The 288,358-nt window shown below is 41.2% G+C and overlaps 3 protein-coding genes and 1 long non-coding RNA gene across 5 annotated transcripts in view; 1 reads left to right on the top strand and 3 right to left on the bottom strand.

Annotated features, from left to right (window-relative positions):
* Positions 1–45,675, bottom strand: part of LOC139749837 (neuronal acetylcholine receptor subunit alpha-10-like) — a 306,308-nt gene extending 260,633 nt beyond the window's left edge. The window contains exon 1 of the mRNA XM_071664145.1: positions 45,413–45,675. The gene's annotated coding sequence lies outside the window, so the exon portion shown is untranslated. The remainder of the gene's footprint in view (positions 1–45,412) is intronic.
* A 25,814-nt stretch (positions 45,676–71,489) lies between these two features.
* On the bottom strand, positions 71,490–218,631 carry LOC139749677 (uncharacterized). Its single transcript, XM_071663843.1, has 4 exons — positions 218,532–218,631; positions 185,445–185,573; positions 72,436–72,744; positions 71,490–71,979 (listed from the first exon to the last, which is right to left on the bottom strand). Exons 2-3 carry the CDS (start codon positions 185,478–185,480, stop codon positions 72,442–72,444), a joined length of 339 nt encoding a protein of 112 aa, XP_071519944.1. The 5' UTR covers positions 185,481–185,573; positions 218,532–218,631; the 3' UTR covers positions 71,490–71,979; positions 72,436–72,441.
* LOC139749836 (uncharacterized) lies at positions 75,447–87,532 on the top strand. 2 transcript variants are annotated; one of them, XR_011713044.1, is made up of 3 exons: positions 75,447–75,567; positions 76,032–76,277; positions 84,260–87,532. XR_011713044.1 is itself a non-coding variant. In XM_071664144.1 (3 exons), exons 2-3 carry the CDS (start codon positions 75,972–75,974, stop codon positions 84,431–84,433), a joined length of 480 nt encoding a protein of 159 aa, XP_071520245.1. In that variant the 5' UTR covers positions 75,468–75,567; the 3' UTR covers positions 84,434–87,532. The 2 variants fall into 2 exon arrangements, 1 of the variants encoding a protein (XP_071520245.1); XM_071664144.1 differs by having other exon boundaries at positions 75,468–75,567; positions 75,972–76,277.
* A 2,935-nt stretch (positions 218,632–221,566) lies between the features above and the next one.
* Positions 221,567–261,834, bottom strand: LOC139749676 (uncharacterized). The gene is made up of 3 exons (XR_011713010.1): positions 261,758–261,834; positions 241,896–242,138; positions 221,567–222,076 (listed from the first exon to the last, which is right to left on the bottom strand). It is a non-coding gene; the product is annotated as an uncharacterized lncRNA (long non-coding RNA).
* Positions 261,835–288,358: the final 26,524 nt, after the last annotated feature.

The raw sequence follows: 288,358 nt of genomic DNA, 5'->3' as shown, positions 1-288,358 counted from the left end.
CATTATCAGTGTTTCAGGAACTCGACGACTCTGTGTTTGTTGTTGCGTGGGCTGAAGCTTCCAGCACAGAGGATCTTAGACAGGCCGAATTGCTAGCGTGAGGTAAAATAAGGAAGACATCAGGTGACACAAAGGGAAACTGATGAAGTTAAATGAAAAATGCCAGTTTAGATGGAGGCGTTCAGAAACGCGTTAATGTTACACTTTAATATGAAATATCGATGCAGGTTTTATTCAGATATATGACAATATTCGGTTAAAACGAACAGACTCATGGATTACCGAAAACAATAAGAATATCAAAGGATATAGAAGATGCATTTCCTTTAAGAGCGCGATTGTAGAAGCGAAAACAGAAAGAAGATAGAGGCAAGTTTCACACAACACAGACCTGGTCAGAGCCAACATAATGCTTTCCAAGTCCAACTTCTCATTGGCAACACAGGCGGCACGAGACCTAAGAAAAATGAACACCACACAAACTTTGGTCTTAGGAGCCATACCCAGTGAGCATTTCATGACTTTGCAATCAACAAAAGATTGAGCAAAGAGAAAGAATGCCGAGAGTATGTTGCAAATGGACAGGGATTACGGATCAGGCAGAGTCCACGGTGCATACAGAGTTAATGAGAAGTACATACAACTGTGGTCATACCAGCGCACTATACAAGTCGCAGACAAAATTGCGATGCCACTTTACCCACTTATCGCAACCTTATGTAGTGTTATACAGTAATACTGTAGCTCATTCTCTTCTGGCTATGAATCCTCCAGAGAGTATTTTCTAAATGAGCAAAACATTCTTCCCAGTTCTTATTCCCTTCCCTCTCCACCTGGTAAGAAACCTGCATCTGCTTCGTTTGTCTGAAACTGGAATAAGCTCTATGAAAATGAGAGGAAATAGCAACTTTAAGAACAGTTTACTGAAGAAAACACATGACAACGAAACTAAAGAAATTGATGCATACGTAAGGAATCACTCTGTTCACTTGAAACTCATTGTAACCCACTCAAAATTTTCTAGAGTTGTTCAGCACTTATCTAGCCATGACCATACCAAACAATTTTCACTCTTTATGGGATCATCATTGTCGCTGCCAAGAAAAACTAACCCAACAGGAACAAAGGGGAACATATATCAGTTGGCTGAACACCCTATTAGGGACGCCGGAGTAAGTGTTTCAACAAGCAACATATAATGGTTCATTTCATGACTAGGCCAGATAAAACGTGTACACATGATAACTGTGGCAACTGACTATGTAACAAAAAACAAAAACAAGCATAATGCTTACCATATGATTACCATTCTGAGCGTAAATGCAGTATACTGTGTGTGGAGACTAATATCTTTGAGTATCTCATCAGCCTTCATGATTCTTAATGCTTATTTGCAGCAAGACGAGGAAATGCTCTTAGTGTTATTGTAACTGTGGAAGATAACCGGGGATACTGCCAGTTTCATTTGCTTTCATCGATCGACGGTAAGTGGATCATTCGATAACAAGACGCCGTGCATGGCAGTGGAGGACCACGGGGTAGGAGGACACGGGTGGAAGACGCTGCGAGTGATCGACCACTCCCGACTACTCCCGCAGTGCAGCTGACACACCTTGACCTGCAGCTGTCTCGTCACCCACTCATAACAGCCGATTGGTTCACGACAGGAGCATCTGTTGCTTTCTATATTTCAACAGTAAAGGAAAGGATTGCTTGGGGGTTCGCACTACAGCAGCAAGCATTCAACTTTCACTCTTAAAAGACTTACGTATTCCCTGATGGGAGGGTTTATTTCTTCCATGGCAGCAAGGGCATACCTTGCAACACGAGACCCGCTATCCATACCCAGGCCCCACAGACCTTTCCATGGTTTACCCCGAACGCTTCACGTACCCTGATTCAGTTAATGACATCACGTTCTAATTCGCTCTAACGCATGCACGCCTTTCACCCTACTGCATGCTCAGATCCCGATCACTCAAAATCACCTTCATTCCATCCTTCCATCCCCCAATTTAGTTTTTCTTTTCTTGTTCCCTTCACTTATGACACATATATACTCTTCGTCAACCTTTCCTCACTCATTTTCTCCATACGTCCAAACCATTTCAACACTCCTTTTTACCTCACAACCACACTTATTACCACACATTTCTCTTACCCTTTTATTACTTACTCACAAACAATATATACATATATATATATATATATATATATATATATATATATATATATATATATATATATATATATATAGGGCCACCTGTTGATAGTCCCGTACAATTACAATACTTACAGCCAAGAGCGCACCACAGCAACTCACCTTAGAGTCTCGGCAAATATTTCACCTCGAGTATGCAAAAGAAACAGTGGTATGAGCATGAGCGCCTCTCACCAACAGCTGCTCCATTCATACAATATTAATCCCTCGCCATCCCCAGCCACCACACGTACCTCCACTGTGCTCATTGCCATAAGAAGCCGCTTTATATGTTTTGTCCTCCTTTATCCGATATTGAGTCTCGATTGTTAAGGGTAAGCGACCCAAGAACGAGGTTCCGCAAGACTGACGTCATGGCCATGCGTGTTAGGTACGTGCTATCATCTCTTTCCAGTCATCACACTCTCCCTCGTCTGTCCTTTCGCTATCAATTCGAGTCGCAGAAACTATCTCAAAGATCCATGTGATGCTCCTGGGTCCTATGATATTGCTTTGTGCATTTAGTCATCTCAATGTTGGAGCAGTGAGAGAGAGAGAGAGAGAGAGAGAGAGAGAGAGAGAGAGAGAGAGAGAGAGAGAGAGAGAGAGAGGGCGGGGAGGTTCTGTGCCTGTAGTCACTTCGCTGTTATAACAGTGAGGAGGGTTTTAAGGGAACGGGTCCTAGCGCTTGGCATGCCGTAGGCTTATTTCTTAAATCACCAGACTAATGGGAGAAGGCTGTAGAAGCGATGCTCGAGGTCCTGAGCCACTTAATCTATCAACGGGGATAAATGAACGCTAATTTGCACTCGGGGGGGGGGGGGGGGTATCAACACCCACCAAAGGTGATAATTAGAGTAGAAGGTAAAGTCGATACTACAAATATACATTTTTTTTTATTTATCACTTCAACTGATATGAAAGATAACACAATAATGATTATAACTGTCGCTGCCGGACATAAATCTTCAAGAAAACGACAGAAACGTTGTAGAAAATGGTTATACAGACATCATACCAACACGACTACTGAATCTGAAGGAATAATGATCGTTACGAATTCTCTTCTCTCCTGACCACGTCACGGCTGTTATGGATGCAGAGGAGAAAACATTAAAGAATATCTCAGTGACGAGGAATATCGATGTTCTTCGTACATACTTTCCATGTGTGAAGGGATGTCGCAACTAAGTGGGAAGAGGTCGGTATCGTTCTCTGCAGTAAACAGAGGAAATTCCTGTTCCCTGCTGTGGAAAACGAGTTTACCTCTGTTGATCAGGCCAGGGCCAGTGCCCAAGAAACATGGTTAGGCAACAAAATTGGCTGATGGGTAATGATGACCCGGCGTAAAAGGAGTTCATGCCTGAAGACAGTATACATAGTGATGTCTAGTTGAAATTAGGGAATAGAGAAAAAGATTATAATGCCGAGTCGCACGAAAGAAAACTTGAATCCTAAAGGTTCTAGGATGGTACAAGACGAAGGCATACTGAACTCGGTTGGTTTATATAGCATTAACATGTAACTCAAGCTTATCCCTTCATTCGATATCATAAAATCGACGCATTTCCTTCAAGAAATTAATCATATGGACATTAATCAGTGCAAATTCTTTGACGCAATATCGCATTGCTTCTATATCCTGCTCTTATGAAGGGGAAGCTTGTAATCTGATGAAGATATATCTAATATACTAATGGAACGTAACGAATATGCAGGAACCAAACTTCTCTCTTAACAGCTGCAATCCAGAAGGCAGTAATACCCATTTCCTCAACGTCGATGCTCATTTTAATTTTTCCCGTGTCCTGGGAGGGGATAAATTGTCTAGAAAAGCCATGTTGTATTACCTTTGAGGTAAAAACGGTAACGCTATAATGGCTGGGGAATGGAACCTCTTGTTCAGCCCAGGGGTTGGATGTTTGCGCGCAAACCCAATTTCTTGCTTCTCGGTAATTGTTGTGTTTTGAGAAAATTTAAAGTTTGAGGATGTATGATTCATGCAACGTACAATTCCATACTATATTTGTACGTAGAAAAAATACGTAGCACTGGGAGAGTATAGAATGTCGGAACTTTAATTCATTTACAGTAGAAACTAGGAGAAAAAAATCTAAAAAGACTTTTGGTAATATATCAAATCACTGATGAAAGGTCTTAAACTCAATGGCAAATATGGAACTGATGTCTAGTAGTGTGACCGCTGATCGCTTTATTGATTTATAATTTTATCTCTCTCTCTCTCTCTCTATATATATATCATTCTGTCTGTCTATGTTTATCATTCTATACATTTTTCTATACCTGACCTCCCCCCCACCCCCCCTGGAGCTCTATTCTAAGAAGAGTCCACAGCAGAGAAAGTCTCTTGTTCATTTTGTCGTAACACACCTCCCTAGCATGCTCCATCTCCCTCACACCTTCACTATTACCCCTTCTCGTTACCTTCCATTTACTCGGGGTAAACTTCATCAACCATGTATCAGATCAGCTTTAGAATTTTTCTAAGTCTTCTTGTAATCCTCTTCGCCTTTTACCTCCCTCATGACTTAGGCATCATCCGTAAACATACTCAGGTAAGAATCCAAATCTTCTAGCAAAAATATAACATCGATCAAGAAAAGCATTATTCTCAGAACACACCCTTGCAGCACGACACTGGTGACCTCAGCATGTGGTGTCCTTTGTTCCCTTCAATTAAGATAGCCATCTGTCCACCGAAGCAGTAATGATAGTAGTGACGCAAGTAACAGTAGCAACAGCAGTAGTAGTAGTAGTAGTATTAGTAGTAAAGCAAGTAGTAGTAGTAGTAGTAGTAGTATCAGTAGTAAAGTAAGTAGTAGTAGTAGCAGAAAAAGTAATACTACCGTATTAGTGATGATGGCAGTACTGTTAGTGATGCTGCCCAAAGGCCTTCTACTTTACGATACACGTTACTGGAACACACACACTATCCTCTCCTCTGTACTCTGACACTGTCTACCTTGGCTGCAGAGTCTTTTTTGAAACTGTGAAATTCTGTTGTCGGCCGGAAATAGTTTTCAGAAGTACAGACGCAAGCAATGAACCTTTGCTCCTTCTTTGGTGCTCTCCTTGTTAGCAGGTTCAATTTCCTGTGTTCTATATTTAAGAAAATACCATATTCATATCGTAGTCTTGATATGATGTTAAACGGCTACAACGTAAAGCTCTTCTTCTTGGCCTGAATCTCGCTGTATGTACGACTCGATGAATGTTCATCCACTTTTAGGATCTGGCTGATGAAATGGGTACCTGGCTCAGGCTGGGGTATGCGTCCATAAACATAGCGTTAATGATGGTGTTGATTAGGGCCTCAGTTGCCCGGACCGTCTCAGCTAACAAAAAAAAAAGAAAATGTCAGTCTAATATTACTCTCGATTCTCGTCCTCTTCATAGTAATCTTTACCTCTCTTAAAATCCTAATATTTCTCATTTGTTGTTTGGAGAAAACTCTCATCGACAATGCGGGGAATTTCGCTAATTTCTTGAGCGCTAACTTTTTCATGATGAATACAGCTTTACAGAGTCCTTCACTTGGGATGTGCGCTTCCATTAATGTTGTCACCGTCACTTTCCAATTGTATGATAGACTCTAAAGACACATTCTCTTTCAGTAATTCATATTGGCAGAATTGCTCATCTTTTCCGAGTTTCTATCAAGCTGCTGATGTTTTTTTTTCCTTTAGTCATAGGACGAGTCTTCCCATGGCATGAAGCTTCGTCTGACCCGTTGATAGCCGGTTCTCACTGTCGTGTGTGACACAAACTCTTCTGATAATACTTAATAGATTAATTCTATGTAATCATCTTAATTTAAGAAGTTTGAAAAGACTGACTTAATGTGTTGTGGCTGCTTTATAAACAACCACTGGTAATGATTAGGTGATCAGTTATAATAAATGAATCCTCCCATGAAGCCCTTTAGACACACCTGAAAGACTTGACCAGAGATTTGCTCAAACAATATGGGAAGTTACAAGTTTGTTTTCCCTCACCGAGCATTTTTGCCATTTCAAAGTTCGGCAGCTCTGAAGTTACACTATCGTCAGATTTAAGTTATGTCTTGATTTGTAGCTTTTCTAAGACGTTTAGTAACGTTTTCTTTCATTTCATGAGGTAGGCATATGAACCGACCGCATCCAAGGAAAACAGTTATTAGCCCAGAGATGTGCGTGAGAGACGTCTGGAATATTGTTGTTGCGTGTTCTGCACCGAAGCTCACCAATGTAGGAGTTATGATAACACGAAGGAGTGTGGCAAAGGTAATGTAACACAGCAATTAATCATTTTATGAAGACGAGGAGGAAAAGGATTTTCTCTCAACCGGTAAAGTAGGATCCTTTTTGAAATCGATATAACCCCCTCCACAGTCAGGCGTCCCTGACCTGCAGAAATCGATGGACTTGTCAGACCTTTGATAAATGGCCATTTCCGAACGCCATTTGGGCAAATGAGACGAGAGGGTTACAGACGGAAATTGTAGCATTTACTTTACTCGTAATATCCACCATTCTTAAAGGTCTCGCGCACGCGAGGTATTTAATATGGCGTTTACAGTCGAGTCATAATGTACACTAATTCAGATTACACAGTCCAGTTTACAAGTTGTCTGGGTATAGTAAACTAACGTGTCATTGTCGTAGAATTATTTTTCTATACGGGGCGGGATTCATCAATGCTCTACTGCTAATGTTATACTTAAATCTACATGCATATGCATTTCTATAAGGCTATCAAATTATCGGTAACGATCTAAACATTTCTTCCATGCCATCTGAACCATGAAGTTTAATTGTAAAGACAAATAAAGATGCTTTATGGCTGTAATGAGAATATCCTGTCTGCTTGTGTTTGCGAATATCCTGTCTGCTTGCGTTCGAGAATATCCTCTCTGCTTGTGTTCGAGAATATCCTCTCTGCTTGTGTTCGAGAATATCCTGTTTGTGTTTAACTAGATAAATATTCTGTGTTTCAGCCGTAAGAGCCTCGTAAAAAATCAATAGGTCTTCCGTGTCCTGTTTGCTCTATGGTACTATAATAGGAAGAAATTCTTTCATATGGGCAACTTGGAACGCACTCTTAAGTTACCTGAAGAAGCTCTCGGATATGCATTCTGATTCTTCCTCTAGCACCTCCAACGAACTGCAGCCTCATTTCTCTTTCCAAGAACTTCGCATTTATACCACCCTTACCATCCCATCCATAAACATGGACATTTCAAAGGCGCAAGATGTTTGGATAATTTTCCATCAGGAGTCAATGCCTCGAAGTTTTTTCTTCAGAAGCAACAATACTGTGGAGCAACACGAGCCGCCTAAGGTACGCCATATGTCTGAGGAACATACGGTAATAAACAATGGAGTTCCCAGGTTGTTGTCAGTTGGTCTCTTTAGTCAAGCTGGGTTCTCAGAGCTGGGGAAGTCACGGACACCCCCCTCCTCCCGTGTATTGTGAGGTCTTCTGGTCTTGCATAGTGGAAATGATCTCACTTCTAACGTGAAACATTTCGACTGTCATGACCTCTTTTCGGGCTTTGTGGACTGTGTGTGCTAACGAGGAGACCTCCTTCGGATGTATGTTTTGTACCACCCCCGTTACCTACACCTTAATCCGTCTGATCTCATGGATGTTTGATGTTCTGTCACTTCCTGGTAAAGCTGACCAGTCTGATTGCTAAAGAGATCCCACACTTTTGAGAGGTGAAAGGTGAAAGCACAACCAATTCACAGAGGTCATCCCACCAACCTTCGCCTACGGGTTTGAATGAATATAGATGAGGACATGGCAAGTCAGCCTTTACCACTGGCACCTAAAAAAAACGGAAAAATATTTCCCGTCGGAAATTCAACCACACACTGGTGGGGAAAAAATAGCCATGAGAAAGATACTTTTCAAACAAGCATTCCCAACATTAATCACTTCTCTACCTTCGTATAAGAGACAGCCAGAACCAGTGATAATGTTTACTGCTCGGTGTCTCGGAGGAAATAAGATTCCCAAGATAATCTTGTCCATAAATGCACCTGGATGATGACATACTGTCTCAGGCAGCTTGCGTGACGAGATACAGTTTAATCGTTGATGGGATCATGGAACACAGGAAGTTTTAGATATAAGAATGAATTTTGGAAGATGTTGCATGGATAGAACTACTGATGTATTACTTATAAACAAGAATTGATGAACGAAGAATAGAAAAAGGGTGATTGGATATAGAAATGAAGGATAGACATATGGGATAATGTATGTCGATGAGAGTTATGGATGAGTATGTTACAGTGCGGAATACAAATCTATTGGACAGACAATAATGTGGAATATATAGGATGAGAGACCAAATGGATCGAGGTGTACAGCTAGATATGTATAGTCCATCAATACATGGAGGAAAGGTTTTACAACACTGAATTCTATAACTTAAGAAAGATTGGTGAGAGAATTTTTCTGATAAGTAACAAGAATATGAAAAGTTGGAGTATGAAGAGGGAGACATGCGTAAAGGTCAGAAAGATTGCCATGGGCTGGATTGGATACGAAAGAGCGTCCTCTAGGTACAGTATATGCTGAACATATTCTGCCTGCCATTAACGGCCTTTTCCAGCCGTAATCAGCTCAAACATATATTCATGAAGTGGTGCTGGAAACTCGCTCACATACCACTCTCAAGGACCATGAAAATGAATACATTAGGATGAAAATTCAAGACGGACTCTATATAAGGACAAGAACATTTATCGAGATGTGTCAGACGACCGTGCGATGCCCAGCACTAAGATTTCACCCACTGTGTTCTTCAGAGTTGAGAGAACAGCGAGAGATGCGAGGAAAAAAAAACAGGATAATTACCTAGGAATCAAATGTGAGAGTTGAAGGCTGAGTAATTCCTCGGAGGCAAATCTCGACAAACGAACCCACTGGTCACATAATGATAGATGGAAACTAACGTTGACGATTAAGTCAAGTCAAATAAAGAAATGGAGCTTAGCGAAGTTTTCAGTAAAAATCAGAAGTGCGTTACACAATCTCCAGCAGAAAGTTTTAAGGCAAACTGAACATTAGGATTCATAACCAGGGACCTGGACCACAAAACATTATAGATTATCCAAAACCTTTTTTGTGTGTGGTAAAAACGGCACATCTTTAACACACTTTTTAGCTCTGGTCTCCGATCTAAATAACAGGCGAAGAAAAACTTGAGTAAGTACAAAGAAGTGGTACATAGCTAACTTCAGCTACGAGAAACCTACTGTATGAAGAGAGGCCAAAAAGGTTATTTTTTCTCCCCTATTTCAAGAAACATATACGGCATGGGGACTAAGTGAGAGTAAACCAGCCTGAATGTCGAAGAAAACAGATAATCTATTTTGTTCCAAGAATAAAACAGTACATCAAAAGCGTAGGAAGAGTCAATAAATTCAAGAGAATACATAAAAATGATAATGATAGAATACGACAGAGTAATCATTAATATGAAAAGAAAAAAAATCCAACATGTTAAAAATAACCAATATGTAGAGAAAGGAAAATACATAGAATATGTAACAAGACCATGGCCATAAAGAAATAGCCTCCATATCAAAAGAAGTTCTTCAATATCTGTGCTAACACACACACAAGAATCACATAAAACAAAAGCTGGTAGACAGTGAATACATGTTAGTCCTGAAGCACTTACATCAAATTAACCCAGACAAACAGGCTGATCATTTAGCATGAAGTAGTTCGAAAGACGCCCGAGAGCAATCCTAATTTTTCCACAACCACAGTATCTAACGGTTCACTAACAGGAGGTAAAGTAACAGAACACTGGTAATGCCTCTATGCACTTTGGGGACCAGACTTTCATGCATGGTTGGAAAGCCTCTATCCAAGTTAAGTAGAGAAAAGATCTTGGAGTCTGTATTAGTAAGACAGAGACAATTGAAAGGTCCTTTAGAGGCAACGAATTAAGCAAATTGACCACAAATACTGAAATTCAATTAAACAAATTGACTGCTATAATTTAATATCACAACCCTGGACCACAAACCGCTAGGGAGCACTGTTACACTCTTCAATGTGTACACAGATCAAGATCTTGAATACAAGTCTCTCTTCTGCTGGCCTCTAAGCTACATGAATGGTAAAGAAAAAATTCGAGTATAAAACTCAAAATAATTCCAGTTCTGTAGAGGCCTATCGTATGAGGTTATTTTTTTTTTCTCAAAAAGCTTCGGGTATGGCACAAGTTTCCCCAATTCTGAATATATCTTACGATGTTAAACAAGTACAGGTATTTGATATACTATGAAATACAGCTACAAGAAGAAACAAAAATAAAGGTTAAAAAAGAAATATGTGGTATTAACGCAGGAAAAGATTTCTTTCCAAAAAGAATCGTCGAACATTGAAACAATTCACAGATAAACGCTGTTGGCACAAAAAATTTACCGTTTTTGAAAATCCGGTTGAAAAAAAAAAAAAAAAAATCAGGGGAAGGTTTTACTTAAAGATGACAGTGATGAAAAAGATACAAATATGTCCCATCTTCTTTCCGGGTTAGCAACATGGCCTTCGGAAGATACAGTGATGAAAATAAGCAGACTAACATGTCTTATTTCATTTCCGGATCAGCAACATGGCCTTCCTTCGAAGACTCATTGCCAGAAAATGAACGAGCATTTCTATCTCCTGTAGAAGTCACATTTCCACGAGACAATCCTACCATCAAGTTTGATGGAGGGAGTGAAAGGTGGGGGAAGAGCTTTGTTCCTACTAACTAACTAACAACAGAAATCTATTCAGAAGCAAAATATTACTTGGCTGATAACGTCATGAACCAATAGGCCCTCCGATATCTGTCTTTCCCTGTGTACTCCGGTACAACGTTCAAAACCACATGAATTTGTGAGTGAAAGTCGACACAGCGAATTACGTACCACCTAAATACCTAGTTAGGAGAAGTATTTAGGGGGGGCATCTTATATGCTACATTGAAGCTTCTGTTAAGTACGTGGGTAAAGTGGTACTCAGTAAACTTACAGTAAACACAGAATATGCGTTTCAAGTTTGCTCACTGCAACTTAAGAAACAGATTTGATGTCGATTGACCAGAGTGGGACAACACAGAAGGTAACAGATATGAAAGTACTGCTTTACAGGGACGAGTTAAAGGCTATACACAGAAGATAAGTGGATTAGATAGCAAATAGTCGGATAATTTGTAAAGGAAAATCTACCTAAATAAGATTAATAACTGTTAAAGGGGTAAGCCATACCTCATTTCAACCAAGAGAGATAAATGAGTTGGATGTATAGTGTTGGACTGCCTGAGTTTAAAAGGCTGGTGGACCAAGAAATGGATTATACATGGGGCCCCACGAGTGTAAAAATCCCTCCACGTACAATATCAGGGAATGACACACAAATACAGATGAATATACCCGTACACAAAATGCCTAGATAAATACCCCCATACACGCAAAATCTCGAATACATATGGACATACAAACGACCTTTTAAATCCTCATCTTTCCCGTTTATTTCATTTCCTTCAGGTCAGCCTCTTATTCCTAGCCCGATCCTAAACCTATAACACACGGGTGACGAAACCTCGAGACCTGTCTGCTATCTGTGTCAGGTCCAGCAGCCAGAGGCGCCGTGACAGAATGATTACCGCCGCTGTCAACTCCTGGTGCGACTTGAAAGTCATCCTGAGATATATATATATCCTGATCATTCTATCTGGTCGGCTACTGGAGATGTCACGATGATATTGAGAGAGAGAAGAGGAAGATTATGTTTCTAGCTGTTGATACTCAGAAGAACACGTTACTCTGTGGTTATCTTTCGAGATACATTTGATGAGTAGCCCAATTTGTCTCGCCTCCCAGTTTCTATTTTCATATCTACGTTCATAAAAGTATGTCTCACCAACAAGCTCTGTTTCACATCTATGTTTATAAAAATACGTCTTACCAACAAGCACTATTTAACATTCTCAGGCGCTGCTGCCTCTCCATCTTCCCTACACTGTTAAGAAAATTTTCCTTTTCACATCTATCCTTTCCAAATCCCTACCATTTCCCTTCGTTTCATCCTATATCAACAAGACTTTTTCAAAAATCGTCAATAACACAAACCTTTTTTTTCACTCGGTCACTTTAAAGGCAAATTACAGCTTACTCATGCGAGTTTATGCGAGTTTCAGTCTGTATGCACTTATTTCAGCTGTCATTTGCTTTTCTTAAAAATTTTTTTTCTTCGTTTTGCTTAGTTTTAACATCCTGTCTTATGTCGGATACATTCGTCCATCTTCACTGAAACTGTTCGGACTTCACTCATAAGAATTCCTCCACAGACTCGTGTAGTTTTTTGGCCGACTGGTGCATCTAGACAGCATCATCCTCATGCAACATATCAACCACTTCCCCTCTGTTTTTCTTCACTATTAGTCACGATGGTGAGAGGCGTACACGTGATAGAGTGAATTGAAACGATGTGGTATACTAAGGTCGACGTGCCGTCAGTGGACTGAACCAGGGTATGTGAAGCGTTTCGAGTAAACCACAGAAAGGTCTGTGGGGCCTGGTTGTGGATAGGGAGCAGTGCTTTCGACGCATCACACATAACAGGTAGAGAATAGATGTGAGCGGATGCAGCCTTTTTTCGTCCGTTCCTGGCGCTGCCTCACTGACGCGGAAAGCGATGATCAATTATGAAAAAGAGGATAATTCAAAATGACGTACGGGTATTACTCCCCTACCTAAAAAGGCAATCACTGACATTAAGGAAACGATGAGAAAGACTTGTCTCAGGTTTGCTTCAGCCCAGAAAGAAGTACTTTAGTCATCCATTTGACCTGAAGCGTAGCTTACATTCACTGCAGATACCATCAGTAGGTTTAAGCCCTTCCACCCTGCTAACACCCTACGTTCTTACACTCCAAATACCATACGTACAAATTTTGTCCATCGCTTCCCTAAGTCCACAAGTATTATTCACTTTCCTGCTTTTACAGTCTCTTGGTAACCATTCTCATTACAAAGCTCAAGTTCACGTAATTACGCTCCTTTATGAAAGCATTTTTCTTTTTTCGTTGCAGGTTGTAATGTTTAGCTCATCGTTAACACACTGCTTGTATCCATAGGTTACGAGAGATTTCACTTTTATTCTTACTATTGATATCGAAAGCGTAGCCACTGCATCCATCTTATCCTACTGTGTACTATCTTCGTTACTTACTCACATCTACTGAATCAAGTAGCTTATCTTGTGTATCATCCATCTCAGTCCTTACTCAAGTGTAGCTGGTAACAATCAAGTGCAGTTTGTGAAGCCATTCTAAAGCATTCAACCCTAACGAAACATTACATAAACAGACACTTATGTTGGCATAGTTCTCGAGTCTATATTACAATTCATCTATGATCCATTTTCTATATCCGTCACGGTACTGACTTGAATATGAAATTCTATAAACCTATATACTCAACATTAGGTCACCTACATATACCTTCGAGTCTGGTCGCCCGGCAAGCAACACATAGGTCACCTACATATAACTTCTGGTCGCCCGGCAGGATCTTGGTGGGTACAAACCTGTCTCAACTTTACAACTAACTCCCAAGACCAAGTCTCCCTGTTGGTCCACGGAAACTAAGCTGTTCTAAGTTTATTTGTGTAACTTTACGGACTAGACGTCAGGGTGTTTATACTACGGCACATAAGTGTCCAAACTTGCATCAGGAACTCAAACAGAGGCTTGGGGTCCCACCGTGTGTGTGTGGGCGCACGCTAAATCTCAGAATTATCGTGAATTTATAGCTATCGCTTCTGAGAATGTTTCCTTATTTCTGTGTTAGGTATAATGGTAATCTATCATTTTGTCGTAAAGGTTATTACGAAAATATACTTGCTTCCTAATTCTTCACACAAAAGCGCAAATAAGCATCGAAACACGAGGCACATGCAAAACAAACGCACACACAAGCACACGTAGAAAAATGCATAAACAGAAACATGTATACGTACACAAGCACATACATGAACACGAGCATACATGCAAATAGCCTACGTAATGAATGCATGAGGACAAAGCAAAAAGTGAGGCAGCACCAATAAAATGGGTGGGATGTTTCTTCTGGACTTAGTGAGCAACTTAATTAAACCTTGCCTTGTGAGGGACGGATCAAGAATAATATATGGACTGGACGAGGATTTCATTTCCTACCGTAACCGACATGGCACGGGTAAAACATGCCTCACTCACGAGGTCATCCCCGGGGAAAAGAAATAGAGAGGAAAATTTCATCAGGGCTCAGCAGGTGTATGCAGGCCGACCTGACTCAAAAAAAAAAAAAAGTTATACGAAGAAGAGAAGACATAAGAAAGGAAGAGAATCCCAAGTTTAGCTATCTGAAGAAAGGAAGGGAGAGGAGGTATACCGCCAATTCTCGACTGTCTGGACCTCCTCACACAAAAAGCGGGAAGCAGCAGCTGGACAAGTGCCTCTTTGCAAGCGTCCGCAGGGGACGCATGTACGTAGACAGCAAGAACAAGAGCCAAAATGATACATGAAGAGAAAGAGAGAGAAGAGGCAGCAGCAGTAACATCACGACGTACACAGAAGGATGGTTAAGAGACGAGGTGACAGGAGAATTGATCAACCAGAAGGCTTTCGATTCCACTCTTGTTTAATAAAGAGGTAGAGGAAGGCGTCACCCCAGATGTATTAGCAATACTACATATTAAGCCGTACAAGATCTTTTTCACTCCATCCTTCCCTCTCCAATTTGGTCTCCCGTTCCTCCTTGTTCCCTCCACCTGTGACACATGTATCCTCTTTGTCAATCTTTCCTCTTGCAGTCTCTCCATTTCATCGCACCCTCTTCAGCTCTCTAAACTAATACTTTTTTTTCTTACCACACACCTCTATTACCCTGTCATTACTTACTCGATCAAACCACCTCAACCATATATTGTCCTCAAACATTCATTTCCGACACCTCCATTCTCCTCCGCACAACCAATTCTCTAGGCCATGCCTTGAATCCATATAATATTGCTTTGAATGCTATATTTTCAAACATACCTATTTTTGTCTCTGATAACGTTCTCTGTCCAACACGTTCTTAAACGCCCCCAGAACCTTCGCCCCCTCCCCCACCCTATGACTCACCTCCGCTTCCATGGTTCCATTTACTGCCATTTCTACTCCCAGATATCTAAAACACTTCCACATCCTCTAATTTTTCTCCAGTCAAACTTACACCGCAACTAACTTATCTCTCAGCCCGACTAAACCTAATAACCTTGCTTTTATTCACATCTATTCACAACTTCCTCCTTTCACACACACTTCCAAATCGGTCACTAATCCAAGCAGATTCTCACTCGAATCCATCACCAGTGCTGTGTCATCAGTGAACAATAACTGACTCGCTTCCTTGGCCCTCTCATTCCTCGCACATTATATACTCGCTCCTCTCTCCAAGACACTCGAACTTACCTTTCTCACCAATCCATCCATAAACTCTAACAACCATGGTGACATCACATACCCCTGCCGCAGACTAACCAAGACCATTCACTATATATATATATATATATATATATATATATATATATATATATATACATACATACATATAGCGCTACCCCGCACACATGAGGGGGGAGGGGGATGGTATTCCATGTGTGGCGAGGTGGCAATGGGAATGAATAAAGGCAGACAGTGTGAATTGTGTGCATGGGTATATATGTATGTGTCTGTGTGTGTAAATATATATGTGTACATTGAGATGCATAGGCATGTATATTTGCGTGTGTGGACGTGTGTGTATATACATGTGTATGGGGGTGCGTTGGGCCATTTCTTTCGTCTGTTTCCTTGCGCTACCTCGCAAACGCGGGAGACAGCGACAAAGCAAAATAAATAAATAAATATACATATATATTATATATATACACACATATGTATATATATATATATATATATATATATATTCCATTTTGTTTCCACAACGTACACATTGATTATACCTCCCATGAATAGCAATATCAAGGGCATACGTCGCCCTACACATGTTAAGAGCTGTCTTCTTAACTCCTACATTGTTTTGAAACTTTGTGCAAGTTGTTTCTCGCTTAATGGAGATTCGTGGCTTGCTGCAACAGGGATAAACATTTTCACAAAATATTCCTTTAGCTTCTTCGTTGGTGTAGTTTTCTATAACTCCTCTATTTCCTTATTTTTGCTATTTAGTAATGCCAACATTGGTTATAGTCTGCAATATCTGCCTCTGAATTTTCGTGGCATCGTATAGACAAATTGGAACGTTGGTTCACGCGCGATTGCATTTGTTTCAGCGATGGTGATAGATAGATGGATATATCTATCTCTCTGGCAGCACTTCGTTCTAAATACTGTTCTTTCTTCATGCATTTAATTAATTCAATCATTTCCGCTGCTTCATTCGCAAACTAACGCAGGTACTGGATGGAGATGCATGTATATTCCTCTTGATAATGGTATATTGTGAACACAGGCAAAGCTTTTAGCTTTTTCTTTTGTACTGTAAAATTTTGTTGAGTTCGTAATGGTTCTCCGTAATGCAGTTCTCCGACAGAGTATGTATTGTTGTTATGTACATAATGCAAATGAGCTTTTGCGATTATTAGCATTATTATGATCATGATAATTATAATTTCAATTATTTTCATTATCATTACTACCATTATTACTGTATTCATTACTATTATTACTATTATTATCATGCTAAGTCTTGTAATCCCCTCTCATTCTTCTCTCAAAATATTTATATGTTTAGAAACATATGGATTTACCTCGGAATTTTTAGTTACAAACCAACTTCACGTTACATTAGAACATTCTTGTTTTCACAACGAAGCTTAAAGATGTACAATTGTATAATACAATCTACTTCTACAGAAATATTGCAGAGAATTATCCAGCCTATCGGAACACACTGGACTGTCTAAGATGAATAAAAAATTTAGTATCGGTTTGTTATTCCCCAAGACGTTTCCCAGAGAGCAAAAGAAAAAAAAAATCAAGGAATTAGACCCCCTTTTTTTGCAGTTTTAAAATCGGTAATAAAAGAAAATATATTAGACAAGTTATCCGCAAAAGGAACATAAAATTTGCACTTTAACGAGTTTCACCAAGTTCTTGGCTGTAAGAGAATTCCAATTGCGCTGCATGTTTACAGGCGACAGTGATATATAATTACGTGTATGTTATACTCTCCACTTGAAAACACAGGGCGCTTTTCTCGAGGAAACTTCCAAGAACAGCGAGAAGGGTAGGTCGTTTAGTAGGCGATTATCACGTCCTTACGTAATGGAAGATGAGAGGCGCTACCATAGACCCCAGGATAGGAGGCAATGGGGATAAAACTTAAGGGTCAGTTAAGGAGGTGGCGAGGCATAGCCAAATAGCGCGGGTCAAAGGAAGGACAGTGGATATAATAAACGCCAGTCTAGGACATGAACCGTAACCAAGGTGGTGACCAGGATATAGCCAAGGGTCATTCGAGAGGATAGTAAGGACATAACCAAATGGCAGTCGAGGGGAGAGGGGTGGTAGTAGAGGATTAACGAGGGGTTAGACAAGGGTGTGATAATATATCAAGTGCCAGTCGGATGGAAAGAAGGGGTTATAACCAAGTGTTTTAGACAAGGAAGAAACGAGGACTCAGCAGGGTGTCTGGTCAAGGGAGATAATGAGATGTTAAACTCATTTAAACTAGAGACAGCGAGACGCAACCATATACAGTTCAGGGTAAACAGTTCAGACAGATTTTAATTACCACAGCGAGATAGTGGCGATATATAATCGTTCCATTTAGGGAAGGAATGACAACATGATTGTGGGCTAGGAAGGGAGAAGCAGCAACCAGAATAAGTGTTAGCCCAAGTGCGCGGGATTTATTGAAATGCCAAGCACGAACATGTTGATGACTTAACCACGTGCCAGAGAGAAAGACATCAGCAGTTCAGAAACAGATGTCAGTTAGGGAGAGACAGAGTGGTAATTCAACCTCTCGCAAAAAAGGAGATAGAGGAGCCACTGCCAAACAACAGGGAAGAAGAAGACGTAAATGAGCGTCGACTGCTGCCAGGTAGAACAAAGCACAGCATAGCTACATAACCGAGTGACATAGTCAAGTACCAGATACACCAGAGGGACATGCACACGTCTAACCCTATGTTGATAGCTTAGATCTAACCATGTCAGCCAAGCAGACCGTGACGTATATAGATAAACGATGGCCAGATAAAGGTCTGGACATGAACTGTTGCTACTCATACAGACATCTATAAGTGTAAACTAAGCAGAAAGTATCAAAATAAATGCAAACCAGCAGATAAGGAAACCTGAATTATTGGAGTGTAGAGACCTTTGCTGGCGATTAAAAAGCGTTTCCAAGAATCTTAAAAAAATGTGGGACTGCTTAACATGGTATACATGACTTCTGGCGATGACAATGATTGTAATGAAATCACTCAGTGATAGGTGTGGTATAGAGAGCTATAACCTTTGCGGCACGGGGGCTTAAGGCAGAACTAAGGGGAGAAAAAGAAAGAGGAAGCCACCACATGTTAGAGAGGCTATATCAAACTGGCGAAGAGGAAATAGTGGAGCTCCTCATTATTCAGTGGTTGGTGGGACCACTTAAGAAGAATGTACGAGATTCATGTCTAACTATGGTAGTCTTCAGTATCCTTCCGTAGTCTAATCAGCTTTTATTCGCATCATTATCAACTTCAGAACGTACTATCAAATAAAGGTCTATGACGAGAACGACCTCCTAACATTGTTCAGACTCCCACTGCCATTTAACGAAGCCATTTGGCCTTAACTTATGCCATGGACTAAAGTTAGTGTGAATTACCCCCCCTAACTCTCTCCCGACATCGGTAAAGTTTAATGCTTAATGATACCTAAGCTGGGAAGTTATGTGGCTAGCTACCACGTCAGGCCATGCGAGAGGTGGAGGTCGCCTTTCACTCCCCAGTCAAGTACTCCAGCAAGGAAAGGTAGGCTCAAGAATGGAGGTCTTACTTCCAAATTCGAGGGAAACTTGGTTCGATCGCAGGGCTGGGTAGAGGCGGTATTATGCCATGCGGATTATTGTCCCCCCGGCTTTTCAAGTGACCCAGATTACATCACGCCACATGCGTGCGAGGTTCGAATCCCACCAGATGAGGAGCGTCAGAGACGTCAGCAGCGATGCAGGTCACTCGAGGGCATAACGTACATTGGTCTATGTATGTTAGTGATGTAGGAACAAGAATATCGTTGCCTTCTTTGATGATCCTAAACATAAAGGTTGTGATAGAAATATAGAACTAGAGTTTACTGCAGAGAAAATAGCCTTCACTCACGGACTGTACTTTTTCTTTTTCTGTTTATGAAAGGACGAAGGAAGTCTTATCTTTGCATTTGATAACTGATAACATTCCTAAGTGTGTAGTGAATAACAGGCATTCTACATTTGCAAGCCTTGGACTGATTTCTTTACATAGTACACCTAAGGCACTTTTAAAGATTTACTGAGGAAGTAACGAGAGTTTTGGGAAATCTGAAGAATTTTGCAAGAACCAAGCTTCTCAGGTATCATATAAGAAGATATAAAAATCTCGGTTACATCACATGATGTAGTGAGAAGCGAAGTGCATATATCTAATTGCAAAGATAAAATTTCTTATGAAGTACATTATTAAAGATGGTGTAGTTATAACGAGAAAAATTATCCGCCTCACCGTAATTGTAACTGCAAACACACACACACACACTCACGCAATATACATGAGATTCTGTAAACAGTCAGAGTTCAAAGTTTACTCGTTTAATCTACTCCAACCAGCCACCACCTTTCGTCTAAAACTGTACTTCTTTACATCATTAATGACAATCTTTTTGCTCAGCTTCTTGGCGTGTCCTCTGGTGACTCTAGTAATGCTTTATGTACAGAACTATTCACTGTCACCGACCTTATGTACGTCTTAGAGCGTTTTTATACTAACGAAAGTAACGTAGAAAGTATATTATGTTTTACAACCAGTCATACATTATTTTAGCAAGATACTGTCATACTAGAATTTCCAGAAACCTGAGTGATTTTTATTACCAGTGTCGTGTGATGACAGATTCTAATCACGCTTTCAAATTACCTTCAGGACTGCATTTCGCCTAGTGTCCTTAATGACATACGCGCGTGGAGAAGCGGCCTCTCTATCATTTTCATTTATTGTGAATATGCTCTTGCCTCTTCACGTTTTGAAAATATGGTAACCATGACATGTGAAAGTTAAGTCATGCAGCATCATGATCCTGATTTATTGCTTTTGGTTAAGAATTAAGTGAAGATATGGTAAAAAAAAAAGAAAGTAAATCCATTATCGCTAGACAATGACAGACCAACTTAATCACCTCAAACTGGTACTACTGATAAGGCAGGAACCTCAAACCTGTAAAGGTGAGGAGGTTGGGAGAGAGATTATTTTTCCTCCATTACCTTTACCTCAGCCACATAGCCACTGATAGAGGCAGACCATCAACATATAGTCACTGGCCAAAAGGTCTTCTGTTCCTGCTTTTAACTCTTATATTCTCGTAAGGCGTTAACTGTAGCTACGGTGGTAGTCCCAGAGATGGATGGGCACTGCGAGAATATCACTGGTAGGGTCTATTTGAATAAGTGCGAAGTGTAGGTCGGGAATACAGTCACTTACCTGTATCATAATCTGTACTATGATCCCTGGTCTCGTGTTATGATCATGACACTTCAATTCCACATTAGTAAGGATTAATTTTCCCTTATTCCGAGTTTCACACAATTCGGATCACACTGTGCAAACACGACTGATTCAACGCTATGCAACCATCGTAAATTTTGGTCTGCAGCCACCACAGCCGTCAGCAAGGAAGTAAGAAAATACAAATCTCATGATTTCGACCATCGCGTCCAGTACAGTGAAAGCTCTTCAACCATCACAGTACATAATCCGTGTTCATGGCACTAATACCTAACGTACATTTCACAAGACTATCACCACCACCACATCCTCCTCTTGTATAGACGCCACACAATTCACCTCCACCTCAGTGCTGCACAGATATCACCTCCACATCTCCGATACTGCATAGCTAACAGAATATCACACAAGCAACGCCTATCTACGCACGGCCAACGGATTCATCCGCAAGAGGATGTTTCACATAAAAAGGAGATTGATCAAATTATCCGCTGGTCATTTTCTGTTCTCCGTGTAGGTATAGAGGCGTGTTTGTGACGCATAAAGTCGTGGTTTAGATCGTTTCCCATCCCTCAAACTAGAGTTAATCTCCATAGTAATGACGTAAAATAGCATCCTTAGCGGGTAATGCGTGGTCGGCAATTTACACCAGCCCTACCGAGTTAATTTGGAGCAAGTGGCAAGAGAGACAATATAAACGTTGCCATTCACTTTTATCCTGCCATCTAGTGTATTTATATACGACAGTCATCTACGGTCTTACGTCTCGAAGGCGCTAAAGCCACTGTCTCATAAAGACAGTGGAAGTCTCCGCTCAATACGTCGAGACTAACTTCAGAAACACAGTGACAGGAAATTAATTTTACGGCGTCGTTAACAACGTCAGTGAGACGCAGAACAAAGTAATGGATGAAACGTACTGCCCAGAGCTATATTGCCTGGCCAGACGTTTATGTTGGTCATTCTGTGGGAGAGTTAAGCTGCCTTGGGAGGGGGACTGAGGCTAGGCTTCATGCACTGCAAGCCTTGTGTTTCCCTTTATAGACGAGCATATTCTTCTTACCCATAGACTTAGTGGTACAATAAGCTTCCTTTATGCGTGCTGGAAGCTTCAGCATTAAGAGTTATCGTATATCATGAGATGTATGTTACATCGTGTCTTTTACTGGCTCGAGTGTTCGTCAAAAAGGTTCATCAATAACCTTAGCTCTCGTAAATGACGGGGCATATAAGAAGTGTCAAACTCTGTACACGACTCAGACCAATAGCAGATTTCATATCCAACTTAAAATTAGAATATAAAAAGAAAGTGAGATGACTGCATGTATTTTCTGCTTTACTAATGCTGGGTTCTCCGTCTCGCACACACACACACACACACGTGTGTGTGTGTGTGTATATATGTATGTGTGTGTGTGGTGTGAACTTCTTGTACAGTTTCCCACGTTAGCGAGGTAGCGCCAGCAACACAGAAGAAACAGCTTCATTCGCTCACGTCTATTCTCTACACGTCATGTGGAATGGATCGAAACTACAGCCTCCTATCCACAACCAGCCCGGACAGACCCTCTCGTGGAGGTCTTTTGCTCAGTCCATTGACACTACATTGCCTCCTGTATAGAATTTACCTCCAATTCACTATTCTCCACCCACACCTTATTTCCTTTTACATCTATACTTCCAATTCACTATTCCCCACTCACGCCTTATTTCCTTTTACATCTTCGAGCACCTGAGCATCAAAATTATTTCCATCCCATCCTTCCATCTCGAGTTCGGGCTCCACTCTTCTTGTTACCTCTATTTCTGACACACATATCCTCTTTGTCCAACTCTCTTGAATCACCAAGTCCAAACCATTTCAGCAGAACCTCCCCATCTCTAATACTTTTCTTCCTACCACATTTCTCTCGTATCCTATCATTTCTTACTCGATCAACCCTCATCACACCACATATTGTCCCCAACAATTTCATTTCCAACTCATTCACCCTCCTCCGTACCTTCTTATCTATAGCAAATATCTCGCGTGCACCTAATATCATCGGAACTACTACACCTTCAAACATACCCATCTTCACCCTCCACACATTCCACAATATCGTTAGGGGACCTTCCCCCCCACTCTACCGAAGACTTCACTTGCTCCAAGTGATGCTGCTTGCTTATCAAAAAGCATATGTTTATATACAATATAACAAAATATCGCTATACACTGTTATCATTCCCTGAATACGAAGACACTATAACTAGAATGAAAAATCATTAACGATCGTTTAAAGCGTAATTCCCAGAGACAGATACACACTTATAACGATATATGCAAAAACTCAAACACATGAACGTAAAGAAAGAGAGAGAGAGAGAGAGAGAGAGAGAGAGAGAGAGAGAGAGAGAGAGAGAGAGAGAGAGGATACACGAACAACGCGAACATCCACACAGGTACACACGAAGACAAGAGCTAAAACAAACAAGCGCCAACCCCGTCTTGGTAACAGTCCTTCGGTGTCCATAACTGGAGGCACACGACCACTTAAGGACTACATCCCAGTTGCTCGAAGACCCAAAATTGCCGCAACTAAGCCTGTCGAATGCCAGAGATGGCATTCCTTTCTCCACCACCTTCGAACTACACCACCAACCAAAGAGAAAGGAACACCCACTTCCACAGAAACTCTTCGGTATATATGAATCGTGTTTCAGTCCCTCGACTGCATATGAGTTTTGCGAGGCTGAAAATCTTTACATTTCCTTTAGCATTAATATGCAATACTGACAGGACACAAAGGGGTGTAATACGTTAAGAACTGTCAAGATTTAGAGCTTACAAAACTACAGTTTATTTCATTCATGCAGATGAAAAAAGCCAGTCTTCCATCGCCAAGTACTGTATAAACACCCTAACAGGTAGTTAAACATGCCTTATTCTTAAATTGAGCTCTCTAGCTTCTGGAAAATCTTACCACATTTTCCCTTTTAATTTCTCCTCGTCTATCACTTCAGAAACCAATTTTCCCATGAGCTTACTTTTACACGAATGAAAGCCTTTCATGTGCGTCTCACACACCTGCGTGTAATGGTTTCTAAGACTGAGGGACGTTTACACCATATTTTTCTTTAACTTCTGCGCGTCAAGAGCTTTCACCAAGTACCAGTTTCAAATCGCTTCTCTAGAACTGTAAGCCGAACTTGGGGAGCAGACCATGACTGAACACTGAACGATGTTGTACCGGGCCTTTTATACACCTGTTCTGGCACAAGCATAGGCTATGCGCCGGTCAATAACAACCCAAATCTAGGTAGATATTTTTCATTCAAGGACAAAAAAGCATTTCCCCACTCGAAGCTACATCGGTTGGAAAGGTAATAAAACGATACAGAAATACAGGGACATCAAAACGTTCAAAGCAAAGGGGACCGACTTGAGGGCCTTGGGTAATTGTATATCGAACTCTTTGAATGTTGAATGGTTAAAGGAAGTGGGGAATGACGTCAAAAACAGAATTTCACAGATTTCCCCCTGCGAGAAAAGGAAGGCTGGTCTCTCTCTCTCTGCACAGAAACTCTACAAAGAAGCATCCAATCGTGAACTGTGGAATCAAGTCTTAGAAAGTCAGATACAAGCAGCAGACAGCTATCGTGAGCACTGGCAGATATAACATCTGTGGAGCGGAGGAGGAGAAGTAATATCGTGGCGGACGAAAAAGGGTGGCTGAAAAAGAAGTGGTAGCTGAGGACTCTCCGATTTCACTCTAGCCAGAAGAGAGGTTTAAGTCGACACATCCCAGATGTACAAGCAGTGACCCATACTGGGACACACGAGGATCTGTGCCAGCGGAATAATTGCTCAGAATAAGACGACTGTGGCAGTAGTACAATACCACTCCGAGCTTTAGCCAAGCAGATTTCGTTATGTTCATTATACGTCAACAGTACAGTGGAGGTAAGCATTTTAGCCCGTTTATGTCATTACAGGTTGAATTGTGGCGTTTAGAAATTTGATGGAAACGACTGAAAACCGACAAATATAAATGAGTAGAATGTGTTCCTATATACCGTTACGCCACCTACTAAAAGACGTTACTCCATCATGCGTCACTACATCCTTGTGTTACTCTGTCTTTAGGACGCTACGGAAGGCTTTTACTCTACCATGTTACCATGTACTTGTGTTTACTCTGTCTTTATGGTGCCACGTAGTCGCGTTACACCAAAATGATTAATCTACAGTGTGACGTAAGTGTATCCCTTTGGAACCTAGAGGTTATGATATTGTTTTAGCATTATGTTACTCTCGCATGACCTGAAGCCACGTCACTCTTTTGATGCTGGCTTGTGTTTTGACCTTTATAACTCCATTATTACGACAGTACTGAGCTGCGTTACCCTGTTCCAGTCACAGTGCTGGGTAGACGTTAGGGGACATTGTTACTGCATGTAACGTCACGTGGTTTTGTTATACATGGCGTTATAGGGAGGTGTTATAATACCGTCGTGATATGTGGGGGTTTGTTTTTACATAATCTTGGCGTATATGAACGGTAACCACAGTACAACTATGAAGACATATTTCGAGAAATACCCAAATCTTTTTTCGTCAATTCATTAGGAAAGTATGAAAGATCTTGATATTACCAAAGATGAAAAGTAACCCAAAAGTTAGGTTAACAAAAAAGGTATATTTTTAGCCTCATATCATTCGAATACTATAATTCAACCGCTTGAAGAAAAGTTTATCACAGCCTGAGAAAAATGACGAATATCATTCAACAGAAAATGGTGTGTAAAGTGCAACACTGTTTAGAAACTATTTTTTAATATCCAGCTTTTTAACTCTGAAAGTTTTGTAAATGACAGTGGCAATTCTGTGATTCGTTTTACATTCATCGTAGCAAAAGTGGGTGGTAAAATGTTGAAAAAGTTAGGGAAATCATATAATTATATATATATATATATATATATATATATATATATATATATATATATATATATATATATATATATATATATATATATCCCTGGGGATAGGGGAGAAAGAATACTTCCCACGTATTCCCTGCGTGTCGTAGAAGGCGACTAAAAGGGGAGGGAGCGGGTGGTTGGAAATCCTCCCCTCTCGTTTTTTTTTAATTTTCCAAAAGAAGGAACAGAGAAGGGGGCCAGGTGAGGATTTTCCCTCTAAGGCCCAGTCCTCTGTTCTTAACGCTACCTCGCAAATGCGGGAAATGGCGAATCGTATATATATATATATATATATATATATATAATTATATGATTTCCCTAACTTTTTCAACATTTTACCACCCACTTTTGCTACGATGAATGAAAATATAGATAAATAGATAGATAAACAGAGACATAGATAATACATAAAATATCACAAACATGCGATTCTAGAATATGCTGGTACCCACATAGAAAATGAAACGGGGCTCCTAGCTCTCACGTGATTATTCACTTCATCATGGATGCAGAGATAACGAACATAGGTGGGTTTTACAGACATGCATGACAGGTAAGGCGCATGACCTCGTCAAGTGAAGGTCAGGCAAAGGTTGAGCAGGAAATGTGGTGAAAGTTCTGCCATGATATGTACAATGGAGGAGGCGCATGGATACCTCTAGCCTCGCATACGTAAAGAATATTAAGAAAGGACGGGCAATGGCTTGATAGAATATGTCCAAGATGTTAAAAAATGCTGCGAAATGTACATTGACGAAGTGATAGGCGACACTTCAGGCTCAGCCAGATTTTGATATAGTCATAAGAGTGTAAACAATGGATACGACAGGATGATAAATAAGGAATCTTTGAAAAGAATATCGAAGACTAGACAAGAGAATATACAAAACTTTTATTAACTTACATGTGGAATAAACTGCCTCTTAAAGAGCAGCTAAACTGGCAAAGGGATTCAGAGTGAAGAAATGTAAAGGATGATTGATGTAAGGATACGTACGAAGAACCGAATACAAAGTTCAGGAGTGTTCATATAAGGGATTTGGAGGGAAGAAATGTAAGGGATGATGTAAGGATATGTGCGAGGAACTGAATGCCAACTTCAGGAGCGTTCATATCTTGAACAGCATCTAGTACTACACAGTTTCCTAAACCTATGCATGATGTTTGCATCAACCATGTCCTCAGTCGTTCTAAAACGTTCCATTCATCCGCCACTCAAACTATAAGAGCATTTTATTTTAAACAAGTTTCTTGCTTAACATACGTCATTTGGTTGGCCTGTCCCTTAATCTCTCGAATAGGTGTTCACTGTCCACGTCATCGATCTATTCTCAATGCTTAAAGGTTCTGATCAGGTCACTTCTCGCTCTTCTCTCTTCAGAGGTGGTCAAACTCAAAAGTTTTTAGCCGTTCCCTGTAACATCTCTTAATACTGGCACCACCTTTGTTGCTCTCCTCTATCAGCTCATTGTGCTATTCAAGGTGTGGTGATTAGACTCAAGAAACTTAGTCTAGTTTTGGTCTTATGTAGGTTGTGAACAGCTTGCTGAATATTCACCTAATTATATGCTTGAAAGCTATTCTGACATTTGCTGACAGACAGATTGTCTCAAAACTGTGTGTGTGTGTGTGTGTCCTTGTGCATTGTTCTGTCTGTATCTCTCTCTCTGTCCGGTTTATTGCTCACCATTTGCCAACGGTATGGTTCACGAATTACCAGCCTCCCGCTTTATCAGCTCATATCCTTCAGGCTTATTACCTACCAGAATCACCTCTCCTACGCTGCCTAAAACTCAAGACCGTAAGTCTACCATCCCCAGACTCGGGAACTACTACACAATGTCTCCTAAGCACCATACATGCCAGACTCAATTCAACTCGGTGGCCAACTAGACCTAAATGAGGCTCCTGGACTTGAATTCATTCAGCCTTATGGCTCGCAGCTCACCAGACTTACGTTTCCCAGGTTGCTCGAGTTACGGCTTCCGAGATGCCTAAGTCATGGTTCCTCTCCCTCCTCCTCCTCTCCTCGCCATTCTCTCGCACCCAAGTCTCATGGCAGAGCGACCGACAAAATTACGGCTTCCCCGGTTGACACACGGGGGTTCATATATTCCACGGCGCTGACCATCCCTCACCTCACTCCCCCGGCGTGTGTAACATTCCTCAGGCGCGATGGTGACTTTTCAACGTTTACTTCATCTTGTTTGAGATTAAACCTCCATACGATTCAGGAGGTGCGGTCCCTATGCTATAGGGCGGCGGCCCTGCTAGTGGTGAGGGACCTAAAGGGGTTGGGCTCGATATCCCACCGGCCCCCACGAGAGCCAGGCTCCCTCTGCTCTTCGGCGGTCTAATGCGAAGTGACAGACGGGAAAATCATGATGTGATTTTGATACTGACGTAACCACGGGCATTACGATGGTGACGTAAGCGTCGATTTGAAAACGGGCACGAGTACCGACTTTGTCATGGATATGTGATCGCTAAAACAAACGTTCGAAACTTTTTCGAGCTTAAGTTTGTCTTAAAGAGGAAAATCTTTTCCTGTTACGCGGTCAGCATTCAGTAGCATAATGGTGTGGCGGTGTAACTCTCTCTCCTCTCTCTCTCTGTTGTAACTCACTCTCTCTCTCTCTCTCGTATTTTCTTTCTCCTGAACACGCAATGGTAAACAAACGTACTGAAATATTCACGCTAATCACAGTTTTTGTACTGTGTGTGTTTGACGTCTGGTATAGATCTTACCCTTCTGAAAGGCTGTCTCCATATCTCTCAGCCACTTTTGCTGTCACAAGGCAAGATGGCAAAACAGTCACCTGTCTCTTGGCTGGCCTGACAACAGCAAATACTTCGAGGCGTTCACGCCGAGATCCAGTGGTCATATGTCTGTTGACACACCCGGACACCCCTCTCAAGGGCTGTCGGGAAATGACCTGGTCTGTAATAGCCAGGGTTCGAGAGATGACGGCTGCTGCAGGGAGGAGGAGGGTGATGACATGATAGAATGAGAGAGGAGGCGAAAGAAGAGGGTAGGAAGTTGGGGATGGTGGTTGAAGGTGTTGGGGAAAGAGGTGGGGACTTCGGGATGGTGGGAGGGGAGTAGGAGGTTAAGGATGGGTGGATGGAGTTCGGATGGTGGGACGAAAGTAGGGATTTAGGGATGATGGGTGGGGGGGGAGTTTGAGGATCAAGGAGCAGATATGTCAACGATAAAGAGGGATTGCCGCTGGGGTGTGTGTGTGTGATAACCTTTTAGTGCTGTATGAGAAAGGTCTGACCCTCAGAAGGCCCCATCTCGAACTTTCTCTATAAGTACACGACCTTTTAACTTCCTTCATGCTGTCAACACAGTTTATGATTGTTTAATCTTTTTCATTAGCTATTCATATACAACGAAATCGATTTTTTTTTTCTTTTAAGTAGCATCAAGTTCAAAAAACAAATTTCTGATTACGTCACCTCTTCTTTCTTCGTCGCTGGACAAATCAAAGGCTTTTAACCCTTCCTTGTAACTCGGCTCTCTTAATTCTGGTACCATCATTGCTGTCTTCCTCTGGACTTTCTAGATATATTCTTTGGATTTCTTAAAAGGCAGCAGCCAGGCTCGAGAAACCTAGTTTGGCCCAATGCAGGATGTGAACAGTTTTCCGAACATTTCCTTATCCATAGAATTGAATCTTTATTGCAATATCTGCCAGCAGACAATCTGCCTTACCGCTCTTCTAATGTAGGAGTGGCGACTGAGGATGTTTACTCCCAAGTATCATAAAATATTCCTGCAACTTCGTGCCTGCTTTTTCCCCCCCCATCATCTGCACTTGATATTCACTTGCGTGTAATATTATCGACCTTATGATGCATCAGACTAAGTATGGAGTTTGTCTTGCTCCCCTTGTAATTTGATGCATATCCTTCTCGCTTTTCACACTTCTTTACCACTGGATCATCTGCATATATAATCAGGTAGGAGACCATACCTTCTGTCAAGTCAGTTACATAAAGCAGAATACCGGTCCCAGAGCAGAACCCTGTGGCACTCCACCGGTAACCTCGAGGAAGCTCCTTTGAGCATAAAGTTCGTCTCCTTTACTGTTCTTGTAACGGATTAGGGACGATGTCTACAGCAGAGTTCCTCTCACAACCACTTTCCTGTAACTTACTTCCTGCTAGACACCATTGTTTTTTTGATGTCGAAGGCTCCAGTCAAGGACAGAAGTCCACATCAAGGCTGGGAATTAAAGTTTAGAGAGATTATGAAAAGAAGAGATATTCTTTGGATGTTTCCCATCCTCATTACTTTATATTTACTCACTTTGAAAATCATCGACCATGTTTAAGACGAACTTTGGAATTTGTTTTGATTCCTTCAATAGGTTAATCCACTCCTCTTCGCTTATAACTTCCCTCATGACCATGGCATCATCTGCGGATTGATTCAGGTACGATTCGATTCCTTCTCAAATAATTTTCAGTCGATCATAAATAGCAATGGTACCATGGCAGATCCCTTCTGCACTCCGCTTGTGACCCAAACCTATTACGAAAAGGCTCCAAGACATGCGCCGTGCGTTCCCTTCCATTAAGATAGTCACCTGACCATCATAACTGTTCGTCCCTTATTCCCACTGAAAGGTCCAGATTCTTTCCCAGCCTCATATGAGGTAAAGTGTCAAATGCTTTCCGGCACTCTAGGTGTAGAAATTCCATCCACTCTTCTTTTCTCTAAATAAGGGAGCTCTTCTCTCTGTGCGTACATGTGCATCTAAGTACCTAAAACATACATATTCATACCGTAGGTAACCAGATTTAAAAGAACGAATAATATTGTTTGATAGTATGAACATGACACGAACGGTAAAATACTGATTAATTAATCAGTCAACAGTCACAACTAATCCATCAACCTGTCTGTCATTATTACCCCACTAATTAGGTTTTCAACATATTCTCCTAAAAACAAAATTCATTCGTTATCATTAATTCTAAACTATTACCTAAATTTCAGGAAAGTATCTTGTTCATGATATTTAGCTTCGGAAACCGCTTATAAATAGTATTAGTAGTGTAGCTTCTTGCAACTGGTTAAATAACTGTTGTACCTTCAAATGTTCGCTGGACCATATATACATGTTGAGCTCACTAGTTCGTGATGATAGTAATGAAGGTGAAATCGCAATTCAGCAGCAGGAGTTCAGCTCATTTTAACATGCGATTTTTCTGTACATGTATCACTATATGTATCATGGAGACAATCCGCTTCATCAGGCGCAAACAATTCATAAAGTTTTATTTAAATCCCAACAATACCATAAAAATACTTCCGTCTTACCTCTGCCATTTTCTCGGCTACACAGACGTTATGGGCAACTGAATACCATGGTCCTGACATCTCAGAACGCTATATATCTTAGCCTATCCTATGTACCTATTCTTTCGAGAGGTCCCAAGGGAAGGATAACCATCTGGGTGGACTGCGGACAGACCGACTCATGAACAGGATCCGAACCCATGCATAGCTTTACATCTTTCTACGTCGAATTCCGTGCGGCATTTTTTTCTGGCTACAATCCTAGTCTGTCAAGATCCTTGGATATCTTTTTTTTTTCTTTATTCGCAAGCTTACCAATTCATAACCCTGTTTACCATCTCGGCATCACCCGCAAACATTGACAGACATAAATCTGAAAGCCGCTACAAAGTCTTGTGTAGATTGTAAAAGGAATAGGGCTGAGAGAGAGAGAGAGAGAGAGAGAGAGAGAGAGAGAGAGAGAGAGAGAGAGAGATGAGGAATTCTACCTCAGATTTCCGCTAGTCATTCGAATTTACATCAAAAAAGCATAAAAAAATATTGCGTACTTCCAGCGATTCATATCCGCAGATATATTGCCAGTCAGGAAGATTAAAAGAAAATCCGATTGAAATCAACTAGGATACGTAGGAACGAGTGGGACGACCCAGCGTGGGATAACAGGGTTGTGTCACCTGTCATTTCCACTGGCCGTCCCATATGTGTTGCCAGTTGTTATCCCTCGTATGTCATGCAGTGATGCTAGGTAAGATCACCAGTCTATCGTGTAATGTGTAAATGTAATTGTATGTAATAGACTACCTTTTTAGTCCCATCAGAGATGCCAGTCAAATATTTCTACTGTCGCTACTAACGTGTCTGCAATACTGCTATCACAGTTCTGTCTGTAGTGCTGTTGTCAGTGACTAACAGTGCCAACAGTCAGAAGCAACCTGCCACGTCTGTTGGCAGTGATCTCGGCCGCCTTTGGAAACCTGTCTGCAGTACTGCTTTATGCTACAATCTGTCGGTTAATAATACTGGCAGTTGTCATCACAAACTGTTTGTTGATGTTTCAAAATGACATCACTATGGGTGTCAGGAATGTTGGCAGATGGCAACAGAAGCCTCTCGGGTGTTTCGAGAGCCATTAGATCCAGTCCCTTAGAAGAGATGCATTCAGGAACGTTTTCAACGTTTGTCTTCACCCGTTTGTTTACAACGGCACCAGCTGATATCACGAGTGTGTCAACAGTAGCGCTTCCCAATGATCCTCACTGCTCGTCACCAGCCGTCATTGCGAATAGGTTTAGCTGTCGTAAGCTCTATGTCTGGATTCTCACCAGCTATCAGCGTTACTCCGTCAGCTGTGCTGTCACTTGTTATCAGTCTTACAATAACGTTGTCAGCTCTCGTTGACAAGTTATTCATAACTTCTATCACCTTCATCTCAACCTTTCAATAGTGTTGCCACCCGGTACCAGCCTCTCAGGAGCGTTGTCAGCTCCCGTTGCCATCCAGTTAGTAGCTTCTTGGGGTCTATCTTCTAACACCGACCTGCTAGTATTGTTGTGTTGCCAGCTCTTTTCATCAATATGTTAAGTGTTGCCAGCTTTAACCACCAGGTTCTCAGTTGGCGCCGCCAGTTCACAAGAACTACAAACCGTAGCTATTATCCACTAGCGAGAACCTACTGGATTTCACACTTAGAACTACATACACTTTTTTCTGACACTTGTTAGCATGGAACTAGCAGAAATATTACTTTGGTGCTATGGTTAACATCTCTGCTACGAGTCCTAAAGCCAGCCTGTCATAACCAAGTCAATAGTGTCCAAAGTCCATCATTGTACCTACGAAACCGTAGCCGTGTTACTTGAGCAACGAGTTTGCAGTGATGTCATGTTGTAACAACACTGTGTTGTCTATCTGTCAGTTGTGTTCTGAACATAAAGATCTCGGAAGTTGTAAGCCACAAGAGAACCTCCTCCACATCTCAGACGGGTTGCGAGAGCCAACAGTTGCATGACAGCTGTTGCCAGCAGCCAATACCAAGCTAACTGGCGCGAACTCATATGACGCACCAGTGACGGGCTTCAACAAGGGAGATCAAAAGATGAATCAGTGTTCCAGCTGTGTCATCACGGTATTGTTAATGGAGAGAATCAAAGCATACGAACTGAATTCTGGTTATACGTTTCAAGGTCTGGTCTTTCTGAATAATAATAGGGCTTTACAGTCATACAGGTAGGTATAACAAAAGTTTTTGCAATTACTGTGTGCATATATACATATATTAGTCAAGCAGTACAGGCAAGTGAACGCCCTAATCAAGGCCACCTCATTAACGCTAAATATATACGAATATCCTAGCCTAATCCAGGTACCCAATAAATGAAGCAGCACGGACGGGAGGTTGGATCAGCTGCTAGAACTGTATGCTAGCTGCCCCATCTAGGAAATGTACCCGTATGGATATAACTTTGATGCCCCAGCATTTCTCTGGTCACTACACCAACATACAACATGGCCGAAGAACTTCAAATTTTCATGACGTATCTCCCAGCATGTTATGAACTCGACCAATGAATTCCTCCAGATGGGCTAATAGCATCACTATGTCGAAAGTCTATTCACCAACGTTCCCACAGACGACTAATCTTACTTGTAAAATAAAAGTAACAGAAAACGTTCCAACAGTGTTTCCGCAGGTTCGTGAGGGGCAGTAACGCCTGGACAGAGCATCATCTTTAATACCCTAAGGAACATCTGGACAAATTCAGAGTTTCGAATTTTTTCCCCCTCCTCCCTAACATGTCCTCCAGTATTCTTCCTAACCCTGCACGCAAAATTTCTTGATGCCAGACTTTACAGTGCATTCATATATATATATATATATATATATATATATATATATATACACACATGAGGATGGGTCATTCTTCGTCTGTTTCCTGATGCTACCTCGCTGACACACGGAACGGTGATCAAGGATAAAAAAGGTAATATATATTTAAGTCTGCCGACAGTTAACGAATGCATTAAGTATCCGAATGCAAAAAAGTGAATATCTTGGAATATCCTCCAACCCACCAGAATACGCTTCAGTATCTGGTGGGAAAATTTTCGTCCGCGAGAAAGTTAAGATAGTTTGCAGTTCCAGCGTCGTCTATCAAGGCACCACCACCACGGCTCTCGGTATTAATGGCTTCCATATTCATTCATGCGGAATCTAGATTCTCTGGGGATTAATGATAAACTGGATTATCAGCCTCTTGGAATCCGATGGTTTTCTCTTGTTCATCCTAGACACCCATGTAGGGGGAACTATACGTTGTGTCCTGTTCATCTGTAACAAAGACGATGAAGGTATCCCTATCTACCCTTCCTCACGTGGGATATTAACGTTATGGGAATCAGTGGTCTATTTCGTTCATTTGGGACGTGGGATAATCAGGCGATAATGAGTCGTTCGCTTTCTCCCCTGCACTGCCCAGGCAGCGGATAAAAGCGATTCACTTTTGTTTATATAGAACGTCAGTTCTCTTAGTATTACGAGTCCCTTCTTAACTCCGAGGAACCAAAAATGTAGCTAACAACCCATGTCGACCTTCCACGACCTGTCTACCATCGATTCACAACCTTTGATTACAACTCGACCCTGATTCACAATCTTTCATCACCACCAATGATACTTTACGATACTTTAAGGAAGTTTCCTTTAAGTATAGTGGTTAGTTTCCACCTCTGTCTACATGTTCTTGACTACTCTCCTTGACCGTTGCTGTACCTCCCTCTCAAAATGTAGACTAGACCTACAAGGCAAAGGCTACGCCGAAGGAAATAAGCCAAGTCTTGCATAGTATTTAAACCTTTTTCTCTCATTAGGTTCACCACGTAAAGCAGGATCATTATGACACTTCATTGCATCTCAAACTTGCATTATCCTCCTCCGGGGTATATCATACCAGGGTTGGAAGTTATCAGCCCAAGGGGGATGGCTAAGTCGTTAGGGTCTGTCATGCAAATACAGGCAAAGGGTTCAATATTAGCACAGCAAACTTCGCTAATCTTATCATCACCACCTGAGAGAATGCGAGGAAGCCAGTTCATGGTTTGGTGTCCACAGTTCCCAGAACACGAGTGATAATCGCTCATCATTAGAGCGTTACAAGGAGCTCCGCTGTCAATCTCTGTTCGAGATACGTAATGAATAGAACCGAGTGCCACGTTCAGCAACCATGTGAATTACGGCGAGGCTATTAGTTGGATTAATATGATTAATACGGTGCCATAATTCGGTTAACATTACGGCAAAACCGTGGCTATGCGCAGGAATATGACAGAAGCCGAAATGATCATTTCTGTTCTACATTTGATAATCTATAGCAATTCACTGGGTAGATAAAGTATAGGCAGAACATAATAAGACATGACTCGCTAATGGTAGTTTTCCTGTTCTGACTTAAATACGTTGAAGTTATGTACTGTATCATCGTGGATTCTTCGTGTCAGGACTACTGTCTGTCTGTCTCTTTAATTAATGATTGAAATCGTGCTACCAGGGGAGTGTCAACATGGTTGCCCTACATATACCACACATTAATCCCAGTCTACTCATTTCCGATGTACACAAGATAGTGGCCTCTAGTTCCAGGCATTCTGTGGTGTGAAGAATCTCTGTCTCTGCCAATGAGACGGACGACTCTGGCAGTAACAGTATCTGACTTTCCCCAAGACTGCTCCCTCTTCATAGGTGTGGCACTTATTTATTTCACCAACGTGAGATCTTTCTTCTGTTGAACATCATCTGACAAGTGCTTCTCTTAATATCATACTGCTCTCGAAGACTCAACTATCATATATTGTTTTCATTACTTCTTGTCACATTTCCAGCTATAACGTTCACTCAAGAACCCACTGCAGAGTAGGAAGGAATCTATGCTTTGGCTGGCCATCAGCACACCTGTTGCACACTACGAGGGTCTTAAACCTTTAAACTCTACAGCACATCACAGGAAATGGTAGACTTCCTCCCACATCTATGGTGGGAGAGAGAGTAAAGGGAAGGTGGTGGGGAGAATCCTTAATGATCTGGAGCACATCAACAAAAGGAGAGCCAAAATAACAAGCAGGTGGGGTACGTTACAGATGCTAACGGAAGGGGCATATATCTGTCGAGTATAGCACTCCTCCTTGTCGATCTATTCACAATCGGGCGGGACTGGCGAGTAGAGGGACGTGAATAGGGATATGTCAATACACGTAGCTCTCAATCGAGAGGAAAACTCATGGCAAGTTTCAGTCCCTTAACGAGTGAAATGATGGGAAACACCCTTCGAGGGAGAGTCGAAATATGGAAGATGGGGAGGAGTCGGTTAAGTGGACGAGAGAGAGCCATGGCTTGACTCAGCCTGAAGAGAATGGGTTATAAATGATGGGACAAGTGCTCTGGTTTAGGTTTATGGGCCTTGAATTCTCTCTCGCTATCTGTGGTGGTGAGCAGACGCTTTCTCCCTCTCTCCTACCTCCACCAGGCCTAATCTCCTCCCCTCATACTTTACTTTGTCCTAGGGCACTTTCCCTCTTTTTTTCACCATTATCCTCTATCGTGAAGTGCACGGCTCGTGTAGATTTGTAGAACCATGTTCACAATAATGCGAGGCACACAAGCTGCGACCTTCTGCCTTACCGGCTACGTAGGGGCATCTCAATGCCAACTGTTTGAGACTAATGGTAAAATTCAGACTCGAATCAGACAACAACAGACAAACACTATAGAAAAAGTAACCCAGTTTACTGAAGCTCCTTATTTAAAAGAACATACTATCTTCAGACATTACAGGCAGCGATGGAGGAGAAAATCTTTAAGTGACAATAACTCATATGAATCCACCTTCAAGAAAAAAAAAAAAAAGTCACTCGAGCATCGAAATATCGAGAGATTTATTACATTCCAATGTCAAATAGATATCTCCTGCTATAGATCCACTGTATATAAAAAAAGAAATCAGATCCCAATGGGACTGACCTGAAGTACATCAAAAATAGCATAGAAAGTAACCATATCAGGGTAGAAAAAAAGAAAAAAAAAGTCGTAGGCGTATTCGGATTCCCCGAGATCAAACGAACACAAAATCCAATTCGACTCGGGAGACAAGCCCACCTACCGCTAAGGACTCAAACAGGACTTGAGAAATATATCCTTTTACTTATTTACTACCAGCGTTGCGCGCGTGACGTCCTCACCAAAAAGAAACGAGACAAACCTTTCGGATATACAAGTCTGCTCATTAGGCACAGAAGAGAACTACGCACACGGAGAAACTGCTTGCCAAGTGGTTACAAATGCATGAACTACTCTACAGACCACAAAGCCACGGAGATGTTACCTGAACTTAGGGGGTAAAAAAAGGCTTTGAGAAAGTAGAACAGACAAACAAACGTCGTTTAACGTCCCTTTCTCACTGGTAACTTCCCAGAGTCCTCGAGGTAGGCCACTGCCCATACCTTACAATCATTGATAATCCAGACGGAACTAAGCAGATTTACAAGAACCAGATCCTGAGACGTTCGAACCGACATCTCACACCAACCCGGGTCGCTCAGAATGCGACACCCTCAATCACCATCTGTCAGCCCAGCCATTCGGCATCTCCGACGCTGGCCTCTCCCTGGTTGTCCAAAACATATCAGTGACCTAATGTCTCTATACCATGCGAAAAGGACCAGCCGACCCGTAGGACCACTCACACCGAAAAAAAAGAACCCTTGGGTACAGCACAGCCACACGAGACCAGACGCAAGTGATCATCCCTCCATTAATAGACCAGGTAAATATCACTCGGCCTTACCCCAGCGGCTGAAGTTGAAGCTAAAATATAAACAGAAGGAGAGCAAGAAGACGCAAGGGCGAACAGAAGAAATCTTCACCCAATATAGTACTTCAGTCAAAGGTAATTCAGCATAACGTGCAAGACGGGTCAAACAGAAACTTCGATCTCATAAAAGGAGACACGTAAGAAAAAACTAAAACAGCCACGGCCTCCGAGACCACCAGCCTATCAAAATCCCGGGCTAAATAACTCACCCAATCAACCACAATAGCCAATTACATGCAGGAGTGGCCACAGCCGTCGGAAAAGGCTTAAAGCACGAAACTTTCGAGGACTATCAATTCTCCGATACGTTATCAGTAAAATTAAAGATTCCAACAAGCCCAACTCAATATTGCAACATCCTGTATCCAGCAAAATGCGAATCCTTATCTTACCAGATGACTGATACTAGAACCTTCTCGTAACATCGGTGATTAACGCCACAAGTACAAACAATGCACTCCACGAACAACACAGGCAAATATGTACTGAAGCTAATGATATGTTTCGGCGCTCAACATTTGGGGGTCAAACTTCCTGACCTTTATAAGTCACTTAGCCCTTATTACGTCGGATGAAATATTTCAAAATGGTAAAAGTGATCTACACAAGGGAAGGAGACCTAACCAGTAGTGACCATATTCTCACGATAATGTCTATGTTAAGTGCTTCAATTCTCACACCTCGTTCACAGTGGCTGCCTACCCAGAACGTTATATAGAACCTATTCAGTAATACATTTAACAAATGAAACGGATAAAGCACTGAGATAAGTGGTATGAAACCGTCGCTAAAACACAACCAGTTGTACTTCCCATGAACAGAAAATATACATCATTTCACCAATGAACTAGTCTACGCCAACTACCACGGATGATGGACCCCCCGTGGTGTAGCGGTTAGCATAGGTCCGAATCCTGGTTGCAGCATTCGATGGTCCACAGTCCACCCATCTGTTCGTCCACCTCGGGGAGTTGGTCGATAAAATGAATACCTGGCTCAGGCAAGGGTATATATATATCGTTAATGGGATGGCCTTGATCAAGGCCTCAGCTGCCCGTGCCGTCTCAGCGTTATATATATATAAAAAAAAGCCTTTATACAAACATTGTAAAGACCTTCAACAAATCTTAATGAAAAACGCAGAACAACACAACCTGCACTGGGAAAAGAAGACCAACTCCCCAGTGTAAAAATGCCGTGACCCGAAAACATTTTGGCAAGGAGCTAACCGCTTACTAGGAACCCCACAAGATACGTCAGATACACGACTTTCAACGGCAGCAAGAATGATAAGGACCAAGGTACGGGGTTATAGAATATATCAGCCTATGGAAATCAATGCTCAAAATCACGCAGAAAAGAAAAATAAAAGTTGTAACCAAGATCATGAAAAAAAAAGAGAAAATAACCCGACTAGCTGACTCAGGACAAGGCGAGAACCAACCTACCTCAGGGCAGAGTCTCTCTCCCCTAACAACTGCCTCTCATTGAGAATTAATTGGCTCGAACTACCTACAGCCATCCAGAGAACCAAGAACTCGGCCCTAGTGATGAAAAAGTCGAATACACAAGGAACAAATCAGCGCTACCTCCAAGAACGATAAACATGGATCCAAAGAACTCCCTTCCCATTTACTCTCCTAGCTGTAGGAGGGGAAACTTGTGATACTTTATGAAAGAAAAATCAACCTCAGGTTAAAAAGAGGACACCTGGATACAACAGTCTTTATTAACCTAATTAATACTGCCTCCGGAAGGGAAACAGCAGCATCTCCGCAACTTCGGCATAAAAAAATAAAATCCAGAGGACATGAATCGTAGTTGTGTAAAAAAAAAAGAAAAAAAATATATATACGAGAAAAGCCTTTGACAAAGCTTGAACTGACGGTCCACAGTTCCAGCTACAAGGGTCAGGTATGCCAGCTATCACAGAACGGCTATTGTGCACCGCAGAATTCTGCACCATCAGCTCTGCAACTTTATGAAAATTTTCTCAGCTAAGCAAGTTCCTGCAGGGAACTTTCCTATTATCAACTATTCAACTTACACAGTCAACAGTCTCTCCCACCAGCTGGTGTCATGAAATATGGCGATATTCTGCATAAAATAGTAAGTCTCCAAGTACTCACTTCCAGAACACACACTTCTAGTGCCCTCAGAGGCTACCCGACTGAAAAATTCGGGCAAGACTCGAACATGAAAAAAAGGAAAATCAAATCTGCTATACTAACGCCTGGAAAAATGATACCCAACGACGTAATCATACAGGAATAATGTATATACTACACAAGACGACCTACAGATTCATGATTACAATCCGGCATCATAAGGTCTTACGATGGATCATACCCGCTACAGAACATCACAAGGAAAAACGGACCCTGACTAGTCTATACCGATTTTGGCACCTCGCGGAGAGATGAAAATTACAGATCGTGAAATCTACTTGCTATACTCATTCTCACTTACCGCATCATACCCATGTATGCCGAAGATATTGAGGAATACCTTACGTTGAAAACAATGTAGCTAAAGATTAAATTGTTCGGCACATACTTAAGAAGCACAAAAGTATGGCAGATGCATAAAGAAAACGATGACAAACTTCAGACATATCAAAGACCTCGATGGCAGTATTAACTTGGAATGCCCTTGGTTCCCACGGGGTCTCAAAACGTTAAGAGGCCTTCCATTGAACACCACAGCCTAGCTAATTGTTCAAAAAAAAAAAAAAAAAAAAAGACATCAATATACACACATCTATAGTTAGTCGAAAGTATACTGTGAATAATAAGGAACGAAAAACAAGCATAAAAAGCAAAAAAATATACACAAGCCTCTGTTCCTTCCCATTCTTACCTCCAATTCAAACAACTTCGTCCCATGTTCCGCCTCTTCCTGTACCAAAAGAACAATGCGTTTGGGTAGGGGGATGTGCAGTGCCTTTATGGCTTTTCCTTTTTCTCACTATAGGGTGAGTGGATGTGCTTTTTCTGTCCACGGACAGAGGGTATTCAGGTGTTGGTGTTCGTTATAAAGTGCGCAAGTTTGAGGAGGAAAGCATAAGGGGAGGAGGATGGTTTTGACGCATAACGGTTGTCATCCATTACGCTGACCCAGATTTTGAAAGGTGTGGCGGTGGTGAAATGATCAGAGGTAGAATTTGTAGGATTAGTCCATCGAGTTTAGATAGTTTAGTGGATACTTTTTTTTTTAAACATCTCGACCAGGAGTGATGGAGCTGAAAACGTTCCGCGCGAGTAAAAATTTGCAAGACATCGCAAATAAGTGCTTAATGTTGGAGCATAACAATATGTGTTCATTGTGTGTAACGTAACAGCGAGAGAGTGTTGGGAGCGCCAACGAATTATTTGCTCTCTTTAAATGCTTACGAGGATAGCAACTCCCTCCTGCTGCGTGTCGGACGATCGACGCGATGTTTGACCAAAGAAAGAATCAGATCTTATGACAACATCGGCTTGTTCTTCCACTAAGCAAGGTTGCAATCACGTAGCTCTTCCTCTAAATAGCGAAACATGGCAGACTGGATGATTGTAATCATTTATTCTTTTTGATATTAGTTTTTTCTTTTTCAACTTTTTATCGATACAAGCCATTTTCATACAGTACAGTGGAATAGAATACTATAGATGAGAAAGAAATTAAAATAGCCCGAAAGATACTTAACATATCTAAGTAGACTCGTAGTCAAATGAACACTTCGAAATCCATCTGTACAAAGTGGAGGTAAGGCGACACCTGAAGTATCCACCACTTCCACTCAACACTGAACCAAATTCACCAACATTCTAACTATTGCAATATGAAGAGCAACTCAACACCATCCACCCTATAACACCACAATGGAGTAACTCCACGAGCAGTACAAGAACCTTTGAATACGCCAATCTATTAAAGATTCAGGAATATCTGGGAGGAAAGTGAAAGCCTCATTCTAAACATGACAAAGGAGTGAAAAAAATGATGTTCAGAGCCGTTGGCCTAAAAGTCTTGAAAAAGGACGGAAAAATCTCAACCTATCATTGTAGCAGCAAGATGTGAACACAAAAAAAAGACCGAAAAAAGTTAGAAATCACCAACACACGACAAACACACACACGGCACGTAAAGTGAGAACAGTAGCGCAAACACCAGTCAAACAAAAAGACAAAAAAGGGGAATAAACGAAAAAAAATCTTGTCAGGCGGACATTTCACTTGTTTTTGCACTTTTGTATTTGATTTTGAGATTTTCAAAACCCTCAGTTTCCACCTATTTGTCCATACTTTCCAGTTTGTCCCAAGGGAAAAAATTCTCTTACTTCTGACCAATCAAATCCAATTCAGTCCTTAATTACTGTCCTTTTACAAGGTCTGCCTGGTCCTGTCTGGGGTCCAGGACGGTCAGGGGAAGTAGGGGCGAGGGCGTGTGTGTGGAAGGGAGGCAAGCTCAGAGTCTGCCTACTGGATCTTTATGTTGAGGGGTACGTCGTCAGTGTCCGATTCCAGGAAGGCTGGGTCAAGTGTGTGTGTGTGTGTGGGGGGGGGGGGGGATAGCTAGGGGGGGGGAGGAAGATATTACAAGCAGTACCAGGAAGGAGTTGGGGGGGAGGGGGGGGGAACGATAGGCAAGAGGGATGGGATTGGCTTAAGTTGGGGAGGTTGGGTTGGTTATAGGGGATAGAGTGGTATTAATACAAAAGTACTTAGTTACTTTAAGTACTTACGGCGAGTTTATGTTATCAAGAGGCAGGAGTTGTGCGTTGCGCCCTTCGCAGGAAGAGTTACGAAGAAAGTAGTGTTAGTTCCCTGTCGCCAAGCGTTATGTCCGAGGAAAGATTGTATAATTGTCGATTGAAAGCGACCAGCCCACGAGTGGGCGAGGCAGAAAGACAAGAGAACACCCTGGGCCAAAGAAGTGACATCTGAAGGCCACGGAAGAGCTGGCTCACTAAGCAGCTGTCATTAACCTTACCGATAATCAAACGAGTCCCTAACAGTCTGTATATCGCTACGTTATAACACTGCTTTATGTCATTCTATGGAGCTTTCCTGAATGAGAAAGACGACTTTTAGGGAGCATGTGTACATTCTTGCTTGAAGAGATCGGAATGTATAGGTTTGGGAATGTGGCAGGAATAAGTGAAGGCTAAGAAGGTAAAATTACCACTTCGGACATTCACCTGTTTGCGACAAAAAATGGTCAGAATTGTTCAGTGGATATCAAGGATTCCCGGAAAAACATATCTAACCAAACTTGATCTAACTTAACCTAACTTGATCTTAACCTAGCCTAACAAAATGAGCTGGATGTCCGAAACCGTAATGATACCCAACAAAATTCCACGATATATCAATTAATATTCCGGGGTTTAACACAACCAAGGCCAACCCTTATAATGTCCCTGCGAGAAATCACTTTGATGCTTTATATAATTAAAGTCTTAATCCACCTCGTCGTTTCTTGGGTAATCTAGAGTAAGCTAATCACATCTGAAGCCCAGACCATGAGAAATGGACAAACGGAATACTGCCTGTACAAAGAACGAAGGAAGCAGGTTCCATACTCTGCGCGCATTAACGTGCTAGAATTGCCTTCCTCAGCGTACCGACGAGGTAAGGAGAGGTACGATCTATATTTACAAGTTCCTCACACGAAAATATGATGTATAAGACTTCATACAACCCAGATTGGATACGTACATAAAACAGGACAACACCCAAAGATATACAAGACCAACGCTTGATCATCAGTCGATGTGTGACATGATTCACCGTCCTCAGTAGCCTCACTCGAATGAAGATAGTAGTAGTATGACTGCAACGGTTGGCGAGGCAAAGGAAGGTAGATGAAACTGCGAATATTATCATCAGATGGTATCGATAGGCAGGGTATATGAAAACAACGAAGCGAGCAATAGTTATAATAAAGATATATTCAAAAGCAGAAACTATCGTACAGACTATAGTTTAAGACGGAAGCACTTCCCCATCATCAGACACCATGAACTTTAAAAGTAAAAATCTACAGAGGGAGTGAGTGGCCGTCCCATGTTGAACAAGCGGAGTTTTTGTTTGATGGCCGCGAATGTTGGCGAGGTGAATAGAGCACGAAGCGGATCTCCCGAACACTGAGGGACATGGGTGAAGCTGTCTGCATTCTGATGCTCGTTGTCAACGGAGTCAGCACAAGGATCGCCGATGGTCATTCGCTTTTTGCCTGAATGTTCTCGTGCTTCAAATAATATTTCATTAGTTTACGTTTACAGGGATTTCGTTGCCTTGTATATAAGGTTAAAAAAAATGGTACTACTGTTTAAGAGTAACAATACGACACCAAGAATGACTATATTAATTTCATACTTCGATGGAAATAATGATAAACTTGGGATACCACAAATCCTGAAATTCGACTTAAATTCACCCACACCAACTATTGAGACAACACGAGTCGTAATAATGACTTCCGAAATTCTTCGAACCCATCTGGGAAGATACTTTTTTTTTTTACCATGTATACCTACATCCATTCAAGTATTTATCCTGAGGGTTACCGTTAGAAAGTCTATATACCGTTCCAGTGAGCAGAGCAATCACACGACAACCGGATCGATTAGGTGGCAAGACAAAACGCGCAACCTAGCCCTAACCTCAGTCTCTCGTCCTTCCGTAACTTCTTCCAATTTTTACATCAGCCGAATGAAGTGGAATCCTCAAGGACGACGTACTGTATAATTCAAGCTATTCTACACAACGGGCAAACATACTGTGCCAAGACGTGATGGCTGGTGACTTGTCACCGATAGAAGCAGCGGGAACGAGCTGTAGTATGTGTGTGTGTGCGTGCATATTCAATGTATAATTTGCACGCCTTGATTACTTAACGTACGAGGAACGCCCTAATTACTATTTGCAATATACTATGCATTAGACTGCTGCTAATTTAGTGTAAGATTGGGGGTTCCGCACGAAGATAACCCAAAGCCAAACTTTTTTATCATAAACGAACAAGTCAGACTGGACTGAGCTAACAAGATTGCATCTGTGATTTATTGCTGTCAAACAAATTGGCTAACTTAATTTTCATATATACTCATTCTAGAGTTGGATTAAAGAACAAACAAAAATATTGCTAAGAGGAGCGACATCAAGTCTCCCTTTTTGATGGCAAGAAAATGATCAAACCGACTGATCAGAAGAAGGTACGAGAGAGAGATGACTGCGAGCCAAGCCTTCAGAAATACGACAAGAACTGCACAACACTAGAACTATCAAAGCAGATAATGTTACGTACCTTGCGTCGCTGGACTGATGCATCCATCCCCTCGCAGACCACAAAATTGACAATCGCTACATCTTAGCCTGGCGATAGCTAACAATAATCTTTACACCGACTACCGTTTACCAACGCATTTTACAAAACGTCATGTAACAGATGGTACCACTACACCCTCGAACGTTCGACCGTAAGCAATGTTTGTTCGACAAAATACACGTCATTATCACACACCTACCAATCAAGACTCCGCGTAATACAGCCGTACCGTACCCACGGAGTGTTGTGGGTAACTGCAGGAGGTGACGCCTGGCAAGTGACGAGGAGAGCGACGGTGGTGGCGAGGTGGAGTGGTAAGCTTGTTTAAACTATCGTTGCCTTGTTGATGCAGCTCTACCTTGTGGTGTAGCATACAATAAACGGTCACCGCTACACTGGAGAGTGTTTTTATCAAGCTGATCATGCATTCTGATGGTATAAGGAAGCACACAAACAAGTACGGTCCCCTAGCTCTGTATACTTGTAACGTGCGTAGTCAAAACATCCATGACAGCTGCAACCTTTTTAGCCGCCATGTCTCTCCCTCACCACCACCACTGAGGGGGTGTGTTAGTTGCCGTGCAATCTGGCAGCTTCTTCGCTATCTACAAACTGTGGGCGGACGGTCACATAGAGCGCTTTTGATATGAAATAAGTAGTAAATGTGAATAAAAGCAAGGTTATCAGGACACATGGAGAGAATATGTCAAAGATGGAGGGAACAAAGGAGAAGGGGAAGACCAAATTGGAGATGGAACGATGGAGTGAAAAGATTTTGAGCGATCAATTCAGGAGGGTGAAAGTAACAGCTTCTTATAGGAAGATTTACTTAAGTAATAGTGGTTCATACAGGTTAAAGAATCATAGTAACAACAGCTCATGTGTCATTATAACAGGAATAATAGATATCTGGTGTAGTGTCTTTCATAGCAATGGCTCCTATGTAACGTGGTATCGATCCACCCGGATAGTAATTCACAGTCCATGCATAATTTGTCGTAATTCATACGTGATGTTTCATATATAGCGATGATCATTCACATGCAGTGTATTACCTGCATTAACGATGATTCATAAGTGATTTGTCGTGTGTTAGCAACAGTGAATCACACTTGATATCATTTGTATTTATCCATGCTTGATTGGTTGTCTATAGCGAGAACGGTTCATAGCGTGTTGTCTATGATAGGTATATATATATATATATATATATATATATATATATATATATATATATATATATATATATATATATGATTGGTGTTTTGATATATGATAGGAGGAAACGAATGAGGTTAGAAAGACATAAGGGAAAATTGCGTCTTTGCGTCGTTGAAATTGACCAGGTCTCTGCTTCCCCGTTTCGAACTGTTGCACTGGCTGGAATTAAGAGAGGTAATACGTTCAATCCGTGACATAGAACGAGTATCGGAGTGAGGAGAAAGAGAGTCAAAGTATATAAAGTGGAATCGACGACATAAGAATGAATAGGGTTATAAGTTTACGAAAGATCAATATTAGACAAATGAAACTGAGTGGGTAATAAGACAGAACCTTGAGAGACACCAGTGCTGGGAAGGTAAGAGAGTGAGAGGTTGCATTATCGGTGACTAAGGCGGGGGAAGAATTGGATGGAAACTTTCCATGGGAGAACAAAGGGAAGTGCTAAAGCCTGGTGGAGAAAGTTTACTAACAGAGACTTGTGTTGCACCGTGTCAGATGGGTCAATTATGTTAAAGGCTGCAACAAAAGAGTCACCAAAATTCCTGAAAGAGAAAGACCACAGGTCACCAACAGAACTTGCGCTGCAAAGAGCCGGACTTATCATCTATAAGAAGGAGATGAAACGATAAGTATTTGAGAAAACGAGAGTTGAGGAGATTTTTGAAAACTTTGGACACAACAGATGTGAAATCGATGGAGCAGTGTACGTATATAGGATGTGTGTGTGTCTGTGTTATTATGTTAATTTACTAAAAACTATTACTCGAGGCCGAACCCCCTTAGAAATATGGTATACCAACTGGTTTACAGAGTACACTCTCTCTGAAAAGGATAAGCTGGCGTTTAATTACGATACGGATGTTTGGAGACGAGATTCGACCTCCACGCTCTTGGAGACGCACATGAGAACCAGCTGGAATAGTGCACGACTCATCTTTCATACCCAGCAGGAGGTATATAACATTACACACGACGTGTCTGTTTCCATATCATCGTCGTCTGTACATATCCCGTTTTACCGTTATATGAATGGCGTTTAAACTGTCCTTTTGTTACTTAATATAAAGCCGAGGATGATTAGGAAGATATGGGATCCTGTGGAACCAACAGGTGTGGATGGTATGTTGTCAACACTGCACAAGGGCTTATGCAATACTGGACGTGACCTACACTGATAGAACGATAGATGAGAGTGAAGTGACACGAGTTTGATCAGATTCTGATGTGTGTCATGATGGTGTGAAAAGAGGACCAGACGTTGTCTCAACGCCCCCATGGATAGTCTTACTTGCTATTGAAATACTTTAGGCAGGTAAAGTCTTTTTTAAGAGGAGGGAGAATAAGAAACCCCTTTCTACTGCCATATACCATTTAACACGTGCTACAAGTTATGTACACGATTTCAAACTGAATTACTAAGTCAGTGTTGTTTACCCACTACTTGGACAAGTCACTCTGCTGGCTTTACCATAGCTACTGTAAGGGGCTGGGATACCTCCATCCCTACCATGTTACTCCCTTATGAATGAGTGAGATCGGATGGCCTCATATGAGACTGGACGACGCAGCGGATACAGCATACAACCGAGTCGTTTACAATTTTACGTTGAAACTCTGGGCTAACATCTTTCAAGCCAGCGGTCGGTGGTGTGTACTGGTAAGATGAAATTTTACTGGGTTTCTGCGAGCTACCCATGTCGCCTCACAACACTTCTGCAAGTCGCTATTTGTGGTAAAAAAAAAAAAAGAATCCTTTGAGAGCAACAATTTTATTCCCAGAATTCATATAAAACACATTACAAGCTCGTTATTGATCTTAGAGATGTATTCGTTAAGTTGGCATCATCCGATTTCTAAGCAGTGTCAAATAATCTCATGTTTACGTGAACTGTTAATCCTGCTTTCCCAATATGACTTTGTTTTAGGGAAATCCAACACCCTATAGATTCATGGGATAAGTCACAGATGCCTTTCATTCATTCAAATATCATTTAGCTTTCATGTTATAGATGATGTGTCAATGAGGAAATCCGTGGAAATCCTTTACCGACTGCGATGGGTGTAACTGAGGAAATGGCTAAAAAGAATTGAGTGTCTGAAGAAAATAAAGCTGATACGTGAATATGAGCGAGACTGAATCGAAAGGTAAAGTTCAGAACGAGAAAGATAACATTACTTTTTTTAATTACTTGAATGTGACTAAAATGAAAGTTAATCCAATAAATACGTTGCTCGTAGTGTGTTAGCGATAGCGGACGAAATCAACATGTAAATGAATACGATGATGATGAAGATGATGATGATGATGATGTGGCTGACGTAATAATGGAAATAACACTTTCTTGGCGTTAACTGGAGGTCTAGGGTTGGGGAATGGAAGAGTTTGGGAGGATTTGTGGGAAGGGTTTGAGTTGTGGTAGGGAGTTTGAGGATAAATAAAGTAGGAAATGGGAAGTACAGAAGAAATACTGGTGACATCTAGGTTACTCTATGCTGGGGACGAGGAGTCAAAGGGATCCCTATTGTAAACTTTGTATGGGTTGTAATGACAAGAAGCAGGGGGTCGGAACACGAGCTTTGAGAACATAATCTGGCTGAAGCTTATGACTCAGTGTTTGAGGGCAAAAATGTGTGTGATGTCGGGTGACGTGAATATCAAAGGAAGGGTAGATAACAGTCAAAGCCGTATTGTGAGCAGTAATGAGAACGGGAGCAGGGAGAGAGATATAGAGGAATGATAAGAAAAAAAAAAATAAACTTGTGCACGGAATACAATCTCTGCACTATGAATACTTTTTTTTAAATCATATATTCATACATATGTATATATTCAAGATTAAGAGACGACGCATCACAAACGTAAATTTCTATCCCGTAACACAAATAGTAATACACACACACACACACACACACACACACACAACGAAATCACAAAAGCCAAGAGCAGTAAACACACCTTCAGGCACACACAAACCTCATCCAGTGTAGCAGCCTCATCCCGGACCCAGGCACCTGAAGCAGTTGCCTCACGTCCATCCCAAGCACAACCGCCTCGTTCTGGAAAATTGGACGAAGAGTTTTCTGGTATTTATCTGCAAATGGTTCGGGCGGTAGAAGGAGGAGCTGCCATGAGTTACTATTTATTGAGGAACTGATTTCTTTTCTCTTTTTCTTCTTTCGTCTATTTATTACATTATGTATTCACATCATGAGAAAAAGAACGTGAGAATATAGAAAAGAATCTTTTAGGTCACGTCTTACGTCGTTTTCTTTTAGAAGCAAACAGCTACTATGTTCGAATTATTGGAAGAAAATTCTGATAGTGTCGTTGTTGACACCTCAATGGATATCTAATGGATTTCCAATACTACTTCTCGACATTTATGGCCTTAAAAACACAATACAGTTGTTCTACAAGGTATATAGCAAAAAAATTTCCAGTAAAATAAACGTCCAAATACCTTTACCAAATACCTAAAAAAATAATTCCAGTAAAATAAACGTCTAAATACCTTTACCAAAAATCTTTCTTACATAATTTCAGAAAATCTTGATAGACAACTGATGTATGTGTTTGCGTACATGGGTATGTGTTTGTATGTTTGTTTGTGTACTTATGTTTTTGCGTGCATGAATACATATTTGTAATTTCCTATTTGTGCTTACGGGGAGGGAATTTTACACTCATGGGACAACATCTACTGAAAAATTTTCTTGTCATATAACTTTTTAGATCTATGTACCCCGTTTGCATTAACAATACCCTCAGTCACTTTATTCCATTCATCCACCACTTTTATACTATAAAAGTAATTCCTTATATCCTCTTTAATTAGTTTCTTGTTTATTTCCACGTTATGTCCTCTGCTTTCCCTAACCCTGTACATTACATAAACCGAGACTGAGACAAATTCTATCGGATATATATATATATATATATATATATATATATATATATATATATATATATATATATATATATATATATATACATATATATATATGCACACACAAAGGAATTCAAACAAAAACAAACCATTAGGTCCTTTGGAGGCTATTTGTGGTTATGGAAGATATCAGAAACACAGATTAGTGTGGTAAAAGTTAGAAGGCATACAGGTAATTCAAAGAGAATAACCTGTGGTTTGTCACTGTTACTATGGAGGCGCAAATAACGAAACTGTGGACTTGAAGCGGAGTATTTATCAAATCTATTCTGAAACGTATCCATAGAACTGCTTTCAAGCAATCTACGTACTTGGCATATCGTTCCATTATGTTAACAATCCTGTTGAAGAAAAAGTAGCGTGCCTCAATTCGAGGTAAATCATTTGGCCAAAGGTCTGAAACTTGGCATCCACCGAAGTACTAGTTGGAGGAACGTATGATTTTCACCTCGGAAAATGTTGTCTGCGACTCGATCCAGAGGAGAGCAATGGGCAGAAAGAGATCACAACGACCTGAGAAGAACTCTTGAGAAACTGACTAAGGCAGGTTAAATGTACTGAAAACTCTGGGTGTAAAGATGGGAGTTATCGCATGACTGGGGGAGTGATTTGTGGAGCAACCCGGTCATAAGTGAGGACTGGTGAGGTGTGAGGACCGTCTTCAAGAAGGATATCTGACTCGGTTATTCCCCAACACCGCCGTCTACACCGATCCTACTCTTGGTTGTAATGACTGGATGTGACACTGTGGAGACTGTTGGCCGTTGAGAAATGTATGAGTCCAGTACGTATAAGTATGATAAAGAGAACCGGGGATTCTTTACTGTGTGACTGATTTAGTTCTGCCAAAGCGGCAGACATTTGTTTGGTTTTGAGTGAGTAGTGGACGCTAGAGATGTATTTCGTATGGAGAGGAAATTAACACCAGGGAAGGTTTTATCCATGTGGGTCGTCTTCTCACATTGAAAAGAAATGACAGGATATCTGAAAATATTGTACACTCCCATATCTCTCGCGTCAGTAATCACCATGTGAGACATGTATGTGTCACTGATAAATGCTACTGTAAAACTGAAGCATATTTCTTGATTTCAGAGATGCAGTTTGATTTCCATACTGTTCATTTCTTTCTGATTGATTTCTGCTCTCACTATTTTCTGCAGAACTTCCATGAAGTACTAGAAACACTAGAAATACTTGTATGTACTCATATGTCCTTATATGTACTGTCGTAAGTCTTCGTCTGCTCTCTGAAGTTTCCGCAAGATGGTTGGTTTCCACAGAAACCTCATCGTTCCAGAGCGGCACCACAGGGTTGCCTCAAGTCACGAACCACCGCTATGTAGCATCAACCCAAGTCAACTGTCTATTCTCTCTAGTTACAACCGATGCGACGCTGATCATCCACTAGTTGTGACCCCCGTCTATAAAGTTGGAGACATGAAGTTGAAATACCGTACCACTCCGAACCCCCAGAAAGTTTGAAAAGCAACTTGTCCGCCGCCAAGAGTATGGTCAAAGGTCGTGGGATGTCAAAGAGATTCTACTGTCCCAGCGGGTAACAGTGCTGGCATTCACAACTTAACTGTAAAGGTCAGTATCTCAGATGGTAACAGTGATGTCCCAAGTACAATATGCCGCGTGAAACAACGATCACAGATGACCCTTTAAGCTAGCCTGATTCAAGCAATGTATGGTACCATCAAGGGAAAACGGAGGGAAATGCTGATCGAAGATGTGTTCCTGCTTCACAGCAGTGCGTCCGTCCGCAAGACCAGTGCTGTACAAGCTGCTGTTTGTACCTGTGTTTTCGAGGAACTCAACCACCCTCCTTGAATTCCAACACTCGGTCTTAGAGAGAGAGAGAGAGAGAGAGAGAGAGAGAGAGAGAGAGAGAGAGAGAGAGAGAGAGAGAGAGAGAGAGAGGCAGGAAGCTAGAAATATCAAGGCTGATCGCTTCGATACGACGTTGATTCTTCCATCCTCAGTAACCACTGAACGCCAACAGTCAAGCCAAGAGTCTGAGCACAAAGGGGAAAGATGTCTTATCATATCTTTATCTCTGGAACTATCATGATAGTGATAAAAACCGTCTTAGGTAGAAATCGCCTTCGTATAAACAGATGAGAAGCGTTTTGGAAGAGGTTTGAGGCGAGGAGAACGGGCAAATGCTAGAGAGGCATACCATTAGCACAAGTAGATCAACCAAGGCGGGAGAGAAGAGGTCCAGAGACTGAGGCAGGTGGAAAATGAGGAGAGGTGACCAAAGCCTGGCTTAGTCGAGCCATAATCAGCCAGGGATTAATGACCAGGTCCAGGGAGACGGGATCTCCCAGCCCAGTGTAGTCCGGTCAAACGAGATTAGAGCAAAGAGGAGAGTGTATCCGACTGACGTAAAACCAATACGAACAGGGATTTAAGCATGTAAATTAGGGCCGAGGTTAATGATTCTCAAAGCTCCTAACAAAAAAATCACGGCAGGAAATTAGATAAATGTATACAGACACCAGGAGCATAATGTTCAAACGGAACTAACTAGTATTGTGTGATCCCAATTGGGAAAAAAAGAAAGATATAAAATGAATATTGCTCACTGAACAACATGAATAAAGGTAAAGCTTAGATGTTTACTCAGTGAATTAACAATACCTGGATACATATTGTTAACTAATAACCATTTGTATATGACATGAGGAGGTATCTTGATTTACTTTGATAACTGCTTTGGTGTAATTAAGGCAGGTTTAGATGTACATCCTTAAATGTCGAGCACTTTGGATGTACAAGTTAACGTCAGAAGTTGTGAGCACCACAAAATACATTTACTGATGTCTTTGAATACTAGCTGGACAAATATTTCACCACTTGAGGGTTTTATTAAATGAAAATTGTGACAAAAATGTATACGTACTTCACACGTCTCCATAAAGAACTAGGTAGACGGGGCGCCTAGCTTGAGGAGGAACAAACGAAGTGTCATGTTATGAAGAATGACATTCTCCTGAAAAAACAGGGGAATATAAAGAAATGAAATATGCATATACGTTATAGGACGAGTTGTTATATACTAGAAATTACGAGGAAAAAGATAGAAATGACATGATTCTTGACAGTGACCTTAGAGTTTCTAAGTAGTGTGTAGCGGCAAGAAAGAAAAGATATGAAACGTTAGCCATGATGAAGAGGAATATGACTAACAAGACTGGGTGGGTGTTTTGTGAGCTGTATAATTCACGTGTTTAGAGCTAATCCAGAATATTGCCTTCAAGCTTCACTACCTCAACTCAAGAGTCGATTCAGATGCAGTGTGTAGTAGGCAAGTACAGCTTACTTTCAGGACTGAAGAGAATACGTAATGAAGACATTGTGCATGGGGGCTCAAAAGAGCGAGATGTGTTTGTCTTCGAATGAAGGAGGTTTAAAAGTTAGACATAATTCAGACTTTTCTGCTTTTTTCTTGTGTATATAAGGTCTATGTCATCACCTTGATTCTGAAGGAGTCATTTGGGGGTCAGGATAATTCAAAATGAATGTAGAATAGATTTAAGGAAGGACTTTTTATTTCTAGGAATTGTATAAAACAACAGGTTATTGTAGTGATCTTTGGAAACTTAGATGAAGAGACCTGATTACCATACGAATAAAAAGGAGCAGCAGTTTAAGAATACTTATCTTTGAATACTTCCAGGTAATCTTAATAGCCCCTGGAGGCTTTGTGTCATTCGTGCTATTACGCATATGTATACATGTATATGTACGTTTATGTTTAAATCCGTAGGTGGAGTGAGGATGAGTGAGAGTGAACTGAAAGGCTGCATGCATCCTGACCCAACTCCTGTAGCTGAAAACGGATTTAAGGACAAAGACCACAGATTACAGTGGTTATATTCACACCACAGATTGCAGTAATCATAACCAACTGTAGGAGTTATATTAATCATTAATCACAGATTACAATGATTATAACCAACAGCAGGAGTTATATTACTCATTAATCACAGATTATAGTGATCATAACCAACTGCAGGAGTAATATTACTCATTAATCACGGATTATAATTATTATAATCAACTGCAGGAGTTATATTACTCATTAATCACAGATTATAGTGATCATAACCAACTGCAGGAATTAGATTTCTCATTAATTACAGATTATAGTGAGCATAACCAACTGCAAGAGCTATATTAATCATTAATCACAGATTATAGTGATCATAACCAACTGCAGGAGTTATATTACTCATTAATCACAGATTATAGTGATCATTACCAACTGCAGGAGTTATATCACTCATTATTCACAGATTACAGTGATTATAACCAACTGCAGGAGTTATATTACTCATTAATCACAGACTACAGTGATTGTAACCAACTGCAGGAGTTTTATTACTCATTAATCACAGATTACAGTGATTAAAACCAACTGCAGGAGTTATATTACTCATTAATCACAGATTATAATGATTATAATCAACTGCAGGAGTTATATTACTCATTAATCACAGATTGTAGTGATCATAACCAACTGCAGGAGTTATATCAGTCATTAATCACAGATTACAGTGATTATAACCAACTGTAGGAGTAATATGACTCATTAATCACAGACTACAGTGATTATAACCAACTGCAGGAGTTATATCAGTCATTAATCACAGATTACAGTGATTATAACCAACTGCAGGAGTTATATCACTCATTAATCACAGATTATAGTGATCATAACCAACTGCAGGAGTAATATTACTCATTAATCTGTCGTCGGTGACGTACGGATGTTAAATGCAACCGCTGTGGTTGCGCTCGTATTGAATGAGGCTGCTGTCTCCCTGAACCTTGTTTGATCCGTTCTGTTTTCACTGCAGCGAGTGTTGCAGTTTGCTGCTAATGACAGTGCCGGGTGTTCGCTGCTATCGGCTTCGTCGTTGCATCTCGTTAACGACAGTCATTATCGTTGAAAGGCATCAACTGCTCCTTATCACAAAATTTCATTAAATGCGTTTATTGCCGTTGTGTTACACTAATTGCATTCATTGTCGCTGCCGTCATTAAGTTAGCCAGTTTTAAGCCAGTTGTTTTAATTTTTATTATGTTGTATCAAGCTCTATACTGGAAGTTCATTTTTCAAGCAAAATGCTTATATATATATATATATATATATATATATATATATATATATATATATATATATATATATATATACACACACACACACACATACACACACTCTCTCACTCACTTGATCGCCGTTTCCCGAGTTAGCGAGGTAACGCCAGGAACATACGAAGAAAGGCCGTATCCGCTCACATTAGTTTCTCTATCTGGCGCCCATGTGTGAGGGAGGGAGAAAGAAAAAGGAAAGAAACAACCTGGGGGGAAAAGGATTGAAATTCGACAGCCTGTACTCTGAAGTGTTGGCTCGCCGCGTATCAGTCACGAACCAGCTTCGATTCTATTTTGCTTTTAACTCTTCTCTGGATGAAGGATTCTCGGCAGTAATGACCCCCTCACGTGACAGCTTCCTTGATCATTATACCATTAGTGCAATACAACCATATATGCTCAGTCCTCACCGATCATTCGAGTCTCTCAATCAAATAACGTAAAGATATAATGATAACATAAAGATGAAATGATAACGTAAAGATGGAATGATAACGTAAAGATGAAATGATAGCGTAAAGATACAATGATAACGTAAAGATACAATGATAACGTAAAGATGGAATGATAGCATAAAGATACAGTGATAACGTAAAGATGGAATGATAACGTAAAGATACAATGATAACGTAAAGGTACAATGATAACGTAAAGATGGAATGATAACGTAAAGATGAAATGATAGCGTAAAGACACAATGATAACGTAAAGATGGAATGATAGCGTAAAGATACAATGATAACGCAAAGATGGAATGATAACGTAAAGATGGAATGATAACATAAAGATACAATGATAACGTAAAGATACAATGATAACGTAAAGATACAATGATAACGTAAAGATGAAATGATAGCGTAAAGATACAATGATAACGTGAAGATGGAATGATGACGTAAAGATACAATGATAACGTAAAGATGGAACGATAACGTAAAGATACAATGATAACGTAAAGATTGAAAGATAACGTAGAGATACAATGATAACGTAAAGATTGAATGATAACGTAAAGATACAATGATAACGTAAAGATGAAATGATAACGTAAAGATACAATGATAACGTAAAGATGAAATGATAACGTAAAGATACAATGATAACGTAAAGATGAAATGATAGCGTAAAGATACAATGATAACGTAAAGATGGAATGATAACGTATAGATACAATGATAACGTAAAGATGGAATGATAACGTAAATATGGAATGATAACGTAAAGATACAATGATAAAATAAAGATACAATGATAACGTAAATATGGAATGATAACGTAAAGATACAATGATAACGTAAAGATGGAATGATAACGTAAAGAAAAATATAATTTAGAAAATATAATTTTCAATGGTGGAATCGTGTCCCCATGATGAGGTAACACACAGCTACAATCCACGCTTTGAATGTGTGACTAAGCACACACACACACACACACACACACGTGTTACTCGTAAGTGACTCCCTAAGCCTTTGAGCGTTTAATAGATATTCAGCGAAATTCACATGCGAGTGAAAACATTCCATATGACGCCAAGGAGGAAGTAGCAGCAATCTGTCAGTCAGCGTTTATCTCGTAATGTCATCACAGCAATGAGTTTCCTACATGGATTCCAATAGGCTATAATATCTATGTTAAACGCGATTAAGAATTCCTAGAACTGATACCAAGTCAAGGAAGCGTAGCTTTACAATAAGAAGCAGGGACTCTAAGGTCAGGGATGTGTTAAACTGCGTGTGTACAAAAATTTCAAAGAAGTCAAACTCGACTTCCTTTCACAGTTGGTGCGCCACGTCTTGCCTCTTGCTACAAAAGCGGGGTAGGGGAGGAGTTAAGGAGCCGGGTGGGTGAGATAAGCGGAGGAGGGGTAGGGGGAAAGGAAATGGAGAGGTAGATAGATAGATATATATATATAGAGAGAGAGAGGGGGAGGGAAATGGAGAGAGGCGAAACAAGAGGGAGTGACGCGGAGGAAGGAGAGAGGTGAGGTAAAAAGAAACAAAGAGTTGAACCACAGGGCTAACAAAGAAAGGGAGAGAGGAGAATGTGTTGATATATGAGAGCTGGGAGAGAGAGAGAGAGAGAGAGAGAGAGAGAGAGAGAGAGAGAGAGAGAGAGAGAGAGAGAGAGAGAGAGAGTATTTCTGATAAGATTTTCCCATTAGACACGATTAGCGCGTACCACTCATCACAACGTCTGGCGTTCCAAGACGATGATCACCCATCCAGTTTCTAACCAGACCCAACGTTACTTAGGCTTTCTCATCGTGTGAGAGCGAGACGGGAAGGACAGAAAAGGCAGAAGAGAGTAAGAGTGAATGGAGACGGGGAAGCGAAGCAAGCGGATTGCGTTGGTGGGGAAAAATGGAGGAAGAAATATGTCAGGCTTATGAGGTAAGCAAGAAAAATGAACGAGTGAGGGACTGTGGAAATGAGAGAGAGAGAGAGAGAGAGAGAGAGAGAGAGAGAGAGAGAGAGAGAGAGAGAGAGAGAGAGAGAGAGAGAGAGAGGAAGGCAAACGCGTACTGCTCACCGTACGAAGATATAGCAGGGTTACGAAGGAGGAGTTAGAGAGAGTCACGTGTTGTCAAGCGCATTGTATGAGAGCTGTGTCGGTAAACTGTATGTTCATGAACTGAGAGCCAGCTGCCTACGAGCGAGTGAGAGAGAGAGGGGGATAAAAGACAGCCACTTGGGTGTAAGAATTGACGCCTCACCGAAGTGCTGGCTCGCTGCACAGCTGTCACAGAGACAGAAAGAGAAATCAAGTTACACAGCGTTACATAGATACACACATACACAGTTTGACACTATCGTCTGTTGTAATGATAGTAACATTCTTATTTCTCTCATGATCATCCACTAATCTTTATCTTATTTCGTAAGGAATTAGGATAACGAAATATTACATCTACTCAATTAATACTTACAATTAACTCGATAACCACTACAGTAAGACCTGAGCCTAACCCAGGACGAGAACGTGTAACGCTCCTCTGAGAAAGAGCGAAAGAAAACGTTGATGAAGGTAGAAAAAAAAAAAAAGAAAGAAAATGGAACCTTCGAATCAGTTTCCAATAAGCAGGATTTGCTGCTGGTCTCTCGCCGGTAAGACCAATAACCAATACAGCTGAGATGCGGGGCGAGTCGGCTGGCCAGGGCAACACAGTGACACGCCACGCCGCCACCGACCAGGCGACCTCGTCATCATGCTCAAACCTGGCGTTCTCACTGCAACCTGACCCTATTAATGATCACTGCTGGTACTCGACGCTACACTGTTATTACTGTTATCATTATTATCACTATTGTCATCATTATTATTATTATTATCATTATTATTATTATCATTATCATCATTATACTGATATTCTTTGATAGATACTTGTGTCTACCTACCAGTTGCCGATATTGCAAAGTATGAAAAAATATATATATATATATATATATATATATATATATATATATATATATATATATATATATATATATATATTGGGGATGTTTGAGGATAAACATTATACACAACAATTCAGTATGGTTATGGGTAATCCCCTCTCCCCTGTGTTAGCAAATATCTACATGAGAGTAACTGAGAGGAAACACATGAGAGAAACATATAATGAACAAGGAAAGTTCTCATGGGTACCAGATTTTGCAGCTACTTCTAGTAGCAGGGAAATGTCGACTCCTGTTGGAGTAAGAAATTCTTTGACGGTACTGCACTACTGGCAGTGACTCAGTCTCGTCAAAAGTGACTTTTCACACGCGGTCTAACCTCGAGTAAGCGAAACCCGTTAAAGCTATATATATATATATATATATATATATATATATATATATATATATATATATATATATATATATATATATATATATATATATATATATATATATACCTTGAACCATCTTTTCGTGAAGAGTGATGATCCATCATGCTTCGTCCATTACGGTGTCTCGTGGTAATCCATCAAGGATTCCCGTTCTTTATTGAGGTAGCAGCTGGTGATGGAAGGAGTAAGATAAAAGAAAAAAGATAAGAATGAATCCTTTTTTTTTTTTCTTCTTTCAAGAGACGTGAGAGGGATTCGAGACTATTGGTCACAGGTGTGTCATCGCCGAAGGCATTCGACTTTGTGCCTCCACTCTCTTACCCCCCTGGCTCAGCCTAGGTCTCCTGTCACAGCAGGACTCGGTTGTCATGAGAGCTGGTCATGCAGTAATGTGGGTTTAGTAATCTTCAGCTGACACTAACTGCTGCGAGACGCAGGGTTCTGCCAGCACCGTTGGGTTCGGAGAACTTAAGAGCGTCAGAAGGTGTAACTTAGCTGACCTAGAGAGGGGTTAAGATGACACTAGAATGAGAAGTCGAGGTCAAGAACTAGCAAGAGAGACACCGACTATTGTAAACCTTGTTCCCAGTGCTATTAAATCCCCGTAATTTACTTTGAAGAAATGGTCCGCGCGTCGTCTGCCTGGCCATTATGTAACGCCAGCAGGTCCCTTACCACTCACTCTTCTAACACGGAGAAACGTGACAGTTCATTAATTTCTTTGTTTTGTCTCTTCAACTCCGCACAAAAAGACGAAAAAGCACTAGAATTCGAAACCATCTTAGCAATATCTGAAAAAAGAGCGAGACATGGTAGTGGAAATAAAACGTCCCTTTTTACCATTTCTTCAATAAAGAAATCGTTTATGAAATGATTCATAGCGATATTAAATGAATCCCAAAAGTTGAATGAGCTTACAGCCACTTCTAACTACCGATTTGTCTCCAAGCCTGTTTGTTTTGCCACCTGTGTGAGAACACTATCATGAGTTCCTCACCTTCATGTAACTATATATCTCCTGCTCTGCCATCAGCTCTTCTGTACTCTCTGTAACCACTGCACGGCTAATACAACCAAGATTCATTCCAAAGCACAATGGAACCGGTTTCAAGAATTTTCTCAGGCGACACACCTTAATCTGGGCTTATCGTCTTTTATCGGCGTTGATTTACATAATTCAACCATTGGTCTGACAAGGAAAGAATGGACGACTATCACTCCAATTGCACAATAACATACAACAATCAATTTTGAAATCGTCTTCCAGTATCTGATCTCACAACGGTGGCGCCCTACGGTTTGCAGCTGGGCTAAGCACGCTACAGATAAAAGGACAGAGATAAGAAATCATAAATAGCATTGATCATACATCATTCCTCTTTGCATGTAAATGATACGCGAGATGAACATTAGCGGTTGATTAATACATCAGTGCGATGAACATCACTGGTCAATTGATCCATGTGTTACGAACGCTATTGGTTAGTTGATCAAGATGTCAGAATAAAAGGCGAGAGTTTGGCACAGTGCTTCCTAGGAGCCAGCCGTGCCTGTGTGTGTGCTTCACAGAACGATTAATTGACTCGGATCTAATATCCTTTTTATGTTAAGATTTGTCAGTGTTCTGTCTTCGCACCCTTTCAAGCAGAACGTATTTTGTGTGAGTTTTGGAGCGTTTTGCTCGTTGTATATCACACTGTAGTGCTGAAGACTGCTGTAACTTGTGAGCTTAAAGAAAGTAAGAAAAGAAAAAAAAAATACTCTATATGTGCACTTGGGAAACATTGCGCGGATTTTGGGGAACGTGGAACTCTCATAACGACTTGTCAAGGTCGTGTCTTTTCTATGATTTTTTTTGTTTTGTTTTATTATCTCACCTCTTGAGACAGAAATTTTGTCCTTTCTCTGAAATTGTCCTTTTTTTTTTTGTTTGTATGTCAACTGTATTTTTTTTTCTTCATACATTCGTTCGCCTGATTGCCACTTTCAGTAAGTTACTTGCTATAGAAGTTTGCCAATGCTACAACGTTATTTAAAACAAAGGTAATAAGTTACCCTCCGGAAATTATCGTTCTATTAGCTTAAGATCTGTATTTTGGAAAACTTATGGAATCCAGCATTCGAGATAGATTTGTAAACGATTAAAGGGACGATTCTGGGCATGACTTTCGACGAAATCTCTCACGTCTGTCAAAGCTGCTGGATTTCTTTACGATTTAATCAACATCTGTGATGAAAGTAAAGCAGTCTACTAGAAAAAAAGGTCACATGGCACTGATGGGGGTTGTGCTTCACTGGACAGAATATTGGTTAACTGGCCGTAAACAAAGAGTTGTGGCCACCATCAGTCAAGCCTAGGCGTAGTTAGACGTAACAAGTAGAGCTTGCAGACACCAGCTGTTAATACCAAGCCCAGCTATCACATTGCCAGCACAAGTACCCTTCCCCTAAATCCACACTGTCGAGGCTTAATGTTGTGAGCTGGTTGGTATCACACTACCAACTGCCACGCCAACACTAATGCTGTGTCAGTCACCAAACTGTCAATGCTACTCTTCCACCCGGCCACTGCGCCTCACATCACCAGATCCCACGAGAGTATCAGAATGCCAAACCAAAGTTCAGTTCACGTTTCTTTTTCTTTTTCAATCCTTTTCCTGTGATGGAGACGCTGTGCTTACTGGTGCCTTGTGAGCCGTCACCTGGAGCTACACTTGGTTGTTGATTCTAATCATGTGTCAGAAAGTCCAGAATTGTCACTTGGCACATTTCGTAAAAATTCTCCCTTGTCTCTTCTCTTCTCCTTTCATAATCCTCTCATTATTTCCGTTAAGACCCGGCATTGATGTATACTTTTGTTCGTGAATGGAGCCTTCATGAAAATAAAAAGGCTGGACTCATCAAATATAAACGTTCTATGTGTTTGCGTACCATCAGACGTGTCATCTCTGAGAAGACCAAATGGTAATGATTATTCCACATCCTCTTCCTCCGTCGTGCTTAAGAATCTACTAGACCAGTCTCGTTCTCGCACATCGTCACTAGTAATGTGCTCTACTGGAACCTTCCTCCGTCATGCATAATTCTCGTTCATCAATATGGCTAACCAGCGCAGATTACATGGGATGACAGACGACTCTCGTCCCCCTCAACCCGTTAGGATATTCAGACGTTTCACTAAAAGTGAACTCAGCCCTTGAACCAACTGTGCCTTTGTCCCCACACTACACCGAGTTCACAATCCCGGTACCAATGTCAGCTCACGGTACAGCGGCCATTGTCAGCTCACAGCACCACTACCAGCGTCAGCTCACAGTCCCGCTACCAACAGCGGCAGCTCACAGCACCACTACCAGCGTCAACTCGCAGCTTCGCTACCAGCGTTAGCTCACAGCACCATTACCAGCGTCAGCTCACAGCACCACCACGAGCGTCAGCTCACAGCTTCGCTACCAGTGTCAGCTCACGACCCAACTCCCAGCGTTAGTTCATGGCATCGCTACCAGAGTCAGCCCGTGTCAAAAGCTCATACTTTGATGTCTGGATTACGAAGGCGTCGTTTCTCAATCAAAAAACATTGTCCAAGGCGATTCGAAATGGATATCTAATGCTGGAATTATTAAGGCGATCTAGCACCTCATAGACGCTCTGTTGAAACAGAAAAAAAAAAAAATGTAATCAAAATGTCAGAGAGAGAGACCAATGCGGTTGTCGAAATATGTCAAGTTACATATAATTACTTGGTTACAATCACCTGTTGGTAGTAATTCCTCTTTTCATGAAGATATTATGGCATAATCGCAGTTCGACAGTGATTTATTTTAGATTTGATGGAAATAATACCATCTCAGAATCGAAAAATATTTTCTATGTATTACTAGGAAATACTTTCAGGACTTAAGAGGGTTGAGCGTCCATACAGCGGCTCTCTGTCACTCATTACGTCAGCGCGTTATTACAAGTCAGCTGCAGCTGAGACATTATTAGTCACGATGACGATCAGCTGTCACCACGTAGCAGAAGCTTGTCCCTCACCACAGACAGGTGGTAGATACGTAATGTGATATCGATAATGCTTGGTTATCTCCCAGTTTATTTGGAGGCCCACCATCATCACTCGTCAGTGGCTGGTCCAACAGACCTTCACCAGACTGGCTTTACATCACCCATTTACATCAACCCATTAATCTTCACCACACCACCCCTAGCATCACCATTCAGTTGTAGCTACCACTACACTCTTCACCACACCAACCTAGCCTCACCAGTCACTTGTGGCTACCACTGCACCCCCTCACCACACCACGCTACGAGCCTCACCAGTCTAAAGGAGCCTCCCCTTCACCACGTACTTCCAGAGGTCCATCACAAATCATCAGTGGCTGATTTCCTCATCACGCAACACTTAAGCTCACCATTAACTAGTCACTCATGGTTGAACCGTCCATACGCACTGATTGACCTACAGTCCACAGACACAGTTGCCATCGGAAACGCCTCCCAGATACCGTCAATTAGTCTTTCAAAATATACATCCCTCGATCTCATACCAAAACAATCCAAACCTGGACTGATTCGCTGCTGTTATAGAAGCGTTTGAGCACGAGTGTCCTCCTTGAGGAGATTCAGGTCCCCGGCTTCATGGACCACTTCAGTGGAGGCACTGTAAACCCAAGATCCTACGAGAACTATCACTGACACATAAACTTGCATCCAGACGACACAATTTAGACGCTAATGGGCTTTAAAATCCTGTGCTTAGGATAAGCTCTGTCCTACGGCGGAAGCACGCTTTTAATTGCATCTCCTCGCTGTGTCCTGATGTAGCATGCTTAGCGTCAACGACCGTGTGGGTATCAGAATCTAGTATGGTAATCACTACAAACTTAGCAAAGATTACATCGAGGAAACGTCTCGTCTAAAGACGGTTTAAAGACGCTGTAGCAGACAGGTCGATGTCGCTCCCTGTGAAAAAAAAAAAGAAATTATAAGGCAGTGAAAACTCTCCCTCGGAACATAATTAGAGACTTGGAGATGAGAGTAAAAGCCGCCCTCTCTTAAACTAGACTATTTACACACAAATTAAGTGTCGTCGCCATGATGGAAGTGGAGGAAGAGGCTATCATCCAGGTCATGGCTCATCAAGGTGATTTTCGCAGGATTACGGAACAGTCTATTGTTCCGGTCTGTAACCTTACTGAGATTGACAAGAGGATCTTTTTCTTTATCATATCTATCTATCTATCTATCTATCTATATATATATATATCCCTGGGGATAGGGGAGAAAGAATACTTCCCACGTATTCTCTGCATGTCGTAGAAGGCGACTAAAAGGGGAGGGAGCGGGGGGCTGGAAATCCTCCCCTCTCGTTCATTTTTCAATTTTCCAAAAAGAAGGAACAGTGAAGGGGGCCAGGTGAGGATATTCCCTCAGAGGCACAGTCCTCTGTTCTTAACGCTACCTCGTTAACGCGGAAAATGGTTAATAGTATAATATATATATATATATATATATATATATATATATATATATATATATATATATATATATATATATATATATTGCGAGTGGTCACATTGGTGCGCGTGATCGAGTATATGCATTAACACCATCCAGTTACGCTTATTTACCAATGGTGTCTTAGCTACCTCTTTTCCGTGTATATCAGCTGACTGTTCTACATCTCTTACCTCATTCTTGTATCTTTCCTGACGATTTGATCATTACACGAAAGTCCACTTTCGTGTGGAAATGAGAGCTTTATGCTAGTCAAAAGAGGGAAAGTTTTTCTGGGTCTGATAGGCTCAGTTCTTCTCCTGAATTACTTTAAAACAAGTGTGGCTGAATCGTGGTTGGAAGAGACAGACGTAGAGATAACGTACGCTTTCGTGTGTGTGTGTGTGTGTGTGTCTGGGTGGGTGTGTGTGTCTGTGTGTGTGTGTAAGGGTTCAGAATGATCTATTCAAGTGTTACAATACACGACATGTTTTATGGAGACAATCTGCTTCATCAGGTGTAAGGAAACAATTCATAAAGTTTCAAGTCCCAACATCAGCACAAAGGCTTGTACATCCTGTCATCGCCATGCCAGAGTATACACTGACCTAACCCTTAAAGGGAACTAATAGGGAGCCTTGTGGTTAAGAGGGTTGGAATGCGGTTCTGATTGGCCTGGGCAGCGAGATGCGTGTTTAACTACTCTTCTTATGTCATCTTGTCTTGATAATTCTTCCATAATGATTTGGTTGATGATAGGATGTGGGTTTCCTTAAGCAACACTAACATGCCAGGTCATAACAGGTCGACTGGGCAGGATCCCTTTTTATATGTGATTGACACGTCAGGTCAAAAGTTCAGCTGGGCAGAAACCTTTTACGTCTCATATGTGATACTGTTGCATGATAGTGACAGTGACGAAATGAAATAATCATGTTTTGATCTTAAGTTTTAGAAATTAAATCAGATTCCATTAACTTTACCGTTGGGGAAGAAAACAATAATTTTCTACCTTTCCTGGATGTTGAAATCGTTCGATGTCAAAATGTGATCAAAACCAGAGTTTATAAGATATCAACAAATATATAAGTGTTTATGTCCATTATTATTCAAGCCATCGAATAGATAATAAGACATCACTATTTATATCCATGTACTGAGAGTTTATAGGATTGTAGACCCAGAATTCACAGACAATAAGCCAAGACATATAGAGAAATACAGATAGGAAACCTCAATATCTAATGCACATTTTGAATGAGTGCCATGGCATAGCAACGAAGAGCTATTACACTGTTCCATAAAACAGACAGGAAGATAAGGCCAAGGGCTTAGTTATCCCTATGGTTGCCAGTGCCCTCTGGCTTTGCTTGCATTTTAACATCTAGCAATTTTAACATACGAAGATAGACAACAATTCTTATCTTTTTCAACAGAAAATTTAACAGAATGCATAATTTCTAAAACTTAGGATCGAAACATGATATGTTCACTGGTCATTTTCTCTGTGATCCAGTTATGTCAGATATAGTATGCAAATGTTTCAGCCCTGCTGAACTTCTATGACCTGCCATGTCAAACAGGTATGTAACGGGATCCTACCCAGTTAACCTATTAAGACCTGGTTTTTCAATTTTGCTTAATTAAGTCCACACTGACCTGAGTTTCTCCTAATGTGCTAACGAAAGACCTTGCAGCAGCCCTTTCATTTATTCTGGGGTCATATATACATCTATTATACACAAGAAACTTCAAGAAGACCACTGAAAAATTGTACGATAAATGGAAAATGTACATGAGAATGAGTTAGAGAATATGCCATAGCTTTCAACCTCGTATGTCTTCAAGAAAATACCCAGCCTGATTTTCAGAGCTTAAGTAACATTAATTGTTGTTTCTGGTGTCTTGCCACCTTTTTGAGTTGGATCTGAATGGTTTTGATTTGTCAAAAGTCGTTATTTGAAATGTCATATATCTTTCATGATATATATATCTGACGGCATAGCCAATGTTTAGCTCAAGTTAAGAGACAGATGCAATATGTAAAGTAAAAAGATCTAATTGCATCCTGAAGTTTCTTTTAAGACAGCAGTGAACCAATAACCTACGCTTTTGATATAATGTGACAAGATCGTTGGTGTAACCCCTGTTTTTTCGTAATCTGAGCTTAGGTGTCTCACTGGTATAAGTTTTAAGTACAAAATAGCCGATTCATTAAGTAAGGAAGGACTTTCCTACTGACATAAGAAATCACGAGAATCTATTGCGAAAAACAACGTACAATTGGTTCAAATGGCTGTCTAACCTACAAAGTGTCTTTGAAGATACTTACATTCAACTTGCTCCTGTTACTTCAGTCTGACGAGTGAGTTATATTCTGCATGTTTCAGAGATAACATTATTACACAAACACGCGAAAAAAGTAATTACTTGAAAGTATAATTCTCTTAAAGTAGTTGCTTTGCGAGAACAAAGTTTGCTTTGGTGTCGACTACAGGCAGTGTCTGTCTGATGTAATCAGTGAGTTCAGCAGAACGTACCTGACAAACGTTTGACATTCAGGAACGTTTGTTACATATTGTCCCTTATTACATTCCTTGTACCTGTAACTTGTAACAGCGGAATCATACCATGATAACTAGCCACATAAACATCTAACACTCATGATAAACGCATTATAATTAGAATATCTTACTCAATTTTGAATCCTGCTTGCCTTGGCAGTTCTCGTATAAATCCATCTACATATATCATGAAATATCTTTATGTACAGAAAACATGAATACTGGGAGTCATACGATGACTTTATAGATATACGATAATGGTATTTGTCGGTAAGAATAGAAATTCCATCAGTACTCTTGTTACCATCTTTGCTTGACTGCCAGACGTAGCTTATTGCTTGGCTGCCAGACGTATCCAAAGCCACGAGGTTTCGACTTGCTCACTGTACTTTCGAATCATCAGTTAATGAAGAACTCTGGTACACGAAGCAACATGACTCACTGTACTTTAAAAAATGCTCCTTGGCTGTCCTAATTCGTATACTAACTGAAAACAGGGAGTAAATCTAGGGTAAAATCACTTGTGCCGCCAAGAGTCCTTCGCGAGCTTAAAAACTATTGTTTCAAAATTGCTTTATTTCGTATCAGCTGTGAGACGCTAGTGTTTTTTCCTTAATCGAGTTAGTGATTATCATGGATTTTCCTAAGCATAATGTTTTTGTTGACTGCAGAACTTGAGGACTTGAATGATAATATGAACGTTGAATTCTGGGCAAAATTCTTGTCCATTTGGCGTTTCTTAAGCTCGCTGTCCAGAGGAAAGTACCCACTTCTGGCACCAGCCTCCTCACCCCTCCGCATGCCACATGGTTTATGGCTAATTACATAACCATCTCGTTAAGCTGCTAAAGAATATAAAGGAGGCTTTACTCAATGTGGGGTAAGGGAGTGGCAAACAATGTTGTAGCCCATCATTTTTTTTTTTCATTCTTTTATGTTATAACCTTTCTGCCAATCCTGGAATCTACCTGTGGATCATTGGTACCTTTCCGCCAACCCTGGAATCTACCTGTGGATCATTGGTACCTTTCCGCCAGCCCCTGAATCTACCTGTGGATCATTGGTAGTCTTTGGGTATCTCTTGTAAGTCTCAGCAAATTAAATCCGAAGCGTCTTTTCTAAGAGTAGGCCATCGGTTTACAGGAGATATGCATGAATCCAATGGTTTATTGTCTGGTCCAGAAATATATTTATATCCCAACTTGGTACACAGGAAACACGTTTAGGCTGCTGACTTTTCGTTAGTAGGAGACTGGAAACCATTTATGCTTAAGTTCACAGTCAAAAGCGTCCTCACGAAACAACTCTAATAATGTATTACCCAATGAACTGCATAAAGATGATTCAGTAGCCTACGTCTACAAAAGCATCACAGGCTGTAGAATCACCTTCTTTCGTATAAACGAAATCAAGGAAATCCACCATTCATATTACGACGTGTTGCTCAAGGATCCGAAGGTGATTCCACCGTAATTTATGGTGTGTTCGACAGGTTTCATATTTACGTATTTGACAAACTACATCTGTGTTATCTATGAACCTAACTGCATAAGTTACAAGAAATAGATTACGCCAACTATATAAGTTTTTGCTATATCTCTATATCCCTTTCCTTTTGTCCAGTCTCTTAATGACCCACCATCATTCGTGGTGTTAAGTAGTTGGGGCTTAGACCTATCAACTACCAACGGCATCAAGGCTGTCAACATTAACCTATATCCACCAGCTAAAGATGGTATAAAACCCTCTTCACGGGTCAGATGTTATTTTATGATCATTTACCCTCATAATGTGTGTGGACCATCCAAGTCATTCATCAAGATCGTCAACACCTTGTTTTTAACTGTTCCAGTATGTTAATACACTGGGATATTTTTTAATTCCGTGAAATAAGTTTATTTCTATGTGGTATGACAAACATGTCTTAGAAATAAGGAAAATTGCTGAGAAACTATAAAATGGAAAAATAGTATAGTTAGCCCTATATTAAGAAGAAGAAAACTATATTTTCAAAGAAAATGATATTTTGTTTGGGGGGATAACTATGTAAGATTCACTTAATGCATGGTAACTGTCCTGACATCTCAACAATCAGAATGTTACACATACTTCTTACTGAATTACCAGCCATTCGTATCTACCAATGGTTAATCTCGTATTCAATCTTCACCGTCCTTTTCTTGAGGGGCTCTAGATATTTAATCCTTTTTAAAAAGTGGTCTTACGGAACCACTTTTTTTCATCACGAACTAGTATTCTACCGTTTCGGATATACAGCAAATTTAGGTTAAGTTCAGTTTGTTAAATTAGGCTTGTTTCGGTTGAAATTATTTTTCGATGGCTTTTGATGTCTTTTTGTGATGTTCTTCACCCAAAACCTCGGTGCATCTAGGGTCTCTTACCGTTGGATGAAGGGAGGGACTGTCTCAAAAGGCAGTGATTTGCCGTAGAAATGAGAATTATAATAATGTATAACAAATAAAAACCACCAGAAAAACATAAATTCAACTTCCAAACAGGTTAATGTCCGAAACGGTGATTTTTTTTTACACAAACTACCTCAATAATTCGATTGTGGTTAAGCTGTCACCCACTGTGAAATTCATGGTCATGTTATCACATCCTCAGATATCACATAACTGCATAGGAAAGAAAAATAATAAGCATTCAGTGTTTCCACTAAGAATCTGATACTAAATGACATAAAGATTTTTCTCATCCCGGCTGTACAACTCACACAAGAAACAACAAAACTTCGTTTCACCAAACTGCATTCTCAGTGAAAGTGCCACAACCTTTAGGTCACCATATATATTCCACAAAAGTCCCCATACTAAATTGTTTACATGAAAAGCTTCATGTTATCATACAATTCCTTCATGTTAGCTGCGTGAGCCAGAGGAACGGAGAGGGAACTTATTTTCGTTGTGGAGTACAACCATTTTCAAGCTTACTTTTGATGAGTCAATAAACAAGTGCTAATCATCCGGGTTGTATTCGGGGCCAAGTGCCTCCATAACAGGACGAATATCATTGCAGAACACACACACACACACACACACACACACACACAAGACCATCTGAACGTTAAGACCATAACGAATATAAAACAAGATAGCTTGCGCGACCGAACGTTACAGATGACGTTGTGAGGTCCAGTGTGGTCATGGGTGAGGATTTAGTTAGTATGAAGTACACACAGCAAAAAAAAAAAAAACTGTCGCGCGTTTTTTGTACGAAACAAAATGACGCACCAGACGTGGAATAATGGAAGTCAACATTTTCCTGTGAGATGGTGGTAGCCCCGATGTCCTTGCCTGTGGGTGTCCTCACCTATCTAATGGCAACGATATGTCCTTCCGTATGTAGTACAGTAGATGGGAGACGTAAATTGAGCATGTCAATGTAATATTCTGCACAGTAAGGCATATTGCAGTAATCATCATCTCTTGCAAAGTGTCAAATTCGTGGCGTAAAATGATATACTACATGGTAACTACGACACCCTGCTTCATACCGGAGGTGATTTATCTGTCTGCTGGTTTAGATTAATCAGCAACCTCACGTAATATGTAGTATCACCTGTGTGACTGATAACAGTATGTCACAAACCTGGCACTACATCATAGTATTTAGTAAACCAACATGAAAAGTAATGACTCTTTTCATGGATCTGCATTAGTTAACTTCCCTTTAACAGTGAAAATCAGATTTCTATATAACATGACCATAGACATGTTGTTGGAGGTTAAGAAAGTAATCTTTAACTGTAAATTTTATTATTTCAATACTTGGTATAACCTCCTCCCGTTGCCATTGAGCCTTCGAGGCATGGATGCCACTAACGTCTGCGTTAAGTTCCTCCCAGAAGGGCTTCGTAGATGTTCCCATGCTTGTAAAGCATCATTTACGACTGTAGCACGACATCGATGTTGTCGGTCAGGCAGGCCTTTCTGCATGGCCGCCCATACGTGCTCTATCGGGTTGAGATCAGGCGATTTTGCAGGATGTGGCCACACTGTTATACGTGGATGGCGAGCATACCACGCCTTTATAACCCTGCATGTGTGAACTGGGCTGTTATCTTGGACGAGGTAAAATGGCTCCGGCTCTGGAAGCAGCATAGCCCCCACTTGAAGGTAGCAGGACCTCCTCCAGTATCTCAACGTATCTAGGTCCGGTCAACTGGCCAGGCCCGACGACATCCACCAACTCACCGACACCAGCACCATGGATGGATCCAACCAAATAGTCCTGCACTGACGCGCGCGCCCACTCCTCCTGCTACCCACCACATGTTGTGTCTCGTATCTGGTTATATAAAATGTATCAAATTACATAAGACAGTGCGTCTTAATCATATTAGTGCAACTGTTGCTGCAATATAGATTAAGATAATAACTAAGTAAATAAAAAAATATTAACTAACTTAATATATGATAATTATTTATTATATCACATCGTAAATGGAGATAATTGCTACAGTATTTACATATGCCGTATAAAGTGATCATGATCACTGTTATTCATTGAAAAAATAATGAGTGTGCATAACTCAAATGTAATACTGCAGCACAACAGGACGTTTCAAGCAGCAAACCACTGTGGTGGTCGTGGCACACTGGTTTCAAAGCACTTCCGGAACGGTTGTTCATGTTGGCCTCACCATAAATTGTCATTATAAAATGGAAAATATGTTGTATAGCATAACCTCTGTGTGTGTGTGTGTGTGTGTGTGTGAGACAGACAGACAGAGAAAGAGCTAACCTGGTGTTAGGATGCCGCCAAACATGTTTGTTGTTGCAGGGAGACCATCGCTGCAGAAGTTTTTTCATCACAAAAGATGACGTTCTCCCAAAACTGATGTGGCTTGTCCGCATACTCCAACGCATACTCCACCCTGCTCTCCATGTTTGCCTCACTTAACACAGGTTTTGTTGCTGGTATGCGACCACGTAGCCCCTCAGAGTGATGTCTGTTTCGGACAGTTTGAGGCGTGCACTGCAGACCAAGAGAATCCCGAATGTTGCTAGCGGGCGTGAAGGGGGCGTGAGCAGCAATGACAGCTGCTATGGCCTAGGGAAAGGATGACATATTGCAAATATAACATGTGATGTGGTTGTTGACATACCATCAAGTGGTCCAGTATACCTATATATGCAACATCATTACCTGATCATCTTCCGGGGTTGTGCAACGTGGGCGCCCACGCCCATGCCTGTTGTCTGTGTTGCCCAACTCTGCCTGTCGGCGAATCCATCGTGCTACGGTTGACCGGTGAATACCAAGACGTCTCCCAATTTCAGAGTCGCTGTAGCCCTCATTATGAAGCTGTAGAATAGCTTCACGTGTCGCTTGTGAGGTCTCCATGGTAAAATTAGATATACCACAAAAACAACCCTTCGACATTGGCTCGCAGTGAACTATACCCGCGCTGTTTCATTGTTTCAAAACTATATCGCATGTCTCATTACATTTCCTGCATGGACACGAAATGGCGGTGTAAGATAACCTTTATGGACTGCCACGAACCCAGATGTGCTATAGAATAATACAATATCAATAGTAAAACATATTCTTCCCAAATTACACCTATACAATATGAAGCTATTGTGTTTACCTGGCATCACATTGAGGTATGCTGCAGCTACCACATGCGGGGGTTGCCGCATATAGCTGTGTGTGTCTCACAGCTATATTACACACACCAGTTCAAAAGTAGGGGTTCGTACTGCCTTGTATGATGTAATTTTATTGTTAATATAATGCCGCTCTTGTGGCACGTAACTTACATGGGTCTAGCATAGGACTCTGGAAACCTGTGGCTTCCAGGCACGTATACCAACCCTACCGGCATGGTACAACAGGTTGGTCAGTGATCATTACACACGTCTTCAGACCCCCTCTGCGCGATAGTTTTTTTTTGTTGTGTGTACTACATAACTTTGGTCACATTGTCACACGTTTCAGAAGACGGTCAAAAATATCACCTTCCCCAAACAATTTAAATTACTAACGTAATTCTAGAGTCATGACGTACAAATGACAAAAAAGAAAAAAAATATCTCACATGGTATGAATTAATATCTCCCTACTGTCCTTGACAGAGGACAATTAATTTCTACAATGGACACCCGTGGCTGACATTACCGTATATTGCAATGAAATTTCCTGTAAAATTATCCAATTACGATGGGCTAAGGTGTGTCCTCTTCCAGTGAAATACTATTTGGCTAAATTGTTGAATCAGCCCTACTCCATATTCCATACATAGGCATTCTATTACAGTGGAAGAAAAAAAAGAAATGAAAATGCGTTCAATTCCCACAGCACATTTCCATGGCTGTACTTAACGTGAACAACAAGACGTAATTCTGTCAAATTTCTCTAATCATGATGTCCCAAAATGGGGGTCGAAATGTAAGAGTCACTTTAATGGTACGATATTCCAGAATATTTTAAAATTGGGATCATTTTTCTGATGTGATTATAACGGGAGTGGCATTGCTTCAGACCTTTTATCGGGGTTTAAAGTCAAGAGTCTCAGGGTTGAAATAGCAGAGTCTTTTTTATACATTAGTGTCGTAATTGAGGATTCACCATAACGGAGTCGAGACTCCCAAATACTTGTGAGTCGGGATTGAGTCGTCCCAGGCGTTGCTGTAACGGGAGTCGAGACTCAAGAGTCACTTTATCGGGGTCATATTCTAGGGGTGACCGCATTAATCAACAAATACGAGATGATTTTTTCGCAAAAAAAAAAAAAAAATATCAAATGAATATCATTAAAGTATCCTTCTAAAAGTGATTTAAGTTGCGTATTGCTGAGTGTAGGAGAAGCTATAGTGGGATGATCTAGTACAGGAAGGGCTAATAGCTTTGACAAGATGTGATTTTTATATCTACTGGTGTGTTTCTGAATCTATATAAAGTTTGGTGAGAGATAGCATACCTTTCACATTATATACACGTAGCCACCAGAGCTCATGTTGAGGCCAAGCATTTTTCCTGATTGTTGAAAGTCTATCACTTCATCTTTGACTATAAGTCTATCACTTCATCTTTGACTATAAGTAAGTCTATTACTTCATCTTTGACTATAAGTCTATCACTTCGTCTTTGACTATAAGTCTATCACTTCAGCTTTGACTATAAGTCTATCACTTCATCTTTGACTATAAGTCTATCACTTCATCTTTGACTCTAAATGGGCGTGTGACTTTTGCTCCAAGGTTGTATTGCAGTAAACTTTTAAGTGTTTGCCTTAATTTTCCATTTTTACTCAAATTTGTGAATTATAGTGATTTCCTTTGCTGTTATCTTATTCATCATTATTTTTTACTTCGATCTCCCATGATATCCAGTTATTTGTGTTATGTCATCAGTATAGGAAAATATTGATGCTTTTGATGGTTTGAGTATGTCTCTGGTACATATGGTGAAGAGTGTAGGGAGAGGACGCTCCGCTAAGGCGCTCCGGATTGTAAGTCAAGAGGTATGCCAATCCAAGGACGTGCTTTGTAAAGGTAAATATAAATCATAAAAAAATATGACAAGTGGCAATACTCCTCCGCCTGTTGCCGAATGTCTTCACATCATGAAGTGGCTGTCTCCACCACATACATGTGCAACCTCTGAAAAATATATATATATATATATGTATTTACCATGTTTCTCATGCGATAGCAGAGAAGGCTTAGGGCTGAAGAATTTCAAACATTCAGCGGCGGGAAAAAAAAAAAAAGAGATGAGCCCGCAACTGCGTTACCGGCATCATGCAACGACCGGCTATAAACACCCACAGGACAGACAGTTGTTCGGTTGGAGATAAGTTCGGCGTATGGGATCTCGTCAAGATAATTATCGTACCGTATTTCAGTGTTCTCACCCCAATACCAGGTATGTACACGTAAGCACCATTATCGTAAGAGTGTGTACATCTTTTTTTCTTTGATGTAGAATAGAATACAACAAAATAGGAAAATATTTGCAACTTGAATCATAGGATGTAACCTACTCTTGTCCCTCAAAATAAAGTGTCATGTCTGTGTGCCAGCAACAGCATGATTACACAAAGTTCCATTAGCAGTATGATAGAGAAATGCCTCCATCAGTATGATACTGAGGTACCTTTCATAGCACGATACTGTGGTACCTCTCAGTATGATATTGAGGTACCTCTCATAGTACGATACCTTGATCCCCTCCAACAACGATGCAACTATACATCCTTTTATCATCGTTGTCTGTAACCAGACTTCATGGAGGCGTGTTTAACAAAGAGTCTTTCTCTGCTCCGTCAGATGCCTAAGTACGTTGGGCAAGGCCATTCTTATGAATCATCAGACTCCCTTCTTCCCCAGTCGACTCCATCCGACCAAAGCACACCACAGGAGCCTGAGGGTCATCTCTCTGTCAACAAGAAGGACTTCAGCCGAGGTCATTCTGATCAGTCATCAGACGTCATTCACCACCCTGTTCCCCAGACGACTGTACCTGACCAAGGCACAACACAGGAACCTGTGGCTCACCTCTCTGTTGACATGGGCGATGAAAACCACCTTCCTGACCAGCTAACCTCTGGGTGCTACGCTACCCAAAGGGCAAAGGTTGGTTCACTTATACGCCTTTCAAAAGCAAATATTCGATCATAACAAGTCAGGTACGAGTGAGTTCTTCATTGATCATATTGGTAACTAGAACCCTACTCCGAGTAATGGGTACATGTCTAATAGGAAATAGTAAATGAGAAGATTTGATGGGGGGGAAAAGCTTGCTTCCTCACACACTTATCCTATTACGTTTTCAGTTATATGCAATTCTGAGGCAAAATTGTTATATTTCAAGAACAAACTGGGTGACTGAACGTGATAGAAAGTTTTAGTGACGGTGAAAGGTCGCATATCTTACTTGCTTACGGTGAATCTGGTGGTGACACAGCAGACTGAAGATGACGCGGATGTTAGATATACATTGTACATTAGCCACCAGAAGAAGTCCTCTTCTGTGTAAAGGGACACAGGCTGAGACATGGGTTAATGGAGAGTAAGTGTGCAAACGTGGGTGTTTGTTGAACTATTGACAAGGATGAGGCAAGTGATGGATCCACCTCGGTCTGTTTAGAATCATAGTGACACCGTTTGTGTGATGACTGTGATCAAACATATACGAGTGAGTGATTTAGATTTCCCATTGTGTGATTCGATCGATGTTTATATATATATATATATATCAGTGTAGAACGGGGCTATCTAGAGGATGGATACGTTACTGACGTCGTGGTTCGGAGAGTCTACAGTTGTCATGTAGGATATATGTAAGATTTATCCACATCCAGGTCCCACAGACCTTCTTTCCATGGTTTACCCCAGGCATTGCACATGCTTTGCTCAGTCATTTAAAGCAAGTCGACCCCTGTATACCAAATCGTTCCAATTTACTCTGTCTTGCATGCTTTTGAACCTCCTGCATGATCAGGCCCCGATCGCTCAAAATCTTTTTCACACTACCTTCCCATCTTGTTCCCTCCTCACATATTCTCTCTGTCAGCCTTTCCTCACTCATTCTCTTCGTATGTCCAAACCATTTCAGTACACCCTCTTGGGACTACTATACCTTCACACATTCCCATTTTTGTCCTCCCAGATACCGTTCTATCTTTCTACACGCGCACACACACACACACACACACACAATTACATATATCATATATACATATATATATATATATATATATATATATATATATATATATATATATATATATATATATATATATATATATATATATATAATTTCTTTTTTTCATACATATTCGCCTTATCCCGCGTTAGCGAGGGAGCGTTAACAAATAAGGAGTGAGCCTTAGAGGGTATATCCTCACCGTTCCTTCTTTCGGAAAATAATAAACGGGAGGGGAGGATTTCCAGCCCCCCCGCTCCCTCCCCTTTTAGTCGCCCTCTACGACACGCAGGGAGTACGTGGGAAATATTCTTTCTCCCCTATCCCCAGCCAGGGAAATATATGTATATATGTGTGAGTGTTTAAACTACAGAGGTATATGCTGAGTATATCTGGTGAGTTGTATGAGAGTGGTGATTGAGAGGGTGAAGACATGTACTGAGTGTTAGACTTGGGGAAAACAGTTAGTTTCAGAAGTGGTAGAGAACGTGTGGATCAGGTGTTTGCTTTAAAGAATGTTCGTGAGTAATACTCTGAGGAAGAGGAGGGTTTGTACGTCACATCTATGGATCTGGAGAAACCATATGATACGGTTGATGGATTCGTGCTGACAGCATGGTCAGCAACGCCAACCACTACACCACGGATCTATGTGTGTGTGTGTGTGTGTGTATGTGTGTGTGTTCCAAAGTGTAATGAACAAAAATTTTATACAATTAATTTTGTGAGCTCTCTACTCAAAAAACGTCATCGCTGCCCCTCATGAGAAGAAATTTACCGGAATGCATTCACCTTTTAGTATTAATTTTGTCCGAGTGAATTTTGACGACGAATGTAATATTTGTAGCAAACTTAAATAGGGTATATAAGGGTAAACTGAGGTCGGTGCCTAGCCAGCACGCAGCGGGGCATCTTTGTATCCTCACATCAACACGTTTCAGTGACAAACGCCCTGGGTAAAGGTCACAGGCCAGAGAGAGAGAGAGAAAGAGAGAGAGAGAGAGAGAGAGAGAGAGAGAGAGAGAGAGAGAGAGAGAGAGAGAGAGAGAGAGAGAGAGAGAGTTGACAGAGGCAAGCATAGAGCTTTTACATTGGTGTGGCGCCATCCGTAGCTTCCCACAGGTCCGCTCACCACAGCGCCAGCCCCTGCGATGGTCTTATCTTTATGGGTTTGTCTGACATCCTGCGTGATCATCCCTCTAGCGAAATATCACCTCCTTCTAACTAGTGACTCGTAAGTTATTCGTGACAAATCCTAGCTTCTGAAATATCTTTATAAGCTTATGTTCCACACTTGTTCATAGCGATTTAAGAGAACGCCGAATGAGCAACTTTAACCCGACCCACTCTAAGTCATCAACACCCCGCAAAACACAGCCACACTCTCCATCCTGCAGACTCTACACCCACCCCTCTTCATACCACTACACCCGACACTCACATTATGCTGCCTCCCTGTTCACCATTCATTCCACACTCCACAAACGTTAACACTCTCCACCCTTCAGATTCCACATATCTCTAGTCTCTCTACCCCACCGCTCTCCACTAGCCTCCCCATTCTCCAAACTGCACAACCCTCTACTCTCCATCGTTTACCCTCCACAACCCTCTACGTTCCACATCTTCCACAATCCTCTGCACTCCACATTCCACAGCCCTCAACACTCCCCACCTTCTGCATTCTTCTATCCTCCCTACCTTCCACACTCCACATCCTCTTCATTCCCCAACATCCACACTCCACATCCTCTTCATTCCCCAACTTCCACACTCCACATCCTCTTCACTCCCCAACTTCCACACTCCACATCCTCTTCATTCCCCAACTTCCACACTCCACATCCTCTTCATTCCCCAACTTCCACACTCCACATCCTCTTCATTCCCCAACTTCCACACTCCACATCCTCTTCATTCCCCAACTTCCACACTCCACATCCTCTTCATTCCCCAACTTCCACACTCCACATCCTCTTCATTCCCCAACTTCCACACTCCACATCCTCTTCATTCCCCAACTTCCACACTCCACATCCTCTTCATTCCCCAACTTCCACACTCCACATCCTCTTCATTCCCCAACTTCCACACTCCACATCCTCTTCATTCCCCAACTTCCACACTCCACATCCTCTTCATTCCCCAACTTCCACACTCCACATCCTCTTCATTCCCCAACTTCCACACTCCACATCCTCTTCATTCCCCAACTTCCACACTCCACATCCTCTTCATTCCCCAACTTCCACACTCCACATCCTCTTCATTCCCCAACTTCCACACTCCACATCCTCTTCATTCCCCAACTTCCACACTCCACATCCTCTTCATTCCCCAACTTCCACACTCCACATCCTCTTCATTCCCCAACTTCCACACTCCACATCCTCTTCATTCCCCAACTTCCACACTCCACATCCTCTTCATTCCCCAACTTCCACACTCCACATCCTCTTCATTCCCCAACTTCCACACTCCACATCCTCTTCATTCCCCAACTTCCACACTCCACATCCTCTTCATTCCCCAACTTCCACACTCCACATCCTCTTCATTCCCCAACTTCCACACTCCACATCCTCTTCATTCCCCAACTTCCACACTCCACATCCTCTTCATTCCCCAACTTCCACACTCCACATCCTCTTCATTCCCCAACTTCCACACTCCACATCCTCTTCATTCCCCAACTTCCACACTCCACATCCTCTTCATTCCCCAACTTCCACACTCCACATCCTCTTCATTCCCCAACTTCCACACTCCACATCCTCTTCATTCCCCAACTTCCACACTCCACATCCTCTTCATTCCCCAACTTCCACACTCCACAAACGTTAACACTCTCCACCCTTCAGATTCCACATATCTCTAGTCTCTCTACCCCACCGCTCTCCACTAGCCTCCCCATTCTCCAAACTGCACAACCCTCTACTCTCCATCGTTTACCCTCCACAACCCTCTACGTTCCACATCTTCCACAATCCTCTGCACTCCACATTCCACAGCCCTCAACACTCCCCACCTTCTGCATTCTTCTATCCTCCCTACCTTCCACACTCCACATCCTCTTCATTCCCCAACTTCCACACTCCACATCCTCTTCATTCCCCAACTTCCACACTCCACAAACGTTAACACTCTCCACCCTTCAGATTCCACATATCTCTAGTCTCTCTACCCCACCGCTCTCCACTAGCCTCCCCATTCTCCAAACTGCACAACCCTCTACTCTCCATCGTTTACCCTCCACAACCCTCTACGTTCCACATCTTCCACAATCCTCTGCACTCCACATTCCACAGCCCTCAACACTCCCCACCTTCTGCATTCTTCTATCCTCCCTACCTTCCACACTCCACATCCTCTTCATTCCCCAACTTCCACACTCCACATCCTCTTCATTCCCCAACTTCCACACTCCACATCCTCTTCATTCCCCAACTTCCACACTCCACATCCTCTTCATTCCCCAACTTCCACACTCCACATCCTCTTCATTCCCCAACTTCCACACTCCACATCCTCTTCATTCCCCAACTTCCACACTCCACAAACGTTAACACTCTCCACCCTTCAGATTCCACATATCTCTAGTCTCTCTACCCCACCGCTCTCCACTAGCCTCCCCATTCTCCAAACTGCACAACCCTCTACTCTCCATCGTTTACCCTCCACAACCCTCTACGTTCCACATCTTCCACAATCCTCTGCACTCCACATTCCACAGCCCTCAACACTCCCCACCTTCTGCATTCTTCTATCCTCCCTACCTTCCACACTCCACATCCTCTTCATTCCCCAACTTCCACACTCCACATCCTCTTCATTCCCCAACTTCCACACTCCACATCCTCTTCATTCCCCAACTTCCACACTCCACATCCTCTTCATTCCCCAACTTCCACACTCCACATCCTCTTCATTCCCCAACTTCCACACTCCACATCCTCTTCATTCCCCAACTTCCACACTCCACATCCTCTTCATTCCCCAACTTCCACACTCCACATCCTCTTCATTCCCCAACTTCCACACTCCACATCCTCTTCATTCCCCAACTTCCACACTCCACATCCTCTTCATTCCCCAACTTCCACACTCCACATCCTCTTCATTCCCCAACATCCACACTCCACATCCTCTTCATTCCCCAACTTCCACACTCCACATCCTCTTCATTCCCCAACTTCCACACTCCACATCCTCTTCATTCCCCAACTTCCACACTCCACATCCTCTTCATTCCCCAACTTCCACACTCCACATCCTCTTCATTCCCCAACTTCCACACTCCACAAACGTTAACACTCTCCACCCTTCAGATTCCACATATCTCTAGTCTCTCTACCCCACCGCTCTCCACTAGCCTCCCCATTCTCCAAACTGCACAACCCTCTACTCTCCATCGTTTACCCTCCACAACCCTCTACGTTCCACATCTTCCACAATCCTCTGCACTCCACATTCCACAGCCCTCAACACTCCCCACCTTCTGCATTCTTCTATCCTCCCTACCTTCCACACTCCACATCCTCTTCATTCCCCAACTTCCACACTCCACATCCTCTTCATTCCCCAACTTCCACACTCCACATCCTCTTCATTCCCCAACTTCCACACTCCACATCCTCTTCATTCCCCAACTTCCACACTCCACATCCTCTTCATTCCCCAACTTCCACACTCCACATCCTCTTCATTCCCCAACTTCCACACTCCACATCCTCTTCATTCCCCAACATCCACACTCCACATCCTCTTCATTCCCCAACTTCCACACTCCACATCCTCTTCATTCCCCAACTTCCACACTCCACATCCTCTTCATTCCCCAACTTCCACACTCCACATCCTCTTCATTCCCCAACTTCCACACTCCACATCCTCTTCATTCCCCAACTTCCACACTCCACATCCTCTTCATTCCCCAACTTCCACACTCCACATCCTCTTCATTCCCCAACTTCCACACTCCACATCCTCTTCATTCCCCAACTTCCACACTCCACATCCTCTTCATTCCCCAACTTCCACACTCCACATCCTCTTCATTCCCCAACTTCCACACTCCACATCCTCTTCATTCCCCAACTTCCACACTCCACATCCTCTTCATTCCCCAACTTCCACACTCCACATCCTCTTCATTCCCCAACTTCCACACTCCACATCCTCTTCATTCCCCAACTTCCACACTCCACATCCTCTTCATTCCCCAACTTCCACACTCCACATCCTCTTCATTCCCCAACTTCCACACTCCACATCCTCTTCATTCCCCAACTTCCACACTCCACATCCTCTTCATTCCCCAACTTCCACACTCCACATCCTCTTCATTCCCCAACTTCCACACTCCACATCCTCTTCATTCCCCAACTTCCACACTCCACATCCTCTTCATTCCCCAACTTCCACACTCCACATCCTCTTCATTCCCCAACTCTCATGTGTAATATACTGCAACCAGAAATAATGATAGTAATGATAATGATAATAAGAATCATGATATTGGTTGTAATACTATAACAATTATATCATTAATACAAAATGATAATGATTATCATCATCATCATCATCATCATGATAATAGTAATAATAATGATAATAATGATAATAATAATAATAATGATAATAATAATAATAATAATAATAATGATAATGATAATAATAATGATAATAATAATAATGATAATAATAATAATAATGATAATACTTCTAATAATAACGATAATAATAATAACAATTATGATAATCATAATAACTATCATCATTCTTTTAACGATAACAACGATGCACGCTGACTCCAATTATGTCTTCAGAATTTCTCTATCACCCATAGTTATTGTTTCATCATACTCGCATATCATTACATACAGTATGTAGAAGAAATGTGGCCAAAACGATCATCACCCACTCCATGGAAGAATAATGTCGTCAACTCTCCTCTTGCTGATCCTGAGAAAATATATCTGCCTCCTTTGCACATTAAGCTCGGCTTGATGAAGAACTTCGTCAAAGTTATGGATAAAACTGGTCATGGATTAACATATTTAAGGGAATAGATTCCCCAGAATTAGTGATGCTAAAATCTAAGAGGGGTATTTTCATAGACCAGGCAACTGCTTCGAGATGAGAAGTTCGATGAAGAGCTAAATGAAGTTGAAATAACTGTATGGCTGTCATTAAAGGGAGTTTGCAAAGATTACTGTGATGTAAAAGATCTATTGACTTCATATAAAGCTCTGGGGAGCGATATGAGTCCAAAAAATTCACTTCTTGGACTCGCACTTATACTTTTTCCTGGAAAATCTTGGAGCAGTCAATGATAAGCACGGCGAAAGATTTCACCAGGACATTTTGGACATGGAAAGCGGTGTTGAGGAAAGTGGAGCCCCTCTGTGTTAGCAGATTACTGCTGGACACTAAGGAAGGATGTTCCTGTGGCCAAACATAGCTGAAAATCGTACACTTCTACATTTCATAGGTAAAATGTTCAGTGTAATATACACTTATTTTGAAAAATAATTGCTCTATCACTTCAAAACCATGCATGGTAGAAAAATTCTAAAAACGGACTCGAATTCAACGTAAAAGGTACTATAAGGTCCACCTATCTGAATTCGTGGGACAAAAAGAGTTAGAATGCTATTGACTTGTGTTCGTTTAATATCAGTATTACAGATATTGTCATGACCGTTGTTGCTTTGTCTTATTACATGTTTCAACTAAAATATTATCATTGTTACTTCATCATCATGATCAATGATATCATTAACGTTGTTCTTATTGTGTTGTAAAAGTCATTTGTTGAACACTAGTTCATTGGTTCAACATCTATTCAGTATAGTATCGTTATCTCTTATCTTTACAGATGACTTCTTAATCTATTCTTTTTTTCCAGCCAAGTTCGAGTGTGGGCGGTGCGCCTGTACGATCTCGAAAAGTGTTTGAGGTCGACAAGACTCGTCAAGCCTGCAACATCGTCTCTATGACCATCGCCCTCGTCTTAGCCGTCATGTGGGTGCTCCTGAGGATTGTGTTGCCAAGGCTAAACGAATGGAATAGACATTCATAAAACTGTGAAATCTATGGTCGCTAGTCCCTGGGATCATGGAGTGCTAAGAATCTCCGGGTTTCTGTCTGACTCTTCTGCCAATGAGAGGGAGGGCTTTGGCAGTAGTAGTACCGGCAACTCACACGACCTTTCCCTTTCTATGAGACCTTCCTCTTTTTCTATTCACTATATCAACATTCGTGGTCTCTCCAGTAACCTCTCTTCAGTTGAACACCATCTGTCTAGTGCCTCTCCTAACATCTAACTTCTGTTTGAGACACAGTTGTCTAATAATGTTCTCATTAGTCCCTTTTTCGTATCGAAATATAGCCTCCACTCACGATTCCGGTTTAGAGGTGGTGTTTGTGCTTATTCCAATATCAACAGACGTGTTGCACGCCTCAAGGACCTTGAGTCTCCAAACTTTGATGGTATGTAGCTCAAGGTCTGTCTCCCTTCTGCGCGTACATACTAGCATCTCAACAAAGCTGACTGGAATACTTTACATTAACTCCGCTTTGACGGACCTATAGCTGTCTCTACCGTAGACAGAGCAACTCTTTTTGGCTCCCGTTTCTCCTCTGAGTCTAATCCACCTTAGATGATTCTAACATTCCTTCACCCCCTGATACTCCTCTTACAAATCCAATGACTCTTCCCATAATGTCTTTTTCGGATTGTCCGAAAAGCGCTTCTTTCTCTGGACACAAGAAAGGCATCCATCCCCGTGTACTTAAAGAGTGTGCCTCTGAACGCGCACCTTTGTTTGCTCGTCTCTTCAGTTTCTGTTTAAAAACCAGATATTTTCCTTCTTGGAATCATGCATTGGTACATCCCATCCCCAAGATGGGTGACCTTTCTGACCCCTCTAACTATCGTCTCATTGCTTTGACATCTTCCTCAACTCCCATATCCTTAAACACATCGAAAATCAATCTACTCTCTGATCACCAGTATGGTTTCTGTGAGGCGAAAAATTCAGTGAAAAATTCTGAGAAGTCATGTATAGTTGCCCTTGACATATCTTAGGCTTTTGACAAGGTGTGGCATCGGGGCCTCATCTTTAGGCTTCCCTATTCTGGCTTCCTTCCCTCACTTTGCTTCTTTATATCTAGCTTCCCCTCTGGCCGATCTATCTCTGTGTATTTATGGATCAGCCTCCCCTATTTCTCCATTTACAGCGGTGTTCCTTAAGGTTTTGTCCTGTCCTCTACACTTTTTCTCTTTTTTTTCAATGATTTCCTCTCCGCCACAAATACCACAATGCACTCATTAAGCTGACGATTCAACACTGCATTCATCAACATCCTTCAATTATGCTCCCTCTTTCACTCGATCTGCATCTCGTCTTGCCACAGCTTCCTCTATAAATTCGAAATTCGACAGGATATCTCAGTGGGGTACACAAAATCTTGTCAAGTTTAATGCCTCCAAAACCCAGTTTCGACCCATCTCTCTATCGAAAACTCCTCACAGCTCTCGTCTCTCCTTTGACGGTTCTATAATTCCACCTCTTGACTCAATGAACATACTTGGTATTACAGTAACATCCGCTCTTTCTTGGAAACCCCACTTGACACGAATAGCTAAGTCTGCCGCTAAGAAACTAGGTGTCCAGTATAGATGTCAAAACCTCTTCTCTTCTGAACAGTTGCTCCGTTTATACAATGGATTGATTTGTCCTTGTATTGAGTACTGCATCATCGGTGATACCCATCGTGAGCGTCATGGAAGGATGGTGGCAAGCCAGAAGAGTAGTGTAGTTGTACGTTGCATGATAAGACTTCATAGAGCTGTTCCAGGTGAGGGGAATCTGTTACTTCAGATGTCCCTTTCAAAACGAAACTGTGACTTACTGTAATGTGAGAAAGTGTGAGGGAATCTATGTTGAAGGTGAGTGTGACGGCCTTGCAAAGCATTTCACTCTGACCTGTTCATAATCAAACTCAAATCTTCCTCGTCGGTCCTTGGCGACGATTACTCTAGTCCAGGTTGAGCTGGTACGCTCTCAAGTCTCACATCCTGCAACCCTGTGGCCGGATTACGGGATTTTCTGGTTTAATGATAACGACAATACCAAGATGACCTGATAACCAGATTGAATGAATGATATCTAGCGTGTGGCGTTATCATTTTATGTGCAAATTTACGTCATGTTTAGACAACAAGAACTGTAGTTACTTATTGTACTAATGAAGTATTATTCTTTATTTCTTATCTCCAAGATGTACTACATTATAGACTAAGGAAGCGATAGTGATTATCTAAACCTTGAATTGCTGGGGGCAGCATTTGGCCCAGGGGAGGCAGGGGGTAGGTCGTCTTGCTTTTGATTCATCGTAGGAGTTGGTCTGGATGTGCTGGGAAGATCATCAAAACTCATACTAATCCTACGGGAGCGTCAGATAAGAGGTTCGGGTAAGAGGTTGGCGTACTTGATCATGTTGGTAACTGCATCGGCAAACACTGTCGAGGAAGGAGTATAACAGAGATTTGGACTTTAAGAGAGAATTTTGCTCTATCTTCTTTAAATCCAATTTGATTTCTTAGTATTAGCAATTGAGACAGATTCAATGACGTTGCAGGTAGCATAATCAGAAGAGGGATACAATGTGCCTGGGTTGTTAAGGTTTTACAGGGGTAATCGTTTTCTTGCTAGTATTTAGCGATCGCATTTCTGTCCTCACCCCTGTCGTCTGAATGACTGTGCCAATAGCATCTCTCAGCCACTGTCTTGCCTGTCTGGCCAGTATATACACACATCTGTGTATGCCTTACATTTGCCGGCGTAAACACTCCCTATTTTCTGATAATTTGGCCTACTTTTGATAAGGTCTTACTTGTACTTACTGTTTTGGAAGGTCACGTGAATTTCACTTTTTTTTTGGTACTTGTCTTACATTAGCTTACTTAGGAGAATAGGTCAACACCAAATATTTAGACCTATCATCTTTTTCCACATTATTGTTACTAGATGTATACAATGTCAGGTCGGTGTATTCTTCGGCACGACACTACGAAGACGGAATCTGTGCAGTAGTGATGAGGCGGAGTGCCTCTGTGAAACATGTGCAGCATGTATGGAAATATTACTTGTTAAATAAAATTATCTGAACTCTTGCTGAATTGTGATTTCACCTTCATATATATATATATATATATATATATATATATATATATATATATATATATATATATATATTATCCCTGGGGACAGGGGAGAAAGAATACTTCCCACGTATTCCCTGTGTGTCGTACAAGGCACTTAAAAGGTGAGGGAGGGGGGCTGGATATCCTCCCCCTCTCGTGTCATTTGTAACCATGTGAATTAAGACACCAGCAAAGGAATGAGATGCTGCCAGCTCTCTGTCATCGGATCTGTCATTGTGGTAGCGTTGTCTGGAAATGCTCAAATGAATATACATCTGTTTGTAAAGGGAGATAGATGCCTGTGATGGCTCGTAAGGCGGCTTTGTTATCATGGGCTTCATCTGTCAGCGTGGAATGGAACATACAGCATGAAAGGATAACAAGCAGACCCAAATACTAATCTTGGTGTGCAAGCTCCCACGAGGTGGTTGTACTATACAGGCTGGAGCCCCAGACTTGACGTTCTGCTGATGGAGGTTTTGATATGATTTAAAAAGCCTTTGAATGCTTGCAGACAAACCATGTCACCCTGAATAACCAGTGAAGACAACTCACCCGTTTCTCTTATTGTTTCTGGTCCTTACATCAGAGTGTGATAGACAGACTCCCATTTTCTCGCCGTTAAACGTGCACATTCAAGCTGGAGACGAGAAGAACGTGCACATTCGGTCTTTATATGACGTTAAAACGGTCGACAAACTCACGTGACCTGTATAACGGAGGACCATGGTATTCTGAGACCTGGGAAGCATCTTAGCTGGTATGAACATTACGAATGATGTATACGATGGAGTCCGTCAGACTGGAATGGTACTAATGGGTTCACAAGCCAAGGAAGTGGCAGTATGCTTAGGGACGCGGCTAGGATGCTTCGGGCACCACACTAATAACCAAGTGCCAAAGTACCATTAACGGAAACACAACGGCCCCTGGAGAGGCCAAGAACAAAATATAAAAATCTCGGCGATACCAGCAGACGGCACGGTACCAACGGGTATAAAAGAAAGTGATACGAAAACGAGGAAACAACAACAACAAGTAGATACTGGTAAATTTTGAACTCTAATCTTATTCGTACGTAAAGTGTTCCTTGTTTGTGTAGCTTGGGCTGGAGTCTTATTATAGTGCTACCGGCCAGTGTGACACAAGGGATAAGCTGGGACCTACAAAAGTCAATATCCCATGTAAGCGCACAGATAACCTTGGTCACCTACTACGGCCTCATATATTCGAGCCAAATCAAAGCCTTTGTTTACGTAGCCCAGTGGAAGTGCCATGTGCTGAAACTTGAAAGGACTCTGGTGGAGCTGCTGCTGAGCTGAAAAGGACGCTGGTGGAACTACTGTTGGGCTGAAAGGACGTTGGTGGAACTGCTGATGGGCTGAAAAGGACGCTGGTGGAGCTGCTGCTGGGTTGAAAAGGACGCTGGTGGAGCCGCTGCTGGGTTGAAAAGGACTCTGGTGGAACTGCTGCTGAGCTGAAAAGGACGCTGGTGGAACTGCTGTTGGGCTGAAAAGGACGTTGGTGGAACTGCTGTTGGGCTGAAAGGACGTTGGTGGAGCTGCTGATGGGCTGAAAAGGACGCTGGTGGAGCCGCTGCTGGGTTGAAAAGGACGCTGGTGGAGCCGCTGCTGGGTTGATAAGGACGCTGGTGGAGCTGCTGCTGGGCTGAATTTTGGCGTGTTGAAGACTCACCCAGACCCACACTCGCGCGTGGGAGGAGGATTCCAACCACTGAAGAACGATGCATCGTATGTGTGACGCCATCCGCCACAATGTGAGGCTACTGTGTACCTCTGTGGGCTCAACGACTAACTCCTGGCAGACAGGAGGAGTCAGGGATACTCCAACGTACCCCGAAAGAATCTAGCTTTTGATTTTCCTAAGCCGTACGAACTTGTACTGTACTCTGACTGCTTCTAATGCTTTCCTACACGTTGTTGGAGATGCTGTGAAGAAGTGAGGGAATTCTCCAGCGCTCGCATCTGATTTTCGCTTAGGAAAATCCATTCGACTAAATGAAATCCTAAAAGCACTACACACAGCGTGTGGGTAATCCTGGTTTCCCCCATTAGCCATGGTATGTGTTGCCTGACACCAAAGCCATGTTCATAATGCTGCCCTTTCAAAATGGTGATCGTTAGTGGTTTTGGTATATATGGATTCGGACTAAGCCTTGCTTTCACTATGGATGAAAAAGAATACAATTGCTTACTTGTCATAACAAGGGAAATTAAAACTTCCCTCACTCATATATTTACGTCATTTTTTTCTCTATTTTCCCTACACCACTTCCTTCCATTTGGTCAAACCATCTTAGCGCTACATAATCTTCACACGTATACATTCCTTTTTCTACTCCTCACCCTATTTAGCAACTTCCTTCCTAATGCCAGCCACTCTGCCAGCCACTAATCCCTGTCCTTGGCAGTCCATAACCCGCACGAGGCAAATCCCCGGGGTAAAAAGGAGAGAGAGAGAGAGAGAGAGAGAGAGAGAGAGAGAGAGAGAGAGAGAGAGAGAGAGAGAGATACCCAGATTGAAAGGGAAAGAACAGATAGAGAAGGAGTGTATGGCAGAGAGGGATGTAGGCGTAGCGTGAGCGGGGATAGAGCAAGTGTGTAGGATGAATATACGAGATTTTTCAAGGGCCATCCTGCTGGACTGTTGGAGACGGTGCGTCGGGGGAAGTGGTAGAGAGGACAGAGTTTAGCCCCCGTTAGCTTTTACAGACGTATTACTGATTCACTGTCGTTTTCCCATTATCATATAATCATTTCCCAACACGTACGTATATATTTTCTTTTCGTTGGAATTATTCAGTCGGTCACTCTGCCCAAACATTTGTCTGAACGATGATGTGGATGATCTCTTACCAATTTCTCTCTTTTTTTTTTCCCCTGTCGTCTTTCCCCTTCCAAGCCTCTCCCATTCTCCATAGGCAACATTCCCTTTCCCACTGAACCTTGCTCTCATAATTGGGAACATGCGCCTTCATCCTACCCCTTCCCTGGTGACCCACCATCCCTAAGCCCTAGCGAAACTAAAAAATCTATCCAAAGATAGACACCTCATCAACGACACGACCCTGACCTTTCCATCCTCCCCTCCCATTGTGTTTGTCGCTCATCACCTCCTATTACCTCGTGACCTCTCGGTTCATCGTCCCACACCCGTGTGAAGCCAAAAACTCCTCCCACTACACTGCTCCCTGGCACCAGTTTATCATTCACATTCCGGACGAAAGGAAGATTCTCTTCTCTTCTCTCGCACTGGCCTACAATATATAGCTCACTGTGTCTATTTTTTTTTCTCTCTTTCCGTAATATGCTCATATGGTTTCCCTCTAGGCCTAATGGGAACAGAATTCTTAAAATGCTGTCAAGTTGATGACCTAAAGGACAACAGAAACAAATCCACGATAGGTAATAGTGAGGCGTCGACAGGTTTACTGAAGTCTTAAATGAGGTTTTACTGGATTTAGAGTAAAGTTATCTGATCAATTTGAGCGTATGTTGGAGCGCCAGGTACCAATGGCTGGTTGGTAGTTTAGACTTACTTTAGGCCTATCAACTGCCAGGGTTCATTAAGGCCGTCAACGTAAGTTACATCCACCAACTGAAAAGTCTTTATCATCTTCTTCAGGTGTTCAAGATAATTCTTAGACCACATACACTCCCACTATGCATGTGGCCTATAGTGAGCGCCAGGGTATTTAACTGTGAATTGTAGGATTTTAGTTGCTGACGAGGAAATATATTGCGTCTGTTAATGTTAATCAAGTTTAATGTATTTCTGGTAAAGCTAAACTGCCAGACATTTTGAATTTTGCTTAACTTTTTTTTCTTTTTATACATATATCTATCTATTATTCATTTCTCGATATGTTTAACATTTTGAAACTTCAGTAGACTTAACGCTTTATACAGACACTTACGATATAGATATGACATTCATCTTATTCTTCCTTTATATATAATGATCTGATGATGACAGTAAAAATGCAGTAGCGTAAGGCAATAAAACCACTTCTACCAACCTGTATATCGCGTCTGAGTCTCTTTCCATCTGTTGATCAGCTTCTGATCCAATCATTTTGCTTGCTCTGCCTTTACCATGCTTGCAAAGACTCCAGTGTTGAACGCTGCTCCTTGTGGTACTCTATACAGATCATCTTCCTCGGATATGGTTCCGTTTGCAACTACTTTCATCTTTCTGTCAGTTACAAACTTTTTAATCTATCTTCATATCTTCCTATGAGGACCAGAGAAATCCTCCTTTGACTCCTTCCTCTGTTCCTTCTTTTAAAACGTGATGATACAGGAGGGGAGGCTTTCCAGCCCTATCCCTGCTTCCACCCCTCTTCGTAGCCAGCCAGTATCTTTCTCTCCCATCACCCTTTCTCTCCCGTCACCGGGGATAAAAGGTTAAGATCTGTTCAGTAAATCATTCATCAAACGTGACGTAGTAAAACAGAAACAAATGTTTGTTATGCAATCGCACCTGATACGTTATATGAAGATGATAAACCATTCCAAACATCTCACATCCATCAGACCAACGTAATCATTTATTATAATTAATGAGTCGCTTATTTGTAACATACACCTTGTGTCATCCACCTATTAACACACTCTAAATTAATCACCTGCTTTTAACTTATCAACCCCTGGCCATCTCCACACAGTTTATCAGCAAACATCCCCTCACTTATAACTTGCCACCAAGGCATCGCAGCACCATCTATCAACTACTTATCCCATCAATCTAGATAGACTTACACTTACCCATCACCAGACGAGGAGCCACAACCAGAGTGAGAGTGTATATACGGGCTTAGAATTATCTTCAACACCTGAAGAAGGTGTTGAACATCATTCAGCTGGTGGATGTAGCTTGACACTGATGGTCTCAAGGTCCCTGGCCAGTTGATACAGACCTCAAGCCCAAATAACCAACCAACAGACCGGACCATCACGTAACCACCTTCCCGTCGACTCATCGCTTCCCACCTCCCCATTGCAAGTGACGCTCCTCCCACACATTATGATTACTGAAACGGTATCTATCATCATGTCCTTCTGTGATTTCCCGTACGTACGTAACACAGCTTCTTATTCCCCTATAGTACATCCCACACACACACACACAACCTCCCGAGCCAAATCTCCCAGGCTTTAGCACAAAATTTCCCTCTCTAAACTTTCTCTTTTATGCGTCCTTAATGAAGATGAATTCTTAACCTTTCTCGTCTACTAATTGTTATGGCTAATGATCCCAGGGGAGTTCGTGTAAATTTCTGGCGGAGACAAAAAAGAATTAAGTTTTCGGTAACGTGTTTCTCACGTGAATATATATATATATATATATATATATATATATATATATATATATATATATATATATATATATATATATATATATATATATCTAAGGAGGCAGTGGATGTGTTAAACTTGGTAATGTGAGGCGTCCGGCTTTACTAGCGAACAGGAGCACCTCTGGCTCGGTCCTTTGTTGTAGGTAATGGTGCTGTTGTTGTATGTGATGTTGCTAGTGTGTCACAACCATTTCAGACGTCGTCGTTGTTGTTGTTGTTGGAGGAGGAGGAGGAGGAGGAGGAGGAGGAGGAGGAGATGATGACAGTGACGCTGCTGATATGCAAGTGCTGATGTCATTAGTAAAAGTTGGCAGCGGTATTGAGTGGTTTCATTGTCATTTCTGTTGTTGTAGTAGTAGTTGTAATTGTAGTATTAGAAGTAGTAGTAGTAGTAGTAGAAGTAGTAGTAGTAGAAGTAGTAGTAGTAGTAATTGTAGTCGTGGTAGTGGCATTTGTTGCTGTAAGTGTTCTTACTGTGGTAGAGGTAGCTGGGGTACTATTGCTGTTGGTATTTTATGCACTGATCTGCCCATGGATGTGATGGTGATCACAGTGTTCGTGGAAATATTGCCTTGGTTGACTGTGTCATTGGAATTGCTGGCTGTTGTTCATATATCTATATATTGGTGATGGTGGACGTATTGCGGGAGCTGATGGCCATGGAGCAACGATGTTTGGGGATTTTGTTGGTGTTATCTTCATGGCATTTGATGCAACGATAGCGTTATTCAGAGCAGCTGAAAACACCGTTAGTGTTAATGGGGATATAAATCATTAGTGAAGTTAGTGAAGATGCACCACAACAGAAGATGCCATACCAACATGAAATTATAAGCAGTGAGAAAAGGTACAATACATTAACCTAACAGTGAAAACAGTACTGATCAGACATGACAGAATGTGTTCCTAGACTGCTGAAAACCACTTCAATTCTGCTCTACATAAAAGTATGGTGAATAAACTGGATCTTCAGGCAGGAAGGAGAACGTTATAGATAGAAAGGTAACGGAGTAGAATAAGAAAACGAACAGGAGGCTTTTCGAAATGGGCTGTGCTGCAAGAGTCTTAGAAGTACTGCTTTCCTAGATTTATGGAAAAGACTTGCCCGAAGGATTGAATTCAAACCTGAGCATTTTTGCAGATGATGATGCTAAAGTCGTAAAGTAAGTGGAGAATGACGAGAATTGCATGAACTTACAAGGCTGGGTGACCCCAGGTAGACTTCAACGTTGATTCCATTGCAAGGTAATGAGGATTCGGCAGAGTGAAAGAGAAATGTATTTATGAAACTCTTCGCAGATTACCTTGGGCCAAATCTCGAATATGCTTCTCAGGTTTGATCACCACTCATGAAGATGCATCAGAAATGGGGGCAATAAGTCTATCCTTCATGGAAGAGAGAAGAGTTAGGTGTGACTTGATAGCAACCTTCTGTCTTCTCATAACCAGTATGACGAAGTCGACAACGAACAGTTTCTCGGAAAATGCAAAGGTAAAGCAACGGGAGACCATAACAAAACACGAAGCCAAATCTTTGATAATGAAAATGGAAAGAAGTACTTCCATAACACCAGAGAAGTGGATGAACGAAACAAGTTAACTAAAGAAACTAAAAATGATAAGACAAATAATAAAGTTAGAAAATGAAATTGTACGACTGTAGATAAGTTTCGAGAGATGGAGATCCACGAGTGTTATGCACCCTTTCCCTACCGCACAAATAGGTTAGCAATAGTCAGTACAATGGCAGTGGGAATTACCAGCGAACTGTACCCGACAATAGTTAAAAATAAATGCTAAAATGGAAGCGATAGTGACTGCGGTGACGACGAGAGTTGACAAAATTGTGAGCAAGAAAGAGAAGAGTGACACTTCACGGTGGCAGAAAGACACAACGTCGTTACAGTAATATATGAAAAAAAAAAGTAAAATAACTCGACCCTGGACGCTGCACTGAACAGCAGGAGTCTCAAATCCTTTGTGTGTAGCTGAGGGGAAAAATCCTCCCAAGAAGAAAGTCGGTCCCATCTTCACTCCTGCGTCTTTTGTAGTCTCGACGAAGATTTCATGCAACAAGATTCTTCATGATCTGAGAGCTTGCACTTCTCCGCCGGGGAAATTCCTCCCTCACAAACGTTCCCTGCAGCTCGACCTGATTTCCCTGTCGCAAGCCAACCTTGGCACGTGTTTCTGCCCATCCTCCAGAAGGTTGGTGGAGAACACAGTCGCTGAAGGGAGATAAAAAGGACCGTAGGTCATCCCTGTCTGAGGAGACAGGAATAACCACAGGGCTTCCCCGTCAGAGGAGACGGGTACGACCATAGATCTTCTCTGTCTGAGAGTGTTACAACGAACAACATAACGACAACGCGGGGGTTACTTGTGAACGACAGAGGGTGACAATAGCCATATGAGAGATGATGAGGATGAAGGCAGTGAAAACAACGGGCAAAATCAACAACTTCGGTGAAATGCACTAGTAACAGTGGAAGATACAGTGACAACAAGACATGCTGGATATAAAGAGAGAAAAAGGGAAATAGAATGAGAAAAAGGGAGAACAGAGTAAAAAGAAATTGCACCTTTATGACAGCGACGTAGAGGTACGATGAAGTAATAACTTGGTAACATACAGTGACATATCACTGATAATAAGCGACAGCAGAGTGACAGCTTTTCTGTAACATATCACTAATAATAAGAATACGGAACTGTAGAATGACAACTACAGTGACGTATCACAAGAAGGGACAGCTTACTGATGATTTGATTCAATTGATCATAACAGTGAAATAATCAACAACAAACGCTAGGAATATAATGACAGTGAGGACAAGCATGTTGATCAGTGATGACCAAGTGACAACAGAGGTATAAGTTACAGTGCCAAACAGTAATAATAACAGGTACAGGTAATTACAGTACCAGACAGTACCAATGATAAAGGTACATGGACGTTACAGTATCAGACAGTAATAATAACAGAGGTACAAGTAAGTTACAGTACCAGACAGTAATACTAACAAAGGTACAAGTAAGTTACAGTACCAGACAGTAATAATGATAGAGGTACAAGTAAGTTACAGTACCAGACAGTAATACTAACAGAGGTACAAGTAAGTTACAGTACCAGACAGTAATAATGATAGAGGTACAAGTAAGTTACAGTACCAGACAGTAATACTAACAGAGGAACAAGTTACAGTACCAAACAGTAATACTAACAGAGGTACAAGTAAGTTACAGTACCAGACAGTAATACTAACAGAGGTACAAGTAAGTTACAGTACCAGACAGTAATAATGATAGAGGTACAAGTAAGTTACAGTACCAGACAGTAATACTAACAGAGGTACAAGTAAGTTACAGTACCAGACAGTAATAATGATAGAGGTACAAGTAAGTTACAGTACCAGACAGTAATACTAACAGAGGAACAAGTTACAGTACCAAACAGTAATACTAACAGAGGTACAAGTAAGTTACAGTAACAGACAGTAATACTAACAGAGGTACAAGTAAGTTACAGTACCAGACAGTAATAATAACAGAGGGACAAGTAAGTTACAGTACCAGACAGTAATAATAACAGAGGGACAAGTAAGTTACAGTACCAGACAGTAATAAAAAGAACAACAACACAGAAAGAGCAATCGACAACTCAGTAATACTAAAGAATATCAACATAATGATATAAGGTTATAGTAAAAGCACGGGACAACACAATTATGAGTTGTAGTAGGACCACAGGACAACACAATCATAAGGCTATGGGTTGTAGTGGGACCAAAGAACAAGACAATCATTACAATACTATAATACTATAATACTATGAGGTTGCCAGATGCTCAGTGGCTAATACAGTTGTAAGAATATGTGGTGGCTAATACAGTTGTAAGAATATGTGGTGGCTAATACAGTTGTAAGAATATGTGTTCGTAGTAAGATCAGTGGATAACAAAGTTATGATAATCTAAGGTTGTAGTTAGATCAAGGAACAACAGAGTTATAATGATACGTGGTTGTATCAAGATCAAGGATAAACGAAGTCAGTATAGGGTTGTTGCAAGCAGGGATAACAGTGTTGTGATATTATGGGGTTATAACAACAGGCAACATATTGACAGTGAGGTAAAGCATAACGAGGACAAAGGTCGACGCCAGCAGCATGGTAAGAACAAAAAAAAAAAATCACATTTGAGGTGAGGATAAAAGTTATGACAACAAGGCTTATATAAACCACAGCTACACGGTGACAACAGTAACAATACCTCTGGCTAATACCTCTCAAAAACCTTACATTAAAAGGAAAGAAAACGGTGTCTAGCCGTTGTTGTTGTAGGAGATTAAACCTCCCTACGACTCAGGAGGTGAGGGCCCTATGCTCTAGGGCGGCTGCCCCGCCGGTGGTGAGGGACCTAAGCACTGTGCCTAGGGGGTTGGGCTGGTTATCCCACCCGGTCCCCGCGAGAGCCAGGCTCCCGCTCGGTGTCTAGCCATATTGACAGAAGGTAGTACGCACATGTACATACAGAACGTGCCTTCTATAGGCATTACTTTGGTGCTCATATACGAGAGCTGGCTGCATGCGTGCCCACTACCATTAACTAGATCATGCAATACTCGGCAAGCTGGTGCGTCACATGATTACTGTGTGGCCGTCGGCAACTCAAGGGTGGGCCGTTTTGATAACTGTTTCTTTCTTACACCTCGAAGCTTTGGAACTCTCTACCGTCTCATGTTTTTCCCAATAAGTATGACCTGGCACATTTTAAAAGACAAGTTTTTCAACCTCCATTATTCGTTTATATATATATATATATATATATATATATATATATATATATATATATATATATATATATATATATATATATATAATCCCTGGGGATAGGGGAGAAAGAATACTTCCCACGTATTCCCTGCGTGTCGTAGAAGGCGACTAAAAGGGGAGGGAGCGGATGGCTGGAAATCCCCCCCTCTCGTTTTTTTTTTTTTAATTTTCCAAAAGAAGGAACAGAGAAGGGGGCCAGGTGAGGATATTCCCTCAAAGGCCCAGTCCTCTGTTCTTAACGCTACCTCGCTAACGCGGGAAATGGCGAATAGTATGAAAAAAAAATATATATATATATATATATATATATATATATATATATATATATATATATATATATATATATATATATACATATATATATATATTAAGAATATATATATATATATATATATATATATATATATATATATATATATATATATATATATATATATTTATATATATATATATATATTAAGAATATATGGTGTGGGAGGAAAGTTGTTAGAAGCAGTGAAAAGTTTTTATCGAGGATGTAAGGCATGTGTACGTGTAGGAAGAGAGGAAAGTGATTGGTTCTCAGTGAATGTAGGTTTGCGGCAGGGGTGTGTGATGTCTCCATGGTTGTTTAATTTGTTTATGGATGGGGTTGTTAGGGAGGTAAATGCAAGAGTTTTGGAAAGAGGGGCAAGTATGAAGTCTGTTGGGGATGAGAGAGCTTGGGAAGTGAGTCAGTTGTTGTTCGCTGATGACACAGCGCTGGTGGCTGATTCATGTGAGAAACTGCAGAAGCTGGTGACTGAGTTTGGTAAAGTGTGTGGAAGAAGAAAGTTAAGAGTAAATGTGAATAAGAGCAAGGTTATTAGGTACAGTAGGGTTGAGGGTCAAGTCAATTGGGAGGTGAGTTTGAATGGAGAAAAACTGGAGGAAGTGAAGTGTTTTAGATATCTGGGAGTGGATCTGGCAGCGGATGGGACCATGGAAGCGGAAGTGGATCATAGGGTGGGGGAGGAGGCGAAAATTCTGGGGGCCTTGAAGAATGTGTGGAAGTCGAGAACATTATCTCGGAAAGCAAAAATGGGTATGTTTGAAGGAATAGTGGTTCCAACAATGTTGTATGGTTGCGAGGCGTGGGCTATGGATAGAGTTGTGCGCAGGAGGATGGATGTGCTGGAAATGAGATGTTTGAGGACAATGTGTGGTGTGAGATGGTTTGATCGAGTGAGTAACGTAAGGGTAAGAGAGATGTGTGGAAATAAAAAGAGCGTGGTTGAGAGAGCAGAAGAGGGTGTTTTGAAGTGGTTTGGGCACATGGAGAGGATGAGTGAGGAAAGATTGACCAAGAGGATATATGTGTCGGAGGTGGAGGGAACGAGGAGAAGAGGGAGACCAAATTGGAGGTGGAAAGATGGAGTGAAAAAGATTTTGTGTGATCGGGGCCTGAACATGCAGGAGGGTGAAAGGAGGGCAAGGAATAGAGTGAATTGGAGCGATGTGGTATACCGGGGCTGACGTGCTGTCAGTGGATTGAATCAAGGCATGTGAAGCGTCTGGGGTAAACCATGGAAAGCTGTGTAGGTATGTATATTTGCGTGTGTGGACGTATGTATATACATGTGTATGGGGGGGGTTGGGCCATTTCTTTCGTCTGTTTCCTTGCGCTACCTCGCAAACGCGGGAGACAGCGACAAAGTATAAAAAAAAAAAAAAATATATATATATATATATATATATATATATATACACACATACATACATCGTTAATGACGTTTCAGTTAACATGTAAAAAAAATGAACTCTTACCGCTAAATATTTCTGTTGAACTAAGTGGGTTACTGCATGATGAAAAAGAATGAATAAAATGACATTTTGGGCCGTGAGAGGCAACATCAGAATGATTTGTTTTCAAACAACAGATAGATTCTCCGCGCGTTTATACATTTCCTTCGAATGAGACTCCATACAGTAGTAATCCACAAGAGCATTATAGATGTAGTTATGTAGCCATACTTACATGAACGCACCACGAATCAAACGTCTGTTAAACATAATGGTTCCCCTAAGGTGACTCCACGAGTGCCTGTGGAAAATCTTGAACACCGCTAGACCATCATCACTGCTCAGTTATTGTAGGAAGTTGACACAGAGGAGAGAGCAGCTTTAGTGAAACAGTTTCATTATAGTTATGATGTCAGCAAGTGTGACTTGGGCCCGTGAAGTTGAACCTCTTGCAGAACTCTCCAAATATTATATATATATATATATATATATATATATATATATATATATATATATACATATATCATTCTCATTCTTAACAATAGCAACTTCGTTTTCGGGGTGAGCTGTCATATGTGTTTGAATCTACTTGGCTTCATAGATTTGTATCATCTTCCCAAACGACTTTCGACGAATATATATTTGAATGACTTTGTAAACTATGAAGTATTTGAAATAGCTCCTCGTATATACTCCCATTTTCACATCAAATAAGCTGTTACGAAGAATGTTTGTTCAAAATATCTCCCTCACATCTGACGCCTGATCATTCAGCTATGCTGAGCCTGTGCCAAAGAGTGAGTAGAGAGAGAGAGAATGATTTACTCTCGCGCTAAAAGAATTCCGAGTCCTCTCCAATATACTTAAAATCTCGGCAGATGTTTAGAAATCTTTCCCTCCCCCTTCTGGTTCAAGGATCAAATAGGTGTGTCGCATGCGTTGCTCTGAATGAAGTTGGGGAACGCAGAAAAGTATGTGTGAGCGAGGCCTGAGAAGCTCTGTGTGTGAGGTGAGGCGTGTGATGCCTCCCGGCCACTTCACGAGTCTTGCCAAGCGGCCACCATCCAGGGAGAGGTTGTCGATGCAAATCCTGCTACTTCTTTGTCCCGAGACCTCACCTGGCCAGTCTCCCAAGATGGCCTTTTATTTTTATTTTTCCTTTGTTAGTTGAGGCCTTCATCAAGGCCATACCATTACCGCTATATGTACCCTAGCCTGAGCCAGGTAACCCATTTCATCGACCAAACCGTTAAGGGTCGACGAACGACTGGGTCGACTGTGGATCGACAGCCGCAATGAGGAGTGTCGAACCTATGCACTCGACCCTAGGCAGCCTGCGGTTGCGTCACGGCCAAGATCGGCCGACTCGCTCCACCCTCGGGAGTCCATCAAGTTTATTCCGGTGGTCAGATGCACGTCCATGCCAGTTATCGTCTTCGTCAGTTCGTCATGGGATTTTGTCCTTCACCACTCCGATGACCTGCCAGGTACCTTGGCCTGCAGATGTATTCCCTCATATAACCAGCTACTCACGTGGCTACACAGTGTTTGCTCCAGTAGCAAGATGAATTAACTAGGACTGGCATTGATGTATATAACCCTTCTAGTTTTCCTTTATTACATAACTTGTTGTTCGTTCGTTCATCTCGATAATCTACAGAATATGGTACCTTCGTTTTTCTCCTTTTTCCTTCGTAGTGGTGAGAATGACTCCATTGGACTAAGGTATTTATTTCTTGCCTCCTCTTCTCCTCTTCCTCCCTAACGGGTAGGAACGCGCTCTGACCCGACACAGATGGATCAGGTCACGGCTCTAAAGTGCCGCCTCATACTTTTTGCATCGGCGACCAACACACACAGGCTTTACAGCTCGTGTATCCTGGATTTTCTCAGCAGCTGCACATGCGCACTCAGGTCTCCCCAGAAGCAAGTATTGACCAACACGTCCTGAAGATGACTAGACCATGATGACATTTGACCTCTCCCTTTGCAACCACATCTGTTTTTAATCACTCTTATACACCTTCAGTTAAGCCATCAGCTAGGGGTAAAAACACAGCTATAACACGGGGAGGCAATGAACTGACTCATTTAAACGGGTCGTCCGGTGCATAGCGCTACGGATGCTCCGTGACACAGCCGAGAGGATTGACCGACTGACTGTCAGGGGGGCGCCCGGGAGAGAGAGAGAGAGAGAGAGAGAGAGAGAGAGAGAGAGAGAGAGAGAGAGAGAGAGAGAGAGAGAGAGAGAGAGATTATCTTCAGGAGGTAATATCAAAAATCATATTCATCTACGGAGAAAAAAAACTAAAGCGACATAACACATCGTAGTCCCGACGGAGAAGCCGTGCCAAGATATCGCAGGGAGGATACATCATGAATGTCTGTGGATGAACACACCTGGATCTTACGAGAGATATAACAATACAGCCAAGTCCTGGAAACACGACATACGTATCATAACTCTGAAAACTGCAGTCAGTGCTGTGCAGTGGTGTCATGACTTGTGGGGGAGGACAGAGCTGTCAGTTGAACCTCAACCTCAGGTCCGAGCCGCCTGTAAATCTCCCAGGCAGAAGTAGTGATTACGAAATTTTTCTCAGTATGATCCTAATGGGTCACCGAGGGCTGTATAAAGCCTCGACTGATGCCAGATGTCGGGGGGATCGGGGTCTGTCTGTTGATGAAGCTGGTGGGTCAGTAAGGGCAACCGAGGCTTGGCCTGGTCTTCTCAACTGTGGTTCACACACGACAGAACACTGAGGGTAACAGATGACCCTCTGTTTCCCCTGAAAGGTATACCGTTATCTAAGCCTCTTCCTTCCGGCAGCCTGTGATCCAGATGCCACTGAGACGAGTCCGAAAATCCTCGGATATAATGGAGGCTGGAGGGATCTCGCTGCTACCTGACGTAGGGGATGACGGATGGTGGGTTTTGAAGGGCTACAATGGGTTGGCCTGGATGGTTCTGTTGAGAATGGGACGCTGAGGACAACGGGGGGGATCATGCTGGTTTTCCAGCGGGACTGCTGATGACACCGGGTTGGTTATGGTAGGGAAATACTCCGCCTCTAACACAAGAAAGACTTGATGTTGTTGCGACGCTCGTGGTTACATAACACTGCTTCTCTCTCTTGATGGGTTCCTGATACTCTTTAATGACATCTGATGAGTCAGTATTAGTAATATCCTCTACGGTGTTTAATTACCGAGATACACGATTCTAAGAGTTAGAATCATAGTCTTGAATTTTGAGTTAAAACCTTCTCAGTTTTGGTTTATTCCTTGTGGGAAAAATTCTAAGTTAAACTGGTAACATGAATATAAGTCTAAAAAACAAATAGACTTAACCAAGCTGCAAAGAACTTTTAGTTTTTCAATCCCTTCTTTATATATGCATAGGAAGTATTGTTAGTTATATTTTCTTGTAAAGCTAAACTTTTTTCCCTTTTATACCAGACGTCCCAGTCGTGGGCCAATCAGGCCTCCTGTTGTCTGTCTTTTTCATGTAAACTCATGTAAACTTTTGCTTATTCCCAGGTGAAGGGTTGTATTAGCTTTCAAGTGTGCTACCTAACAAGATCATTGAATCTGACAAATTGTACAAACTTACGAAGCCTCTCGAGAGCCATCGCTGCCACCTTAAGAATCCATTTACAAAACTTGAGAAATACCTTAAGCCCACAACTGTATAAAGTAGGTTGCTTTACGTACGATAAGATACGTAAGAAAATCCTGTGCTCAATAACTTTTCACACATCGATCTTATACATGAGGGCGACATATTGTTACTTTCATCTACATTATCATTTAGCAACATATAATCATCAGCCAGTGCAACTCACTTCAGTCACTCCTCTTTTTGGTGTCACCGCTTTCTATACATCACTTTAAAGCGATAAACCCTCATCACAAAACAGTGTACACGTAAGCCTTAGTGTATCATTTAGACCAATCAATACTTTTCGGTTAGGTAATCTTCCCATGGCGCTGCGAGCTCCATTAAACCTCACTTTAAGCTGTGCTTTGCTCCTGCACCAAACCAACGGACATTATCATTGATGTCATACCACCAAGGGAGGCATAGGTCTACTGTCCCGTCCTACGAACACTTTACTACGTTGGAGATTAGGAAGATTTATATCTATGATTAATACCGTAATGTTAATGTTGAACAGCGTTGCTCCTACGGTGCACAGCTGAGCTATCAGACTGGACACCTTCAGTTCCGGCTGTAGCTCCTGTGATGGTGAGGCTTGAAGAGATCTTTTGTAAAAAGGTGACCATGTCTTTCTATCCGGTGGGATATCCAAACCAAACTAATGATCACTCGAAAGGTGATGTTTGAATAAAAATGTGGGTATGTTTATGAAAAGACGGAATTCTCTACAAGTAAGAGAAGTTCAGACATATGTCTGATGTCTTGCAAATGTCCCATCACCAGGTAGGCAGACACGATGTCTTGGAAGTTTTCGTAAGGTCTTGGTAACGCCACATCTCTCACCACAATAAACCGCTGACAGTTTACACCTTCTCACAAACTAAACTACGTGAATTATAAATCTTTACTCCTGTCCGATCAGAGAGGATTTAATTCATGAATGTTTTGCTGAACCTTTGTCTCTCTCACATTAAAAGCATGTCTGCATTGCGAGCTTTAGAGAAAGGAGAATAGATACACTTCCTACCGCGACTGTTTGATGCGAAGACTACATTTAGTACACAATCTGGCGTACTACGTCCTATGTAAATAAACAGTAGCATAGAGTGTCTCTCTAACACAATTGGTTAGCCGGACAGTGAGGTTCCTACACAGGTACCTGTAGAAGCTGCTGCTGGAAGTACCTGGATTTTGAGTTACATAGGTACGCAGACCGCGCAAAGCCAAGGTCCAAGTGAGGTGGTCTAGCCTTAACACTGCTTAAGGAAATAAGGCTCACCACAACCCTGCCAAACCACATGTTGCCACCCAAGCCAAGCCCACCAGACCTAACACAGCCGTGAGTGCAACAAGGCATGGTTGTGCAACTGACTATCTCAAGCTAGACGTTAGAGGATAGTTAGGGTTCGTGAATCTTAAGTTCCGCTTACTATCTACGGTTCAGTAGCTCACTCACGTACATTCACACCATTACAGTTACCATACTTAATCACTCATTGTCAATAGTTCAGCTGTTTTCCCGAATCTTGTGTCCATCAGCCTCAACGCTCGCATATTAATAACCAAGCGATGATTAATTTACCTCCATTAATCACCATTATTAATGACTACCATAGTCATCAACTATGAGGAAATCAAACATTCTCTTTGCATATTACTATCACTAATTGTCAGCTCTGGTCATTAACTATGATTAGATAAGCCATTCATTCCCACTTGCCACTATCATTGTTATCAACGATGCTCATTTACCATCATCAGATCAGGTGTTCAGTCATGATCATCACCCTTTGCTTGAGTCCCCATCACACCTTTCATATACATTGTATGCCACCCATGGTCACCCAACACTACATAATAAACCATTTGATAACTAACACCACTATCAGTGTTATCATCTGTGGACACTCATTATCATGAAATCATCTGCTTCAGTTACATCATCAACAAGATCTGATCTCCGATAAGCTTTTACTAAAGCTCACAGCTGGAGCAACTGCTAAGCAATTAATCATCTTAGGTCTTATGGGGTTGTAAGGGAGAGGTAGCGAGGAGGCAGAGGCAAGAAAGGATGAGGAATAGCTTTATCTACTGGCTGACATCCACTCTGAAGCTGTCATGTATAGCACACAAAAACGACGGCTCCGTCTCCACAGTCAAGTCTCCCGGAACTTTCCGTGGTTTTTGCTGACTTCTTCACATGCCATGGTTCAGCCCAGTGACAGCGCGTCGCCCTTTCTATACCATATCGCTTCAATTCACTCTGTCCTAAGCGTGCCTCATACCATCCTGTATGATCTGGTTCGAGTCCTCATGGCACCTTTTACTTCATCTCTCCACCTCCTTCTTGGTTTACCCATTCTCCTTGTTCCTCCAACTTCCAACACGTATGCCCTCTTCTTTCACTTCTCCTCACTCATCCGCTCCATATGGCCAGACCATGATGATAATAATTACGCTTACATGAACGTTCAAAATCATCCTAGCAAAGGTATAATTTTCTCTCGTCGTTTACAGTGTCGCAACAGTTTACATATATGCAGCATATTCCTGATCATTTCTAGCCAAATGGATATCGACGCTGATTAGTTAGGGCAACAGGATACAGGTAAGTTATTGCTACGACATGATGCTGAGAATATTTCATGTAGTTGCTTACTGAGGACCTGGAGTGAAGCAGGTTGGATTATCAAAGTGCAGAGATATTTGTAGAAATTACGATGACATGTTATCAGCACGGTATTTTTGTATGCTCCAAACGTGAGGTGGGAGGTTGATGTCATCAGTCCTGGACGGAGCTACATAATTCTTCCCTCCGTCCGTTGTGCTTACACAGCAGATGTATTCACGACCGTAGTGGAACTGCTGGTTCAGGACAGTGTACAATAGGCAGGCGTTCCCTCTCTGAAGCGAGTGCTGACAAACGATAGCTGGAGGGATGCGATCGGCCGCAGTATTTGCCCGTGGTCGACTTTCCTCACATCCACGGCGTCTCCGCTGTTGATATTACTCATACTCTTTGCTCACTATGTTATTCCACTGACGAATAATAATCCTCAGTTCTGTTCTCCCTGGAAATACAGTCTTCGCGCGAGACATGGCAGCTATCAGCTCCCCATCTCTGCCACGTCAGTCTCCAACAGCCATACGGTCCTTTCTGCCGTGAAAGAAACTCATTATCCCTTTTTTATTACTGGATTAAACCTTTCATGCTATCTGCTGCTGCAGTTTCATTCGTATACCACTGAGTCACAACTCATCAATGTAATTGTTTATTCCATTCAATTTCGTCCGGCTGCAGGAAACAGCATCTCACTCGATCAAGGGGATAGATTAGTCGGGTCAGAGACGCTTCCTCCCTGGACCACCACGCCTGGAGCAAGACCTGGGATGAGGTGGTCTCGCAGGTAGTTACTGATTTAGTGGTCAATGTTGCCAGTCTTCCCTGGCCTATTCCCGCAACCCAGCAACCTCGTCGTTCTTCATCAGTCGTTGCGGACGACGGTGGGTGGCAGACTGTACTGGGAGACTGTCCGTAGATGAGAGTGGGTGTTGAGCAGTGGGAAGGGGTTGGGCTGTGTGTGTGATGCTGGGTGGTGGTTGGCGGGCTGTGTGAATCATGATGGTGGATAAAGGTGTGTTGTGGGGTGTGGAAGGTGGTGGATATCGGCTGGGAATGAGTCGTGGATGGTTGTGCAACTTAGATGTGTTGAATGTGATGGTGAGTTGTGGATTGTAGGTTAAGATGGGTCATGGGTGATGGTGAGTGGCAAATTGCGGTTGGAATTGGGTTCTTGTGGATGGTTGATGGGGGCGACTGAAAGGTATTCTGGATGAGGCTGGATGGAGGATAGACGCGATGGTGGGAAGTGGATCGTAGATGATGTTGGGTGAACGCCGACCATATGTGATCATGGGTGGATGTACACCATACATGAAGGCAGAAATAAGTAGATACCAGGTTGTGGATGATGGTGCATGGCTGGTAGGTAGGCGAGTGGTCTGTTGGTGATGGTGAGTGATGGAGAGTGGGTGAAGATGGGTCGTGGATGGCAGTAGGAGGGAAGTGAGCCTTGGATGACTGTTGGTGGTGAATGATGGGAGGAGGCAAACCATGGGGGGAACGGTGGATGATGGATGGATAGTGGATGTCGGTAATACAGGTGGTCGGAGGTGCATGGAAGTGAGAGCTGGCACACCAGGCGAGGGTGGGTAATGGACGAGAGGACACAGAAGTGTGTGGATAATGAAGGTAGGCGGTGGGTGACAAGGACGGTGGGCATGAGGCGGACAAGTGATTACGTGTAAGTTGATGGCGAGAGATATGGATATGAATGGAAGAGGGTAGAGTCGGAACAGGTGGACAGTGGTGTTCAGCAAGGGTGTGCGGTGTTTAGAGGGAAAGAATGTCGACAGTGTAATTCGGAGATGATGGGCGGAGACGAAGGGAGGGCGGTGGGAGGATATGTGGTAGTGAGATGTGGATGGTAACGAAATTGATGTCTAGCAGGTTTGGAGCAGGAACCACGAGAAAGCTGGTAGCGAGAGGAAGGCAACGAGAAGAGCAGGTGGAGAGAGATATTGGGAACAGTGAAGCGACGATGGTAGCTGGCGGTGGGCGGGAACGGGCAGTGTTGGGGGTCGGTCAACTGGAGGAGTTGAGCGGTGGGGACAGTGGTGTTGGTGTGGGGAGGAGAGCGACGTGAAATATTGAAACGCGTGAAGTGTTGCTGGGAAAGGTAGGTGGCAACACGAGAGAGCTGGCAACAGTATGTGAAGGTGTGTAGCAGGTGAAGGTGTGTGACACGCAATGATGGATGGCAACAAGATGTAAGTACCTTAAGGCTGTGAGAGGCTGGCAGAGTTGTGGTAACAGATGATGGTAGGTGGCGGATGGCAGTAGGAGGAGATGGATAGTAGGGAACTGTGAATATATGGAATCACTGGATTCCGGGAGAAGATGGTCAAGAAAGATTAGGGAGTTAGGAAGCAAGGGAGTGGGTGGTGGGTTGAGGTGGGTGACACACACAAGACTACTCAAGAGAAGCCAAGACGAGAACAAGGGAAACAATATAGGCAGCAGGAGGAGAGGCCCTTCGCTGGATGTGGACGGCAACTTGGAGTGGGCAAAGCCGGAAGGATGATAAAGTAACAATGGAAGTGGGAGGAGGTGAGAGTAGGCTTGGAACGTTGGTGGATTAGGGGAGACTGTAGAAGGCTGGAAGATCTGAAAGGATATATATATATATATATATATATATATATATATATATATATATATATATATATATATATATATATATATATATATATATATGAGTAGAAATGAAAATCTTTCATTCGTCAAATCACTTTTGAGCAATGCGTGTCATCATTCATCTTACATCACAACAAATTCAATTTCTGGCATGGCTGTCCAAGGTGTCAATCCTATAACTTTGATGAAAGTTCAAAAATTTTCACAACTGAAAATCTACAAAAAACGAATACATAAAAAGATGAACTCTTTACTTTCAGAAGCACCAAATAACATACACGATTCCTGAAAACGTAATTCACAATTGGTCCAAGAATAGCCAATAAATTAGGCTTGCGATGGATGGAAGAAGAAAAAGAATGACTGAGAGAGGAAATGAATTTCTGACTACTGTTGTGTGTGCCTTTGGTCATGTCTGTTCTTCTGTCAGTCCACAAATGAATGAAAGAGGAGTGGTGATTGCCTGCAATTGTGGTGGGGAGGCGGTAAAGATGAGTTGCCTTTTGATGAACTTGATGATTTCCACAGTGAATCCTGGAGATACAGAGGCCACACGTATAACTTACCTATTCTGTCGTTTTGACGCAATAACTTTCCCTGAAAATTATTGTAGCGCGTGATCTAGTATATGCATAAAACCGCAAGAAAATGAAACACGATGAGTTCCAAAGTGCACTTGCGTGTATTAATCACATCGTCATGGGAGATACAAGAATGAGATAGAAGACGTAGAACGGTATATAAACTAACTGTTCTGAACTTTGAACTTACCCCTGAGCTTTGAACTTTGTTTCACTTTAACCTTTTGTTTTGTCACTGATATATTGAAAAAAATGATTATTCACAAAGACATTGACATTACCGAATCTAATTTTTATAGAATAGCGTCCACCCGCTTTCCTGCTTCAGGAAACACAACATTATGATCCATTTCCTGCCACGAAGGTACAGTACAAAAGACTATACCCCAGAGATGAAAAGAAATAATTGATCAACTGAATGATTTATGATCTGCACCCACATCTCGAGGATACGATTTTACCTTAGAATTTAATTCATTCTTTTGGTACTTTTCAAACACAAATCAAAATCTTCCTCTACTGGTTGAAAAAAAAATGCCAATAGAAAACGTTTCCCGCAACGGACTTTAAATCTTTTTATTAACTTGATTCCTTTTATACGATTGAAACTGACGTATCACCCCACCACATACGTGATATTGTTCACATGTAGAAAAAAAATCTATATAATCAAAAGCATGATATAATGAATCTATTGATTGCCTTTACTCAAGAGTTTCCTTCACGAAAACGTTTTTGCCTTCCACGCACGCACAACGTTTCTCTAAGTAACCGAAAAGCATATGCAGTAGTAGTAGTAGTAGTGGCAGAGGTACACATAGTCATAGCATTGCACTATCTCGAGCAGCATAGACTGCAGGAGACCACAGCCACTCGTCGATTTCCCGTCCTCAGACAAGCTGATGTTATGTCGTGGACCAGCATGACTTCGAAGGTTGGATACACACACACACACTGACGCGGGTGCAAAGCCGGGCACATACACTGAAGGGTACGTCTGTCACCAGTCCTCTACTAATTAATTTCAGGTGCTTTTGATCTTGTTAACACGAGCACGAACAGCCAATTAACGTCGGGGCAGGAGGTAAATTTGCGTCCTGAAGGCAACATTTAATTACATGCATTTTCAGTGACGAGTTCAAAGTTGTTAAGGTGCAGGAAATATGCCAGAGAGTACAAGTGGAAAATATGAATTCGTTTTTTCCAGACGAGCGTTCCCCCCTCAGTAGCTGATGTTAGAGCTGCCTAAGCCAACTCTGCTCGTCTCTAACTCACTCTTAATATTCCACTCGTGATTTTCGTCCATCAGTTAAGAGTGATGTGAATATTCTTGGGTCAGTGAGCAGCATAGCTATAGGGGAAGTTTCTTTTTTTGAGATCCTCATTCTGAGAATGCTCTTTCAGAATATATCATTAGCAGTTCTACTAAAAGGCTTTACAGTTGCTTCAACAAGACCTTTGATAAAATGTCTACAGTGACCATTATTTTCCCCCTCCCCCGGTTTCTATTAAAAGAAATTCTCCCCCTCAGTACTCATTTCCTGACCCCCCCCCCCCCAAAAAAAAAGAAAAGAAAGCAAGAAAAGACATACAAGTCATAATTCAACATCTACCTGAATGGAAATTTTCCTGTATGATTTGCAGAAACTCCTCACATATCATGCACGTTGGATCTGTATGACCCACGGTTCTGTATATTCCGCGAATTTGGGAATAATAGATGTATATGAGAGAGAGAGAGAGAGAGAGAGAGAGAGAGAGAGAGAGAGAGAGAGAGAGAGACAGAGTTATTTACGGGTTACTTACGAAAAGACATATACCTGGGCCAAAGGAGTCGAAATTAATAGGCACTGAAGTGTTTGTCCCACTGCTGCCAGCCTTCCCCCACCCTCCTCTCAGTATCCAGGAGGGTCCTCCAGTTTAACATATTACCATGGTCTGTGGCTGCCTGTCACCTAGTACTTACCTCTCCAGACAAAGAGGTAACACATTCCCTTTAAATACACGTAAGGGAGTTAGCACTCTTACTTTGATGTTGGGTCTTCCTAGCACTATGGACTCCAATTGACTGTCAATATATCGTCATTAAAACTTAGTTTCTTTCCTTGAGATTCGCTGCCGAGTTAGGAATCGTTGTGGCGTTACGGTCCTCGATCAACAGCAAAGAAAACATCCATAATTAAGGCGTCTGTCATGCTGGAATAATGATGGTCTCTCTAATTGCCAAGTCAAGGACTGCAACACACTTGTTTTTTTCCTTCAAGCAACTTTCTGTTCACTGCCAACCTTCAGGGTTGCCAGAATGCGACTTCCTTGTCATAACCAAATTATTTACGACTATGTCCAGTTCTCGTATTATAAAGACTTTCAAGCTATCAACTCAGAGTTCCATTATGAAGCTATCTATATTAAGGGAATTGCCTAGCGGGCAATAACCCTTTTGTTATCAGATTTTCATTGTTTTCTCAATTTCTTGAACACTAACATCATCCTGGCCACCTAAATAATATTTCCACAGTTGATGCAAGGTAATCCGGAGTCAATTGCATTCGCATCTTGGATAATCGGTGAAAGTCTCCCGTAAAGGCAGAGAGGAAACTAGGCAGATGTACACACCATGACAGACGCAGTGTGGTCATTACTACAGTGTAAGAACACATCTCATCTTTTCCATTTAATCCTTCCCAGGTCAGCCCTCATCCTTGTCTCCTTATAATTACCTATCTTAGTGTATGAAGAGGAAGTTAAGCACTCGAGGATCTCCATCTCTTGACCTTTCTTTATTGTAAAAACCAACTTTTTAAACTTCTCTCTGCTGTCCACGTTCATAGACTCATGATTTGGTTCATTCCATTCGTCCACTGCTCTTATACAGTAAAAGCACTTGACATCTTTTGTAAAACGTGTCTTCCTTCATTTTATGTCGTGGCTTCTATTCATTATATCTGGCATCTTTCACAGAACTGTTTACTGTCTGGGGTTTAGAAACGTAAAAATGATTATCAAGTCACTTCTCACTCTAATCTTCCATGGTGAAAAACTTCAAGGACTTGAACTCTTCCTCTGTAACTCAGATCTCTTCTTTCTAGTACCATCTCTGTTGTCTTCCTATGGATCTTCTATATTAGTTCTTCGTGATTCTTTAAGTACAGTGAAAAGCGTGTCCTAACTTTGGCCTACTGTACAGTGTGAATAGCTTGTCGATTGTTTCCTTATTCATGTGCTTGACAATAGTCTTATTATTCACCGACAAACTTCGTTTTCTTTACCATTTCCAGGAGATGGGAATATTGCGACAGTTTGAAGACGATGTCAACTTTCACGTCTCTCCCGCACACAGACTCTCTCAGGTTATTTCCCTCTCAATTATCGATACTCGCATCTCTCTGTGCCTATAGTGATTCGGTTGGTGACGATGTTACATAGAGTTTTGATTCATTTATTCCCTTGTCTATCTTGATAGTGAAGGGTTTAGTCTGAACGTCTTTCTTTGCTTCATTAGGCCACGCGACTTCGAAGGAGTGAGTTGGTCTGTTTTGCTCTCTGTGTCTTGTTTTATGAACCTGACCTTCCCATCGGTGAACCTCAGACCATTATTCAGACGCCATTTTTCTTGTTTACCCGCCACCTTGTGAACGGCAGGCCAAACAAAAGTAACCATGGTTTCCGGCTGTTTCTCAGAAAGAGAGAGAGAGAGAGAGAGAGAGAGAGAGAGAGAGAGAGAGAGAGAGAGAGAGAGAGAGAGAGAGAGAGAGAGATGAGTGCCATACCCTTAAGTAAACCACAAGGAAATATCCCTGGGCGCTTCCTTTGTTGGTTCAGTGGGTCATCCCATTAAGGGTTCCATTGGAGACAGGAGAGAGAGAGAGAGAGAGAGAGAGAGAGAGAGAGAGAGAGAGAGAGAGAGAGAGAGAGAGAGTTATACAGTATAAACTATTACCTGTCAGTACCTTTTCTACTGAATTCAAAAACCATACTCTTCCTGTAGGTTCGGGTGCCATTTCTGTGAGGCATTAAATCCCGGCTGGGGATGTGAGCCTTGTCGGAACGTCTTGCATACGTTTAAAGCTTCCTTGCGAACCCAAGCGTCATTTCCCCTATAATCCTCAGGGCTCTGTAACATCCCATGTCCTTCTATATTGCTGTTTAATGTCTGTGTCAACACACGTCCCAGCTTCCCCGAGTGTGCCTCCTATACGCGTATAGTCATTATCTAATCTGTTTATCTTATACGAGACGCGTGTTACGCTAGTCCCATTTGAGCCTTTGACTGTGTTTCCTGAGATCTACCTGATGCTCCAGCATTACTGTGTTGTAAACATTCGGCCCCCTAGCGGATGGTTATAGCACTGGCAATACTCCCGGCCATTGGATCGGAATCCCTTTGATAAATGATTCCATCCTGCAAGACTTGTTCTTGGAAGGGAGGAGATGTTGCGAAGGTTAGGCAACACCAGAGTTAACAATGTTTGGATAAGTCGCTGACATAGTAATGAGAGGGGCTCTAGTGGTTGCTGGGCAACGTTCCTCCTACCAGCGAATATCTGGGTCGTTTTAACACACCTGACTCTCATGTACACTTGAGGTTGGCTGAAACGTACGTGTGTATGTTTCTCGGATAACATTGCTGTTACCCGAGTGAAGCAAGTCAAGAAAATGTAGAAATGTGTTCCGGTTGAGACGATCACCCTTTCTGAAGTGGTTACATTCATGTATAAACCAGGTATCAATTATGAATGCATAAAGGCAGGACTCTTCTCTTTAAATAAAACGGAGAGAGAGAAAAAAATAGATTTCACCAACTGTTCTCTCACCCGCTCCCTCTCCTGTCGCCCTCCTCATATCACGCTTGTAATCATTGTCCCGATTCTTTTTTTTTCTAGCACACACGTGAGTCACTTGGCCATTTGTATATGCTGACACTCTTCTGATGTTCCCCTTCTACCATTAGCCTGCCTCAGTGGTCCCGTTCATTTCACCCTGTTGCTGTACCCATGTTATTTTCTCATATGTCTCACCCTTTTACCCCTGATTGCCTTACATCCCTGCCATTATCATTCTCATTTCATCTCCCCTTTCTTCCCACGTAGTCCTTCACCTTTTCTCGTGTCACATCTTATCACCCGTACTCATATCTCAGACTTCTTAACCTATGTCCTCACCCTAACTGGAGGTCCCCACAAACTAGTGCTTAGAAACATCTTTGATGATATTTTTTGTTGATATTTGGCAGCCATGTTATGGGGGTATGACAGATTTTGTTGACATTTGGCAGCCATGTTATGGGGGCATGACAGATTTTGCTGGGGTGGAGGAGGTCTGGTGTCAGAACACGGCCACAGAGATGATTGTTGTACATAATCAGAGAATCAAAGTGAGATCACAAATCAGTATACTTAAAGGATCATTTTATCGACAATCAACAGCAAATTCACGAAGACAAAAACGAAAATGACAGACTTGAATTGACAGTTCGCTTTAGGTTTTATTAAGTAACAATCAGTTGACCATACACCATCAAAAGCACATGCAAAACAATGTTCATAAACGTTGCTTTATCATTCAAAATGTTCATATGTAACGGAGTATTATTTCACACACACACACACACACACACACACACACACACACATATTGCACATAATATATTTCAAGTGCCACAGAAACTTAGTTCTGCATACTACTAAATACAGAAGAAAGATAAAAATCAGCAAGGATTCACTGCAACTGACCATAAGTTATCTAATTATACCTTAACACATGCACTTCTCATTTGTAAACAAAGTTAAACTCAGTACTGATGATGATATCTTCACAACTGAAATTTCGATGTAAAACACAGCAATAACTTATTCAACCATGTCCCTCCTGTGTAAGCAACAGAGAGGATATATATACGAGGTATGTGGCATCTTAAGATTTTCATTGGACTCACAGGAAAATGGTACGGAAAACTGCTTCTGTAATAACTATAGTCACAATGCAAACTGAAGTTCTGTTTGTATTGCTCGAGGGAGAAGAAGATGGGACGACCTTTAGTGGGTATGATGCGGTGCCTTCACGTGTGTAGTCAGATGAAAACAAAGAACAGGGAGATGATAAGGCTGTTCACTTTTATAGTTGGGTCTGTTAACTCCGATGGTTTGTGCCGAGACCAACATAGAAAGCTCGTGTAATAGCATTTACGGGTCATATGTTGATTCAATGTCTTGGAAAACCACTGCACTGTCAGGCATTTAGGGACAGTATTATTCATATTATCTAGGTGTGCTTTCAAACATCTTGGAAGAAACTCTCATCGTAGATCAGTCAGTGTCAAACTTTTCTGGGGAGAAGGTTACTTTCTGGGGAATGTTTGACATCCGTATTCACGATGTTTTACATTTCTTTAATAGAAAAGTAAAAAAAGAAAAAAAAAATATTGAGGGGCCTGGAGCAGAGCAAATTGGCTTTTCTACTGTTACCCTCTCGAAGTCTTGCGACGTGAGGCTATCGTAATACATATATTCTAAAAGGGCTCTTTAAACTCTCCTGAACTGCTTTGGTTGCTGCCAACAGGCCATTCACTTCGAGCAAATGATACGTACCATGTGAGGTTGACATCCACTTCAAAGTTGACTTATATGCAGGAAAAAGACTGAATTCTTACTGTAATATGAGGTGGTTTTTCCATGGTCTGTTTGGACCACAGTTGTCCAGACTGTAAAACAGAGATGGTATAGCTCCACTTGAGGCGGTAATGTAAGTCTAATGAATGTCCTCTGATTTAGTCAAGGTTTAAAAAGACAAAAGACAAAAAAAAAAATTGCAGCCTGCTATCCTTTTTTACCCCAGTTCATAGAGAGGATGGTCGCTACACCATGTAATATAATTATGATATGCTGCAGTATTCCAATGATAGGTACCTGGTGCTAAAATCATGTCATCGGGAATTATTTCGAACTCTTTCTTCCTTCTCAGAAGACCATCCCCGTCAGACATGACGAGGGGAAACTTGAGAGAGAGACTCTTGAAAATGAAAAAGACCCTGTCCAGCTCATGGCATAAGACCTCGAGGAACATTCCTCATCACTCGTCTGTCAAGAACAGCAGCTTCTTTTCTTCTTCAACTCTGCTTCAGGCTTTCATGGCCGTACCTTTATTCAAGTGTAAAAAAGGATATAATACCATCGTGATCGGATTGCTTCGGGGGGCGTTTGGGAGGATCCTCTTATAAATTCGTGTAATAAAGAACTCTTCCGCCTGCAAGCTTCCTTGCTACGATCACTCCTTGAGCTTCTTTTTGCCAATTTGATCACTAATGGCCTTCTACGTCCTTGACATAGTGATTTCCAGCGTTCTCAGTACAATTCTCTTGCTCACCAAAAATCGCAAGACCAGGTTTAGTTGTATGGTACACAATTTCTGAAAGGATACTGTTGGTTATGGATGATTTACTTACCTTATTTTATGAGAGAAAAAAATAAATGATGAGTTGGTTAGTTTTCAGCTTTCCTCCAAGAATCTCACTTCGTTCCCCGGGAGACAAGACGTTCAAGAGGAAGACCAGAATGTACATGTGATACTTATACACCCCATTAGGTCTTTTTTTAATGAATCTATGAAAACGAGACGCCGAACACAAGAATACTTTGAACAGCTCGTTGCAATCAGCCACTCCTAATAACAGTCAAGCAACAAGTAGATACAGTACAACTCAGGCAAACTCATTCTCCTACCATGGAAAATATACTTCATGAGAACGAGGAATAAAAAAAGAGAAAGAAATACGATAGGTTGATGTAATTGACAAAGAAACCTGATGGTAGATCCACTGTTGGTCAGATCACTTGAGATCATCACGGTCAGTTCAACCCTGGAATAGATAATATGAATCTAAATGAACGATTTCTTGCAGAGGAGGAACTACCTAAGTGAGAGACATTATAGTTTAAAGGGAGAGAAGATCATACGTAAAGAACCTCGTAGATTTCTATGATAGAATGAGCTCCGCTTTTGGTAAATTAGAAGGCTGTTTGGACTGTCTGTATCCATAATTCTAGAAAGCATTTGACACTGTGTCACATATGAGGTTGGTAAAGAAGCACGATCTTCAGGCAGGAAGAAGAGGTAGTTCATGTCTAGCATGCTACATCTTCCACCACATTGAGTTGGTCCATCAGGTTCAGCAGAATGAGTACACATTTTCCACATTGCCTTGAACAACCACGCTCAACTATATGCCACATGTCCCTCAAACCTCCTCAGTACAGTGTACGCTCCGTCTTGCACATGACCACGACACACTGGCTCTGCATCACACTACACACTGAATCTTCTACATGACGATAATCCACCAGTACTTCATCTGCATTGCAACACTCAGTCAAGCCCTAAGACTTGTTACATCTCCCAGATTACAAGCTCTTCTATCTCCCATATTCTATGATCTACTAAGCCCAATAGGACACTATGCTGTTTTTCATCCTCATTATATTGTCTTACGAGACCACATATCACGCTCCATCAACCTCTCTACCACCTTTCATCGGTCTCAACGACATCTATCTTCTGCCATCTGAATCACCATGGTGCCCCATAGTCCACAATATACTACACGTTCCAACTCACAAATCCCGACGTCGAATGAAGGCCGCAACACACTGTGTGTTATATCTTCCACATCGACCATGTTCCACCAGGCTTTATCTTCCATCTTTCATACATATATTACTGTGGTCCACTGGATGCGACAACGCACAGCTGACTCCATCTCCTGCATTACACTAATCAACCAGGTCCCATTCACTTCAGAATTCCCGTCTCTGCTCTTTCCCCCATGTTGAATGGCACAGGATCTTGGAAATGATTGTTTTCAAGATTCACGCAAGAAGGAAATGGCTTTGTAACCATGGACAAAGAGGAGGATGACTTTGACTTTTATGTCATGATTTTGGCAAGCTAGGTTTACACGAAGGAAATATGAGTGACTTCGAGAAATGATTCTATATTCGTACGAACCTTTTTACTATGTAGGACTGAGACTTGGGTGAAGTTAAGGAGGAAATTGTTGCTGTTTGGAAGCAGGAAGCATCGTCTGAGCCTTGGCAGAAGTCACTTTTTAGATATAGGATCAAATTCTTTGCACTCTCATGGGATAACGGGTTTTGTATGCGCACACACACACACACACACACACACACACACACACACACACACACACACACACACACATGCACAAGTGGTCCAAAACGTAATGGAAAACATAATCAGAAAGCAAATGGAAGCCTTCCTGCTGAGGAAAAATGATATAAAGTGACAACACAAATTCAGGGAAAGGAAGTCATGTTTAACCAACCAGTAAAGACTAGGTGAAGAGGAGATGACGTGGGTGTTTTGAGGGACATCTGAATGCGTCTGATGATAAGGTGGGAGAAGAAGGGCGTTTTGAACGTGGTAGTATGCAGCGTGAGTCATAGAAAATGGTTTGGTGAAAAGAAAAGAGGTGGTGAAAGCCTAGCCATGATAAAGTGAGGCAAAGGGACTGGAATGGATGGAATTGCAGTCGCGTTTCTTAAGAAAGAATACCTCACATCCCTCCAGTTATACCTTCAACTACATTAGAATCACAATAACCCGATCTTTTATGTCACAACTCTTGACATGCGCACTCAGCCCCTTCCAAGACACTCTTCTCTCTTCGTTAGTCTCATCGTAGCCAGCATAAGCACTGACAATCACCCATCTCTCGCAAAGCCACTCTTATTCCTACCCACAACATCAGCCTGGAGCATGATCACTTCCATACATTCCTTCACATATTCCTCCTTTAGTAGTCGTGCTGCTCCTCTTAGCTCCCGTCCTTACATTAACCCCTGAATTTACTCTTAAGATATTCTCAAATCATTTCTCCCCTTTTCCCTTGAGCTTTACTTCACTCAACGCTAGATCATCCAGGTTCCTTTACTCAACCATACTGTATATCCGTCCTTTCTTCTTGGTAACATTTACACACACTTAAACAGCCCTAAGCCTGAACATTCGAGGAGGATAGGTGCTTTTCGATTGGCTCCTTCTGTTCTGACTTGTAGACATCAAAATACAAAAAGAGGAGGATTTCAGGACCCTTCTTCCGTCTCCTTAGTTGCCCAGACATCATATATATATATATATATATATATATATATATATATATATATATATATATATATATATATATATATTTTTTTTTTTTTTTTCTTTTTTTTTCTTTTAAACTATTCGCCATTTCCCGCGTTAGCGAGGTAGCGTTAAGAACAGAGGACTGGGCCTTTTTTGGAATATCCTCACCTGGCCCCCTCTGTTCCTTCTTTTGGAAAATTAAAAAAAAAACGAGAGGGGAGGATTTCCAGCCCCCCGCTCCCTCCCCTTTTAGTCGCCTTCTACGACACGCAGGGAATACGTGGGAAGTATTCTTAATCCCCTATCCCCAGGGATATATATATATATATATATATATATATATATATATATATATATATATATATATATATATATATATATATACTAAGGTAAATTGTAAGGAAGATAAATGATAAAAGGAGACTAAGAAAGAAGAACTGCAGAGAAAAGACGAGGTAAGATGATATGTGCTGATAATCAGTAACAGATGTGTTTCTCCCAGTAAAGACTATCATGAGATCTCTGTAGCAACTTTCTTTCCTTCATACATAACTGAAATAACTGCACCTATTTTCACTCGGAGCGCTGAGTGCACCCGTCCGTTAGACAACAATTGTCTACAGGTACTTATCCTCAACTTCAGACAAAAGAGGTCTCTTTTGATCCTGAAGTTCTGTACGATCTAGCGCCTGGGAATAATGATAAAAAAGACAGGAAAAAGAAAAGAAGAGAACGAGACACCATGGCTGAGTCAGCGTGAAAACATGTCCAAGGAAGAGAGTATCGGATGAGAGTTTCAGGAAGGAGACGTCAGTTTTCCACGGGAGGAGGAATTGCTATTGAAGAAACGCTGAAGATCGAGACAATGCAAGGGACCTGAGCAAAGGTGCGGCGCAAAAACGGGGAGTGTTGAAAGCGAAGAGTTGTACCGCGCGAACAACAACATCCAGTTTAGTGGGAAAATATATATATATACCGCTTGAGACTATGGCACGTAAGGGGGAAGAAAATCTTGAGAGGTAGATATGATATTACCCGTAGATAGACGATCGATTCAAAGCAGTCTGAAGTGTTACTGGCGAATAGACGACCATATCGATACAAAATAACATCATTACATGGAAATCGCTGGAGACACACCTCCTCCAGCGCCTGTCTGATCAGGTTCCCCAGCACCGTAACAATTTCGTCCCAGCAGTTATCTATGCCCTGAAGTCAGAGTCACAGGAAATCAAACTGATTTCTCAAACATGTGCGATTTTGTCGAAAATCGTTCTAGAATCGTTTAAGTAATGATCCTATAAATGCTTTATAACTGCCCCCTAACTGTCCCCGAGTGATGGTTTGCTTAAGTTACTCCAGCGACATCTTCAGCACCATCTCAAGTGAAGACGGCAGAAAGATGAGATAGTTAAGCACCAGAACTGCTTTCTTTTTCAGTAAGTCGTTTGCCACGGAAAACTGGACTGGAAGGATTGGAAATGAACCAACGTAACGTTACACCAATATTCATAAGAGGTAATCAGTTCCTGCCCGGAATTATCGTCCAGCCATCTGAACGTTTATAACTAGTAAACTGGGAAAAAAGGCTCTTCCTACCCTTAAATACTGAGGAAGAAGGAAGGGCCTACTGAGTGAATTGCCCTGCTTCTAAAGTCTTAAAAGATGCTTTGAGCATCAGTCATATTGATAATATACTACACTTTAAAGATAACAACAAATTTGCAGATGATGATACGGTGGGAAATAGAACACAACAGAAATTGAACGTCTAAACCTTCAACCTGAGAGAAGCAATCAGACGGACTCAGTTCGAAGGTGGTGTATGTATTTTGATATCGAAAATTCCTAAGTTATACATATCGGCAGTAAAGACGAGAAGGCAAGTTACAATGTGAATTGTGTTAAGCTATGGTGTGGTGATGGAGACAAGACCTTGAGAACAGATTAGTAACTATACGGGCATAGTGAAGATGTGGGTGTTGTGAAGAATAGAGTCATGGCCGTCGTAATGTTCGAGGTCCCTTAACCGAGCTTAGTAAATTAATAGTCTGCAGTGCGATTTATGAAGCCACCCTGGGGCACACACCGGTGAGAAGGTAACTCATCATGACTGAGCAATTAGTCTCTAAACCTTGGAAACGTGACTGTCTTTTCACAAGACTAGGTTAGATGTACTCTCACTTATGATAAGAATTTTCAAAGCTACGTTAGTGAATCTAACCACAGTAATTCTTGCCCTCCTTGTAGTATATCATGTCAAGATTCGTAAGATGTAAAACAATCCATTTACTTTGTCAAACACTTCCAAATCCCATAAAACAATCCATTTATTTTGTCAAACACTTCCAAATCCCATAAAACAATCCATTTACTTTGTCAGACACTTCCAAATCCCATAAAACACCAAACCAAAAACGAATGTAACCGCTCTTGATCTAGTTCTTTTTCTTCATGTCGTCTGCATAAGCACTCTGCATCAGCTATAACACTCAAGTTATTAAACACCACACTTCATGAAAACAAAAAAGATACGGTACTTGCAAAAATTAGTTTGGGACATTTTCCTGAAAGCTGTAAGGGAGCATGGGCAATGAATGCCCAAACCAAAACCATATCGTTAATGTTATATTATCATTACTACTACTACTACTACTACTAATGAGACGAAGGGTATTCGAGTACATAGTATTCGAATGGTCATTTTCCTATTAGGGGCGATCATAGCCTAGCGGTAGCGCTCCCGCTTGTTGCACAGGGGTCCCGGGTTCGATCCTGGCTGTTGGAGGTTTGTATGATATATATATATATATATATATATATATATAGCGTAAGCCAGGTACTTACATTATCGTCCTACCCATGGAGGAGGATGAACAGCTAAGTTGACTGCTGACCTGATGCCGCGACCTGAAACCGAACCTATAAGGCCGGCTTCGACCCAGGGCGGCCCGTGAATGAGTCATGGTCAGCAACGGTATGTAATTGCTACCCACCACAGAGCTTTCTGTTCTCTCTTATCTAAACCAAAACATTTCAGCTTATTGACCAGATAATGATTCTAAGACCTATCGTTTTTTTCTTCTTCTTGGAATATAGAGTCAAATATTTCCATTTGAAGATATCTTTCATCGTCTGATGATAAAACATTTCATCGTGGACGGATGGTTCAACCAATATTCCATTCTGTAAATAAACTCTGATCGATGACATGTCAAAATCTGTCTCGCTCTTTTTTACTTGGAAGTAAACTTAGTGTTATCGCCCCGTTTCCCCCGGCGTATGTTTACATAGCTTTTTTTTTTTGTTTTACACGTGCCTCTGGATATTTCATTTACAAATGTCGCCGAGCAAGAAGGATCACCCTACAAAGAGAGAGAGAGAGAGAGAGAGAGAGAGAGAGAGAGAGAGAGAGAGAGAGAGAGAGAGAGAGAGAGAGAGAGAATGCGCATTTCGTTCCACATGTTGAATGTTCGCAATGTTGTATTCTTGTTTCTAACACTTTTGGGTATTTTTCACAGAGTTGATATGCAGGAACATACATTGTCTAATAAGCGTGAACTCTTGAATTAAAGTGGATTACGTCATTGAATATACAGACATAACAACACTATCTCAACTGATATGACATAAACTTGGCTAAAGAAAAATAAAAATAAAGTGAAAGATGAAGTAAACTTCGAAAAATCTGAACCGTTCATAGTAAATAAGAGGAAAGTCAAACAAGATAGTGTGGCAATATATACATGTCCATAATAGAAGGAAAACAGGAAAAAGAGATGAGTCAATAATCATTTTCTTATCTTTTCTATTATACTTTGTCGGTGTTTCCCGCGTCAGCGAGGTAGCGAAAGGAAACAGACGAAAGAATGGCCAAACCCACCCACATATACATGTATATACACGCACATACACATACCTTTACATTTCAACGTATACGTACATATACATACACAGACACGAACTAATTACAGTGAGCACCACAGCATCGAACACGATAAACTTGGTGTTATACAGAACATCAAAAACCAACACTAAATGACTTTATGATAATTTAAATGAAAATTGAAGATATTTTGAAGGAAAGATGGAAACCTGACCTGATAATGACATAGGCTGGTGACTTTAATCTCCATATTAATGAACGGCAGGTCAGTGGAGTACATGAATGCAAACACACTTACAAAGGAAAGAATAATGGATCACCAGATGAAAGGGAATTGTTCCAAGAACTGAGCAATTCATGTGAATCATTGAACCTTTTTCAGGTACGCCACAGCCCGACAAGAGGAAGTGATACGAAGGTTCTGATACCTTACAGACGATATGCAATCTCCAGAAATAAATGTAGATGATAAGAGTCTATAAATCATAATGTCATAGAAATTACGACTGATTATAGAATGGAAACGAATGAATGTGAACATGATAAAGCAACAGAGGGTGACAGTGAGTTGAATGATATACATGTTCACTTTGATCAAACAAACTGGAAAAAGGGTAATTGAAAGGATGAGAAACGAGGTCAAACACTTACTAAAGTAGATACTAAGCAAAACGAAAACAGGTACGAAATGGAAAATACCCAAGGAAAGAAAGCTGTGGAGGAATGGAAGGATGATATGATAAAAGAAGAAAATGATTGCCACGAAGCAAGTACGTAGGAAAGAATTTTATGGGAGAATAAAGAATGTACGTTTATGAATAATGAAACCCCACAGATGGGGAGGAAAAAGTGAAGAAAAGGATATATAGAACATGGAATGAAATTCAACGTTATTACTCACAGACGTGAACGAAGCCGAGAGAGAGAGAGAGAGAGAGAGAGAGAGAGAGAGAGAGAGAGAGAGAGAGAGAGAGAGAGAGAGAGATTGAAGCTTTTTAGGAGAGGTGCAAACTGCCGGCTGAACATTATAGATTAGTCCTCAGCTGAAAATCTAAGTTGAAATTGAAAAGCTGTACTATTTAGCCATCATCATGAAAATGTACTCATATATAATGAAATCCCCGAAGATGATGATATAAACAGAGCGACTAATCACCTGTGGCAAAATTCAACTCCAGGACCAGATGGAATCCAAGCAATATTCTTACAAACAAACAAACAAACAAAAACGGCAATTGCGAAGCAAATGATGTCGTCATTAAGGAAAAGTCTAGACGAAACCAATTTCACAAGGTCGTTGTCATTAGGAAACACATGAGAAAATTGAAATAAAAAATTTCACACGCTTCATTGTCCACGAAAAGAAATAGACGTCACAATATCTCTCTTTTTTAGGAGGTTCTAAGACCACGCAGCAATAATTGTATGTATATATAATGCAATTCATTAGCCCGGTGATCCCTGCCTGCTCTGAATTCAAGTGGTGGAGGCACAGAAGCAACTAGTTTCTGGGAGCAGAAATCGATGTATTGTCTACGGAGGAGAGAAAGGGAACGAGTATTGAGGCATGGGGACAGTGTCCACAACCCTGGTGACTCCTACGCATCCGGGGTTTCGGGGTCTCGTTGTGCTTCACGCTGGCTTCAAACGTAATGTTCATTTTCTTTCGATAAAATCAATTCCATATAAGAAAGAAAGATCTTTCTTTAATCAAAATATTACCGAAATGATAATCTAAAGTTTCTTTTGAATAAATATTTCATAGAAAAGCGCATATTTCTATATGAATTAACAATGTGATAAATATTCTTTTAGATTCCATTCGTAAGAATGTGGAACTTCGGCATGATCTATAGAAAACGTAACTGTTCAACTATTATGGCGTATAAGTTTCATCGGACTTAAAATATAAACAAAGAGATGGGAAATCAAGAACACCGAGGTCTCGAAGTCTCGTTCAGTGATTCACCACACGCAACAAAGTCACCTATAACTTCGACGAGAAATTACTTACCTCAACAAGGTCGTCTGCTATCCTCGGTATGACATATAGATCCAACGGGATAACACTATTACTTTTGGCCTCCTTTTGCTGCCTGTGTTGCTGAACGCTCGTGATCTTCATGGCGTTAACAATTATCTACACTTTCTGTCTAACGTCTGACATCATAAGGATTGAAATCATTTGTTCTTATGTTCACTGGTGTATTAACAGTTCTCACAACGTAACACGGAGTTTACACTGTCTGAAAACGGTCTAAAAACAATAATACAAACACGGACACACTAGCTACATCCATACGACGCTAGCGTTCCGAATAAACTGAACCAAAGCTGGGCACTGTGGGCCAAAGAGGATGTTTTATTTAAGAAGTACAACCATCCCAGATTATCATTATTCTTCGAGTTGTCACCACAAGCTGCCACTAACGCCATCTTAACGGGTAAGCTAGTCACTTACAAGAGAAAACGTGTAGAGAACAGTTAGGGTAAACTGAAATAACTCAAGAGTGAGCTAGGACATGATTGATGAGTATTTATGCTCATGGTGAGCATTATAGACTTTTCTCTCTCTAATCACTATATGTAGAAATAGGCATGAATTTCCTAATGTTTATTAAAACCCTGAACAAAATATACATTGCATAGGAAAGGACCTAAAAAAAATATCAAACATGGAACAGATAATATGAAACTAGATGGATGATCTACGTGAAATCACGAGAAAATAACAAATTAGTTTCCAGCAGGAGAGGTGTACCAAGCAGTTTCCAGGAGGCAAGTGCTAAGGGGCACCACTTACCTCTGATTACTTTTGCATGCCCGCACAGACCAGATTCCCAGAGGAGAGAGGAGGAGGAAGAGCATTCCCAGACAGCTTCATGGCAGGGTACGCATACGACTTTCTCGGGCTATCCTGGATAGGACTAGATAGAAAGGTAGACGGAAGGGAGAAGAGAAGGAATAAGAAAAAGGGAAAAGAGAAACAGGGTTAGGAAGGGGTAAAACGAACTCCTCCTCGTCAGCCAAAAGGGAAGCACAACATTATTTGAAATTCACAAACAGGGATGATCGAATCTAACTCTTGGCATGTCATTCTCCTTCTCTACCACTCATTGGTGTGTCCCCATCTTGTGTTCAGTTTTGGCCACCCTACTCGACAAGAGATAGACTTAGATTAGAGACGGTACAGCGCTGAGGTACTAAGATGGTTCCCGGACTGGGAAATATGTCATGTGAAATCTAAGTAAACGACTTGAATCTATTTAGCTTAACGAGAGAAGAGAAGATCCAAAAGAAAAGAGATAATCACAAATAGATATTCAAAATTATCAAAGGTTTTGATAATCTTGATCTAACAAGATACTTAAGGCTTGAATCGTCTGATTTCATGCGTTGTAGTGGATACAAAATCGTGAGCCAGCGTTTTACTTCGTATGAGGTGACGCAATTTTTCTATTAACAGAATTGCTAACATATAGAACGATTTACCAAACAAAGAACTGCAGCTATATAACCTATAAAGAAGAAAAGAAAGACGTATGATAATCTAAGCATAGAAAGAAACTGAAGATAAAAAAAAAGTGTCAAACCTGAAAACCTTCGAACAAACAAGATAAATTGTCATTAAGTCCTCAAAAAATGCCATGGAACTTACAGAAAATAAATCAGACAAAAAATGCAGCCAAACCACGAAGCTAGAAACACTATTCACTGTACTGCCAGGAGAAGAAACATGAGACATGCATGGAACAAGTACAGAAGCATTTAAAAGAATACTTGACATATAGTTGTAATCAGGCGCAGATGAACCAAGAACAGATATTAATGCAATGCATGGAGTGAACACTCATATTCATTCAGCAAGTCGCTCGGTGTAATCGCGGTACTCCTGCAAATATGGACAGAATATTGTCTAGATATGGCTAAGATCTTGCTGTATACGTGTTCGAAGGTACTCTGTCTATCTGTCTGTCTGTCTCTCTCTCTCTCTCTCTCTCTCTCTCTCTCTCTCTCTCTCTCTCTCTGTCACTCATCTTTGTGATAATTCAAGACAGGGAAGAGAGAGCATATGACAGTAACGACGTGCTCAGAGATACAGTGGCACTCCAGCTCACACTCAAGCTCAGATTACCTCGAAATTGATGTGACATAAGACGATAGCAGGTATCTGTATGGTCTACGTTTGAAAAAAAAAATATAGGTTTTGTATAGAGTAAGTGAAGAACAAGGACCGAGTCACAGAGAGAGGGAAATGTTCCGAGGAACACACACACACACACACACACACACACACACACACATATATATATATATATATATATATATATATATATATATATATATATATATATATATATATATATATATATATATATATCCTCAAAAGCGCTAAAGACCTGAAGAAAGCAGAAAAAATCAAAATTATAATATAGATCTTTTTTTAAAGTTGAAAACATGTCTTTTAGAAAGAGGAAGGTTATTTTTTGTTAGGGAAATCGTGAAAAAGGTAAAGAGTTCCAAAGGTAAGCGATCTAAGAAAATAAATAGACGTCACAACAGCCCACCTTTGTCCTACCAATGGGCACACAGGATACATGTAACACAAAAGACTTCGAAACAGAAGCGAAGAAAAATCTAAACAGACAAACGAAGAACGGACGGATGTTCTAAGGCACACTTTTTAAAAAGAGAAACAAGGTTGAGTTAACAGGAAAAAAAAGAGACCCAAAAGTAGTTAACTCAGCATATTTAACAGCTGTATTGTCGGTAGGGAAAAGTAAGGAAATGGTAGAACGACAGCTCTAACAGATATATATGCGATCTTTTAGAGTAATTTCTTACCAGAAGAAATTATATATTTGAATCATGAGATACTTTGATTTCTATCACTCTACAGTAATTTCGACCTGTTCACTTTACTCCCATTGAAAATAATCTTTTAGGATTCAGCGAGATTACCTATTCTGCAGCAGACTTTATATTAGTGTTTAACTCTGTATGCACTAAAGAATATGCCTAAATCCTCTCAAAATACCCAGCTTCCATTGTCAACATATCTGGCTTATGAATTCACCTGTATTATTTGAATTGTTGTTGTGTTGGACAAATATCGAAATCTCTCCATTCTTACAGGTGAACACAAGGGATTATCCTTTTAAATACCAAATTCCTCATGCAGAAACCTTTTAAAAGAGTGAGATCGTACCGCCCACAACATTGAAATAAACAGATTAGATAATAAAATCATGAGTAGTGACATGCACGTATAGTGTCATTGTATAAAGGCAAGGGGGATAAAGGTGAGTGTTTAAACTACCAAGGTATGAGTTTGTTGAGTATACCTGGTACGTGGTGCGGGAAGGTAGTGGCTGAGAGGGTGAGGGCATGCATAGATCATCAGACTGGGGAGGAGCAGAGTAGTTTCAGAAGTGGCAGAGGATCAGGTATTTGGTTGAAAGAATGCTTTAGAGAAACAGATGTGTTTGTATACGGCATTTATGGACCTGGGGAAAGCATATCATAGGATTGATAGAGATTCCTTGTGGAAGGTCCTAAGGATATACAGTGTGGGAGGAAAGCTGCTAGAAGCAGTGATAAGTTTTCATCAAGGGTGTTAAGACTTATGTACGAGATGAGAGGAAATTGAATAGTTTCAAGTAAAGTTAGTCTGCGGCAGGGGTAAGTGATGTCACCATGGTTGCTTAATTAGTTAGTGAACAGGATGGTGAGTGAGGAAAATGTGGTAAGTGTGAGAGTGTTTGAGAGAGGGGCGAGTACGCGGTCTTTAGAGGGTGAGAGAACCTGGGAAGTGAGTCATTTGTTGTTTGCAGATTCGAGCGAGAAACTGAAGAAGTCAATGACTGAGTTTGGAGGAGTGAATGAATAGAGAAAGTTGACAGTACATATGAATAAAAGCAAGGTTATTAGGTTCAGTAGGGTTGAGGGACAGGTTAGTTGGCTGTGTGGAGAAGGGTGGATGTGTTGGCAATGTAATGTTTGAGGACAATACGTGGTGTGAGGTGGTTTGATCGAATAAGTAATGAAAGGGTAAGAGAGATGTGTGGTAATAAAAAGTGTGTGGTTGAGAGAGCAGAAGAGGGTGTGTTGAAATGGTTTTGACGTATGGGGAGAATGAGTGAGGAAAGGTTGACAAAGAGGATACATGTGTCAGAGGTAGAGGGAACAAGGAAAACAGGGGGACTGAATTGGAGGTGGAAGGATGGAGTGGAAAAGAATTTGAGCGATCGGGAGCCTGAACATGCAGGAGGGTGAAAGGCGTGTATTGGATAGGGTGAATTGGAACGATGTGGTATACTGGGGTCGACGTTCTTTCAGTGGACTGAAACAAGGCACCTAAAGCGCCCGGGGTAGATCATTGAAAGGTCTGTAGAACCCGGTTCTGGATTGAGAGCTGTGGTTTCGAGCGTTGCACACGACAGCTAGAGAATGGATGTGAGGGGATCTATACGATTTCTAAACATGCTAATACACAGGGAGAACAGAGGGGTTAGATTCTCAGTCTACAGAGAGTCAATAAAACCCGATTTCATACACCTCTTATCGACGCTCAGTAAGAGGAGCAAAACATAGCAGTAATTGGAGTCTTTCTACGAGCGATCAGGATCTGCAGCAGGGAATGTTTAGAACACGAATTCGAATACACTACTGAGGTTTCCAGTAAACCAATATATCCAGAGGGACTCATACACATCATAAGAGAAAAGCAGCTGAGATAACAGGAAGGAGAAGGGATAAGAAAGCAGGTACTGAGAATACGAAACACTTGGCAGCCCCTCATTCTAGACTGTCAGAAGGATCGGACAGTGCCTAGCTTAAAATGAGCATAGGAGTAGCCACTGCATTAACAAGAACCAGAAAAATCGTCAAACAGGTACGAAAACGAGAGATAAAAGTATGGGGTAAAAGCAATCATCTACTCAGTCTACGAGAAAGGTGATAGTTCAGAATATATATATCAACAGCTCCAGATGATTACCATTACTACAATATATTAGAAAAATTTATGAACCGTTTTTGATCAAAGTCGTGGGAGTTCTTCTTGGTGGTTGGCAGAATGGCTTTCATGCAGACAATAGCATTAGACATTGTAATTTCTGTCTGAATGTGATACTCGAAAAGTCATAGAAATTGATATTGCTAGATATATCTATTATTTTTTCAGTGTCCATAAAAGCATTGACATGGTAATAAGACTCAAGCTTTGGCCACTTCTTAGAAAAGCTGAATGCAGTAAACTTAGAAAACAAATGAACATATTCTAGGAATCTATGAAACAAATTATGGGACCATGATGATAGTATGCAAGCAAAGACTTATGGTTTAATCAAACACGCTGTGTTGGGGATAGGAATGTCCTATCACTATTTCTATTAAACTGCTGATGGATCAGGTTCTGAAAACAGTGACAGATCATGATGATGAATTCAACTGGCAGACCTTGTGCCACAGATGCCTTTGAACATACAGACGATCTAGATATTGATGCAAATTCCGGGGAGAACCTTCAGAGAACGATATGTGCACAGGGCAACATTTAACCAAGAGTTCAGTTCAAAGGATATATTCATATCCTGCACTGCAATAGCCACTTAGTAACAGGCTGTCCAGCCACTGAAAATCTATGTTACCATGAATAAAGAACATCCCAGATTCCAAGTGAAGCCTATGATGTACGAGGTCACACAAGAGTCTCCCTATTCAATTATATAAAGGGTAATGGAGCTTTGTCCGTACAGATCCATCTTTCACCATTCTCTTTCAACGGAGTCAACTATGATATATATATCCAATGCAGGAAACTCAATGTAAAATTTTATTTCCCTCACATCCTACACGTTATACCACCAGTCATCGCTGGAAGCGTTAGTGCCAGATATCCTTGACTGGAATAGATGATTAAATGAAGACTTTCTATGACTGTTGGACTAAATGTTGAGTCTCTCGAAGTCCCCAAGCAATCTCACCTAAGTCTGGTAAGGGAGGCTTGATTAATCCTGTCTTTTACTGACCCGTATAGAGAAGCCACAGCCCGGGCTGAGAGAGCCTTGATAACCGACCTCTGGGCCCTGGAAACGGAAAACAGACTGATGATCGAACCTCAGCTGAAGGCAGGAAGCGAATGAGACCAGACGACTAGGATGGGTTCGTTAAGAAAATAGCGCAGTGGTTCTCTGATCACTTGCTCTCTGATGAATCTCATGTCCTTTTTGAAGACTGACGAAGTCATTTGCTTCATACTCTTTCCAGTGCGAGTTTTTCGTGTTTCCGTTTGGCATCATTTGGAAAACTCGAAAAACGGCGACCTATTCTGATTCCAGAGTCCAACGATCCCAAAATTAAGTCAGCAATATCATTAGACGTTATCTTAAGTCGTTACCATCACAAAGGTTCTCATGCGAAATGAAAGGGATGGTTTATCCAACGAGGAAGGAATCTATTAAGGAAGGAAGCGCGGCTCATGGTCTGGTTGAATGATAAGGCAAAGATCTAAATCTGCTTTGATCACACGGGAGCTTAAAATAAGACCGAGGGGATAATAGCCTGGTTTACATTTGCCAAAATGGGGATTACGGGCAAACATATTTGTTACAGCGATGACCATCTCGAAAATAGGAGAACTTAAGTCTTCCCTCATGAGTCAGCTTCTGGTGTATGGACGTGGAGCTAAACACGTCTCAAGGGGGTGTGGTGAAGGCTCACTTCAACATCCACATATGAATATAATTGCCAAAGTCCCTTTACTCGAAGGCTATTGAGTACGCTGATGTGCCAGTGTACCTAGTATAACATCTCAATGATGTTTCTTTAAATATTTTTTAACCGACTGTAGGTGAGTAGAACTTTCTGTTTACGTCCTGTATACCTTGTGTACTGGTGTATTTCTTCACCATTGTTAATGTATTGCCAGAGGAAAGAGCTGGGTTACCAGTGTAAAGGCTTCCCCATAGCCATTACTTTTAAAGCTAATTAGTTGCACGAGTTGCATGTGCGCGGGAGGTGACACACAGCGCGCCAAGCCCAAATCGACTGTCATCTTCATAGTCGGAGTAGTTGGGTGTGTATACGCGCGCGCATGTGTCCCTAGTACCATCAGTCAACATGGTAGAGCGTGTGTCAGTCATCATGTCAGATTGTTGCTCCTCCAACGCAGCTCTCTCTCTCTCTCTCTCTCTCTCTCTCTCTCTCTCTCTCTCTCTCTCTCTCTCTCAAGACATATAGCATGACTTACAAAATAAATGTGTTGCGGGTATGTTTACAAAACTTTTATGAAGTAAACCACAAACATCATGAAATGGTGTTATGAAACCTTGACAATTTGTTAACAAAAATGAAATTATAAACTTTTCAGGTAAAAACGTCATTTTCCTCGAAAGAAAAAGGGATCTATGTTCACCTGTATGAATAAGACATGAAATATACAAAAACTGAGTACAGTAATTGTTTGGGAAAGAAAATGAATGATAGGTAGACTTGATTTGTTAAAGCGCCAAACATGACTTACATGATTACTAATCATGTTTAACAAAAAAAAAAAAACATTTTTTCTTTCGGTTTCTCTGTAAGAGCGAGAGGCTCAAACACGGGATGAAATGATTACCGAGGAAAAGTGTTTTCTCTGTATTTCTGTAAATGTACAACATGGCTTAATCTTCAGTGCTCTTTGTAGTCAGCAATTTTCTGCTGCATTACAAAGGGACTATCTTACACTTTTCCCCACTAGATTTCTCCACACACACACACACACACACACACACACACACACACACACACACACACACACACACACACACGCTCTGTCCTAGATTCTTTGCCGTGTCTAGATCTACCTCCGTTTTCTCTCCGTGTGTCCTCAGTTTAGGGAATTCCATCATGTTGACAATTTCTGTTCCTTCACACAACATACAATTTGCCTGAGATTAGTGTTAGCCACATAGCTGTTGAACAAGGAGGGGTCTACACTATCGTAAATCACACCGGGACTTTAAATCTATTCCATAAAGTCTTCCCTTCGTAATATTTTACATTATCTCCTTTCCTTTCATTATTTCCTGAAGCTCTTTTCGTTTGTATCTCATTCAAAGTCTGGAAACAGACATTCTATCAAAGAATTCTGAACTGGTTTTAAGTTTAGGGCTCCCTCTCACTTTGTTTACATACTCATAGTGTCCAAAATGGTTTTGCCAGTGATATGGCAATCTTGCTTCACAAACACATGCATACTTCTGTATGATCATTGTCATCGGTATTATCATACTTCGCTCACGTAGATGATAGACTTCATATACATAACTGACGAAGTAAGGCTTTGCCTGCTGAGAGTAGATTCTTGCTTGGCAGTCTTTCTTTGGACTTCTTATACCTTACGTTTTTTTCATCGTTCGTCGTTGTTAAAGAAGGTAATGTTCCTGTCAGGCATGAGACTATAATCCTTTGAAATAATCGAGTAAGAAGTGGTTACATTCCAAAATATCAAAAAGCTAGTATTTTCATCACCATCACCTCCCATGAAATAGTTATCAACAAAGTGGATAATGTATGCAAGTTGATACTGAAACTTAAAACATTGCTGACCTGAACATGAGATCTTGCCAGTTAAGAAGCATTGATCTGGTACCTGAATGAGACCGCGAGATGGTAAGCCATAGATATTTGAACTTTACAGACTGGCACGTCTTTCACAGCAGCCTGGATGCCCAATATTGTTATGTTAAGTAACCAGTATGACAAATCGACATTCTGTGTGTTCTCCTTGATCAAGGACTCCGCCCGTAACTTCACATCCACCTTGAAAGACCCATTGTGTAAATGCTCTTTGAAACGACCTTTGATTTTCTTTCTGTCAATTACCATTGACACTCGGTGGAATTTCAAGGTTTTCAGTATGAACTAAGAAAGTGTTCCGTTAATCTCCAGTTATATATCCTAAAGAGCCCTTTGATTGGGTTTCTTTAGCTTCCAGGCTGCGTTACAATCAGTAGCAGGAATGGGATGATCTCTTTAGGAGGGGGACGTTGAGACTGGACTAACTTTCGTCAACTGGCGATGACGTAGCCTTACACCCTCGGTGTAACCACACAAACAGGTGGAGTCCAATAACATCATAATGTACTATTACCAATGCAAACATTCAAACATCTTAGATACCTAGAATTTCATCTATAGTCATTATATATACTAAGATCTTAATCGGTACCTAAGTTAATTGCTGACCAGCCGATTTGAAGTTAACAGCTTTTCAGATAATGGTAGTGGATACACTGTGCTAACTCAATGTCATCTTGTCCACAGGGATCATGTCTAACAAGTGTGTGATGGCTGCTTATACTGCCATCTAGCAGGTCTTATAGAGTTCTCTCTCTCGTGGAATGGTACCAAAATCCACACCCTCTTTCCACGTCGAAGAACCTAAGTAGAGAATATCGTATGAGACTTCGATATTCAAGTCAGTATTAGATCCAGCAAGCCGGTGATGGATACGGGATTGCTCATGGAAGTCTAAAGGAAAGTAAAAAAACAGGCACAAACCCTCCTGGGGAATGAGTTGGTGTAAGCCATGCGCAAGGCACTGCTGGGTCATGAGAATTATTTTGAAAAGTTGACTGTGTATCAAAGGCTGATAAGCTAACTTTCAGGGACGTCATGCATACCAGGGATTCATTGATGAATACATCTCATAACACATTCTGATAGACGAATCTCTCTCTCTCTCTCTCTCTCTCTCTCTCTCTCTCTCTCTCTCTCTCTCTCTCTCTCTCTCTCTCTCTCTCTATTTTCACTGAGCTAGAACGAGAACACCCTCGAGACCCGACGTGCTGTGCAGGTGGTGTACTAAAACAGAATGTAAAAGTGGATCTCTTTCTTGCAGACCTTCAACACAATCGTACATTCTTTTCGTGCAAATGCGAGGGCATTGTTTGCGAGGCGGAGAGACAAAGGGTATATTTGTGTTGCTCGCAATAATCTTCAGGGAAACTTCTCCAAACACTTCGAGATCATCCGAGGTTAAAGTATTTTTTTTTTTTCCAGATGTTATTGTTTGCTTTAATTCTCGGAGGTTCTGGTTAGTGTATGGCTCCCTGGTTCTTCTTCTGGCACTGCCCTATGATGATTTGTATTTGGACATATACCTAGCATCGCTTGTTTGGCTGTTACTCATCGTCTCTCTCTCTCTCTCCCTCCCTCTCTCTCTCTCCCTCTCTCCCTCTCTCTTTCTCTGTTCATCATTCCATCTAGCATTCTGCATACTCACTTATATCTCTTTTTCTATTTCAATTCTTTCCCTCTTTGCTCAGAACCAATGTTTACGAAAGAGTCCTGGTGTTACCCACGACCTCTTTCTAAACGCTCTTGCTGCCTAGGGCTACACTACTTCCAGCAGCAGGGAAATGTGGACTCCTTTGGAGCGAGAAGTTCTCTGACAAGGAGAGATGGTAGGCGACATCAGGTAGAGACTGTCAGATGAAACCGGGATGATTGGTGTTATCGGAAATCCTACTGCTTAACTCTTACGGTCATGATGATGGCTTGCCTTACGAACGAACGGCCGCGGGTGGCGGGGTCGATGAAAATGTCTCAGTAACATTTGTTTCCCTCGGACGTCACCAAGAAGGCAGACAACTGACTATGTAAGTACCTGGCATACTATCACAGGTGATCACTGCTCGCCAGCGGAGGGAAAAGTTGATGATTCTACCCATTTTTTTTTGGAACGTGAGCTGTATTACGTAGCAAATCTATTGTACCTTACACGTATTCCTTTTTTTCCCTATATAGGAGAAAATAAGATATTTTCCTATATACGTGTACCGAAGATGATCGTCCCGTAAGAGCATCCCTTCAGGTTTTACTGAGAATGTGAGAATGTGTTATGAATATTACCCATTGGAGTTTGGATGATTACATCTGGAAAGGTGAGGTGTTATTGTACACCTGTAGTCTTCTCTAAATCGGCACTCAACAACAGCTTAGATACTTAACTATTTTCCATAATAAGGGGAAAAAATCTTTTTTTTTTTCTTCACGTTTAAGATACTTTACGAGGAACTGATATGGTGATATATGTACTCACCAGATCGGAGAATCGTTCTTCACAAGAGGCCATTACATTATATATCCTCTTTTTATATGTGAGAAATAAGTCTGCAAGCTCTCTCAGGTAGTATGACAGAGAGCAACACAAACGAAGCTCAAAATTCATGAAACTCTTATACACTCTACAAATCCTACTCCTCTTACCCTTGTCTATCCCGATCCCACTTAAGCCCCACATCATCTGCTTCCCTCCTGCTGCCAACTAACTACAACTTACCACACCCCCCTCACCTCCACATACCAAATGACAGTAACATTGCCATGCACTCCTTCCAGTATCATAATACCTTTTTCTGAATAAGTTACGCCAGCACAAGACCCCCAAGAACGAGAATTGGATTGCACTATCGAGACGCCAGGAAAGATATTCTGCCCCGGAGGCAACAGGTAGTGTTAACACCTGCTTCCAGGATAAAGTCTACCCTTTGGCGAAGCATGAACGATTCTATGAAATCCGCCAAGATGGTGGCGTTCTTGTAATGTAATGTAATATGTCCTAAAGATACACCACGGTAAAGATATGAAGCTTCGAATCCATCCTTGGCTTCAGGTGAACTAGCGCCAGCAACATCACAAAGTGTTGCTGGATTCTTCTGACGTTTTCATCCGTTTTCTGTGGGAGTCTCCAATCAAAGGCATGACATATATTCGCTTCTATCTTCTGCCATTATCCTCGCATCCTACATGAAAGAACTGCATTCACAAGTTCGTCAGTTCAGTCGTTTCGACTGATCAGTTTAGTCTCGCTAACGCCCAGGAAACAACGCAAGGAGGGTAGGATTCTCGGCGGGAAAATTCCTTTGTTTAGATTTAGACGTTTTATCGGCCTGTTTGGAATAAGTTGCCCATAAAGACCGTGGCTGTCGTGTATAAATTTGGTGGATTTGGGTCACCTCCATCAAGTGTTATTACCGAGCGGCGAAATATTCCTTGTGGAGGAGCTGCTGTGTTGGAAGTTCCGGTAAATTTGAGCTTTACATTGGTCGCGTTTTTTTTTTCTACTTCTTCCCGTTTTTAATTTTCTAATTAAGTGATTTTAGATTAATACTGAGTCTATTTCAAGTCAGATTTTTCCCATGATTAAACTGCATATATATATTTACAGCAAATGGCGTCCTAGCTACGTCTCTTAGTTGTGTATCAACTGACTGTTATATTTGTTTCTTGTATCTCCTCTGATGATGTGATTATTACACGAAAGTGCACTTGTAAACTTATCGTGTTTCATTTTCCCCGTGAACTCATAGGAATATTCTTGATCACGCGCCCAATTGTGATACTTTCAAATATATATATATATATATATATATATATATATATATATATATATATATATATATATATATATATATATATATGTTGTATGGTTGCGAGGCGTGGGCTATGGATAGAGTTGTGCGCAGGAGGATGGATGTGCTGGAAATGAGATGTTTAAGGACAATGTGTGGTGTGAGGTGGTTTGATCGAGTAAGTAATGTAAAGGTAAGAGAGATGTGTGGAAATAAAAGGAGCGTGGTTGAGAGAGCAGAAGAGGTTGTTTTGAAATGGTTTGGGCACATGGAGAGAGTGAGTGAGGAAAGATTGACCAAGAGGATATATGTGTAGGAGGAGGGAATGAGGAGAAGTGGGGGACCAAATTGGAGGTGGAAAGATGGAGTGAAAAAGATTTTGAGTGATCGGGGCCTGAACATGCAGGAGGGTGAAAGGCGGGCAAGGAATAGAGTGAATTGGATCGATGTGGTATACTGGGGTTGACGTGCTGTCAGTGGATTGAATCAGGGCATGTGAAGCGTCTGGGGTAAACCATGAAAAGTTGTGTGGGGCCTGGATGTGGAAAGGGAGCTGTGGTTTCGGGCATTATTGCATGACAGCTAGAGACTGAGTGTGAACGGATGGGGCCTTTGTTGTCTTTTCCTAGCGCTACCTTGCACACATGCGGGGGGAGGGGGATGGTATTCCATGTGTGGCGAGGTGGCGATGGGAATGAATAAAGGCAGACAGTGTGAATTGTGTGCACGGGTATATATGTATGTGTCTGTGTGTGTATATATATGTGTATATTGAGATGTATAGGTATGTATATTTGCGTGTGTGGACGTGTATGTATATACATGTGTATGGGGGTGGGTTGGGCCATTTCTTTCGTCTGTTTCCTTGCGCTACCTCGCAAACGCGGGAGACAGCGACAAAGCAAAATAAATAAAAAAAAAAAAATATATATATATATATATATATATATATATATATATATATATATATATATATATATATATATATATATATTATCCCTAGGGATAGGGGAGAAAGAATACTTCCCACGTATTCCCTGCGTGTCGTAGAAGGCGACTAAAAGGGAAGGGAGCGGGGGGCTGGAAATCCTCCCCTCTCAATTTTTTTTTTTTTTTTTTTTTTTTTTTAATTTTCCAAAAGAAGGAACAGAGAAGGGGGCCAGGTGAGGATATTCCCTCAATGGCCCAGTTCTCTGTTCTTAACGCTACCTCGCTAACGCGGGAAATGGCGAATAGTTTGAAAAAAAAAAAAAAAAATATATATATATATATATATATATATATATATATATATATATATATATATATATATATATATCCAGGTATGAAAGATCTTTCTTCTTATGCTGAAAAGGACATCTTTCTCTTTCCTGGTATCACCACCAGTGGACGAACTTCTGAGAAACTCAATAAAACAAGTCAGCTTAGTATTGTGCCCCATAATCATGCACAGAGATTATTTTCTTCACCTGCTACAAAAGATTTATTCTAAAAATATCTCTTTTTTTTCTTTTCTTTTCTCTCGTCCTTCTATCCTCTTACCAAGGGTTGTGTCGGCGGGAAATAAGTTGTTGCTGGCGCCCATCTTTCATAACCCCGGCGGAAAGTGGATGGCTGGAGAGAAAACCAGGTTAATGCTCCATGATATCCTTTTATACCCTCCTTTCTCTCTCTCTCTCTCTCTCTCTCTCTCTCTCTCTCTCTCTCTCTCTCTCTCTCTCTCTCTCCACTTGGCTTCCTTACCCACTGTTTTTGGTTTGCTTCCTCTGACGTTCTTCACCACCAAAGTGGTAAGATTTGAGAGGCGGACTAACTATCTAAGTTGCTCTTCAAACAGAATCTAGCTCGACCTCTTCACAATAGTCACATCCACCACAAGTAATCCTCTTTTGCCGAGCCCACTGCAAGTGATGGTGTTTTTTTTTCTCATAGCTAAACTAGCACAAGAAAGGACTTTATTGCATATCTTTATTGGGCTATGTTGTCATTTGATCAGAATTTCGTCTGGCTCAACAGTATGGAACATTCAATCCATATCACATCATGCAACTCATGCTGTACATGCGAGGCACAAGTGGCCTTTTATTATCTCTCTCTCTCTCTACACACACACACACATTCGTCGTGAGGCTCGGTTATCGCATTAGCGTGGATAGGTGATAGTGAGAGGTGATACACTCTTCATATCGTACGTGTTGACGCCTTTACCTTTCAAGCCTCCGATCTCCCTCGTCCCTACCACTTTTTCCCCGACCTGCTCACTCTCAGCGTCTTCCTCCATACCTCCTTCACTCCCTTCACCTTCTCCTCCTCCTACCTCGCCCGCCGACACCTCCTGACTCCTGAAAATACCAGCGCAGGTATCCAATATCCGAATTCTTTAGTCTGCCCCATTGATATGTAGTGTATCAATTTCCGACACATTCTCGTTTTCTTCCAGTAAAGTGTGTGTGTGTGTGTGTGTGTGTGTGTGTGTGTGTGTGTGTGTCTCTCCAAGGCCAACGTTCTCAAGGGCAAAGACTCGAGGTGTTTTCATGCGCTGGGACTCGACAACATCTGGAGACATAATAACCAATTTCACATGTCATTTGCTCTTGATGGTCACATATAGATCCTTACCTTAGGGCAAGATGAGATGGTAGAAAATGTTCCTATCTCATAAAATGAAATGATAAATATTCATCTCCTGACATGAGGGAGTTCAGACGAGGAATGCAAAACAGAACTGTCTTCGGCACATACAGAGTAAATATGTCTTTCCTCAGAAAGTACAGCAGATAGCGGATCTCAGTACAATAACGTTCTCAAGGGGGGAAAAAAAAACTTGAAGACATAAAGATGCCCATGCATACATGAATCACCCTAACTGGTGTGGAGGAATTGACAGTACTAACGTAGGCACAAATGCAATTAAATCACAAATCATCCATGATCATTTCATTATAATTAATAGTTATTATCATTATTATTATTATCATTGTCATTATCATTATTATTATGACTACTACTATTAGTATCGGCTCTTCAAAATTGTGTGGATGCTTATACTAATATTGACGTAGATTTACGAACCTGGTAGTTATTGTGATATAAAGCGAAAGAGCAAAACGACTTCATTACACTGGCCACAAAATGTATATAAAATGGGTGAACGGCAAACCTTATATATTTTTTTTTTTTTTAACCAGAGGGAAACGTGCCTTCCTCAATACCCGGCACAGACAGTCTGAGAGGACATCACGACTGTGAGTGTAAGAAACGAGACTATTGAGGTGATATGGAGTGGAAAATCGACCTAGATGAACCCCTTGACCACCAGAAGCTCTGTAGTTGCCAAATGACAGCTGAAAAAGTTATGAGAACACGAACAGTCCCGTTTCAGGGAAGTTCTAAAAGCAATGACGATCTCCTCCACACCTCTTCATCGTTTTTCCGCCTTGGCGACCTAGTATTAGGTACAGATGAGTGTGTCCTCGAAATAGGTATTCGTAGAACTGATATTAGTCAGCAATTGTCTGTAGATTCTGATTCAGTTGGCAGGTGCAACAAACAAGTCGGGTTAATACTAACAAGTCAGCTGATGAACAAGATGAATGACAGATGAAAAGTAAAAAGTTTAGAGTAGCTTCTTCCTTCAAAATACGACGTCATATGATCTGCTGTGAATCTAAAAAAACGTAAATATTCGAACCAAATCAAATCATGAATCGAACTGACATTGCAGATATAGAGTATGGGACACATGAATTAAATGAAATATTCTAAATCAAAAGAAAGACTACTTATTTATGTAGAGCGCTTCCACACACACACACACACACACACACAGTATATTCGACTGAATAAAGCAACGAGTTTTGATCATCAGGAAGGATAATGGTACAAAAGTGTAGGAGATTGGTATGTAACCTGAATCTTAAGCTAAATGAAAAAAGGTAGCATCTGTACTAACAAAAATGGACTTCACAACAGGATCAGAAATAATCACATAAGTCGATGTTTCTGAGAACAAAACATAAAGTAAATCTTTCTGAAGGTAAAGGAAAGAGTAACTATATCTCATATCTAAAGACATACTCTTCTTCTACTTGAACATCGGAAAAAAGAATGATGCGAAAAAGCAACAAACGTGTTTTTGAAAAGCATTAGGTTTCAGTACACAGACTGAATCAAAGGTTGAATACTTCACCTTCAGTTATGTAGTTTAACACGACTATGTAGTTTTTAGAAAAAAAAACACATATCTTTCTCAGGCATAATGTATTGTAAGGTAATGCTCATATGAGGAAAGACATAATGTTTTACAACCCTGACAAAAAATTTCTTTGAGAGATCGTGACAAAAAGAGGAAAAAAAAAAGAAATAAAGAGGAACTACGACAAAATTTGATCTCCCGTGATATTTACCAAGACCCAAAGGGAGATGAGCCTCATTCCCGTACGCTCAACTCAAACAGTTTTTATGTGACACGATCCCAAAGCATTTCAGATATCCAAAGGCTTCGAGGAAATGAGATTAAAAGTGCTACTTGAGATGGAAGCGTCTCAGGCATGTGGCAGCAAAGGTCGGGTTTAAAAATTCTCTGGAACTGCTGGAGGGAAGGAAGGAAGGAAGGAAAGAGGGTCCAATCTATGATAATCAGGTCTCCTGCGCAAGACAGGATATCCAGCACACTCTGAGTACACTGCAGTAAAGGTATCATTTTCTCCTCTTCAGCATCCGAATAAAATGACCCCCACCTGGATCGCTGGAAAGTCCTGTTAGATACATCTGTTGTTTTCCTGTTTTTCAACGTGTACTAGTGAAACATAAGTCCTACTCCTGAACTTTAGAGTAATATAACACCTCAGAATGATATCGATATATACAGCGTCACTCACCTGCTTCACAACAGTTTCGATTCAAATGCAACTCACTTTGAAAGAGAGAGAAGAATATTTATGCATGTGCAATTGACTCTTGAGATCCTAATTGCAAATTGCTCCTTTCAAACATGTTTAGAAAATGGATAAATTTTTCATTAACTTGGAAACACTATACAGCAAATGCTCGCTCGTGTGTGTGTGTGTGTGTGTGTGTGCATAGATACTGTTTTCAAATGACACCTTAGCTAAGTGCACGCAAAATAGACCTCAGCTTCGAGGTCATTCCTTCAGACGCGTGTGAATAGAAATAGCTGGATGTTTACAGAGGTTTCAACAGGTCGTAAGTCCATGGTGCTGTTAGCCTCCTGACGTGACTGGCAGTCATCAACATGGGATATTTCCGCATGCAATATCGAGTGTAGCTCTTAATGGCGGAGTGAGTCCTATTTATGAGTATTTTAGATCCTGTTTTTATGAAAGTTTTCACAGCATAGTGCGAGTACAGCGTCGAGCTACGAAGATGATTCCGGACTGAGGAACAAATCCTACGAAATTAAACGACTTGAATCTATTTAGCTTAGAAAAGAGGAGGTTAAGAGGTGATCTGATACAAGTATTCAAAAATGATCAAAGACTGATGATCTATCAAGTTACCTAAGGCTTGATCGTCTGATCTTACGTGTCGAATGAGGCGAAGTACTTTTTCTTCAACAGGATTGGTAATATAGGGAACGATTTGCCGGTAAGGGAGGTTGAAAGCAGTGCTATAAATACGTTCAAGAATAGACTGGAATACTTTGCTTCAAGTCCACGACTTTCATTATTTACGCCTCCATAGTCAAAATGACAATTTTTTTCAGAATGTTCTCGTTCAATCATTAGTATGCCTTCTAACTTTTCCCCACGTTAATCTGTGAGTTTCTGATATCATCCACCGTCACAAACAGCCTCAAAAGAACCCAATGGTCTATTGCTCCTTGAATACCAATGACATCATTTGTATATCATACTTGTAATCTATTGTGTCTGGGTGTAACAGTGGTCACACGTGTGACATCGTATGATCGCCTAGGTAGCCGACTTGTCTGGAGATAAACGTGTTCTTGTAAGTCACTGTCAATGTCTGGTATGCTGGTGGCAAGTTACGTTTTGGTCATCTGTCTTCCCTCATACCTCTCAGAAGCCTGAGTCAGACGCTGCAATATCTTATCCTTTTCCTCCTAAGGAGAAAGATAAGTCTTGTGAAAGTAAGATCAGTGAACATGATCTGTGCTGTTCGTTCACAAGAAAATGGCGAACGGATTCTGCAACTCCTTAGAAAACAGGGAATAACGGAAAGCTATATATTAGATAGCATCACCCTATTAATCTTCATGTTGATCAAGAAGTAAGGAAAAATGATATTAATGATAATCAGTTATTGTCATCATATCATTATTGTCATTATTATCAATATCATTTTTTTTTCCGTACTATTCGCCATTTCCCGCGCTAGCAAGGTAGCGTTAAGAGCAGAGGACTGAGCCTTTGTGGAAATATCCTCACTTGGCCCCCTTCTCTGTTCCTTCTTTTGGAAATTCAAAAAACAAGAGGGGAGGATTTCCAGCCCCCCCGTTCCCATTATTATTATTATTATCATTATTATCATTATCATTACTATTAAAATCATCATTATCATCATAATGATAATTCTTATTATTATCATTATTATTATTATTATCATTATTATTATTATCATCATCATTATTAGTATTATCATCATCATTATCATCATTCATCCTTATTCACCCACCCACCCACACACACACACACACACACACACACACAACCAAACCCGACAGGTCTTCCCATTATCATGTAACCTCAGGACCTGTATCATGCAGGTCTTGGTGCCTTACCAAGTGACTCCTTCAAATTCAAGGCAGCGCTGCCTCTCATTGCCTTAAACAGGATGGAATTCTTTTGAGGCGGGACGTGTCCTGAACTGACGATGATGCACAACCACATCAAAGGTGACTCTTCACTTATGACGTAATGGAAAAGGAAGAGAAGAGCACTAAGTCTCCGTGGAGGATATCCTCCTCCTCTTTCTCCTCCTCCTCTTCCTCCTTCTCCTCATCACTGACAACACCAGGCGTCAGTAATGATTTAGATAATTTACATAAGGAGTTGAAGGGCATCATCCCTCGAATATCAACCGGTTGTAGATTTATATATATATATATATATATATATATATATATATATATATATATATATATATATATATATGTATATATATATATATATATATATATATATATATATATATATATATATATATATATATATATATATATATATATATACATATATATATATATCATCCTCCCCTACCAATGTCTTATCCACACTCTCTCATTAGTCACCTCAGTCTGGCGTCTGTCTGCGGTCTGAGGCTTCTTAGACCAACATTTCAACAGACATCTTGGCACTGCTTTTCTTTCCAGTCTTACATAACCATCTGGCATCCTAACTGCGAAACCACCTTACCCTCCCTGAACAACCAAGACATTCCTCACTTCTGTGTTCATACGTCTAACTACCACCATTCTAGTTATCATTAGCTTTCTATAGCACCTGCAACTCTTTCCTTAGATTCTGATATCTCTCAGGATACTGCCAGACACCCATTAGTCAAGAGGAACTTTCAGGACCTTGCAGCTCTCTTCAAATGTTAACATATCATTTGGTATATCCAGAAGTCTGAGACTTAAGGTGAAAAGTCCATCTGTACTTTGGGAAGAATTGTCATCACGTGAGAAATCATAGATGAAGAATTTATCATAGTTACACTACAGACCATATCAATCATCTCTATTTCAGTGAATAAAGCAACATGGTATATCAGTGACAAATAACAGCGACAAATCATTCATTCAACTGAAGAAGATGTATGGTTCTTGTTTCATCATTCACCATCAGCAAAATCTCGCCCAAAATTAATCATGAGCAAAGAGACTCAAAACTCGTGTGTAATCTTATTCATTTTAATTCTCAGATCATCTTCACCTAAAACAGGTGGCCTGAATTCAGAAAGATTTAAAAGCTATTACCTCGTAGGCAGGTTTATTACGGCGCAAAGTCATTTACAACAAAAAGCCTGTAGTTCGAGTTTGTCTTTCCTTCCATTATAACTTTGAAAATCCCATGGAATCTCTATAAACTTTATTAATTATAACTTTAATAGTTAGCCATAATACGTACACGAAGTTTGATGAGAAATGGAACATCCTTCAAATTCCTAATGGAACCGTGTTACTGTTAATATGAGGGATTGAAAAATATGCTTCTGACCCGTGGAATCTGGTAAGGTATCTGCATCCTCCTAGGTGTCTGTAAATTCCTTCTATACTGATGCTCAGTGAGATCCCCACCTCGTTCTTGAAACCTATGGATGTCCAGCCACCTCATGAGCCTTCTTACATCCAGAGCCTTGGTGCCAATTTTTCGCAAGGTGTCTTTCCCTCACTGTCTAGTGTTATCGGAATCTTCAGTAAGTCTTGACAGGGAGAGTACTGTACGTTCTTAATTCTTGAGTTCAGTTCTTCATCGGTGTCAGTAATTTCTTCATCTGAATTAATCAGTCTAAATGTATCCTTCTTTGCAGATAATCTGCCTAGTAGAAATGGATTAGGTAATTTGGTGATATTTTGATTTTTGAATAATGTTCCTATATTCCTATTTTCCTCTGCAACTCTTCTCGGCTCAACGTAATCATTTCTGATCCTTTTGTGAGCGTACCTTACGATTGTTGTCTGACTTCTATGTCTCCAACTTCTTTCATCCTGTTTTTCTGCATGTTTTATGTACAGTCAGGCGGGAAAGTATCATTACAGCTGGGAACGATGGATGACAGAGTGAGTGCTTCGAGTCATATCTGAAGGGTTGGTAAACCTGTTTCCGATGTGCCTGACATCCGCATCATAACATTTGTAGCTCCTTCATGTTATTGCCTCTACTGTTCATACCTGTTCGTACGACCATAACGAAACATGTATCGAAACGTATGAATCTTCCAGCTGCAGAAGTTGCCAGTTCCGACTGTCAGAATGGCCATAACACACACTCTTATGCGAAGGTCGCTAAGGGCGAGTATTGTTGACACTCCATAAAGAAGGGTTTGGGTTTGTGTCGAAACTATTGACACGTATGGAACACCATGCGAGTCAATATTGTAAACTCCTTGGTGTGAAGCTTTTAGCATCCACTATGGAGTGTTCAGAAAGTGTGTGAATGAACAAATAATGTCACCCTTCACAATGAAGGGGTGTTATGTAGCTTTCGAGAAATTTCCCTGAGGGCTGGCGTGTCAACACCCACACTGGGTTTCAGCAACACCCACTTACAACCGTATGCCACATCCTCCAATACATCCTCCGACCTTAATATCATAGAACGTGTGTGGGCAGCCCTGACGAGGGTAATGCACGAACACCTGCATTGGTCGTGACGAGGTTGTCTCCGCTACTCTGTTCTGCTCTGCAGCCGTGGGAAAACCTACTACGTGGCCTGGACGAACGCCACTTGTCATCTTGGTTGGCGGCTTCCATGCCACAAACAAAACTCAACTGTGAACACGCTCAACGTAGCCGCGCGATTCCTACACCAGATATTAATGAATTAACCGTTACTGAACACTTCTGGTTTTCTGTCCCTGACGTAAGTCATGTCTCAAGTGGATCATTATCGATATGACTTGTGAATTATTACAACTGGCATTATATGGTTTCAGTATACAGGAGTTTACCTGTCTTATATGATGCACTCGCTGTCAACCACAGTTTATCCAGTTGCCAGTTTATCCATTCATTTCCTTTTTTTTATTTTTTTTGGGGGGCAAGCCTCGCTCAGACGTCTTCGGTCATTTCCTGAAGTTCCCAGTTGTCCTCCAACCTCTATTACTGAGGCAAGTTGAAAACATACAATCACATAACGTGTCTATTTCCCATACGGTCTATATTCCCTGACAAGAATCACCCTTACAGACTAGCCACATAAGGAGAGGTGCTGGTCACTGCCACATGCACGATGTCACATCACGAGATGACATGACCACCAAACCATTTATGTGTTTTATATCGTTTCGGCATAGGTCAAGTGAATCAAAAAAAATTCTAAGGTGAGAGTGGGAGAGATGATATGTCTGCTGTAGACTTCGTTCTGTCAAATAAGTATGTGTAGCTAGAACCACCTTACACAGAGCCTGAGGGTGAACCAAGTCTTGCTGTAACTGGAGCATTTGTTCAAAAGTTAATAGCATTTGGTATACAAGCAGAGCTCTTAAGTTTCTCAAAGGCACACACATATAACACACTTCTGTACCTCTCCACATAACACGACACACATCACAGGTTTTTGATATACATATAGATTAGAAAACCAAAATATGAATCTTTGAAATGATAGATATCTATTTCAAATACAATGGCAGAAACATTTATCTCGAATATTATCTTATTTCTTTATTTCGTAGGAAAAAATGATTATAACAAATATGATCTAAGACTGATTCATCATGACTGAGATGTAGTTACACTGTTAATGGAAAATTGAGTGAAATAGAGGAATAATCACTAAGATCATTAAGAGAAAGACCATCAGTTATGATGAACCAATAACAAAGAAAACAGAACAAGAAAATAAGACGCAATTGTATAATGTGAAAATGTCTAGATGATTTCTTATCTTTACCACGTTATTCATTCTACATAAACACTTTGTCGTCAATGGGTCAAGAAACAAGTCTACAAAATTTCGTACAATATAAATTGCATGATACATAAATAGACGAAACTACAACGGAATATAGAAACTTTAAAAAACTAGAATAATATACATTTAACTTCTGTTAACTCGGTGCATACATCATCAATTTAATATCATATTAATCATTGATTAGTAGAATCAAAAGATCATCGCTTAAGGATCAATCCCTTAAATTTTCTTTAGATTATGGCACATTCTTTTCCCCCTATATACACCTACCCTCCTGCTCAGTGCTACAGAAATAGCTGGTTAGATTAAAGACCTCAGTTATAAATAGGATGAAATTACCACGAAGGCGGGGTGATGAATGACAGTTAAATCAGACTACTAATTGCCCCTGTCAGTGACCAGCAAGCAGAACTGAAAATAAGTTGATGCGATAATTTAAGATCCTTAATCCCAAGTCCAACTGTGATAACACTAAAGAGCTCTAACTCCAATTAATTTCAGATCTGATACAAACATTATAGGAGGGCGTCTCTCTTTCGTTTATATAAATACATGTGTTATGAAGAAACCGGCAAATTATATATATATATATATATATATATATATATATATATATATATATATATATATATATATATATATATATATATATATATATTCGACAATTATCCTGGGCTCTTGTTTAATCCCTTCACACAGTCACCTCTCAGACCCCTCACAACGATTCCCTCATAACTGTACCCTCATCACGAATCCATTGTCACGGACCCTTCCTCACGACTCCCTGCAGTACCAAAACTTCATCAAAATCCAGTCGTTCTCAATCTCGTGTTGGCCGATACATTATTTCATCATCATATCCTCATCACGACCCCTTTATCGAACCCTTGTGTCACAGCTGCTCCACCACACCCCTCGCCTTACGGACGCCTCATCGCAGACCCTACCTCCTCAACACCCTCCTTCCCAACACTCATTAAGGCCCCCCCTCCTCAATAGACCCTCACCTTAAAAGCACATTAAAGAAATACCTCATGACACGTCTCATCAAGGTATGACTCGTCCCATCTCACCCATTCATGACCATCATATTACAACAACTATCTCTTCATGAACATCTCATCTGAACATCCACCCGTCACTATCTCTTCGTTACGAACTTATTACCATCACATCTACTCAACATGGGTTTCTCATCAGGGCTCCTTCAAAACCTCTTCTGAAATGGGTCTCATCATAGTCTTCTCATCTGGCACCTCATCCAGACTTGCTCACCAATTCTTTTTTTTTTTCACCCTCCTTCAGTACAACGTCATCGTCAATACACCTCCGTCATAGTCCTCATCTCAGCTCTCTTATGACGATTGTCTCAGCAATACCTCCACATCCATCTCAGCCATTTCATCACCGTTGCCTCATCACCATCTCTTCAGCAGGACTATCATGCTATAAACGCTTCTATTACAATCGGTCCATTACGGCATCCTCATCAAGATGACGTCCCCGTTGTCTTACTCCCTGCAACTCTTTCAGCAAGGGTCAGTAATCTCAAGCCTCTCCTCATAACCTGCTCCTAATCCCTCATTTCCTCTAATGACCAGAGCTTCCTTCCGACACCCTCTAATCCCCAGGACTTCTTGATCATAATCCCATCATCTCCGGATCTCCATAACCATTAACGCAATTCCTCCATTACGTTCCCTTCCTCCTCCTCCTCCTCCTCCTCTCTAACATATTTCTGATCACGACACCAACGTTACGTCTCCATCATACGAGCTCGTCAGTACATGCCTCCTTCTCCTTTAAAGCTCCCTCGTCACGACCTTTCTCATGACTACTTCCATGTGAATCGCATCAACATGTCCATCGTACCACAACGTCTTGTATCCCTCCCTCCAAAAAAAGAAGAAAGCCACTTCCCCCGCTGGCAACCTGGTTATGAAATCCTCATCACGTGTCCCTCACCACATACCCTCATTACATCACCCTCATTAGGTATTCGCATCGCAATCCGTTATGATATCATATGACCCAGGTCATCTTACGTTCCCACATCTCAACCATCTTATTTTGGTCTAGTCTCACTGCGTCCTGACTCCAGAATATATCTTTTCTTCTCTCAATTGTCTTATTCAAAATTCATATTTTTCGATATTTGTAAAGAAACTTTACCAACATCATTACCAATGGTGATTTCAGTAATGGTATGCTTATCCCATGTACACTGATATTCATGAATGTTCAGGAGTTACCCAAATTTCAGGATGATAAGGTTATTAGTTTGTTATTGTCTATAAAACGAACTCAGGCGAATAGATCCTAGAAATAAAGAGTATCATTCAATCATTCAACCTTGGGATATTACTTTTCCGAAAGCTAACTATTGTTATTTTGAGGTGTTATCTCTAACCGCCAACATTTTAGGATGAGCAATTATATATATATATATATATATATATATATATATATATATATATATATATATATATATATATATATATATATATCTGGAAGGGGGAGGTTGTGTAAGATGCCTCCTAGGGTTGTCTCAACGTTTCGATATGAATCCATCAAATGAACTTCAGGAGCGTGTGGAGAGGTCAGCAGAGTAGCTGAGAATGACTGCGGATAGCTGGGTAGAGGCTGGGTAGTACCAGTTATCGGACGTGCATGCAGCACTTTGCGCTCATTGGTTGTAACGTGATGCTGGGGCGTGTAGCTGGAGAAGTCTTTCTTAACCTGTGTTCTGGTTGTTAAGGTTTGGCTGCTGTTCCTTGATTATTAGCGCTACGGCGATGTGTAGACGTTTTGTTCACTGTAGATTTAACAGTCGTCTCTCGTGTGAGGACAGTGTAGTGCTTCTTGATGACATGTAGTTTGATGGAGCCGTTTCGTAGGTGTAGGCCCGTAGCGTAAGTCCTCTGCATAGTGTACTGGTTGTGCTTCCCACGTAGGTCGTCATTCTAGTAAGGAGCTCGCAGTCTCCTTATTGACATTTGAATTCATAAACTACGTTGGATTCTTGTATTGTGTTTAGTTTTCTTGTACAGCTGGTTCCTCATGGTGAGGCTGTTTGCTTTTTGTGTTTCTAAGTTAGATGGCTAACTTGATTTTATCTTGTGTTGTTTGGCTGATCATGTTTCTGGAGACGCTGTCTCGTAGTGCACGTTCATCCGTCATGTATGCAGTTGACATCTGGTGACAATAATATGTTCTATGTGTTGTTGTGTTGCCTGTAGTTTCTGCCGCAGTGAGCTTATTTTGTAGGAAGTATTGTGGTTGTTTATCGAAGTAGGAGTTCTTGTTCACGTTGTTGGTAAGGGTCTGCTTAATATGTTGAATTTTTTGTTTTGTTTTCTCGAAGATATGCCAATTTGATGAAGCCAAGCATAGTCGAGGTCAAAGGTCGGCAAGACAAGAGGCATGGTTTCGTGTGCAGAGGTAGTAGTATAAGAGCATTACGTTCTGCATGCAGAAGTTGCACTTTTTTTGCAAAATAATATGCAAGGAGCTCAGCGATGTCTTTGCCATTAGCAGCGCCCTATCATCAGGCTTCCTCAGGGATGGAGTGGAGTCAACCTGATACATATCTCTGATTTTGTTCTTTAACTTTATAATGATATGCAACCTGGCTTCCCATGTAGATGCATATATAATATTAATCTTATTTCTTATATCAGTATCTCTAAATATGCTGTCGTCTCTTCCTTGTATATCAGCTGACTGTACTACGTTTCTGTCTCAGTCTTGTATTTCCCCTGACAGTGTGATCATTATACGAAAGTGCACTTGGGATTCAATCGTGTTTCATTTTCTTCATGGTTATCATTGAGTAACATATCACGCTCACCACTGTGACCTCTTGCAATACATATTTTTTTCATACCTACTCGCCATTTCCCGCGTCAGCGATGTAGCATTAAGAACATAGGACTGTAATATTTCTTTGCCTTTTACCCACGTTAGTGAGGTAGGGAGCACCACGAAACAGACGAACAGAGAACTCAAAAGCACCTCACGAACAAAATCGAGGGTGAGGTAACGTACTACCTACCATAAAAGGTTGAAGGATATGGAATTCTACAGCCTAGAAAGAAGAGACATGATAATCGACGCGTAGCAACAAATTAAGATGTAATGGGAAAACGTACCGAGCTAGAAAGCCTCTCAACTAGGACGATGCAGAGATATCATATCTATAACATTCCATGGAACATATCGCAAATATAACAGACCAAAGTGTATGAAAGACTGGCGCGGAAACTGGAACGCTTATTCAGTATACAGCCAGGAGACATGCATGCATGTATGAACTAGAGCAAATTTCAAATGAAATGTTGACTTGGTTCGAATCAGTCCCAGATTAACAGAGCATACGATTGGGTAGCGAAGGCCGCAGCAGAGAGAAACGGTATCATTCATCAGGTAAGATGTGTGGTAAACGTTACACGCTCGCCCAGGCAGTATGGTAAGGCCACATAATAGATGGTTCTGGGCAGGTAGGCACACTCTATGTGTGTGTGTGTGTGTCTGTCTGTCTGTCTGTCTGTCTGTCTGTCTGTCTCTCTGTCTCTCTCTCTCTCTCTCTCTCTCTCTCTCTCTCTCTCTCTCTCTCTCTCTCTCTCTCTCTCTCAATGCTAATGGTACATAACAAGTATATTTTCTATCGGGAGTTGGCTGCTTGCATCTTCTTTTTCCGTGGTAATTAACTCACAACAGGCCACCATATCCCACAGATTCTGTGTAAACATTGGTAGCTCGAGAGTTGGCTAACTCACTGCATACTTTTTCAACCGGTTCTCAAGTCTCTTCACGTAGGTAGCGGCCTACTTGCTGTCTCAGTCCCTTTGCACTGGTACAGCCCATCCATTCCCTAGCTCCCCCCTGTCCACTTTGAATAACAACGTATCTGCAGATGAGAGGATCCAAGCCAGGCCTGACTGCTGCTAATGAGTTGCGAGGGGAGAGTAATGGATATGGGATGCTGAAGTCAACTTTTGATTGGGTGTTGGGTGTAACTGACGTGTACGGTGGATGGAGAAATTCAACCAGATGTCGAGGGAAAAAGATAATGGTAGGACATTTAGGAGTCGAAGGAGCAACGACAGATTTTGAAGGTAACCTGATATCTTCAAGAAATGATGAAAGTTCAGAGGAACACGACGGTGAAATGATAGCTCAGTGAGTGAAAATATTCACTGTAAAAAGAGGCAGTCGAAAGAACTAATTGCTAAAAGACTGTGAAAAAAAGTTAGAACTGTTATAAAAGTGTATGTATATCGACTCTCGGGCATTATATATAAATGGATATATAATGTTCACATGAAAATTATTCTAAAATGATTTTACCATTGCCTCCGAGAGTCGAGCAAGGACTACCGAGAACAGTAGGCGGACAGCGTACCCACTGGACCACCACTGGGACGAGACATGTTTCATAAGCTGGTACATCTATAACTGTGGGATCTCCGCTCACACACTCTAGGCCTGTAGGTTGAGACAGGCCGCCCACTCCCTGGTTCCGAGGGCAGTATATCTCGGTAATGTCTATATATCAGAACCCTAAGGACTCCATTTTCTGATGATGTGGCAGGAAAAAGGCGAAGTGCTGAGTGGAAAAAGCGAACGACATACCTATCTATAAAGGAGGAGACCGGGAGGAGGTTCTGAATCACAGACCAGCCTCACTCGCTGACGAACGTGATCTATAAGGGATTAGAAAAGGTAATCAGAAACCAAAAGCACGACTTCCTGCGGAAGAGAGATTACCTTTGTGAAAGACATAATGATTTCAGGGAAAGATCATGCGTGATGAACGTTTTAGATTTCCACGAGAGTGAGCTTCGTATTGGGCGAATGAGAAAGGTGTTTGTCAGAAAGCATTTGATATTCTACCGCATGGGAGGCTGATTAAGAAGGTGGATCACCAGACAAGAATAAGAACACTCCGATGCAAGAACATTATCTTCGTGGAAGGGAACAAAGGATACATGTCAGAGGAGCCATCTCAAAATGGATTAGGATCTCCAGTTGATTGGTGTAAAAATCTGTTGCGAAACCGTTAGTCTTCTTGATCTGTGTGAACGACTTGCCAGAAGGTTAGAAATCCTTCCCTAAATATCTATTGCAGATGCAAGAAAAGTCATGAAGGAAGTAAGTATCGTGGAGGATTGCATCATCTTACAAAGGGATCTTGAAACACTCAAGAGACAAGAATCGGTGAAATACATGTAGATGTAAAGTAATGAGAATGGGTCATGTTGACGAAGGCCTCGATACGAATCTCATCCAACTAGAAATAACCTTAGCAAGAGTCCAAGTGTGAGGGAGGCTTTGGAGCCATCATCTCCCCAGGACTGTCATTAGAATCCTACCTTAAGAGAATGGCCGAGGAGACAAACTGTCTGTAAAGAAACATCAGACCTGCATTTAGGTTCATGGATAAGAAGATATTGAGCGAGCTTTTCATACCATCCATAAAGCTATGATTGGAATATGCCTCTCAAGTTTGGTCACCTCACCTAATTGAACACTGAGAGCTAACAGAGAAGGTTCAGAGGAAAGCAACAAAAACGTTTCCAGAATTAAGAGAGCTTAGTTACAGGGAAAGGCAAAAGGCCTTTCATCTGCTTAACATGAAAGAGAAAAGAATGAAGGGTGACCTGATCACGCAGACAGTGAATTTTCGAGAGATGTAGGGATGCAACAAACAGGGACATAACATTAAATCAAGAAAGGAACTTCATAGAAAAAGGTGTGAGGATGTACTTTAGTAGCATGAGTTCTGGATAAATGGAATAGAATGAAGGAATGCTGCATGGATTTCGATCACAACATACAGTAAGTTATAACGGTATCTGAGAGCAGAGAAAATTCAAGAAATAGGGCCCCTGAGTGTAAAAATCGTACCCCTCTAATACATAGGGCTAGCTATTTGCAAATATGTAATTACACACACACACACACACACACACACACACACACACAACACACACACATGTTTAACAAAAAATCATCTCTCCTAGAAGCTTTTGTTTTCATAAAAGATGTATATGGAAGTAACACTGTTAATGATTATTACTGTAAGATACTTCAAAACCCCTGGAAACTGAGTTTTTTTTTTCTTTAAACTACCACTGTTCTACCATGAATGAGGATTTAGAAGGTGAGCCTTCAGGTGATCAATTCTCATAATCACAATGGTCTAATTAGCTACAGGAATTATTTTTAGTTTATCCCACTGACCTTTCACTTATTAGCCTAGGATGCGTTAACCTATAAATAGATAGTTGAGAGAAAAACAGTACAGGTTGTTTGGCCTCACGAACATAATTACCCATTGAGAGGTAGCTGTCAAAGATCCAGTCAGACGATCATAATGTTTTATCAATTCTCCATTTTTTCTTTTTCTTTCTTTTACGTCGGTATTCATCAGTGGTGGAGGAGTCGCCATATAGAACGTATGGGGTGGACTGTCCTTCCTTCCTATATTGGTGATGGCGCCTCTATTGACGTGGCAGCACAAGAGCTCGGGGGGAAGGCCTGGCAGCTATATCTCCATAGCAACCACACGACGCTACCACCCACAAGACTCAAGCCTGACCACGACGGTGAGACGTTCTGGCTCCTCTCTCTCTCTCTCTCTCTCTCTCTCTCTCTCTCTCTCTCTCTCTCTCTCTCTCTCTCTCTCTCTCTCTCAGATGTAAGGTGGTTGGTAGCCACCGATCAGGAAGCTGTATCGCCATTACTCCTCAACTGTTTTCGGAAGGGCTACTGGCGACTGCACTTTAGTGGATGTCACTCCTTTGGCCTATGTAGCTGTCGTTTCTTTCCGCCTCACCCACACGTATAGGCAGCTGGCTTTCAGCCTACAAACTTACAAGTTCTCCTTCTCAAACATAACGCAACGTGTAAATCACACAATTTTCTCTCTTGTAACTCCATGTTATCCTGTAGTGAGAGCTAAGCATAAATCGTCCTTTTTGCAAAAAACCCATTGTAAGCACTCCTAAGTCTGCACTCACCAGCTTCACATTAAGCCAGCACTTCAGGGGTTGTCAGGTGTTACTCCTTTGATCCAGGTAGATGTCTTGTTTTCTACCTCACCCACACGTGGGCTGCTGCCTTTCAACCCACAAACATACAATGGTTCCATCCGACACATGACACTGGACAACACATACCTCACACAACTTGCTCTTCGTAACGCGATAGCCCTGCCTTTTGGCAAAATCTCGTCGAAAGTCCTCTTGAATAGGCAAGTAAGCTGTCTGTCTGTCTGTCTGTCTTATGACAGTCAACGACAAATATGAAATTTCAGTAAGCATTGGAAATGTAGATGGAACAGAAAGGATTATGTCAACATGGGGGAAATTATGACTAAAGAGGAACTTACAAGCGTGAGTATTAAAATTGTTCATACATTACCAGTTTCTAGCAAAGGTAATGAAGTTACCAGACTGATGGAATGTTACGGCTCAGTCATTAAACTTAAAACTGAATAGATGAAAAAATAAATGCTCAAATGCAAACAGTTTTAGGAAATTCTGAAGTCAATAATGCACACTGAACAGAAAACTACGTTCCGGCAAAATTGCCAAAAATGGATAAGTTTTGTGCCGTGTTTATACACAAGGAAGGTGAAGAAAACGAAGAAACACCAAGAAATATAGTATGAAAGGCGATAATGGATGCAGACAATGGTTAAGAAGCAGGTGCACATTAGATGAAAAGAAAAAACTACATTTTTTTTCTTTATCTGTATGCCTTCTAGCTTATACTACACTAATCTGCAAGTTTCTGATATCTTCCATTATCACAAACAGTCTCAATGGGACCCAGTGGTCTGTTGCTATTAGAATTCCTTTGTAAGATATATGTTTATGATAAGCCAGGAGGAAAGGAAGTTATGAAAATAAGTCACATTAAAGTCAATATATTATGATGAATATCCCACCCATAAATACAAAGAAACAGAGTATAATACAGACCTCCAAAAACAGAGCGAAATGACTTTACAGAAATTATGACAAAAGTTGAAGAAATATTGAAGGAATGCAGATTGCACAAACTATGTACCTCTGGGGCCACATCGAGACACAAAATCGTACGCACAGGCCACAGAACTTATACATAACGTAACTTTTAGACAGCTTATCATTTTCGCCAGATAGTCCATTTTCTGTTCAATGGAGCTACAGCTCATACTCTCCAGTACTGATGAAATGAATCTTATTGTTCATTAGTCCTAAACTTATAAGGTGATGAAGAAAAAAGTATATGAATCATTCAGAGCATAGCTACTAACTGGGACTCATGGCACTGCAGGGCAATGAAAGGATAAGAGAGATGTGTGGTAATAAGAATAAGTGGGGTTGAGAGAGCTGAAGAGTATTTGTTGAAATGGTTTGGATATATTGAACGAATGAGTAAGGAAAGGTTGATAAAGAGGATATATGAATCAACGTGGAGACCATATTCGAGATGGTAGGTTGGAGTGAAAAAGAATTTGAGCGATCGGGGCATGTACATGCAGGAGGATGAGAGGCGTGAACTGGATAGAGTAAAATTGGAACGATGTGGTATACTGTTGTCGACGTGTTGTCAGTGGACTGAGCCAAGGTGTGTGAAACGTCTGGAGTAAACCATTGAAAGGTTTGAATTGTATGGTTGGCGGTAGAGAGTTTTGGTGTATTATACATGACAGCTAGGGAATGGATGTGAGAGGATACGGCTTTTCTGCGTCTTATCCTGGCACTACCTTGCAAAAGCGGGAAAGAGCGATCAAGAGAGAGAGAGAGAGAGAGAGAGAGAGAGAGAGAGAGAGAGAGAGAGAGAGAGAGAGAGAGTCTACCTACAAGTACCTGCAACGAGATCTTTTTCCATGAGGTGTGGCTATCACCATAGAGAAAAGAACATATGGCTGATTAACATGATTACCTTTGCTTCACCAAATGAAGTCACTGGCTTTAAAATCCCTGCTGAATCTAACAGACTTGTTGTCTCCTCGTTGTCCCAGCTAAACTTAGAGACATTCTCCTTTTTTTTCCCTGCACATCCTTTAACTCAGACTAGACAACAAACGTGTCTGGGCAGACTTTCCTCATTTCCCGGAATATTCGCCTTTGTTGAATACCCCTATCTTGTAGGAGAGACGTCTGAATGTACGTGTCACTGCTCGCACAGTGATGTCCCTCGGAGACGTAATGATCTTAGGTAAATGCACTCAACGACGGACCCTAACGAGAGAGGCGACGGTGGATCCACTTATGTCTGGAAATCAAGATCCATGATGCGAGACATATACATATTCATACACACACATACACACACACACACATATATATATAATATATATATATATATATATATATATATATATATATATATATAAATATATATATATATATATATATATATATATATATATATATATATATTTTTTTTTTTTTTTTTTTTTTTTTTTTTTGCTTTGTCGCTGTCTCCCGCGTTTGCGAGGTAGCGCAAGGAAACAGACGAAAGAAATGGCCCAACCCACCCCCATACACATGTATATACATATGTCCACACACGCAAATATACATACCTACACAGCTTTCCATGGTTTACCCCAGTCGCTTCACATGCCTTGATTCAATCCACTGACAGCACGTCAACCCCAGTATACCACATCGCTCCAATTCACTCTATTCCTTGCCCTCCTTTCACCCTCCTGGAGGGCAAGGAATATATATGTATATATATATATATATATGTATATATATATATATATATATATATATATATATATATATATATATATATATATATATATATATATATCGTAGAAAAATCAAACAACGTGAATTTCATGTAATGATATTCAAGTATGTAAAACCATGAGCCTCTCATACTGGCAGCCAATTATTACCATATTTGTACAGCATCAGGGAATCATATACATCATTTCTCGCTAATATTTCAACAGGTTGACGTCAAAGTCGAGTTCTCCTCCTTGCAGCAGCAGTATAGCCACATGCACAGCATAACCGCATACAGAAGTGCTGGATCACTGTGCAGCCATCACCAACCATATCTCAATTTCTGGCTTTTGTATGTTTTTCTGCAAGCCAGTGGAAGATAACACACAAAACTGCCTGATCACTGCATTACTATGCACTAAGATATGTGATTTTACTTAAAAACACACGTTAAGGAACTGCATGATCACTGCATTACTATGCACTGGGATGTGTGATTTTACTCAAGATCACACAAAGAAACTGCATCATCACTGCATTTCTATGCACTGGGATATATGATTTTACGTAAGATCACACGTTAAGAAGCTGCATGCTCACTGCATCACTATGCACTGCGATACATGACTTTACTCAGTAAAAGTAACGCATTCAGGCCAACACTAAAGCACTCGTCTTTACTAAAAGATCAGCCAGGTTGAGTAAAGGAGGGATGGGGGGATTAAAGGACTCCTCTGGGAGCACTCGAAGTAGACTACGTGCTACCGACTGTAGCCAACCCGTCAGAGAAGCTTTGCAGTTACTATCACTCAGGATTCTCGACCTTCTATCTTTAAAGTCTTCCAGATAGACTCACGAGTCGTTTCTGGCAATCATTTTGTACCAGGTCCATAAATGCGCATGTTGTTTCTGGCTCCATTTGAAAATCCATATTTTCTTATTCACGATCTCTAGTTCCCACCTTCAACGTGCACCCTCGCCCTTCAGCATCCCTGAGGGATATTGTTTCCAGATCTTAATAAGATGTGTATAAAGGTTTGTCTTTAGTGCTATTGCGTGATACGGCTCTGCTTACATATAACTTGCGATATCATTTAAGATTACGAAGTCTGCTAACAATTCCGAATCTGTGGGTAGACTGCCTAGCTTTGAGGGTAGATGAATACAGGATAGACGAAAGAAGTGAAAAGGTAGTAGGTGGTATACTTAGGAAGATAACATTAAAGACAACGCTAAACGTTAAACGTAATAGAAAACCTTAATAGATTTCCATGTACGTAAAGGAACGTAAATGGATTATTAAATCAGATGTGTATAACATATCTCTAAAGGTATATGGAGAGAACTCTTATGAACTGATACGCAGAAAGTATGAACAAGCAACTAACATTTTACAAACTTTAGATATCTACAGATGGACCGTAACCTAATCCCTGGTGAGTACCAATCAACATCAAAGCCTTACAGCCGACCTTCCATACCGGCAGACAGAACACTCAAGATGTGACAAGGAATATTCACAGGCAGTTGGCCACCAATCCAATTCACTGGGTGCTCGTCAGCCTAGCCTTTAACTCCCCTCCGTGTAGACCAGCCAAGCAACAGGTGGCGGAGGAAGAGAACTCGACGGTGTCTGGCACAGAATTTTCTGGGTGGTGTTTGAAACATGTGTCTCGTATGTCTACGAATCTTCCCTGGATGACTGATAGGATGAGACGCTTTGCGCACGTGGAGACTCATCTCTTGTTTGATGGGAGAGACACAAACGAAAACATTATAGACGGATGCTATTCCAAACGAGCAGAGAGCAACGACCAGACCACAAGTCTGGTCGTTGGAGAATCTTTAGAGCTTGTAAAGACCTGAAGTGAAAAATTACCTCAGATCAAACAAACGGATAAAGTTCAGAGACGTATATTAACCTGAATATAAGTTCCTCGATGTTACATGGTTATTGCAATGAGCCGTTACATGAGTGATACATATATACCATAAGAAATTTGTTACTGTGAATCAGCAGTAACGCTAATATCTGTAACGTAACGACCAACGCACACCTCCACAGAAGTAGCCTGGGTGAGAAGAAGGATTGCGTTGTCTTGCGCTCTTCTACACTGTGGCGAGCAGGCTGCAGGTTAGATGATGTCAAGAGAACACTTCCCTCTCTTCACATTGCTACCGCAACCACATGGATGAACAGCTGTATTAACTGCTTGGAGGTATTTTGTTTGCTCAGTGACTAGGTGTTGCACGGAAATTTATATAACAGCAAGTTAGCTCTCAATCGTGAGTTTTTCATTTGTTACTCAATAACCCTGAAATTCTTTGTCCGCATATCTAACGACGCACTGCTACCCTCAGTCAATTCGGGGTAATAACGAGAAAGATGTGCGAGCACGTACTAAGGGCCTACAGTGAACTTGCTTGTTTACATTGAACCTCGACTCCGAAGAAAGATTCAAGGTTTGTACAAGAATCTGACGAGCAATCTCAAGGTAATTTATCTGCATATTTTTCTGTTATGGTTTGAGTACAATATCATCTTAAGCTCTTTTCCCAGTTATGGTTTGAGTACAATATCATCTTAAGCTCTTTTCCCAGTTTCTCCTTGACCTGGATGAAGTGCTGTAAGAAATTATTTGGAAATGTAAGAATGAAAGTATGAGGTGTTGTATGTTCCTTCAGACCACAGTTATCAAAGAGCCATACAGGCAAATCCCATGTGAAGAAGTAGAGAAAACTAACAAGATAAATCCACGAGTATTGAGTGAACACTCGTTTATCGAGAGCGTAGTGAAGATGTATTTGTCGAAGGTGAAATATATCCTAAATTCAACGAGGTTGTTGTGAAGACACTTTTGTTGGGAGGGCAACCATTCTACTTATTCTTCCATCAAGAAAATATTGTGTAATTAGTGACATCTTCGCCAAGAGGTTGAGTACCCAGATGTTTGGGCTGCCTTGTTACAAGAAATTTAGATTTTTACTCATCAGATTACCGACTTAATTAGCAGTGGAGAAGGTTCAGGATCAACTGAAAGGCAGAAAAATCTGATACACACAAACACACACAGACACACACACATATATATATATATATATATATATATATATATATATATATATATATATATATATATATATATATATATATATATATACAGACACACGAATACAGTGTAATGAGCGAGCGCTTTCACAAAGAACATAACGCTATCCAATAACTAAGATTTGAATCGATACTAATCTGTGTGAGAGCTGGGCACGCTAGCAACAAGGCTGTAGAGTTCATGAATTACGGGCTCCATAGCCTAGTCGTTAAGGTATCCAGCTCCAAAATAAATGGTAGTGGTTCGAATCCTTGCTGTTGGAAGGCATATATATATATATATATATTTCTTTTTTCTTTTGCTGATAACCAAGAGAAAAACGAAGCACGATCAGTTCCCACGTGCACTTTCGTGTAATGATCACATCTTCAGGGAATATACGAAAATGCGATACAAGACAAAGAACAGTCAGTATATACACATAAAGAAGAGGCGAACCTAAGATGCCATTGGTAGACAAGCGTTTCCGGAAACACATATTTATCGATGACGTTTTAGCCTCGCCATTGTAAGCCATTGTAAGGGGAAACTGGCAACCTCACCATTACTCAGATTGTTATTGCATTTCCTTAATCATTCAACTCAGTTTCTATTGACTTGCTGTCTGAAACATTGCCAAACACTTCAGAGAGCTTTGTGACTGAACTTGATCCTTATGTGAACACAAGACACGACCCTAATGACAACTGTGTGGATAGATCAACAAGACAAAATCCTTCGCAAAACCTCAATTGTATTTGATGGGTAAGATTTGCATTTTGAGTGAATAAGTAATTACAGCTGATAACAAGCACATGGATCATATATTCGGCATACCTCTTTGTCTTACCGAACCTGACTGCAAGGTTGTATCACCGAGAATACAGTTTACTCAAAGAACTTCAAAGAAGTCCATCATCTCTCTGCTGCTAGAGGTAGCACGCCCTTGGAGCTGCAAGTGCTTTTAGACACGTGGTCCTGGAATAACTCCCTTTTTTCATGAAGTTCATCTTCAATACCATATAATCACTATGCCGCACTTCATCTTGCGCAAGACTTTAACCACCTCATCTCTTTTCACCGAACCACGTGCCATGATTCTCTCACATCGCATACTTTCATGACCCAAACATTTACCACCTTATCATCGATCACATTCAAAAAGTCCTTCAAACCACTCATTCTCCCTCCTCCTCACCTCATTTTTCCCCATGTGTAGGAGTAAGTCGTCGTGCGTCTGGCACCTTCAACGGCGTTTGTGCAGACGGGTATATTAAACAACTGACACGCCTCCTGGAGAAGGAGCTACTTAGGCATAATTCCCATGCTGAGTTTCCATTTGCGTGATTGACCGTCTTTGCTGCAGCCTCGAGCTTCAAGCTCAGTCCTCTAGTCACAGCCTGTGAGGAGGATCAACTTATCGCAGAGGTTCCATGTGCCGCTTCCGTCGCAGCTGAAGTGTTTTGGATCAGACGAGTAAAAGGTTCACATCTTTTTCCCACAGAATGATCTCTGTGTTGACTTTAAGACGTTCTCGTAATGTACTGGAGTTCTCCTTTCCATTTTGTTTTAGTTGAGTCGTCGCTTATTGTCGCTGTATACATTCAGATATCAAAATGAGATTAGAGACAGATTAAGATATGAGACACCAGTGTCTCGAAAAGGCGAACACTCTTGGTCCTTCTATATCGATGCTGGTATAATCAACCATTTCCCCAAGTATGATTGCATTGCAACACTGTACCAGACCCAGATATCTATCACCTTCGAGTTGCCTCTGTTGTCATTGCCATGGATTTCAACTTCAAAGAGAACGTATCGTAACCTGTGATGTGCATATCGCTTATACTAAGGGAACAGGGAGGATCCTACAGATACTGAATACCTTTCGGTAATTGATGATATAGTACAGTCTAGTGACACATGTCAGAGTGTGTTGAGAAAATATTTGAAAGTGCAAATGTGTGATGCCAAGGTAAGCATTTATGATCTAATTGTTATTCAAGATTCCGGTAGAGTTTACATATATGGATGTAAACTGATGCCATGGATTCGTGAAAATGTAGGGGAAATATATGAAAGAAAAATGGCAAATTCAGTGACTCATTAAGACTAATACAGTGACCACAGGACATTTGCTAGATACGTATCATCAAGTTTTGACTCAAAGTGTTCAACATCTCCAACACCGATGATCGAACGTTGCTTCCCATCCCGACGTGGAAGGCTCGAGCTGACTATCCACAGAGAGAGAGAGAGAGAGAGAGAGAGAGAGAGTTAGATTATGGGAACTGAAATGTTAACTTAAGGCTATAACTTTCATTTCTATCGGAAGAAGTGACATTTTGATGATAATCAGACTCAGCAAGTGTCACTGTCAGTACATTTGTGCCACGATCTCATCATTCTTAAACCGTATCAAAAAAAAAAGAATGAATGTATAAAACAAGAAACAGACAGACAACAAAAAGATGATGAAATTAGTTAAGAAGAAATGTGCAGAATTTTTCATCATAAGTGATGAAAGTGAAATGATATACGTACCAGATATAATGAATATGAAAGCATAAGTGATATAGACGCGATAGCTTGTGCGCAGAAAGGCTTCTTCAGCGAATCTGAAGTAGGCTTCTGCGCAAGCTCTCCCTTGTACATACTCCTCACCCCATTTTACACATTTGTTGTGATAAATAATTCACAATTTTCAATTTCTATTTCATGATCACTGGCTTTATGATCGTTTACTAATCAATAGGTATCAACGTAAGTACTTGTTACACCAGTGAAAAAAACAAAAAACAATCATCAAATTAATTAGGTTTTAAAATTTGTTTGGTTTTTACTGCATGTCGGAAAATCTTAACATTACCCACAAAGATAATTCTGGCTTTGATAGTGATGAAGATGGATAATTGTTGAAGTATAAGTATCATGGCTAACACCGTTTTGGTGGTATGGGAATCTTTTTTTTTTTAGATGATTAATGAGAGTGTTGTAACATACAGTAACTGTGAGGCAGGTTCGTAGTCATCAAACATATATTCAGCAAGGTGTTCACGTCCTACATAAAGCCAACACTAGAAAATGCTTTCCTGATTTGGTCTCCGCTGCTAAAGAACCACAAAGAGCAAACAGAGAAGCTCCAAAGGAGGGAAATAATAGATAGAACCAGAACTGAGTTACAGGGAAAGGCTAGAGGACATAAATCTGCCCAACATGGAAGAGAGAGGAGTGGAGCGTAACCTGAGCACAACAATTACGCTCTTAAACTGGATAGATAACGAAGACAGAGAACAGTTTGAAATATATAAGGATAGAGCGACCAGAGTCTTCACTGATAATAAGAAAAAGAAGTTAAGAAAGATGTAAAGTACTTTTACAACCTAAGAGTGATGGATGAATGGAATGAACTGAATGAGGATATTGAAAAATGCGGACAGCAGACAGGAGTTTGAAAAACAGTGTGACAAAAGGGAAGGTTGAAGAGATGGGGGCTCCCCACAAGTGTAGAATACAAATAGTCAATTACAAATAAGCTGCAAATTATGGCCTCCTTCTTGTGCAATTGTAGTTCACACGATTCACACTTACCCTAAAGAATCATCAAAGACACAGTTACCTTTAAGTGACTCCAAGACCTCACCAAGACACTCACAGTGGTCGCTGAAGAACACAGCTCCTTCGGGAACGTACGTTCTTATGGGCCCAGAGGGTGGGTGGTGTCTGATGGCAGGAGGAAGGAACCACTTAACAAATCTGTTAACACGGTGCTGAAGAGCCTTCTGCCACAGAGACGCCTCAACGTAGAATGCGAGTGTTAATTAAGCTATTACCATGCGAGGTCACGAGACTGGAGGAAGAAGAGCTCCAGTGTGCAAATATGAGAAGGAATGGGGAGAAAATGAGGAAGAGATTCGGAGAGAGAGAGAGAGAGAGAGAGAGAGAGAGAGAGAGAGAGAGAGAGAGAGAGAGAGAGAGAATGAATAACCATGAATTACAAATCATGAAATATCGATGTTTGAATATGTATTACGACAGTCAGGTTTACTTATCACGTAAAACAGATTGTCAGTCATTCGATATAAGGGAAATTGTGCCCTTGAAATCTGACATTGGATCCTTCGTCTGCAATGAACATGCGGGATAGTTAAAGATTCCAGGTGATATTGGACGAAGAGGAAAACTCGGGTTACTTTTGAACTGCAGGGTTTTCAGTGTTGCATCTCAACGAAAAGATCATAAATGGCATTCAAGGCCTCCGCTCTCTCTCTCTCTGTAATTATTTGGAAGCCAGTTTAACATGATTAAGTTATCCTTGTCAGAAATGTGAAAAAAAACGACAGCATTTTTATTCCCTTTTTTCTCTCATTCGGATTATCATTACTAACACCCTATCATCAGAGGACTTAACGAGAAAAATAAAATACCATCATTCTGTTCTGGCATTTTTTTTTGACTTTTTCATACACCATGTTGAGCCATTTGATCTGACCCTTTCACGCTGCAGTCAAATGACCTTTTTTTTTATTATATATTTTTCTAGTGAAAAGGTTAAATGACATGTATCCTTCGGCATAAATTAGCGCTCGCTGGCTCCCTCTCTCGCTCGTTCGCTACGTTCTTCTATAATGAACGAGATCTTAACGTCGCCTCTCCAGCGATCACTGAGCAATGGACAATGTGCCAGCGACCAAATGATGAGCTTTCATTCTTAATCGTTACAAGTTCACCACGGTGGTATCCATTCAAATCTATAGCATATACGGGCACATGAAACCTCTGTAGACCACCTCACCAATACGTGTCCTGGTATGGAACCTGGGATCATTTCAGTGACAACTGATTCAGAGTGAGGCGACTTAAGATCTCACTGTGGCAGAGGCGAGAGAGGGTTGGATACTTCAGTTGACCTACCTGCGTGGCGACAGGGCCAAGACACGAGTCTATGAATATATTCTCCAGTAGTCCCCACTGTCCTGGTTCGCCAGAACTTCGTAAGTCTTGTAATTACCCGCCTCGCGTGGGTATTGAACTTGACGCAGCAACGGGTGGCAAGTGATGAACAGCTCAATGTGTTTAGATGGGTCTTAAACGTTAGTTGGCTCAGGCCGAGTTTCATATACATATATAACAGAAAGATACAATGATCTTTAAACATCAATGTGTTCAGCGGTTTGCACCGAGTACTTTCAAAACATTTCTCTCAGTTATATTTTCATCTTTGAAACATATTTCTCAATGTCTGCATACTCGAATATTTTCAAACCATTTTCTTCAAGTGTCATATCTCTAGCGTTCAAATATACTTCATTTTCTTTTGGATCTGGGGAGACAATGTATAGTCTTTTTCTTCTACATCCACAGCGCTGATGACATTCTACAAAGCTGTCAGTTCCATATTCTTCCTCCCCAGGGAGATTACTCAAACCTATACGCTGGAAAGGTTTCTGAAATCCAACCCCGCGCGCGCATTGCTCCAGCCACCTGTTGCCCAGCCGAGACTTTGTCTGCTGTGAGGGCAAATGACGACGAGATTGACGACGTTCCTGTGAACTAGACTACCGGCAGCTGCCTGGTGAATATTCATGGCCTCATTTCCTCGTCTCACGCTCGCGTTGGGAGGGGAGCGTCAGCCGGGAGCTCGAGCTACCTCCTGTCGACCACGTCAGGAATATTCTGGCCTCCGCCAGTAGTGGTGTACCATGTGGAAATCGTCTTTGCTTTGAAGAAGCCACTGAGGACTTATGCAAGTAGTTACTGTAATATAAAGTGTTATGTCTGTCACATATGTTTGTTAACTCATGTGTGACTTCGTTGTAGTTTAGGATTGAGTGACTTCATGTGAGCATATCCGTACGATACATAATACGTATAGATTTCTTATCTATCTATTGGATGCTTACACATGTACAGTAATCAGTCCTTATTAGAATTCGTATGACAATTCATATCTCTCACTTCACGAGGAGTAAGTTACCAAATCAAGATAGAATATCTTCAGTTTGAACTCTGCTTCAGTTAAGCAATTCTGAGCCCTCTACAAAGAGAAAAAAACAACATTGACATCTTTACACGAGAGAGAGAGAGAGAGAGAGAGAGAGAGAGAGAGAGAGAGAGAGAGAGAGAGAGAGAGAGAGAGAGAGAGAGAGAGAACAGTGGCGAGCTCCCAAGAGGGTGACATGGTTATAGAAAACCATATGGACGTGACGTGCAAAACTTCAATAAAGTATTTCATGTAATAGAGCACGCATGAAAATGGACCAGTGCGTGATAGACAGACGGGCAATTTCTAAAATGAAGCTAAAATGGTGGAATGGCAAAACAAAGAAGTGGTGTTTCTTTCTTTTGAAGGAAGTCGAACGTAATAAGCTCAATAAGAAAGATAAACAACATGACAAAGTTATGAAAATTTGCATAAACATGACAAAGCTATGAAAATTTGGGTAAACGACTGGCACTTATATCGTCAAAGTATTCGTTAAGGTGAAGCGCATTTTATTGTAAAATAGGAAAGGAAACCACATGAAAGATTATCATCATGCAAAGCAAGAAAGTCACTTGGTCTAAATATTTCTCTCAACAATAACTGTACTATGAACGCTTACCTTGGTCACCCTTACGCTTATGAATAGGCACTATGCATGCATTCCACCAACCCTCAGGCACCTACCCATGCTATCCATATATACACTGATGATCCTGACAGATCAATGAACAATACAGTCAACTCCTGTTTTCAAGTAATTCATCCACAGAACCATCTACTCCACCCGCCTTTCCACATTTCATCTCAGGCAAGGGTTTCATCACCTCTTCTCTCATCACCAAACCACGCATTATGACTCTCTCACTTTGCATATCTCCCTGACCCAAACACACCCTTCATCTGCAACCCTATCATCAAACGCTTTCAGCAGTCCTTCAGAATACTCATTCCATCTCCGCTTCACATCATCAATGCCTATTACCACTCCCGTTTGCCTCCTGCATGACATAGATTATTGTGAATGGTGGTACGAATATAATGGTGTGTGAGGGAAGCTGCTAGAAGCAGTGCGGAGTTTATATCGAAAGAGTGAGGCCTGTGTATGAGTAGAAACAGAGGAGGGTGAATGGTTCAAGGAGAAAGCTGGTCTGCGTTAGGAGCGTTTATTCTCACCATAGGTGTTCAATATTTTCATGGATAGAGTGGTAAGGGAGGGAAATGGGAGGGTTGTGGAGAGAGGGACAGATGTGCAATTCATTGGGGGGAGGGAGGCTGGGAGGTGAGTTCGTTGCTGTTTGCTGATGATACGGGTCGCCTGAGAAAGTGCAAGACTGGAGTTTGAGTTTGGAAGAGCGTTTGAAGGGAGGAACTTGAAAGTCATTTTTTTTGTTACGGTGGAGGCTCCGGTCATTGACAAAAGTCCACATCAAGGCCGGGTCTTAACAAATCAAAAGAAGTTCATGAAAGGGGGAAAAAGGGACACGAATAATTATTCAAGAACTTCAGAGGAAGTGAAAAACCTGTTTCCTAAAAAAGTGCCAGGTCATATTTACTGGAAATAGTGAATTACCGGGGAAGTGAGATGCGTGATGATCAAAATGCTCGCTAAGATGGGGTAAGCGGAAACCTCAGCATTTAAGAAGAGAGGCCGAAAGAGGATCACAACCTGGAGAGAAGAGAGAGAGAGAGAGAGAGAGAGAGAGAGAGAGAGAGAGAGAGAGAGAGAGAGAGAGAGAGAGAGAGAGAGAGAGCAGGAGATGCTTATTGTCCCGAATACATAGTCATGATAAGAATCAATTTATCTCTAAGGCCTCAGTCACAAACAGAACTCGTCGTCAACACAAGCCCTTGAATGACGCATGGAGAACACTGCAAAATGGAATACAGCAAAAAGGAGATCAAAAAACGATCCACAGAAACATTTAAGGGAGTACTATAACATTTGAATGGATCATATCGAAAGTATCAGAAAAATAAACACAGTCAATAAAGTTCTTAGGCTTAGCAGTGTAGAGAGAGAGAGACTGATAGAAATCAAAACGACCCGCCTCTGTGTTGCTCCTAGTCAAATAGTAATTATGTTACACTGCGCCATACCTTGCATATTCTGTGGTCGAGCTAATGGTGAAGGTACGGAAACAGCCAATTAGCTCTCAGGAACGGAAATTGAAGTAGTAACTATGGGAGAGAGTGAGTCACTGAATAGAGTTATGTTCAGAGAGTTAACCAAAGTGATGAGGTTAGATTGAGAGAAACGATTTATTCTTCGTAACGCTATTTCTTCTTGTGGTGAACGATACGCGTTAGCCCTGCCCTTTGGGAAATCTTATCACAAATACTCGTTAAGTAGGTATTCTGTCTCGAAGGTCCGAGGTGACGAAAAATTAAAGGCAACGGGAATTATATTTGGCTGAATTAAATGAAATTCAATCAAATCAATTTAGAATATTTAGACATTACCAACCCAGACAAGTCGACTTAGCCTTGATAACCTAAACCCTACGATTCTGGGAGGAATTTAGACGATATTTGATATTTCGGATAACAAAAATGTATACAGACCACACAAACGGAAGGTAAGATATCTTGGGACGGGGATGGGCGGATATCACCACCTATGCATATATGAACAGAGAAAAGAAATGGCCACTGAATTACCCACCAACCAATCAGCCTTTCGTTGGGTCTAGGTAGAACGATGAAAAAAATTTATGAGAGACAAAAGCGTGACTCTTCTCGATCACGAGATAATATCCGACAACCAGGGGGTGTAGTGTCTGCAACAATGGATCTATTTTCTAATACATTTATTAGAATTTTTTCAGTATTACATACAGTAACTGTGTCTCAAATGCTCCCTCAGATGCAATAAAACTAGCCTTTCAAGTGACATTTAGTACAGTACCGCAAAAGGGACTGTGGGGACGAATTTTGTGCACCGATCAACGACTGACTCAACGATGGAAGGCAACGTGTAGTAGTATGAAGCGGCGAAGCCTCACACTGGCTCAGCTTGACGAACGGTGTACCACAAGGGTTGGACCTTGGTCCTCGTCTTTTCATAATAATACATTGATTATCGTGGAATCATTTTCATATCTATGATGATCAGATGCACGGCTGATACAGAATTAGGAAGTAGAACTGTAGGTGAGTAAGACTTTAAACTAATTCACGAAAGAGATCTTAACAAACTAGCAGAATTTGAGAAGATCAGAAGATAAGAAAATGGAGAGACTGTCAAAATCAGAGAAACGTAAAGATGATCCAAGCAAAGAGACAGAGGGAGAAAGAGCCAGAGTAAACGGGAAAGGGAAAGGAAAAGTAGGAAGAAGGACAGAAGAGAAGAGACAGATAAAGACAAAAAGTAAGATATGAAGAAAGATCGAGGAGGAGAAAACTAGTCACTGAAAAGTGAGAAGAAATGAAAAGTAGAGAAAATCAGAAAGGAGTAAAGACATGGGGGAACACAGTGAGAAGGTGAATATACAAGAATGAAGATGAAAGAAGGGGAACAGTAGATACACCGGAAAAGACAGATAAGAGAAAAGAGAAAGAAAATAAGGGGATAGATTGACAGATAGGTAGATAGATCGATAGATAGATGGAGATAGAGAGAGAGAGACAGAGAGAGAGGTGCACAGGAAAAGACAGTCATAGATAAATGAAAGGGCAATTCAGAAAGAATAAAGAGCATGAAAAGGAGAGACACATGAAGGGAATGGGTGGGACAGTTATAGGAAAAGGGATCACCACACAGGAACGGTGTGGACGGTAGATGTGTTAAGACCCTTGAGGTGTCTTTGATGCTCCATCAAAAGGCCTTAATCTCTCTCTCTCTCTCTCTCTCTCTCTCTCTCTCTCTCTCTCTCTCTCTCTCTCTCTCTCTCTCTCTCGTTTGACGATATATATATATATATATATATATATATATATATATATATATATATATATATATATATATATACATATATTACTCGAAAACATCAGCGGTTAATACCTAGGGCAGACGAGCGGTTCTGAGAAGAGTGAGTATCTTACACCAGGTAGGTAGTTAGCTGTGGCTAATCCAGTATTTCTCCCGGCTGAGCAAGCTGTTCGCTGGGGGAATATTTTGATACCATCCCAGGTACAAGATTCCACTGATGGAGTTCTTTGGCCTTCCAACGTCATTTCGTTTGCGTGAGTCTCTCATCTGTTTCTATTTTTCCTTACGCATGTTTTTTTTTTCTTTTTATTGTCTCTCGTTATGTATGATTATCTATACCCTAATATTTCATTAAGAATATATGGTTTGGAGTTATACATTCGTACTAAATGATGGTGTCTTAGCGTCTCTGTGTTCGGATGCATTTACTTCGGTTGAACGCCTGATTGGTTGAACCTCTGACGTGCTGAGAATAATTTTCATTGCTGGGAACAAGTATGTGTATTGTTCAGTACAACAGAATATTCAAACCTGAGCGAAATCTGTCGTGGAATTGTTAATGGTTTCACTCCTTTCAGCTGATATTCTTTCACATCTTCACATGGCACGTCTGAAATTTCCATAGGTGCAAGAGTATTCGTTATTGTTGTCTTGATATTCATTACGACAGCTCTTCATCGTGCAGCCAATTTAATCGAACAACTTTCATGAAAAATTGTGTACGAGGACCACGCTATCATTTTTCAATCCACTGAATATCTCGGTCGACGAAGATCCCCTTCGAGAAATATTCGACTCCCTATGATTCTCCGTATTCAAACTCCATATATTCCCCTTCGTTTGAATTCCCATCTTTATCATCATCAGTTGCATCTACACGACACACAGTCGACGGTGACTAGATCACAGAGCGCCATGTAGGTGTGCAAGCTGATCATAGCTCACACACGGAGGAAGCAGACAGACAGACACACACACACACACACCCTTCGTCTACGTGGAGCCAACGGGAAATCAATTTCCATTACATGCAGGAGTCGCGAGCCTAAATGTTTCCCTGTATTATGGAATCCCTCGTGTCAGATAAACAATTTGCAGAGGGATCAATATTTTTTTTCTTTTATATAAGTGAACCTCAGTAATGCAATTTGTTTTTAGGGGGGCCAAAAAAAAAAAAAAAAAAAAAATCCTCGGAATTTTCCCCATGGTGTGTAAGAGCTTCGTTATGTACTTTTTTCTTTTTTTTTTGAACGATTTATCGTGCAGTATTTTGAAGAAGATTGTCTTAAAGATTTCCTTTATACATTCTCGTAGTATGACTGATCTCTCTAGCTCGTGGCATTATCGTTTACCTATAGCGAATTCCTGCCCTTCCGCCACTCGGGGTGACCTCTCTCTCTCTCTCTCTCTCTCTCTCTCTCTCTCTCTCTCTCTCTCTCTCTCTCTCTCTCTCACTATACTGTCACTGCTCTTTCACATCTTCCGAGGCAGCAACTGCCTCCCTCCCTCACACACACACACACCTTTGGCGACGTTACTCACATCCTCTCACAGTTCCTATTATCCTTATTCATTTCACCTTCCCTTACACACACAGACGTAGGTACTCTTGTTCTTACGCGGACGCCTTCCCATTTGTGTCACAGTGGCGCTCATGCTGATGAAATCCACATCAGGATATCTAAGCGTGGGTTTCTTATCTCATGACTGTAACAACGGATCACTCACAGAGTTTATTCTCTTTTACGTTGAAGGCTCCATAGTCACGGATTAAAGTCCACATCAAGGCCAGGTTTTAATTGAAATATAGAGAGAATTATGAAAAGGAAAAACAAAACACAAGGGAAAGTATTTACGAATCTTTTGGAGGAAGTGAGAAGACCGGTCTTTTCAAATGTGTCAGGTCATAGGTATTGGGAGTACGTATAATATGCCCAGCAATGTGACTGTGTTAGTAATGTCTTTCACAGACACGATTTAAAAGATCGCTTTGGAGCTGTTTTCCTGCATGTACACGTCGTAAATTTTTGATGAATGGTCACTGGGAAGCATTGGCAGCCGAATATACTTTTTTTCCCCCCCTCTCAGAATGCCTCTCTCTCTCTCTCGAATATATCAAGAAAGTATTTCTTGGTAAGTAGGAAACTTCCTGAAGTATATCCTCATTACTTTCTTCTTTAGGTTTGGCTCGTTATTTCCCGGCTGATGACGTCTCGTTACTCTCAAGAAACGCATAATCATTGGGCTTTTTCGAATGTATTTATCATCAAAAGATTCTTGGATTTCTGATATATGTATATATATATATATATATATATATATATATATATATATATATATATATATGTATATATATACATATTCGCCATTTTCCGTGTAAGCAAAGAAATTCTATGTTTTTGGACTGAACGACTGCAGCCAATGTATCGATGAGGCAGAGCGAAATTACAGCTACTTAGACCAATAGGAATCGAACTTATCCTTTTTTTTAACATTGAGACACAGACTGTTCGACTGTGGGAACTTTTCACAGTCGTGTGTGAATGCCTTCCGCCGAACCGAGTGGTGATCTCTTTACCTCTCACGCCAGAAAATTTTCTGGACGGAGAGGGGAAAGGAAGCAATCGCCTTACCCCTGTCCCTCCTCGAAAATTTTGTGCCCGACTGGCTTGAAGGAAATTTTATCGACACGACCAAAAAAATTCAGTTGCGGCAAAAGCCACGCGACTCTATTTTATCGAGAGAAATAGAAAAAAACTTTCTTTCTCCGCTCACAGTTCTGGGATTCTACACTTGGGTATTACGTATGTGAACAAGGAACGTGATGGCGTATGTATAAGTAACATAACCAACTCTTCCATCTTTGTCTCATGAAGTGTAAACTGTTGGATTTTTGCAATAAGAATTTCTAAACTACTGTTAGAAGGATATCCAACAAAACTAACAAGATTAGAAAAACAAAAACGAAGGTGGCACTTACATGAATATGTTTCCCTGAAAATAAAGGTGATAAATGCTTTACTATAATTCTGCTCTATAATTGTTCTTGATACTACGATTTGAATGTTATCTGAAGCAAATCTGAAGCGATGTTTCCAAATGAGTGAAATACATATCCATCCAGACACATTTGAACCATAGTCGAAAAAAGAAAGATATGACATAAAATGACTGACAATGAAGAACCGTGTTGATCGTGATTATGTAAATTGGTCGTCTTTTGATAACTTGTAAGCTGCTGCCTCTAGACACCCATAACCTTAGGGTTCTCGACAATGTAAATTCGGTTTTCTACCAGAGCTCAGAGATTCTTAATGATGTGGACTCGGGTCTCTTGAATATGAAGGTTGAAGTTCCTTGACAATGTGGATCTTAGGTATATCACAGTCTAACTTAGAAGTCCTTGACGTGGTCAGCTTCCTGAGCGCTGCAGGAGCCTCATAAAGACAGAAAGGGCTTCTGAGGGGCAGGAGGTAGGTGTATCTGTGTCTGTGTGAATTACCGGATTCCTCCTCTCTGAGGTTACACCACGAGTGAAAAGTCACCTTTGGCGAGGTTGTATCATCGTCTGTTGACGAGAGAACTACCCACTACAAACGAGTCCATTGTTTCCCTGGGTTTCCAAGTGAATATTATCCAACTCCTTCGTTTCAGATTTCCAGGAACGGTCCGTAACAATGTTGTAAATGTTGACTGTATGATTTCACCGCCCGGTTCATAAACTCACACACTAATTGTCTAATGTCCTTCAGCTCCCACTGTTATGTCTTCTTTGTAAAACATTATACATCATTTAGATACTGCACCACACACGGTATGAATATTACATCTCATTTTCGTGTTCTGCAAACTGGAAATGGAAAACGTCATCCAAGATGCATCGCGCTGGAAAAGACACCATGAAGTGCTCGAATGAATATGTGATTAAAGAGGAGGCACCAAAAGCAGAAGAGAAAAAAAAAAAGGGGAAAAATATACACCAAAAGGAATTATCAGTAAAGGAATTTGTGTCGAACTAAAGAGAGCTGCTTGGAAAGTGGACTAGGTGTGTTAGATTCCGCAGTGTAAATACAAACTTGTGTTATAGCAGGTTCTATCAAGTCTAAGATGAGTGAGTTAGCGGATGGATGCCGAGGTGTCGGAGACTGAGGACTAAGGAGGGCGATCATGAAGGGAAGGTTTGGCAAGTGCTGGCCATCACTCTTACCTCAGCGTGATGAGTGCCTCAGGTGGACGTTTGATTCTCGTTTACCCAGACTATTGATACACAAACACAAACTACCTTTTGGTTGGGACTATTTATCCCACAACCCTCCATCTCCTCTACCGTTGCCTCCATGATCTGATATGAATCTTATTTTTCCCTATCGCACCGCCTGGCGTATACAGTCGAAGGATAGATAAACGCTGACCTCAACTTATATGATTCGTACTTCTAAGAAGAGAACAGTTACTAAGGAAATATTTGTTTTAGGTCCAGCATAACACACAGAACCTTGCATATTAATATCTGATAACAATTACTGCCTAAAGACCGAGGCGAAATTGCTTTAATAACTTCTTAGTGTGACTGTGTTAGTTACAGGAATAACCTAAGCTATATCTGAACGAGAAAGGTGACACCTCTTTGCTTCCATTTAAGCTTGTCATTGACCCATGGCTTGATCTGGGTCGTCATCATCTGATACCAAGATTCCTCATTCTAATTCTAAACCAGACTCCGTCGCACAATTTTCGAAGCCCATTGGTTCTGTCAGACAGATGAATCTCTCTCCCAGCCATTCAGTTTAGAGGATTTCAAAATAGAGGCATCCATCAATTTTACACGTGTCTTAGATTCTCTCATTGATAGACTCGCATTTTCATATGTTAGTCTCTTTTATCTAAGTAACCTGATACCTTTTCATACCTGAAAATCATGCGGTTACCCTGACCGAGAGGACTCCATCCATATCTGCGCACACACACACACACACACACACACACACACACACACACACACACACACACACACACCTCCATCTTAGACGTAGAGTAAGACAGTTTGTGTTTAACAACGTAAAGTACCCTAATCTTATTCATAACATCAAAGCTTCATGAAACCTTTTCACTTTTTCGCAGATCATGTCATTTGTCTGACGATGGTGGAATTAAGTTTCACTTGTTTAAAACCTTTTCTGTTATCGATCCACTGAATGTTGCCTTCCAATTTCGTCCGTCAGATGTAGCAATACCACATGAATCATACACTAGTTGCCTTCCCATTCATTATGTACTGATACCAGGCTTCGAACACCCATCCGCACCGCAAGGATACACACAACGAAATGAAATTTCGTTTCCTGGTCTTCGTTTTCCTTTCGAGAGAGAGAGAGAGAGAGAGAGAGAGAGAGAGAGAGAGAGAGAGAGAGAGAGAGAGAGAGAGAGATGAACATTTGTCTCCGTTTCCATTTCCTTTTTTCATACAACGTTTAAGCCCCTGAAAATTCTAGCGTAATCCATGCAGGCTAACGTAGCAATAAAGAACATTAGAATAGCGAGATACTGAAACAAAACTTCAGACAACTTGAAATCTTTCAGATTCAATATACTTTACAGTCACTCATCCACAACACGTCCACCCCCTCCAAAAAAAAAAGAAAAAAGAAAAAAAGAAAAAATCAATCTCTTTTCATAGATATCTTATTATTTTTCATATCTCACGATCCATTTTCATATATACATATATCTCGCTATTTCTTCGCATCCAAAGAACCAATTGCTTTTGCAAGGAATGTTTAGTCCCTTCCCACATCCGAAGGATATACGACGAGTTTTTGAGCGGATCTCTTCTCTTTTCACAGCGTCCCCAAGACTTTTCTGCTAAGATCCACAGTCAGTTTCGGGAAGAAATATTTCCAGTGAAAAAAAAAAAAACCCTAATCCGAATTGGTTCCTGACTTCCTGTTTTAGAAAACTGGGGCGCGATTGCACGTCGGCAAGCAAAAAAAAAAAAAATCTAATCTGCTATGAAGCCTTGGGGAAAGTATTGGAATAAGCTTAACACGAACGTGCGGAAAGGCAAAAATGGTGCAATAGATCCAGTATAATAGATACCCAGACGTTGCTAAGGTGAGTTTTCCTTTGTCAAAATGGAATGATTACACTTCAGGTCTGGGAATCAAAATCGTAAAAAAAAAAGAAATAGATATCTCGGTGGACAGAAATATGAGAGCGAGGGAATAGACACTACACAACAACATTGTAGCTTTTGTATTTGGCTTTGACTCTTCTTTTTCTTTTCTACCTTGCATTCCAAATACTGAACCTCTGCAAATTTGCAAACAGAAGCTGGAAAACGTTTGATGGTTAAAGAGGATTAGCCAAGGGATGGAAAACTAAATTAAATGTATTTTAAATTACTTTCCTTTTCTTTTCATAGATCCTTTTCTCGTTTACGTTATTTCTTGTCATTTTCTTCCCCTTCAAATGTCCATTTCCTTATATATCCGTTTTCATGGAATGGTTCAGACGCAGCAGATATGAAGACAACTGGTCAGCAGTTCTAAGCAAAATGATTCATGCGCTCCATTTATATTCTTCCTCCCAGTTTTCAGACGTGCCCGAATTTTATATCGAGGGAAATTCTCAGCTTGAGGAGCGACGGAGGACCGGGATAAATGAACCTTTTACCGGTTAAAAGGAGAGAAAATATAAGTCACAGCTGGAAATCGTCCTCCCAGTTTTGTTTTCAGCCAGAGACCATTTCATCGTTTTCTCTACTCCTTCGGTGGAGCACTACTGGTTTATGTTATCGCTATTGCTATGTAGGAGTAACACTGTACTGTATGTAACATGGGTCGACTTGTGAACTACACCTCGTTCCTGCTCTTTCCGTCTCCGTTTGTTGATAGGTATATGGAGATAACCTCACGGCGTGTGCAAAGGATTTCTGTGAAATTTTGTTGAGGTGCACAGATGATTGAGTTCCTAAGATAATAATGTACCTTCTACGATTTCTTTGATGTTTTTGTTTAATCTTCTGCCCTTTTGTGATTAAACATCAACCTGAGTCGAAGTCTAATGTCAAGCTGCTAAAGTAACAGAAAACTAGACTGACAATAGATTGCTATTTACTGCAAAAGATACACTTAAGTGAATACGACGATTTGATAAAGCTGTGTCAATAGAATGAAGCACTGTCAGGGTGACTATTTATCCCAATTTTATACTGTAAAATGTGATATACTACTAAAACGAAGTACTAGTAATCTCACGTCCTGCTAAATAGATGATTTATGTGCTTATGAAGAAATATACTCAATGTGATATACTACTAAGGTGCTGTACTGTTGAACATAAAAGATGCGTTTCAGAGCGACAGGATATATCTTGTCGTTTGTCCATCACTTCACTTTGTGTAACAGAAACCCAATTTCGTTGTCTTATTCAACAATTGTGTACAAAACGTCTTCTTATCTAAGACAATATTTCTCCTTCCCTTGTGTGCCATCATGTTTTGCGAAGATCCTCGTACTGAAAGCGATTCAAAGAGCTGTCCTTACTACTTTATTCGTCAGGGTTTCGATCACAGATGCGTAATATCTTTTTTTCCTACAGTCATCAAAGAAGTTACATATAGTTGCTGCCTTACTCTGAGTGGGTCTTTGGGATCTTTACAGTCGACGCCCCCATGGGAAGGAGTCTGTTTTTTGTTTCTACTATATCTGTTTCTCGAGACTTTTATTCATCTACGTTTGCACAAAAGGATCGTAAAGAAACTTTTTTTTTTTTGCTAAAGGGAGAGCGACTGGCCTGGAGTTTGGTTGGGTACGTTCGGATACCCTCCTATTGTAACAACAGCGCTCACGAGCGCGTAAAAAAAAAAAAGGAAAATCTTTTGTCCATCTTTGATTCGAGATTGTAAAACGCCAAGGACTGAAATTCACGTCATCATCCACAAGAAGTAATGCCTTAATTCATTTATCACGTTATATTTTATGACTCCTGACTCTTATAACTGTTTGGGTCCAGTGGTAATCACATCTCAGAGGCTTCAAAGAGGATCATGAAAAAAAATTTGGTATTTGAAAAATATAAAGAGGAGTCGAATCTAATTCTGTACTTATGGTGTTTTGTAAGGGACCCTCTAACTTCTTTTATCCTCTCAAAAATCGTTACCATACCTTTATATTACGTCTTAGTTATTATCACGATACGCTACAAGAAGGAACTGAGTATCCTATTCTTTTACTTAGTTTTTAATATATCTGTGCTTTTCCATTTCTCTTTCGTCAGAAATTGAAGTAAAGCAGCGGCCTCGAGGACCAGATCAAAGTTGGACTTGATTTTTTTGTAACTCGAAAGACTATTTACCAAAGTTATACCTCCTTACATTTTCTATGTGTGATATTTTTCAACTCTTTTATTTCTCTCTTTGACTCATGATGTTTCCTTTTATGTTCTGCTCCAAGACAGTAAGAGATATTCGAATGACTGTCGATTGCGAGAGTTTCCTTTATGTAATAAGAGACTTCGAATATCGATAAGATCTTTCTTTCGTCTGTGAACGACTTTTTCGTATACAATGTTGTGAACATTTGGAGGATCGCTGCAGAACATTCACTAGATGTACCTGGCCATTCCCATAGTTTCTCCTTGACAACGTTTTGCTTTCTCGAATGTTTATCACAGTTTTCTCTTGGCCCCCCTTTTCTTTTTTTTTGCCTTCTCGAACGGTAACCACGATGTCATACTGTTCTATTTCTTTGAGAGAGATGAAATGATGAAATATGACGTGTACAGAGTCAGCAACTTCAAGATGTGAATGATGTAATTTGCATTTCATCAGGTATATCTTTGTCTTCTTCCGCTCCATCCTGATATAAGGTCATACAGCATTTAGGCCTGGGATGCAAGTTCGCAGGTCAAAAGACTGTGTCATCAAGTTGAGCTTAATTTTCCTCTCTTGTGACTTATCATTTGTCTATTTTTTCTTTTGTTTTGAGTGGTCTTCTTTACTCTTTGCTTGGAAAGCCTGTTTTCTCGGGGAAAAATATCCAAATGAAAATTACGTATTTTTTACCACGTAGCAAATGATCTGTGTCAAGCTGTCTCACACACTGCAATATCTTTGCCACTCTGTATCACGTACCACAAGACTTGCGCCACTCCCTACCACACAGTAAGGGACCTGTGGCTCTCTTTACCACGCACTATGCCGACCTAACACGATAGTAACGCCTACGAGCGGACGAAGATATCATCTGGCATTACGGAAATATTCAGTGTGTTGTGAAGACGAAGGTTAACCCGCGCGGAAGATACATAAAACCAATGTAATACACCAATGTCAAGAAGCAGATTATACCCTCTAGTACAAACACACTAATGCTCATCACGAATTAATTGTCCTGAAACACTTCCCAGAAACGAGGCAGCTGCACGAGTCGTTAGGGAATTGGGTCCTGTTGTTTAGGTAGTCGACTCCATCACATAGTGAGATTCACCGAGGCCTAAACAAGACAAGTTAGTAGCATTTTCGAAGCAATTAACCTACGAAGTGAAATCTATTCTTAATGTATTTAACTGAAACGAAAATACATATCTTTTCTATAGCTTTCTAATTACATTGTTTAAATGATTTCCTTTTTTGGTATCTCTGTACGGATTAATTACGAGGATTATAACCTTGTAAATGATGTTGTAAGCGGAAGAAAAATCTATTGAAATCCAGAAATCATGTATCACATTTACACACTCCTGTCAGGTTGGTGATAGAACAGTGGACGCTCTCAAAATTGTTTCCTTATTTTCTTTTCTTGATACGCTCAATCAACGCAACGTTAATCTCTGGTTTTGGATTTTACCTCATTGTTACCATCAAAATGTAACCATAGGTCTCTTCTTGAGGGAAAATCAATCTATATTCTACATCACTCAGCATGGTCTTGTTCCTCAGCCTCAAGCTGTCAGTGAGGGAGGGAAAGGTTTCTCTCTCCCACCAAAGTTTTTCCTACAGACTAGCGGGAGATAAGACCTCCTTCACACACTCAAACATTTTCGGTGACATAATGTCTTCAGCCAAACACCTACCACTCACGGGTGGAGACAACATTCTTTACAAGTGGGCATATACATAGCGAGGGTGTATACGCGATCTGAGAACCCTTCTCAATACTCTAGGAGATGCTTGAAGATCTCTCGGTTGGTGGATCCTACTTACAGTGACGTTCACGGCCTTAATGTAAACCCAGGTCAATGACAGGGCCTGGAAGTGTAGTCCTTAATGACCCAGATAACTATCTGGTCTGGACACTAAACACCATCTCCAACACTCTCCATTTGGTCTGGACACTAAACACCATCTCCAACACTCTCCATTTGGTCTGGACACTAAACACCATCTCCAACACTCTCCATTTGGTCTGGACACTAAACACCATCTCCAACACTCTCCATTTGAACGGCCAACGTATCTAAGCTTTGGTCATGTATGTAGTATATTTCCTCCCTCACATTTCTCTTCTCCAAATCGCAATCTGTAACACACTGAGTATTTCATCCTCCGTCGATCGGTGAATACGTTTAATCTAAACTTCTGACAACTTCAACGGGAGTTGGATCTTGTGATATCGACTGTCATCCGCTGCTGTGAGGCAGAGGCAGTGTGTGAGCGTCCGTTTGTGTGTGTGTATTCGTGAGTATGTGTATGTATATGTATGTGTGAGTATGTGTGTATATGTTTGGGTGTAAGTGTTACTGCAAATGTAAATTTGAAAGCGTGTATGTGTGTGTGTGTGTGTGATTACTACTTGTGTATTTTGGGAAGAGAATTTTACATTTGTGTAAAATTTTTTCTAAAATGTGTATCATATCTACTTATGTCTTCCCATCTGAAGCAGTGTAGGTTATCTAAAAAAAATTCGGAGGCCAACTTTTTTTTTTTTGATACCTCTCAGCAGACATCAAACGAAGCCTTCACACACACCAGAATTTATGGCATAGACAGGAACTACACATGACTCTCTCATGCGCTTTTCCCCCTTTTAAAAGGGGAAAAATGCTTGCAGAATAACGCCTGCTCGATTCCTCGACATTTAGCTTTTACACAAAATAACTTGCAATATATACGCATCCCTGTCCTTTCTGCGTAATCTAATACTCCACTCTTGGGTTGCCCTGGCATAGCCTTGTCTGTATTATGTCAAGAAGTTTGTGAGAAAAGGTTGAAATTAAGCTTAATACTGGCACCTTAATATTCTGAGACGCATTTCCTTAATTTCAGGAATGAATAGGTCGCTTCTCCCTGCGATAGACTTATATAAAATTCATTCATTGTTAAGAACTGATGATGCGAAGCTTGAACGAAACATAGATCACACAAAAACATTCAAGCAACATCACTCAGGTAATCGGTAAAAAAAAAAAAAGAATGATTATGAAATCTCTCTTATCTAACGAGGAGTCATTATTAATTCCCTTCTCTCTCTCTCTCTCTCTCTCTCTCTCTCTCTCTCTCTCTCTCTCTCTCTCTCTCTCCATCTATTGGCCCATCTATCTATCTCTCAATCGACCTTCTCGTTCTCCAGTCATCTCTGCTTGCGTACGCCACACGTTCGAAATTGATACATGACGAGTAATTCTATTCATGAGATCCTCGCCAGGAGCTCCGAATGTCTCTTTGGCGTCGTGCCCGTTGTAGAACGGTACCCAGACCTGTACACTCGTGATCGGCCGAGGTACCTGACGTCAAGGGTCGCTTCGAGGTAAACAACCGAAGTGTATGACGTCACTGCTGTGCACAGGTCATTGGCCAAAGAATAGGACAGCAACGGTTACTTAAAGGTCAGTGGCCGAAACGTATGACGTTCAAAAATAGCTTAAGGGTGTGTATGACGTCAATGGTTGTTTACTGGCGAGTCGCTGCGTTGGATGACGTCAACAACGGCGGATCAACAGCTACGGTGTATGACGTCAGCTTTGTTTATAGGTGACTGGCTCCTGTGTATACCATCAACGGCTATTTAAAGGTGAGAGCCTAAAGTGTATGACGTCAAGGGTTTTGTTCTGCCTCGAGGAACCAAAACAAAAGACTATATTTATAAAGTCATGTCGAAGGCACCGCGACGCTTGGTGTAGAACACGTTAGTGTTAGCTTCATCGCTCCTCCCATGGAAGCGGGATGGTGAGGGGGACGCTGACCTGTTGTATATAAAAGATGTGATGGATCTAAGTCATGAGAATACCTGACATTCCTGTAGTCAGGTAAAGGAGCATCTTATGTGAGAGACAGTGATTGGTGTTGACACTGTACTGTCAATTTACGTAAGATCTGTTTTCTCACGTTGTTGTTTACATAATCTTTATCTATAAGTAACCATGGAGGAGGATTAGTCTTATCTATTTGGTCTTGTTATTGGCAGTATCATCCCCGTGAACCATCAGTTTATCTGTCTGTCAGCTATCCTAAAATGGAGTATCCAAACCTTCCAACATTTTCGTGTCTATGAAGACAGCAAACGCGTAAAAAATTAGATGATTTCTTATTGATTCCCTTAACAAAATATAGAAAACAACATGTTTCGATGATAAGTAGAAAGTTAGTTCGTCAAACTAAAGACTCTAGAAGAAACAAAAGAATTAACCTCCCGTCTGGAACTCTTTTGTCTTTCTTATTTTCCGCGTCTGTACTCCATACCTGTTTATAGTTCTCTAATAAATAGCTGGCCATTCTTACCACAAGTGTTGCATTAAAAGGTGCAGAAGCCCTGTGCAACACACTCTCACATCTCTTTTCACAGGAGATTCCTGGAAGAGTACATAGCCGGAAATAAATGTCACTGTTTTTCTGTCGTGAGTACTACTTTACTTCCTCTAATGTTTGATATACTCAAGTATATCCTTATCCTATTGCACTGGGATACGTGTATCTCAACGTATTTTCTCTTGTTTAAGAAAGAAATTTCATTCGAATTGAATTCAAGTATCTATCAGTCATGTTAAATGTATAATCTCAAGACGTTATTCTTTAGCTACATTCACCTCAGGACTTATTCCAGTACCCCTTTCTAAAAGGGTTCTAAGACTCCACCAAGACCTCTTCTCCAGGGGTCTCTTGTCTATAGTCAATTTGCACTTAGTAGCAATCATATGCAACTTTACTAATGGGATCATCTACGTTTCTCGAGATGGAATGTGAAATGACATACAGTTTATTACGGTCTTTTTAGTTTCCTCTACAAAGTCGGTAACTTCAGATATAGTCACATGAAAAGGTCAAAGTTCTCCTAAAATGTTTGGAAAGCCATTTAATACCCTGAAGTGCGTCTCACGGACGAATTCCCAATGTTACATAATAGTGATCATAACGGTGCCCTTTAGATCCTGCGTAGGAGTTGATTATTCAGCAAGTCCCTGACGTCTACGCCACTCGATATTCTACTTTCATCTAATTCCTCCAGAAAGTAAGACAGGGGAACCCCTGTGTCTTGCCACTAAGATAGCCGTAGTGACTCGTGCTCCCACCGAGATAGACCATCATCCAATGAATCGGCCAGACACCTGTTACTTCTCATATCGAGCCACTGCTTTGGACGACAATATAATACTATAAGAACCTGTTCATCACTTACCTTCACCAGGTGTTTGGATAGATGGTGTTGCGTCATTCCACTTGGCTCTAATTTCTTCTTCCTTCCTTCCTTCCTTCTCTCGCGACCAGACTTCTTATTCCACAGGCTCCATGCACTCCTCTGTCGTTTCTGTATGAACCAAAAAAAGAAAAAAAAATCTTATCTTCAACATAAATGCAGCTTACGGAGGGTGGGAGGTGGAGGCTCAGGATGCACTCAAATTGCCTTCCCCCTCCCAGACGGTGACCCCATTGCCCCAGGGAAGATAAGCGAGGAAATTTGCATGAACGACGAGCGGAGGCTGGGGTACCCCGGAAGTTAGTGGGAGGAGGTCAGATAAACCCTAGCAACATCTTACCGTAGTTTCGATGCGAACAGAAAAAAAGAAAAGAAAAAACATCGTACATTAAGCTGCTAAGCTTCGTGGAGGATTTCAGGGAGAGGAAAGTTTCCTCAAAACTGCCTCACAATTTTCTGAGCAAAAACATTTCTTGGTATCTATATATACATTTTTTTAGGGGAAAAGGGGAGGAGGTTGGTCATCAATGGTGCATAACAGGCGCTAAAGTGCAGGAAACTGTTAACTCACTGACTACCTATGTGTAAGCTTAGAAGGATCGGTATTTCATGTCGAAAGGAATTTAACTATAGACTGTACGAACGTCAAACGGTATTAAAACTTATCCCTGTACATTGATTAGTATAACACTCTGCTGACTTGTACGTGTAACATAGGGTTTGTAAGATCACCTGGACTTACAGCATTCTCTTGGAAGTTTATGTACCCACTGTATTCCAGTTACCATTCATTCTACTTTATAACGCTCTTCCATACCTTGAAGATGGATGGAACGATTACACTTGCTACTGGTTCAGCGACCAGCGCCTGTTGAAAGTTAACGTGCAGGCGTATGCTTGGGAAACCTGCCACAAATAGCTATTGAAAGTAAGTGTTCCTCTGAGTTTTGATCGTCATCACGAGATGCGTTTTGGGGGGACTGAAAAATGGGATGACCTTCTATCGCTCACACTGATATGATCGCGCCTGGACGCTGTTGTGTTTAGCTTCGTTGATAACTTATGCACTGACCCGGGCTTAGTACCCGGCTAGGGCAGACGAGACACACAGCTTAACCAGCTGTTCATCCATTCTCTGGTTAGAATATCATTGGGTACCAACGTCAACCAATGTAAAGTACACAGCTGTGTGATAGACCTAGACAGCCCAAAACTCGTAACCCAGTTCGAGTTAAGCTAAGTTTAGCCATGTTTGGGGTCATGGCCCTCCCTGACAGACACGTGAGCCTTCCAAAGGTTGGTACTTTATTTCACCAAAATGATTCTATTAATTCTCCATCTCTTTCGCTACGTCCATTGTACACATAATTTTCTCTTTAGTTCTCACTAAATCTCCGTTCATCTAGTTAGTCAGTCTTACTGCCCTTTGTGGTAACAAGGGATCACCACAGATAACAATCAGTATCACTTACACTATATGGAGACGAATGTTACATGTTTTAGTCTTTAATTCTATCTTGATGAAATGCTGCTCTTCAGTATTCAACTTTTGGTTTTATGACGTATCATGTATGCTACGTGGAGCAGAGAGTGAGGCTCTTATTTCAGATGAGAGATGTCGGCTCAACAATCGCCATTGGACATGAAAGATGACACTGAATACTGGCGATTTATGAACAGTTTCATGAAAATGAAGGAATGAAGTGATGCAGTGGAATGAAGCAATTTAGTGAACTCGCTAACAGTAACAAAGTTCTACTGAAAATCGGAATATATTTTAGTTATGGTGATAACATCTGTGTATAATCACGAAAACCTCACGATACTAACGTAGGACTGAGTTCAGTTTGCTAGACTTGGGAGTTTTTCGTTCACTGCCGTGCTTCAAAGATCGAATTAAGTTAACGCTCCATCGTTTTCCAAGTTCAAACTCCATCGTATGCATATCCTGTTATAATTACAATCAGTAATCTTGGTGCTGAGGTTCATAACAATGTTCGAAGACCCTCCAAGTGGCAACTCCACACCTGGCATCGAAGGTGTACATTAACATTTACATCGTTGGTGTCTGCCAGTTCCCCCACAGCGGTGGCACCAGCAGCCACTCTAAGGGCTGCACCAACGCAACGTCGGGTATCACCACTCCCTCACCATCAGAAGATATGGCTGTACAACTCTTCTTTGTCTAAGTTCCGTACCGATTTCTTTTAGGGTAAAACTACTCTTTGATCATAAGGACTCCTCTGATCGCCTCCAGAATCGTGCACGAAGGAGCTCATGCAAAGCAGTCAGTAGAGCACATAGCAGAGCGAAGCATCTCGACCAGTAAGAAATCATCATAGGCCTCACATAACACACTTTATCTCTGAGCCTCTCAAAGATTCCCTTGTGATGTGAAGCCAAGCTTCGAGGCAACGGAAACAAGACTGTGATCAAAACTTAGCATCCTCAATTCATCTAGCCCCTGAAACTTACGCATATAAATGTGATACAGATTTATATACATCATATATATATATATATATAATATGTATATATATATATATATATATATATATATATATATATATATATATATATATATATATATATATACATCATTCCACTGCTGGCACCGGTATCTAGAAGCCTGATCATTTATGATATAATGCAATTCCTTAAGATCACAATCACTGCCATTCTTCGTTCAAGGCCCATGGTTACAAATTTACGTTTCTGTCCCAACAATACCCTTTTAGAGGAACCTTTCTAAAACCAACATGTTTAAGGAGCATATTTTGAGCGATAGTGTCCAAACATGTGATAACAGGGACCATTACTTCTCGTTCAAGTTCACCCGTGAGCCTCTGAATGGGCCTTGTCCTGCTGTAAGACGGAGCACGACTCCTTAGTGTCCCTGCGTGGCAAGATTGCAAGGGTATCCCCGAGTAGGTGTTTAGATGAAGGAAGGGAGAGAGAAAATGAGAGGCAAAACCTCAATGCTGATCTCGCCAGTGCCCCACCGGTATAGAATAATTCTCTTATGCCCCACGTTCTACCTCTACCATGATATCAGCGAGTGGTATACGTTGCCGGAGGCTTTCACTTACCGAAAAATCCCAGTCTGACATTCGTCTACCGAACTGTAAGCTTAGGCAGGTGACCCGTCCCCTTTCACCGTGGCAGAAATTCCGACCACCGAACACGACAGGGACGAAGAGGATTTCTTAGCTCCAGAATGTGAGGTTCTTAAAAGCTTGTTGCCTGCTCCCCTACACAAAGCTTCACTACTACCTTAAGCCTTCGTCTTCTCAGAGTAGTCGCAGGTATGATGTTGAGATTGTGTGTGTGTGTGTGTGTGTGTGTGTGTGTGTGTGTGTGTGTGAGTGTGTCCAGACTTCGCCTGCTCGATGTAACACCAAAAAGTACAAAGTCACCTTCAGCAAGGCTGTACAGACTCGTCAAAGAAACTCTCCCTCTAAAGGAGACTACATAACCTCGCTACTGGAAGGAGCTTAAGCCATAGTGATAAAGGAACTTTTAAAAAGTTCCTGGGGTAACATCAAGTGTTTATCTTAAAAAGTCCTGAGGAAAATGGCGCCCAGTTTCCAGTCAATTACATGACTGATCTTTCATATGCCAAAAAACTTCGCAAGACTCTGATCCAATTCTAATGTTGTACTTGTGTTGTCTATGTCTCCATCTTAATGCCTTTCCTATTCGACCAATATGTATATTTCATGACGTTTACGTTACAATACGCCTTCAGCATTATCCAAACAGTGGCTGTTCATTATAAGAGTACTTCCGATGTTTGTTTGATCTATGTAAACAACATCATTGTTTAGGGGTGTTAGAATTCACGAGGGTTGGAATCTCTTCGTTGGAATGGCAATGTTAGATGTTTTTCATTACAACGCTGCCATTTCGTCGAGAGCCCGCACCCCCTTAGTATAAAACACGGTAGTGTTTAAGTACACTTCTCTTCCGCCTTCAAGACTAACGACACTGAAGTGAAGGCAATCCAAGCTGATTCAGGGACTCGATTATATGGACAGTAGGAGCGGATACTCATTTTCCCCACGCCTGGTATAAGCGCCTCAATTATCATTAGGGGGTCATGAAAGAGAGTGTAAACGCCGGAGGCATTGAAGTATTGATTAGATAATGAGAGGTTAGCAAGAAAACAGGATTCTACGCAGGAACAGCAGGAGGAGGACTCATAACGACAGTTGAGAGTAACTGTGCGTGTGTGTTACACTACAGTGAAGCAGGACCGACAAGAGCAGAGGAGTAACCACAGGAGGAAGACGAGATTGACGACAGTCACAGCAGAGGATCAACAGCAGACATATAAGCAGTGGTTATATAGCCAAGAACGGAGTAGTATTAACAACGATTCCATAGATGTAATGGCAGTAGGAGTACCATGAAATGCTCCAGTATAAGGCCAACAACCGGTAAAAGTAGCACCAGCAGGGGAGAAAGAAGGAGGCAATTATTACACATAATCCAGTATGCTACTGAGAGGCTGTCAAGCGGCACTCGATACGCTATTAAGATGATTGCTAGGGGTGTTGAAGGAAGGGCAGCCGCACGCTAGACACGACCTTACTTCCTCACCCGCACAGTATATGTCTCTCTTTTGTTTCACTTGTTGTTGTTGCAGTAGATTCCAATGCTCTGTTATCAGCACGGGTAAATCTGCATGACTCAAGGGGCCATAAAGTTTTAGTGATATGTGATTTTCATGGTATACGCGGCGTGTAAGCTCACGCAAGTAGACTATGTAGTTAAAGCGAATGTGGAACTGATATTCCTATATTAACATTTTGTGATATAAGTATAGCGTTTGGGGTAATATGGACGATTTTCAACTGGAGTTCGCAGACACTTCACCCACCACATGGGTACCTGGCGCAGGCTAGTGTGTGTGCGTGTGTGTTTCAGCCACCAAGTCAAAAATCTATGAATTTTGAAAGACTGATAAAAGATAACGACAATCGTGGAAAATATAACATCTGCCTAAAGATCTTATCTCAAGAGTGAAGAGATGAAATATTTTTTTAACGAGTTTATCAATTCATACAAACTTTGTCCTTCATTTCAAATGCTAACTGAATCTCGACTTTCGTATAGATAAGAAGCGAATTGATATACACAGTTCTGGGTGATTATTGGCATCGGGCACAGATTCCAACACACGCAAAAGTTGGAAAATCACACTTACGTTCAGTCTCAAGTGAGACTGAAAAATATCATCTCACCTCTGTCTGAAAGAAAAAAAGAATGGAAGAAATAAGGGGAAGGGGAAGGGGAAAATATGGTAATCTTAGGAAGTTCTGATGTCTCAACTGCCTATAATCTTAAGAGCCTGTTGGAAAACATAATACTTTGTCAAACAAGCATGCAGATAAACGTTACCCAACATTCTTCTATAGAGAAAACGAGAAGACGCCAAGTGAGGCACAAACTAATGATATTAACGATGATGATAATAATAACACTAATGATAATATGATAATGATAACAATAATAATGATAATAATAATAGTAATGATAGAAATAATAATGATGATAATAATGATAATAATGATAACATGGTTTGATGCTATATTTGCTAAACGTTATCCACAGTCCCACGTTCGATTCTTGGTCTAAGTAGCTGCCTTACAGCCAACCCGGCTTACACAGGAGCATTCGATTTGGAATACATGGAAAATGGGAGCAGAGGATAAGATGGATTGGACGTGCGTGTATTATATATATATATATATATATATATATATATATATTATATATATATATATATATATATATATATATATATATATATGAAATATAGACATCGTTACCATATAATGGTAGGATTTGGGCAGGACAGATCCGGTGCTTTAGGCTGTGTTGGCTGCAACCAATCTCAAGCCATTGTGGCAAATGGCATCGTTTATATTCACACCTGCTACCATACTGATCATCAGCATACTAGAAAGACGTTTCATCTGTTACGTGGAAATGGTGAGTAGTATTTGTCTGTCTATGTCTGTCTGTCTGTCTCTGAGTAGTATTTGTCTGTGTGTGTGTGTGTGTGTCTGTCTGTCTCTCTCTCTCCAGTAGGTAGCTGGTGTGGTAGCTAGACATCGACCAGGGAGGTATTAACGGTACTATTTATCAGGGGTTCGAGAAGGTCAGTGATGGCTGTGTAGTGAGACAGCACTTCAGTGGCTGTCTGGTTTTAACTCCCTTTGGTTCAAGTAACTGTGTTTACTCTCCGCCTCTCTTACGTACTTTGTTTTTTTTTCTATGTTATCTGTGACCGTACGGGCAACTGAGGCTGTGTTGATTTGTGAGCCGACTGCCGCAGCCAGGATTCGAACCTATGCGCTCAATCCTGGGTGGGGCCCGTGAATGCGTCATGGTTTGGAACGTTAACCGCTACACCACACATGCTACTTGATAACGCATAACTCTCACACTACTCGATCTTCATACGGTATACAGGGTCTCAAATATTCTCACTGTAAGGTCACTTGATTTTGGATACGAATATCTACGAATGTCAGGCATACCAAAGCAAGCAATTCATTCAAAAAGATACTAGATTTTCAATTTGAAAATATACTGAATTTTTATATCCAATAGGTAAATCATCAGCAATAAAAATCTGTCTCTTTTAACTTCTGCAGCCAACCCCGTAACAAGCCAGTGATGTTTCTCTCTCTCTCTCTCTCTCTCTCTCTCTCTCTCTCTCTCTCTCTCTCTCTCTCTCTCTCTCTCTCAGGAAGCTCGCTTCCCGAGTAAAGTGCTCAACACAATGGCTTCGGTTTTCTAAAAATCTTTCCGTAATGTGAAATATGAATTTTTCCTTTTTTTTTTTCTATACATCTGAAATTCTGTGCAGAAATTCACCTATTTTCTTTTCAGTATTCAAGAAGCCTTGAGGATGGGTACGAACTACAGCATGGGGTAGCGTACTGCACTTCCTGTAGCCACCTGTCAAACATGTAAAGGAACTTCGAAACTTAGACACAGAGTTGATACACGTTGAGGAACTTTGAGTGAAAATATTTTACGGAAACTTCAGGAACAGAGATGAAGCTAAGATTTCCTAAGCTAAGATTTGGGATAAAAAGAAACTAAACTGATTATCGAGGTGATTGCGGAAGAGTGGTCAGGACCCAGAATTTTCCAAAGGATGGAGATATAAGAACTAGAATTTCTAACTCTAGCGATAAGAGTAGAAATTATGTAAAATGTTACGATGCTATGACAAGGAGCATAGAAAATGGTACTCTTACATTAATTCATGCAGGGACAAAAACCCTTTAGAAAAAGGCCAAAAACTAACGCACAAATACATAGGAAATAACCCAGGAGTGAAGGGTTGCAACAAAGGATAAGCACTGTCAGATACTCCAGCGAGAAAGACACCAACGATTTTGCTACCAAGCGAATCATCGTCATCCATAACAGATCAAATGTTAAATAATTTACGAAGGATAACACATCCTGCTGGAACAATAGCTGATTTGCATAGGATGGACTGTATCCTCATATGATTACTGAAGTCTAGAGAGAGAGACAGAGGTAGTAAATATCATCGGAAATATTGGAAATGAAATGGTGGGACGGAGAAAATTTAGCTGTGATGGATAAGCTGAAACCTGCCACAACCACTTAAAAGAAGAAGTCTGTGGCAGGTATCAAAGTGCAGTCAAAATCTAAGCCTGGCTACTTACGTTAAGATCCCTCAAGTTAAGCATGTAAGAAAAACATTTCTTACGATACATTTGGCAACAGTTCAAGCTTGCCTTAGCTCCAGCAGGATGAACAGCATACGATAGAAATAAATGGATGAAAATAATGTTTTTTCTTTTTTGCAAATGCAGAGACTGTAGGTAAAACCTGTTTGCTGGTGACGTTTTGTTTATGATAATTACTTGTGTATGACTTCATTATCAATCATTGATTATGTTGTGTTTAACTAAGGACATAAATGCTTTTAGAACCGACTTATTTAATCAAAGCTTGTATTTTCTATATTCAATTATCATTACTCTGTATGACCAAATTCTACCCTGTTTTGCCAGGCCATGTTGGTCACTATATAAGAAAAGAAGCGTTAGAATAGGTGTAAAGAAATATCCTCATGATAAAACAGTAGCAAGAAATACTATCATAATATTACGGTAGCAAGAAGTACCATCATGATATAACAGCAGTGGATGAAAGAAATATACTGAATGTATGAGGACAACATACAGAAACTTTAAAAAAAGATTGCCTAGTAGAGAAATATCAAAAGATACGGCTCACGAGTGTAGAACTTCCTTCCCCTGTCGTGAAAGCTGGTATCCATCTGACCAGAGTGTAACACTTCCTACGACATTTCAATGGTAGACATACACACGTAGTGGGGCCAACCATGAAACAATAAAGATATAACTATTCTTATGGTTGCTCAACTCGCTTGCGAATAGATCCATATCGAAACAGACGCAAATATCTTTGTTGATACAATCTACTGAAATGAAGTCTTCGAGGCCACAGAAAATGCTGAGATCGTTCGTACTGAAGAACGTAATGTACGTACAAGTTGCAGGTCAGGTACAACCTTTCTGACAACTGTCTGGACGATGATGTTCAGACAATGATATATGTGCCCGAGTGTCTAATCTGAATTCATTCTTACAAACCCCCGACAAAGTTATCAGACTCTATTCATTCATATGTAACCCATATGGCAAAGTATGTAACGTTCGTTATCAAGTAACTTGAATTATAAGCGACGCAGCCAGAGAGGAGAAAGAGGCAGTAAATCAAATTCAACAAACATTTATCAAGAAATGATCAAAAACCCCAAGTTGATCCACTTGCCTCCTTGCGACAAGGAATGGTAGCCCTGAGGGGGAAAATTATCCTTAAGAGGCGAAAAGTAGTCGCACACACACACACACACACACTGGCCTTAATGTCCATGGCGAGTCATGGGCCTAATGCCCAAATGACAGACCATAACGCTTTATCATGTAGCAGAACAGAACACCTGCAATATGATAATAGGATAGGGACAGATAAACGACAGGGCATAAACGGAAAAACATTCTTTATAATGGTATTCTTTCTTATTTCTTCTTCTCCCTCTCCTCTAACTACACTCCAGGTCTGGACTCGATGAATATTTCTGTACATGTCTGGACGTTTAGCAAAACAATGAATATCACCATCACAAGCAAAACCTCGAAGGGACCCAGTGGTCTGTTGCTGTTCAAATTCCTTTGTATCCCTTTGTATATACATTCATGGATTCATCTTTCGCATCTAACATACGACAAGTCCGTATATAGTTTATGATAATCATAGCTTCATTTAGCCATCCAAAGAGAAGTACACAAATACTCTAAGAAGAAACAAGCGAGAACAAGAGCTTCGAAGAAGCAAGAAGATATAGTGCGAGTCTTTGACAGAATCATCAAAGGACATTGCATAATATACGTCGTAAAACACACGGCAAAATTTCTCCTGAAAAATAAGGTGTAGTATCCTTTTCCCTACGAAATTCAGAGAACGGCACTGTAGAGCAGTCATAAGAAAAATATGAACTACTCTTCTAAAACAATATTTTTCTCGTTTTGTTATTCAGTTTTCAAATGAACAATTGCCGTTTCAATGAATTATTTAGTTTTTTTTACACCACCTTCATCTGGATTGCTCTTCTTGCCATATAGGAGGAAAGCTGTTGTAGTCACAGATATTCGAAGGTATCTGGTGTCTTCTCCAGGGAGGTGGAGCTTCGGAGGGACGAAAGATCACTAGTATCAAACTCGCTGTTCAAGGATTTGTTCCTGTGTCCTGGAAGATATCTCGTCTTCGCTGGTGTCCACACACACAAAAAAAAAAGATATGACAATAAGATATCTATACCATCAATCATCCGAGGTCTTCGATCAACTGATTTGGAAATTTCTCCTTATTTCCGCGTGTTACTTGGTCATTGGCCTTTTTTTTTTTTTATTTCATCGTTTTCCTTTACCGTAAATCACTTTTTCTTTTCCCCCATCTTCCATTTTCTCAACAATCTCCACTCTCATTATTTTCAACTCGCATTCCTTCATCTCTAGTCTTTCGTCAATGGTCTCATTTGTCATTTTCCTTATCTTCATTTTCCCTTTTCTTATCAATGATCCCCTCTTAAAGACACGTAACTCTGAATCTAGTTTCCTTTCTCCATCTCACAGCTATCTTTTTCTTATGTATTTTCGTCCCCCTTTCCTTCACCCCTATCTCCCTCTTCCATCCCCTTCACCTCAAAGCCGCCTCTTTGACTTCAGTGTGTGATTGATGTTTCGTTGAATGTTTTCTTGACTGATTGCTGGCGGATGATTCTGTGTGTGTGTGTGTGTGTGTGTGTGTGTGTGTTTCTCTCTCTCTCTCTCTCTCTCTCTCTCTCTCTCTCTCTCTCTCTCTCTCTCTCTCTCTCTCTCTCTCTCTCTCTCTCTCTCTGGCACCGAGCTCCCTACCGAACTCCATCAAATTCCTAAATCCCTCGGATATTCAGAGACATCCGGTTCCAACTTTGATGTTGAGACCTCTCTCCCACACGGTCTACCAAGCCTTTTCAGTCGGAGCCTGGCGATTGCAAGGTCTCAAAAGTTTAACGTAAATGGGGATCCAGAATTCTTATTTCATTTCTTTTTTTTCATCTCATGCCATGTTACTACGCTTCGGTATTGATATCCATAGGCTGCAGTGTCTCGCTCTGAAGCGCTGTAATGTAAACCAGAAGAGCCACAGACAGCTTCGGCAGCGGAAAATGTTCATCTTTCTCACTGGACAGTAACTGGGCTCGTTTACTGCATAAATGTATCCCAATGAGTATGATGAGTGAGCCACCGACGTGTGGAGTTTATTTAAATGCTTTAAGCCCAATGGTTTGATCCGCGATTGTAATCCTGTGGCGCTAACAACTCTAGTCCTCTGAATGTGGTAACTTTAACTCTGTTGAATACGATGAAAAACGTGTTTTGTTTCGTTTCTTTCCCGGAAACACAGAGTGGAAGCCAAAGCACGTACGATGACTGAACCCTTGTGATACTCTGTGTGTTCAACTTATGATGAAATTATTCTTTGAATGGGAAGCAGTAAGCAGGTTGAATTCAATAGTTATGAAATGCACTCTTTACTTATTTCTCTTTCTACATGCTATTCTTTCCCCTCTGCTCAGTTTCAAAACATCACAATTCAACCCTACTATAACATAATTGCATTGGGCATAACCATATCCTCCACCCTTTCCTGGAAACCTTATATCATCATCACAAAATCTGCTTGTCGAGAGCTAGGGGGTGTTGAATAGGTGCCTGTTCTTTTTAGCAAGCAGACGTATCATATCTACATGCGCTTCTATTTGGAGCACTGCTTGCACATCTGGTGGTGGCTCTGCCTCCACCCCTCTCTATGCCCAAGTGGAATGAAAAAAACCTTCCCTCACGTTAGTCCTCTCTTTAACCATCCCTTTCTTTCCATAGGGGTGTTCCCGCCCCTACAATGTCCTACAGGTATCATTTCAGTCCCTGCGTCCCTGCCACCAATGCTTGGACCTGTGGCACGAGTTGGGCTGCTGCTTCCCATGGTGTCTGTTTGAAGCCTGACCACACGAGGATTAACCGTTAGGATATCTCCTTTCCTCGAGCAGCGAATCTACAAGATTGTATCCCTTCTTTCGTCTATCCTTAGTCGTTTCTACCGCCACGAGCCAAGTCTACAAACATCTCAAGAAATACGATACATTTCTTTACTCATTTTACTTTCATTTCCAATATTCTTTATCACCCAAAATGAATACGACTGGGATATATTTTTTTGCCATGCTGATCACTTTAGAAAAAAGTGAGTATACGTGAAACATCAAGGTATAAGATATATGAAACACATTTTTGAAAATCCTTTCATGAATATATATTGAGGAGATCAGGTGGCCCCTCCTACGACAGCTTACAGATTGCCTCCCTCCGTGATCCCCTGGCGGAGCACTCTTGTTTTTTTTTTGCTCCTTACACAAGGCGCACCAAACACCGCGGGAGTCACTGTCAGAGGTCGAAGTTGAGAGCAAATGCTTTAACACACACAACGTCAGAAGTACGTCATGCAAGATGTCGTATGGCATTTTACTTTGGGAGTTGATGAATCATTATTTCATTCGTTCATATATATCGGAAACTAAAAGGACTCACACACACACACACACACACACACACACACACACACATATATACATACATAGTAAATATCATATCTGGGTATCAGGGAAAAGCATACATCCCACGTATTTTCTGCGAACAGAGAACGGGGTCAACTGAGAAGTTTTTCCCCTCTGAGCCTGTTGTCTGTCCTTGAACGCTACCTCGTGAACGCGGGAAATGGCAAGTACGTATGAAAAAGAAATATATATATATATATATATATATATATATATATATATATATATATATATATATATATATATATATATATATTTGTGTGTGTGTGTGTGTGTGTGTGTGTGTAACCAACACATACTACTACCACGGTACCAATCTACACACACAAAAAGACTGGCACACACTCCTCATTGGCTGGTAAAACGCAGACTACGATATCTTAAATTTAGCACAAACTTACTGAACAGAGAGAGAGAGAGAGAGAGAGAGAGAGAGAGAGAGAGAGAGAGAGAGAGAGAGAGAGAGAGAGTTATGACATAACAGTTAAAGTTTCTCACGACTATTGGAACATTGCCAACCTCCCCTCCAAATCCATCTATTAAACTGTCGGCAGAGGAGATTGATGATGGGAAATAAACGCTGTGGTACTCCATATAAAGTAACAAAGTTAGTAAGAGATTTTACCAAAGGAAACTCGAGATGTGTTCGAGACTCATCGTCTTAACGTTAAAATCTATCGATTATATGATAAGGAGAACCTTACATTAAACCAGTAAGATCTTATGTATGCAGTATCATAACCTTGATCAATATAAACGATACCTGTTATCGAATAGTTACGTATTTCTCAATCACTTAAACGATTTCTACTTTGCGTTATTCGACCGTAGCCACTATGAAGCAATCCCTTAACATGATGAGAAGCCTGTCTTGTTTGTGACTTATTGTTTCACTCTCCTCAAATGCCGTTGTATTTCATCTATCATCATCATCTTCTCAAGAGAAACCTCTCATATCTTCGCCATCATATAAGTTACTTTTCCATATCCTTAACCTATCTCATGTTTTTTTTTTTCCCCAAAGTTCTCGCTTCTTCATCTCTTCTGTTCTTCAGTTGCTTTGATATGCTTCCTCTTATGCTTTGCATCTTACCCATGTCTTGCCCTCCATCTATTTCCTCGGCCCTTGTAGACTAATGCACTCGGGAGGCAACCGTCTCACGAACCTCTCCCGCGTTATACGGTCTTCTCTGCTCACATGAATATTAATGCTGTCTTTCCACCACGTTATTGCTCTACCAGGTTATGTATTTTCATCAGACACCCATTGCCCTCCTTGTCCCAAGGCCATTCGCTGTCATTTTCTGTTCTTCCAGTCGCATTTCATGTGTTCTCTGTGCTACACCCTCACTCTCATATTTACTCTCTCAATAAAGACCATCTCCCCAGGGCCCTTTCACTTATATGTCTGCAATTTACGTTGTCCCTCACATCATGTTTCGCATTTACTCCCCCTGACCTCTCTCTTTAGTGCTTTTCTTCCTCCATGTCTCCCTTCCACCCACCCTACCCCATCTTCCCTGCACGATCATCAAGGTCCTTCAACCATTTCTGCCATTGCATTCAAGTGCAAAGTTCCCCACATCGTTCTTGACTCCCTTATTACTGCGTCGTCCACGAATTTCCCTCGGTATACAGACGTTCCTTATGTCGCTCCCACTCATAAAAGTCCTTATCACTCTACGTTTCCACACACAATCTTAACCAAAAGCTCTTCTTCGAGTGACCCACATTTTTGTATTTTTTCCAGCCCATGAACTCTCACCAAGAATTAACTACTTGCTCATACTTTTTTGCCTATTCCAAAAGTAAACTTCAAAGTGATAACCACAAAAAAATGTCCTTTAATCTGATTTTCACACACCCGTATGATGAAAATACATACTCATATCTTTACCCACAATATTCTTAATATTTGTTTCATACCCGGAATGATCATATTCAAAGACTTCATCTTCAAGCTCCATTATCGAAAATCCTCACACAAATCTAACACTGTATCCATTTCTCTTTCGCAATCCCGTATGTTTTATTTGCTCAAAATCAGCCACTTATGTCTCTCTTACCATCAGTAACTTAACTCGCTCGCTTACTACATCAAATCTTTTCCAAATCCTTAACCTTTCTTATGTTATTCCCAAGTTCTTTCTTATCTCTTCTATCCATCACTTGGTTAGGTATGCTTCCTCTTATGCTTTGCATCTGACCCTTGTCTTGCATTCCTTTATTTCTTCGGCCCTTTGAGACTACTGCAGTGGTCGAAAGGGATGTGTCCCAAGCTACTCGCTATACTCTCTCTACACACACCTTTGCGGAATCCTATCCCGGCCTTTAATGAGCTTGTATCGCGCATTTTAGATCGACAAAAGAATCGCAATCATATGTCTTCTATTCGCTCCTGCGTACATCCACACCCATCTCTCCATCGTATATACTTGCCTCAAAATCATTCAAAAAGAGATCCAGTCCTTGCCTTAATCTTTCTTGCTCTTATGACCATCTATACTAACTATATATCTTACGTTAAATCTTATTAGTCAAGCCTTTAATCTCTTTCTTAGCCTCTGAGTTATCCTCCTTGTGACATCTGAGATATCCTCTACGTTAAGCATGAACAGACACGTCTTCCTCTCATCCGATAACAGTGCTTCCTCTCTCAACCATTCCCAAAATGTCATTACTACTTGCACTGTTGCCCAGACATCGCTGTCCCTCTTGAATACACATGATAGTCTTCGATCTCAGTACCTTAGAGTTTAACACTCTATATGGGTGAAACGAACGGGCGTTGACAAAGTGTATCCTGCCTCTGACCACACTGCCTGCACTCGGTGAATGAAATAACCCATCAATCAACAGACAGTGGCTGGGTGTACATATACTCAACACTTGGTCGACAATCAGAGAGTGCACACTTGCCCAGCATGTGGAAGACACCATGACTAAACACACTGACCATACTCTCAGCAGTGACTGAACACATGCCAACCTAACCCTAACGAGTAGTGAGAAAGTGCTCATTAGTTAACGTCTAGGAGACAGTGAGTAATTATTGTACTTAGGGTTGATTGGTGATTTCGGCTATAGGCTTATCGACTGCTGGGGGTCTTAAAGCTGTTATTGTCATTTTCTAACACCAGTGGAAGTAACCTGAATTCCATCCATCTTCAGACGTTCAAAAATATTCTAAGGTCATACACGCTTTCAGTACAGTTATAGTCTTTGAACTGGAGTATGACCTTAACACTGCAGAAAGTGAGTATGTGTACATTAGCTAAACTCTCAGCATGTTATGAGGATATGAGTATCGACTTAACATTCATCAGGTATTGAGTAAATAAACACGAACGAAACTCTGAGCAGACTGTGAATACGTAAATGATAATAATAACTCAATATTCACAAGTGATTGAATGTATAAACCTTCTCTTCAGTCTTAGCAAGCAGTGAATGAATTAACTAACATTAACCTATTTTTCAAGCGTTGGTCAGTAAAGAAACACATTCTAACATTCTGCATTTCCTGTGCGAGTGAAAAATCAGCATAATACGGAAGGGATGGTGAGTAAATGAACAGTAAATAAACTTTCAAGAAACTGAATATATCGATGAAAAGCGAAGCCACTATTCGACAGTCACGATGTAGATGGAACAAAGTAACACTCAAGATAGAAACCTCTTTATAATTCACCTTTAAAACTATACATATAAATCTAATGACTAACCAAACACTCCACGAACAGTGACTAGAGAGGAACACTAACGCAACATTCGACAGGCAGACAGCCACCACCACCAGGGTGATCGAGATGGCCCATCCTAACTTTGATGCTGATCAACATAAGGTATGAGCAGGAAGCCTCTACGTAATCATGTCTATCATCCTGCCAGCTCGGTAGTCTCCCCTGGCTGCTCCTCTATGGCGTAGCTCGTTAGCTCTACCACGAAACTGATCACATGGGAAGGACAGATAACATGAGATCTGATGGTCTATCACGGGGTTATCTGCTGGAGGACAGTGATCGTATCCGAAATCCGTAATCTATTAGAGATATAGACAGGGTAGTGGGGCCAAAGGCACTTTTCCATCCACTTTTCCCTTCGATACAACAACCGGCAGGAAAATAGCTAAGGTGACCCATATAATACCTTGAAAGATATTCTACGATGGAAATCTTATAGGTAAGCCTGAATAGAAATGTTACCCTACATTGCTGATTTTCTTTTTACAAAATGAAGTTGAAGTGGAGGAATAATGATAATCTAAAAGTGTCACTTATCTACGAGCCAATAACCAACATGATAGAGAGAATAATGTAGGTTTGTGTAGAGAAACGAAGACAATTATATGTCAGTGAAAACGTCAGTCTGAAAACGTGTATTGCTAGAAATAAGAAAAGAATCCTTAAGAAGTTTAACAGTTATATCAGAAGCAAGAGAGTCATTATCCAGTCTTCTGGTCCATTAATTAAGGAAAGGATGATTTGGTTCAAAACAACGAAGTTATGGCAAGATCTTAAATTACCTTTTTTTCTTTTTTCATCTGCATCCTTCACTGGAGACGCACACAAACACACACACACCCCTCATGTCCCAAACTCTGTTCCACAGTTAAGAGTTCCGGAAGAACGTTCTGCGCCATATTGAAAACAAACAAAACAGCTTGACTGGATTAGTTTTACCCGAAGACTCCGGAGGAAGCAAAGAAGAAGAAGAAAAAAAAGATGAAAGAGTTTAGCTTTTGACTGCTCTTTTTTAATAAACCAATTACGTCGAGAAAAGTTTCTGGGGATGGGAAACTTGCTGTTGTGCCATCGATATTCGATAGTGGTAGTCAAGTTCCTGGTCTGATATTATCGTGCAATTCACTTAAACGTCTGTAACTGGTAAATTTATGAAAACCACTTTCGAGACAAGATAACAAACCATTTAGGGGATCCCCACTTAATTAATGACACACACACACACACACACATATATATATATATATATATATATATATATATATATATATATATATATATATATATATATATATATATGAACCCTGCATTTTTTTTTCTTCAGTATATTTCTGATCGTTTCTGGTATGCAGACTTAGACCACAGCCATAAAACAGCAACATATCATAGCATTTGAAATTTAAGTACTCAAACATAAGAATGCAATTTCATCCACGAAAATCATTCAAAGTCGCCGTAAATCTATGTACGTGCGTGTAGAAAAGGAGAGAGAAAAAAAAAACGGTGTTTGGACGCCAGCAAAGTTTTATGGAATATCTAGCGAGTTTTATACATTTATGAGTTAGGGGAAAAAAAGTTTGGGAAGAGATGTGAACTTTTTCTACAGGTCAGTGAAGCGTCAAAATTGGAACACGAGTCTTTGGGTTTGCATTTGAAAGTTTTATATCTTTGTAAGAGGCAGAAGTTCCCTTTCGAGGGTGAATGAATTCTTAGATGATTGGCTGTGTGTGTGTGTGTGTGTGTGTGGATCCATAATGTCACCGATTTACATATCTTACCCTTTGCAAGAACTTGTACATTTACTTCCTGATTACTTGTCTAAAAAAAACAGTCAGACTGGTGTTTAACAGTGTCACATGAGGACCTGTAGTTTTCAAATATATATATATATATATATATATATATATATATATATATATATATATATATATATCTTCTTTTCTTTCTTTCATACTATTCGCCATTTCCCGCATTAGCGAGGTAGCGTTGAGAACAGAGGACTGGGCCCTTGAGGGAATATCCTCACCTGGGCCCCTTCTCTGTTCCCTCTTTTGGAAAATTAAAAAAAAAAAAAAAAAAAGTGAGAGGGGAGGATTTCCAGCCCCCCGCTCCCTCCCCTTTTAGTCGCCTTCTACGACACGCAGGGAATACGTGGGAAGTATTCTTTCTCCCCTATCCCCAGGGATAATATATATATATATATATATATATATATATATATATATATATATATATATATATATATTCTTCTCAACGCAAATACTCCTGTCACCCTCTGCTACTGTGTTTGTATCATATTCAGCTTCATACCATCGAGGCCATATGTACACAGTTTATGACCTTATCTACAGACATGAAATTATTGCTTTCCATATTTCTCGCTTCCAGTTTAAGGGCTGAAATATCTTTAACTGTGCTTGTAGTTTGTAACCCATCAGGCATTGCCTCACTTTTGTGCTTTCCAGGAACCCATTTCCCTGGAGACCTTTGGTCTGTGTTCTTGTACTGACAACTTGTTCCTTGTGAGTCTTTTGATCCGTGAAAGTTTTCATTCGCATTGTTATTAGATTTGTGTTAAGAATATTTTCTCCTTTTATATGTCTTTGTATTCTTTTTTTGGTTGCTATGCCATCTGCTATATTTTCTCCATGAACCATCACAGTTTTTCCTGCCCTTCATCTTTGTTCTATTACGTACTTTTTCTGTGTTCTTCTCTATCTATCAGCAGTATCATCTGTTCTCCACTGTCTATCACCAGTATTAGCTGTAAACTGAATCCTCCGTAATATCAGACCTTCTTTTAACAATGTCTTACACATACTTTAAGTCCCAGTTTATGTCACTAATTAAGCATTTTAGACCTAACGAGTCATTCCCCCCAAGCTTTGACCATTTCTGTTCCTCTCTTTTCCCTTAACGTTTCCCTTACAACGGCAGGAAGCAGATTCGAACATGGAAAAAGGTCAACATATGTACTCACTCAGCTGCCTTGATTTCGAAGCTGCAGCTGTGAGACCTTTTTTTCCCCCACTATTACTGTCGGAGAACGTTATAACATCATTAAACCCAGGATGATAGCGCGGGTTATAACTACTCTTTAACTTAAAGTATATGCCTGCAATATCCTCGCTCCAAGTACACTTATGTGATTCTATGAATAATAACGAGTCTCCTTTAGCTTTAGTAACAATGCTCTTGTTTTTTTAATATCAGCAACCAGTCTCTGCTCTCAGACTTTGCTGTCCACCTTTTGTTGTCCTGTTATGCAACATTCTAGCGCTGTCCAGTTCCGCTGGCTACCTTTTGTTCTCCAGCTCTTACTGACCGTTATTGTTATATTGCCGTTACCATTGATAATCACACTCTGTGTATTTCTACAGGTTAGTAATCTTTGCTACCATTTCACTGTTGCTTGCCATAATGGTCCTCGTTTATCACCCAGTTCTTTTCAACGTCCTCTGTTTCCTCCGCTACACTGATCTGCTGGTTAATTCGGCTACCTGTCATGCCAACTTTCGCCACAAATCTCTGTTACCCGCCTCTGCTGTCTGATTTTCATGCCCGCCAGTAACTCACTCCTGCTGCTTGTCACTGCTGCTCATCATCTCTCATGTCCTTTATTATCTTTTTTGCTGCTGCCTGCCTCATGTAGTGTTTTCTGTTCCTCCTTATGTCACCAGGTTTTTCCCTTCTCTTCATCACTTCTGCTCTAATAAAACAATTGCTCTGACCGCGCTGTCAGTGCAACTGTTTATTGCAATCGCTGTTTACAAGCTTTTCGACAACCTCATTGGTACTGTGTGGGCTTGTGGACATCACTATGTCTGATTGACGCCACTCGTCGGGTCTCATACGATCTCCTATGAGATCAGTCAGCCTGTTTCTCTCATGGTCACCTGTCATAAGGTCCTAGTTAATGTTAAGATTAGCGACATTTCTTCCTTATTGCTTCTCTGTTATCTATTGAGGATGTAGATTCATCATACAAAGCTCTTTCGTTTTCTGCACAAAGTTCGCTGGGGTCTACACACTACCCCAAAATCAAATTTGACCGCCTGATATATCAATCCAATATAGAGCGAATCGTATACATCGACACCTATTTTACTTAAATCATTGATGTCACTAGTCTTTTGTGTACTTATCATAAAAGCCACCACCTGATTTTTGAAGCATGTCTTTTAAGAAAGCACTTTAACCTGGGACTTCTAACTCTGCTACTAAGTGCCTGTTTTGGGTAGTCTACCCAAATTCCTATCTATTGCTATGATATTAGGCTTTGCTGATACAGGATATGACATTATCTATCGTTGAAATTTTTCATTCTTGTTCACTGTTTCCAGTGTCAGCGAGATGGCACTAGGAACAGACGAAAAAATGGACTCATTCACTCGCATCCGCTTTTTAGCTGTCATATGTAGTGTATTGAAGCCACACCCCCCTGTCTACAACTAGGCCCCACAGACCTCTCAGTGGTTTACCCCAACCGCAACATATGGCCTGGCTCAGTCCATTAACAGCATGTCGCTCCCTGCATAAAACATCGCTCTACTTCGTTCTATCCTGTGCAAGCCTTGTACTCTTCTGCATGTTCAGGCCCCGTGCACTCAGAACCTTATTCACTCCATCCTTCCATTTCCAATACGGTCTTCCCTTCTCCTTGTCCCCTATAATTTTTACACATACCGTATATCCACTTTGTCAACCTTTCATCACTCATTCTCTCCTCATGTCCAAACCATTTCAGCACACCTTCTTCAACTCTCTCAACCACACTCCTCTTACTACCACACCTTCCCCTAATCCCTCTCATTCTTACTCGATCAACCCTCACACTATATAGTGTCCTTAAACATTTCATTTCCATCATATCAACCTTTTCTATATTCTCATCGAAGTATATCCCTGTCTCGCATCCATACAACACCGTCGGCAATACTGTACCTTCAAGCAAGATAGCGACCTCCCTTTCTGCTCAGTCCTTAATGCTTCTAGGACCTTTACTCCCTCTCCCACCCCATGACTCACTTAAGCTCCGATGGTTCCATTTGCTGCTGTGTCTACTTCTCCACTTCCAGGTATCTGAAACACTTCAATTCCACCAGAATTTTCTTCATTCAAACTTATATCCCAATGAGCCTGTCTCCCTCCACTACTAAACCTAATAATGTTGCTTTCATTCACATTTACTCTCAAGTATCTCGTTTCACGCACTCTCCCAAGCTTACATACTAGATTCTACAGTTTCTGACTCGAATCAGCCACCAATGCCGAGCTAATACTTCTGGCTTCAGTGCAAGACACGTCATTGTTTAGCACAATTAAGTCACGGTGAATATGTCTTAAGACTTTGAGATTAAACTCCACGGTCAGGGATCTCGTGTGGGTCAGCCAATAAGGTCACACCTGACCTACATGACCTTAATGACAGAGGATATCCCGTGTCAGTAGTGAACATTCTCTTGGCAAATAAGTGGTTTATGCATTCATGTAAAACTCTATCCAGCCTTGTAGATACTAACTCCACCTAGATAATAACCATCTTTAGCAAACAAATCATATATTAGTTTGTGTAAAAGAAAACGGCATACCTTACTAATGGGATTCTAAATATAACCTTAAAAAAAGGTACTTACGAGTCCTTCATAACTAGAAGACACCATATCAAAACTATTCACAGATCGAAACATTATCTTTTGAACCCAGCAGATGATTCGCGCTTAGTGGGATGCAGTCAGCTTCGGTCAGACAAGTAGAATAGACTTTCTGGATATGCGTAATCTAATCCTATTTTCCGAATACTCTTACTCAGATCTGATCTTCAATCCTCAGGGAACTTTCAGAGTCAGGGAGGCTATTGCGTTTATTTAGAGGTTTCAAACGAAATAGATCTTACGCGATTTGGTAAGGGGTTTGAAAAAATGAATTAAGAAATAAGTGATTAATTCGTTCTTGTGCTTATAATGTTTTGAATTTTCTCTTTAGGACTCTCTTTCCAATTAACCAATTTGCATCTTTAATTACTCTTCCTAGAATATGAAAAAGTTGAAAGCGGCTTTAGGGTTTAGCTCGTAAATATTCAGCTATCAACAACATGTAATGGTATTTGAAATTCAGGAGCGGTAGGAATGAATTCCACCAGCTATAAGGAAGACATTAAAGTTATAGATAGGAACGTGTTAGATGCTTTTATCTATTTCTGAATACCGTCGACCTCTCTCGTGTTCAGGAGAGGGTCAACACAGAACATCTATTGTTCCCTTGTTAAGGAGCAAAGTAAAATTTTCTGTAGTGTCTCCTGCTGGGGCGGCCTTGGTGTGTGTGACGAGGAGAGACAAAGATTTAATCTGAATCTATTGTAAGATGTAAGACATGACTCACAGATTCTTGACGGCATCTCCATGCGACTGAAACACACCAATTCTCTACCGGTTACATTCATAAATGAATATCATTGGTAACAGTGAGGAAAACATTTATTCTTCATTTATGTTTCATTCACGATCAAATTTCCCACAATATATATCAAGGTCAGCTCATGGCTTCGTGGCTCGAACACATTTACATTTTCCCCTTCGTCCCCTTCTGAACATCAAACCACACTTTGAAAACTCCCAACAGCTCCCTGACGCTAGCTATTACAAGATTCAGAATGGCTCTCACATTTGGATGTTTCCCTTCACCTCTGCCCATTCACCAGGAAAATTTCTTGTGTAGGGAAGGCGCTATTGTCTCTCGCATGGACACGCACTAGTCTGTGTGTGCCGAGATGAACTGAGGCAGTGCATGAAGGGAGCGTATATACATACATCAACTTTCCTTCTGCAGGTAAAAAGAGTTTTCTTCTGGGCCACATTCATTGCCTTGCGTGTGTTGACGCTGTTATAAATGAAGATAATGTTGTTTTGTTCTTTGTTGGGCGAGGTCGGTTAAACTGGAGGAGAATTTACGCTGAGGTTTTTGAATAAAGAAATAATTTCTCTCATGATTTGTCCTCAAGGCTCGATATATCTTATTCATATACACGCCACGAAGTTGGATTGATTGCCAACATGCATAGTCTAAATGGCTCCCTGCCGAGAACCAAGGCATATACGTTGTAGATTCATCCTTCTTAAAGGTGGAGAGCGTTCTGCAGAATGAAACACACTGCAGAAAAATAAGAATTGCCGATTCAGGTAAACTTTGATCTTCACATAAGTTACCTCTGATTTGTATCTAAAGATCCTCAAGTTCTCAGTCATAAATGAGTGGGAATATTAAATATGGCACTCTCTCTCTCTCTCAGAAACTTTCGTAATGATTATTTGATTTGATGATTTTTTATTTCCAGCCTCAGGATAGTGCATTACCATAATTGCACGTATTTGCACATTTTCTTCCGAGTTTATGGAGATTTTCACAATTGATCATGAGAAATATGAGATGATATTGGTGCTGTCCATGAGATTGAAAACAATTTTCTCATTCAACTAAAGAACGTTTCAGTCAAATGACGTGATCGTAATACAAGGCGGCACCCTGGAAAAAAAAAAAAAGGGGGACCATTTGGCAGTCATCATGAAAATGGGGACTATTTACGAAGAGGATGGAGTGAGCCCATATCTTCTTTCCTTACGGCAGAGTTTGTGTTATCACTATAAATCTCAGATGTAAATCACCAACTGAAAAGCCATCAGCATTCTTCACTGACAAAATATCTTATGATACATATGCTCATTTTTAGAAGTGCAGCAGAATTTTTTTTTCCCAACTATTTTTTCAAATACTCAAGTTTGCATAAACAAATGTGTGATTATGGAATATGTAAACAAGTTTGTGAATGTCTTGAACTTGATGTGTCAACCTAATGTCCACTCTCTGATGACCCTGCTACATCAGTGCCTCGCTTGTGTGGCCTTGATGCACCAATATCCAGTCTCTAACTCTACTGCATCTGTCGTGCATGTGTGTGTGTGTGTGTGTGTGTGTGTGTGAGGGTCGTGGCTCAGCAGTGTTCACCAATGTTGCGGGTTTAACCCACCCGCTCTTTTGTAGCATCACTCACCTGTGCTACATGTCAGTAGCTAAGCCTCAGTGCAACGATACTCAGCTCAACTTTACAGTTATAGTACAGCGCAACAGCGTCAGCCCATCTCGTTCACCACCATCGCCCAGTGTGCTACAGAGCGACAGCTAATAAAGTACCAGCGTCGTTCCATTCTGCTACATATCCCAGCCACCATTATCATACCCCCATCAGTACAGCAGTACATTCTCCGCACACACCACCACATATTCTTGGCCTCCTCCACGTAGCACACCGTCCTCATTCATCTTGCGAGGCGGGCCACCAAAGTTACCCACTACACTACGTAGCATCAGTTTGCTACCATAACATCCTGGCTGCTGCCATTATATACCAGCCTCGGAAGGGCAGTAGGAGAGGCGTATCGTGCGGGCAGCAGCAGAAGCAGGAGGAGGAGGAGGCTGCTGGTGGCGCGAAATACAACAGTCAGGCACGACAACCCTCGACTCCTCTAATGTGGGTGGCAGACACGGACGGTGCCACAGAGCTCTCGCGCAGCACGTGACGTTCAACATCATAAGATCTACCCTTTTTCCCTCTGTGCGATATCCTTAAGTGCGCTCACAGCCAAAGTGTACCAAAAAAAAAGTGAAAAAGAAAAATGATCATAATCTAATGTTGAGTTTTTCTCATTAGGGAGCGAAAGAGACATGCAAAGAGACTTCAAACCCCGTTCTAGTGTGCTGGAAAGGTAAATATGACTGGGATGCTAATTCAAGGCTTTAGTTAATTAATCAAACATGATCCTTTCATCCGATAATTAGATGTCAACAAATTCTTTCTTTATTCAGGTAAACATGGACGCTAGAAATCTGTTAATCGTGCTAATGATTGCTTGTTACTTGGCGAACATGTACTGACGATAATGATTTCATTTCATGTCAGGCCATGATGAAGGCTTGCGTTCGTGATTGGAGCCTTCGACATGGAGGCAATTAAATGAATAGAAACACACACACACACACATATATATATATATATATATATATATATATATATATATATATATATATATATATATATATATATATTATCCCTGGGGATAGGGGATGAAGAATACTTCCCACGTATTCCCTGCGTGTCGTAAAAGGCGACTAAAAGGGAAGGGAGCGGGAGGCTGGAAATCCTCCCCTCTCGTTTTTTTTTTTTTTTTTTTCTAATTTTCCAAAAGAAGGAACAGAGGGGGGCCAGGTGAGGATATTCCACAAAGGCCCAGTCCTCTGTTCTTAACGCTACCTCGCTAATGCGGGAAATGGCGGATAGTTTAAAAGAAAGAAAGAAAAATATATATATATATATATATATATCTTTCTTTTAAACTATTCGCCATTTCCCGCGTTAGCGAGGTAGCGTTTAGAACAGAGGACTGGGCCTTTTTTGGAATATCCTCACCTGGCCCCCTCTGTTCCTTCTTTTGGAAAATTAAAAAAAAAAAACGAGAGGGGAGGATTTCCAGCCCCCCGCTCCCTCCCCCTTTAGTCGCCTTCTACGACACGCAGGGAATACGTAAATAGTGCATATGACTGCACACTACCATATAACATACTAACTTACATCAGCCAGGATCGAACCCGGGTCCTTTCCGTAGGAGGCGAGATCACTACTGCTTGGCTATGATCACCCCTAAAAGGGACACGACTGTTCGAGTACTATGTAATCGAATACCCTTCGTCTCACGTTGGTGAGCAACGGGGTATCCACTGGTCAACTCCCATAGGCTCACACAACCAGCAGATACTATTTTATAAGGACCTCTTTCTAAGAAAGAGTCCTGTTATTACCCAGGACGTCTTCGCAGAGACTCCTCCTGCATCCTAGGCCTCAACACTTCCAAATAGGACTCATCTGAAGCGAGTAGTTGTTTGACAAACCTATGCTTCCAATGACACAGCCCGGCAAAGGTGATCCTCCATCCTCAGAGTATGTTCTAAGCTTTCGCCTGTCATTCTACCTTATCTAAAACTGTGCCTCTCCATGGCAAGAGCAACCACCAGTAACCTAATTATGTCGGCAAGTTTCCCCTGACGGTTTACACAGTCTCTTCACCACTAGTGGTCTCTGGAAATTTCTTATTCTCCCCGCTATATCCTTCCATGTCTTCACCTTTCCTTCCCCTCTCCCCAGGAGGCATATGCTCTGGATAACCTTCTCTCCACAGTTCCATACCGTGATGGCATTCAGCTGTCAGGTCCTTCTCCAGCACCACTGTGGTTCGATTGTTCTCCTCTTGAGAATTTCTTAACTCACTGTCTTACTTCCATACCCTACCTTCCATTCCTATTTTCTTCTTTTTCGTACCATGTTGTTATTTGTCCTAAGATGGATGACGTGGGGCTTCCTAGGATTAGTCGATTGGATCTGTCAACTGTCACCTGGTTCAGTTGAATGGCTCGTCTATTTTCCTTCCTCTCGCTTAAGAAAACCGATATAACCTGGTTCAGGCAGGTGACTCGGCCTTATGTTCCTTCCGTAGATAGCCGAGAAAATTCCCTTAGGCATCCCCTATCGCTACTCAGCTCATACCCCTCACAAACCACAGCTTTTGTAAATACAGACACACACACACACACACACACACACACACACACACACACACACATACACGACTCATCCACTCAAGCTACGTCGTCGCCTCTTTCTCTCATTTTTTTTCTATTTCACCAGAGCCACTCAAATTCCTTCAATCGATCAGTTCACTCTATCGAACTCTTCGTCAATAATGTTGACAGCGGGAAAACCCAGTAGATATTTGGTCATGGCACCTGATCAGCGGGGAGTCTGCGGCTGGTGATAGCCTCCGAAGCAGCAGCTCTCCTGTGATCGTTCACTGGCCACGAGGAAGGAGAGAAAAGCAGATTGTCCGGGTAGGCTTGAGGAAGACGGCGCGTAGGAGGTCCCGGAGTAATGAAAGACGGGTGAAAGGCAGAGATGCCATGCGAGACAGACAATATGAGAGAGTGAGTGTGGGAGAGAGGGGGAAGCTTTGGATAGGGGAGACTGGAGACTATTTGAGTGAGGTAAGAGAGAGAGAGAATTACCTTGGAAGGGGTAGCGGGAGTTAATAACGATGGTGGAAGGAGAGAGTTAATGAGGCAGGGAAGAACGGAGAGGTTACCCGGGAAAGGAGAGAGAGAGTGTTACCTGGAGAAAGAAGCAGAGGAAGATGAGGTACCTCCCTAAAACAGAAAGTTAGCTAGGCAAGGGTAGATTGATGACTGCCAAAGAACATAGTAATGTTACATGCCAAGCTCTGGACTAATGTATCATTTTCCTTCATTAATTCATGTAATCTCTTTCTTACCGAGTCAAAGAACCAAATATTTTCTTTTCTTGCTAAATATTCTATAATGCTCGATAACCAAAATATGAGCTATCACTTTCAATATTCTTGCCCGCCACCTCTACCCCATGCTTTGGTTCCTTTCTCACGGCTGTGAAAGCATTATCATCAGCGATTCCTTACCAGAATACGATCCACGACCTCTTGAAACAACTGCTCTCCCAGGATATCCAATATTGCTGAGGCTATCGACAGTAGCGAGGATGGGGTAACCCTTCAGGCTGAGTATTAGATATATCAGGGAGTAAGAGCGAGCTGATACAACTGGCTGCAAGCACAGAGCCTGCCTCCTGTTATAGTAGCCTGCCTCGCCTTGCAGCCTCCCTATTGCCTGCCTGCGTTTATACCCTGCTTCTCCCTACACATATTCAGCCTTTGGTCTCTCTCATCACCATTCTACACGACGCCTATGTCTTCTTTCTGTAACGTCTCGCGCTCGGCATGTAGCTCCATCCTCAGGCCAACTTAAAGAATACCTTCATGATGTTATTTCTGGACGTAACGCTGTCAACACCACAACAGATGCAGCAGCTAACTTATCACAACACTGTCTTTAGCACGACAGATGCAGCAGCTAACTTATCACAACATTACAACACTACAACGGATGCAGCAGCTAACTGATCAAAACACTATCAACGCCACAACAGATTCAGCAGCAGCTGACTTAACAAACAGAACTGTCAACACTATAACAGGTGCAGCAGCTAACTTATCACAGCGGTGACAATGCCACAAAACATTCAGTTGCTAAATCATCACACCACTGTCATCACCACAACAGACACAGCAGCTAACTTCGAACAGCACTTTCACCCTCTCTCAACAGATACAGCAAGTGACTTATCGCAACACTGCCAACACCACAACAGATGCAGCAGTTATCGTATCTCAGCACTACTACACCACTACAATAGACTCAGCAGCTGCCTCATGACATTACGAACAACACTATGTAAACCGTATTAGTTAACTGGTGACACAACAGTGACAACACCAGAACAGGTACAGCAGCTGACTACTGACGTCAGACGATGTTGAAACAAATTCTGTAACCGTTTCCTTACAACAGTGAGATCGCCACAACAGATGTCCTTGCTAACTAGCTAGTCACACCACTGATGCAGCAGCTGATAAATTATTGATGTAGGATCTGTGTAATCATGACAACAACACAGACATTGTAGCAGCTAAGTGGTCATAACGCCGACAATAGCAAACAAATAAAGCAGATGATTGATCACAATAATGACAGCGTTATACATGGTGCAGCAACGAATCTATCAAAACGCTAACAGTACCACAACAGTTACGGTAGCAAACGGACCTATGGAGCTTTTAGTAAACTAACGGCAACTTGATACAGTTCTGTGTTTAGAGTAAACTAAGAGAGTGAACTTAGAACGCAATATGACATTTGCAGGAAATGTGAATCATATTTAATCAAAAGAAAAACACGAAGATCAAGAAATGCGGGATGAGAATCTCATTACTTAATTGTCCCTTCAACACAGGAGGCAGGACCTACGAGGATATATCCAAACGAGCCAGTGATACCAGTCATTTAGCACTGACTACGCGCGACGCATTAACAAACCCTAGAGAGCAACGACACCATCCACACTCTCAACACATGGAAGGTCGCCTTCCTCGCACGAGGCTTTTCTACACCAGTTACTAGATCCCTACGCCCACATCAGCTCAGCAGATATTGCCTCCGACAAGGGATAAAGAGATTATACAGCCCTTAAGCCGATGAAGCAATAGCATCACCTCTTAATATTCAACGTCGCTATATTATAGAGATGAGCCTTAACGGCATGAGACAGGAGGGCCAAGTAACATCTCTTACTCTTGTGTAAACACCGTCCTGAAAAACGTTTCAAACATGACCAACCACCTCAGTCCTCCACCACCCTCCCTGCGACTCACATTCTCTTCCATGTTCCCGTTCGCTGTCTTACACACTCCTAGGTATCTAAAAACACACACACACACACACACACACACACACACACACACACACACACTATTGCGATTTTCATCACTATCCTTATTATGAATAGTAATGACTGTGCAAACCTAACTCAGCTATGTTAATTGCAAGATGGGTCGTACGATATCTCTATAATCTTACTAAAGTACCTCTCTTATTACAACAGCCATCGAGATATCTGGCGTCTTTGTCAAAAACGAGTTACTGGAACTCGCTAAGTGTTGATCAGTCCATTGGTCATGGCCTGATGTTATCTTGCCTTGCCCACCCATGAGTTCCCCAGACTTTGAAAGAGGCAGGACAGGTATAGTATCTTGTAACTGGCGTGTGATAAAGCAGTTTTAAGCGAAGTGAAACGCATTAGAACACAATGATAACTAACGCAGAGGTGTTGATTCGGATCCCTGAGAGGTGAAACAGCTGTGTTCAGCTGTGAAAAAAGTGTGTGTGTCTTACAGTTTTGTGTGTGAAAGTTACTGTACAAATGAATCGCTCTTAATAGGCACATCAAACGAGGTAACGTGCATCAGAACAAATGAGGAACGTTAGAGGTTATATAATAATGTGAACGAAAATACAGTGCATTGTTTGCACACTTACTGATCGGGTTCAACTAAGACAAGTAATGAATAAAATTTGTACATTATATCTTGAATTATTACCATGGAACAACACTTTGCATACAGAACATGATGAACAAGGCGCGGGAGGAGCGAGGAAGGTGTGGATGACGCGTGTTGTGATTGGCTAATACACCTTGTGTAAGGAGGAAAGGTACAACTAGAACTGGAGGATTTAGAGTAAACAAGAATGCACATATGGCAAGAATGCCTACCTGCCTTGTATTCTACGTCAGGTGTGAATGTCATATTCTGATGTTTGGAATTCAGATAATCTCAGAACAGTGGAATTTGTGTCATCTACGTACCGTTTATAATTCAGAGATTTAGAATTACGTAGCCAATTGTTAAGACACTTAACATCTTGATGACAAGAGGAAAGCGTTAATTACAATCGGTCATTGTGGAGATGCCGTAACTACATCAGCATCGCTATCGCCTTCTAGAAATCTTTTCGTAGCTAGTGGTCATTTCTATTCTTCCAATATGTAAAGTGTGAGGACCTCACCTCACCTCTACGTAACTCATGCCACTCAATTCTGTCACAGCGGTGTGTGACGTCTTAAGTAGGGAAGACTGTTGTCGTTTTCCCTATGGTGGAACGATCGTTCAGTCGCTGACTTAAGTCCTAAAGGTTCATTGACGAGCTCACGACTCTCGTAATCGAATCATGGTCGTATCGGAACCACTGTGAATCGCGAGCCTGTGATTCATAGCGAGTGAACCTTAGTGTCTCGGTCTGTTGACTAGCGATGTTTGTAAATATTTCTTTTTGTAAATCCCACTGGAGGATGATGAAGATGATGAGTAGTACGCAATACCGTCCTTTTTGATGTGAATACGTCAATAAATATTTCAATTTCAATTGGTAGCAGGACTGTTATGGTGAGGGTGGAGGTGACAGCTATGGACTTACTCGTGAATCATTATCCACAAGATAATTTTTGAGGGGTTTGATCACATTCAGGCAGAATTACCACACTTGGTTGGTTGTTAACACTATTTCACGATTATGGGTTATTTCGAACCTAAAACTATCCGAGATAGAATTCATTTGTTTTATTAATGTGCTCACTCGTTATAAGTAATTGATTTTACGTTTCTCTTGCACAACAACAGAGCCGGGTAGCTAAGTGATGCTTTACCTTTTAAAGGTTTCTGGGAAATCGAGACTTAATACCGGAGAGTGAGTTCATATCTCTCATAGATAAGTATTAAAAGGATCCGTTACACCATTTTCAGTCGTTCTGTATAAAGCGAGAGAGAAAGAGACTGGTAGTGTTGTGTACGATCAGAATAAACATACAGGACGAACAGGAACGTTAATCTATTGCCGTAACATGATAGATGAGCCTTAATTAGCGGGACCACATCTGTAGGAGGGGATAAGGATATATATTAGACATGCAGTCATTACGGCACCTTAGACAATCATATGGGAAGTTGTTATAGTTAAGCACAGCAGCTATTTACACACACACACTAGTAAGAAACACTTAGCAACTCTTGGTCGATCGGGTAAGGGTCGTGAACAGAAGTGTAGGGCTATGTGACCCTGCAGGGCAAAAGGCGTGGCATTTTTTGGCCGTGCGCCTTCAAAAATGCATCTCCTCCTTCGGTAGGTGAAACTCCTGTCTTTATGTATAGACGCCTAAGCTTCCTATCGAGTGTTGGCTATATACCGATCGCTGAACATGTTATTAGATGCTGTTCTTCATATCTTTTCCGGGTTAGTGTCATCCCTTTATTCGACTGTTAAATAAATCTATTATCCATCACCTTGAAATCTTTCATGTGTGCATTTTTAGGTACATAGTGCGTGTGGGACATTTAAAGGCAAAAATGACAACTTTTCCCTTTCGGCCAGCCGAGAGAGTTGCCAGGTAGCCTTAATGTGACCTATTTTCAAAGGTTAAAGAGTGACACTCCAACACCCCCCTCCCGCCCAAGATATACAAGCCTATTAAGTATACCTCCCCCTCAGGTCGTATGGAATGGAGATATGCTACACCATATAGCTAACACACACACACACACACACACACGCAGGGACGTAGCTATGCACGCATAACATTTTAAGTTGAGGACAGTCGAATTTCCTATCCGTTAAGAATCATGCGACTTCAGCAATTCGGAAACACACGAGTTTAACAAGAACATCAACACGTCTACAACTGTCACGATTTCCGAGAGCTGACAGAAAGCTTATTATGCTTATCTCAGTAAAAGTCTCACTAAAGAGGGATTCTCTCAGTAATATTCTCACCTGCGAGGATTCATCTCAGTAACATTCTCACCTAAGAGGATTTACATCAGCAATATTCTTGCCTTTGAGGTTGTACACGCATGTTATATGAGAACTACGAAGACAAGTCTGTCGCATACCTTCGCCATGTTAGCGAGTCTTTATACACTTCGATACCCCCCCGTTGCTTAGTCTTAGTCGTGTTGGATAATTATCATTAAATGATCCATAAATAAACTTAAGAGTTTGGTATAGTTTGATTTCAAGTTGTCTATTATATATGAATATATGGCCATATCACAATTAACAAAATGCTTTCTCCTGAATTTCACTGCAACACTTCATGATTCTTGACACTATCTATTCACTTCAGTACAGCAAGACAATGTAAATGAGACTTCGCTACGGGCCGTAACGTGTGAAAAAGATCGGCTCGAGAAGGTGGCAACATTTGCATGGTTTCGGTAAATCAAATACGTAAAGCTAACCGAACACAGCTAACCTAACCTAACTGAACACAGCTAACCTAAAACCTAACCGAACACAGCTAACCTGAAACCTAACCGAACATAGCTAACTTAAAGCCTAACCGAACACAGCTAACCTAACCTAACCGAACACAGCTAACCTAACCTAACCGAACACAGCTAACGTAAACTACCCGGAACGTGTTAAAAAACCAGGGTGGAGTTGACAAAATATTGGAATGAATCACTGAAAGATGAGAAAACCATCACAGGATCGTTATGACAAACCCGTCAAGTCCCGGTGGCATAAGAGCAACAGAAACCCATTAACACAAAAGTTTGGATCACTTACCTAATACTGAGGACGATCAGGTGGGTATCTTACACAGGAGGTCCACAGTCCATGGGATGCAACTGCGTTGCGTGAGGTAGCACTGGTAAGTACGTGGCAGCCAACCTCCACCCTCACCATAACAGCTCTGTTACCAGACCGAAGCACCAAGGTTCGCTCGCTATGAATCACAGGCTCGAGCTTTGGAGCGGTTTCGATACGACCATGATTCGAATATGTGAGCAGTGAGCTCGTCCGTGAACTCTCAAGACGCCTGTCAACGACTGTACATCGTACATGATGTATCCAGTTGTATGTGTGTGTGTGTGTGTGTGTGTGTGTGTGTGTGTCAGAAACTGTGTGTTTGAATCTGGAGGGTTTCTTGAGCTTGAACAATCTACTATTGTTCTGTAAGATTCACTTTTAATAGCAATTCCAGATTGAGCAAACAGAAGCGTACGTTTTGCCGGTGAGGTTTGGTCGATACCGGATAGTTATAAGATAAAAAAGAAATGAAGGTGTTGTGGTACGAGGTATCATTACTGGTGGTAAAAATGTGAAGTACATATGAAACCCACAGTTGTATCCATTGTTCTACCTCCTTTTGTTCTGTTTACTCCTATGCAGTGTTGCATAGATATCCTTAAAACTGTGAACATTCAGTAATTATGACTAAATATCACATATCACTAATTACTTATTTGTAAATATAAAGCAGAGGGATCAGGTCGCACACTTCCCTCCATGAGTATGTATATCATCGTTTTGAAGATGGATATAATCATATTGATCAAAACATATGTGACTGATATGAACAATGAGAGATTGTATCCTATATCTAAGTGAATGGGTCGCCGTAGACAATATACAGAGAATTCCAACCATATATATATATATATATATATATATATATATATATATATATATATGATCATTAACTCGACGTCGTTTGTAAAGGACTTATCTTCCCTTGGCTTAGATGAGACCTCACATAACCGACTTCCCAGACTAAGAAGCAAGAGAACATCCAGGAGACGCGAGCGATCCTGGAGGATATGAAGGTTTGATAGCCTTCCACTGCCTTGTTCTCCAGGGAACTGAAGTTGATAAGATCCCGCTCGTGTCACTCCTTTGATATACACTTCATAACGCACGGGAAAAAAAAAGAAGAAAATTCTCCTTCATATATGAAAATGAACAACAATTGTATGATTATATCCCTTGTCATCCAATATTTTTCTCTATATTTTCTAGATGAAGAGTTAGTGGATGATTGTGTGTAACCTTAACCTATCTAGAATTTAATGCAGAATGTAGAGGTGTCTTGCGCGGTCAAAGATCCTGCCAAATGATGTCATGGTTAGAACCATTACGCTTTCCTCTCTCTCTCATATACATGTATCTATGTAATGGAAACTATTTATTACTATACCCCCCGAGCATCAAACCACGGACCATCTGAAGCTGGCAGCCAGGTAGCCTAACTCCCAGACCGTATCCACTCTCTGACTCACGGATCTTGCTTCTATGTCCGTCATCCTTTCCAATTGTATACTGATGAATAGTTTAATTCAGATATCATGGGTACAGTACATGGTTGAGATATACACACATTACCGTAGTGCTTTAGGAGTCGACTGAAATGCCTACCTACCTTGACCCGAGCGTGAGTGGCAGCAGCATTTCTACCACGTACAGGATGCGTGATGCATCAGCGAGATCCGTGAATCAATCAGCGGCTACGGAGATGTTTCAATCTCATTGTGGCCTGAGGGTTGGCTACCTGACTGTCAATCAGATGGTACGGGATTCGATTCCCAGGGCATAGTGTATACCAAATATCACGAAAACATTATGTGAGATTGTATATATATATATATATATATATATATATATATATATATATATATATATATATATATATATATATATATTCTGGGAGAACTGAGGAATGTGCTGAAATAAAGATTGATACCTGGGAGGTCAAACATGAGTATATTTAGAAGGAAGTAGTCACTCCGATTTTGAATAGTTGCGAGGCATGGGGGAAGGTGGATGTGATGGAAATGAAATGTCTGAGGGCAGTATGTCGTGCGTGGCTGCTTGATTGAATCAGTAATGAAAGGGTAAGGGAGAGGTGTGATAATAGGAAGAGTGTGGTTGAAAGAGCTGAAGAAGGTTTGTTGAAATAGTTTGCACATATGGAGAGCATGAGTGAGGAAAGGTTGACAAAGAGGATGTATGTATCAAAAGTGGAGGGGGCTAGGAGAAAGGCTAGACCAAATTGGTGATGGAAGAATGGAGTGAGAAACATTTTGAGTGATCGTGGCCTGAGCATGCAGAAGGGTGAAAGGCGTGCACGGGATAAATTGGAACGATTTGGTACACAGAAGGTGACGTATTGCTGATAGACTGAACCAGGGCATGTGAAGCAGCCTGAGGAAACCATAGAAAGGTCTGTTGGGCCTGGTTGTGGTTTCAATACATTGCAAACAACATCTAGAGAATGAGTGTGAGCGAATGTCCGACAGTTCCCGCCTTAGTGAGGTAGCGCCAGAAACAATCGAAGAAAGGCCTCATTCACAGAAATTCATCCTCTAGTTTTCTTTCGCTGGAATGAGAGGGACAGATGTATTGCAACTGTTGCAATTGCAAGCGTTATAGTGTTGCGTCCGTTCTGTCGGCAACGGAAACAATGGTTCGGAAGATTTCAGTTGATGGTCAACATCCAGGGTACTGGATTGCCCGTCCTGGAACGCACAGCAAAAAATATCTTGTATAGTTGTAGGAGTGTAATGGTGATGATATCAGCAATATTGATGATGATAATGATAACAGAGAGAGAGAATGGATGGGGGAGAATACGGTCTTTCTTTGTCCGTTCCTGGCGCTACTTCGCAAACGCGAAAAACGGCGATTACGTACGAAAAAAAATTGATAGTTCTCGTAATATTACTGATCCTTCTACTAATCATATTCATAATGATAGTAGTAATAATAACGATAGTAATGATGATAGTTATTATAATTATAATGATGATAATGAGAATTTTTTAAAAAGTGTAATGAGATGCAGTAAAGAGAAAATGAAAAGAGAAAGCTACTTTTTCATCCTCATTATTTCCTGTTTGCAATATCATCTCTTGTTCATTCAGCTTCTTTCAATTACGTTAATAATCTTTTAACTATTGCTTCGTTTTCTTCTCCCACTTATTCATTCTTGTCTCTCCTTGTGAAGTCATTAAAGGCAATACTTTTTTTCTATTCCTATTTCTATTTTCTATTTTCATTTTTTCATTTTTTGCTCTCCTTTGGTATTTCCAAGTGGCCTCTACTCCTTCTTCCTCTTGCCTCAGATAACATTCTCATTAAACACAAGGAAATATAATTTCGAGCGTTCTGAAAGGATGCAGACTCGAGGAAATCATCTCTTCTTCTTTTTTATCTCATTGCAGGAAACTCATTTTGGCCAGACTTATTCTCGTCGACTTCACCACCTGAGATCCTCGTCTTCTTCTAACTCGTGAATTATTTGATGTTAAACTGGGGCGGGCATACGACAGCATCTAGAAAAAAAAAAAGAGACGTAATGAGGAAGAGAAGTGAGACTGCCGTAATCTCACATCCGAAATGACTGCTACCCTTTGAAAGAACTTTGATATGTGAGTAACTTTTGCTAGAAAAAATATTTTTTGGAACACTGTAAGGCAAGGTGAGAGAGGCGCTCAAAGTAATATAATTCATGACGACTTTTGAAAGATCGTTCTGAAATAGCTGGTTGGAAATTACCAACGCTCCGAAGAATGTTAACGATTATATGCATACTAATTGGGATGGCTTAGGGTATTCAGTCCTCGCATTCTTCAGTTTCTAAATAGCTTTCCAGAGAACATTACTGGTAAGAGGGTATTGGCCATGAATGGCAATACACATCATTATCTCGCACCTGCGTTAACCTCTGCTTAAGTAATATTCAGGCAGGAAGGAAAGGTTTTGAGCCACCCATTTAATGTAAATGGTAGGCAGAGGGAGGTTTATACTCTTGTGGCCCTATCTGTTCTGTGTGTGTGTGTGTGTGTGTGTGTGTGTGTGTGTGTGTGTGTGTGTATGTGTGTGTGTGTGTGTGTGTGTGTATATGTGTGTGTGTGTGTGTGTGTGTGTGTGTGTGTATGTGTGTGCTTTATGGTGAAATTTCAAAGGTTCTGTTTGCAGTGGTAGAGTGAAATAGATTTTCAGAGAGCGGGGCCTAAACATGCAGGAGGGCGAAAGGCATGCACTGGATAGAGTGAATTGGAAGTATGTGGTATACTGGGGTCAACATGTTGTTAGTGAGAAATGTCCAGGGGGAAACCATGGAAAGGGAGCTGTGGTTTCGGTGCATTGCACATGACAAATGGAGAATAGAATTGAACGGATGTGGCTTTTCTTCGCCTGTTCCTAACGCTTCCTTGCTGAAGAGGGAAAAGGTGACCAATTATGAAAGAAAAAAAGAGAGGAAAAAATATATCTATATAGATCACCGGTATCATCACCAGTGCCATCATGACATCATCATCATCATCAACATTATCACCATCACTGACGCCAAGGCCATCAACATTATCCCCATCACTAACGCCACCACACACCATCATCATCACCATCACTAACGCCACCTCCACCAACATCATCACCATCACTAACACCACCCCTACCAACATCATCCCCATCACTAACACCACCCCTACCAACATCATCACCATCACTGACGCCACCACACACCAACATCATCACCATCACTAACGCTACCTCCACCAACAACTACACCATCACCTCCACCATCACAATCATAATAACAACAAAAGCACGCTCCACCATCGTGCTTTCCCTCGTTGATTACTGTGGGTAAAGCTTTCCTTCACGCTCCTCACAGTAAAAGTTATTCTCAAGTCTTTTAGAAATGTTTTAACCGTTTCTTCAGTGAGATGAACAGCAACCATTCGTGAGCAGCAGGGCTGGGAGGCCAAGAGTTCCTTTGCATTCAGGAGAAATGGACGTGAAATCAGGAAGCAATTAGTCTAAAAGCGAAATCATTCGATTTTGTGACAGGATGAAGCAGGTCATGAGTCAATATGTTGAGGACCTGATGATGGGTCAAAGGGATTGAAACAATGAGTGTGATAATGAGTATTAGGAGATGCAATCCGGCATAACACTGGGTAAGTAGGAGAATGAGGCTTAAAGATAAAGGGGAACGATGCACAGTTGAATATAATATGAGGTTATCTGATAATCGTATGGGCAACAGGCCAACATCCAGAGGAAGGGGTCGACAGAGAGAGGCTATGAGGTTAACATGGCGATATAGAGAGAGGATGAGAACTTTATCATGGCTGGTAAAAAGGTTTCTTTGTTGGTGAGAATTATAGAGTAGGACGGAATTAGCAGCTACAGCTGCCAGGCACTAACCTTTAGGACCTTCAGGACGTGATGATACGCCCTAAATGTTTTTCATTTCTCATTCCCCTCCACGCATACTCTCTCTCTCTCTCTCTCTCTCTCTCTCTCTCTCTCTCTCTCTCTCTCTCTCTCTCTCGCTCTCTCTCTCTCACACACACATACGCACACGCACAAACTAAACATCTATACAATACAAAAGTTTTTAGGACGCTCCCCTTGTGGCGCAGCCGGTGAACGTGCGCTACTTGCAGCACAAATTATCCTACTCAGTCTCATCACCAGCCTGGGTTCCTTAGTTCCCAGTCACACTGACAAACGCTATCCATCACATCTCACACACGGTCTCTACCTTGGCTTCACCTCCTCATCTTTACGTCAGCACCTCACTTTGTGTCCCCTCATCTCTCTCTACCTCCTTTCTTTTCCTGTCTGATTTCCTTTTCTACATATTTTCCTATGTCATTATTCTCACACTCTCTCTGTCCTGCTGTTATTTCTTTCTACTCACTCGCTGTTTCTCTTCGTTCCGTATTCGATTATCCTAAACTCACTAAATCACTCTCGCATCCTCTACCTCCAGTCACATTTGAATTGGCTTCCGCCCTTCATCTATCATCTTGCTTCAATCACAATGTCTCTTTTCTTTCACTCACATTATTTGCAGTAGCTTTCTCATCCCCTCCTCTTCCTTAACATTTCCTATTTCGATTCATACTTCAACTCCCGATTCGCTTTCGCTTTCGGCTGATATTTTCTTCCATTATTATACTCGCTCTTTCAGAATTTTGCTCCAGCTCATTGTTTTGCAGCTGAGGTGTACATCCCCGTGGGGGAAAGGGAGTGCTATAAGCTTTAACGAAGGCACGAGATATTCAAGCGCATTTCAACCCTTTCCGTGCGACAAGCTTGAAGAGTTTTCCCTCTGCAACGGCGGCTTAAGTGGGGGATGTTGCTCCTAGGACGGCTGCTTGAGTGGGGTTTTGTTCCTAGGACGGCTGCTTGAGTGGGGGTTTTGTTCCTAGGACGGCTGCTTGAGTGGGGTTTTTGTTTCTAGGATGGCTGCTTGAGTGGGGTTTTTGCTTCTAGGATGGTAGCTTGGGTGGGGTTTCTGCATCTACCTAAGGCTTGGGTGGAGTTTTGCTGTTTAGGACAGCAGGACGGCCGTTAAAGTGGGGCTTTCGCTCCTAGGACGCCGGCTTGAGTGGAGGTTTTTTCTTTTAGTTCCCTGTGTTGAGTAGGGATTTCCCCTCTAGGACAGCGGCTTGAGTGAAGGTTATATATGCCTCCAGGGCGGCGAGAAAGTCTAGGAAATTACAGAAAAACAAACACCAGACAAACCTGGGCGTTTAACCGTGTATAGAGATAAATTAGTACTTGAAAAATTATGAAAAATCTAAAAAAAATAAAGATGGAACTGAACCTAACCTTAGTTGGCATTGGTGACTTTGTTCAACGAACGTTAATTTTGGCAGCATACATTTTTCTTTTGCTGCCTGATGTATCTAGCATTATTGTGAATGTTATTAAGAGTGAAGCCATACTGATGGACTGGAGGGAGGAGGTGTGTAGATCAGCTCATCACAATATTCTGGGGACGTGGGATGGAAAAATGTGTGAATACTATTCTTGCTTACGAAAACAAAAACAGTGTACATGAATATACAGGAATGCAGATGAAAACTTTGAAATTCGCATTTACACACACACACACACACACACACACACACACACACACACACACACACACACACACACACACACACACACACACTCTAGCATGACCCTGGGGTAAATATTCCTTGAGAGCAATTACACCTCCAGTCTTGAGCCCTTGCCACAAAAAGGAATTAAAAGAAAACATGTCTTTATAAACGACACGTTCTTTCATAGTCAATCATAACTCTGAACAATCTTTATTAAAATTATATTAGCGAAAATATTTCAAAATAAAGCCACTGAACTTGTTATGACCCAATGAATAAAATAGGTAAAATAAAGGAGCAGAATATTCTTAATGAAAGCGAATAAAAGAGAAAACACAGAAGCATAAAAGGGCCTTATGCTCCAGTTCTTAGACTAGAACAATGACCCCAACACTTTTGCGACAGAGTACCTCCATCGGACCAAAATATCCTGAAAAAAAACCAGTAATGAAATCTAACACCAGAAGCACCACTGTCACTCGCACACAGGCAACGAACATCATAAGCACACACACTCCTCCTGGTCAGCTGTGATGAGGTCGGGAGAGTACATGGAATCACACTGGGCATATGCACAACGTAAGTGGATGAAATACGATAAAGTGAGCTTCATGCAGGATCGAATCAACCCCAGCCTACCTATGCGGAGCAATTCACGTGCATTTCGACCACCGCATATACCTCACAATACACCTCTCCCGCCTGTGCTCAATGAATTGTGTCAAGGATTCACTGTATACTCGTACTACTCGTTTCTTTTTAAAGCTTTCATCCGAAATGTATGTCTTATGATATGCTTGAGATGCATGGTACCCGCGAAAGGAATCTATATTTAACTATAATGAAGATAGATAAAATTCTATAAATTTTCAGCATTATATAGACTATATACAACCTATATGTATTTAGTACAATGAATTTACTACTCTTATCTTCTGTTTTTCCTTCTTTGCTCTGTACGTCTGTAGGATTCTCTTTCTATTAGTCCCTTTGTCATTCGTGCTAATTACCTCCTATTCAGCCACCTGAGAGAGGGCCGTCAAGAAGACAATAGCCCGTGCCAGGCAAGGACTTCCTAGATCTAACAACAACACACATATCATCATTTATCCTGGCTCTTAGAGACTGCGAGTCACAATCATAAATAGACCGAATTTCAGTTCAGAGAAGAACGTCTTACAGGCATCCTTACCCAGAAACTCGTCCATATTGTGCTGCTTTTGGTCTTGTAATCACCCGCTCAGAGCTGTCCATTTTCTGGGATTCTATTTGTCTTTTTCTAGTTTTCTTTTCAGCGTTAACTAAAGACTTCTGCCTCTGGCAGGCTGCGAGGCATCACAGGGACCAGCGAGAACATCTTCTCTATCATAATGACCTTCATTAGGAGTAATTATCCATCCTAGATTCACCAGACTGATGATTGTACTCTATGATTTCCTTTGTTGTCTTTGTTACACACACACACACACACACACACATATATATATATATATATATATATATATATATATATATATATATATATATATATATATATATATATATATATATATTCTTTTTTTATTATTATACTTTGTCGCTGTCTCCCGCGTCAGCGAGCTAGCGCAAGGAAACAGACGAAAGAATGGCCCAACCCACCCACATAGTCTAATTCCCTCTGGTGACTTACACCGAAAACTGTCCTGTTCACAGACATAGCAATTCATGTTTTACAGTAGCACACATCAAGATGTATTTCTGAAGGTCTTCCTGACTAAGCAGAACACCTCGTCTGTGTTGCTCTGTATTCCTCTAGTCCACATCATCATGTTCATCATATTTCTCAAGTCCCATTGCGATCGGCGGACTCAGCCATTCCCGCTGGGAATAAATGTGGCCCATCACAACTCGCTGACCTTCGTTGGTCGCCGTGACCCAGGATATTCACTCATGAATAAAATGATTTCCGGCTCAGAATTCTAACGCGTTGCTGTTGATGTTTCTATCGTTCGTTTTCTTCAGCTTTACGTCCTCTCGGTGTCGAGAATTTCCCTCCCTACTTGTGTGATGGAAAAGGTTTCAGTGAGGGGAACTTTACGTACGATCATCGCAGTGAGGGACGGATGAGAGACAAGGCTGGAGATGAAGGTTTAGAGGAGTTGGGTTTCCTGGAGAAGAGAGATATTCTAAGTGGTTGGATGTGCTCCTCCCCTCGCCGGAAGTCTTACTACGTGGGATTGAGGAACAAAAAGAAATTGACCCAGATGTAGGGAAGAAGGGAAGAGATGATGCTGATAGCTTCGTGGCGAATCTTGTGGTGTAGTAGGATAACAAGAGGGGAACAGAGGAAAGAAGAAGATAATTGTTAGGATGAAGAGGGAGAAGAGATCATAGTGAGATGGTGGATGGGGTCGGGACAGGAGAAAAGCAAAATATGGCAAAAAATTGTGTAAGATTATCAAATGTAAAGAAGAAAACGGATGAACAAATTGAAATACCTGAGAGAAACGAAGGAAAGAAAGAAGAGAGAACATAAAACAACTAAAACGAATGTCCAAAATATCACTAGGAGGAAACGAAGAATTTATATCACGGAGCAAATAAGCTGAAACAGCAAAAATCACAGAGGTTTAAAAAAGTAAGGTAAAATCGACTGTGATGCACAGGTATCATAGAAAACAAGAAAACAAGTAGGACAAGAATGTTAGAAAAGGAGTAGAATACACAGGGAATAGAAGTGGAAGTTACGCAGAATGTAAGAGAGTAAAAAGCGTCTCACAGGAAGTAGAAAAAATATGCGTAATTACAGAGAAGACGAAATGAAAATAGGCAAACCTTGAGGACAGTGCTCCAGTGTGACTCCACCGCTAGGATGCTGTTAACATCCTAACTCCCACTCGAGGTCGTCCTCAAGAGTCACTTGTGCAAAAATCCAAACTCTTTCACTCTTACCCTGGTGGAGACTGAGGCAGACTCACTCCCCTTGCGTCGAGCTGCTGTTGACCCCAGCTTGGATTGTGTTTTGTTGGTGGTCAATTACATGGACGCTGCACCCACTAACTAGTCTGGTGGAGTTATGGCTTGTGATGGTGGAGACTCAGACACAATACCAGCTAGGCGACTGTAGGGCTTAGTCTTGTGGGGCCACTAGTCCACTAGTGGTGGAGACCGAGTGGTGGCTAGTGATGATTTCACACCGGTAAGTCATATGTTTAACTTACCTCTGTGATGTCGTTCGTGAGGACTGGTATGGAGACTATAACAGCAGCCCAGCTCCTGATCCCAGGTTACTGGCGGTCCTTGTTCGTGGTGATTGATGCGGACACTCTACCTGCCAGCCAAGCTTGCAGATATTCTTGCTGGCTTTGGCAGCAGAAGACACCTAAGGTGAACTATACGTTCGCTTAAGTGTGGAGATCGCACACGCCAGCCAATTGTTGAGTGAAGGGAGTTGCTTAATCTGTGATGGTGGCATGGCAGCTGGTGAGGAGAGCACATCCTCCTGCCACTTACTGACAAAAGCTTGCTGGTGCTGTTGCTCGTGATAGTGGAGAGACGGGCGAGGGTGCCATACGCTCCAGCCAGCAGCCAACCCGGCAAGGTGGATGTCGTCGTGGTAGATACTGTCTCGTGGGGCTTGTGAGGCCGCTCTTGCTAGAGACTGAGGCAGTTATCACACCTGCCAGTTGCAGACATTCCTAAACCAGTTGCCGACCCCATGTTAGCCCTGGTCTTGGCAGAGTCTAGTTCGGACGCCACACCAATTTGCCCAAGTGTTTGTTTCAGCTTGAAGCTGTTGTTGGTTAAGACTAGTGATGTGATAAAGACATGGGCGATACTCTAGCCAGCTAGCATCTGTAAGTCGTAATAGACTAAGGAACGAATGTAGCAGGAAAAGAAAGGAAGAACAAAGAAACTATGACAGTATTATTGCAGAAAAAAGGCAGGAACATAAATCCAAAACTTTTCAAATAACTTCACCGGGACTAAATTGTAAATCAAGAAAACAGGAAAGGAGATAAACTGTCACCTGGCAAATATTAGAACGGTATTCAAGTGCTGTAAATGGGTAAGAAAATATTCAGCAAACTGTTCACATCTTACATAAGGCCAAAACTAAAACATGTTTCTCAAATAAGGTCACTGTACCCAAAGAAACACAGAGATGAGAAAATCCAGAGGAGGATAACAAGATGGTATCAGAATTAATGACTCCCTCATCTTCAGTACCTTCTGGACCATACTGTAGCTGGTTTGGGTATATAGTTGTACAGGAGGTACTGAGTGACAACAGAATATCACCTGGCCATTCCCATTGGGTTGGCTTGGCCCGCGGACCCAACACTCTCTTGCACCTGGGGCGGGCCATTCTCGTGGAGTGGTCCACGACGCAGATAGTTAAAGAAAATGTGAACTTTATCCAGGCTGTGCAAGTGGGTCACGTCGTTGATGGAGGAAACCCTTGGTAAGGCAGTCATATCCTCCTCCAACATACTGTTGTGCATTGTGGTGGGTTACTAGATAATCATGATGGTACTCTCGTACGTAGTATTAGAGTGGGTGGCTAAGTTGTTGTACAATGTGTACCGTAAACTGTGGGCGTTCACTAGGTGTTCCTGTTCGAGGGTGTGGTCCTGTCTGTGTTCGAAATACCAGATCAGTATAATGGTACTGTCTTGAGTAGTTTTACCCTGAGCCATTGAGATGTTGTGCCATGTGTACTATAAACTCTGGGCATTTACTAGATGTTCCTGTCTGAAGCTATATTTTGTTTGCTGTAAACTATAGGCGTCCACTAGATGTCCCTGTTCGTAGGTGTCGGCTTGGCTGTGCTCGAAACACTGGAGAAGTATGGCGGTACTCAAATAGTATTACCCTGGGGCACTAAATTGGTGCTCTATATGTGATGTAAACTGTGGATGTTTACTTGGTGTTCCTGTTCGGAGTTGTACTTTGAGTGTTGTAAACTGTGGGCGTCCATTAAGTGTTCCTTTTGGTATGGAAAATGACTGGTATAATGTAGTAATATCAATATTTCTGGGGTATATCAAGTGGAGAGAGGTTACTGGGTCTGTAGAATATTGATAAACGGGAAATCACATTTTGCATATGTAAATTGTTTGAAAGTGACAACATATTAGATTTTCGTCGGCCAGCAACAAAAAATACAATTGATATATATATATATATATATATATATATATATATATCGGTAAATCATGTTTATCCTTGAACGTATTATCTAAGCATTCGTTCGTTATTTCACCCAAGTACACTTGTCAACCTTTCGAAACTTGATTTTGTTGGAATAGCCTCTAAGAGTTCTCTGCTCTCGATGAATGATGGTGGTTGAGACTCTCTCCTAAAGATGGTCTTGGTGTATCGGGAGAGGACGGCGAGCAAGATAAAAGCAGCATCTGGCCTTTTTAGGAAGTTGTGCTCACCAGAATATTTTGATGGATCGACACACAGGTCTTGTATAGGCTCCGAGCCGAGGAGGTTATTGTACACCGAGAGGAAGAAACTCGCTACCCATCTGTGGGAACGACTCTTTTCTCAGGGAAATGATTGTGAGGGAAGGAGGGAGGGAGGGGAAAAAATATGTCGCTTATGAAAAGCATGAGAAATGTTGAGGCAGATTGGAAAGGTGGAGAGGGTATTTCTCACTTGCAAGAGAACTTGATTATCTCTTTTTCAAATGGAAACCTACGGCATAATGCCAGTGAGAGGAAAATATATGCATAACTGGATGTAACAAAATATATCTCGTTTTTCTATAACTTTTCATATATATATATATATATATATATATATATATATATATATATATATATATATATATATATGTATATATATACATATATATACATATACACTGATACAACTGTGTGATAATGGTGAGTGGAAGAAAGTGAGAAGATTGGATCTGATGACGAAACCATCAGAGAGACGATTATCAAATACAGAAATTCAAGTGCTTTCACTTAGTCTTAATTTTGTTGTATGAGTAAACAGATGAGTGTATAAGCACAAACTGTAAGTGGAATGAAAATGACGTTGAGAAATGAATCGCACACGGGTGGGAGGGGAGGGTGGGGGGCTAACTGCATGTAATCAGGCTCTGGTAAATAATGAGAAATGTGTCATCAAACACACATACACACACACACACACACACACACACACACACACACACACACACACACACACACACACACACACACACACACACACACACATATTGTGTAGACCTCTAAGTTTCTCAACTTAGTTCAACTTAAGCACGTAGGTTACTTCAACATCACGTCGCATGGCGCAGCGCAATCAATTCAAGTGTGCGAACTGAACACTTCATCGAGAAATCTTTAGGCTGGCCACTGCTCCTACAAGACTATTAACACGTGGCCTTCCCATATTTTTTTTCCTTTCGATGGAGTCATGGTGTGAAAGAAAATAAATCCCTACCCTACGTATTTAAAATGAGAATTGCCTTAAGCAGCTCGGTGCCTACTGAACTTTAGTCAACAAGTTTGGTGCCTGAGAACCGACCCATGAAGTTCCCCACTACACTATGAAGTTCCCCCTACACTATGAACATCCGGCGAAAACATGTCTAGAAATGAGGCCGTGGTCAGAAATGGTCTCGAAAATGGGCAGAAAGGATTCGCTTGACGACCTGTTGCTCAGCAGAACTAACCGTAACCTCTCCCGTGGTTGGCTATTGGACGAAGACCTAAGCCTAAAGATCCTCCCCAAGGACGTGCTATATCAAGGGTTCCTTTTACCACAGTAATGCCTCGTTTGCCTAAAGGTCTTCTCTCCCTTGGGTGTCCACGTCGAGTTGGTTGGCGGTCCATTTCTAAGGTGCACGAACTATAACCTTTTAAAAGGTTGCTCTTGTCCTGCATCAGCTTCTGTAACTCCATTATCAGCATCGTTTATTTAACTGTCCATCCAGTTCTTCGATTATCAGTCTGGGTCCTCCATGAACAGCCCGTCTTCTCTAGTATAAAACTTGTCTTCTTCAGCCTCATGCTGTGTTCTTAACTCTGAAAATGTCTTTATTATCATTACCTTGTCTCCTCCACTACCAGCATGTCTCCTACCCCATCATCATAATGTCTTCTTCACTACCAGCATGTCTCCTACCCCATTATCACAATGTCTTCTCCACTACCAGCATGTCTCCTACCCATCATCATGATGTCTCCTCCACTACCAGCATGTCTCCTACCCATCATCATCATGTCTTCTCCACTACCAGCATGTCTCCTACCCATCATCATGATGTCTCCTCCACTACCAGCATGTCTCCTACCCATCATCATCATGTCCTCTTCACTACCAGCATGTCTCCTACCCCATCATCATCATGTCTCTCCACTATCAACCTGAGTCCCAAGCCATGGGTCCGTCTCCTCCAAAAAATTGGATGATTTATCTCTGTTATCAACCTGTCACCTCTGCAGTCAACCTGTGTATTCCACCATTGGCTTATCTCTCTCTACCATCAACCTGTCTACCGTCAACCTATAGCCTCTGCCATCAACTTACCTCCTCTATCATCAACCTATCTACCGTCAACCTATAGCCTCTGCCATCAACTTACCTCCTCTACCATCAACCTGTCTACCGTCAACCTATAGCCTCTGCCATCAACTTACCTCCTCTACCATCAACCTGTCTACCGTCAACCTATAGCCTCTGCCATCAACTTACCTCCTCTACCATCAACCTGTCTACCGTCAACCTATAGCCTCTGCCATCAACTTACCTCCTCTACCATCAACCTGTCTACCGTCAACCTATAGCCTCTGCCATCAACTTACCTCCTCTACCATCAACCTGTCTACCGTCAACCTATAGCCTCTGCCATCAACTTACCTCCTCTACCATCAACCTGTCTACCGTCAACCTATAGCCTCTGCCATCAACTTACCTCCTCTACCATCAACCTGTCTACCGTCAACCTATAGCCTCTGCCATCAACTTACCTCCTCTACCATCAACCTGTCTACCGTCAACCTATAGCCTCTGCCATCAACTTACCTCCTCTACCATCAACCTGTCTACCGTCAACCTATAGCCTCTGCCATCAACTTACCTCCTCTACCATCAACCTGTCTACCGTCAACCTATAGCCTCTGCCATCAACTTACCTCCTCTACCATCAACCTGTCTACCGTCAACCTATAGCCTCTGCCATCAACTTACCTCCTCTACCATCAACCTGTCTACCGTCAACCTATAGCCTCTGCCATCAACTTACCTCCTCTACCATCAACCTGTCTACCGTCAACCTATAGCCTCTGCCATCAACTTACCTCCTCTACCATCAACCTGTCTACCGTCAACCTATAGCCTCTGCCATCAACTTACCTCCTCTACCATCAACCTGTCTACCGTCAACCTATAGCCTCTGCCATCAACTTACCTCCTCTACCATCAACCTGTCTACCGTCAACCTATAGCCTCTGCCATCAACTTACCTCCTCTACCATCAACCTGTCTACCGTCAACCTATAGCCTCTGCCATCAACTTACCTCCTCTACCATCAACCTGTCTACCGTCAACCTATAGCCTCTGCCATCAACTTACCTCCTCTACCATCAACCTGTCTACCGTCAACCTATAGCCTCTGCCATCAACTTACCTCCTCTACCATCAACCTGTCTACCGTCAACCTATAGCCTCTGCCATCAACTTACCTCCTCTACCATCAACCTGTCTACCGTCAACCTATAGCCTCTGCCATCAACTTACCTCCTCTACCATCAACCTGTCTACCGTCAACCTATAGCCTCTGCCATCAACTTACCTCCTCTACCATCAACCTGTCTACCGTCAACCTATAGCCTCTGCCATCAACTTACCTCCTCTACCATCAACCTGTCTACCGTCAACCTATAGCCTCTGCCATCAACTTACCTCCTCTACCATCAACCTGTCTACCGTCAACCTATAGCCTCTGCCATCAACTTACCTCCTCTACCATCAACCTGTCTACCGTCAACCTATAGCCTCTGCCATCAACTTACCTCCTCTACCATCAACCTGTCTACCGTCAACCTATAGCCTCTGCCATCAACTTACCTCCTCTACCATCAACCTGTCTACCGTCAACCTATAGCCTCTGCCATCAACTTACCTCCTCTACCATCAACCTGTCTACCGTCAACCTATAGCCTCTGCCATCAACTTACCTCCTCTACCATCAACCTGTCTACCGTCAACCTATAGCCTCTGCCATCAACTTACCTCCTCTACCATCAACCTGTCTACCGTCAACCTATAGCCTCTGCCATCAACTTACCTCCTCTACCATCAACCTGTCTACCGTCAACCTATAGCCTCTGCCATCAACTTACCTCCTCTACCATCAACCTGTCTACCGTCAACCTATAGCCTCTGCCATCAACTTACCTCCTCTACCATCAACCTGTCTACCGTCAACCTATAGCCTCTGCCATCAACTTACCTCCTCTACCATCAACCTGTCTACCGTCAACCTATAGCCTCTGCCATCAACTTACCTCCTCTACCATCAACCTATTTCCTCCACAACCTTTTCTACCATCATCTTACTTCCTCTATCATCAAATCTAAATCTTCCGCCATCAACCTACTTCCTACCTCCTCCATCATCAATCTGTCTCATTTACCATCAATCTATTAACTCTAACATCAACCAATTTCCTCTTCCGTCAACCCATCTGTTCCGTCACCGACGTATCTCTTTCCATCAACATTTTTTTTCCCCTCCACTACCAGCCTGTCTCCTACCCATCATCATGATGTCTCCTCCACTACCAGCATGTCTCCTACCCATCATCATGATGTCTCCTCCACTACCAGCATGTCTCCTACCCATCATCATGATGTCTCCTCCACTACCAGCATGTCTCCTACCCATCATCATGATGTCTCCTCCACTACCAGCATGTCTCCTACCCATCATCATGATGTCTCCTCCATAATCCATCTGCAGTACTCGTTCTGCCCCAGATAGATTCATTCTCGCATGTGACAACGAAAATGGTGAGAATTACAAAAATGAAAATCTGTGTGTTAAAGAACATGGAAACCCCGTAAGGAGCATTGCAAAGACTGGGTAATGGTTAGGATCTACTCAGGATCATACGCTCACACAAACGCCCTTATAACCTAATCACATGAAGCAAATGGAAATTTTTCATATATCCTCAACCTGTACACTTAGTTAATACGTCCTTACCAACTTCTCTCTGCAGAGAGAGAAAACATTAGGAACCTGTATTCAGCGTGGGTCCGCGTCTGTACATATCTGTTTAGAGTAGTGTGTTGACCGATAATCCTAGGCGTTTCAGGTATATTAGTATACTGCGTTACCTGGCAGAAATATCGACGTGGGCAACAATAGGAAGTGTGCTGTATCTTGAGACAAAAAAGTGGATCTTGTTATTGATCATAGTGGAGTGTACCACAGGCTTCCTCGCCAACCTTTGAATATTGAAATAGAAAGCAAGTTGGTCTTCATGTATAACAAAACTACTTTTCTCCTTTACGTTCTTCTTTTCATCATCTTATTCATCATTTATTCCTTAGGTAAGAACAATCAACCGTCCTTAAAATTCGCTTTAAGAGGCCAAGCATGTCTTCATAAACTTAAGGATAAAAGCTTACCAAACTTTCAGGTGAAGCTAAAAAAGAAAAAAGAATGTGTCGTCGTACCTGTTCTATAAGTAAATTTTTTCTATTCTAGATCTTATATTTTTCTAAATCTTGAAAACAATAGAAGGCAAATAATTGTTTATGGAAGTAAAAAAAGTAATGTTTGTGGAACATAATCTTTCTCATACCATTCAAGGAAGCTTCCTGTCTGTCCTAAGCGGTACGTATCGACCAGCAGTACTTGCACTGACTCCTGCTGTCTTAGGTCGACCTCAAGGAATTTTTCCACGCCCCCTCATGGGTCCCTTACACTACAAAGCCTTCCTTGTGATATGCCTCCAGAGAACGTTGCATCTATGCGTCAAGGTTGGCGACCAGTCGGTAAGCTGCCAGCTGAGTGGTTGAAATATTGGACTGAAGTTTTGCATTATTTTGTATAGGTCGAAACAAACTGGCTGCGTAGTATAGAAGTGCCAGCAAATATACGGTCTTCCAATTCCGTTCCTCGCTCTGTGCATTTCCAAACTTCCATGCGTTTGATGTATCTGTCTCCTTGCTGCCCAGTCCATCATGTCTTGCTCCAGATTGCCCCATTCCATCATTGATTTCCCACATGTCCTTCGCCACACAGGCTCCTGTCTCCTCTCCTGATACTAATGGTGTGTGGCGGGTGTGGAGGAGAGAGTTACTTTACATATTCGCTGATGGTAGTGAAATAACTCTGTCATTCATCCAGCTCCTTCCCAAGCATTCGTAGCCTTCTTCTACTTCCCTGCACCTCTTTTTTCTTTTCTTTCTTCTTCATCTTCCATCTAATCTCCTTTTGACTTGCCTTTCTTCCTTTACCAGTATCTTTCACTCTCATACCTGACCACCAGCACCTACTCAATCTTCCCTCAGCACCATCCATCATTTTTCCTGCCCTGCCGGCACCCCTCCTAATCATCATGACCTCTGCTCACTTCCCCTTTCTCTGCAGCCCTTTTCATCAGCACCTTTTCTCCTCCCCTTCTCCCCATTCCATGACATCCATTTCTCTCCTCCTAGAAACCTTTCCAGCAAAGTTCCAGTTGACGGGTACGAGAGAAATGATCAATGGATTTTCATGACATACACATCAGTGGATTCCCTACACATCCTATAAACGATCTAGAGTCGATGAACTGATATATTTCTATCCTGTATGAGACGACATTAGGTTCTTACGAAGTAGGCAGGGCTTTGATGGAAAGAGGCACTTTGGGGTAAGAGCAGGCAAAATACATGGAATAAACCTAAATAAACCAAACCTAACCAAACCTAACCATACTTAGTATAGTAGAATCCAGCATGATAAGACCGAAAAGGTTTCATCCGATCGATGACTGTACTTCGTGTGAGCTGCTTGTAGAAGGAAATGTTGCAATCAGAGCGTCTGCTCAGTGTATGTAAGTCCGAGACCAATAGTCCATGACCAGTTTGCCAGCGGCTCCCTAGCCCAGGGAGCAGACGAAAGGCCAGAAGGACCTAATCTGCAAATAGCAGGGAAATTGCATCATACTAGTGAAAAGGACGATGAAATCAACTAGTAGAAAACAAACATTTTCAGACTCAATCCTAGTGTACGACTAAAGAACCAGTATTCTAAATTTCCAACGACTAATCATTACTGGCCTTTCCTGCCAGCAAACGACACCACCACAATATAGATACATATCCGTATGTCACCACGAACCTGACTGGGATCAACTTGTGAAATCTATGATCAACCGAGAACACCACCAGAACCTTAACTCTTTGCAGTTGGTAAGACAGTCTTGTGTATAACAACTGGTCTCATGTGTAAGAGCAGCGCCTTTATAGAACAGAACGCCACACACGGTCATGGCACAACTTGAAGCCACAGGTGGCACGAGGCGTACCGTGAAGTAACCCGAGAAATTGAGAGAGAGAGAGAGAGAGAGAGAGAGAGAGAGAGAGAGAGAGAGAGAGAGAGAGAGAGAGAGAGAGAGAGAGAGAGAGAGAGAGGGGAATGCCTGTAAACAAACTGAGGCATCGTCTCAACTCCAGCTGTCTCATATGCCCGCTGAAGTAAGGCGCAGCATGAAGAACTCTGAATACTCCTAGTGTGGTGTGCAGTTCCCTGGAGCCTGTGCGAAGGCAAGGAGCATCGTTAATCACCCCGAGGATCCATTTTGTCCTCAGCAGCTTTACCTCCCCGACCCAAGAGACTGCCAGCCATGGTGGATGCAAGGACAACGTACCTTAAGTCTGGAAAGCATTTTGTGTCTTCCACTGCTCTTAAGGCCCACTGTAGATCGAAACGTGAGGGGAGGGGTATGTTCTACATTGGAAGAATGGATGACTGGATGTGCTAGTTAGAGGTATAGATTACAGAGACTGTAAAGGTGTAGATTTAAGAATAGGATTTTGGTGGAAGTGTGTTACGATCAGGGGGTAAAACAACACTAGTAGCAATTATAACTTCCTTGTTAGTTTCCTCCTTCCTCTTCACAGCTTGAGTTATGGCCACCTCCCTCTCTTCTCCCCTCCCTTCGTCGCTCTCTCTCTCTCTCTCTCTCTCTCTCTCTCTCTCTCTCTCTCTCTCTCTCTCTCTCTACCCGGTTTAATCCTGCCTGCCTAATAACACGGTCGACAGTTTCCGTGCCCTTCCTCAGGGGCTCAGGTAGAACCCTTCCCTGATCTCGAGGGCCTGTTGGAGTTGGAGGCAGCTTCCAGCTCCTCATCATTACCCCGGATCAGTTCCGCCCGGGTAAACTTTTAATCACAGTCACATCCCAGAGAAATTCCCGGGCGTGTGGTGCAAGGGTCACTATGGCAGAATTTTGACGTGGGCTGATAAATGCACCTGAGCCCATATTATTATTATCATTATTCTTATTATCATCATTATCGTTATTATCACCGTCATTATCATTATTACTAAGATGTCATCATTATCATTTCTTTTGTAGTTGTTATTACTATCATCATTATTTCTGTTATCATTATCATTGCTATCATCCCTAATATTACATTCATCATCATCAATATCATCACTATTATTACACTGATGGTGAAAAGGTATGGGTAGTGTGATGGTGATGTAGCTGTGTCTATCATAAAGGTAAAGGTTTAGGTTACTGACACCTCGCACGCTTCAAGACTCCTGCTTTCACGTGCGACAGGTCAAACCCAAAGAGTACCAGCCTACAGACATGCCCCACACACTATTCTTTAATTTCTCTCTATACATCCAGGTTCGGTCCAGTGCTATAAGTATCTTTCCATACGCTACATCGTTCGAGTTCTTTTTATTCAGCGCACGCCTCTCGCCTTCCTGAATAATCAGTCCTGGATACCCCCAAAGCCTCTTTCAATCCATCCATCCTTTCGTCTGTGTTCCCCTTCCTTTTGCTCCCTCCGTTTACGAAACATAAAATCATATTTCTCAATCTCTCTTCACTCATCCTCTGTATGTAATGATAATAATGATAGTAATAATAACAACAACAATGATAATAATAATGATAACAATGATAATAATAATAATAATGATGATAACGATAATAGTAGTTATGATAATAGTAATAATAATAACAATAATAATGATTATCATGATCAGTACCAGAATCATATGCAGTTCTGCTGTCAACGTACCAACTGCCCGTCTCCAACATCATCTCCAACCAGCATCAGCAAGACCTTAAACGTCATCTTAGACCATCTACAGTTCACTCCCTTCCCCTTCACAACGAACACTAACCATCTCCAGCATCAACACTCGCAGCTATAGAAGAAACTCCACCATTAAATCTATGACATCCATCCACCATATACACCCGAACCATCCACATTCACCCTCATCACCACAACCATTCAGCATCATTATCAAAATACCCATCGCCCAGATCCGCAAGCTGTTTATCACCGCCATCCATAGCAACAATCGCAACCTAAGAGCTTTACCAGGTATCAAATCCCCATCACTCCACTGCGGTGTTCATCTCCTCCACCATCCAGGTATCCAGACTTCCGAGTGTACCTATGCTCGCGTCTTTATTGGGTTAGAAACTAATTGAAATACGACACCCTCCTGGTGGGGACGAATCTCAGGGTAATTAGGAACCGAAATTAAGGTGCAAATTAAGAACTTTAATGAATGAGGTATTTCCGAAAAGGAAATTCTCTCTCTCTCTCTCTCTCTCTCTCTCTCTCTCTCTCTCTCTCTCTCTCTCTTGGTTTAACGAGTGGCACACGAGATAGGTTACGCACGTACTGTATTTCCGGACATCAACTGGATATATACAGAATTTCTCTTGGGTAAGTTAGGTCACTCTGGATGAGCCTCTATAATCTGAGCAATGTCCTTTATCAGTGAGAGTTCAAGAACTCAACGAGGCTTTGTCCAATCAACGTAAAGGTACGTAGGTTCACACCAGTCTGGTTGTAGAGCTAAGAGAGCAGTCACCTCTTTACTCTCAGTGTGAGTATAAAAGGAGGTGGGAACTACCGTGATGATGAGGAGAAGTAGGTAATGATACCTTCTTTATGGGGAGGGGAGAAATTCCGCGTAGGGGCTGCAGCGTCGTGATTTACTAAGGCGTTTAACTAGGAAACTTTTCGGGAGGGGTTTTGATAAGGAGCTTGAAACTTTGCCGAGTCTCTCGTAAGGATTTATGGTCTATTCCGCTATGTAATGACCTTTTTAAAAGGGAAGTTACTGAGGACGTCCATTAATGAATAGGTGATAAAAGTTTCGACGAAAGAATTCTGTTCGGATGTGTATCTCTATCAAGTTATTCTTCCTGGTATTTACTAAAGTACTTTATCAAAAATGTATATGAATATGATGATGGAACCTTGAACCTTACTGAAAAATTGCATAATAATCCAGCTCCTTATCAGCTAACTCGTTGAAAAAAGACAAAGAATAACCTGTTCTGATGTGCCTGAGTTTCTTTTTTTTGAGGGACTTTAGTTTCTACAAAAACAAACATATCACTACATACACTCATCTATCAGGAAATAGCTGTATGCATAAAGCCACACACATGCTAAAAGAAAGCATAAACAATGCATACACAAGCCCAATACGCTCAGGCACAAACGGCTAAGGGAATCGATAGACCATCTTACTTCTCCCTAGGCAATAAAGAGACAGCACTTTACACGTGCTTGGTTACGTGGAACAGTTAATACGTTCCTTTACAATTATTTGGCATAAGATTTAGTATACGTGTATAGGTTTTTAATGTAAAGGAAAAAGTAATATCTTTTAAGATAAAGACTGTTGTTTGATGTTTATGTCCTGAAAAGGAGGAGGAGGAGGAGGAAGAGGACGAGGAGGAGGAGGAGGAAGAGGAGAGAACACACCAGAAGGTCTGGGCAGCAGGACATGTGGGTCCAGGTAGCAAAGCGCTACTCAGTTTATCTCATGTATGTTTTCGCTGCATGAGACATAGACAGTTACAGGCAGGACGTCATCTCTGGTCGACCCTTGAGGAGGGTTACCAAAATGATGACAGATGACCCAGGGTGTAGTGATGTGTCCTTCATATTCCTCACTGCTTGTTACGTATAGCCACACAGGCTGAACGTTGACGTAGTATGGTGGTTTTCTACAAAACTAACCTGGGGTTTATCTGGCTCTTGCTGCTGTGGCCGATGTGACTGTGTGTATGGAGACATGATCTGTCTATTTCAGCAGACGTCTGCAGGTGCTAAGAGATCAGTGAGTTCCTCCCGAGGATGACGCTGCTTCTCATGAGGGCAGTGAGTTTGTGGAGGTTTGATGTTACTCACATAAACGTCTCAAAGGGACGTCGTCTTGTGTGTCACTAGATCCGCGTCATGGACTGGCAGTTGGAGACGTGGCTGTAATGAAGGTCAAAATTCAGCAAAAGCTAAAAGGATAGTTATTAAGTAAGAAACGCTTAAAGAAACACAGACTCAGCGAAAAGATAGACAGACAGAAAACGAAGAAGCGAGGATGGTATGAGAAATCATGGGGAGTTGGATCACAGGGAAAGAGTTAAGCGAACGATAATAGAAGTTGAAGACGAAACACTGGTAAGGAAATGGGTAAATGAAAGTCAGAAACAGAAAAAAAAACTGAATGGAAAGTTGAAAGATTAAGAAACTGGTTGAAAAATATAGCATGAGACAATATCAAACTACAGAAAAATTAAAGTGAATTAGGGGCAATATAAGAGCCAAATTCAAGACAAAATAAGAAAAGATGCATGGTCTGGTAAAATGAGAAGGTTGAGCTATAGAATAAGGTATGAAATAAGATCTTGTTTAACCCTTTTGATGGGACGAATAAAAGGAAGGAAGAATATCACAAAGAACAATGAAAATACGAAAGATATTGAAGGGTCTAAGTTCAAAGAAGATTTCGCCCGGAGATCAGAGTTGGAGGAAGCATGACGTAGAACGAAAAATACTAAATATCTCTGATTTAATGAAATACCAGTGGAACGCATTGACCAGGGGGGAGAGAGAGAGAGAGAGAGAGAGAGAGAGAGAGAGAGAGAGAGAGAGAGAGAGAGAGAGAGAGAGAGAGAGAGTTTCTGCAAGAGAACACACGAAGACTATTGAACAAAGACTGTGGGGAGGGAAAGAGAGAGAGAGATATTCCTAGAGACATGGGCAAAATTGTGGCAGTGACTATCTACGTTGGAAAGAGGAAGGAGGTTTAGGATGATGTGATGATCTTTGTGACATACTTGCTTTTTCTGTGGTAGCACGTATAAATCCCTCTGTTTCTCTATTTTTCACGAGCGTTCCTCAGAGCAAACGCTTGATCCATATATCCTCTACCATTCCTGAATCCACATTCTTCCTCACCATTTTGATGCTCTGTGCATGCCACCACCCTGTCACTCAAAACTCATACCATTTACCAAGGTTCACTCAACAAATCTTTACCTCTGTTGTGTAAATACTCATCTTCATCCGTCTGGTCCAAATTCATACCGTGGTACTATGCGTTCTTTCCACCAATACTCAGCCACCTCACCATGATCCATATATACACTGAAAATCCTAACCAAGCAACAATACATCCACCTCCTTTCTTAAGAATTAACTATAATGCCATCCATTTCAGCCGTCTTGCCACATTTCATCTTACGCAAAGCTTTCACCACCTCTTTCCTCTTCATCAAATCACATGCCATGACTCTCACTACGCATAAGTTCCTGATCCAAACACCCTCCATATCTAGAAATATATTCTACTACCTAGGAGACCTTCAGAAGCATGTCATTCCGTTCTCTATATCTCTACGTTTCAAAATCAGTGGTCACATACTCAGAATGTCAATGTCTGGACACGCGAACTCTCCTTCCCATCCCTTATACTTACCATCACAGTGTTTGCAGGATTACGACCTTCATACACCCCTCTTAACTCGCATACATATCCTTCTGTACACCACCTCTCCCAAACACTACGAAATATCACACTCCATGAAGCCCATTTGTCTGTCATTATGCGCTCTGCACTACCATCCTACCCTCCATCACTGATGATATTTGACACTCAGGAACCTGTTCCTATCCTCCAGCTAATAACCTTGTCGTGGACCATCAAGTGTTCTTTTAGACGTCCTTCCCATTTACTCCTATGAACACATTTTGTTCTGGTTCCTCCCTCTCCCTCACACTACCTTAACCTACACTATCACCCTCACAACTACCACCCCATCTCATTAGTTCCACAGGCTTCATCAATTTCCAATCTCCCTCAGTTTCCTCTCTCACGCCCTGCCGTGCGACGACACCATCACTGAAAATTATGATTATCTACGGTAATTGTGAGGTTCCTGTCACCGCCAGACTGGTACTGGGGTCCAAGTCCTGCCCTGGTGTTCATTGTTCTTCCCTTCTTACCTTTCCTTCCTTCCACTCTTACCTTCCCTTCCTTCCTCTCTTACCTTCCCTTCCCTCTTCTCTTCCCTTCCCCTCTTTCCTTCCTTGCCCTATTTTCCTCCCTTTCATATCCTCCTTCCCTCCCTATCCCCTACCCCTATCTTCATTGTCCTCTTCTTCTCTTCCGTCTACTTATTCCCCTTTCCTCTCGCCCCCTCAGCCCGTCCACCCTCCTGGTTAGCATGTGTACAGTAGCGTGTAAACCAGCGTGTGGGCGTGTGTCGAGACCCCTTGGTATGACAGGCGTGGGGCATCCCTATGCTGATGTATACAAACAGAAAAGTCTCTGGGAGTGACTTTCCAGAAGTGGGCAGACCTGGAAGAATGTGAGGGAGTGTCAAGAAGCCCACTGGATTGGACAGATGTGAGAAGACACGGAGTGCATAAGAATGTTTTTAAAGTGAAAGTGCTAAGGATAGAAGGATAGAAGAATGAAACATTGTACGAGAGGTGGTGGGGGTGTTTTTAGAAACGAGGAAGAATGTGAGTGCCTAGGAGCCTGGAGGAATGTAAGAGAGCATTGCATTGAGAGGTGTGGGAGTGGTGTACTGATATATCAGGCAGCAAAGCGCAAATATTCAGCGTAAATGAGTCAAGTGGTAAAGGAATGTAGTAGAGGTTGGCAAAGCACCGCAGGGAGGGATATGGGAGTGACGCTGTTCAAGAAGCGGATTCTGAAGGATGCGTTTCATAATACAGTGTGAGGGTCTTATAAAGTGGGACTCCGCCAGGTCTTTACCTGTCTTCCATCTACACCACCGCATATCTACATCTGTGTTAAGAGATACGCACGTCTACCTTGCATCACACCTCTGTCTTCCGCACCTACACATCTGTGACAGGCCCAACCATCACACATGCATCTCCCATCCTCAACGCACCTGTGTTTGACCATCGTTAAACTATTTTCTCCCCATTATCACAAGTGTGTAATCGTTTCGGAACTTCAGTTTTTCTCCACTATCAGCACATGACTATCCATCAAACTACCACACCTGTAATCGTCTAACTGTCATACACACTTTTCCTAACCATCTAAGTACACTCTCACGAAAATAACCCCTCACCACCACATCTTTATTTACTCCATGACCATGTATGTCTCCTCACGTCTAGGATTTAATCTAACTCTCCATATATATATATATATATATATATATATATATATATATATATATATATATATATATATATATATATATTCATATATGTATATTTATCGTGTGAATGCCTATCAGTATTGTATGGGTAAGGATTTTTACAATCACCGGGCCCCATCTCGATGTGTTTGTGTGTGTGTGTGTGTGTGTGTGTGTGGAGGAAATACCCCCAATATGATTACGAGAAAAGTTCAGAAAAAGGATAAGAAAAACGTAAACGACCCTATACACATTCTCAGGCAACCCCCGTCATAAGTGCCACTCTGTATCACCATCCTATATAAATTCTCTGGGATAGTATGATCCTCTTTTGAGAGGGGCAAAAGAAAATGGAGAGAAAACGGAAGAGCAAAAGGAAAAACGTATCTATAAGTAATCCCGATAACCTCTAATTCCCTACCAAGTCTAGGCACGAAGGTGTGGAGATAATTTTGAGATAGAATGACAAGATAATCAATCAACAAATGGCAAACAAGAAACCTCTCACTGTATGATTCATCCACTCAGATCATGATTTTATCTGATGCTGGTTTCACTCGCATTCATCTTGAGCATCTATTAGAGCAATAGTGATGACAATGATTTATATTTCTACTTTTGGACAAGTTTCGTTCTGTGTTTCATTACGATCAACGGGAACCTGAGGTAAGGAAGGGAATACAAAAACAGTTGTACGAGCAAGGTAGAGAGACCAAGATTTTTTCATCCATGTGTACAAACAATATCATGTCTATCGACCGTACTATCTCGAAGATTTGAGTAGATGTACTGAAATGAAACTGTCTCGGAAGATCAGAAAAGGATGGAATATCCTTCTAGGGAGAAATTCAACTAGTGCATATCGATTCTTTATGTTGTACGGATAATCGTTGTTTTGCAAAACCGGAAAAAAGTTAAAGTAAATAAAACCTAAAATCGACATCAGGTTTCGTAAAGTTTGCATATCAGAGTGCTCGCTCCATCACAATGTTTCCTGTAGTTACCGAAGCACAATGGTTATTGTCAAACCGGATGGAGGAACAGGAAAGACAGAGGAAAGAGATCAAACTCTCAGAAACGTCCATATAGGACCATCCAAGCCACTAATGATGGCGTAAATTCCATCCAAATATCTTTTAAAGCTTCCGGAATAGTCAGGAACAACAGGTGGTCAGTTTTCGTCGGTTGGTTTGCGAGCACACTCCCTCATTTTCCACGATCAAATGGTCACAGCGAACAAACCTAAAACATCAGCGTTCTCTCGACAGATCCGTGTACTGATAAGGCCCACAAAACATGCATTTAAGAAAGAGCTGGACGGAAAGATGAGACAGGTAGAGCTGTGGTGGTCTTCCTAAAGAACTAACCAGAGACTCCGGGAAGGAACATTTGAAAAAAAGAAAGGGAAGGTTGTGAGAGAGGCAATCTACCAAGATGAGAACCTCAGTGGGGAATATCATGGCAAGACGCCTCAGGTCTTCAAGGTTTTCCGGTAGTTTCCTCCGTAATGTCTGAGCCTTCTGGTAGCTTTAGACTCTTCTTAAACAAATTTGTGTCGTATAGCAGCAGCAAGGTGCCATAGAAATAGATTCCACTAACGCCACAAATTACCTTTTAAAAGGAATAGAAAATGTAAAAACACATTCGGCGTGGAAAGCTGCCGGAAACTTGAGGTATCTTTGAGTTAAAGTAGGAAAACGTGTGAGTCTTCTTTATCTTGGAAAGGCGGCAGGAATTCCATGTGGATAAGAGGCGCAATAAAACGGCAATATGCGTCTGGTGTACAGTAAGGCAGAGCTTCACGAGAAAAGGAGAACCAAAAAGCTCAAAAGGTATATAAAAAGCAATACTGTTATAGGATTAGACAGTCTTTGCTGGTGAGGAACTTCGTTGGACTTCTTCTCTGCCATGACTAGATTTTCATATGTTCACAAGTATTGAATAGACCATTCAAAGAGACAAAAAAAAAAAAAAGAAATCCTGAAAAAAAAGAGAGTGTAATGCATAATTCTTCTAGTCCTTATATTACAATGACACAGGTAGAACATTTTGACTGAAAACCTATTTTTTCTTACATTGGAGGCTACAATTACAGACAATAGTTTACATCAAGATCGGGCCTTGTTTGAAATGTAGAGAGGTTTATAAAAAGGAAAGAGGAGAGACAAGGGAAAGCATTTCCGAATTCTGGAGGAAGTGAGAAACCTGTCAGTTGGCCGAGTATTGCGTGATCTAGCTAATGGTGGGGGCACACAGGCAGCCAGCTCTCGGGAGCAAAAAACCATAGCTACACCAAAAGGAGAGGGAAAGTGAACCAACATGGCGGCGGAGGACAAGAGGTTCAGTTTTGAAGTTAGCTTGTGAGAGTTTATGAGTCGCATCGTGATACCAACGCTGCTATAAATTGCTATACTACGTTCAAGATGTGAAAATAATGGATCACACCAGATGAAGATTGTGGAGGCTACAGTGCAGAGGACTTCATACCATCGAGTTAACATAACATTCTTAATGATTCTCAAAACACCTGTCGAACATTTTCTTCAGAGAGAATCCTGGAGCCGCTACTGATGCTAGTGGTATCTTGTACCATAGGAGGCAAAATACCTTCCAAAAGCGAGGATTCGAACCAGGACCTTTTGCGTGGTAGTTGAGAACGCTAGTCTCTCGGTTATGAGATTCATCATTTACCAGTATTCTAAAAATTGACAAAACCGACTGACAAAGAAAACTTTTTCATATCATTTCTCCGGAATCACGAACGATCCAGCTCAAAAAGACATATAGTTTTCTCCTTCACCTGTGTTACAGATGATAAGATTTAGAAAAAAGACATTTAATCGTAAAGGGACAAATACAGTCATGTTTGGCATGAACCCGTCATGTTGTAAAAGATACTAGGACTTTTCTCACACAGGCATATCATCCTACGAAATAAACGGAGAGAGATTTGAAAAGTGCGACAGTTTTTATGGCAATGTCCCCGGAAGTTATAGAGTCAATTCGATTATCAAAAAGCACTCAAAGATCTTAGATGAGCTTCCTTTAGGGATAACATAACGGGTAACATTAGAATGGGTAACCTAAAGGCTATGATCCGGAGTTGCATTTGAATGTCCCCTCAGAAAAGTGCATTACACAGCTATTGATAGCTACGTCTCTACTATCACCAGCGAAGGTATTACTTAAACAAGGCAAACGCGTCCGAGATTCTTCTAATCAATTTTTACTCCGCTGGACGAGAAATCTGCAACAGGAATCCAAACGACGTTATGACTATTACATAAGACTGAACTTTGACCTTCCACAAGCACGGGTCTGTTGCAATCATAATCCACCTCATATGCCTAAAGGTGAGAGTCTACATGCGAGTATGACCACGACACCACGTCGTTCATAGGGAATGGTAATGTTGGCAATCATCGTATGAAGACGTCCTTTTGCAAGTAATTTCCATATCTATGAGCGAAATGTAATTATATTCAAAGATTATCATCTTTAATTCATGTAACCCTAGAATCTCATTTAGGGCTTCAGCAGCCTCAGGGCTGAGCTCCATGCGGGATCGAGATGTTCTTGGCTTCTCTGGGAAGAGAAAGACCCTCATGAAACCACATTATCTTTAGTGCAGTAACTAGTGACACAACCTCGTCGAAGATGACTGTCCACTCGCGGTGTTACCACTTCCAGGTAGAGCCTGCTGACACCATAGGAAAAAAGGCATATATCTATCTATCTATCTATATATATATATATATATATATATATATATATATATATATATATATATGTGTGTGTGTGTGTGTGTGTGTGTGTGTGTGCGTTTGTAACCTAGTGAACGAAAACAGAGCTGAAAAGAGAAAGAAATACCACAAATTTGCGCCTTTCCTCATGTCCTGTGTACAGATGAGGGGGGGGAGGTAATGGCTCGGAGGTATACATTCAGAGATACTCTGCAGGAACACAGTGCTAAACCCCAGAGACGAAGGGAAATCAAGACATATACCAGTGTGTAAGGACGGTATCGTCAGCCGTATGTCAGGATGAAGTGGTAAGTGAAGCAGATCCGGTACCCTGTGAGAGGTGAGTCAGGTTCATGACACAGCTCCGAGTCTTGCTTCTGGTGGCCATGGGTGACCCAGATATTGCATCACATGAGGGCTTCGTTCTCTGTGACCTGTATTGATGGGTTACTCGGGGTTTTTTTTATGGCATGAAGGGAATCTGTGACCTGACGATGAGTGACCAATTGTTTTTGTGTGACGACACAGTGCTCTGTGACCTGCAGATGTTTCTTCATGAGATAGTGTGATATGAATATGCTCTTTTGATGTAGATGTGTGTGTCTTGAGGGAATTGTGCGATATGAATGTGCTCTGTGATCTAGACATGTGTCAAGGGAATTGTTGTGAGATGAAAGTGGTCTGCTACCTGGAGATGTGTGCCCACGGGGTATTATATATATATGACCTGGAGATGTGCAGCCAGAGGATAGTGTGTTTCTTGAGGTTTTCTTTTTCTAATATGAAGAAACTCTGTATATCACGCCCTATGTAGCTTTTCCTTGAATGTTAAAGGTAATCATTAATGATATTTCAAGAATGAACATAATGTTTGCTGGGCTCCCAGCCGAGGGAATGGGAATGTAAGGCATGGCAAAAGTAGAGTCAGGAAAGATGTAATTGTGTTTCGATTCCATTATCTCCTAAACTGACATTCCAAGACGAAGATAAAGCTGTTAAAGGTTCTGTGTCGTAATGTACTATTTACTAATATGTGTTAAGTCCGTTTGAATCAATGCATCGTTTTGAATTCGCAAAATGATTTATTCTTCTACTTCGATATGTTGTCAGGGCCTGAAGGAGGAGAGTTCTGCAAGGTCATGATTACATTGCTTGTATGAGTGGGAGTGAAGGAAGGATAGGCAGCTGTTTCTGAGTGGATTCTGTGAAGAATTTTCAAGCTTCTTCCTCTTTGGGGTGTAGTGGGCCTGTGGCTGATTTTCGCATGGTGTCTCATGAGTACATTTGTACATTCTTTAGGAAATATGATTTCGTTAGAATGAGTCAGGATTGCTCCCTGAGCTAGTGAAGTGAGCGTGGATTTTCCTTAAAGTGCGCCAGAGTTGGTTGCTGTGTTCAGGAGGGAGTGCCAATTTCTAGTTTGTCTTTCGGTGATTAGGGTATTGATTGGTGATCTTTAGAGTTGGGATTTGTTCTGATTTTCTGTTGATGGTGAGTGGTTGAGTTTTGAGCTGGTTTCTTTTACTTTATGAGGTATGTGACTTGAGGGGAGAAATTTGGATTACACTTCTCTCTGTACCCTTGTGGTATTTGCTCTTTGCTGGATTGGTTGGAGATATTGATGAAGTTGTGAGATCTCTCTATCTACCGATGAAGCATCATTTATACTAAAGTTCTGGAGCGCCGTTCCCATGTACTGTGTGAAAGATGGTCAGTTTTTGGTGTCCACTAATTTGCGTACGTTTTTTTTTTCACTGGTTGAGTTCATTGGTAATGTTAGATGGGGTGTTGCCAGAACGAGCAAGTGATCAAAGGTATCTTTCGTATTAGCGCGCTCCAGTTGCTCCGTTTGTGTAGTGCTAGCGAACAGAACGTGATGGTTGGCGTGGTCAGCTGCTGGAGGTGGTTGGCGTGGTCAGCTGCTGGAGGTGGTGGGGTGGTCAGCTGCTGGAGGTGGTGGGGTGGTCAGCTGCTGGAGGTGGTGGGGTGGTCAGCTGCTGGAGGTGGTGGGGTGGTCAGCTGCTGGAGGTGGTGGCGTGGTCAGCTGCTGGAGGTGGTGGGGTGGTCAGCTGCGGGAGGTGGTGGGGTGGGAGTCGGCTTTGAAGTGCTGGTTGCATAGGTTGGGGATATTGAGGAGGTTGCAGTTGGATTATGTGTCAGTCACCTCGGGGATCAATGGATGTGAGTGTTGAGCCAAATGGAATGGTGCGTATCGAAATCTCTCCACGGAGATAGATGTTGTGCATGCTGGTGAGGGTCATGCAGGTGTGGAGTGTATCGGAGGGAGGAGGGGGAAATGTGAAAAGAGAAAGATATATACATTGTACTCTCCCTCGTTTGACTCGACATAACTCAGGTCGGGCCTGAGCTTATGTAAGTATGTTGTCCTTATAGGTCAGTGAGTTCCCTGATGAAAACTGTTGTCAAAACGTTGGAATAAAACTCGAGTTCCAGGACAGAGTTTACATTCACCTCCCCTCCAGTGTATATATATATATATATATATATATATATATATATATATATATATATATATATATATATTATTCCTATGAATCCACGGAGGAATGAAACACGATAAATTCCCAAGTGCACTTTCGTGTAATATTCACATCATGGGGGGGGGGGGGTTACATGAAAGATATATAACAGTCAGAAGATATACAACGAAGAGACGTAGCTAGGACACCATTTGGTAAACAAGTGACAAGTGACAATTACATGATATTTATAACATAATGCCCTGCAATAGCGAGAATCCGAACCTCGTACCTTTTGCGTGGTAGCTCGTTACAATGATCACTCGCCTACTCTGCCTATTGTAGAGAAATGACTATTCGATTACTAGTAATCTAATACCCTTCATCTCACCTCCATGAGCAATGGGATCTAGACAGATCAGATCCCCTCAGGTTCACATTACCCAGTAGTTAGCAATTTTACTGGACTTATTGAACCGATTGAACTACTTCTATTCGAATCTCCTCCGTGGTTCACATGCTGTGAATACTGTGGCCGGCCAGCCACTGGGTCTTACTCCGTCACAAGATTTGGGTTTACGGTTCCTCATTCGGTATTCACACCAACCCAGAGTCAACTGGGGATCTCTCATCCTTTACCCAGGGAACGCCACGCACAGCAAAGCTTCTGTCTTCTGAATCTGAATATATTGAAGAATATCTATGCACTTTTACGTTTTGCCCTGTTCTGATATATATATATTTTGTGACTATGAATATCTCTAGATATTTTTTCCGCTCGAGAAAAGTAAAGAATGCTACGCCAACGAAGACGATAAAAACTAATTAGCAATAACAATTCCAAACATAAAATATAACTAATTTAGATACGTATCTTTATTTAGAACTGATATATTGACTACAACAACCAATTCTTATGCTTATGACCGTCCAGTCATGTTTTGATCAATCGTCATCATAAGAATCATAAGTATACAGCAAATTTGAAAAAAAAAAAAGGTTGTAACGATCAAAATGATATCTTTCTCCTTTTTGTTTTTTGATTAGAAAAAATATTCAAACCCTTCCAGACGTTCCCTTAAAAGCCATGTATGGATTTGAAAAAAATATAATAGTGTATAAGAAGTAGAGCGAAAAAAGAGAAAAGAGTAAAATATATTCTTAGAATTTTTCTGTAATTGGCACACATCACCCCTCAAAAAAAAGTACAAACGAAAATATGGTTTTTATCGGGATATAAACGAGGAGGAAAATATTTCAGAGGTCTAGCAAAAGAGGGGTAGAAACTGTCGTTACGAAAAATGTGTGCCGAAAAATGTGTGCCGAAAAATGTGTGGCCCAGACACTAACGAAGGAAGTCAAGGAGCCACCTTCCTTTAGCAGCAATCGATTTAGTCTTTTTGGGAGAGAGAGAGAGAGAGAGAGAGAGAGAGAGAGAGAGAGAGAGAGAGAGAGAGAGAGAGAGAGAACATTGGAAAGACAGGCAAGAAAGGGCCCGTTAGCACATGTCTAAGTTACCAGTTTTCATCTCTTATCTTATCGCATTTGTTTCCTAACAGGATGAAGCAAGGATAGAACAGCAGAGAGGCGATTTTCTTACTCTTCACTCCCTCTGGTAATAACATTCGGTAAGAAAAAGAATGGAAGAAGATCCCATGATACTGTGAGACACGGCTGTTTTGGAGTTTAATAAGAAAGAACGAAAGAGAAAATCCTTCCGTTGAATATTATCTTTCTATCACGCCTTCCTCTGCGCTGCGGTGTATTCTTAGGGTCTGGAGTAAGAAAAAATGAACCAATGCTTATGTGTGTTTTTGTTCCCTTGCGTTTATTCAGTATATTCCTGAGCAAATGAAAAGAAAAAAATGTCTAACCGATTTTTTGATCGTGTTTAGTCTGCATTAACAGCTCTTGCCAGTAGCTTATTCCAGTGTTCAACACATCTTTTTTGCAAAGAATTTTTTTTAGCTGATCAGTGTTACATCAGCCCGAAGCTTTAGTCCACTTATACCAGTAATTATATTATCCAGCATTTGAAAAAGGTCTTCGAAAGTTACGAATATTTTGAAAACTTGTACTGGGCCATTGCTAAGCCTACGCTTCTGAAGAGAGATCTTATCCTTTTTGCCTCTCTTTTTACGTCAGATTTCTCAGAGTTGGTATCAAGTTTGACGCACTTTGAACTTATTCCAGTTTTCCTCATCTTTCCCGTAATATGGGGACCAAAATGGACTGCAAATTCTAGATGTATTCTTTTCAAGGCGATGAAAACGGTCTGATCTTTTTTTTTTTCCTATTTCGTGTCGCATCACAGAGGTACATTTCTGTTAAGTATACCTAGCACGTTGTATTGGGGGAGTGGTTGTTTGAGAGGGTAGTGGCGTGCACAGAGTATCAAACCCAGAGGGAGTAATGTGGCTCCAATAGCAGCTAAGGTTGTGCTGTCAGATGTTTGCTTTGACTATTTTTGTGTAAGAAATACTTGAATCAAGTAGGAAATTTATATAAGGCTCTTATGGATGTGGAGAAAGGGGAACTGGTATGACGAATATATAGTGTGTGAGGAAAGACACTAGACGCACTGAGAACTTTCTATCAAGAAGAATAAGGCTTGTGTAGGTGTGTGTGTGTGTGTTAGGGGGGAGAGGTGCAGGAATAGACGAAGATTAGTGGATCCAAATGAAGGTGGGTTTGTTTCAAGGGAGTGTGATGTTACCGTGATGGTTCAAATTGTTTATGGATGGGATGGTGAGGGAGGTAAATACACGAGTGTCTTGGAGAGAGGGTTGGGCCTATAGTATCCTGGATGTGGACCAGGGTAGAGATGCGCAAGTTGCTTTTTTGCAGATGACTTGAGACTCTGGTGGTAGACTGAAGAGAGAAAGCATCCAGGAGGTAGCGGCTGAGTTGGCAAGAGTGTGTGAAAGGTGTAAGGTGAATGTTAATGTGAATGAGGTAGGCGTTTGTGGACATCCTTCTGTTAATATTAACACGAGAGTTAACCCTTTTTAGTATCATATGATTTTTGTGGCTCGACAATTACGTAAGAGGAGATCAAAGCCGGGAAAGTCATCATTAAACGACAAAAAATTCTTTTTCGGGGACTACTCTGTGTAACGAACGACAACGTATAACGTATAAAAAAGAAAGAAAATCTAGCCCAGTGGCATGAAAAACACGTAGTGGTTAAGTAAATAATAGGATTCCGATACCCCGCCCCCTTCAACGGTAGAGGTTGTCACAGAAAACGTGTACAATATCATCCTGTTGGTGCGTTTTTCTTGACTCCTGAGTCCGCTCTAGTGGGTCCCCAGCGGCCTCTCTCTCTCTCTCATCTCTCAGCGTGACAGCTTCTTTTCTCAGACCTTTTCCCTCAGACAGACTGGTCCTTTTGTACATATTTCTTTCCCATTTCTTGCACCTGCCACTCTGTCCAGGGATGCTTCATCTTCACCATTATTAGTGAGGGAAATTTTTTCTGCGTATACCTAACTTTTTTGATGATTCCCGTTGTTGGGGATCTTTCGTCTCCAGATCTGGCTAAGTCCCCTGTCTTGTGTCATCCTCATCTCTGAGTGTATGGTTTATGTTCTGAGCTGTGCATGACTAGGCGTTATTATCTTCTGGCTTCTTTCCATTATAATTTGAGTTTTTCTTAGGATGTCTTCCTCCTCTTTTTTTTTTTTATCGTTTTCTTCATCTTTTTTGTGACTTTCCAAAGTCATTGAAGAACTTCCGTCTCTGTCGACTATGTTATTACTTTTTTCTCTTAAGTTCCGATCAATGTTTGTGTACTTGTGAGTGTGCACTGTTTACACACCAGAGTCAACAGTCACACTTTGATATCCTATTAGCCTTGAACGCACTCAATGAGATCAGGACACTTTTATAGCTTCATCCTGAAAGCCTCAAAGGATATGTGTTCGTGATGAATCCTTCTGACACAGTCTGGAAGAGGAGATCAATGAAGTAACCATCATGGTCACTCACACACCATGTCTAGGAAAGTCATTTACCGACTATCTCTTATTAAGACTCACAGGGGAACGTCATCCCCTCAGACCATTTTTATCAGCTGCTAATGAAGTTCACTCAGAAGATACCTTTATATGCTGCTCTTCTCATACCTCACTCATGATAATAGCAAGGTACTCAAGCGTTTGTAGGAGGGTACTCCTGCAAGCCACTGGCCTTAATGCGTCCACACACACACACACACAGGCCATCACGCAAATCACACGTAAAAGCCTCCTTGCTCAGATACACAAGTTATCCAGGCCACTAACTCACGACACCCTCCCAGTCCCTCCCTCGAGCCACCTACCGGGATCACAAGCTTGCCTCCAGTGAGGAAGAAGAAGCAACGCCAGCTGGCCGGTCAGCATCAGTCATCCATCTTACAATCAATACATCACTTCATATGATGAATCAGGACAGCATGAACTCGTCAGTAACATTAAGAGATGATTTGAAAATGAACTCTATTCATAACCAGAGAACAACATTGATGTGTCGTCTGTATTGTTTTACGTGTTAGATTCATTCTGATTCTGATTGTATGAACAATATTACGTCAGTGAGGGTTTAATGCAATTTTGTTCTCTCTTACGTTTGGCATCAAATAACACGCAAACAACTGTTTAAGTTGGACCATTAAGTGACAAGTGGACGATACGGGAATTATATCATTTCTGGGATGTTCATTCGAGTTACTTCCACACAGAACCTAAAGGGGAAGGACAAGAATAAGAGGGATCGTCCCTAGATTACCAAACTAAGTTAAGGATCATCTCTTTTCATGTCATCTACATCAGCGTGTAAAAGTGGCAAATGAAAGGTTACTGTTTACCTGACTCCGTTATTTAATTTTCTAGTCTGGGGCGTGGGATGTGACTTTGCTTAGCGTGGGAGACTGGAACACGAGTAGTGGGAGCACATGGAGCCTGGTTGCGTGGGAGATTAGAACAGGAGTGGTGGGGACACATGGAGCCTGGTTGTTCAGTGTTGTACATATGTTGTATAACATATATAAATAAGGACAACAAGGCGTCATTGATAATAGATTTCTGGTCCTCTAGACCATCAACCATGAAGATTCCTGGCTAAATCAAATCATCAAAACAAGCTCAGTAGCCATCTCCATGCAGAGGTTGATATCATTGACAGAATACGTCTACATCATGAACCATTTGACATTTTTCAGTCTTTAGATGTCCCTCTCAATAACAATAATGACCTTAATGGGCCTTGTTAACCAAGACGCAATATACATACCGCCATGCCACGGGAGACTTACCTTACAAGGCGGTAACAAGATTCTAAGGATACCAAAGCCTGCCTCTATTATATCGGTGACTTTGATGCTATTCGAGCAACTCTTGGACGCTCCTCAACAAAAATCAATGAAAAAGAAGTAGCGAGTGTGATGAAGCACTCTGGTACACAACACCTAGTGCTGACCCTTCCATAGTTCATGAGCCAATCAGTCCTCACTGTCCTTTATGTGATTATAGGAAATGGATACACTTACCACACCATCCACATCAAGTAGGTAACCCTTACCTATAGCAATTATATGCTCACGATAATTACTACATGAACCACACAGAATCTGAGCTCAGCCCTGGAATACAACGGCTGACAACTCACAGTGCAAAGCGGACCCAGCGAAAATAGTGGACGATGATCTCTCTACTACAAAGACCATGAGGGAGAAGAATACTAGAGCAATGATAAGGCATTAGACACAATGGTGTGAAACCGTACGAATAGCACAGTTACCTGCGATCCCTGCCACCAGCAGGTGCAAAACAATAACATACCCACCGCCCACCTGGGAAATCCTAGAAATCAAACACTGCTCCACCAACACACCCATGGATGGACGTACACCTTATAAGGTATATATTTCCATCAGACATTGATGGGGAAGGCAAAGGGAGAGCATGACAAGCACTGAGGAAAAATTACCAATGATCTGGCATAAGAGTTTGACATTATGGGGAAGCCACAAAGTAGCCTCACATTCATGGCAGTCAGCACTATCAATATGATAAAGGTATGGCGGGCGAAATCAGGAACACATGGAAGACTGTACGTACGATTATACTTGAAGCAAATTGTGAGTATAATCGGAGACAAAAGGAATGCTTGACCGTCTTTCTAAAAAACAAGGAAAGAGCCATTCCTCACTGTAGCCTCTAAGTGAGATTTGACACGCCAGCCTCAGGTACGAGACGAAAAAGACTCCCTTAAGTTTTCTTTCGCGTCTTTATCTAAGATCCTCATTATCATCTCATCTACATTCATCTTTTAGCATCTCCTTCGAATTACATCTTTCACTCCCCATCTTCTATTCATAATCATTCAGATGAAGACTCATTCTTATTCATATCCAGACTCATTTTTTTTCTTCGTATCGAAACTCTTTTTCTCATCAACCAACTTTCGTGGATCTTTATCCTGCCTCGCTCTATTCCTGGTCTCCACAATGTATCGTAAAGGTTTCCAATAACTCGCTTTGCAGAACGATCGTCATTACTACAGCTTCATCTTGTACCAACGTCACGTCGCGAAGCTTCTGCTTTATCATGTAACATCGACTGGAGGGTCTGTGTTGCAGTGTCATTCTAATCTTTTCACAAACGGACTCAGAAATACCAGACATATGATCTCCAAAGCTGACAATTAAACGCCTCTTAAACCTTACGGTGCTTATATTATTCCACATAAGATAAAGACACATTCCTCCACATATCTGCCATGTCTTCCTTGTAACTATACCATGGATCGAAGTTTATGAACGTCCTTTTCTTCAACGTATGTAGCTGCACAACCTTTATTACTGCATGACGCAGTTCTTTTAATACCAATTGCTTAAAAGGAGTTGAGGTGAAACAGAATATCACTGCAGGAGGTGGCAATAATATAGGACAGATGTATGGTTTTTCTATCATAATCAGACACACGCACACACACTCACACGCACACGAAACAATGATGTAAGTAAACTCACAAAAGAAAATAAACTCGAAAGCTCCAAGATTTCGCATTCCTGACAGTGGATTGAAATACAGTCGAATACTTGATGCTTCTGAGCTTATTTTCTCGAGTGAGTTGGCTCACGTATGGTTTACGTCAAGAAGCCAGCCCAAGAAGCCTAATTTCAGCGTGATAAAGATTTATGACAACCAGTTTGATCAGACACGTTCTACTCTTAAGGATATGTTTAACTGCTGAGCTTAAAGTAGCTCCCTAAACACCTTTAAATACATAGAGTTATCCGACGTGAAGATGGTCTTTCATAAAGTCTTGTATTTTGTGGATGATGGTAGAAATATAATATGTATCTCGTCGGCGTTCTACCAATAACAAATGAAATCAAATACTTTTGATTAATCAACTTTCGACGAGATGATGAGAGACAATGGGATAACTGGTGTATTATCCACTAAATTTTCAAAGGACGAATTAACTGAAAAACATTATCATTTCTTTTCGAGTTTCACTCGAGTATTGGGGTTCTGTAAGAAGATAGATGCGAAGTTTTATTGCATTGCGGATATTGAACATCTCACAGTTTGTCTTAATCCGCCCTGGATTTATACAATCAATTTTGCTGATAAACTTGTTTGGTTTCAGTATGTCTAGGTTACTTCTTGTTTTGTTTATGTTTTTCGTCAAGACCTGTTCTTCTGGGACTTTCCAACGCGTCGTCTTCATATTTGGATACCTTCCGTTTTCTGCTTTAGATGTGTCATCCCATAGGTATCGTTCTGTCTCTATAAATCACTGAACGTCTTCTTTCCATTACATTTTCATGTCCTCGTAGTCAGGCAAATCTCTCATCCGTACTTCTCCCTCACAAGCCACAACAATCTGCTCTCTATGCTTTTCCTTTAAACTTTCACTGTTACATACTCTTTAAAATCCCCTCTCAGCGTCTTGCACCTCCTCTTCTGTCTGTCTCTCTCTCTCTCTCTCTATATATATATATATATGTGTGTGGCTGGTGTTGGAGGCCTATAAATGAAACTGAGATTGGACAGTGTTGGGAGTAAGGTTAATGTGCAGGACTGCTGTCTCGGTTAATTTGATGGTGACCTAGTTAGTGGTAGTTTAGTTCTGTCGTCGGGTTGCGTAGGTTCTCTACGATTCATCTCATTGATTCCGTATCTATGTGCGTACTTACTTTGCACATATCACGTGCATGTGTAGATTTTGCTGTATGATGCACTAAAAAAAAAAAAAAAAACTCTGGCACATACATGTGCCACTGCGAATCAGCTGTGGGCAAAGAGTCTGTGATAGATAGAGTTGCTCCGCTGCAAACATACGGATCACGAAGATAAGACACACACACTCACGCCTCCTTGAAGATGTGACAGTATCGTCATATCAAGGCCACCTCGGGCGACGGGCGAGGAAACACGGCGTCTGGCTTTTCTCCTCATATTCTCAACAAAGTGCGAGTGTAGAGAACAGTGTCTCTCTATAAGTGTCTCTTTTGACCTTGACCTAGACGTAAGGAGGGCCTGATGATCAAGGTATTGATTATGATAACATTCAAATGTAAGCAAACCCCTGAAACTCATAGTGTATCAAAAAGAATAAATTCCATTTAAGAACAATAGCCTTATTGGAGGTTAACCAGAATAATGTTTCCTCTCGAAAATTTAAGGAATGATTAAACTAAGATATTGTTAGCAAGAGGCAAAGGCAAATAAAATCTTTCGATATTCTTTGGTGCTCCCTTAATACTGTTTGTATATCCAGCACCAGGTCTTTCAAATGATGTAGACATTACGCATTACTAAGAAACTCGTGACTCTTTGCAACACTTGATCACACACAGGAATAACCTGTTCCCTGGAAATGATTTCTAAATGTTATTATTCAGTTCTCATGAAGGGGAGAGAATTGATCCTTCCAGGATGTTATAGACAAGGAAAACTCTCATCCCCTCACCCTTTTCCTTAACCCGGGAAGAAAGAAGGGCATGACAGGGGAAGGATCCCATCTTTATGTTATATCACCTTCAATGATACACTTCTCGCTTTCGATTCTGTCTCTGTCTGTCTCTCTCTCTCTGCCTCTGCCTCTCTCTCTCTGCCTCTCTCTCTCTGCCTCTCTCTCTCTCTCTCTCTCTCTCTCTCTCTCTCTCTTCCTGGACGAATTTTGGACGATATTCCTAGAGGCTGAATCAGCGACAGCAAACGACGCAGAAACTCCTTGACAGAGGAGACACACCAGCTTATTAGCATAGAAAGTATAGTTTGGCAGATGGCCACCTGTGCCAAAGCGCCGCCGGGCTCGGCTCTCACATCTACCACAGATTTATCCACGGCCGGGAGATGCTTCTTGGAAAAAAAAATAAATACAATAGTTTTCATAACGATGATAATAATTCTAAGACGATGATAAGAAAGAATTCTTTTGGTCAGAAACATACGAACACGGAAATCATCTTTATCATCACCGATAATTACCCCATGACCAATGACTACGAAAGAAAGAGTTCTAGTGTTATCCAGAACCTTTTCTAAATGCTCCTGCAAGACTATATATATATACTCCCAGCGATACAGCCTCGCCAGTAAACGTCTGACTTTTCTTCAGTAACTGTCCTCTGAAGATGCGTCAGTACACGGAAGCACTCAAGATTTCTTTTTCATCATATTATATATGTATTGGAATACCAGACTTATCCTATTTGAAGATGCACCGAGATTGAAAAGTCACCTTTGGCGAGGTTGCATCGTCGTCAGTTGACGAAACAGAAGTTAATCTCGTCAAAGAACCTCTCACTTCAAAGGAGTCCAACTTATCACTATAATGAATCTAGCTCTCACAGTAATGAAAGTAATGGTCGATATAGAGCACTGTTGTCTAGGTTATATTGCGAGGAGAAGACCTGTCATAAATGATTGTGAAAAATTATTTTATTAGGTCTAGAATGAGCCCAGGTTGATCATGATCAGTATTATTAATCAAAAACATAGAAGTAACACAAAATCACAAAGTAACAGCAAGTATAATAACTAATTAACCAAATTCAATCAACAATGAATCCGTGAATCACATCCCCATGAATAGAAAAATATTACCACAAATCAAATGAAAAGCAATTTCCCAGCACACAACATAAGACTATGTTAACACACCCACAAGTGCATTTAACCACAAAGGCAGCTTACCTTATATAACAAAATCGTTCTGCTCCCCTACCACGCCACCACACCTCGAGGAAGAGCCACTACACCTCAGGATGCCGATCTGGAATGAGACCGCCGTGGAAGGCATCGGCACTGATATATAAAGGGTTGGTATGAAGCCCGGCTTGTCTCAGTCAAAGTGAGACGAAGCAACAAGGACTTGAACTAATGAATCCTAACGCAGAACGATTTGGTTCCAACGTGGCAGAGAGGCAGTGGTGCGTAGTATGGAGGACAAAATAATATAAGAGTTTTAATCTAAACAAGATCTTAGGAGAGTACATGATAATATATATCTATATATATATATATACATATATGCAAAGATTCGAGCCCCGTACCATTTGCGTGGTAGCTGGGAACGCTAACTGCGAGGCTATGATCGCCCCTAACAGGGAAACGACTATTCGATTGTTAGTAATCCAATGCCCTTAAACAAGATCTTAGGAGAGTACATGACATCACTGATACAGAGTTGAAGTTACAGGAGCCTCTGGATGGGGGTCCTGGGGTGAGAGTCCCAGAAACCTCCCTTTGTGAAAAGAGTTCTTGGGTTATATAATGATTATACGTATATTATTAACACGTTCTCTTTTCGTTTAGGTTAGAAAGACTGGTCCCATTTATTTGATTCATTGTCAAACTACATTGACATGAAATGTTACTGAAAGTAGATAATAAACGTTCCCTTTTCTTTTTCTTACTCTCTTGTAAAATTCCATACCTGTGTTACTTCAACGTTCCACTATGGTGGTCCTTCTATTCTTTTTTTTTTGCTGCTGGATGTTATTGCTTGGTGGGTTGAGGTCGGGGTGGGGGGGGGATATGGAAGGTGGAAAGAAAATGGGTTTTTTCTGTTTTATTCTAGACTCATCTATTTAGAATGGAAATGTAGTTAGTGTTTGAATACAGATTGGTCGTTGAATTCGCTTCAGGCCAGAGGGCCCATTTTTTGTCCTGTTTTTTTATGTATGCTCCGATGTTCTGGAAAGTACATTTGGGAAACATATTTTGTAAAGTACGTGTGTATGCAAAGACTATAATTTTGTTTCTCACAATCACAATTTTGCTTTTAATCTTTTTTTTTTGTAGGAATTCCACAGAAGTATGAGAGCTATGGATTAAGATGCCCCAGCTTACTCAGAACTGATTAACATGCCTGATCTCTGGCAAAAGCGAATGCTATGAAAAACCATAGGTTATAGCAACCTATTGATTGAGAGATGTTCTAGACAAATGCAGAAGGTTATCAGTGCCGTAATGACGGGTATAGGATAACAAGATAACGGTTATCGATACCAATGCACAACACTGTGATGTTAGTGATACAGTAATGGATGTGTTTAGTGTATCCAAGTATGATGTTGAAGATCAACTTGGTATCGGTGAGGTCGGTGGGAGGGATGACTCTAAGCGGAGGTGGTTGGGTAGGGAAAAATCATATTACTGGGAGGGAAGTCTGGTATATTGGAAGGAGGAGGTTAGTGTGTTGGGAGCGGGACACTTGTATGATGGGAGGAGGAATTTCTGGTGAAAAGTCACATTAACTGGGAAAATAATCGCCTTAAGCACCTCGTTATTGAATGACTTCAGGACGATGGCGAACTCTCGGTGGTTGGCCTTTAACGACCTCCCTGACGAGCAGCACAAGCACTGAGGGAGAGGTTGTTACAATGGTTGTTTCCAACTCTTCATAAAGAAAACGTTCCTTTCTGTCTCCCTAAGATGCTTTGGTCTTTAATGTCTAATAAGGACAAAGTAATTTTTCAAGAAAAAAAAGGAAAAGACAATATCATTAGATAATTCATGTAAATTGGCTGTTGACACTGTAGAGTGTTTTTTTCAGTACATGAAAAGCAAAAAAGACAAAAAAACAAATAAAAACAAGATATGTCCGGGTCTCACGAGAGAGAATTAAACGAACTGTCTCCCGGTGTTTTAAAGTGACGTTAGTCTTGCCTCTGAGGAGAAATCCAGACCCAAGGTAGATCGCAGAGCTCAAGAGGAAAGAAAAAAAAAACACAAGGAGTTAATGAGTCTCAGAAGCTAGTTTTAGAAGGAGGGAAGGAGATGTTACATCAACCATTACTATGGGTGTCAAGGGCGAAAGCATTACCGTCGTCAGCAAGTACGTTAGAAATGTAGTAAGAGGATCGTACAGGAGAATATGGCGATATATCTCACACAAGGGTTTGGATACGATCGCTAGTGTGGCTTAGGAGACTTACGGAAAATAAAATGATGGTCGTCAAGGGCACACTGAGGTTCACAATGGATATAGACAATGTGTTCCCGGTAATGTATTGTGGCTAATTGACATACGACATACGAAACTCAAAACGACCTCACATAGCCGACCTTAAAACCTTTTGCTTGTAGGATGACGATCACTAGTTTAGAGGGTTTGATTGCATTAAGGACAATCCCTATTGTGGAGACTCAGACTCACAATCCTCTCATACTTGCTTTATACAAACAGACATTCGTAGGTTCAGAGAAAGGATTTCCTCTCTGTATATTGCTTTAGGTACACTGGAAACAAAAGATCAGATATGACTGCTTTATAGGAAGCCTTACTTATCAATTTTTCTCTATGTTTTCTATCATTTTTCATATTCACTCTTCATTTCAATAATATCATATTCTCATCTTTATCATTTGAGTCAGATTTTCTTATTACTCTTCTTTATGTAATTTTCATGGAAACGTTTTCATCTGATATTCTTTTATCCCATTTTGGCTTTGCTATGTCCCTACCAGTACTCAACCCGGCAACCTCTTTAAGAGATAAGTGGATATCCTTGTACTGGGCCGGGAACGGGAGAGGGTCAGGGCTCTGTACACGTCCCTAGTAGGCGGAGTCATATGTAATTCTCTTTCGGCTTATGCACAGACCGCTGGAGTGCCGACAGAGCAATACCAAGCAAGGGGGCAACTCGCGAGCCATAGATATGATCGCCAGTGAACACTTCCATGATGACATTAATACTCATCCATTGTCGTTGGCTTAGTTCAGAGGGGAAATCCTGTACTGGGTTGCGTCCTGCGTACTCAGTTAAATTTGCAACAAATGAGCAAAAGCAACTATGATAGTGGGATTATTGTTTTGGGGAAATGATATTACGTCGTTTTCCATAATATTGGTATAATGAATATGATTACTATCATATATCTTTATCCAAATAGAGATTTCCCCCACTGAATATATTTCTTTTTTTTTTTTCGTTTGGAAGAATTTCACTTGAGCAACCTTTTCTTTTATTCCCAAATGAACAGTTCTCACTACAAAAGCTTTTCCTTGAATAAGAATTCTGACACAGAATATATATTCTAGATGAAAATCCTCACTCTGCAGTTTTGTACTGTGGGTAAATTGTTTTGCTTGTGGATTTTATCAAGTGGGAGAATTCTTATTTGGCAGTTTCAGCTTAGAAATTTCATCTTTTAAGCCGAGTTAAAAGTTCTTGTACATTAATCCTGAAAGAGGCCTGTTATTTGCATAACTGTTCCATGTGGAACTTTTTTGTTCAAGGTTTTTCTCTTCATGAAAGACTCAAACTGATAAACTTTTTGTCTCAGTTTAGAATACTAATTTATGTTTTTTCTTATTTCTTGAGTTTTGTTTTTCACTATATATCGTTATCCGACAGGAAAATTCTGCACTAAAAATGGCAGAACAAAGTGAAGGAATTTTGATATCAAAGGGTTAAAGTCAAGCAGGGCTTTATCACTTCATAACTTTCCCGTAGTAGAGGAATGACACAGTGTAACGTGATCTACCACACTATGACATCATCCAAGTGAAAAATTCTCACTTTTATAGGGTTTTTTAATTTCTTTTTGCTGGGGACTTTCTCTTCGTTACTTTGATTCAGCAGAAAATTCCTGACTTAATAAACTCATTCTAGGGGAAATTCATTTACTTTACAAATATCTTTGAGTGTAGAAGTCTCTATGTTTCATTATCATAACGCAAAAAAAATCTTGACTTGTTTACATTATCCTATGGAAAACTTACACTCTAGGATCTTGTAACAGAATTTTCATTCCATAAACTTTTTCTCTTCTCTTTATTATTATTATTATCATTATTATTATTATCAATGTTATTATCATTATTGTTATTACTATCATTGTTATTATTATCATTATCATTACTATTATCATTATTATCATTACTATTATCATTATTATTATCATCATCATCATTACTGTTATTATTGGTACTAGTAGTAGTAGTAGTGGTAGTAGAAGTAGCAGTGGCAGTAGTGGTAGTAGTAGTAGTATCAATCTCCTTCTTCCTCTTCTCCATTTTTTTCTCTCCTTCTCCTTACCAACAATGAAAGATTATACGCCATTCCTTGACTAGAACCTTGGTAGGGAGGTACCGCGCTACCTCCAGATACCTATTCCATTCCGCAATTTGGATCTCTTTTCAGGAAGACACTCACTCCAGGTCTTCATTCTACTGGAGAACTTACGTTTACATTCTTCGTTCTAGTGACATTCTCACTGTATAAGTTTAACCTATGAGAGAACCCTCACTCTATCTATACCTTAATGTACTGCTACCACGCCACGTCGACCTTGTAGAGGATTTTCTCTTAGAAATCATACCACAGTCCAAAAGATCTTGTATCATGAATATGTCCAGTTGTAGTAATCTTAACCTGTAATCATATCTTCGTACGAACTCTGTATTTGGTCATAAGTTAAGCTAAATGGCCAATTGATCAATTATCTATATAGAAATCTCACTTATAAGCTGCATTCCAGTAGAAAATAGTTACTTATAAACTTAATTTCCGTTCGTAAGTTTAAGTATCAGGTAGGAAGTTTTTCTTACTATTTTTCTCCCGAATGGTGTGGATCACTTCATTTCTGGTTTGATAATTCTAATTTGGTGATGTTATCCTCGTAGAGAATCTTCATCCAGACTATAATTCTGTCTTTGTAACGTTATCCTAATGCAAGGTTTTTACCCTAAAACCTTACCAAAGTAACAGATGGAATGATATTGCTAGCATTTGGAATATGCATAGTAATATGGTATGGACACTCCTTATGTGTTATCTTAATGATTCATCTATAATTGAACTACTTATCTTAGCGTTTTCATAATCTTTACCAGGAAAAAAAAATGGCAAAATCATTTTCAGGAAGCAATTCTCTCTCATTTTTACCCATCCTATTCATATTTGAAAATCTCTTGTCTAAAGTTAAAGCTTTTTCACATAAAACTTTTTCATTTCCACCCTGTTTTTTTTTTCTCAAATATATGAATCTAAATTGAATGAAAAATGAAAAATACAAGTATCATTTATCAAAATCGAGGAACAAAACACATATTGAAAATAATATTGAAGGTAGAAAAGCCAGGGAGAGAATCTTTTCATTTCTGGGTCAATGGGCAAAACATATTTCAATTTCTATTTTTCTTTCCATATTTGTGGAGGATGGTTACCAAAATGGCCAAGTTTTATCACATGACTCTCTTACTACCAAATATATTCTGTGATTTCATGAGTGTTATGGGACTTGAAAAATGGCTAGCAAACTGGAGTTAAGGAGAATTTGTATCAAGCTATGTAGTTTGTCGTAGACATCACTTGACGGAGCGGGGTATTACAGTCAATGACGAAGTAAGATCAGATATATGTATGGTGATCTGTAGCATCCGGTGAACTGGGGAAAACGAAAAAAAGAAAGTGAATTCAAATTGTCCTCAGACAAGGATTGTTAAATGAGGTGACGCTTGTAATGCATGGAGACCTGGTGTACGTGTGTATGTAGTGAACTGGGACTTGATACCGTCTGTATGCATGACCTGAGGCGGGTGTAATGCACGAGGAGACCGTGGGAGGTGTGTGAAATGGTTATGTGTGGATGTGTGTGTGTGTGTGTGTGTGTGTGTTTGTGTGTGTGTGTGAGTGTGTGTGTGTGTGTGTGTGTGTGTGGGTACTCGTATACTTCTGACATGGGAGTAAAGACATGATACATGTATACAAGATTAAGAGACGGGGCAATACTAGCGTAAAACTCTCTACGCAACACAAAAACAGTATTTATACACAGACAGACAGACAGACAGACAGACGGTGCAACACAAGTGCAAAACCCTCTTCCCCGCAACACACAGATAGGAATCACAAATCGTGACCTCAGATCCCTGTCGAAGCCACGTACCCATTTATCGACAGCCGCGCCCTAGGATTTAAGCCCCGTACGAGCCCGTGGTGGGAGGTGCAGCCGTGGAATCATGTGGTGGGAGGGAGGTAGGTGGCGTTGCGGCACGATGTGGTAAACTACAGCAGCTGTTGTCCTTATTCGTGAAATATCATAGTGGATGGAAAAAACCCCTGTTGGCCATAACGAATTCCCTATTAAAGAAACTGCGCGCTACGTTAGGACGATCCATTACCGTATGATGCTTCAGTAGACGGAGAATGACGAGCAGAAAAGACAGTACTTCTGTATTCGGTGAGGGACAACACATCAAGGGAACTCGAGAGCTGTGGAACATCAGGTGGAGGTGGGTATGACTGGATCTAACTCAGTGTTGTCAAACTTTACTTACAGACCCAGCGTAAGTGTCGATAAGGGAAATACTGCTGCATAAGGAGGACGCTCTGTTGCTGTGAGTATGTATGTGATTCTCTGTCTGAGCACTAAGTTCATTGTGCTCTCGCTCTCTGTGTTCATGTGTGTGTCTGTCTTTGCGTCTGTGTGAGTTCTGGATGCAGGGTACAGAACTAGGAGGGAGAGTATGTGAAACAGACCTGAAATTGTGTCGAGAAGAAAAATATTTAGCCAGATGGCATTAGATTTAGAAAACCCAAGATCCATGTCCTTGACCACACCATCACTTTGTCTAATTAATTCTAATCGCCAGGTGGGTTTTCCTTCACTGGTCTACAATCTCTTATTTTGCGTTACCGGCAAATTTCGGTATTCTGCCGGTAAGTCTAGCTTCCATTTTGTTGATATGGTAAGTATGGCGAAAAGTATGGGTCATACAACTTGGCCTTGTGGTACCCCGCTCTCCATCTGAAACCAGTAGATCTCTTCCTCATATCATGCCACTCACTTTCTGTCTGTGAGCCAGTTCCTGCCCATGCAGTAATTCGATATCCTATTCACTTTACTAAGGAAGTCACTCATGTGGTATTTTGTCAATTTCTTTATCTTAAGTGTACGTATATTAGCATGTAAGGGTATTCTGGAGTCCCTATCATTACAGAATTGCCTGAGAAATCTTACCAGGTTTGTTATACATCAGCTTTTACTTTGAAACCTATGTTCATGGTCGCTTATCAGTTGATCAGAATCTAAGAATTTAATGATATCTTTGCTCTGATTATCTTACGCTGTTCAGCCTTTATATTTTTGTACAAAGAAATAAAGATTATAAATTACTTATATGAAATAAAGAAGGAACAATTGTTTGCTCTGCTGAAGTTGTAAATAAACATGCAGTCGAAAAAGAATTTAATTCCTAGAAATAATGTGGACTAAAAATGATCAAATGAAATATATCATATGAAAGTATTTAAGTTAATGTTTATCCTAGATAAACATTTCGACTTCCTCATATAAGTTTAGATATCAGTGGAGACGAGTGAAACTGTCAGAAATAAACTGCTTCCAAATCGTTATAGAAAACTCTATTTCTTTCTCTCAACAATATGCTAAAAATAGCCGTACTCTGCAAACTTTCATTTGGTGGAATGAATGAGAGAAATATCCAGGCCTGACGGCTCCATTGCATTGCAAATCATAGAAATTAATCTTGGCTGTAAAGGATATTGGAATGTGAAGTCTCTGCACGTTCTTATCATGCGTGAAATTGCGCGAGTCTCCGACTATACGCTTCTTCATCGACCAGGTCTTGAGGAACATTAAGGTCTCGTTATTAGTCTATGAAGACACATTTCCACCTCTTTCAGTCGGTGAAAAGAATCACGTCATTCAACTGTTTTGGGTTCTATATACAGACCTCGTTTATCTTTAAACAAAAGGAGATATTTATGGTCACCATCTTTCGCCTCAAGTTATTTAAAGCAGGGAACTACCTCGGGTCCAGACTTTGAAATATCCATGATGTTAAGACAGGTTCCAGTGACCTCTCGACCCCTTTAGTGATGGGATCATGCCGCAGCTGTGGTGTCTCTCACCGACGTACACCAGCAGCAGGAGCCGATGTGTATGTCAAAGCGGCTTATGCAGGTATTACTTGTGTTGTACTAGACTTCCTGTTATTCCCCGCGTCCATGTTACCACGATTGTAAGCTGCGACTCTTCCTGTGTTTGCAAAGACTATTACTGCTGCTGCTGCTGCTGCTGCTGCTGCTGCTGCTACTATTGGTGGTGGTGGAGCTGCTGTTGCTCTGCTGTTATAACGTACGAGTTGATGCTCACTGCTTAGGTATCCTTGAGGAAGATCTTGATACCATAATTGTTTTTACGACTGTCCCTGCAACTCTTTTTTGCTGATTTCATTTGAAGTGAATAAAGTTTATTTGTTCTTCACTCAGTTAAAAGTTTGAGATATATCTCACGAATGTCTAAATCGAGCGTAGATTTATCTGTATATAGATTACCGTTGAGATCATTGTAAAGCCTCATGATTACCATATGTTTTGCATTGTTACTTATACCACAAGTTGACTGTTTAGAATGGCATTGTTCTGGCGAACAAAGACTTATCAGATATTTGTGCGTCATCACTCAAAGCATTTAAGTCTAATGAAACCCTCTTTAGAACAATCAGGTGTGTATATATATATATATATATATATATATATATATATATATATATATATATATATATATATATATATATATATATATATATATATATATATATAAATATATATATTTATGTGTGTGTGTGTGTGTGTGTGTGTGTGTGTGTGTGTGAAACCGTTTTATCGTAATGTTTTTGATTAAACTATGTACATTAGTACTTTTCCCAACATCACTTAAACCTTTCGAAATGAGGTCAGGAATGTCTGTCTATATGATTATGTAAATATGCCTTTTAAACCTAATAATTATATATCTGATTTTCATTTTTCTTCAGATTGTTTTGTGATGCAATTAACCAATTAATTCATCAGTCTACACTAAGGAGATTGAAGTTATGCATCCATGCAACTCCACCCCAACCTCTTGTACATCTTTTTACCGCTATGTGATCTTGCAATTTCATGATGATAACATTGAAAGATATTACCCAATACCTAGAACAACAAGGCCGGAGGATGAGACAACTTTCCTTCGGAACTTCATTCAGGATTTACACAACACGTTTGCTCCAGGGAAGCAGTATTTCACTCACTGGAAAAACTGTATCTCTGGTCAAATATTATTGTTACTGTTTCATGCTATATTACTTACTACAACTCTTTCAGTATTGATATATATATTCCCCATTGCCATGTATAATCAGGATTAATGTATATTTCCCCTTTACCATGTATAAGTCAATCAAAGTATCCATCAAAATTTTTAAATGACTAAAATATCTATTGAGTGATTTCTTAATTCCAGGTAATATTGATGATAATCTTAATTATCAAGCTTTTCATTAGGCTAATAGTTTAATGAAAATGAAAACTGAAGGGAGTGAATGAACCATTAAAACATTATTGTGCGTACATTTTGGAAAAGGAATTTCTTTCTGGATGTGGTTTTTATGTCTTTCTTGTCCTCTAGTTTCATTTGTGTTCACAACGCGTCAGACAAACTTGGAATTAGAAAATGGAAGACTATCTTTTTTATGCTCGGGTCTACACAAGAAAACGTACACACTGGCATCTCATCACAGTCCAATATGCGTGTCATAGATCATCATGGTACGACTGGAAGCTAAAAGATTAGATACGAACAGACATTAGCACACGAGTGCGAATGAGTCTATAGAATGAAGAAAAAATGGCGTGTTCACCGAATGACTCACTGATAGAGGCCAATGATTATTATACATATGAATGTAGCTATTACACATATGATCTACAAGAGGGTAAGAAACTGTGATCTATCATCGGCGAACATATACCCCGCTTTGGATGGGGAGTAAAGAAATGGGGAGTAAAGAAAATCCCCTTCCATGGCGTTATGATAATAATGACCCCAGCGTCATCTGCTGGGGGGATAGAGGTAAGACACACATGAGGCAACATATCTACCAGCCACTGATAGATCTCGTCGTGTTCACTGGAAGCGGAAGGGGTCATACTCACCTCAATAGCACAAAAAGTATCACAACCACTCGTGAGCTTCCCTCCCATGTGAACAGTCAAGTCTTAATGTTACTCTCTACCCACACTCGCAAGTCGCCTTTGCTGCCATGTCTACCTACACACATACACACGTTTTCTATCATGCTTTCTATTTCACACACACACACACACACACACACACACACACACACACACACACACATACACACACACATACACACAAAAATTCTTTTTCCTTTTTTTTTTTCAGCCACAAAACCTTTAAGCGCCACCTGCCAGAGTGTCATTCATACCAAAGCTGCCCTGGACGACATCCCTGCTCGTAAGCTCGCCTCTTATCATTCATGGTACACACTCACCATGATCACGACGACGACCACAGTTACACCCACAATCACACACTCACACTTTGCTCGTCCAAGCACCTTGCAGTATTTCCTCTCAGCAGATTCTACGAGCTATTTAGTGCGTGCTCCTGCAGCTCATTCACGGCCAGTTTCCTATTACAAGGTGTGAAAATTTTGAGTTAATTGCTTCTGGTGGGAACACAGAGTGGAGGGTTTTGATAATTACGACTGAGACTGAACACTAGGGAATAATACCATTCTCTCTGTGAAAGTTATAATGGAGGAAGTTGGGCTCTTGGTATGTAGATAAAGATTGTTCATCCATTTGTTGAATGTGTATGTTAACTCTCTCCCTCCCTCCCTCCCTCCTTCCCTACCTCCCTCCCTCCCTACCTACCTCCCTCCCTCCCTCCCTCCCTACCTCCCTCCCTCCCTCTCTCTCTCTCTCTCTCTCTCTCTCTCTCTCTCTCTCTCTCTCTCTCTCTCTCTCTCCATATATATCGACATGGCTATCCAGCATCTCATACGTAGAGAGAGAGAGAGAGAGAGAGAGAGAGAGAGAGAGAGAGAGAGAGAGAGAGAGAGAGAGAGAGAGAGAGAGAGAGAGAGAGAGAGAGAGAGAGAGAGAGAGAGAGAGAGAGAGAGAGAGAGAGAGAGAGAGAGAACAAACGGAAACGCAGGAGAAGGAGCGAAGTAGCTCGAAAAGTTGAGCTTTCTTCGGAAGATCGTCCCGCCACGGATGGTCACCATTGTGGGCGAGATTAATGAAAGAGTTTAATGGACACTATCGCTATAATGGATGACGTGGGAGAATTAACAGTTAATCTTCTACAGGAAATAACCTCGATCCTTTCATTTCCTTTCTGGACATTAAACCATGGGCTATTTCTAAGAATGTGTGCTCATTTTCGATGCTATAAAAACATATATATATATATATATATATATATATATATATATATATATATATATATATATATATATATATATATATATATATATATATATATATATATATTTTTTTTTTTTTTTTTTTTTTTTTTTTTTATACTTTGTCGCTGTCTCCCGCGTTTGCGAGGTAGCGCAAGGAAACAGACGAAAGAAATGGCCCCCCCCCCCATACATATGTACATACACACGTCCACACACGCAAATATACATACCTACACAGCTTTCCATGGTTTACCCCAGACGCTTCACATGCCTTGCTTCAATCCACTGACAGCACGTCAACCCCTGTATACCACATGACTCCAATTCACTCTATTTCTTGCCCTCCTTTCACCCTCCTGCATGTTCAGGCCCCGATCACACAAAATCTTTTTCACTCCATCTTTCCACCTCCAATTTGGTCTCCCTCTTCTCCTCGTTCCCTCCACCTCCGACACATATATCCTCTTGGTCAATCTCTCCTCACTCATTCTCTCCATGTGCCCAAACCATTTCAAAACACCCTCTTCTGCTCTCTCAACCACGCTCTTTTTATTTCCACACATCTCTCTTACCCTTACGTTACTTACTCGATCAAACCACCTCACACCACACATTGTCCTCAAACATCTCATTTCCAGCACATCCATCCTCCTGCGCACATCTCTATCCATAGCCCACGCCTCGCAACCATACAACATTGTTGGAACCACTATTCCCTCAAACATACCCATTTTTGCTTTCCGAGATAATGTTCTCGACTTCCACACATTTTTCAAGGCTCCCAAAATTTTCGCCCCCTCCCCCACCCTATGATCCACTTCCGCTTCCATGGTTCCATCCGCTGACAGATCCACTCCCAGATATCTAAAACACTTCACTTCCTCCAGTTTTTCTCCATTCAAACTCACCTCCCAATTGACTTGACCCTCACCCCTACTGTACCTAATAACCTTGCTCTTATTCACATTTACTCTCAGATTAAAAAAGTTTGAAAGTTTGGCTATCGTACTTAACGAAAGTAAGTAATAATGCAGGTCTGGAGGGTAGGAACAAATACGGTATCAGAACTGAGAATACTAAGTTTCGTTGTCTCAGTGAGAGATCAGAGGGTAGATATCTGTGCATTAAGGAGGATAGAACTACTTTTAATCCACTTTAAAACGTCAGTAGTGAGGAGTTCTCCGAAAGATAGAAAGAGAGAATAACTAGAAACCACAATGGTAAAAGCAAACAAGAACTTTTCTGGCATGATAATATTCAAGGACTTTTAAAGTATGATGATGTTTGGTGAGTAGAATAGATTCATTGATGAAATTATGAATATGTATAGCATACAGAACGAAGACTGCGATGCTGTAGAGTTCCCTGATTCGCACCATACATATAAGTTTTCGTGCAGAAGTACACACGTACATAAACATATAAAAATGCATGCACAGACATACACACACGCATACATATGCACAAAGAACATAAACTGATGCAAAGGTGTGTGCATACACAAACACACAGGGGTATTCACAGACACGTACCTACACAAACAGAAAAACACACACACACACACACACACACACACACACACACACACACACACACACACACACACACACACACACACACACACACACAGATTCATAAATACACAAGAATGCCCAAACATCCGGCCCCAGGTTCCAGAGTAAATAATTAACGGTTCTGAGTAAGTAGAGATCTTGAACAAACAGAAAGAAAGAGAAGGTACACATAAACTGTAGTCTCTCCTACCATGGCCTTGACGTTGCCTAGCTTTGGAGCAACATCCAGCCCTGGTGTCTTCCTCTTAGCCATATTTCTATATATTTCAAGTCATTCGAATTTACGACACACTCCAAGATTTAACGCAAGTTGAAGTAATGGGCCACAGCTTTAGTGATATCCATGAGGTCGTGTTCCTTACTCTCGTGCTCTAGAGCACAAGAAAAACACCATGATAAATGGCTCAAAATTTTGGTAGTCTGACATCATTCCATATGATCTTGTATGTGACAAACGCTGATCTATATTCCTTTTACGTTGCAGTGTTCTGCTACCAGTGTGGCAAGACTGTAGGACATTGATGTCAAATGTGCCATGCATTTAGGTGTCTAGTTCGCTACATTAGTGTCTTTTTCATGTTATATTTCTCTCATTCTTTTTTTTTTTCTTTTTATTCTTTTGTTGTCCTTCAGACCCAGATAAAATTTGAGGAAAATCACGGGGGGGGAGACGAGCAGGTCTGCAGTGTCTCATGGCTGGTGGGGGTGTGGGTGCAGTGTCATGGAGGTGAGTCAGTTACTGTTTGCTGAAGACACGTCGCTGGTGGCGGATTCCAGTGAAAGCAAACAGAAGTTGGTTTCTAAGTTCGGGAGAGGGTGTGTGACAGGAGAAAACTGAGAGTAAACCTGTATAAGAGCAAGGCTTTGCAGTGGAAAGAGACTGGTTAGTTATACTCTGAGTTTGAATGAAGGGAACTTGGAGAAGGTGGAGTCTTTTAGATACCTGGGAGTGTACATGGCACTAGATTAAACCACGGGATCGGAGGTGAGCCATAGTGTGGGTGAGGGGGTTATAGTCCTGGATACGTTGAGGAGTGTGTGTACGTAAAGAGAGGTTACTGTCCGTCAAGGAGGAGAAAGATATGTATGATGTTATGGTTGTCCCAGAGGTGTCGTATGGAATATGCAGCGTGGGCGCTCGGTGAGAAAGCATGGAAGAGGGTGGAAGTGTTCAATATATAGGAGAACAACACATGGTGTGAGGAGGATGTAGATCGTATAACAAGTAATAGGGTATGAGGGAGGTGTAGAAGCAGGAAAAGTATGTATGAGGAAGCCGAGGAGGGTGTGCTGAAATGATTTCATCTGGAGATGATAAGTGAAGAGGGGCTGAGTAATAGGGCTGACATATCGGAAGTGAAGGGAACAAGGAGGGGAAAAATCGAGAAGGATGTGGATGGATGCTTTGAGTGCTCGGGGGCCTGAATATGCAGGAGGCATGTGTGGGACAGAGCGCGTTGGAGTGGTGTGGTATACGATTGATTGAAAAGGCTGTCAGTGGGGTGACCTAAGGTGTATGAAGCAGTGAAGGGATACCATGGAAAGGAGGTGTTTGGATAGAGAGGCTCTTGTTTCGATGCATTATCCATGACAGATAGAGAGTTGATGTCAGCGAATGAGGTCACTCTTCCTCTGTTTTGGCGTTGTCTTGCTTTACGGAAAATGGCGAGCAACTATGGTGAATATAGATAGATATGTAACGCGTATACATCCATATATATTCCAGTCCCACCCTGACTTGCTCGGTGAGATACTGTAGAAAACAGCCATAATTATACCCAAATTTGTATTTATCTACTCAAGAATGCTAAACACCAAACAAAAACTGATTCATGTACATCAAAAAGGATATCAATAGTAAACAAATCTTTGAACGAACGTTAGAGGCATATAAACGAATCTTTGAACGATGACACATTCCTAAATTCAGTGTCTTTTCTTTATTTTTCCATCCACAAACACAGTGAAATAACCACACTGCAACGAACAGTTCGCACATGTACGAAGAAACCCACAGGTCTCTGCGTTATGACCACCTCTGACGATGTAAAAACCTAGCGACTCGTCCAAGTATTCCTAGCATGTGTTTACAATACAGTGGTGACGTTAAGGGGAGCAGGTGATGGCTTGCTGGAGATGGAGTGGATTGGTTGGTCGCGGCTCGAAGGCGGCCAAGGGCAATGTGGAGGCGGTATGCTGACGTTGCTGTGGGGGGGTCATCATTCTGTGCCAATAAGTGCACAAAATGTGGAGATCATCACCTGTTCTTTGATGTACTTGGATAATTTTGTGGTTAAGGACATTTAAGGAACGGGAGAGTGACAGACGGGAGAGGAAAGTTTAAACAGGAAAACTACCTTCGTACGAAATTCTATGAATATCGCATAGACTTTTGCGCCTGCAGTGAGATCTGGGCTCCGTGTCTGTTATTCCCACGTTAATTAATTTTCCGCAGAGTCGGAAAAAAAACTCGGGTCAAGTTTTCCCCGCGGCAATGAGGTGAGCATATTTCGCATTTGTTAATTACATGTCTTTGAAATTCGTCCAAAAAAATGATTATGCCATCTCACTCGATAACTGAGTATCATAGAGATGAAAAATTAAGGAAAAGAAAAAAAGTATCCTTATCATATTTAATTATCAGGGAGCTTTATAGAGGACACATGTACTGTGCATGTGAGCATTCCAACATGAGGCCAACACTGCTAGTTGTGAGGTAGGAGGAGGGTAGAGTGAGGCGAGTCCTTGGTGAACCGTGAGGCAGCTCAGGTGTGTGGGGCAGGTGAGGTATGTGGAGGGTGAGGTGTGTGTGTGTGTGTGTGTGTGTCAAGTAAGATATATGACAGGTGAAGTGTGTGTGTGTGTGTGTGTGTGTGTGTGTGTGTGGCAGATGAGGTGTACGACAGGTGAGATTAATGGTAGACAAGGTAGGTAAAGGGAGGTGGGGAGGTGGGGGGGTGGGGGAGGAGTTTGGTAGATGAGGTGTATGGAAGGTGAGGTGTGTGGCAGGTGAGGTGTGTGGCAGGTAAGATGTGAGGGAGGACGACAAGAATGAGGCAGGGTTTCTCTTTCTCCTCTATGCAGTCTGTTTCTTTTTTTTTTTTTTTACAGCCCAAAATAATAGCAAATCTAGCCAGCGAAAACAGTAAATGAGAAGCAAATAGATCAAACCAGGAACATGATCCTTCTCCAGATCCCATGATGTTTGCATACTGAAAAGTATCATGAGTCACATACGTATCCAAGGGTATCTTTGAAAGAGATCACAATGGTTTAACATAATGCATGAGATCAATACAGTCTGACATCACCGGATCCTTTGACCTCGTGTTTAAAGGATCAGAAACAACGTACAGTTCTGAAACCCTGCTATATACAAGTGTTGTATTATGACATATCATCGCATGTCATAATGCTAGTGAGAGGAAATGAGAGAAAAATGAATACGAAGCACTGACAACTTACACATTAATAGATGTATATCTGTGAGGTCTCATACTGCTGTGAACATGAAAGGATCCACTGAGATCTGAAATGGAGAATGACAAGGCTGGCAGACATGCAGGACACAGATCCCTGCATGAAACTGCTTATGAATATCGCATGATGGATAAATCGTGAATGACAAGGCTTCAGGTATGCTACAGCTCTGGGCACAAACTTCGCCTTTAGTCTCTCTCTGGGGTTTAAGGATGTATTGTTGATAAGTCTGGTGGAGTTCCGTAATCCCCGGAATATCTATATATAATAGCGAAGCCGACAAAACTGTGTGAGCTTTGGCAGGGTTATATACGGAGAAGGGAGTTCCTAAAGGGTGGAAAATCTATATTGTGTGCTCGTGAACAGGACTGGAAAGAACAAAGGAAGAAACATCTGCTTCAGAAGAGATGCCAAGATATCTTCAGAGACGTTTAATGTAAAGACACCCGATTATCATAGAAGTTATGGAGAGATAGTTAGTTATGAAAAGCCTGCTATCCTACTTCATTGCCCTTGGTAAAGACGGGCTATTCTGAATTGAATACGGTGGGTTCTTTAGAATTCCTTGAAGACACTAAAAACAGTTGTATATTGTTCAAGATCATATATCTAAATGAATTCGAACAAGAGAGAAATTGTCGCATCTTTTATCAGCTTTATCAACCGTAAACAGAACATTTACAGATGGATATTGAACTGCAAACTACACGTAATATGTGTATGCATGTCTCTGCATATTCATATGTATTTGTGTTTCTGTGAAGGTGTGTGCATATCACATATGTATCAAAGTGTATACTTTTTTGTGTGTCTCTCTGTGTATGTATGCCATGTGAGTACGTATGTGTACACGTTCGTATGTGTGTGTGTGTGTGTGTGTGTGTGTGTGTGTGTGTGTGTGTGTGTGACCCTGTAATGCGAGGCAAAATTCTGGACAAATAGAAAGTGCTCAACAGGAGACCAGTTGTCGACCTGTTGGCTGGCACTAGTCCCTCGGGATACAAGAGGTCGCATCCCGACCCCCGGGCAGCAGACAGATCCAGCAGTGGCTTGCCTTGGAATGGCCTTGTGGGCCAGGGTCACCGCTGGGAGGTAAGTGCTGGCACGCCACACAAAGAGGGTGTTCTCCCACGGCCGTGATCCAGCTGCGAGATATCCTGGGTGGTTACGTGAACAGCGGCCAGGTTTATTGGTGTGTTTGTGTGTGTGTGTGTGTGTGTGTGCGTGTGTGTGTGTGTGTGTGTACGTGTGTGTGTGTGTAAAGATATCTTTATCTTCACAGAGCACCCCCCCCCCTCATCTTATCCACAGCTTCCTTGATTCCATCTTTCTATAAATATAGAAGTAAGTCTTGAAAGATTATCTGACTTGTTTCTTGTTTAGTGTTTTATTTTGGCTGTGTTTTCTTGTCATTATGTTCCTTTCTGTTTCAAGGATCTTGTCAATATCAATGTTGTCCAATCGATTTAGAGACATTAAGGCGTCATTATGTCTTCCTTACTTTTCTCTTTCGACGTGAGCAAGTCGCAGACTTCTGTCTTCTCCTTGTAATTGTGTTATCTTGGATCACGGATAGTTTTTCTTTCTCGAAGTTAAACCTTTTCTTTATAGGACAAACTGTCAGCTACAACACGGAAAGTTCTGTGACACTTATTGTTTAATTACCCATTTCTAATTACTTATTTGTACTAAACGGGGTAGGGAGTTCTACACTCGTTCGCGTGTAATTGCTTTTCTGCTTTTCTTTTCTTTCTTTCATATTTCCTCGTCGTTCCCCATCTTAGCGAGGTAGCGCTGGGAACAGACGAAGAAAAGACCTCACCTCGGTCATATCCATTCTGTAGCTGTCATGTGTAATGTATACAGTCAAAACCCCCTATTCACAACCAGGCCCCACAGACTTTTACTTGGTCCTCCCTGCGGTTTCATCTGTCTTAGTTTCACATGTAATTACTTACATTTACGGTGAAGAAGTTTTATACTTGTGGGGCCCATATCTCTACTGTTATACACCCTTTTAAGGTTTTGTATGCCATCCACATTTACTATGTCCTCGTTCAATTTATTTCATTCGTCTACAATTCTTTTAGACCATAGAAGTACTTCCTTACATCTTTTTTTCATCAATTTTCTTGCCTAATTTCTTTCTTATGTCCCCTGGTTCATCTATTCCTACATTTCTCGAAGAACTTTTCTCTTTTGTGGTGAGGAAGGACCATAACCTCGGCTCTCATAACTCTGGTACTATGTTCATTGACCTCCTCTGATTTTTTTTTCTTTTTCTATAAACTCTTTGTAAGTCTTTAGGTGCGGTGACCAAACGTGAAAAGCATTTTCTAGTTTGAGTCTTAAGTTGGATATGAACAGATTACTGAATATTTCCTTAGGCCATATATTTTGAAGTCAGTTATAGTATTAGTAAGCACACTCTTTGACTCCCTTACCATTTGCCCAACATGGGACACTGGTGGTAGGTTAGAGACGAAGCCCACGTCCAAATCCCTCTCACACACACAGATTGCTGCAATTTTCTGCGGGATAACATTCACACTGAGTCCATCTTTCACTGTGTTCCATAGTCATTACTTTACGTTTATAACGGGTCCCAGCCATAAGTTGTTCCGCCATAAATCCACAAACACTTCGTCAGTTTATCGGGAAAACCAATTCGTTATACGTCGAGGAATTTCGTACAAACGTAATTTTCCAACGGAAGCAGAAAGGATCGACGTATAACCCTATATCTCCTTCGCTGGCTGTATGCTTCCTCCCGCACGGTCTGGAAGTACGTTACGTATTGGAGGTACGTCGTGGGTGCTCCATACCCAGACATACTACTACGTCGCGTCACATCTCCGTAATCACGCGATCATGGGTAGAAAATCTAGCGGCAGTGGAAAGCTATGTAGCGTTCTCAAGGAGCAACGTAGCAAAGTAGGAGTTCTACGTGCATCTGCAGTCCAGTGTGAGATCTGTGTCACCTCTGGTTTTGTACTCATACTGAAATACTCGTTTCCCTCTCCCTCTGTGAGATTATCTCTGATAATCTCTGATTATCTCTTGTGTTTCAGATCGGTTGATTTCAGCTACATGTAACATAAATCATTCCTTCATACCAGATATTAACATCCAACAGTCATTCCTCATGGGTATTATCTCCCATTATCAATGCTTTTCACAAGTATATTTCCCTATATCATATCCTATTTCATGTCTTGTTTTTGAGCAGTGACTAAAAGTTACGATGGAAGTTATCTCGCATAGATTCCCTGGACTTTCCTTCGCTTTTGACTGGAAGTGGAGGTATAGGTGCCTGGTCTGTGGTCCTCCTCTCATAGTGGCTGGAGTGTGTCGAGGGTGGTTGAGTTTTGATGAGGTTTTCTCTACTCTGTGGATGTCGCTGTATCTGCACACTTCACTACACACCTGAGGGGCAACGTGCTTTTGTCTCTTCACTGTTTTTCTCCTCTCTCTCTCTCTCTCTCTCTCTCTCTCTCTCTCTCTCTCTCTCTCTCTCTCTCTCTCTCTCTCTCTCTCTCTCATCATCATCATCAGTGAATCCGCCTGTTCGTGCTCTACATCTATATCACAGAATACATGTTATGTCAGTGTGCACCATTTCCTCACATGTATTAATCGTTTTCTAAAGATATATTACCTAAAGGCATATAGCTAGTCGAAACATTTCCTTGTTGACCTACATTATTCCTTCACTTATATTGATTGAACACAAACACACACACACACACACACACACACACACACACACACACACACACACACACACACACACACACACGCAAGATGAGTGAGGACATGGTTGATGTAGACTGCATGCATACGTTTAGGAAGCTTTATGATAGCAGAGAATGTTCAAAGATGAGGACCCCACGAGTGTAAAACTCTCTTCTCGTGCAGTATGAATAGGTAATTACATATAGATTATTAAAGAGAGAGATACAGAGAAAGGGAAATAGAGACAAATGGATAACTAGCTAGGTAGCTAGATAGCGAGGTAGCTAGCTAGATAGATAGATAGACAAATAGATAGATAGGTAGACAGACACATGTATAGCTCTCTATAATTCCCTCCTTCTCTTTGGCCCTATTTTACTTAATCATCTAACTCTCTTTTCTCCTTTGATCTTTATCATACTTTATTTTCGTTTTGCAAACTTTTTCTTTTAACACCAAAAGATCATTCAGTGAAACATTCCAAAACATCTTGAGACAGACAGAAAATCCTTTTTGATCAAGGTGGTTACCTCTTCCACTTGTTATGTATCACAACACACAGATCTAAAAGATATATTTTGCCTCCATCTCTCCCTAAGGGAATAACAGATTCATCATACTCAGCCATTTCACCAGTGGGGAAATAATAATGCATGAGCATTACACAGTCAACTGAGACAGCAATTAGCAACACTCTTGACTATGGGAGGACAGTACGGTACAATCCCTTTACATTTTCTTCTATAGTATCTCATCGTGTGGAGAGAAAATCTTCACTTAACTACAAGTGCGTGTAATTACCCTCTTATCTAGCTTGACTATATAAAATTAGCATATCTTAGCAGCACTATATCATCTTCCATTGACAGAGAGAAATTTGCAATTTGTTTTAAGTGATTTGCGGGGGCACACACACACACAAAGAGTTTTATGAGCTACACGCTGCCTCATAGTTCATGTGGAGTCTTCAAGACACTTAGTTTAGTATGAGTACAGAGACTTCTTCCAGCAAGACACGGGTGCTTTTGGAAATGCTCTTTTATAAGGGAGATGAAAAAAAAAAAAGAAGCAAATTCAGTCTATTACACGTGTTCTTCTTTAATGAGAAACTTGTTATAGACGACAAAAAGGTGGTTGTAATTAGAGAGCTTTGCACTTATGAAGGGGAGTCAGTCATCCTTGTGAGGATAAAGGATAATTATCAGTGTTTTATGGAGGTCTTTAGTGGAGCTTATGCATGAAATAAGAGCAATTGAGGAGGAGGGAGATTACATACGACGAGATTTGGCCAAAAGGCAGAGGCGGAAGAATATGTGTGTGTGAACCGAATGCCTTTAAAACGTACGTGTAGGCGAGGGGAGAAGAAAAGACAGGAACCTAAGCCAAGGAGGATGGAACCTGACAGCTACGGCAGTGCTGGCTCACCGCATAGCCGTAACTAACTCTCCTAACTGACGTCCGGCAGGTGGTAGGTGGTTAGGTGGTTGCCTAACCATCTGCCACCAGGGAGAGAGAGAGAGAGAGAGAGAGAGAGAGAGAGAGAGAGAGAGAGAGAGAGAGAGAGAGAGAGAGAGAGAGAGAGAGAGAGAGAGTATATCTTGCTCTGTAATGTCACTGTGTCCGCTGATGCAGCCTCACATCGGCAGTACTCGTTCACTCCCTTCATCCTCCCACTGGCTCAGCGTCTAATCGTATAACTGGCCTTGAATATCAGTTCTGGAGGATGAATTGCTCTTCCCGTGAGATGATTATCCATAATTGCATGATTCTGATGCGCTGCCATTCGCCTCTCTTGTATGCCGATAGACCATTCATTTGCAAGCGGAAGAGCATATTGATTAGCTACGTAAATACATCAAAGGACTGCATTTTACTTCGTCATGCCCCCCTTTGTCTTCTTCAGAAGCTAAACGAATGTTTAGCCTTCGCACGCTTCTGTATATCCCACTTGACGCAATAATAATCACATAATCTCAAGATAATACAAAACTGAATATACAACCTAAGTATAATACTCTTATAACAGTCATTATACATAAAGAAAACGAAAGTAATTTGACAACAAAACTTATGCTCATGGCTCGTCTGACCCAAACGTGTTCCATTAAAATCGATCAGTGAATTCCAGTATATATATATATATATATATATATATATATATATATATATATATATAGTCGACGTCAAGACACCAGAAACGTGTGTCCAAAGATAATTCAAGAGTCGGAGCGTAATAAACGTGGTTCGTGGGCACGGAACGTGACCTGTGTTAATTCCTCACAAGGACGACTCGTCTGCAAGGTGATACCAATCAGCCACTGGAGAGCTGGTCCTCGCTAAGGTGTCTCCTCCGAATTGATCAGCGTCAGTCATAAGGGTGAGCAATGTGTGACACTGATACTTGCTTCTTTCACTGAATTGAGGAAATAAGAAAATTCTGATGTAAAATATTTTTATTGCATTATATGGCAGACATTCAGCCATTCACTGAGAAGAAGATATATGAAAACATGTATACATAAAATCAAGACACAGACACATACACCACAGAGAGGTCAGTAATGTCAGGTGATGGTATAATGTCAGACTGAAAGTAATGTACGTGAAGACTGATGGACTAGACGTAAATGGTAAAATGCTCGAATTTTAAGAATCGCATAAGGGAAAGCGCACCTGGCATTGTCGGAGTTTTGGAATCGTGTAGACATAGGTTCTCAGTTTGTTTACAGAATAAAGATCTTGAAGAATGATTATGCGGTAAATGAGAAAGTTGAAAGAAAAGAGATGAAAGAAAATTTAAAAAGGAGACATAATCTTGGAATCTAGGTAGAACTAGTAAGTTATGGAAATGAAATTCTGTAGCCAAGAACTTGGGTGTTTTGGTGTAAGTTTTTCTGTGAAATTTACAATGGAGTAGGAACATGGGTACCTCTACCCTCATATGTAAAGATAAGGTTAACAAAGAGGGTATAAATGTGCAATAAAAGATATCAAAACACAAAAGGAGTTTCGAAACATGCTGTGACGAGGATGTGGGAGGTACTCCAGTCAGCCAGCATTTGTAAGGTATACGAAAGTAAAGAACGTGTATAGCAGGATGAGAAAGGAGGAACAAAGAGATTTTGAAGAGGAAATTGCACGCACACATCAGGAGAAAATCCAAACCTTATCTATAAAATCCTCTGGGAATAAACTGTCAGTTAAAGTGAAGCTAATCAAGCTCAGGGATTCAAATGAAATCCCTGTTATGAAAGTATATAGAACGAGTTTCATGAACATTTCAAAAGTGTTTTTATTGTGGAAGACACTTTAGCACCATCGCCAGTGAGATGGTATAGGGAGATCTTAGACAGTATTGAGATGTCTGGAAAAGACATGAACATAATGCTGAAAATCCATGACCCATACAAGGCTTATGATTCTGTCAAGATTTCACCAATTGTGCTAAGGGAGTGGAAAAGGGCAAACATCATGCCTATCAATAAGAAAGAAGACCGGGATGATGCTTTGAACTGCAGACCACTGTCACTGACGAGCGTGTGTTTGAAAGGTACTGAAAGAGATACTATAAAATCAAATGGATGAAGTCTAACAGGTGAAACTACACGAACGAAAGACAACACGGTTTGAGGGGAATCAGGCCATTGGTAACGAGCCTCTTCGATTATTTTGTTAGTGAGACCTATTTTGGACAAAGGTAAAAAGAAAGTTGGAGTGTCTGTATCTTAATTGCAAGATAATATTTGATGCTGTAGCATATAATAGGTGGTTGGCAAAGAGCTGGATCGTAAGGCAGGAATAAGGGGAAAGATTCTTGCAAAGGCTAGAAGGTAATCTTTGTGGAAAGGAACAAAAAAGCGCAAATTAGCGAAGCCTTTTTGTAAGGGGCTGAAAGCACGAGTGCCGTACCGCTAGGTTCTGTTCTGGGATCATTGATCTTCTTCATATACGTGAATAGCGCGACTTGCTGCTGCTGCTGCTGCTTCCCATAGTTTCCGTGTGGAGACCAGCCACTCGAGGAGTAAGAGTTATGATCTCCTCTTCTTCACTGGAACAGTAATGTTGCACAGTTTACTTCTTTATTTACTCTTTCTCTTTACCTGTAAGCTTTTCACTTTAGTATCTTGCGTGATCGTTTTCTTATATTTTCTTATATTTTTCCTTTCCCCATGAATGGCCACGATTAGGGAACGATTATTTCCCGTGCTCACTCGGGTGCTTTGAAAAAAGAAAAAGAAAAAAGAAGATTGCGCAGAAATAGTCACGCTAAAAGTTACATTCACACGTACACACACACACACACACACACACACACACACACACACACAAGAACACATAAACAACCACTCTCTCTCTCTCTCTCTCTCTCTCTCTCTCTCTCTCTCTCTCTCTCTCTCTCTCTCTCTCCTGAGCCAGTCCGTGGTGGCCAGACGGGTGGAAGGATATTTCCATAGATTTCCTCCGCCTGTTTACGGCTCAGGGAAGAGGGAAGGGAACGCCTACTTTATGGGAGGTGTCAGTAAGAGTGACCGTAGCAGGCCAGGGTGGTGCGACCCAGGCTGTATCATGGTTATTCATGGCCTCCTCAAGACTCAGGGTCAGGCTATCCTCGGAAGCTGTAAGGTGAGATGCCTGCTGTGTGTGGTACTCAAATGTATTCTATGCCACTTTTTTTTTTGGGGGGGGGGGGGGGGGAAGGATTTATTTGGTATATATACACAGAATAGACACACATGCAAATGAATTATTCATGTAGAGAGCACGGGAAATGAGGATGCCAACCAGCATAAGCCCACGTGAGAGACATTAGTGTACGTCTCTTCCCCTGTTGCACAAAGGATATTGATAAATATCCCATGTCTTTCCTCGTTATCTCACGACCGTCATTCATTACATTTGGACAATACTTCACGTCCATATTCTCCTCAATATCTACTTCCCTTTCACTGCTTAGAATAATTCTTAAAGTAAATTCCCCATTTTTCATAAACATACAAAAGATATTTACAGAAAACAGGTAGCAGAGACCCATTGCCATGTAGCGTGGTTAACTGCTGGAGGAAGTGATTCTTTTTAACGTCTCTCCTCTCCGTGGTAAGCTACAAAGGGCTGGCACTGATCGTCTAGTCTCTTCCTCATTGAGCCTATCACTCTATCATTTCCCCTCCCTTGCACACAGAACTGCTGGTAAACGTTCAGGGGAATGCAGTGACTGTGGTATCCAAGATAAATGGAGTGAGTTATGAGGACGGGAGAAGAAGAATGAATATGTTCACAGTGGAAGACAGACGGACAAGGGAAGACATGATTACATTATTATATGATGGGAAAAGTAAGTATGTATTGCATAAGTTTGATTATGAGGTAGATGTGAAAGTAAAAAGAACAGAGATGAAACAAGATCTGCAGAGGAGATACCGTCGTGGGAACTGCACAGAAATTAATACATCTTATCATAGGTTGAAAATTTGAGATCAGTAAATACAAGACAGGGTATTGTGGTGAACTGTTCTGTGAAATTTACTGTGATGGAGTAGGAACATGGATGTCCCTAGCTTCAAATGCAGTCGGAGGATTGAGAAAGAGGGAGGAATGGTTCAGTGAACTATGTTTAAAAGGAAAGGAACTTCGAGATGTGCTGTGACGAAGGTATAGGCGACACTCGAGCCAGCCAGCGCTTGTCAGACAGGAATAGAAGAAGGAACGATCATAGCAAGATAAGAAAGAGGGAACAAAAAAATCTTTGACAATAAAAATATCCCACCCTCATTGCCTTACATTTGCTCGGGTTGAATTTCATAATCCACATATTAAACCAATATGGAAGTCTTTCTAAGTCCCCTTGTATGTATACGCCGCCCTATTCAGCTTTCACTTTCTTCATAAATTTTGCATCACCTGCAAACATATCCAGGCAGTAGTCTAATTTCAGGAGAGTTACTCACATTCGTTAAGAAATGAAATGGTTCCAAAACAAAACCTTGGGGCACTCCACTGGTGATCTCCACCCATATAGAGAAGGCTCATCTGGTATGTGTCCTTGTGTGTGTATGTGTGTGTGTGTGTGTGTGTGTGTGTGTGTGTGTGTGTGTGTGTGTGTGTGTGTGTGTGTGTGTTTGATTACTAATTATGTGATACTGGGAGAGAATTCTACAATCATGTTGCCCTGTTTCTTAATCTTGTGTATGTGCATGTGTGTTCATATGTTTGTATACAGACAGACAGAGAGACACACAGAAAGACAGACAGACACAAGAATACGTACAGGAG

This window comes from Panulirus ornatus, chromosome 8 (assembly GCF_036320965.1).
Source record: "Panulirus ornatus isolate Po-2019 chromosome 8, ASM3632096v1, whole genome shotgun sequence".
Taxonomy (NCBI): domain Eukaryota; kingdom Metazoa; phylum Arthropoda; class Malacostraca; order Decapoda; family Palinuridae; genus Panulirus; species Panulirus ornatus.
The sequence above is the reverse complement of the archived record's forward strand: the minus strand, read 5'-3'. Positions and strand labels throughout refer to the sequence as shown.

What these genes read in the sequence shown, in the direction of transcription:
- LOC139749836 (XM_071664144.1), top strand. Translation starts at nt 75,972, where the DNA reads ATGCCTAAGTACGTTGGGCAAGGCCATTCTTATGAATCATCAGACTCC. An exon ending in ACGCTACCCAAAGGGCAAAG is followed by an intron (nt 76,278 to 84,259) that starts GTTGGTTCACTT and finishes CTTTTTTTCCAG; the next exon opens with CCAAGTTCGAGTGTGGGCGG.
- LOC139749677 (XM_071663843.1), bottom strand. Translation starts at nt 185,480, where the DNA reads ATGACGCAACACCATCTATCCAAACACCTGGTGAAG. An exon ending in TATCCAAACACCTGGTGAAG is followed by an intron (nt 72,745 to 185,444) that starts GTAAGTGATGAA and finishes TCCTTTCCCTAG; the next exon opens with GCCATAGCAGCTGTCATTGC.